This window comes from Coenobita brevimanus, chromosome 116, assembly GCF_032717465.1.
Source record: "Coenobita brevimanus isolate Jiangsu-jjx chromosome 116, ASM3271746v2, whole genome shotgun sequence".
Lineage (NCBI taxonomy): Eukaryota > Metazoa > Arthropoda > Malacostraca > Decapoda > Coenobitidae > Coenobita > Coenobita brevimanus.
This window is the reverse complement of record NC_137069.1, coordinates 47,305,268-47,593,625: the sequence shown is the minus strand read 5'-3', so window position 1 is coordinate 47,593,625 and position 288,358 is coordinate 47,305,268.

The window sequence follows — 288,358 nt, the reverse complement described above, 5'->3', positions numbered from 1 at the left end:
CTGGAATTGTACTAACTCTGTTCATCGCACTGCTAAAAATAATTTTATCCGTACTAAATGCTCTGAAATCTCCAACTCGAATTCTTCCCGCTCCTTTTGGCACCTCGCCAAAAACCTTTCTAACAACTTTACCTCATCATCCTTCCCTCCTCTTTTCTACTCTGATGGCTCTGTAGCTATTTCTTCTACTGATAAAGCAGATATCTTCACTCAGACTTTCTCCTCCAATTCCACCTTAGACGATTCTGGTGCTGTTCCATCCATTCCTTCCTGTGACTTCCTCGTGGCTGACATTAAAATTTCCTCAGCTGATGTATTTTCTGCCATCACTGGCCTTAATACTAACAAGGCATATGGGCCTGATGGAGTCCCTCCTGTTGTCCTCAAGAACTGTGCATCTGTGCTTACACCCTGCCTAGATAAACTCTTTCGCCTTTGTCTATCAACTTGTACCTTTCCTTCTTGCTGGTAGTTTGCTCTCATTCAGCCAGTCCCAAAGAAGTGTGACCATTCCCGACCCTCTAACTATCGTCCAATTGCTTTAACATCCTGTGTCTCAAAATTTTTCGAGACTATTCTTAGAAAAATTTTAAAGAATCTTTCCTATCACAACCTTCTTTCTGATCGTCAGACGGAACGCTCCACTGGCGATCTTCTCGCCTAACATTCAGACTCCTGGTCATCCTCCTTTCGGGACTTTGGCGAAAGCTTTGCCATTACACTTGACATCTCGAAGGCTTTCAATCGAGTCTGACATAAATCTTTAATTTCCAAACTGTCCTCTTACGGTTTCTATCCTTCTATCTGTACCTTCATCTATAGCTTCCTTTCTGGTCGTTCTATAGCCGCTGGTGTAGACGGCCATCGTTCTTCTCCTAGATCAATTAACATTGGTGATCCTCAGGACTCTGTCCTATCACCAACTCTCTTCCTTTTATTCGTCAGTGATTTTCTAAGCTGTACATCTAACCCTATCCACTCGTATGCTGATGATTCCACCCTTCACCTTTCCATTCGGTTCCTGCAACGTCCATCCCAGCAGTTACTTCAACAAACAAGGGATGAGGCTATGGTACACCTAATGTCTGACTTGGCTCGTATCTCTGACTGGGGTAAAAATAATTTTGTTGTTTTTAACGCAGCAAAGACTCAGTTTTTGTACCTATCAACCCGACAGAATCTTCCACAGGAGTACCCACTAATGTTTAATAATATCCAGCTCAAGCCTGCACCATCCTTGAACATGCTTGGGGTTTCATTCACTCGGGATTTATCTTGGAAAGATCATATTACATCTCTTGTAAAATCTGCTTCCAAGAGATTAGGTGTGCTAAGCCGACTCCGTACCTTCTTTACCCCTGCACAGTTGTTGATTTTATACACGGGTTTTATTCGCCCATGTGTAGAGTACAACTCTCATGTGTGGGGAGGCTCCCCCTATACACTCTTCTCAATAGGGTGGGATCAAAGGCTTTTCGTCTCATTAACTCTCCTTCTCATACTGGCTCCCTTCAACCTCTGTCTCTTCATCGCATTGTTGCCTCTTTATCTCTTTTCTATCGCTACTTCCATGGTCACTGCTCCTCTGAACTGTCTGCTTGCATTCCTCCACCTCTACGACAGGTGCGTAACACCCGTCTAGCAGCAAACTCTCATCCCTTTTCTGTCCAATTCTCTAATGCAAGAGTTAACCGTTACTCCCAGTCCTTCATTTATGCAACAGGTCAGCTCTGGTACTGTCTCCCTCTGTCTGTATTTCCTACTTCCTATGATCTCCAGTCTTTCAAACGCAGTGTGTCAAGGCATCTCAAAATGAACAGATCTTGAATATGGCTCAGTCTTGTATTTTTTTTTTTTAAGGAATTGTTTGCAGGCTCCTAGCCTTTGGTTCCCTCTTACTCGCATAAAAAAAAATAAAAAAAATAAATATATATATATATATATATATATATTTATATATATACATAACTATCTGTCTATCTATCTATCTATCTATCTATCTATCTATGTATAAAGCCAAGAAAAGAGAATAAACCTCAAATACTTATTATTTAGATATTTTTTTCAAGGTTATATATAGATATATGACCTATGTTCAGGTTGTTCTAGGAGGAAAGGGTATAACTTTGAGAAATGATTGATAAGGGAGTTAGTAGCAAAAAATGCCTGGTCATCATGGGACCAGAATTTAATCTTTACGAAGTCATAATTACTGATGACTGTGGACGATTCTCTTATAAATCATCCATACCGTTACCAGCAATTGTAACACTTCAATGGCGGACATTTGGACCCATAATGATACAGTAATATTTACCTACAATTCATTCATTTATAATTTCACAAATGTTTTTCCTTTCCTTTTGGAGCACACACACACACACACACACACACACACACACACACACACACACACACACACACACACACACACACACACACACACACACACACACACACACACACACACACACACACACACACACACACACACATTCATGGACAGAGAGAGAGAGAGAGAGAGAGAGACAGACAGACAGAGACAGAGACAGACAGACAGACAGACAGACAGAGACAGACAGACAGACAGACAGAGACAGATAGACAGACAGACAGACAGACAGACGGACAGAGACAGAGATAGATGGGTATTTTGCGAAAACTAATCTTTAGGGTTGATGAGAAGGTTGGGTTTGCATTCCTTCTGCTAGCCTGCATACCAGTCGGGTGTAATTTGTAACTTCCATTTTTACGCAGTCACTCAGGTGACTGTCTCTTAGTTGTAACTTTTACTTTGCTTTAAAGATTTACAATATTCAAAATCTTGGTTGGTACATTTAGTTAGAAGGAAAACATGAAGGTAGTCTAATATACTTCTCTTCCAAATTGAACTTTCTCAGGATTTACTAATGTCCAAAATTGTTGGTGTGCTTTCATTTTCAATTATGTCTGTTTCCATAGATATTATCTTTAGTTCATTCATGTTCGTTTTGTAAACAAATCCAAGGTGAGTTCCAGTGTAACTACCATCGTTGTCAATTAAGAACTTTAATATGTGTGTGGCTGCTGACACATCATTACTAAAGCCTGCAAACCTTTTCTTGAAGTCATCCAAAATCATGTCGAGGTGCTCTGTGTATCCATGATTTTTTACTTAATTTTTTTCTGCAACTTGGGAAATTGGTGCAAGAGTCCTGTAGAGAAGTGTGATATTCACAACATTAACTTGTCTATGAAAACGATTACTGACCTTATAACTTGTGATAAAAGTTTTTTTTTTGCTCTATAAGTCAGGCAGTTCAGATGCCAGATGAAATGCTAGGTCAGCGAGGCACGGCGATTCACCAAGATTTTAACATTTTTCTCCCGTTTCTTGAAAAAAAAATGTTGCTCTCAGGATTAAAAAATCAATGTCTTTCAAGAAATTTTCCTCTTCGTAAACAACGTGCTCCTGCGTCCAACTGCCATAACAGCCTACATTGGAAAGGTCTAACATGAAAAGAATTTATAACTTTTACAACTACCTCATTACATATTCATAGTAAATTACTGCTAAAGAAAGAACTTGCTAGTGTATGATGCAATGATAATGAGCCATAAGAAAGCAGAGTCATTTTAACTGTGCCTACTATTTCATTGACAAGGCACATCCTGTTGTCACTGACACATTTTTAAGGGAGAAACTGATCTGGTCAAGAAATCATGTAAATATCTGATTTTATGTGCACCAAGTTTCTCGTTCCATAGGTAAGACCACCAATTTATCCTCGCTTCACAGTGTCTTGGTTCCGCGCAGTTCCCCTCCTCTCTCTCTCACACACACACACACACACACACACACACACACACATCGCATATTTTCGTTATTTCCATTGTGATGATGGTCGTTTAGGCTCCTAGCAAATATTGCTGGGCTCCATTTAATGGTATAATACCACTCCGAGGTGGCCAAACTGCAGACGAGAGCATTGGCCTAACTATTTCACCTCAGTGAAATAGTGAAATCAGGTCACTGGAAATGTTAGTGAATTTCCTTCTATCTGTATATCAGACTTATAGTACGCATCCGACTTTTTAATCTCCTATAGATATAATATGTTTAACAAATGTAACTGTTATCACTATATAGAAATGTGAGTGGACAACGTAGATTTTGGGGATAAACTAATATTATGTCGATTCAGTAATAATAAATACCAAATAACACATGTGGAAAGTCTATAAACTGCATGTAATTTACGTAAATCAGAGGCCAAATATGACACCGAAGACTCGCAAAAAATTCCATGTCAAGCTGAACAGCAGATTACTTTCAATTCCATAACGAATTTTAACTCCAGATCTTGATGTTATCATAGGGATTATTTCAGTTAGGAGAACCGATACTAGAGAACGAGTAAACGAAGGCAACATCTGACAATTCAAGTTTTTTCACGGCTTGATGCAACTGCCCGGCGGTATCAAGCAAAAAGTGAAAAAGCCCTTGTCCTGGAGGGGAAATATCAGTAACATGAACTCAAGGCTAAAGATGTTTGTTTTTGTACTGCGCATATGACAGCATTTGAATTTTTTATATGATGTCTTCTTTTACATTAGTTTAAAATAAAATTTGGTTATAGCCAGATTATACTCTTAAAATACTGAAACGGGTAGGCTTATCAGGGGGAACCAGGATTCCGGGAACCTGAATGACCTGCTGATGAATTTGTGGCCCATTTCACTGGGCATGTGTACTTAGTTTTTCTACATTCGTACTTCTGTTCCAGCATATATCTCCACTTCTCATTTTTGTGGAATATTGGATCGTAATGATGACTGAATTCAGTTAATCGCAGTCAGCAAGCATTATTATTACTGAAATTCACATTTCTGTACTAAGAGTTGCTTCAGTGATAACATTTTCGAAGGCAATCTGTTGCCCATTTTTGCTTGAAAAGCTGACTCCCTCCATTTCAATCTAACCATCACTTTCACCATTATTTTTCACCTTCTAGTACAGATCCTTTGTTCCTAATTCTCCTTCCACCATGTTCAAATGATCTTATCTTCAGTCTAATACCGCATCTTATATACTATAATCCAAGCCAAGTGTCATTGTGTGTCCAGCACAGCAGAAAAAGGATAAAGGACTTCGGTGAAATGGCAGGATGATTACAACTGGGCTACAAGTGTGCCCATTTCAATTTCATGTCGCTTGAATTTTGTAAAGGAGTGTTTTGTCCCCGAATAGTAACTGTCTCCGTTAGCTTTACATTGCGTTGAATGCTCTAACTGGAGGCTGTCCGACATCGAAGCAGCTATTTGCCAGTCTTGAGCAACAGAGGGTGCGAGTGGAAAACGGCCTCCATTTGAAGTCATGTATCGCCCGAAATCATGCTTTCCTCAACAAAATGAATACCACTGGTATCGAGAAACAACTCTGTACGTGCAATGATGCAAAAGCTATTACATGCAGATGGATAGTTTTAGAGCCAATCGTGTGTAATTGAAACAATTCATGTCGCACAGCCATGAATCGCTCAAAATTGGGCATCTTCGACACACAATTAAAACATTCGATATTTAAATATAAGAATATATGTTGGCACCGTTGGCTCCATTGTTATGTTGCGCATTCGGCTGTGTAAACATATTCCCCATACATTCAGCCATTCAGCTGCAATTGAGTGATGATTGAGACAACCCATGTAGATGCAAACGATCGAGATTCGAGGGCAAAGCCCGAAAGCTGTCTTTAGGAGCACTTAGTTAAATAAATTCTGGCTTTCCTTATTCCCTTCACAATTCTACGTCCTTCCAAAACTTAATAAAATCGAATGGCAGTAGCCAAACAAACGAGAGAGTCATTTCGTAGGCTTTTAGGGTGCTTAGCATTTCGTCCTTAGTTGTTGTAGATATTACACCACATTGTTCTCATGTGATAATTGAATAATTTTTATTTGGGAATAGTTGTATAAACAAAGCTAAAGAAAATGTTTACCTCATGAATCAAATGGCGTAATATATTCCTTTTTCTTGTTGCTCTCTGACAGTTATATATTCCTTATGAAAAATTCAGAAAGAATAAAGTTACCTCATTTGAGAGGATGAACTCACGGAGTGCATTATGAGGCTGAATGGTCAGGGAATGAAGAATGTGAATGCCGTGAAATGGTTAGGTACTACTGTGAGCAAGGGCGAAAATTTAGAAGATGAAGTCCATGAAAGAGTACAGCCGAGATGAAATGTTGCTGATATTAATGATAAACTAGAGGGGCAATCAGTGGAGCGCAACTCTAAGACAGGGGCCACGTAATTCCTGGTCCAGAATCTGTAATACGATCCGGATCGGTCCCAAAAGCTTGTCGATTGTTCCCTGGAACATGAGCTATCTATGAACCAAATATGGTCCAAATCTCTGTTGTAGTTTTTGAGTAATCCTGCTAACAGACAAACAAGCAAAACATACTCTCCTTGTCGGAGAGAAAAATAAGGAAGCAAACAAAGATGTAAGAAATAATGAAGTCACTAGTTGAAAGATTTGTGATCCTAAATCTTTCTTACCACACTAGCCCCAAACATGTGACTGACACGAGGAAACGAGGGTCAGGGATTTGACCAACATTCAGACACGAATTTTGCACCAGTTATAGCCTGGAACTTCATTTCACCTTGAAGATCACATGTTGCGAGCGAGTGGGGCTGCATCCTTACGTATGGAAGTAAAGCCTGGGCTCTTTTGGAAGGATAGAAGCCATGAGTTACAGCAGCTTGGGAGGCCCATGCGGAGCTACGTGATGAGATAGATGGGCAAAAAGTGGAGTGATGGAGCGAGTTGGTGTTAATGTAAATATGCTGAAAAACATTATGAAAAGTACCTTGATATAGTTTGGCTATGTGGGGAAGATAGAGAATGCAAGGCTGACTAGGAGAGTTTGAAAGTAGAGGCTGATGTGGTTAGGGGAAAACCGAAGATGAAATGAGGGAAGGGGTGGAGGGATATATGAATGAAGGGGGTGCGAACTGGAAAAAACGCAGCTTGATGGGAGAGGACAGGGTGACAAGGAGGTGAGTAGTTTGTGGCATCTCCTTTCCGGGATCAAGGGGCCTAGTTATTGACGGGTAAATAGGCGAAGTTCTAGTTTCATTTTTTGTGTTAAAGTGCTCTCGAACGCTGAAAAAATCGCCAAGTATTGGCAACGATAAAGCAAAAAAATTACGTACTCGGACTGAGGGGGTTAACGAAAGCTTTCTTCTGTCAGTTTACTCGTTTATAGGAAAGGAAAAAGAAACAGACTAATGGCTTGATTAAACACACGCTCGCTGTACCTGGTGGGCCTGGGGTTGTGAGCCTCGTTGATCAAAGTGCTGATGATGTTGATTCCAGGGAGGTGAGTCAACAGAATATTAGTTGGTAGAATCACATGTCAATAGTGGAGGTACACAGGCGAAGGGGGAGGAGATGGAAGAGGAGGGAGGGCAAAATTTGAAGAGGAGGAAAGGATGAGGGGGGAATGAGGACGAATGAAAGAGGAGGAAAGAAAAGGTGGCAGTGGTTGGAGAAGAAAGAAGAAGAGAAAAGACTATGAACGCGGAAGGGGAGAAAGGGGAAGAGAAGGGAGGGGAAACTTTAAAGGGGAGGGAGGAAGAAAAAAAAATGAGGATGGATGAAAGCTGAAGGAAAGAAAACATTAAGTTCTAGGAGAGGAAGATCGAAAAAAAAAAGGGGGGGGTGGGACCTAAGAGGAAGACGGAGACAAAGGAGTCGTCGGGAGATGGAAGAGGAGGGAATATAAAAATCTGAAAGGAAGGGGAAAGGAAGTACATGGTAGTACAGGATAGTGAGCAGGGAGAACTGATAGCAGGAGGCCTGTTGGCCCATGTCGAGGTTATCTGCTACAAAACAAAATATTGCTAATTTTACTAAGATTTAACCAACGTGTAAGAAAAAGACAGAAAAGAAGCTCTCCCCAACCCACCACATCATCCAGTAATACCGGCAGGAAAGACACACACGCACACACACACACACACACACACACACACACACACACACACACACACACACACAATGCTTGTTAGAAAGAACAAGCACTGAAATTTTATAGGAGAAGGAGAAGAGGAACTACTATCCACCATGTGATATCTGTTTTACAGATCGGTAACAGTAAGTGCGTCTACAGTGGTCGAGTGTTCTTATTGTTAAGTAAACATTTCACAATCGTCAGCACACAGTTCAACTTGGAAATAAACAAGACCCAGTCAGTCTTAGCTTATAGTCTCAAATTTTTGTCTTAGCACCAAATACTGTTAATCGTAGTCTATTCTATTATTCCACTAACCGCATATTCAAGTAATTTTTCCATTTTTAGTGTTGCATCTCTTGACTTGAGTTTCATTCCATTATTTCTAGTTACAGTATCATTCTGTATATAGAACAGTTTATCATATCTAACATTCTCAGTTTTGTTAAGAATTTTAAATACTTGTATTGGGCTTACTTTGAGTCGTTGCTTGTTTTTAGGGGAAAAAAAATAAAGTATTCAGTCTCTTTAGTCTCTCTCCGTAAGGAAAATTTCACGGCAATGGGATCATTTTTGTGGTTTTGCGTTGCCTTCTTTCGAGTCTGTCATCATTAATAAAAAGATTCGGGGTCCATTGCTACACACTGTAGTCTAGATGTGTTCTAACTAATGATGTATCAAGAAGAGAGATTATATCGGGCGATGTTTTTTCTTAAAGTTCCTTGCAATGAAGCTGAGCATTTTGTTTGCCTTCTTATTAGTCCTATACACAGTTTTAAGTATTAAAGGACATCTGTGAAAATAACTCTAAAATCCTTCACGTACCGAAAAGGCGATATACATAGTGTTTTTGTTGCCAAAGTGCAGTACCTTACATTTACCTACATTAAATTTCATTTGCAATTTTTCGCTTCAGTTTAATAACAATTTTTCAGTCCAGTTTAATAAATTATTTCCTTCGTTTTGTACTGATTCATTGTCTGCATTCGTAATTACTTTGCCTCTAATTTTCGTGGCATCAGTAAATTTCGCTAACTTAGAAACGAGTCCATTTTCTACATCACTGATATATATATATATATATATATATATATATATATATATATATATATATATATATATATATATATAATGTTATACAGTTATGCTTATTAAGGAATATGGTAATTTTATCGCCAACATGGTACTGACAGTAGGCTAATTGGGTGGTAATTCGTCGCACGTTTTCTATCACCCTTTTAAAGATAGGTGAACAATTAGCAAGTTTTCACTGGTTAGGCAGTCAACATTCGATAATTTTTTATTCATTATTTTAGTCATAGGAAAGGCTAAATGTCTATAACATTCACCCAGTATGCGTGAAGGTAAAACTGGTCTTGGTCAGTTGATTTATTTGAATCGATTTTCTGAACTTCCGGTCCTGTCACTTCATTTTTTATTAACTTATCATCTTCTGGTCCTGAGAAACTTACTGCGGGATGAAAATCTTTACACTATATTCGTTGCTGATAACACAGTAAAAGCAGTGGTTCAGTATTATTGCTATCATCCAGTTATTATGCATGAGATCATCATCCGAGTTTTGTAGAGAACATTTGCTTCGTTTTCATTTTTCTTTCTCAACACATATTGAAAAATTAATTTTGGGTTTTATTTTGCTTCGGGAGAAATTTTTGCCTCAGTCTTCTTAAGTTTTCCTAATACTTTTTGTATATTGCTGCGTAATTTGAAATGTATTTTTTATATATTTTTCTCATATGACCGATGATTTCTTCAGTATTCTTCGATAGTTAGGCTAGTTTTTTAATGTGACTATTTCTTTCGATGATTCTCAGTCTATTTTTTGTTCCACAGACATCATTTGATCTGTGAATATTTCCCAGCTTTCATCGACGTTATCCACTTATAGTAGCTTAATCCAGCTTGGGAATAGCTTCGAATAACGTCCTCACTGAAGCTGGTCAGAGATCTCACTGAAACTGCTCAGAGATCCAGACTTTGTCAGCGACCGGAGGTGAGTTTCAACATTAAAAGTCATTACTGTTTGGAGGTACTCCAGTGCAACATTCCACCCAAGAATCATGACCCTGGCTTGATCACCTTCGGAGCCTTAGCATTTCACGCGAACAAAGTCGTAATTTTAGTGCTTAAATTTTCTTCACTTGATGACCTTTGACCCCTGACCTGGCGGATATTGGTCATGCATGTACGAAGCACACGTGTAGTACTCATTAACGTTTATAAGTATGCAAAGTTTCATTAAATTCCATCCACCCACTGTGGAGCTAGAACATGAAATTCACCGAATCCCACCAGAAGTACAGCTTCCAGGTGGCACTGCCAGCGACTGGATGTGAGTTTCAACACTAAATGTCATTTTGTATGGAGGTACTCCAGTACAACATTTCTCCCAAGAATCATGGCCTTGGCTTAAAAATCTTCAGAGCCTTAGCATTTCACGCGAGCATACAGTAGTCGTGATTATAGCTATTTTCACCATTTTTGCATTTGATGACCTTTGACCCCTGACCTGGCCAATGTGGCACATAGGTGTGCGAAGAAAGTTGTAGTAATGGTCAGTGTCTTTAAGCATGCAAACTTTCATCCATTTCCATCGAGGCACTGGGGAACTAGGGAGGCATTTTTGAAACCGGTACTGGTTGCTAGGGCTGCTGAGGCCAATCTTTGCAGGGTTGCCACCCAAAAACGAGGAGAGAGTGGAAAAATGGATGGCACACTTCTGATAGGGAATTAGCTCAAGATGATGATTAAAGAAGTCAGAGCTTTGTAGGCCCATTAGTAATGCTTCTACAGCTCAAAACGTGAAGAGTACGAAAAAAAAAAAAAGCGTGTTTTCGAACGGTGCTAGGTAACGAGTGGTTGCCTAGCAATCAAAACCTTGCGGACGCAGCTAGGTTATAGGATGGTCGATGTGTCCAGGTTTGGTGAGAATCGGTTAATTCTGAAGGGAAGCAATGCCTGCCACAATTAAACAAGAAAAAGTGATAGAGTGCAAGCGCGACTAACTATAAGGGCAGCATGGAACTGGCCAAAAGAGATTAGAAAGAAAAGAGACAGCATGACGTATAAAAGCGAGGAAGAGAAGGAACAGGAGAAAGGAAGAAAAGCAGGAGAGAAAAATAGAAGGGGATAGCCTAGGGATGGGGAGAAAGCGTGGCAGAGTATGATGATGTAAATATTTGAGACAGAAGATGATAGGACAAGTGAAGGAAGAGGAAGTAGGATGTGAAAAGCGCGTGTGGATCGGAAAAGAGCGAGAACTGAAGAGCAAAAACTAAGAAGCAGAGAAGCGGAAGAAGAGGGGTGCTGGCAGAAGACAGAAGATGGAGGAGGAAGTGAAGAGAAGGGGAAGGGGTAGAGAAGAAAAAAAATCTGAGGCGATTAAAGGAGAAGAAAGAGAAAAAGAAGGGAGAGGAAAGAGGAGAGAGGGTGTCCTGTGAAACTGGGGAGAAGGAGAAGGAATGGGAGAGGAAGGGAGAAAAAGAGAACACAAAGGGAGGGGGGGGGGAAGTAAGACGACGGATAGAAGGAAGTTATGTGGAAGGAGATATAAATGGTAAAGGTAGGAAGGATGGGGAAGAAAATAAAAGGTAGAGGAAGAAGGAAGCGAAAAAGGTTGTGGAGGTAAGGGAGGAGAAGGAAGAACAAAAACTGCGAAACAGGAAAGAGAAAGAAATGCGGGAAGGACGGGGGAAGTTGTATAAGGAAAGGAAGACGTAGAGGGGATGGAAGGAAAGTATAAACTGTAAGCAGTAGAAGGATGAGAGGAGATGAGAAGAGAAGAGGAAAGAGGGGACGGAAGGACATAGGTGGGACTGGATAGAGAGGACGGAGGGCAAAGAATATATGAGTTGCGTGGAGGTAGAAGGTAAAGGAAAAAAGAAGGAAAGAAAGCAAAACGCAGGGGAACAAAATATGTACAGAGAAGGGAAAAGCGGAATAAGGAGAGCAGAAATACAGATGGAATATAAGGGAATGGAAGGAGGAAGAAAAAAAGGAGAGGAGGAAATGAGATGAGAGGGAAAAGGTAAAGGAAGTCGGAGGCTGAGGGTCTATGAGGTGAGGAGGAGGAAGACGAGACAGGAAAAAATATGTAATGACAGGAAAAGGGGAAATAGAAGAGAAAGACTGCGTGACCTAGGGCATGCAATGAAACCTTCAAGGGTGGCAATACAGGAATGGACGTGGTGAGTAAGGCATGGGTTAGGGTTTCAGTGGACGATGGAGCTAAGGCTGGGAGGTGTACGCAGTGAGAATGAGTGTTGTTAGATTATAGTTTGAGTGAAATGACGGTTCCTTCTACAGTTTTCGCCAACAGTAACAGACCGAAGAACATGATTAGCTCGCACTGCTCCTGTATATGTGGTACCTTGCGACGTAAGAAAAAAATTGCAAAAGTATAGTAAGAAAAAGGGTGGAAGAAAAGAGGGAACAATGGGAGGCAACTGACAGCAAACCCTTTTCTGTATCCTCCTACTTTATCTATTGTTACGGAACAGAGAAAGATAATGTACACTTTAAGTGAGAATACTAAGAGTCACTACTGTCCCGTAAAGTTCCAGGTTCAAAACAAAAGAGTTAGGAAAAATTACAAGTTAAAGTTTAATGCTCAAACTAACAACAAAACATTCAGGACTCATAAGGATAATGTAATGGCAAAAAACAGGTTAAATATATGGTTAACTGCAATAGCCTCTATTAACACGAAATTAGCATGAGTAAATTTATCTAAGTCAGCCCTGAAAAAATGAAAATACACTGGGTAATGCTCAGTTAATGCAAGACAAATTATTACAGATACAAAATATTATTAATGATGGCTGACAAGAACCTTACATAAATTACAAAAACCTCACTAGGCCTACAAATCAACACCTTATGCTATACAGTACTAGGAAAAAATGCAATAACAGTTATACTCAAATTACACAGCTGCTAGATGGTTGGAGACTTCCGGAGCACTCACAATAATACAGGGGAGGACAGAGATGTGAACAAAATGAGGAGCAGATCTAAGTGGCAATGATGCAGAGACTGAGCTCATTATATAGGGGCCGGCAGAGCTTGATACAACTTGTAAGAAGGACGCGCAAATGAAGCCATGGGGACAAAGAGTTGACAATCCCGCTCTGAACAACAGAAAGGACGACTTACTCTACTATAACGGTAGAAGGGGGGAACTGAGGCAGAACACGCTCGTGATCAAACATGCAGCATACTGTGCTTTAAAATTACACAAAGGATGATGAAATCATAGGCTATGTAACACCTCCCCACAAAGAAAAAGAAATTTACAAAGGAAATTTCTTATTACTCTAAAACAATCTGTCCAAAGTCTAGATAAGCAATCTGCAATGACATTTTCTTTCCCCTTGACATGTTGTATGTCTAATGAATACTCCTGAAGAAGTAGACTCCATCTTGTCAATCTCTGATTTTTATCTTTAAACTTACTAAGGAATTTCAGTGGGTTATGATCGGTATAAATGACTATGAGGTCAAAACCAGAACACAAATAAAATGAAAAATGCTGTAAACCCAAAATCAAGGCCAAAAGCCCTTTCTCAATAGTTGAGTAGTTCTTTTGAGGTGGAGTGAACTTCTTACTGTAATAAGATACAGGGTGTTCAATACCCTGATCATCCTCTTGCAGCAAAACAGCCCAAGCTCCTGTATCACTTGCATCAACAGCCATCTTAAAAGGCTTAGCAAAATTTGGAGTAGCGAGCACTGGCTGACTTAATAGAATAGCTTTAAGTTTGTTGAAAGAGGATTCACAGCTATCGGTCCAGACAAATTTAACTCCCTTTTTCAGTAGGTCTGTAAGTGGTGATACAAGAATAGAAAAGTTAAGAACAAATCTCCGGTAATAACCTACCATTCCCAAAAATCTTTGTAGCTCTTTCCTACTTTTAGGTCTGGGAAGATCACTTATAACCTGAACCTTAGCTCCTGGTGGTGCAACATGTCCATCACCAATTACATACCCAAGGTACTGAACTTTAGCTTGACCAAACTCACACTTTGATAAATTAGCTACAAGATTAGCATGAACCAAACGCTCAAGAAATTTACTGACATGGCATAGGTGATCTTTCCAGTTGTCACTGAAGATTAATACATCATCAATATAAACAACACACCCTACCAAACCCTCTGTTACAACATTCATGAGCTTCTGAAATGTGGCTGGTGCATTCTTCATACCATATGGCATTACAGAACATGCAAAAGTCTTTCCTAGTGTTACAAAACATGAGATCTCCCTAGCACGTTCAGTCATAGGTACTTGCCAGTATCCCTTTAACAAATCAAACTTACTTATGTACCTAGCCTTTCCGATCTTGTCTATGCAATCTTCCACGCGAGGGAGAGGGTAAGTGTCTGTTTTGGTTATCTGATTAACACGTCTGTAGTCGATGCAAAGCCGCTGTGACCCACCTGGCTTAGGGACCAGAGTGACAGGAGAACTCCACTCGCTCTGACAGGGCTCAATCATCTTGTGGTCCAACAGGTAGCCAAGCTCCTTCTTCATGAGAGGAACTTTCACTGGGTTCACACGGTAAGGAGGCAGTTTAATTGGCTTTGCGTCTCCAACATCGACATCATGCATCAACACAGTGGTTCTTCCTGGAGTGGCACGGAACACTTGCGGGTACTCCTGCAGTAATGCCGAAAACTCCTGCCTTTCCTCGGGAGGTAGATGAGAAAGCTTAGTCTGGAGATCATTCATGATATCAGGATTCTTCCCCAAACTATCACTCAGGCTCATGCTGCATGGGAGAGCTTCACTTGCAGACTCGGGTGGAACAGCTACAGTGCAGACTGGATTATTTTCGTCCCGCCTGTGATATAACTTTATCATGTTGATGTGACATAGTTGCTTGTTCTTTCTACGATCTGGTGTGGCGATGACATAGTTGACATCACTGAGTTTCTTCTACACGAAATAAGGACCACTAAACTTGGCTTGAAGAGGTTGCCCATGAACCGGTAGCAGAATCAAAACCTGATCTCCTGGCTGAAAGTGGCGTAACCTGGACTTCTTATCATACCAAGTCTTCATCTTCTCCTGAGCAGCTCCTAAATTCTCTCTCGCCAGCTGTAAAGCAGTGGACAGCCGTTCTTTGAACTTCATCACATACTCCAGCAGGTTGACGTCATCTTCCTCCTACAGCCAGCATTCCTTGAGTAGCTTAAGGGGTCCTCTTACTTCATGGCCAAACAGTAGTTCAAAAGGTGAGAAGCCTAGTGATTCATTTGGAGATTCTCTTGCGGCAAACACAACGAATGGAAGACCTTTATCCCTGTCTTTCTGATGTTCCAAACAGTATTTCTTGAGCATCGATTTGAGTGTTTGATGATATCTCTCCAACGCTCCTTGGGTCTGGGGATGGTAAGCTGAAGACGTGATCTAGGTGATGCCCAACTCTTTCAGAGACTGCTTGAAAACGTTTGACATGAAATTACTTCCCCGGTCGGACTGTACCTCCTTGGACAGACCAAACTTTGTGAAGAACCGTAGCATTACCTTAACCACGTTCTTTGCTGAGATATTTCTAAGTGGAATGGCTTCAGGATAACGAGTAGCCATATCAATCAGGGTCAACACATAAGAAAATCCTGAAGAAGTCTTAGGAAGAGGGCCCACAATATCCACCAACACACGGGTGAAAGGCACCTCAAAAGGAGGAATGGGAACTAGAGGGGCAACCTTTCGGTCTGATTACACTTCCCCACAACTTGACAGGTGTGACAAGACTTACAATACCAGGAAACATCCCTGAAGATACCTGGCCAGTAGAAGTGTTTCAAAATGCGTGCCACAGTCTTCCTCACTCCAAGGTGTCCTGCCAAACTGGAATCATGAGCCACTCTAATGATATCCTGCCTACAAACACGAGGGATGACAACTTGATGTACAACCTCCCATTCACAGTCGGCTGATGCTGTTGGGAGTCTCCACTTCCTCATAAGTACTCCTGACTTTACATAATAACAAGTAGAAGCACCGGCTGACTCTTCTTCACTGTAAGCAGAGTTAGCTAGACCTTTCAACTCAGGGTCAGCAACCTGCAACTCAACCAACTCTTGACGAGACAAATTATCAACACTACGCGGTACTGCCTCATCTGGTGAGTGGTCCAAATTAGCAAGAAAAGTGTCAGCTAGGATAACATCATCATTATCATTATCCTCTAAATCACCAGTAACTAAATTTAGACTTAGCCCTAGTGACAGCATATGCAGGGAACACATCAGGGACATCACAATCCTGGGACACAGCCACTGGCTCACTAGACAACTGAGGAGCTGGACACACTTGACTTCCACCAATATCATTTCCAAGTAAGAAAGTTACACCTGACATTGGGAGTGTCTCAACCAACCCAACCATAACGGAACCATTAACAAAACCAGACTCTAAATTCACTCTGCACAGAGGGACAGAGAAGTAATTATTCCCTACACCTTGTAAGATTACAGTTTCATCAGAGGAATTAACATTAGAGCCTAGAAAACTGGTCAGCATAAGGGATTGGCAAGCACCTGTATCACGATATATTTTAACTGATTTCCTGTCATTACTGTCCAGAGGACTGACAAAACCATCAGACAGGAAATTAGCAAATGAACTCTTGAGAGTGTCACCCACGTTACTGGTCAAAAGAGGAGCTCCATCATGATAATTTAAGTTACCCCTCAAAGCAGGTTCAGTTAACTCAGTTAAAGAATTCTGGGAACTCTCAAGAGTGGACACTAGACCAATTGACTGAATATTTAAAGATTCCTTTTTGTTCACATCACGCTGTCTCCTGAAACATTTCTCCGTAGTATGACCAAGCTTACTACAATAAGTACATTTACTTTTCTGAAATCTAGAGGTGGAGCTGGTATTTACTTCCTGAGAAACATCATCTTTATTCTCTTTCCTGTTACCTGTACTCTGAGTAGAGGCAACATACTTACTCTCAGCTTTCCTTTTTTCTCTAGAATATCTCTTGTGAGTGAGAACATATTCATAAGCTAAAACTGCAGCATCAGACAAATTATCTATTCTTCTCTTATCAAGATATAGGCTTACATCTTTATAAATACACCTCTTGAAGTCCTCCAGCAAAATCATCTGCTTAAATTTACCAAAATCAGAATCCACATTCTTAGAATTTAACCACTGCTCTAACAGATCTTCTTTGATTTTTGCATACTCAACATGGGATTGCTTATCTTGCTTGTATGTTGTCCTAAATTTTACTCTATAGGCTTCAGGAACAAGCTCATAGGCCTTAAGAATCAAGCTCTTAACTACATCATAATTATCAGATTGATCCTGAGGCAAAGATGCATAAGTTACTTGAGCTTTACCGGTGAAAACAGTTTGAAGGAGTACTGGCCAATACTTTTTGGGCCAATTAAAACCTGTAGCTACCCTCTCAAACAACTGAAAATACTTTGTTAAATCAGATTCATTAAAAGGAGGGACAAGTTTAACATTTTTAGTCACATCAAAATCATCAGAGCTAGATGATCCAGTTCCACCTTGTTTCATGCGATACTCATGGTCTGCCTGAATCCTAGCTAGTTCAATTTGTGCCTGAGCCTGTATCTGTGCCTCCTGAATCCGAGCCTGAGATTCAGCCTCCTTAGCATTTGCTTGAAATTCAGCCTCCTGAATACGAGCCTGAGACTCCGCCTCCTTAGCCTGAGACTCCGCCTCATTAGCCTGAGACTCAGCCTCCTTAGCACGTGCTTGAAATTCAGCCTCCTTAACACGAGCCTCCTGCAGGGCTAGCTGTAATTTAGCTAATTCAATCTGCGTTTGCTCATTTGGAGGAGTTACATTAAACAAGCTTTTATTAATCATGCCAACAATTTGATCTTTAGAATGATGAGAGTGAACTGCAATTCCCAATTGTTGAGCAACAAGCTTAAGTTCATTCTTTGTTCTGTTTTCTACATCACACACTGTTTGCACATTTGACAAAAAATCTTTGGCTTCATCAAGCGTAGTAATAGTAGACATCATGAATAAATCACAGTCACAAAATATCAAGCAATATCCTTATGATAATATCCTGAATATCCTGGCGAGGTCGCCAAATTTATGTTACGGAACAGAGAAAGATAATGTACACTTTAAGTGAGAATACTAAGAGTCACTACTGTCCCATAAAGTTCCAGGTTCAAAACAAAAGAGTTAGGTAAAATTACAAGTTAAAGTTTAATGCTCAAACTAACAACAAAACATTCAGGACTCATAAGGATAATGTAATGGCAAAAAACAGGTTAAATATATGGTTAACTGCAATAGCCTCTATTAACACGAAATTAGCATGAGTAAATTTATCTAAGTCAGCCCTGATAAAATGAAAATACACTGGGTAATGCTCAGTTAATGCAAGATAAATTATTACAGATACAAAATATTATTAATGATGGCTGACAAGAACCTTACATAAATTACAAAAACCTCACTAGGCCTACAAATCAACACCTTATGCTATACAGTACAAGGAAAAAATGCAATAACAGTTATACTCAAATTACACAGTTGCTAGATGGTTGGAGACTTCCGGAACACTCACAATAATACAGGGGAGGACAGACATGTGAACTAAATAAGGAGCAGATCTAAGTGGCAATGATGCAGAGACTGAGCTCATTATATAGGGGCCGGCAGACCTTGATACAACTTGTAAGGACGCGCAAATGAAGCCATGGGGACAAAGAGTTGACAATCCCGCTCTGAACAACAGAAAGGACGACTTACTCTACTATAACGGTAGAAGGGGGGAACTGATGCAGAACACGCTCGTGATCAAACGTGCAGCATACTGTGCGTTAAAATTACACAAAGGATGATGAAATCATAGGCTATGTAACACTATACTCATTTCAAAGCCAAAGGTGGCTGTTGTGTATATATAAGCAACGACTTATCTTGCTCTCGTGTTTCTGAACTTGATTCTTCTGAATTCTAAATACTCTGGCTTCAGGTTTCCTGTCATTCTCTGACTAAATATATTTGTTCTGTTTACTTACCCCCTAATTCTACTGACTATCAAAAATTCTTCGACTATCTTACTTCTACGATGGAACACATTCTATATATTTCTCCTTTCTCTGAAATCTCCATTTTAGTAGATTTCAATGTTCACCACCACCTTTGGCTCTCCTCTCCCTTCACTGATCCACCTGGTGAACAAGCCTACATCTTTTCTATCCTTAATGACCTAGAGCAGCTTGTACAGCACCCCACCCATATCCCGGACCGCCTTGGAGAGAGCTCCAACATACTTGACCTGTTCCTTACAACTAATCCTTCTGCTTACTCTGTTAATCTTTTCTCTCCGTTGGGCTCCTCCAATCACAACCTTATCACCTTAACCTGTCCTATCACTCCACTATGGCCTGTGGACCCTCCAGGGAAACGTCATCTGTGGCATTTTGGAGCCGCTGATTGGGAGGCCCTCAGGCAATACTTCTTTGATTTTCCCTGGAATGATTATTGCTTCCATGGCCATGAGCCGTCCTAGTGTGCCTTGCGCATTACGGAGGTTATTCTCTCAGGCTTGGACGCATACATTCCTTTCTTGTATCCTTTGTCTAACGCAAGAAATCGTTGGTTTAATCACGCTTGTTCTAATGCTGTCAGCAACAAGGAGAGGGCCTACAAAGGGTACCGGAGCCAACCCACCGCTAAATCACATCATCTCTACCTTTCTGCCCGCAATCGTGCTAATTCTGTTCTTTGCTCTGCTAAAAATAATTTCATCCGTACTAAATGTTCTCAACTCTCCAACTCGAATTCTTCCCGCTCCTTCTGGCACCTTGCCAAAAACATTTCTAACAACTTTACCTCATCATCCTTCCCTCCTCTTTTCTACACTGATGGTTCTGTAGCTCTTTCTTCTACTGATAAAACAGATCTCTTCACACAGACTTTCTCCTCCAATTCCACCTTAGACGATTCCGGTGCTGTTCCTCCATCACTTCCCCCCTCTGACTTCCTCATGACTGACATTAAAATTTCTTCAGCTGATGTATTTTCTGCCATCACTGGCCTCAATACTAACAAGGCATATGGGCCTGATGGAGTCCCTCCTGTTGTTCTCAAGAACTGTGCTTCTGTGCTTACATCCTGCCTAGGCAAACTCTTTTGCCTTTGTCTGTCAACTTGTACCTTTCCTTCTTGCTGGAAGTTTGCTCTCATTCAGCCAGTCCCAAAGAAGGGTGACGACTCCCAACCCTCTAACTATCGCCCAATTGCTTTAACGTCCTGTATTTCAAAAGTTTTCGAGTCAATTCTTAATAGAAAAATTTTATGGCATCTTTCGTATCACAACTTTCTTCCTGATCGTCAGTACGGGTTGGGTCAGGGACGCTCCACTGGTGATCTTCTCACCTACCCTTCAGACTCCTGGTCATCCTCCTTTCGGGACTTTGGCTAAAGCTTTGCCATTGCACTTGACATCTCTAAGGCTTTTGATCGAGTCTGGAATAAATCTTTAATTTCCAAACTACCCTCTTAAGTTTTCTCTCCTTCTATCTGTGCCTTTATTGCTAGCTTCCTTTCTGGTCGTTCTATAGCCGCTGTTGTAGACGGCCATCGTTCTTCTCCTAGATCTATCAACAGTGGTGTTCCTCTGGGCTCTGTCCTATCATCAACTCTCTTCCTTTTATTCATCAATGACCTTCTAAGCTGTACATCTAACCCTATCCATTCATATGCTGATGACTCCACCCTTCATCTTTCCATTCGGTTCCCGCAACGCCCATCTCAGCAGTTACTTCAACAAAGAAGGGATGAGGCTATGGCACACCTAATGTCTGACTTGGCTCGTATTTCTGACTGGGGTAAAAATAATCTAGTTGTTTTTAACGCATCTAAGACTCAGTTCTTACACCTATCAACCCGACAAAATCTTCCACAAGTATACCCACTAATGTTTAATAATATTCAGCTTAATCCTGCATCATCCTTGAATATGCTCGAGGTTTCATTTACTCGGGACTTATCTTGGAAAGATCATATTACATCTCTTGTAAAATCTGTTTCCAAGAGATTAGGTGTGCTAAGCCGACTCCGTTCTTTCTTTACCCCTGCACAATTGTTGACTCTATACAGGGGTTTTATCCGCCCATGTGTGGAGTACAACTCTCATGTGTGGGGAGGCTCCCCATATACAGCTCTTCGCAATAGGATGGAGTCAAAGGCTTTTCGTCTCATTAACTCTCCTCCTCTTACTGACTCCCTTCAACATCTGTCTCTTTGCTGCACTGTTGCATCTTTATCTCTTTTCTATCGCTACTTTAATGGTCAGTGCTCCTCTGAACTGTCTGCATGCATTCCTCCACCTCTATGACGGTCGCATAGCACCCGTCTAGCAGCAAACTCTCATCCCTTTTCTGTCCAGCTCTCTAATGCAAGAGTTAACTGTTACTCCCTGTCCTTCATTAATGCAACAAGTCAGCTCTGGAACTGTCTCCCTCTGTCTGTATTTCCAGCTGCCTATGATCTCCAGTCATTCAAACGCAGTGTGTCCAGGCATCTCGAAATGATCGGATCTTGAATTTGGCTCTCTATTGTATTTTGTTTTTCTCTTGGAAGGATCTGTTATTGCGGGTTCATGGCCTTTGGTTCCTTCTTCCTCGCAAAAAAAAAAAAAAATGTAGGAGCGAAGGAGAGAAAGAAGAGCAAGGCGGAGAAGAATGAGATGTGAGTTGAGGAAGGAAGGAGGCCAAAGATTCAAGAGAAGAGAAGAAAAGGTGAAGAAAGATAGAAAGGAAGAGGAAAAATTGAGGGGGAAAGCAAGACAAAAGAGCGTAAAGTTTGACAAGGAGGGAAGAAAATGTTAATGGAAATGATAAGATGGGAAGAAAAGAACGAAAGGTAGTGATAAAAGAAAGGAAGAGGGGGGAAGAGGAAAAGCGGAAGCTTAGGAGGAAAAATGAAGAAGGAAAGTAAGATAAAGAGAAGGATGAGTAAGTGAAAGGGGATGTAACTGGAAGATGGAGCATGTGAGGAAAGGAGGTCTGGAAAAGGAAAGGAGAAGCAAGAGGGGAACAGGATGAACTGAAAAGAAGTGCGTCCTGTAAGACTGGAGAGAAGTAAAAAGGAAGAAATGGAATAAAAGAAAAATGAAGACGAAGAGTGAAGAAGAGAGAAAAAAGGCAGTAGAATGAAGTCTGAGGAGGGAGGGATTAAGGAGATGAGAAAGGAGGGAGAGAGAGGGACGTGCACAGTGAGTTGGGTCAAGAGGTCTATGTAGCTGACAAGATGAAAGAGCAGAGAAAAAAGAAACGAGAAAAAATGCAATGTAAAATGGAATGAAAAGCAGGAATGAGGAAGAGACGGAGAAGGAAGGGATGTGAAGAGAAATGAAAAATGAAAGAAAGGGGAGGAGGGGAAAATAAGCAAAGTTTGATAAACTCTCCATAATGAGAAAAAAAAAAAGTGGGTGGGATTGGATGGAGAGAAGGGAGAGAAGAGGAAAAGGGAAGGGAGAGAGAGAATATAAAAAAGAAAGATGGACAGAAGATAAAGAGAAGAAAGATGTGAGTGGAGAAAAGAAGAAAATGAAGAGGTAGGGAGAAGAAAGGGAAAAATTAAGATGATGGGGAAGAGAGGAAGGATGGAGAGAATTAGAAGAGGAAAAGGGGAGAGAGAGAGAGAGAGAGAGAGAGAGAGAGAGAGAGAGAGAGAGAGAGAGAAGAAGAAGAAGAAGAAGAAGAAGGCGGGGAAAAGATAAAGAAAAGAAAGAAAGAGTGGATGGAGAAAAGGAAAAGAAGAGGGAGGAGAGAGAGAGAAAAAAGTTAGGACTGAGAAGGCAGGAAATAGGATGAAAGAAAAGAGGAGAAATAGTTAGAGGATAAAGAGAAGAAGATGAGAAGGATGGAGACGAGAACTGAGAGTAGGAGCAGGAAGACTGGGTTCAAGAGAAGAGGACAGAGAGGAGAAAGGATGGAAAGAAGAGGAAAGAGAGGGGATGGAGAGATGAAGAAACAGGAGAGAAGGAATTAGAAGAAGGGGAACGAGGAGAAAGGAGACAGGTAGACGTAGACGGTCAAGAGAAGGGATGGAAAGAAGAGATGTGAAAGTGGATGAAAAGATGCTGAAGGGTAGCAGAAAAAAGAAGGAAGACGATAAAAGGAAGGAAATTGGAGAGAAGAGGAGGATGGGACGAAGAAGAAGAAGAAGAAAAGCAGCAACAACAACAACAGGAGGAGAAGGAAGAGGAGGAAGAAGAAGGTTTAAGTCAATTCATATCACTACACGTTGTTTATAAAGACACAACCATGTTTTTACTACCAGTCTTCTCCTAGAATACACCTTTCAATAATCGACACTATACACAGGTCGCCGGAAGTACTACTGCTGGTAATGAAGAGGAAGAGAGGAGCGCAGAACATATAAAAAAGTCAATAAAGGAAGAAGGGATAAAAATCGAGGAGAGGAGGGTTCAGTTTTTTGACGTAAATTAAATTTTATCCCTGCAGTCTCCATTATACGTGTCTCAGATGAGGCAGGAATGTTCAAGCTGGAGTTGTTAGAGATAGATTTTAATTATTATCTTCATTACCAGGGTATATCATGAATATTGTCGACTGCTAGTAGCACGAATAAAACAGAAATTATGTTTGAGCTGAAGGGGGTAAGGATGCAAGAGGTAGTGGGAAAACAACAAAGAAAATACTAATCATAGTGAAATGGTACATGTGCTACTAACAAAATAGAATTGATAAACACAATGATGAAATAACAGGACAAAGACGAAGGAAGGAGAAAAGGTAAAAACCCTTAGAGTAACTAATCATTATCGTCATTCTGCACTGCAGTATCGACAGATTAGATGACCTATCTCCTCCTCCTTATGACACACATTTAATTAAATGGCAGATTTTCAATATCAACATATATTCGTTCTCATACTAATATGCATTAGACGCAAGTCAGATGAATAGTGACCAGATCTGTTGTCTAACAGAATGGGAATTCAGTCACAGGCCGGACAGGGTACAGATGATTTGAATTTTGCTAAAAGAAAATTTACTGATCTTCAACAATAAATACCAGTCTATCATAAAATGACCTTCGTTACCAACATCACAGCATTTCAGAATGAGACAGGCCCAGCATGTGTTCGTTATACTCGTGTTGTCCGGTATAGTTTTGTTCCAAACTACTGTAGGTACATATAAATCCAAAAGCATAACCTCAGGAGATAGCAATATGATATAGGAAGTAATCGTACTCAAAATTCTAGCCACCTCAGTATAATGAAGTGTTTTCCTAATCCATTTTGTCTGGCTCCAACCGACCTCATACAGCTAAGGGAGACCCCGCAGAATAGAGAGGTTAAAGTGAAGGCTGCAGCGTGTGACAAATGATGGTCCATGGTGGAGTATCAGCACACCGTCCTCAGCCCTTCATAGCCTAATGCACTTAACTTGAGCCGCCGCCGCCGCCAGGGGGAGGGGACGCCTTGCTTCACTCACCATCACACACTTTCCATAAACACAAGAAGCGTCGGCGTCGTTCAGGAAGGCTTAACTAGGAGGAGGTGGAGAAGCAAGCGTTGTTCCCTCACCCGGCCTTTTTGGAGTTTGAGAGAGAGAGAGAGAGAGATTAAATAGGCCTTGCAGTCCTAACTGGCTGCTCTGAGGTTGCCATTTAAATGCAAGTATTCATTTTTAAATAATCAAGTATAAAATTAAATATCAAATGAACATGCTCTGATCTACCCGCAAAACTGTTGGCTAACCTGTCATTCAGGATAACTGGTAAAAGTAAGATCTTACTGGACTAGAGTCTGATGAAAAGTTGATATAAAAAGAAGAAACAATTCTAGATTAATGATATTTTATTATATTGATGCAATATTTAACATTTAACATTTTACATTACTTGAGGTAAATAAGGTAACAGTTGGACTGAACAGGGAGATTCTGGAAATAGGCTTGCAACTAGCTGAACCAACTGGAATATCTTTAACTGACAAGTCCATTTCCTTATAGCCGTTGTTCTTAAACTTTTCCTGCTATGTTACCCCCAGACTTAACTCCAGGCGAACCTGATACCCTCTCTATAATATTATTACTCCTTTCATATTACTTCTTTCATAGTTACCATACACGAAATTGTTGTGTTTATTGTTTTTCAGGATGACTTTCTGGATATCCCCAAGAACCCATTTCGATAAGCCCTGGGGGTATCGAGGCACTGCTTTAAGAACACCTGCCTTGTAGTAAATGTAGGAGCTGAGATTCCGAAATTTGTTCAAGAATGTAACGACTTAGGTATTAACTATTCTTGACAACAGAAGCAAGCCGAGAACAATAACGAAGAGATTGGCGTTTAATAGACTCGGTAATATTGAAGGAGAACAGAAAAAAAATTCCTTTTTGTTTTGAATGATAAATCAGAACTTAGGAGTATCTAAATATATTTCATGTAAACTTAGAAACTCTCAGAGAATAATGGAAAGGATTATTTTAGGTATCCAAAAGTGAGTTGGAGGGAACAGCGTGTGTGGTTTTGCATGAAAGGATGGAGATGACCCTGATTCTTTTATCAAAAGTTAACAAAGATATAATCCTAGATCTATCGTCATGTTTTGTATTTAGGAACAATATATCAATGTTAGACCAAATAACCAAATCAAATCATTATACAATACAAAATGTGTCAGTTTTTCTGTTTTTCTCTGATGACATATGACTGACATGGTTTTCATTAGCGCCTGGTCATTGTCCACAATATTTTTCTAACTAATATGTAACTGTTATTTTAAAAACATATGATATTCTCGTCAGCTACGTTCGTACAAAATGAATTTCAGCTGCTATGATTTCAGGATAATACCTATATTTAATGAAATGTAATATGATGCAAAATAAATAAGAACATACATGCTGGCTGCAGTCATCTTCCATTTCCATGTACTGGTTGAACCAGGAATCGTACTAACTTAGGTGGCAATTCCTGAGGTAATTCTAAGACATAAATATTGTTCGACCATATGTTGGACTCACATAGGCTATGGAGTAAATGGAGTTCAAATTCTAATGCTAATAATTGAAAAATTATCTAGTTCCACCACACGTTTCGAAATCATAATGTATTTGTTGAATATTGATAAATGTTGTTTTGGTTATCATCAGTAAAACCATTGCAAAGAAGAATAAAGAGGATAATGATATGGGGTAGAAATGATTAATTTCTTCCTTTATCATATTTCAAATTGAAGTGGCTTTTACTCCATTGCAATTGCGACACCGACGTATGCTCATAAAACATATGCTGTATATCTTCCAGTGATCTCAGGAATCACCTCTTGAAGATTGTGTCACAACTGGGATATTCTTGACATACACACACACACACACACACACACACACACACACACACACACACACACACACACACATATATATATATATATATATATATATCCCTTTGTGGTACAATGGTACTCGTTTTCGTACATTGGAGAACCATGGTTCGCGCTCGCCATGGTAATAAACTTTGGGAGTGTTCACCCGACTACGTACTGCTTTGGTGGACATAAGAGGTGCTGTGGTTGAGCCACTGTCGCATACTGCAACGCATGCTTGCACCCAGTCTGCTTGCGCAAGCCGATTACACTTAGTTCACAGACTACACTCACATCCAAAGCCACTCCAACATTACAATGACACTTACAAACACTTGTCACCGTACATACAATCTCTACCAGACAGCCTAAGCCACTTGGTAGAGATACATTGGCTGTATCGTCCCCACATCGGTCGGGATAGGCAGGTCCTGCAGTGGATACTGAAACGGCTAATGATATATATATATATATATATATATATATATATATATATATATATATATATTGTTACGGTGGCGCCAGCCCGGGGCTATTACAAAAAAGACAAGTCAGCCTTAGATGATCGGCCTCCACTGCGTTGCAAAAATAACGCAGACCCCGGCACTGACACTCCGCAAACTAGAGAAAAACTGCGCAACGGAAAAGTACTTACTTAAGAACGCAACACTCTGTACTTTGATAATAAAACGGAACAGCCTACCTATAGATCTAGCCTACTATCGTCACTACCGGAAGTAATACCGCCCGAGACAGTATACAGGAACACCTCCCACTTACTTCCGGTGGTGACGACTTCTACTTAACCCGTGTCCAAGGGGGAACGCAGTTAATGGCTCACGATAGTTCTCACTAGCCTTGTGCAAGTAGATGGGATTAAAATGTGTAGGGGTTAGGGGTGTGTGTGTGTATGTACGTGTGTTGGGGAACGTTAATTAAGGCAGCGAGAGACTACGGTGAGCTAGACTGGCCCTCCAAAGACAACACGGTTACAAAAACAAAATAAAATAATTACTTCCCTCAGTCAGCAACAAAAGAATAAAAATAAACTTAAATGAAAACGCCAGCTCGGCAGAAAAAAAATGACTGGGGAGAGAGAGAGTGTGCACACACGCACGATACGGAAGCTAGCTGGGAAGAGACTGCCCCTGATCAAGGCTCGTGCACGGCCAAGCGCGAACGCATAATCAAATTAATTAATAAGAACTTATATTCGTGCCCCTCTCTCTCTCTATACAATGAATTGGTACTTCTAATGCAAGCAAAACATCATTAAATATACTGGTAGCTCACAGAAGACAATCAAAATAATCAAATGCATACTCAGCATGGTATAAAATAAAATTGCCCTCAGTGGCGGGAACGAAAGAAACAAAAGAATTTGTAGCACTCGCTAATATAAACTCCGCGAATGACGCGGATACATACTGCATAATCCCCCTAGCCCAGCTGTAACGGCTGCATCCGTGGGAACGGAAAGGCGGACAACGTAACAATATATATATATATATATATATATATATATATATATATATATATATATATATATATATATATATATATATATATATATATGCAAAGATGAATGAACCAAGGGCAAGGGGCCTGCAAATTGCTCCCTCCAAGAAAAAAAAAAAAAAAAAGGATAACAAAGAGCCAAATTATATATCCATTCCATTCGAGATGTCTGAACACACTGCATTTGAAAGACTAGAGATTGTAAGCAGTAGGAAACACAGACAGGGGGACACAGATCCAGAGTCGACCTATTGCATACATCAAGGTCTGGGAGTAGCAGTTAACTCTTGCGTTAGAGACTTGGACAGAAAAGGGATGAGAGTTTGTTGCTAGATGGGTGTATGTGCTCGCCGAAATGGTGAAGGGATGCAAGCAGACAGTTCAGAGGAGCAGCGACCATTGAAGTAGCGATAGAAAATTGATAAAGATCCAACAGTGCGGCGGAGAGACAGCGATTGAAGGGAGCCAGTAAGAGAAGGAGAGTTAATGAAACGAAAAGCCTTTGACGCCACCCAGTTGAGAAGAGCTGTGTGTGAGGAGCCTTCCCACACCTTAGAGATGTACTCTACACAGGGGCCAAAAAAACCGTGTATAAAGTCAACAACTGTGCAGGGGTAAGGCAGTGCCATAGAGTAGGAAGAGTTTGGCCAACTCTGTTTCAGACCTCTCCTCGCGAGGTCACCTGTGATTGGCCGAGAACCTGTCACGTGACTTATGAGCGCCATATTGCATCCTCACCTCACCTACTCATTTCCCTGACTGCGAAAAGAAAGCACACAGTTCAAGGGTATCGTTACACTTTCTTTGATCATATCACCTGATCAATCAATCAATCAATCATTTCCTGTGGCACCCTCGGGGATGCATAGGGCCTCGATGAACTCACACCACCACATCCTATCTTGTGCTAACTCCTCAAGATCTCCCCAACATTCATCTCCAGCTTCCCGTCTCATTGTCCTCACCCACGTCTCTTTTGGCCTTCCTCTACCTCTCCTACCAAGTGCCACCCACTCTGGTGTACCTCGTACTATTCCCTGTCTCCTATACACATATCCTAGCCACTTCCATCGTGAGAATCTAACATATTCATCGATCGGCTGCACTCCCGTTATTTCTCTAATTCTACTATTTGGTATCCTTTCCCACCACTTAACTCCTAATATTCTTCTAAGTGCTTTATTTTCAAACACCAAGAATTTATTTCCCATAGTCACTGTGCTGTACCAAGACTCGTGTCCATAAATTAAGATACTCCTAACCATTACCTTATAAAGTTTGATTTTTGTATGCACAGAGAAATTATTATTTCAAATATTTTTAAGCATTCCCATTGCCTGATTAGCCTTCTTTAACCTTTCCTCGAATTCAAAGTTCAATGAACCATCCTTGGCTAAATAAATACCTAAATATTTAAACCTATCAACTTGCTTTACAACCATACCTCCAATTACACATTCCTGCGCATTTTCCATATTCATATTGATTATTTCAGTTTTTCCACAATTAATAACCAAACCCACCTTGCGACCTTCACTCACCAAACAGTCCAACACTCTCTGCATCTCTTCTGGCCCATCACAAATCAAAACTATATCATCTGCATAATCTAAATCCAAAAGTTTCCTGTTCTCTCCCCAAAGTATACCTGCACCGGTTTCTGTTCCAACGCGTTTCATAATGTAATCAATGACCAATATAAATAGTAAAGGCGATAGAACACCACCTTGAATTACTCCGGACTTGACTTCAAACGAATCACTCAGACAACCATCAACCATCACTTTACAAAATGTGTCCTCATGCATGTTCATAATGACCCTCACAAACTCCTCTGGTATTCCATAATGTCTCATGATCTTCCCCATAGTCTCTCTCGAAACACTATCAAAAGCCTTTTCAAAATCAACAAAACAAAGACTCAACGGCACTCTCATTTCATTAACTTGCTGCATCAAATGCCTAACTACAAAGATCTGATCATTGCAACCACGTCCCTTTCTAAAACCAGCCTGTTCATCCCTCAGAACACCCTCAACCACCGGCTCCAACCTATTTAACAACACTCTACTGAAAACTTTCAAAGCTATCGGTAACAAAGAGATTCCCCTCCAATTACCACATTCACTCAGGTCTCCCTTCTTCGGAACTTTAACAATTACACCATTCTTCCAAACTGATGGTAGTAACCCCGTCACCCATATCTTATTGAAGAGCTTGGTCAAGATCATTATTAATCTATCCCCCTCCACTTTAAACATTTCCGGAAATAAACCATCCTCCCCTGGTGCCTTATTATTCTTTAACTGTTTTACTGCTTTCTCCACTTCTGCAAGCCTCAACTCTCCTGTTTCTATATTTAAATCTTCCTGAGCAGACGGTATATCCTCTTCCTACTCCTTCTTGCAACTTTTCATGAAATGTGTCTTTCCTTTCATCGAGTGCATCATTAGTAGGTGCATAACACACAAACAGACTGATGCTGCCATGATTTGATTTAAACCGTGCGTATAACAATCGCTCATCTATAGGATCCCACTCACATAAAGCCTTATTTGCCTTACAACCCTGATATATATATATATATATATATATATATATATATATATATATATATATATATATATATATATTCTTTGGTCATATCACCTGATATATAGATATATATATAATTTACCAAGAGATGGTGTACTGTGCAGCCTGGCGATGTTCCAGCCTCACAGGTATGGATAAGATACTGCACAGGTTTCCTAGAGATCACATTTTTTTTTTTTTTACGTGTCCGACTTTGGGCAAAGGCTTCAGGGCCTATTCCCAAAACTCAGTAGTCCTCCTTGGGGCCCAGTAGTCCTCCTGCATCTCCACATGTCACCACTTCGGCGCCAACACCCACCATCCATATTGAATACATGCTAGTGCTGGCTTATACAGGACTGGTGTACTGGTAGCAGCGTCGGCGGGTCATCTGTTAAATCAGAAAAATCTGCTTTTAAAGAAATTCAAATCCTTAAACTGTTCCCTCCCCAGCCAGGATTCGAACCTGGGTCCATTCGGACTGCAGGCCGCCACTCTACCAATTTTACCACCACCAATTTTACCACCGCCTCCCCCAAGAGAATAGGAAAAAAGTAGTCCGCCGGAAAGACTGGTCACCACATAATTCTTATTTGTGTTGTGTGTGTATGTCTGTTCTCATTCCCTCTAATCTTTTTGTTCTTCAGTCTGTGTATCTGTCTCATAAGATTCCTATCTATTTTGACTATTGCTGTAGACTAAGACGTACTAAACTTATGAAACAGGCTGATAGTTAATTATTTGTTTCCAGTTCAGTTTGATGTAAAGTTTATATATATATATAAATATATAAATATATATATATATATAGATAGATAGATAGATACATACATACATAGATAGTCAGATCGATAGATAGATTAATATATATATATATATATATATATATATATATATATATATATATATATATATATATATATATTATATACATATATATGAATAAGTGAATGAATAAGTGATGATGCAACCCTGAGGGGACATTCTCCCGCATTTGGTCTGATCAGCTAGTCAGGTCAGGTGCGGGTAAGGGGATGGGTCTGTTATGATGTGGCAGGGGTAAACCAGCTCTGCTGTCGGGCCCTGCTGCGGATGTCACTGATTGCATTGCGCAGTTGACCCTTGTGCGATGTGGTGCAGTGAGGATCTGTCCGTTCTCCCCTTGGGGCTAAGATGCGAATGAATGTGTTTGAATGGATGAGTAAATAGGGAGTGTGTCGTCCTGTCTCGGCTACCTCTCTTTCCTTGGGGGAAGCAGCCTAGGTATATAGATAGATAGATAGAATATATATATATATATATATATATATATATATATATATATATATATATATATATATATATATATATATATATATATATATATATATATATATATATATATCAGCAGCAGCAGCAATAACTAGTCCACTGCTGAACAAAGGCCTCCCCCAACCTTTTCCACGAATTCCTTGACTGAGCCAATCTTTGCCACGTTTTCCCTGCAAATTTCTCTATCTCATCTCTCCATCTCCTGTCTGGCCTTTTTCTGCTACGCTTACATTCTCTTAGTGTCCAGTCAGTCAGCCTCTTGCTCCATCAGTTATTCCTTGTTCTTGCTACATGGCCTGCCCACCTCAATTTCTGTTCTTTTATAACTTCTATAATATCTTCGACTTTAGTCTGCTGTCTCGCCCAAATTGATCTTTTCCTGTCTCTTAAAGATATTCCCAACATTGACCTTTCCATTGCTCTCTGAGAACGGATTAATTTATTTTCCATTGATTTTGTCAGTTTCCAGGTCTCACAACCACACGTCATAGCTGGAATTATACATCCGTTATATACTTTTCATTTCATACAACTGGCAAGCTACTTTTCATATATATATATATATATATATATATATATATATATATATATATATATATATATATATATATATATATATATATATATTAGTATATATATATACAGTGGGGCACCAATTTTCGCGCCTAATTGGGTCCAAAAATAATGCGCGAAAGTGGAATTAGCGAAAATTGGGGCATTGTCTTTATGGCAAAAAGGCTAATTGGTTCCCGGTTATCCTAAAGTAACATCAGATTTTCATTTTCACTTGCAATACAGTACATCAAATCACTATTGTACATTGCATTGTGAGATACAAACAATAAAAACTGTACAGTACACATTATATGAGGAGAAACATACCACAGAGACCAGGTTGAGGTGTTTAATGGATGTTGGGGGTAAGTATCCGAGCCTTTCCTCCCGACTTTGAATGTCCCGGCCACTTTTTATCACCACCACTGCCTCCCGGCCCTCCCCCCACACCACCAGGCCTTTTCCCCACACTACCAGGTATAGTAGAGGCCATTGAACCGTGAGAATCCAACACAATGGAGCTAGCACGCTCGTACACAATGGCGGGAATGGGTGGACAGAGTGTTGACATGACGTCATTCAAGATGGCGGTGGGTTGCGGGCGGGCGGTGCAGGAAATTCAAAGTTCAAAATATTGTCCCAAACCCAAAATTTGTGCGCGAAAATCGATTTTTTTCAAGCGAAAGTGGAAGTTAGGGAATATTTGGTGCATGCCGCGAAAGTGGATTCCGCGAATCCTGCTGTAGCGAAAGTTGGTGCCCCACTGTATATATATATATATATATATATATATATATATATATATATATATATATAGATATATATATATATATATATATATATATATATATATATATATATATATATTGTTACGGAACAGAGAAAACTGTCCCGTAAAGTTCCAGGTTCAAAACAAAGAGTTAGGTAAAATTACAAGTTAAAGTTTAATGCTCAAACTAACAACAAAACATTCAGGACTCCTAAGGATAATGTAATGGCAAAAAACAGGTTAAATATGTGGTTAACTGCAATAGCCTCTATTAACACGAAATTAGCAAGAGTAAATTTATCTAAGTCAGCCCTGTTAAAATGAGATACCAGATAATACTCAGTGAATGCCAGATATATTATTACAGATACAAAATATTATTAATGATGGCTGACAATAAGAACCTTTACATAAATTACAAAAACCTTACTAAGCCTAAGAATCAACCTTATGCTACACAGTACAAGAAAAAATGCAATAACAGTTATACTCAAATTACACAGCTGCTAGATGGTTGGAGACTTCCTGAGCACTCACAATAATAACAACTGTACAGGGGAGGACAGAGATGTGAGCAAAATGAGGAGTAGATCTAAGTGGCAATAATGTAGAGACTGAGCTCATTATATAGGGGCCGGCAGAGCTTGATACAATTTGTAAGAAGGACGCGCAAATGAAGCCATGGGGACAAAGAGTTGACAATCCCGCTCTGAACAACAGAAAGAACGACTTACTCTACTATAACGGTAGAAGGGGGGGAGTGAGGTAGAACACGCCGGTGATCAAACAGGTACCACACTGTACGTTAGAATTACAAAAAGGATGATGAAATCATAGGCTATGTAACAATATATATATATATATATATATATATAAAGACCTGTACCGAAATAAAAGGCTAAGGGATTGATACTTGTACTTTGAATATTGTTTTCATACGTCCGGTCGGTGACATTTAGATGCAAGATGACGTCCTACACAACCGTTGGCTAAATTCTTCCTACTCTATGGCGCTGGGGAAAAGAAGGTACTGAGTCGGCTTAGGATACTGAATCTGTTGGAAGCAGATTTTATAAGGGAGATAATATGTTCTTTCCAAGATGAATCCCGAGAGAATGAAACCCCAGGTATGTTTAAAGATGATGCAGGACTGAGCTGGAAATTTTTAGAAATTAGAAGGTACTCCTGTGCAAGACTTTGTTGGGTTGATAGATGAAATAATTGAATTCTTGATGCATTAAAAACAACAAGGTTCTTTTTACCCCAATCATAGATATGAACCAAGTCAGACTTTAAGTGTGCCATAGCCTCATCCTTTGTTTCTTGAAGGAACTGCTTAGATGGAAGCTGTGGGAAGCAAATGGAAAGGAGAAGGGTGGAGTCATCAGCGTACGAGTGGATAGGATTAGATGTACAGCTTAGAAAGTCTTTGACGAATAAAAGGAAGAGAGTTGGCGATAGGATAGAGCCCTGAGGAACACCACTGTTGATAGCTCTAGGAGATGAAAGGAGGCCGTCTACAACAGCAGCTATAGAACAACCAGAAATTAAGCTAGAGATGAAGGCACAGACAGAAAGATAGAAGCCATAAGAGGGCAGTTTGGAAATCAAAGATTTATGCCAGACTCGATCGAAAGCATTTGAGATGTCAAGTGCAATGGCAAAGCTTTCACCAAAGTCCAGAAAGGAGGATGACCAAGAGTCTGAAAAGTAGGTGAGAATATCACTAATGGAACGTCCCTGACGGAACCCATAATGACCATCAGAAAGAAGGTTGTTATAGGAAAGAAGCTTAATTTTTTTTTTGTTAAGAGTAGAGTCGAAAACTTTTGAAATACAGGCTGTTAAAGCACTTCGGCGATAGGTAGAGGACTGGAAATGGTCACCCTGCTTTGGGACAAGCTGAATGAGAGCAAACTTCCAACAAGAAGGAAAGGTGAAAGTTGATAGACAAAGACGAAGGCAGGTTGATAGGCAAAGACCTAAACATGGTGTAAGCACAGAAGCACAGTTCTTGAGGCAAACAGGAGGGATCCCATCAGGCCCATACCCCTTCTTAGTATTGAGGCCAGTGATGGCAGAAAATACTTCAGTTGAAGAAATTTTATGTCAGCCATGAGGAAGTCAGATAGGGAAAGAGACTGAGCAACAGCACCAGAATTGTCTAAGGTGGAATTGGAGAAAGTCTGATCAAAGAGATCTGCTTTATCAGTAGAAGAAACAGCTGCAGAGCCATCAATGTGGAAAAGTGGAGGGAAGGATGATGAGGTAAAGTTGTTAGAAAGGTTTTTGCCAAGGTTCCAGAAGGAGCAGAAATAATTCGAGTTGGAGAGTTCAGAGCATTTAGTACGGATGAAATTATTTTTAGCAGAGTGAAGAACAGACTTAGCACGATTCCAGGCAGAAACATAAAAAAAGATGAGATTCAGGGGTGGGTTGGCTCACGTACCTTTTGTAGACCCTCTCCTTCCTGTGGACAGCATTAGAACAAGCGTGACTAAACCAAGTTTTTTTTTTTTTTTGCATTAATCAAAGGATATGAGAAAGGAATGAATACTTCCATGCCTGAGAGAATAACCTTCTCAATGCACATAGCACACTCAGGTGGCTCTCGACCATGGAAGGAATAATCATTCCAGGGAAAATCAAAGAAGTACTGCCGGAGGGCCTCCAATCTACAGCTCCAAAGTGCCACAACCGACGTTTCCTTGGAGGGTCCACAGGCCTTACTGGAGTGATAGGGCAGGTTAAGGTAATTAGGCTATGATCGGAGGAGCCCAAAGGAGAGGAAAGATTAACAGCATAAGCAGAAGGATTAGTTGTAAGGAAGAGGTCAAGTTTGTTGGAAGTCTCTCCAAGGTGGTCAGGGATACAGGTAGGGTGCTGTACGAGTACAAGCTGCTCTTGGCCATTAAAGATAGAAAAGATGTAGGCTTTTTCACCAGGTGGATTAGGGAAAGGAGAGGAGAGCCAAAGGTAGAATGGAGATTTCAGAGAAAGAAGATGTGGATAGGTTGTGTTCCATCGTAGAAGTAAAATAGTCGAAGAAATTTTCACAGTCAGTAGAATTAGGAGATAAGTAAACAACACAGCTATCTTTAGTCAGAGAACGGCAGGAAAGCCGAAGCCAGAGAGTAGAGGATTCAGAAGAATCAAGTTCAGGAACACGAGAGCAAGATAAGTCGTTGAGTACATATACACAACAGCAGCCTTTGGCTTTGAAATGAGTATAGAGAAAGCAGGAGGATACAGAGAAGGGTTATCAGTTGCTCAGCTGAGTCTCAGTAAGGAAGAGAAGGTGAGGTTTAGAGGAGAGGTGGCGCTCAACACAGAGAAAGAGGAAAGGCCGCGAATGTTACAGAAATGAAGAAGCGAGTCAGACAGTGGTTCCAGGCATCTCGCTGCCTCGTCACCGGGAGAGGGGCGCATAATGGGGGCATTAATACCCCCTCCCCCTCCCCGAGGACTCCGAGGCTTGGTTAAAAAACACCGTTTTGATTAATTTTGAATGTGATGTCTAGTGTGTAATGTGCATGTAGTTTGGTGTTGACAGTTAGGAAAACTTGTATTGAAGAGCATGCTGTCTTATTCTCTGTGTTACTGAAACTCTGAAAAAGTTCAGCAAAGAGGAATGGTCAGGAATTAGTCCTGAGGGATGATGAAACTGAAGCTCCTGCTCTCCCTATTACCAGCTTTCCATCCACCCTGGGAGTACCGACTCGGCTCGACTGGTGCTACCGTCTTGTGGTACAGTGGTAGAGTGTGCGTTTCGTACACTGGTGGACCAGGGTTCGCCCCCTGCCTGGGTAATAAACTTTGGGAGTGTTCACCCGGCCACGTACTGCACTGGCGGACACAAGGGGTGCTGTGGTTGAACCAGTGTCCATTTATCTATCTATTGCCAGACGCCTTAATCCCGTTCTGGGTGGCCACAAAGAAATCGCCTCCACGTCGCCCTGTCCTCCGCCATTTCACTGCACTGCTCCAAACTCACACCCCCTTCTCTCATATACCTCTCCACCCCATCCCTCCATCTCATCCTCGGCCTCCCCCTCCCTCTTCCTCCCTCCACCTCACTCACATACACTCTCTTCGTCAGTCTTTCACCCTCCATCCTCTCCACATGGCCAAACCACCTTAGTGTATTCCTCCTAACGCTTCCTATCACATCCATATTCACACCACAACGCTTCTTTATATTCTCATTTGTCAGCCTGTCTCTTCATGTGACTCCACAGGCTCCTCTTAAATAACTCATTTCCACTGCTCTCACTCTTGACTTGTGTCCCTCCAGCAACGTCCAAGCTTCACTTCCATACTTTAGAGTTGATATCACAATACTGTCATGTAGTAACTTTTTCACTTCAATGCTCACTTCCCTGTTTCTTATCACTGCTTTCAAGGAACCAGCAACCTTTCTTCCCTGCTGTACCCTTTCAAGCACTTCACCCTCCAAACATCCATCCTTACTCATCACACTACCCAAGTACTTAAACGTACTCCAATTCCTCACCATCCAACCTCGCTGTACATTCACTGACTTCACCTCTCTCAAAGACCATCACTTTACTCTTCCCTACATTCACCTTTAGATTCCGTTTCTTACACACTCTCCCAAACTCATCCACCAAGCCTTGCAGCTCTCCTTCGTCTTCACTCAACAATACAGTATCATCTTCAAACAACAGTACAGGGAGTTTCCAAACACAACCCTCTCTCACCAGGGCCACTCCAACATCCACTACCATACCTTGTACCTCTTTTATTACCCCGTCCATGTACAGATTGAACAACCATGGAGACATGACACATCCCTGTTTCAACCCAACTTTCAAAGAGAAAAATTCACTCAGTTCACCATCCACACGCACTGCAGCCTTAGCACCATCATACATACTCTTCACAGCATTCAACAAATTTCCGTCTACTCCATATATTCTTAATACTTTCCACAATCCTTGTCTATCCACCCTGTCACATGCTTTCTCCAAATTCATGAAAGCTGCATACAACTTCTTTCCCTTCTCTAGAAACTTTTCCACTAAAGATCTAAGAATGTATATCTGATCTGCACAACCTCTTCCCTTCCTAAAGTCTCCCTGTTCTTCTCCAACTAATTCCTCTGTTCTTTCTCTAACTCTGTCAATAAGTATCCTACCATACACTTTTCCTATTATACTAAGAAGACAGATGCCCATATGACTACCACACACTTCTTAATCCCCTTTTCCTTTGTACAAGGAAATAATTATACCTGACTTCCAATCCTCCGGGACTCTACCTTCCTCCCAGGCCAATCTGCACATCTTCCACATCCATTCTACTACTGTCTCTCCCCCATGGTTCAGCATTTCGCCACACACTCCACCAATTCCTGAGGCTTTCCCCAATTTAACTTTCTTCATTGCTTCCACAACTTCTATCCTACTGATTTCTTCCTGTCTTCTCACCTCCCTCCTCCTCCCAGCCATTCCCCAGGCATTTATTCTCGCATTACTTCCGTCCTCTATGTTCAAGAATTCCTTAAAGTGTTCGCTCCATCTGCTCACTTTTTCTCCCTTCTCCACTAGTAATCTACCATTTTTATCTTTCACTCCCCTGCTAACTTCACTTCCACCCTGTCTTACGCTTTTCACCTCTTTCCAGAACATTTTCTTACAGTCCCTCCACTTTACACTCAAATTCCTTCCAAATTCCTCATCCACTCTCTTCTTACTCTCTCTTGCTAATCTTTTCACCTCCCTCTTTCTTCCTACATATAACTCGCTCTTCCGCCTCTCAACTTCTTCCACGTCCCTATTTCTTATCCATTCATTGTATGCTTTCTTCTTTTGTGCCACAGCCTGTCTTACCTCTTCATTCCACCACGCTGTTTCTTGCACACCCCTCCGTCTTCTCTTCATCCCACACACCACATCACATGCTGCACATATTTCTTCTGTAAAGATCCTGCGCACACTTTCCACGTCCCCCATCTGCTCCAGTTCATATTTTCCCAATCGTTCCTCCACGTCTCTCTTATACTCTGCCTATTTCTCATCCTCTTGTGACCTTTCCACTCTCCTTACAAATACTCCTTCTTCCCGTCCCTCCCTTCTTCTATTTCTCCATCCTAATTGGACCTTGCTTCTGGCCTGAACCAAGTAGTGGTCAGAAAGTCCCCTCCCCAACCTCTATAAGCTCTTACATCCATTACACATTTTTGCATCCCTTCATCCACACACACATAATCAATCATTGCCTTCGTTTCATTCAGTTCACCACCCACCCTTCTCATCACTCGCCATGTATACCTGTGGATCATCTTGTGACTGAAGAGGGTATTGGCTATCACCAAATCCCTCCCAGCACAGATATCCACTAACACACTGCCATTCTCATCAATCTCAGCAGGTACACCCCACTCACCAACTATTCCCTCCACCTTCACATTCCCTACTTTACCATTCATATCACCAATCAAAAACACTCTCTCATTCCTTCCAAACTTCTCCATGCACACCTCCACATTTGTCCAGAACTCTTCTCTCACTCTGCTTGCATGATCTTGCATTCGCGCATACACACACACAGTCGCCCACATTTGTTTTCCAACTTTCAATCTTACCCACACAATCCTTGACCCAACTGATCCATACTCTCTTATGCTCTTCTTCCATCTTTTACTCACAACTATACTTACTCTTTCTTTTGCCCTCTCATTCTCACCTACTCCTGCACATATACCCCATCCATACTCCCATTCTCTCACACTCTCACCTCTCCATTTCGTTTCAGTTATTCCGCATAACTTTCGCACCCTCAAGCACTTGGACAATCTCTCTCTCCTTCACCTCATCATTCGCTCCCCTTACATTCCATGTTCCTATAACCATGTCCTTTGTCCGGTCCTTGGTCGTCATCTTTTGGTCAGTCCTTGTCCGAGGCTTATTGTTTGTCTTTTTAGTTAGTTATTTTCCGGGGAGGGGCACTAACCCCTCGCCAACCCTTTTAGTCACCTTTTACGACAAGCAGGGATACTGGGGGAGTATTCTTGAAAAAAAAAAACACCCCCGGGGGGGATCAGGTTTCATTCCCGAGCCTTACTAACCAGACCCAGTTACCTACATGCTTTGGCTGAAGTGCCTTTATATATATATATATATATATATATATATATATATATATATATATATATATATACCGTATTCGTCTGGCAGGAAAAGGTAATTGCAGAACATAATTTTTATTTTTATTGACGTTGTAGGAGGTTAGTATGAGCGGAATAAGGAGATGGGTGTAGTTGTCTTCATTATCATCACCACCATCCAGACCTCTTTTTGTTTTGTTTTCTTCCTACCTCAAGATAATATTAGGTACGACTCAGAAAGTACACAAAGAGAAGAGAAAACACCACAGTGGGAGAACTAACCAATAATGTGGGCAGTGAAAACACGTTATCGTCTTCCTGTAGTGGTTATAAGCGCTTTGTGGACCGTAAGACGATTAAACGCTTGCTACTGCAGTGGGCACTTGGGCATCGGCCTCGATTTTAAATTTTTAAAAATTATCATGTATATTCGCACCATAAGTTAATGAAGGTAGGGCAGGATGAAAAAAAATAAATAAATAAATAAAGCAGTTTCCTTGAGGAGTACAACAGGGACCCTGAATATGACACAATATTACAATGAACAGTAACTGTGCTCAAATGCATCTGTGATGGCGGCCAAAAAAACAAACGGCGAAACGCAGGTAACAATTATTCGGTCGTCAGACAAAGAGGGCGTGCATGACTAAGTTAAAACAACCATTTAATTGCTAAGCAGATAGGCACTAACAAAGTAGGATGGCCTCCATTTACCGCACTAATATCGGTGAGTTTGTTTGGCCAACATAGTTGAGTGGTTCAGAGTTGCCATAGCAACCAGCAGTTTTGTTCATTCGTTCATCTCGATACGGAAATTTCAATGAACGTGAATGGCTTGCTGGAAGGATAATATTGAAAATAGGGATGGTTTAAATAATACTATCTGCCATGGTGCCCCTGATACACGCAATGACCCCAGAATTGACAACGACCTGCACTGAGACACCGGGCATGCCCATGCGAAATTTCAGTTCTTTCCACCCACCAGTTTGACTTATAGAGGGTTCCCAAAGTCTGGTGCAAAATTGGGTGCAAAAGTACTCGTGGCTTGGCCGCAACTTACTGCACTCAATTTTAATTTACATGATCCTTGTCAGCTCGCCGTCTTGAGTCTTTTGATGTATGGAACGTCGAAATCCGAGGGGATCAAATGCTCACACACACACACACACACACACACACACACACACACACACACAGAGGGAGAGAGAGAGAGAGAGGACGCTTATTCGTATAATGTTAACTCCCACCAGACATTTTAATTTAGAAGTGTCCTAGTAAGGGAGAAATTATAATTATACCTAAAGGAGTTAATTAAGATTATACTGCACTTGCATCTACCAGCTAGCAGATTCCCTCCCAGGCAGGGTAAAATCGCCTGGCCTTAGCATGACTAATACAAAAATCATCTGCGCAGACAGTGAGTTGCTGAATGATGAAAATGAAGGTCAGTGGCCGTGGTAGCTTTAGTTCGTCAACAAAAATTTAGTAACATGGACACCTAGTTGATAAAAAAAAAAACGAAGAAGAAAAAGAAGGACGAGGAGGAGGAGGAGAAAGAAGAAGAAGAAGAAGAAGAAAATCGAAGAAGAGGAGGAGGAAGAAGATCGATGAAGAGGAGGAAGAAGAAGAAGAAGAAGAAGAAGAAGAAAAAGAAGAAGATCGAAAAAGAAGATGAAGAAGAAGATATAGAAGAAGAAGAAGAAAGAAAAGAGTTAATGAATTTTGGAGGAGATTTATGATAGGCGTTGCTGGCTTGGCGCCCTGATTTCAGATTATTCCCAAAAATTGAATTACACCCACACACGGAGGCCAGACAAATATGTAATGATATTGTTTAATTAACCTCTATCTATTATTATACTGTAATTAAAAGTATTTCATTCAGGCCTCTGGTAGGAAAGAGGTTGGAAGAAAAATATTAAAGTCTTTTCTATGAGGTCTCCCATAAGGTGAGTATAATCGTCTGACGGGAGCCAAAACCAAGTACAAACGATGTCCTTGTAATATTGTTGTTCATGTGACTCCAGAATCATCTGGACGTGAACCCAGCGTTCTGCAGGTGGAAGATGCCGTTTCCCACCGCCTGATTTCGAATAACAGGGGTGGCATTGAAGGGCGTTTGCATAACCGGCTCTTTTGTTCGGTTATGTTGTTGCCACCACGTGATGGCGTCCTTCTCCAGCATTAATCCTCGTGGTGAAGTTGGTAAATAATGAAAGGAGCGAGAGTAAGTAGGCTTGGGATAGAATCGTCCACAAAAATTCAGTAATAAGGAGACACGGACGCGAGAAAAGAGTTATAAAAGTAAAAAATGTCACCATGTAGTAGTTATCTAAGCCTTTCATTATCAGGACGTCTTAATGTAATTTTTTCCTGCTATATCCAGCCATTTATTCAGCTATGAAAAATAACCAAGTAATGAAACAATAAATGCATGCTGCCTGTAGCTCCGTCATTTAGAAAAGCCTCCCCCAACTGAATAAAGTCCCCTGGAGAAAGCAAATACATAATGCAAAAGACATCCTCCAAGTGGAATTCTTAATTAATGAGAAAACTGAGGGATAGTGGTCGTGGTAGTTTTATATCATCGACAAAAATTCAATATCAGGGAGACACGGAGGCCAGTGAAGAGTTATATACCGGCTCGGCAATATCGCCCACTTTTACGCTGGCCGAAGAATGTTCTCCAAATTTTTCGGGCCTCGAGCAACTCAGGCAAGACACTGAGCATCGCCTCAAACTTTTACATCCAATCATAGAGCAGATGAGCTCTTTGGCTCTTGAGAGTACCGGATGTAAGTACAACATGACCTTTGGATATTGTCTGCAACCGATTCTGATTATGGCTTAAAGAAATCAGGCTTGATAATTTCCGCAAAAATAAGGTTCTTTACGGCAGCAGTTTTGCTTACCAAAATAATGTATAAAACCTGAACTTTCTACTCTTTGTAGAGGCTGGAGTGGGATGCTGTACGGTGGTAAGGATATAACCGTGCTGCTTTACTTCCTGGTTATACGAAGTCCCTCAAATCCCTCTCTCTCCCCTGTAAGGAGGAGGAGGAGTTGCAAGAAGAGGTCAACTCTAGCTTGTAGTCCATTGGGTTCACATTCTGATGAACCTCAGGGACTGCAACTGTTACTATACCGCAACCATCACCACCACCACCACCACCCCCACCACTACTACTACTACTACTACTACTACTACTACTACTACTAAAACTCATTGCGAGTTTGCTAATGATGTAGCTGCTTGAACTGTAGACTTCTGGTGATTTTCTTTACAAATTAACTGGAACACTTTACTTGTACATCATCAGTTCTGATTACGAAGTAACCAAAAAACCATCGACACCTTTTTTACCATCCTCACAGGGGCAGCCGCACGCAGTGTGTGTCCCAAAGTGTGGCACTCACTCACTCTATCTTTTGAAGGATAACTGGCATGTTGGAAGCGCAGATTCACGAGTGTCATACTTATGAAGGAGTATGGAAAGGGTTATTGGAAGTGTGTATGGGATGAATCTTATAAATGTTCAGGGTGTGTCTGAGGTGTGTGTGTGTGTGTGTGTGTGTGTGTGTGTGTGTGTGTGTGTGTGTGTGTGTGTGTGTGTGTGTGTGTGTGTTGATCATTTAGGGTTTGTCTAGGGTATGTCTTGGGTGTTTCTGAAGATAAGGGACTACTTTGGGGATGTTTTAGGACGGTGGATATGGCTAGCGAAATTTTCCCTTGTACACTCATGGACACTGGCAAAGAAATGTCCAAATAGCAGTAGGAATATTTAGTTCTTGGAAGCGATTCTCATAACCAAATAAAGAAGTAACAGTCTGAATGGTTTCCCTTCAAGGTTGTGACACTTAAATAACCATAATATGCTTTGAACTTTTCACCCCTATTGGCTGAATTACGAATTGACTCATTACGGTAATTGATATGGGCTGAAATTCACAAAACAGCTTCCCGACAGTTTGCTTATCGCAGCTAATATTTATTCATCTTTCCATACACCCTCCATGCTCATTCTTGAATAAACAAACTTTCGTTATGACAGAAAGGTTCAGTTTAACGGAAGGGTGGTCGCAACTTCGTAAAATTCACCTTTATATATATATATATATATATATATATATATATATATATATATATATATATATATATATATATATATATATATATATATATATATATTTATGAGGAGTATATATATATTTATGAGGAGTAGACTGTAGCACCAGTCGAGCAGGGCAGTACTCCCGAGGTGGATGGAAAGCTGATGACAGGGAGTGCTGGAGCTCCCGTTTCATCAGCCCTCAGGACTAGTTCCTGACCATCCCCCTTTGCTGAACTTTTTCAGTGTCTCAGTTACACAGAGAGTAGGCCAGCATGCTCTCCAGTACAAATTTCTCTAACTACCTTCACCAAACTACATGCACAGTAGGCTACACACTACACTTCCTTTTCAAAAATCAACACAAATGGCGTCTATTAATCAAGCCTCGGAGTCCCCAGGGGGGGGGACCATAAATGCCCCCGCCATCTGCCCCTCTCCCGGTGACGACTCGAGGTGCCTGGAACCACTGTCTGACTCTCTTCTTCTTCATTTCTGCAACATTCGCGGCCTTTCATCTAACTTTCGCTCTGTTGAGCACCACCTCTCCTCCTCTAAACCTCACCTTCTTTTTCTGACGGAGACTCAGCTGTCTGAGGCAACCGACAGCAAACCCTTTTCTGTATCCTCCTACTTTCTCTATACTCATTTCAAAGCCAAAGGTGGCTGTTGTGTATACATACGCAACGGCTTATCTTGCTCTCGTGTTCCTGAACTTGATTCTTCTGAATTCTCCACACTCTGGCTTCGGCTTTCCTGTCATTCTCTGACTAAATATATCTGTGCTGTTTACTTATCCCCTAATTCTACTGACTATCAAAAATTCTTTGACTATCTTACTTCTACGATGGAACACATTCTGTCCATTTCTCCTTTCTCTGAAATCTCCATTCTTGGAGATTTCAATGTTCACCACCACCTTTGGCTCTCCTCTCCTTTCACGGATCCACCTGGTGAACAAGCCTACATCTTTTCTATCCTTAATGACCTAGAGCAGCTTGTACAGCACCCTACCCGTATCCCTGACCGCCTTGGAGAGAGCTCCAACATACTTGACCTCTTCCTCACAACTAATCCTTCTGCTTACTCTGTTAATCTTTTCTCTCCGTTGGGCTCCTCCGATCACAACCTTATTACCTTAACCTGTCCTATCACTCCGGTACGGCCTGTGGACCCTCCAGGGAAACGTCGTCTGTGGCACTTTGGAGCCGCGAACTGGGAGGCCCTCAGGCAGTACTTCTTTGATTTTCCCTGGAATGATTATTGCTTCCATGGCCGGGAGCCATCTGAGTGTGCCTCGCGCATTACGGAGGTTATTCTCTCGGGCATGGAAGCATACATTCCTTTCTCATATCCTTTGACTAACGCAAGAAAGCCTTGGTTTAATCACGCTTGTTCTAATGCTGTCCGCAACAAGGAGAGGGCCTACAAAAGGTACCGGAGCCAACCCACACCTGAATGACATCATCTTTACGTTTCTGCCCGGAATCGTGCTAAGTCTGTTCTTCGCTCTACTAAAAATAATTTCATCCATACTAAATCCTCTCAACTCTCCAACTTGAATTCTTCCCGCTCCTTCTGGCACCTTGCCAAAAATCTTTCTAACAACTTTACCTCATCATCCTTCCCTCCTCTTTTCTACTCTGATGGTTCTGTAGCTATTTCTTCTACTGATAGAGCAGATCTCTTCGCACAGACTTTCTCCTCCAATTCCACCTTAGACGATTCCGGTGCTGTTCCTCCATCACTTCTCCCCTCTGACTTCCTCATGGCTGACATTAAAATTTCTTCAGTTGATGTATTTTCTGCCATCACTGGCCTCAGTACTAACAAGGCATATGGGCCTGATGGGGTCCCTCCTGTTGTTCTCAAGAACTGTGCTTCTGTGCTTACACCCTGCCTAGGCAAACTCTTTCGCCTTTGTCTGTCAACTTGTACCTTTCCTTCTTGGTGGAAGTTTGCTCTCATTCAGCCAGTCCCAAAGAAGGGTGACCACTCCCAACCCTCCAACTATCGTCCAATTGCTTTAACGTCCTGTGTTTCAAAAGTTTTCGAGTCAATTCTTAATAGAAAAATTTTAAGGCATCTTTCCTATCACAACCTTCTTTCCGATCGTCAGTATGGGTTCCGTCAGGGACGCTCCACTGGCGATCTTCTCACCTACCTTTCAGACTCCTGGTCATCCTCCTTTCGGGACTTTGGCGAAAGCTTTGCCATTGCACTTGACGTCTCAAAGGCTTTCGATCGAGTCTGGCATAAATCTTTAATTTCCAAACTGCCCTCCTACGGTTTCTATCCTTCTATCTGTGCCTTCATCGCTAGCTTCCTTTCTGGTCGTTCTATGGCCGCTGTTGTAGACGGCCATCGTTCTTCTCCTAGATCTATCAACAGTGGTGTTCCTCAGGGCTCTGTCCTATTGTCATAAAGACTTTGTAGTTACTTGTAGAGAAGTATATTTTAGACTTGTGGTCGAGCGGCTTTTATATCTTGTAGTAGTTTCCCCACCAGATGTCATGTAGTGACGGGAGAGGTAAAGAATAGTATGGGACTATTTTTATTCGTCTTGGAAATATTAAACAGGTATAATAGTATAAGTCCTGGGTAGCTACCTCCCTGTCTCGCTATCTCTCTCTCTCTGTTCTAAGGCTAATCTCCGTCTCGACCTCTCTCTAGGGTCGCTTGTCTCCTTCTGTCTAGCCTGTTCGGTGGCTAATCTCCGTCTGAGCTCTCTTTCCTAAATTCTGGTATAGCAGGGGTGTGTCACATGTGTTCCTCGTGGGTGGACTAGATCTTTCTCACGAGAGGACTGCTGACAGCTAACTGCATCATCTCCTTACTGGCCGCTGTCGTCAGCTTTCCTCCGTGTAAGCATGTTTAGCGCTGCTAGATTCTCGCAGACACAACACCTTCTCATCATTTGACTTCCTGCTTCTATCTGTCTCTCTATCTATCTATTTATCTATCTATCTAGTATGATTTGCAATTATAATATGGAGACCTACCACATTGCTCAGCCGCGCAAAAATGGCGTACCATCGACATTTAATAGTCATAATATATTAATACATACTACATACACATTATAATGAACTTACAAGCTAATTAAGTGAAATACATAATATTGTAAAGTAACATAATTGTATGAATATTGTATACATATATTATTCATAGTAAATAGTGATTATTCAGTAATATTACATTTTAAATAAGTTGAATACATATTGGAATAAATGCAATGATTGTTGTATAACACTTTGTAAGACGTGCATGTACAACAGACGTACGCATATAATTGTGCAATGGTAATACTGCTAGGTTATACATTACATATTTGAGTTATCACTTTAGTAATGTCTAATATTTCACCTAACTTGTATGATGATACTGGTAATATAGAATTGTGCTATAATTGTATGACTTATAATATTGTACTAACATTGTGGTACTACATAATTGTAACATTTTATGAATTGTTACCAAATATTGTGTTAATGCATAATTGTGTTGGCCTTATAATTGTAGTTACATAAAAGTTACATCTTGTTAATGCAACTGTTTTGTCGTTACATAATTGTTACATATCGTTTGTAGGTACATAATTGTTGTTAAAGTTACATAAAAGTTACATCTTGTTAATGCAACTGTTACATAATTGGCAAAGTGTAACATAATGCAATCGTTTGTCGTTACATAATTGTTACATATCGTTTGTAGGTACATAATTGTAGTTAAAGTTACATAAAAGTTACATCTTGTTAATGCAACTGTTACATAATTGGCAAAGTGTAACATAATGCAATCGTTTGTCGTTACATAATTGTTACATATCGTTTGTAGGTACATAATTGTAGTTAGTGTAACATAATGCAATCGTTTGTCGTTACATAATTGTTACCTATCGTTTGTAGTTACATAATTGTAGTTAAAGTTACATAAAAGTTACATCTTGTTAATGCAACTGTCACATAAATTGGTACATTTTGTTTGTAGTTACATAATTATAATATGGAGTAACATAATTGTGATAACTGCAGTCCTAACATATGCTGCGGTCGATGATAGTGATGATGTGTCGTGCCACTTGTATGTGGAGACAACAATTTGCTTTTTTGTTTGTAGTTTACGTGGTATTTTGACTTATGTAGTAACATTTACACTTATTTTCATTTGTTTGTTATGTGATCTTACTCTATTTCTCTTTTTTCTGTTTTACTTTCTTTCTTTCTTTCCTTTCCTTTCCTTTTTTTTTTTTTTTTTTTTTTTTTTTTTCCATAGTTTGTTTCTCTTTGCTTGTGTACACTTTTTTCCATGTTGTTCATGGTTACATAATGGCTAATTTCCTTGGGATACTTTTTCAAAGTTTAGTTTATATTGCACAGATATTACTGAAAACGATATTATATAGTCCCATATTTTGTTATTTTATATAAAAAATATATACACTATATACAGTATTAACTATACACACTGAATTGTTGTTCACCTGTACCTATCGTGAGTAATATGTGTGTCAGCACTGTGTGGAAATCATTGTCTTCACGATTGTGTTGAAGATGTTCACTCTTGCTAACGGCATTTGTGTTGGCCATTTTTTTTTCTTCTCTAGGTTACCTTGTAACTTAATTTGTCTGTTTCCACTAGGTAGCTTTAATTAATAAATGTTTAATACAGTTCTTTTAATTGCTCACTGAGTAACTGTGATTGTATATTTTCTTTATTACTTTGTAGATATAATTAATGTATAGTTGTATGTATGAAACACGTATTTTACGTAGGTATAAATGGTAACACTCGTTGGCAGTAAATAAATGTTATAATAAATGAATGAATATATACAGTGTAGAATATTTATTGTTGGTGATTATTTAGTGATTGAGTTATGCAGATAACTGAAGTAAATATGTGTATTTAAGCTGTAACTATACAGCACGTTTTATATGTTTGTGCAGAAGCTTATTGTCTATCACTGTGTATTGTATAAATGAAGTAACTATGTAACTCACTAATTTTACCGTGGTGGGAATGGTGTGAGTGGTGGTGCAGGTGGTGTGTTGACTGACGTGGCGTCTGTTCAGCAAGCACGCATGATGACCTCAACTTCCCACACTGGTAGCTGTGGTGAGTGAATGAGTAGCGATGAGTAACTTGAGTGAAGACGAGTGAGTAAGATGAGTTGTAAATATGGACTTGGTGTTTTGCTGCGTGCATTGACCTCTTCACACCTGCGTAAGCGTTGGGGGTTTGGTGGATGTAGCAGAGAGAGGAGGGTGAGGTCTGGTGGTTATGAGTTGTGAGTCGTCTCTCACTCTTCGTTTGTTTGTTTGTTTTCTTTCTTTCTTGATGTATTCTTGGTCCTTTTTTCTTGTGATTTACTCGTTGTGGGATGAAGACTGCCGCTTCTTGTAGGTGCGTGTAGAAGATTATACAGACGACGTAGAGTTGTTAATTGTAGTTGATTGTAGATGGTTGTAGTTCGCTGATTCGTCGTAGACTCGTAGACTTTGTAGACTATTCGCACTGTAGGCTGTATTTTGTACGATTCAATGTTGAACTGAAGCTAATCTTGTAGAGTCTCGGTTGCTTTTTGTAGAAATTTGCTTTTAATTCGGAGAAGATGTCCGCAGATTTGCTGGTTTGTCGTTAAGCTACGTGCAAGGCGTCGAGTGATCTCTTGACCTCTGCATCAGCGTAATGATCTGGGAGACGGAGGGGGCAGGAGCTGATATTGTTGGTTGTTGTCAATCTTGATATTTTGTAGGAATTTAATGTTGATTCGTAGACGAGGTTCGTATACGTTCGCTGCTACCAAATGTCGTAAAGACTTTGTATCATAAAGCAGCGACTTTGTATTTGCTTGTAGAGGCGTATATTTTAGACTTGTGGTCGAGCGGCTTTTATATCTTGTAGTAGTTTCCCCACCAGATGTCATGTAGTGACGGGAGAGGTAAAGAATAGTATGGGACTATTTTTATTTGTCTTGGAAATATTAAACAGGTATAATAGTATAAGTCTTGGGTAGCTACCTCCCTGTCTCGCTATCTCTCTCTCTCTCTCTCTCTCTCTGTTCTAAGGCTAATCTCCGTCTCGACCTCTCTCTAGGGTCGCTTGTCTCCTTCTGTCTAGCCTGTTCGGTGGCTAATCTCCGTCTGAGCTCTCTTTCCTAAATTCTGGTATAGCAGGGGTGTGTCACATGTGTTCCTCGTGGGTGGACTAGATCTTTCTCACGAGAGGACTGCTGACAGCTAACTGCATCATCTCCTTACTGGCCGCTGTCGTCAGCTTTCCTCCGTGTAAGCATGTTTAGCGCTGCTAGATTCTCGCAGACACAACACCTTCTCATCATTTGACTTCCTGCTTCTATCTGTCTCTCTATCTATCTATTTATCTATCTATCTAGTATGATTTGCAATTATAATATGGAGACCTACCACACTATCACCAACTCTCTTCCTTTTATTCATCAATGATCTTCTAAGCTGTACATCTAACCCTATCCACTCATACGCTGATGACTCCACCCTTCACCTTTCCATTCGGTTCCCGCAACGCCCATCTCAACAGTTACTTCAAGAAACAAGGGATGAGGCTATGGCACACCTAATGTCTGACTTGGCTCGTATCGCTGACTGGGGTAAAAATAATATGGTTGTCTTTAATGCATCTAAGACTCAGTTCTTACACCTATCAACCCGACAAAATCTTCCACAGGTATACCCATTAATGTTTAATAATATTCAGCTTAATCCTGCATCATCCTTGAACATGCTTGGGGTTTCATTTACTCGGGACTTATCTTGGATAGATCATATTACATCTCTTGTAAAATCTGCTTCTAAGAGATTGGGTGTGCTAAGCCGACTCCGCTCTTTCTTTACCCCTGCACAATTGTTGACTCTATACAGAGGTTTTATCCGCCCCTGTGTGGAGTACAACTCTCATGTGTGGGGAGGCTCCCCACATACAGCTCTTCTCAATAGGGTGGAGTCAAAGGCTTTTCGTCTCATTAACTCTCCTCCTCTTACTGACTCCCTTCAACCTCTGTCTCTTCGCCGCACTGTTGCATCTTTATCTCTTTTCTATCGCTACTTTAATGGTCACTGCTCCTCTGAACTGTCTGCTTGCATTCCTCCACCTCTACGACGGGCGCGTAGCACCCGTCTGGCAGCAAACTCTCATCCCTTTTCTGTCCAACTCTCTAATGCAAGAGTTAACCGTTACTCCCAGTCTTTCATTTATGCAACAGGTCAACTCTGGAACTGTCTCCCTCTGTCTGTATTTCCTGCTGCCTATGATCTCCAGTCTTTCAAACGCAGTGTGTCCAGGCATCTCAAAATGATCGGATCTTGAATTTGGCTCTCTATTGTATTTTGTTTTTCTCTTGGAGGGAACTGTTACTGCGGGCCATGGCCTTTGGTTCCTTCTTCCTCGCATAAAAAATATATATATATATATATATATATATATATATATATATATATATATATATATATGAGATAGATAGATAGATAGATAGATAGAGAGAGAGAGAGAGAGAGACTCATTTCCCCACAAATGTTGCTCATTTTGTCTACTGTCCACCACCATGCAAGGAAACCCAGTAATAAAACTTTCTTGACTTCGGTCTCCTCAATATTTCTATCGGCTCACTTATTGCTACTTGGAATATCCACTTCCGGTGCGACCTAATCTGCTGGCGAACTTGGTATGAGTGGGTAGAATTTCATACGACGAGAATTTGGTAGTGATGGCCAGAGTTTCACAAGAGCGAAGAGAATTTGATACGAGCAGAATCTGTTACGAGTGAAAGAGAATTTTGAAGTATATTCTCCCGGAGTAGCATATATTAGCAAAGACATGATCTGAAGCAGAATTAGATCCAGCTTAGGAAAATCCAGTAATGGTAAGCCGAAGTCGATATGATTAAGCAGAATGAGCTACGCTGGAACAGAATTTGCGAGATGACTAGGAAACCCGACAAAGATTATTTTGTTGTGCTACAAAAGCGTAAATAAAAGAGACAGATTTGTGATATTGCATTAGCAGCAAAAAAGACAGAAGTAAACATATTACTTCTGTGCATATGGTGCTGGTGTAAGTGTGAATGGAATTTGATGTGGTTGGTGATGATAGTGATGATGATGATGATGATGATGATGATGTGTGTGTGTGTGTGTGTGTGTGTGTGTGTGTGTGTGTGTGTGTGTGTGTGTGCAGGTAAGTGTAGATGTCGGTTTTGCTGTTCGTATAAGTATAGGTGCCGGTACAGTGTGATGTGGATGTAGCTGACAATGTAGGTGTAAGTATCGGTGTCTATTTGGATGTGACTGTGGGTGAGGGTGTTGAAGTGAACTTGGTCTGGCTGTGAATTATGTGTATACGTACTTATACTGGAGTTGGTGTGGGTATGGGGGTGGTGTGGGTGTGGATGTAGGTGCATATTAGCGATGATGTTGATCTGATTGTGAGTAAGGGTGTGGGTATGGTCGTGTATATAAATGAGGATGTCAGTTTGGGACCGGTCCTTAGTATAGAATTAGGTGTCATTGCAGATTTGTACAGAATAATAGATGCTGGTAAGGGAAAGGTATGAATGTGGATGTTGGTATTGTGTAGGTGCTGATGTGGGTGCTGTAGTCGATTAAATTGTGGTCTCGTTGTAGGTTGGTGAATTGGTGAATGTGTAGTCGGGAGTGTGAGTGTAAAAAAACAACAGCTATCTGTGATCAGATGAGGTGATTCCCTGTGAGTGGTAGTGGATCAAGGGGATGGGATAACGATCAGGGGTGGGTGGGTAGGGAGTCGTTGCGAGGGAAAGGGGATGGGGATAGGGGGCAGGAGATAATGGGCAGGAGACCCGGAGGCAGGGGAAAGGTCCAGCCACGCCAACCAATCCCTGTTCACCCTGGGGACCTCAGGCAGTGGCGAGGTCGTAAAGACTTCATTTGTGATAATTTCTCCGTCGAGGGGCGTGAGACTCTCCATATTTTTACGTCAACTGAGGGGGCTGAATCCTACAGAATTTGAGGAGGCGGTGCTATAAGTGTCAAATGATAAAGAGCTTTTGATAGACTTCAAAAAGACTGAGCTTTCGCAACAAGAGGTGTTCACCACTCCGCCAGTCAAAATATACTGCCAGCACATCAGTCTCAGTACTGCTTGAAGTCAGTACAATGATAGGACTTAACTTACAATGCACAAAAGAGTGTGGATATAATGGTTATTATATACCCCTGCTGAATTTTAGGGCGAGTAGAGACATTACTGCAGCAGCAAGACTAAAGTGAAGTAAGGGCTTCAAAAGACTTTCAGGAGGAGGAGCTACACATATCAGTTGTATAAATGGCTTTGGCAGACTTATCTAAACAGTGTAGGAAGGTTGTAATCTATATATTTTAACACTCTATGCATGACAGGGATTCCTGTCCAGCATCGTGAGATGCGTTATTGTTTAAGTAAATTCTTCTTCTTCTTCTTCTTCATCTTCTCCTCCTCCTCCTCCTCCTCCTCTTCCTTCTTCGTCTTCTTCGTCTTCTTCGTCTTCTTCTTCTTCTTCGTCTTCTTCTTCTTCTTCTTCTTCGTCTTCTTCTTCTTCTTCTTCTTCGTCTTCTTCTTGTCTTTTTTCTTCTTTTTCTTCTTGCTTTTCTTCTTCTTCCTCTTATCCTTCTTTTTCAAGGAGAAACCTCTCAGTAAAACCATCTCAACCCCAATACCGTCCAACACAAAATACCCATCTTTACAGGGCATATTATCCCTTTCTGCAACACCTCACATCCCACCAAGACCCCTGACTTCCCCGCCCCCCTCTTTCTTTTCCTTCTCCGCCTGGTACTTGCTCCGCCACACCTGACTTTCACTCTTCCTGCCTACCTACACCATTCATGTTATCATACAACTTCGTCTGCTTACTTGTCTACTCTAGTGTCTCTGCCCAAGTCGTTAGCCCTGTGAATCAGGTGACGTTTTGAAACGTACAGTCTTGTTATTTTCATACAATTATATTCAGGCTAGGAGAGACTTTTTGAACTAGAAATGTTAGATAATAGCCATTATTAAACTGTAGAAAGGTTGCAAGAGGATGGAAAAAAGGCAGAATATAAGCGATAAGTGGAGGAGCGATTGGGTAAATATGATTTGGAGCAGATGGTGGAGGTGGAAGGTGTGTGCAATATATTCACAAATGAAATCTGTCCATCATGTGAGGTGGCGCGTGGGGTGAAGAGAAGACGAAATGGGGTGCAAGGAGCAACATGGTGGAATGAAATGGTGAGACAAGCTGTGTCGCAAAGAAAAAAAAGCATATAGTGAGTGCATGGGAAGCAGGAGCATGGAGGAAGTTGAGAGACGGAAGAGACAGTTATCTGTACAGAGGAAAAGAGAGGGAAAAGTTGAGAGAGTAAGAAGAGAGCGGATGAGGAATTAGAGAGGAATTTTTGAGTGTAAAGTAGAGGATATGTAATAAAATGTTCTGGAAAGAGGTAAAGAGAGTAAGCCAGAATAATAAAGAAGTTAGTCGGGGAGTGAAAGATAAAAATGGTAGATGTTGGTGGAAAAGGGAGAAAAGGGAGCAGTTGGAGAGAGAGCTTTAAGAAACTGTTAAACCTAGAGAATGAGAGTAATGCAAGTATAAGTGGCTGAGGAATGGCTGGGAGGTGGAAGGAGGTGAGAAGGGAGGAAGATGTCAGTTGGATGGAAGCAGTGGAAGCAATGAATTAAGTAAAAATAGGGAAACTCCAGGAATTGATGCAGTGTGCGATGAAATGCTAAAGCATGGGGGAGAGAAAATAATAGAAAGGATATGGAATGTGAGCATATTGGCCTGGGAGGAAGGTAGAGTCCCGCAGGATTAGACATCAGGTATAATTATTCCCCTGTACAAAGGAAAAGGGGAAAAAGAAGTGTTTGGTAATCATGGGGGCATTTGTCTTCTGAGTGTAATAGAAGTATACGGTAAGATACTTTTTGACAGAGTTAGGGAAATAGACGAATTAGTTGGAGATGAACAGAGAGATTTTTAGGAAGGGAAGAGGATGTGTGGATCAGATGTTCTTTAGTCATTAGTGGAAAAGTTTCTAGGGAAAGGAAAGAAGTTCTACAGTATACAGCCTTCTTGGATTTGGAGAAAGCATAACGGGTGGATAGACAAGGAATATGGAAACTATTAAGAATGTAAATTATGGAGTAAATGGGAAGTTCTTGAATGCCGTGAAGAGTATGTATGAGGGTGCTAAGGCTCTAGTGTGTGTGGATAGGGAACTGCGTGAATTTTTCTTTCTGAATGTTGGATCGAAACAGGGATGTGTCATGTCTCCATGGTCGTTCAGTTCGTACATGGTTGGGGTTATAAAAGAGATACAAGGTAGGGCAGTGGATGATGGAGCGGCCCTAATGAGAAAGGGCAGCGTTTGGAAACTTTCCGTACTGTTGTTTGCAGATGATACTGCATTGTTAAGGGAAGAAGAAGGGGAATTGCAAGGCTCGGTGAATGAGTTTGGGGGAGTGTGTAAGAAACGGAATCTAAAAGTGAATGTAGGGAAGAGTAAAGTTCTGGTCTTCGAATGAAATGAAGCCACTGAATGTACAGTGAGGGTAGATGATGAGGAAGTGGAAAATGTGAGTGCATTTAAATACTTGGGTAGTGTGATGAGTAAGGATGGAAGTTTGGAGGATGAAGAGCCCGAAAGGGTACAGAAAAGAAGAAAGTTTGCTGGGTCTTTGAAAGCAGTGATAAGAAATTGGGAAGTGAGCATGGAAGTAAAAAAGTCACTGTATGATAGTATTGTGATACCATCTCTAACATTCGTAAGTGAAGCTGGGACCATGTTAGGAGGACACAAGTCAGAAGTGTGAGCAGTGGCAATGAGTTATTTGAGAGCAGCATATGGAGTTGCATGGAGATAAAGACTGATAAATGGGAAAGTGAAGGAGCGTTGTGATGTGGATGTGGATATGATAGAAAACGTTAGAAGAAATACACTTAGGAGGCTTGCCCATGTAGAGAGACTGGAGAGCGAGAGACTAAGGAGGAGAGTGTATGTGAGTGAGGTGGATGGGAGGATAGGGAAAGAGAGGTCGAGGATGAGATAGATGGATGGAGTGGAAAGGTATATGATAGAGAGGGGGGGGTGAGCTGGGAGCTGGACACTGAAATGGCTTGGGACAGGACGACATGGAGGCGATTTGTTTGTGGCAATCCCTTATGGGATCAAGACACCTAGCAATAGACCGAAAAATGGATTAAACATTTTATTTTTTTTTTGCGAGGAAGGAGGATCGCTGAGCCCGCATGAACGTTCCATCCAAGAAAAAAAAAAACAAGCAATACAAAGGAGAGCCAGATTCAAGACGATTTCCTTTCGAGATGCCTGCACACAGTGCGTTTGAAAGACTGGAGATCATAGGAAGTAGGAAATACAGACAGAGGGAGACAGTTCCAGAGCTGACCTGTTACATAAATGAAGGACTGGGAGTAACGGTTAACTCTTGCATTAGGGAGTTGGATAGAAAAGGATGAGAGGTTGTTGCTAGACGGGTGCTACGTGCCCGTCTTAGAGGTGGAAGGATGCAAGGAGAGAGTTCAGAGGAACAGTGACCATTAAAGTACCGATAAAAATGAGATAAAGAGGCAACAGTGCGGCGAAGAGACAGACATTGAAGGGAGCCAGTAAGAGGAGGAGAGTTGAGGAGACTAATAGCCTTTGACTCCACCCTACTGAGAAGAGCTGTATGTGGGGAGCCTCCCCACACATGAGAGTTGTAGTCTAAGCAGAGGCGAATAAAACCCATGTATAAAGTCAAGAACTGTGCAGGGGTAAAGGAGGTACGGAGTCGGCTTAGCACACCTAATCTCTTGGAAGCAGATTTTACAAGAGGTGCAATATGATCTTTCCAAGATAAGTCCCATGTGAATGAAACCCCATGCATGTTCAAGGATCATGTAGGATTGAGCAGGATATTATTAAACATTAATGGGTACTCCTGTGGAAGACTTTGACGGGTTGATAGGCATAAAAACTGAGTCTTTGATGCATTAAAAACAACAAGATTATTTTTACCCCAGTCAGAGATATGAGCCAAGTCAGACATTAGGTGTGCCATAGCCTCATCCCTTGTTTGTTGAAGTAACTGCTGAGATGGAAGTTGTGGAAACCGAATGGAAAGGTGTAGGGTCGAATCATCAGCGAAAAAGTGGATAGGATTAGATGTATAGCTTAGAAGATCATTGGTGAATAAAAGGAAGAGAGTTGGTGATAGGACAGAGCCCTGAGGAACACCGGTGTTGATAGATCTAGGAGAAGAACGATGGCCGTCTACAACAGCAGCTATAGAACGACCAGAAAGGAAGCTGTAGATGAAAGCACAGATAGAAGGATAGAAACCATAAGAGGGCAGTTTGGAAATTAAAGATTTATGCCAGACTCGATCGAAAGCCTTTGAGATGTCAAGTGGAATGGCAAAACTTTTGCCAAAGTCCCCAAAGGAGGATGACCATGAGTCTTAACGGTAAGTGAGAAGATCGCCAGTGGAGCGTCCCTGATGGAACCCATACTGATGATCAGAAAGAAGGTTGTGATAGGAAAGATGCTTTAAAATTTTTCTATTAAGAATAGACTCGAAAAATTTTGAGACACAGGATGTTAAAGCAAATGGACGATAGTTAGAGGGTTGGAAACGGTCACCCTTCTTTGGGACTGGCTGAATGAGAGCAAATTTCCAGCAAGAAGGAAAAGTACAAGTTGAAAGACAAAGGCGAAAGAGTTTACCTAGGTAGGGTGTAGGCAGAGAAGCACAGTTCTTGAGAACAACAGGAGGGACTCCATCAGGCCCATATGCCTTATTAGTATTGAGGCCAGTGATGACAGAAAATACATCAGCTGAAGAGATTTTAATGTCAGTCATTAGGAAGTCAGAGAGGGGAAGTGATGGAGGAACAGCACCGGAATCATCTAAGGTGGATTTGGAGGAGAAAGTCTGAGCGAAGAGATCTGCTTTATCAGTAGAAGAAATAGCTTCAGAGCCATCAGAGTTGAAAAGAGGAGGGAAGGATGATGAGGTAAAGTTGTTAGAAATATTTTTGGCAAGGTGCCAGAAGGAGTGCGAAGAATTCGAGTTGGAGAGTTGAGAGCATTTAGTATGGATGAAATTATTTTCTGCAGAGTGAAGAACAGACTTAGCACGATTCCAGGCAGAAACATAAAAAAAAATGTGATTCGAGGGGGGGTTGGCTCTGGTACCTTTTTTAGGCCCTTTCCTTGTTGCGGACAGCATTAGAACAAGCGTAATTAAGCCAATGCTTTCTTGCATTAGTCAAAGGATATGAGAAAGGAATGTATGCTTCCATGCCCGAGAAAATAACCTCCATAATGCGCAAGGCACACTCAGATGGCTCCCGGCCATGGAAGCAATAATCATTCCAGGGAAAATCAAAGAAGTACTGCCTGAGTGCCTCCCAATCCGCAGCTCCAAAGTGCCACAGACGATGTTTCTTTGGAGGGTCAACAGGCCGTACCGGAGCGATAGGACAGGTTAAGGAAATAAGGTTGTGATTGGAGAAGCCCAACGGAGAGAGAAGATTAACAGTGTAAGCTGAAGGATTAGTTGTAAGGAAGAGGTCAAATATGTTGGAGCTCTCTCCAAGGCAGTCTGGGATACGGTCAGGGTGCTCTACAAGCTGCTCTAGGTCATTTCCAATAGAAAAGATGAAGGCTTGTTACTCCTGAAGACCCTTTTAAACTTGAATAAATATGTGTTGTTGTATTCTTGGCAAAGCGATTAATGTCACCTGATTGATGGGGTTTAAATTTTGATCAACATTGCACCAAAAGGGATAGTTTATGACGTGTGCCATCATACTCATGACCTGAAACGATCTGTGTAAGTTTGAATCGATCTGGTTGTCCTAAAGTGAACTGAAAGAACAAGACTTGTCCATTCTCAAAAACCATTGCACTGATGTAGCTGACATATGGCATATCACCACAGGAAAATCATGAGTCAATATGTATTGACTTAAACACATCTGACTGATGCGAAGTGACTAAAAAGGGCCTCATGTGACTGAAATTCTATTTGTCTGTTTCAGTCGGAATATGTCTGAAATAATTTACAAAGGCTAGAATGGATCAAGTGCAATCTTCACCTATCTGATTAGATCTCGTGTGAAGGCCTTGAACTGACGTTACAGAACCTAAGTGGACTTATCAGGCACTAAATATCCCTGAATTAACTTGAACTGACCTTTTATTTCTTTTTTTTTTTTATGCGAGGAAGAAGGAACCAAAGGCCATGAGCCCGCAATAAGAGTTCCCTCCAAGAGAAAAACAAAATACAAGAGAGAGCCAAATTCACGATCCATTCTTTTCGAGATGCCTGGACACACTGCGTTTGAAAGACTGGAGATCATAGGCAGCAGGAAATACAGACAGATAGAGGCAGTTCCAGAGTTGACCTGTTCCATAAATGAAGGACTGGGAGTTACGATTAACTCTTGCATTAGAGAGTTGGACAGAAAAAGGATGAGAGTTTGCTGCTAGACGGGTGCTACGCGCCCGTCGTAGAGGTGGAGGAATTAATGCAGACAGTTCAGAGGAGCAGTGACCATTAAAGTAGCGACAGAAAAGAGATAAAGATGTAAAAGTGCGGCAAAGAGACAGAGGTTGAAGGGAGTCAGAAAGAGGAGGAGAGTTAATGAGACGAAAAGCCTTTGACTCCACCCTATTGAGAAGAGCTGTATGTGGGGAGCCTCCCCACACGTGAGAGTTGTACTCCACACAGGGGCGGATAAAAACCCTGTATAGAGTCTACAATTGTGCAGGGGTAAAGAAAGAACGGAGTCGGCGTAGCACACTCAATCAATTGGAAGCAGATTTTACAAGAGATGTAATATGAACTTTCCAAGATAAGTCCCGAGTAAACGAAACCCCAAGCATGTTCAAGGATGATGCAGGATTAAGCTGAATATTATTAAACATTAGTGGGTATACCTGTGGAAGATTTTGACGGGTTGATAGGTGTAAGAACAGAGTCTTAGATGCATTAATAACAACAAGATTATTTTTACCCGAGTCAGAGGTACGAGCCAAGTCAGACATTAGGTGTGCCATAGCCTCATCCCTTGTTTGTTGAAGTAACTGCTGAGATGGGCGTTGCGGGAACCGAATGGAAAGGTGAAGGGTGGAGTCATCAGCGTATGAGTGGATAGGGTTAGATGTACAGTACAGCTTAGAAGGTCATTGATGAATAAAAGGAAGAGAGTTGGTGATAGGACAGAGCCCTGAGAAACACCACTGTTGATAGATCTAGGAGAAGAACGATGACCGTCTACAACAACGGCTATAGAACGACCAGAAAGGAAGCTAGCAATGAAGGCACAGATAGAAAAATAAAAAAAAATTAAAGATTTATGCCAGACTCGATCGAAAGCCTTTGAGATGTAAAGTGCAATGGCAAAGCTTTCGCCAAAGTCCCAAAAGGAGGATGACCAAGAGTCTGAAAGATAGGTTGGAAGATCGCCAGTGGAGCGTCCCTGACGGAACCCGTACTGACGATCAGAAAGAAGGTTGTGATAGGAAAGATGCTTTAAAATTTTTCTATTGATAATTGACTCGAAAACTTTTGAAATACAGGACGTTAAAGCAATTGGACGATAGTGGGAGGGTTGGGAGTGGTCACCCTTCTTTGGGACTGGCTGAATGAGAGCAAACGTCCAGCAAGAAGGAAAGGTACAAGCTGACAGGCAAAGGCGAAAGAGTTTGCCTAGGCAGGGTGTAAGCACAGAAGCACAGTTCTTGAGAACAACAGGAGGGACTCCATCAGGCCCATATACCTTGTTAGTATTGAGGCCAGTGATGGCAGAAAATACATCAGCTGAAGAAATTTTAATGCCAGCCATGAGGAGGTCAGAGGCAGGAAGTGATGGAGGAACAGGTGGAATCATCTAAGGTGGAATTGGAGGAAAAAGTCTGAGCGAAGAGATCTGCTTTATCAGTAGAAGAAATAGCTACAGAACCATCAGAATAGAAAAGAGGAGGGAAGGATGGTGAGTTAAAATTGTTAGAAAGGTTTTTGGCAAGGTGCCAGAAGGAGCGAGAAGAATTTTAGTTGGAGAGTTGAGAGCATTTAGTATGGATGAAATTATTTTTAGCAGAATGAAGAACAGACTTAGCATGATCCCGGGCAGAAACGTAAAGATGATGTGATTCGGAGGTGGGTTTGGCTCCTGTACCTTTTGTAGGCCCTTTCCTTGTTGCGGACAGCAATAGAACAAGCGTGATTAAACCAAGGCTTTCTTGCATTAGTCAAAGGATATATGAAAGGAATGTATGCTTCCATGCCCGAGAGAACAACCTCCGTAATGCGCAAGGCACACTCAGATGGCTCCCAGCCGTTGAAGCAATAATCATTCCAGGGAAAATCAAAGAAGTACTGCCTGAGTGCCTCCCAATCCGCGGCTTCAAAATGCCACAGACGATGTTTCTTTGGAGAGCAACAGGCCGTACCGGAGTGATAGGATAGGTTAAGGTAATAAAGTTGTGATTGGAGAAGCCCAACGGAGAGAGAAGATTAACAGTGTAAGCTGAAGGATTAGTTGTAAGGAAGAGGTCAAATATGTTGGAGCTCTCTCCAAGGCAGTCTGGGATACGGTCAGGGTGCTCTAGAAGCTGCTCAAGGTCATTTCCAATAGAAAAGATGAAGGCTTGTTACTCCTGAAGACCCTTTTAAACTTGAATAAATATGTGTTGTTGTATTCTTGGCAAAGTGATTAATGTCACCTGATTGATGGGATTTAAATTTTGATCAACATTGCACCAAAAGGGATAGTTTATGACACGTGCCATCATACTCATGACCTGAAACGATCTGTGTAAGTTTGAATCGATCTGGTTGTCCTAAAGTGAACTGAAAGAACAAGACTTGTCCATTCTCAAAAACCATTGCACTGATGTAGCTGACATATGGCATATCACCACAGGAAAATCATGAGTCAATATGTATTGACTTAAACACATCTGACTGATGCGAAGTGACTAAAAAGGGCCTCATGTGACTGAAATTCTATTTGTCTGTTTCAGTCGGAATATGTCTGAAATAATTTACAAAGGCTAGAATGGATCAAGTGCAATCTTCACCTATCTGATTAGATCTCGTGTGAAGGCCTTGAACTGACGTTACAGAACCTAAGTGGACTTATCAGGCACTAAATATCCCTGAATTAACTTGAACTGACCTTTTATTTCTTTTTTTTTTTTTATGCGAGGAAGAAGGAACCAAAGGCCATGAGCCCGCAATAAGAGTTCCCTCCAAGAGAAAAACAAAATACAAGAGAGAGCCAAATTCACGATCCATTCTTTTCGAGATGCCTGGACACACTGCGTTTGAAAGACTGGAGATCATAGGCAGCAGGAAATACAGACAGATAGAGGCAGTTCCAGAGTTGACCTGTTCCATAAATGAAGGACTGGGAGTTACGATTAACTCTTGCATTAGAGAGTTGGACAGAAAAAGGATGAGAGTTTGCTGCTAGACGGGTGCTACGCGCCCGTCGTAGAGGTGGAGGAATTAATGCAGACAGTTCAGAGGAGCAGTGACCATTAAAATAGCGACAGAAAAGAGATAAAGATGTAAAAGTGCGGCAAAGAGACAGAGGTTGAAGGGAGTCAGTAAGAGGAGGAGAGTTAATGAGACGAAAAGCCTTTGACTCCACCCTATTGAGAAGAGCTGTATGTGGGGAGCCTCCCCACACGTGAGAGTTGTACTCCACACAGGGGCGGATAAAAACCCTGTATAGAGTCTACAATTGTGCAGGGGTAAAGAAAGAACGGAGTCGGCGTAGCACACTCAATCAATTGGAAGCAGATTTTACAAGAGATGTAATATGAACTTTCCAAGATAAGTCCCGAGTAAACGAAACCCCAAGCATGTTCAAGGATGATGCAGGATTAAGCTGAATATTATTAAACATTAGTGGGTATACCTGTGGAAGATTTTGACGGGTTGATAGGTGTAAGAACAGAGTCTTAGATGCATTAATAACAACAAGATTATTTTTACCCGAGTCAGAGGTACGAGCTAAGTCAGACATTAGGTGTGCCATAGCCTCATCCCTTGTTTGTTGAAGTAACTGCTGAGATGGGCGTTGCGGGAACCGAATGGAAAGGTGAAGGGTGGAGTCATCAGCGTATGAGTGGATAGGGTTAGATGTACAGTACAGCTTAGAAGGTCATTGATGAATAAAAGGAAGAGAGTTGGTGATAGGACAGAGCCCTGAGAAACACCACTGTTGATAGATCTAGGAGAAGAACGATGACCGTCTACAACAACGGCTATAGAACGACCAGAAAGGAAGCTAGCAATGAAGGCACAGATAGAAAAATAAAAAAAAATTAAAGATTTATGCCAGACTCGATCGAAAGCCTTTGAGATGTAAAGTGCAATGGCAAAGCTTTCGCCAAAGTCCCAAAAGGAGGATGACCAAGAGTCTGAAAGATAGGTTGGAAGATCGCCAGTGGAGCGTCCCTGACGGAACCCGTACTGACGATCAGAAAGAAGGTTGTGATAGGAAAGATGCTTTAAAATTTTTCTATTGATAATTGACTCGAAAACTTTTGAAATACAGGACGTTAAAGCAATTGGACGATAGTGGGAGGGTTGGGAGTGGTCACCCTTCTTTGGGAATGGTTGAATGAGAGCAAACGTCCAGCAAGAAGGAAAGGTACAAGCTGACAGGCAAAGGCGAAAGAGTTTGCCTAGGCAGGGTGTAAGCACAGAAGCACAGTTCTTGAGAACAACAGGAGGGACTCCATCAGGCCCATATACCTTGTTAGTATTGAGGCCAGTGATGGCAGAAAATACATCAGCTGAAGAAATTTTAATGCCAGCCATGAGGAGGTCAGAGGCAGGAAGTGATGGAGGAACAGGTGGAATCATCTAAGGTGGAATTGGAGGAAAAAGTCTGAGCGAAGAGATCTGCTTTATCAGTAGAAGAAATAGCTACAGAACCATCAGAATAGAAAAGAGGAGGGAAGGATGGTGAGTTAAAATTGTTAGAAAGGTTTTTGGCAAGGTGCCAGAAGGAGCGAGAAGAATTTTAGTTGGAGAGTTGAGAGCATTTAGTATGGATGAAATTATTTTTAGCAGAATGAAGAACAGACTTAGCATGATCCCGGGCAGAAACGTAAAGATGATGTGATTCGGAGGTGGGTTTGGCTCCTGTACCTTTTGTAGGCCCTTTCCTTGTTGCGGACAGCAATAGAACAAGCGTGATTAAACCAAGGCTTTCTTGCATTAGTCAAAGGATATATGAAAGGAATGTATGCTTCCATGCCCGAGAGAACAACCTCCGTAATGCGCAAGGCACACTCAGATGGCTCCCAGCCGTTGAAGCAATAATCATTCCAGGGAAAATCAAAGAAGTACTGCCTGAGTGCCTCCCAATCCGCGGCTTCAAAATGCCACAGACGATGTTTCTTTGGAGAGCACAGGCCGTACCGGAGTGATAGGATAGGTTAAGGTAATAAAGTTGTGATTGGAGAAGCCCAACGGAGAGAGAAGATTAACAGTGTAAGCTGAAGGATTAGTTGTAAGGAAGAGGTCAAATATGTTGGAGCTCTCTCCAAGGCAGTCTGGGATACGGTCAGGGTGCTCTAGAAGCTGCTCAAGGTCATTTCCAATAGAAAAGATGAAGGCTTGTTACTCCTGAAGACCCTTTTAAACTTGAATAAATATGTGTTGTTGTATTCTTGGCAAAGTGATTAATGTCACCTGATTGATGGGATTTAAATTTTGATCAACATTGCACCAAAAGGGATAGTTTATGACACGTGCCATCATACTCATGACCTGAAACGATCTGTGTAAGTTTGAATCGATCTGGTTGTCCTAAAGTGAACTGAAAGAACACGACTTGTCCATTCTCAAAAACCATTGCACTGATGTAGCTGACATATGGCATATCACCACAGGAAAATCATGAGTCAATATGTATTGACTTAAACACATCTGACTGATGCGAAGTGACTAAAAAGGGCCTCATGTGACTGAAATTCTATTTGTCTGTTTCAGTCGGAATATGTCTGAAATAATTTACAAAGGCTAGAATGGATCAAGTGCAATCTTCACCTATCTGATTAGATCTCGTGTGAAGGCCTTGAACTGACGTTACAGAACCTAAGTGGACTTATCCGGCACTAAATATCCCTGAATTAACTTGAACTGACCTTTTATTTATTTATTTTTTTTTTATGCGAGGAAGAAGGAACCAAAGGCTATGAGCCCACAATAAGAGTTCCCACCAAGAGAAAAACAAAATACAAGAGAGAGCCAAATTCAAGATCCATTCTTTTCGAGATGCCTGGGCACACTGCGTTTGAAAGACTGGAGATCATAGGCAGCAGGAAATACAGACAGACAGAGACAGTTCCAGAGCTGACCTGTTGCATAAATGAAGGACTGGGAGTTTTGGTTAACTTATCCATTAGAGAGTTGGATAGAAAAAGGATGAGAGTGCTACGCGCCCGTCGTAGAGGTGGAGGAATGAATGCAGACAGTTCAGAGGAGCAGTGACCATTAAAGTAGCGACAGAAAAGAGATACAGATGCAAATGTGCGGCGAAGAGACAGAAGTTGAAGGGAGTCAGTAAGAGGAGGAGAGTTAATGAGACAAAAAGCCTTTGAGTCCACCCTATTGAGAGGAGCTGTATGTGGGGAGCCTCCCCACACATGAGAGTTGTACTCCACACAGGGGCGGATAAAAACCCTGTATAGAGTCAACAATTGTGCATGGGTAAAGAAAGAACGGAGTCAGCGTAGCACACTCAATCTATTGGAAGCAGATTTTACAAGAGATGTAATATGAACTGTCCAAGATAAGTTCCGAGTAAATGAAACGCGAAGCATGTTCAAGGATGATGCAGGATTAAGCTGAATATTATTAAACATTAGTGGGTATACCTGTGGAAGATTTTGACGGGTTGATAGGTGTAAGAACAGAGTCTTAGATGCATTAAAAACAACAAGATTATTTTTACCCGAGTCAGAGGTACGAGCCAAGTCAGACATTAGGTGTGCCATAGCCTCATCCCTTGTTTGTTGAAGTAACTGCTGAGATGGGCGTTGCGGGAACCGAATGGAAAGGTGAAGGGTGGAGTCATCAGCGTATGAGTGGATAGGGTTTGATGTACAGTACAGCTTAGAAGGTCATTGATGAATAAAAGGAAGAGAGTTGGTGATAGGACAGAGCCCTGAGAAACACCACTGTTGATAGATCTAGGAGAAGAACGATGACCGTCTACAACAAAGGCTATAGAACGACCAGAAAGGAAGCTAGCGATGAAGGGACAGATAGAAAGATAAAAAAAAAATTAAAGATTTATGCCAGACTCAATCGAAAGCCTTTGAGATGTTAAGTGCAATGGCAAAGCTTTCGCCAAAGTCCCAAAAGGAGGATGACCAAGAGTCTGAAAGATAGGTTGGAAGATCGCCAGTGGAGCGTCCCTGACGGAACCCGTACTGACGAACAGAAAGAAGGTTGTGATAGGAAAGGTGCTTTAAAATTTTTCTATTGATAGTTGACTCGAAAACTTTTGAAATACAGGACGTTAAAGCAATTGGACGATAGAGGGAGGTTTGGGAGTGGTCACCCTTCTTTGGGACTGGCTGAATAAGAGCAAACTTCCAGCAAGAAGGAAAGGTACAAGCTGACAGGCAAAGGCGAAAGAGTTTGCCTAGGCAGGGTGTAAGCACAGAAGCACAGTTCTTGAGAACAACAGGAGGGACTCCATCAGGCCCATATACCTTTTTGGTATTGAGGCCAGTGATGGCAGAAAATACATCAGCTGAAGAAATTTTAATGTCAGCCATGAGGAAGTCAGAGGCGGGAAGTGATGGAGGAACAGCACCGGAATCATCTAAGGTGGAATTGGAGGAAAAAGTCTGTGCAAAGAGATCTGCTTTATCAGTAGAAGAAATAGCTACAGAACCATCAGAATAGAAAAGAGGAGGGAAGGATGATGAGTTAAAGTTGTTAGAAAGGTTTTTGGCAAGGTGCCAGAAGGAGCGGGAAGAATTTGAGTTGGAGTGTTGAGAGCATTTAGTATGGATGAAATTATTTTTAGCAGAATGAAGAACAGACTTAGCATGATCCCGGGCAGAAACGTAAAGATGATGTGATTCGGGGGTGGGTTTGGCTCCTGTACCTTTTGTAGGCCCTTTCCTTGTTGCGGACAGCAATAGAACAAGCGTGATTAAACCAAGGCTTTCTTGCGTTAGTCATAGGATATATGAAAGGAATGTATGCTTCCATGTCCGAGAGAATAACCTCCGTAATGCGCAAGGCACACTCAGATGGCTCCCAGCAATGGAAGCAATAATCATTCTAGGGAAAATCAAAGAAGTACTGCCTGAGGGCCTCCCAATCCGCGGCTTCAAAATGTCACAGGCAACGTTTCCCTGGAGAGCACAGGCCGTACCGGAGTGATAGGACAGGTTAAGGTGATAAGGTTGTGATCAGAAGAGCCCAACGGAGAGAAAAGATTGACAGTGTAAGCAGAAGGATTAGTTGTAAGGAAGAGGTCAAGTATGTTGGAACTCTCTCCAAGGCGGTCTGGGATACGGGTAGGGTGCTGTACAAGCTGCTCTAGGTCATTAAGGATAGAAAAGATGTAGGCTTGTTCACCAGGTGGATCAGTGAAAGGAGAGGATACAGAAAAGGATTTGCTGTTAGTTACCTCAGACAGCTGAGTCTCAGTTAGAAAAAGAAGGTGAGGTTTTGAGGAGGAGAGGTAGTGCTGAACAGAGCGAAAGTTAGAGGAAAGGCCGCGAATGTTGCAGAAATGAAGAAGAGAGTCAGACAGTGGTTCCAGGCACTTCGAGTCGTCACCGGGAGAAGGGCGGAAGGTGGGGGCATTAAGGGCCTCCCCCCCTTGGGATTCCGAGGCTGGGTGATGAGACGCCATGATTTTTTTTTTTTTTGGAAAAGGAAGTGTAGTGTGTACTGTGCATGTAGTTTGGTGTAGATAGTTGGAGAAATTTCTGTTGGAGAGCATGCTGGTCTACTCTCTGTGTAACTGAGACACTGAAAAAGTTCAGCAAAGGAGGATGGTCAGGAACTAGTCCTGAGGGCTGATGAAACGGGAGCTCCAGCACTCCCTGTCATCAGCTTTCCATCCACCTCGGGAGTACTGCCCTGCTCGACTGGTGCTACAGTCCACTCCACCTAATGTGTATGATTTGATATGAAGAAACTAAATTTTCTGATTTAGCTGGAAATGATCTATTTGGGTCTGAATTCTTCTAAACCATCTTCAGATGTCCAAATGGATATGATGGACCTGAAATGGCACTGGCTGATGTAATTGTGTCTGACTTGCCTTGAAATGGTTGAGCTGACCTGACTAGACAGAAATAGAAACCGCGGAATAGGGTGTGCTTCAAATTGTTCGAGTGGACCTGGCGAAGCCTGAGCCAAGTTAGACCTTATTGGAGGTGACTGCTTTTGTATGATACACATCATTACCCTGCTCCACATTCAAACTTTTAAATTCATGCACTCCATCGTGCGTTTCAAAAACACGAAATCGATATCCCCAGCTGACTATTTAACTGCCTTAGTTTAATCGGTACCATTACGTAATATTATATTCTCTCTCTCTCTCTCTCCAGGCGATGTCATACAACTTAGGTAATACCTCTCCTCTACTGAGGATGCTACGGGCTGCATCATATCCCTCCCCTCCTGGATGCCTATTTTTGCATGATGAAAATCGTTTGAACTTATTAGGAATAAAAAAAATACAATATGCTTCTCCCTCAGTTGGAATGCGAAGGAAGTAATGATAACGGGCGGCCTGTTAGCTCATGACAACAAGGTTATTTGTTGGAAAAAAAGGTTAATTCTACCAAGTTCTAACCAACGTATAAGAAAAAAGAATAGAAAAGAGGATGGTTCTCCCCCACTCACCACACCATCCGGTTAACCTGACAGGAAAAAGACAGAAAAAATTCTATGTTTCTTAGACACTGACATTTTTATAGGAGAGGCAGACGAGGAACAACTATACACATTATGTAATCGCTGTTCTACAAATCTGTAAAAGAAAGAGGATACACTATCCCTGAATGTCTCGATTATTCAACAGTCTCACTGCTGTCAGCATTCACCTCAGCTTGAAAACAAGACTGAGTTATAGACTATAGTCTCAAAAATTTTATCTAGCCGAATTTCTAAGATATCTTTTTTTTTTTTTTTTTTAACTAACAACTGATGTTGGTAGTCTATTCCATTGCTCCACTCGCGAATACGAAAGTAATTTTTCCTATATTATTGTTGTATCTCTTGCTTATCATTCCACTATTTCTTTTCACAGAAATCATGCTGTAATTTGAACAAATTATCACATGTATCATCATATAATTTTTGAAGAATTTTAAAAATTTGTATTAAATCTCCACTGACTCCTCTTTTTTTTTTTTTTTTTATGGTAAAATATAGTTTCTTTAGTCTATTTTCTTGGGGTAAATTTCGTAGCTATGGGATAATTTTTTCTGGCTCTGTGCTGCACTCTCTCGAGTGTGTCTTCGTTCATAATAAGGTTCTGGGACCATCGCTGCACTTAGTATTCTAGGTGTGGTCTGACTAATGCCGTATAAAACTTAGAGATTACATTTAGCGCTTTATGATAATAGTTTCTTGCGATGAAGCCGACCAGTTTGTCTTGTGACTGGCTGCAAAACGCGGTTTTGAGTTTTTGAGGTCACTATTGATAAAAGTCCTAAGTCCGTCTCATCCTATACTTCTGTCAGTGAGGAATTGAAAATGTGAAATTCATGTTTACTTTTATTTTATTATTATCATTTTTCTACATTTACCTACACTAAATTTCATCTGCCATTTTCCACTCCACTTTACCAACTTATCTAGGTCGTTTGTATAGATTCACTCTCTGCTTTCGTAATTACTTTGACTCCAATCTTCTTGTCATATGCAAATTTTGCTACCTTAGACATGAGTCCAGTTTCTACATCATGGTCGTAAATTGTGAAAAGAACTCGTCATAAAATTGAACCTTGAGGAACTCTGTTACTTCTAGCCAATCTGTTGAATTGCTATTTACCACTATATGCTGCTTGCGATTCGTTTACCAGTCACCGATCCACGATCGTCATCAGGGATGCCGTCAGCTTTTAATTTTACTAGTAGTATTAGATGGGTTACCTTATCAAATATGATCTCCTGTGGTAGTTTTGCATCCCATGTATTGTACGTGTTTGTAAAATATATTAAATATTTAAGAACTGTGATGCATAATCCTTATTACGAAACCCGTGCTGATTATCTGTTATAAGATCGTACTCATTAACCAAGAAGGTATTATCTCTATTCTTTTCTCAAGATCATGGTGTTAGGTACTTGTAGGGAGATAGGGAAATCGATTATGGATACCTAAGCTCAGCCAGAATAAAGTAGTGAGACGTAGTTTCAACGGGGTGCATTACAGCACTCTTGGGTTACGAAGTTTATTGCACACATTTATAATAGTGAGTTACAATGTGGCGGAGCATGACCCTAATGTTCAGACCTTCTCTTTAACCCTTCTCTCCCCCTTCTCTCTCTGAAGGGAATCTCTCCGACATTATATACAGCTCGTAGAGGATGTGTGGGTGTGTTGTAACGTCTAGTAGATTTCCATCCACGTGGACTAACTGACTAGGGCTGATTACTCCACGTGTTTGAACATCATGAAAATCTTGGTCGTCTGGACTACGAGGAAGTTTGAGATACATCATATGGTTAAGGACTCTTGATGGTCTGGGACAACAAGGTTGTGGATATACTGTACATTATGTTAATTGACATTCCTAGTGAGAAACTATGTATGTCTCCAGGAGACAGTACTTCCTGTACCTTGTGTTTATGAGATCTATACTAATGCCTATATATATAATGTCTACATATCGCTCAGTCACGCCCACTGTCGTACCAACGACAGTAAATATTGTCATGACATTAATGCATACCATATACATATTACAATAAATTTGTATGGTAATCAAGTGAAATACATAATATTGTAAAGTTACATAATTGGGATAATGTAGTCACTGTACTTATAAAATTGTACATTATAATAGTAATATCAATATAATACAATGGCAAGTCTACTGTAGCCAATTGTACAATATATATGAGGACTTGCTATATACATATATATATATATATATATATATATATATATATATATATGAGATATGATAGTATAATTAAGGTAAGCCTATATTATATGTAACCCATGTTTTGTTATCTTATGTCAAATATATATATAATATTTACAATATTTACTCAGTTTTGTCTCACTTGTACAGAACAGTTCTTAAACACTGATTCCAGGTTAGCAAGCCTTGCTTGCATTCTGTGCATGGCCAAAATTAATACAGTAAATATGATGGAAAAAATTACAAAGATGACTGGAGCTGGGCTGTATACATAATATGGGTTAAACATAATCCTACTGTATTCTTCCCAAGGCTGTATTGTCTGATTTATTAGTTGCATGGTTTCATACTTGGGTGAAGTCAACTTAATGTGTGCACTTACATTTAAGTTCATCCTAAGCAATGGCTGGAAGTATTTGCAAGTGTGGTTGAAAATGGCATAATGGATTTTAGTAGGCAAGGTGGGTAGTGTAGATGTCAGGACTGCACAGTAATCTGGTGAGATGTATAAACCAGATGCTGGTGTATGGGCTGGAGGTGTGTCTGAGCAAGTCACAAAATCTGTTATATTTTGAGTGAAGCAGAGGAACTGTGAATGTCCAATTCGTTGACGATGAATGGGTTTACATGGAGCTTATGTGAAGTTGCAATGATGAGGGATGTCATGATCATTTATGATGGCCATTTCGCAAGGGACTGTCTCAGCTGGCTGAAACGTGAAGATGTACGCAAGACAAAGGTGAAATGCATGTCATGATGTGCGACATTTGTGTTCAATTGTTGTTTCACTAATGTGAGTGATGGCGTCCTGTTTCTTGGAGACCTTGATGACTTCTGTTTTGATGTTGATGGTGACTAATGAGTCATCATTCTTAGAAGGAAAAGGGTATATTTGATAGACTGTGAAAAAATCGTCTGTTACGAATGGTACATGAACTACTATTGATGTTGTTGTGAGTGTTGCTTCCAAATATGGATGATATAACATTAGATTTATTTCCTCAAACAAAGGTTTCAAACCATGCTTATGTATGCTTTGACTAATTACTTGCCGGAGGTTGTGAATGGGTAATAAATTAATAGTGATCCTTCTGTTACCAGCATTAGCATTTCCTTTCATGAAGGCCTGATACTGAGCTCTAGTATTGTCTAACTGTAGTATTATTACGTCAATATGTTCTATGAGAGAGGTGTTGAAATAGTGTACTGTTACCTTGTAGTGCTTTTACTTTCTCCACAATTCCTAGAGTTGCCTTCCTTGGGTTCTTTACAATCGTCCACATTAAGGTGTTCTGAGTATCAGGTAATTTATGTTGGTATGAGGGAATTTGTGCTATTTTGTTAAATTTGTTATTTATTTCTTCTAGATCACTTTCTGTAGCTAGTCCACAAATGTTGCTAATTTAATTAATTCAGCTACTTCCTGTGTGGGGTGATAATTTGAAGAAGGGTGTTTTAATACTGCTTCCAGAGTTCTAAGTGGTCCTGATTTTTTGTTTAACATGATTGGTATGTCTTGCAGTACGTCCAAACTAACTTCCATACTTATTATGTCCTGTACTATTGCTGTTGAGGCTGTTGGGGCTATCAGGCACCCTTGTCGGACTACTTGTTGAGGATGTAAGTGAGCTAATCCACTTGATATCAACAGGAACATAATCCATGGAATTATTCGCCTCATCTTTGCCTACCGAAAGAACAACTGTATTAGATATCTAATCAACTGTTGTTAGCAATATATGCTAAGAGTGATAGTGATGATGAATAATACAGATATCTTGGCCTGTTTAATCCTATTACCTATAAAAGGAGTCTAAATCGATTCCTAAGTCATGTAAATGCATTGTTAAGGTGAGAGCTGTATTGGTTGCACCTATGTTTGTCTGTTTGGTATGCAACCGCAATTTATTCCGATGTGTGTTAATTGCTTCAGGCTTATTATCACCGTGTATACTAGGGTTTTCGTTCGTGTTTGGTGTTTTATAGTTGCAAGCTAAATTTCTTGAGACCTTTTACAAGAGATCAGTATGTGTTTCTTTTTCTTCGTCACTCGATAGTGACTTAATCACTACCTAATTGTCTCTCCTCTTAATTACCCTGTATGAGCCCTCAAATTTAGGTGACAGTTCGTTATTTCTAGTGAGAATTAGGCTATAGACAATATCACCTATGCTGATGTTTGATTTTTTGCCATCTTATTAAATGATTCTGTCATTTCCTCCTTGGACATCGTTAACTGTTTCTTTACCTTTGTGTGTATTTCTTGAAATTCACGTAAGCGAAATTTAGAATAATCGCCATAATTATATATTGGAATTTGCTCGCCCTCTCACGTCTCATAAGGGAGACGTTTGTCTGACCCGTAAATGATGAAATGAGGTGTATCTCCTATTGATTTATTAATTGCACAATTGAGTGATGCTTCAGCTCTGGGGATCCAGTCATCCAAGTCTGCATAATTTTCATTGAGAATGTGCCGTAGTACGTCTAATATTTTTTTATTCTGCCTTTCCACCAGTCCATAGGAAGCTGCCAAGATATTAATTTTCTTTATACTGTATTGTTTACATATTTCTTGCAAAATTTCAGAGTTAAATTCACCACCATTGTCGCTTATTAGCACCTTTGTTTGTGGTGAACCTACAGATCACACTATCAATGAATACCCGTGCTACTGTTTCTGCTGTTTTATCTTTAATTGAAACAAAGATCATATATCGTGAGAAGTGATCAGTTGCAACAAAAAGATATTGATTATGATTGGCAGTTAAGGGTAATTTAAGTAAATCAACCACGACAGTGTCCCACGGTTGTCTAGGTACAGGATAGTGTCCTATAGGTGCAGGTGATAACGTGTAACCTTTGTGTTTCGCACATGACTCGCATCTGTCTATGTGATTATATATGTTTTTGCATAACGTTGGCCAATAATATGACATCTTGTAGTGCCCGGAAGTGAAAATGAGTTGTATTTAGTTCATTTTATATGACCAAAAGTTCGGTTAAGTGAGAGACAGTGGCCGAGGCATGGCTGTTTCCATGCGGACGTTACCAGAACGTAGATTAAGTTACCTAGTTGCTAAGTCACTTTTGTTTCCTACTGTAATTTACTAGTATTAAGTCTCTTTATAATATAAAACTCGAGTGAGAAAGGAACATGTGATCCAGCATAATGTGCGCGTGTGCAAAAGTGATGTAAAGCATGATGATTATACTTGTTTTTCGATGAAAGGGTATAAAGTGAGAGGTGTTGTTGAGTAATTATTGTGACTAGAGTATGTCATTTTTGGGGGTAATCGATTGTAAGGGGAAAGACATCACACTGAGTCTATCACGAGTCTGTAATAATAATAATCTTAAATTATGTACCCCGTCATCCCCCCCTTCCCTTTACATACGCAGTTTTGGCGTGTCTCACTCGCTCACCGACTGTGATAGGTGGCCGATGATCGGTACTGTTGTCATCCTCCCCCCCCCATTCAAGGAATTCTGAAGTGTAACGGTGACGCCATTACCCTTTGGAGAAGCGAGTCCTGTGTTCCCGCTCACCTCCCCTACATTTTTTAGCTGAATACGGGTCCCAGTGTGGAGGTCGAAGTACCTGAGTGAGTCCAAGTCCAAGTGTGGAGGTCTAAGTACCAGTGAGTGAGTCCAAGTCCAGGCATGGAGGTCGAAGTCCCAGTGAGTCAAGGTCCCAGTGTGGAAGTTAAGGTCGGGAGTGGCAGAGGACTGGACCAGTGAAATTTGTGCTCAGAGGGACGATTATGAAGAAACACATTGGACTGGGACAGAGGAGCTAAGTTTTGTGGATTTGATATTAGGACCATATAGAGAGATATTTTTCGAACAATGTGCCAACTGATTCAGGTTTAATCTGTAAAGCAAGTAGCTGGGGAAGATTTCTACCTTTTGGTCTTGTTAATACACATTCCCTCCCACTCGAACTTTATTGTTTGTATAACCCTTGAGAACTGGTGGTATAGAGCTTACCTAGTAGTTTGTTAATGTGCAACTTAGAGCATTCTGGGAAACTGCGAAGGTTGGGCTTGGGTTGGCCTAGTTGGAGACTGGCCCCATCATTTTGGCATGCTACCACTCTTAACTTGGCCACTTGAAATGTAATAAACGCAACCGAAGAGGCCGCTAATGGGAGAGAGTCTCCATCAATCTGAGTTCCCGACCGTTCCAGCACACAGTGGTCATCAATAGTGACTTGTTTTCTGCCCCTTTTGACCATGTAAAAGTCTGGATCGCAGAGGTGACAGTACAATCTGGGCCTGCCTGACTGTCCTGTCCTTGCCAGGATGCCCTGCATGTGGATTATCGTGTATTATCCTTACAATGTGAGGTATCGTTGTACTAGGAATAACTATTTTTTTTCTATGATTTCTTTGTCCTGGATTTGCCCTATATAAGGCTTTGTTTACCATTGTGAATTGTTCAAGTGGTACCTGTAACTTGGGTAATGGTACATCATCGCCTGACTCGAAATGATATATTACTTTAGACCATACTGGGTCCTGTCTTTGTGTGTGTGAAATTTCTTGATTTGTGGGGATTGTTTTATCATTGCTGGAGAGTGATTCCCGTGGACTTATTGTAGCAATATTGGCTAACGGGTTTCGTGATAAGATATCGGCAGCTATATTTACTTTACCTCTTATGTAGTGAATATTTACATTGTAAGTCTGGATTTTACATTTCCATCGTGCTCTCCTCCCAGAGAGGAGTTTTTCTTGGAACATGCCCACGAGAGGCTTGTGGTCTGTGTAGAGGTGAATTTCGTATCCGTACACGAGGTCACGAAATTTCTGTAGAGCAAATACTACTGCTTGGGCTTGTAAGTCTGTTGTACAGTAATTTTCCTCTGCTCCTTTGATTTGCCTGCTGGCAAGAGCAATGCGTTGGCATTTACCACGTTTAGCCTCCTGCATCAATACAGCACCTAAATCTTTGAGGGAGGCATCTGTGCAAATTATGAATGGTTTTGTGAAACTAGGATAGGCAAGGCATGGTGCACATGTAAGTTTATCTTTTAATTCATTAAATGCTAGTTTTTGTTCCTCTTCCCACTGGAATACAGCATCCTTTTTAGTAGAATGAATAGCGGTTATGCTATATGAGAGAAGTGGTAAATAAAGGGGCGGTAATATCCAGTTAACCCCCAAAATTGTCTTACTTTGTCTATATTTGTTGGTTCTGGGAAATCCCGTACAGCTTGTATTTTGTCCTCAGACGTGTGAATACCTTGGGCATCTAATCTGTGGCCTAAGAATTTTATTTCCTTAAAGCAAAATTTGCATTTAGACAGCTTAATTTTTAAGCCAGCATCAGCAAGCTTTTGTAGGAGCTGGTCTAGTTTCTGTAGTTGGAGTAGCTACAATAATGTCATCTAAATAGACAAATATTCCTTTTCCCAGCATTCCAGACAATACGTAATATTTCAATTTCTGAAAAGTGCTTAATGCTGTCTTCAACCCCATGGGCATTCGTTTACATTGGTAGTGCCCTTTATTCTTGCTCGAGGCTAATTTAGTAATAACCGTTGAGCAAATCGATTGTGGAAAATACGTTATTTTCTGGTCCAATATTTTGTAAGACGTCACTTAACAATGGCATAGGAAACCGGTCAGGGGTTGTGTGTGATTTAATATACGGTAATCTACTACCGCAGCATTTCTTCGTTTCGTTTGGGCACGAAAAATAGTGGAACATTCCATGGGGAGACAGATGGTTCAATAATAACTAGTTTTAGCATTTCCTCAACATATTGATTTGCCAGGGTGCGTTGTGAATGTGCGACCCTATAAGCCGGTATATATATTGGTTGTGTGTCCGAGTGTATGTTGTCTTGTGTGTAATCAGGTTAGTACACCCTAATTGTTCTCCAGGTAATGCTACCGTTTGTCTGTGTTTCTCTAATTGATCTAAGAGATCGTTTTCTTCGTTGAATTGACATGAGTGAATCAAATTCTTCTTTATGCACTCTCTGTCTGACGAGTTTACTCTGCTCGACGCCCCCTGCTACTGTCACTCCGTGTAGGATAGGAGCTGGGCAAATTTCTAACCTACAAATACAGGTTCCTTTCTTAATCTTCACATCTCCATTCATGGTATTAGCTAAAATAACATTAGTCTCACCCTTGTCATTCATCCAGCACAGGGCGCTCTCAATCAAAAGGCTACTTATTCTAACAGTCTCTTTTAATGCAATGACATTACAATTACTCACTTTACTCTTAATCATAACTTGCATGAACGATTTTGGTGGTAAATTTTTATCATAATTAATGCTGGCTGGGTAAGTGGGTGAGTCACGATTGCATTGTAGGTGAATGAGTGAGGAGTGGGGGTTGGGCTGTGACAGCTGGTCTACGAGCCCATTTTCTTTCTTCATTTGTGTGTAATCGTTCTTGTGACACTAGTTTTCCTATAATTATTGGTTGTATTACCAGGAGATGAAATTTCCTCTATGAATTCGCTGTCATAATGAATTCCATTGAAATGTGGCATGAATATTATGTTTTGTGTTCTAACTGTGCTTAGTCCAAGCAACGTATCTCCTCTAATTGATAATTTTTCTACTACGTAAAAGGTGGTAGTGAATGATTTTGTGGTCTCTGTGAAATTCATGTTTAACTCAATCATACCAATAACTGGTATTTCTTTACCATCCACTGTGTATAAATTTAAGTATGAATTTTCCAAAAACGTCACTTTTCTTCTTTTTCTAAATATTCCTTCTAACTCATTTTGAGTTATTAAGTTCACTGGTGAGCCAGAATCCAAAAATAATGAAATCTCTTCCTCCTCACATAAAGCAGAGACCAAAATGCATTCATTTCCAAAGAGACCCCTTTGTTGATTATTTGTTTATTTGGGTGTTTTATGTGTCGTCGTCTTTTGTGCTGGTACGATCTTCCCCCGACCTATAGATGGATACCAATTTTTCTATCGTTCTACAATCTGAAGTCCAGTGACTGGAGGACCTATGATGTCTGCAATATGCTTCGAAACCTTTTGTACTTCGCTTATCTTGTTTCGTTTTAATGTAACACTCCGATTTTGTGTGACCAGGTTTTTCGCAATAGTAACAGAGAGTGTTACTAGAGTTCGACCTATGAGGTGATCTTCCATTTGCTTGTCTTTGTGCCGATCAATGTCTACTGGGACATCGGCCAGGCTTTTGTACCGCCCTCTTACCTGGTGTGCGGGAACGAGTCCTTGAGCTAAACTGTGTGTTTGTTCCTGAACTGGTCATGATTGTCTCTGGTCCTTGCCAGGACTTGACTTATTTATCCCTGCTGCGATTTCTGGCACTTTGATTCCTGTCCTGTTTGCCTGTGATGTGTCAGTCACGCCAGCTTTATTGCAGTTTTATTCCACCTCATGAATGAAATCCAGTAAACTCATCCCTGGATTATATGGGATGGTTTATGAAATCTTTAATATCCTGTCAGAAAATTGACATAGGGCTGATATGTAGCCAATGATGTCAACGACATGCACTGGTGACATATTACCATCCTCTGTGACCCAGTCTGAGTATTCTAGGTTAGATAAAAGGGTCTTCTTAATGGTGGAAATATCTGCTGTAATTTCCCCTCGATCTGAGTCTGAGTGTGTTTGCCTAAGTAAGTCTACAATTTTGTGTAATTCTGGGATTATACCACCAAGAAAATTCTTGCCTCCAGAGACTTTCCTGTCGAATTCTAATTCTGTCTTAAACTGCTCAAATGTTGACGCTTTCAACAGCTTGTCTGACCTGAGCGACTTGCCAGCTGGGCATCGTTCTTGGTTTATTCTAGCTGAAAAAACAGCTATTTTTCCTTTCTCATCTGTAATGTGTCTCCTAAGGCGTGTTTTTGTCGTCCAAGCTGAAGCTTGGGATTTGAAGCGCATCTTGGGGCGCTTGGTTTCTGTCCGCAAACACAGTCCAGGATACGTAGAACCGAAAAATTACATGCCAATCGCCAAGTAAACAGAGGGGTTCGCAGAAGATGATCTTTTGACAAATATGCAACTTACATGTAGCCGTTGTTTGTGCTGAACTGGCTCTATATGTCGTTAATATTAGCCACCTGCACCCTAATTTTATGTACATAATGTTAATTTCATTATATTTATCATTTATGTGTCCTTGCTGGCCAATCTCACTCTCCCCAAGCTACACCAAGACTGCTCCCGACCACGCTTGGGTGAGATACAAGGATGGTCTTGGTTTCGATGACAGATACTTGGGCCAGCTTCGTATCACTTTGGCCGACAAAAAACTGGGCAGCTTGATTTCACCGAAGATGGCTTCGAATCCGATCCCTCAGCTTGGATGACAAAAACGCGGCTTTAATGAAATACTGCTGACATTTTTCAATAAGTGTATTTATGTCGATCTTGTGTTTTTCCGTACCAAAGAATTTTGGTAGTTCATTGTCTTCATGAAAAATATACACTGGAAGTGGAGTATTACTGGGATTTTGTGGAGAAGGTACCGCAATAGTACTTGCTTCAACTACATTAGGCATCTTTACCGTGTTTTTCTTGCAATCGTCCTTTACAGGCAGTTTATATGTTTTCCCTGACCTTAATATTCTATGGTCTAAGTGTGAGCGGATGAAAGGATGTGAAGATGTGTAATGGATGTAAGAGCATATAGAGGTTGGGGGAGTGGACTTTCTGACCACCACCAAGTTGTGGCCAGAATCAAGGTCCAAGGAAAATGGAGAAATAGAAAAAGGGAAGGACGGGAGGGAGGAGTAGATGCAAAGAGAGAGGAAAGGTTACAAGAGGATGAGAAAAAGGCAGAATATAAGAGAGAAGTGGAGGAACGATTGGGCAAATATGCATTGGAGCAGATGGGGGACGTGGGAGGTGTGTACAAGATATTCACAAAAGAAATATTTGCAGCATGTGAGGTGGTGTGTGGGGTGAAGAGTAGACGAAAGGGGGTGCAAGGAACAGCATGGTGGAATGAAGAGGCAAGACAGGCTGTGGCACAAAAGAAAAAAAGCATACAATGAATGGATGAGAAATAGGGGCGTGGAAGAAGTTGAGAGACAGAAGAAAGAGTTATATGTAGAAATGAAGACAGGTGAAAAGATTAGTAAGAGAGAATATGAAGAGAGTGGATGAGATCTTTGGAAGGAATTTGAGTGTCAAGTGCAGAGTATGTAAGAAAATGTTCTGGAAAGAGGTAAGGAGAGTTAGACAGGGTGGCAATGAAGTTAGTAGGGGAGTGAAACAGAAAATTGATAGATTACTAGTGGAGAAGAGAGAGAAAGTGAGCAGATGGAGAGAACACTTTAATGAATTGTTGAACATAGAGAATGAAAGTAATGCGAGTATAAGTGGCTTGGGAATGGCTGGGAGAAGGAGGGAGGTAAGAAGACAGGAAGAAATCAGTAGGATGGAAGATGCGGAAGCAATGAAGAAAATCAAAATGGGGAAAGCCCCAGGAATTCATGAAGTGTGTGGTGAAATGCTGAAGCATGGGGAAGGGATAGTAATAGAATGGATGTGGAAGATGTGCAGATTGGCCTGGGAGGAAGGTAGAGTCCCGGAGGATTGGAAGGCAGGTATAATTATTCCCTTGTACAAAGGGAAAGGGGAAAAAGAAGTGTGTGGTAATCATAGGGGCATTTGTCTTCTTAGTGTAATAGGAAAAGTATACGGTGCGATACTTATTGACAAAGTTAGGGAAATAACAGAGGAGTTAGCTGAAGAATAGGGAGGCTTTAGGAAGGGAAGAGGGTGCGTGGATCAGATATTCATTCTTAGATCTTTAGTGCAAGAGTTTCTAGAGAAGAGAAAGCAGTTGTATGTCGCCTTCATGGATTTGGAGAAAGCATATGATAGGGTGGATAGACAAGGATTGTGGAAAGTATTAAGAATTATGGAGTAGATGAGAAGTTGTGGAATGTTGAGAAGAGTATGTACGAGGGTGCTAAGGCTGCAGTGCGTGTGGATAGTGAACTGAGTGAGTTTTTTTACCTGAAGGTTGGGTTGAAATAAGGATGTGTCATGTCTCCATGGTTGTTCAGTCTGTATATGGTTGGGGTTATAAAAGAGATACAAGGTAGGGTAGTGGATGTTGAAGTGGCCCTAATGAGAGAGGGCATTGTGTGGAAACTCCCTGTACTGTTGTTTGCAGATGATACTGTGTTGTTAAGTGAAGACATAGGGGAGCTGCAAGGCTTGGTGGATGAGTTTGGGAGAATGTGTAGGGTACGGAATCTAAAGGTGAATGTAGGGAAGAGTAAAGTTATGGTCTTCGAGAGAGGTGAAGTCTGTGAATGTACTGTACAGTGAGGTTGGATGGGGAGGAAATAGAAAATGTGAGTACGCTTAAGTACTTGGGTAGTGTGATAAGTAAGGATGGAAGTTTGGAGGGTGAAGTGCTTGATAGGGTACGACAAGCAAAAAAAGTTCCTGGTTCCTTGAAAGCAGTGATAAGAAACAGGGAAGTGAGCATGGATGTGAAAAAGTTATTATATGACATAATTGTGATACCAACTCTAATGTATGGAAGTGAAGCTTCGACGTTGTTGGAAGGACACAAGCCAATAGTGAGAGCAGTGGAAATGAGTAATTTGAGAGGAGCCTGTGGAGTCACATGGATAGACAGACTGACAAATGAGGATGTGAAGGAGCATTGTGGTGTGGATGTGGATGTGATAGGAAGCGTTAGGAGAAACACACTGAAGTGGTTTGGCCATGTGGAGAGGATGGAGGGTAAGAGACTGACGAGGAGAGTGTGTGTGAGTAAGGTGGAGAAGGAGAGAGGGAGGGGAAGGCCAAGGATGGGATGGAGGGATGGAGTGGAGAGGTGTATGAGAAGGGGGGGGGGGGTGAGCTGGGAGCAGGGCAGTGAAATGGTGGGAGACAGGGTGACGTGGAGGCGATGTGGTTGTGGCCACCTCGTATGGGATTATGGCGTCTGGCAATAGATAGATAGACAGACAATCTAAGTTATTGTAAACTAGAAGTAAATTTTTATAAAGTTCACTATCTACATCTGAAATTTCTGACCAAATGTCATCATCATTTACTTCAGTGTAAATTGCATCTGTTTGCTGTTCTTTATCTAGTATATGTTTTGTTTCCTGAGTCTGGTTTTCTGCTTGTTCTTGTGTTTTTGATGGTGTTTCGGAATTTATATTTTGTTGATCTTTTTCTGGTGTTTGTGCCAGGGTATTTGTCACTGTTAATGTTGATCCTTCGGCCACTAATTGTGGAACTTTACTTAACATAATGGGATTACATAGTGAATCATATTTCACTTTTCTCTTGATTGTTTGTAAAAATAAAATCATAAACCACATATGTAAGTGTAAATTGTGTAATTGTCTCTCACTGTGTAGTTTCTAATATTTATGATGACGAACATACAGTATATATATATATATATATATATATATATATATATATATATATATATATATATATATATATATAGATAGATAGATAGATAGATAGATAGATAGATAGATAGATAGATAGATAGACAGATAGATAGATAGATAGATATAATTGCTTTGTCCATTAACTAAGTGATAGTATTTTATGGATAGTTATGTAATTGGTGAAGTGTTAAGTAATACAACCTTGATTAGAATAAATCAACTCACTAGAACAGCAGTGGAGATACAGGCGTGGTGTTTGCTGATTGTTGATTACATCTGGGGTCAAGACACTCGCTCTCCTCTTCCTGGTGGTGGACGTCAGATGTCACACACGTCACTTGGTATGGTTTGGTTGAGGTAGGTCAGGTCCTGGTATGACAGCGTCAGCACTCGGTGTCGTTGCTGGGGTAGGCAGACAGGCTGGCAGGTGTAGGATGGCAGGCTGGTGTTGTCAGGTACTGGGACTGATTGACGGGTTATGACGATCTTCGCAAATGATGACAATGCTGACCTGTTGCCTCACTGTCGTAGTGGTGGTGGGGAAGAAGATGGTGAGGGTCGTGGTGGAGAAGATGGGGGTCGTGGTGGAGGATGGTGGAGGTTCAAGGAGGGAGAAAATGTGCTCACGTTACATCACCATGTTGGGTAAACACACAAATGTACTTTCTCCTTTCTCACTTTCCTTGTTGTTGTTTGTTCTTCTTCTTAACTTGTTGTGTTTGATTTTCCTTACTTGTTGAAATTAACTTGCAGGCTTGTAGAGTTGTTGGTAGACGTAATTTATCACTGCTACTGATTCTCGTAGATCATGGAGTTGCGGTTGAGGTGGTTAGAAGTCTTTTTTTTTTTTTTTTTTTTTTTTTTTTTTTAAATTTGCTGATTGTTGGTTGTAGAGGAGTTGCAGATTGACTGAGATGTTAATCGGCTTCGTTTGCAGCTCGCCACCACTCTCAGTGAACGTAGTGAGGTAGATATCGTAGTATAAACTCCTAAGGCGTAGTTTGTCGTAGTGTACCGCTGTTCACCAATCTCGATGGCGTAATTTATCGTACTTGGTTCGTTATTACCGCTTGCCACCAGTCTCGATAGCGTGCTCTTAGGTACTTGTAGGGAGATAGGGAAATCGATTATGGATACCTAAGCTCAGCCAGAATAAAGTAGTGAGACGAAGTGTCAACGAGGTGCGTTACAGCACTCTTGGGTTACAAAGTTTATTGCACACAGTTATAATAGTGAGTTACAATGTGGCGGAGCATGACCCTAATGTTCAGACCTTCTCTCTAGCCCTTCTTTCCCCTTTCTCTCTCTGAATGGAATCTCTCCGACAATATACACAGCTCAGAGAGTTTGTGTGGGTGTGTTGTAATGTCTAGTAGATTTCCATCCACGTGGACTAACTGACTAGGGCTGATTACTCCACGTGTTTGAACATCATGAAATTCTTGGTCGTCTGGACTACGACGAAGTTTGAGATACATCTTATGGTTAAGGACTCTTGATGGTCTGGGACAACAAGGTTGTGGATATACATTATGTGAATTGACATTCCTAGTGAGAAACTGTGTATGTCTCCAGCAGACACTACTTCCTGTACCTTGTGTTTATGAGATCTATACTACTGCCTATATAATGCCTATATAATGTCTACACTTTTCCCTTCAACATTTTGCGTAGCACTGACAGTACGCTTAATGGGTGCTTAGTTGTGGCACGTTTTTTATCATCTTTTAAAAAGATAGGTGATACAGTAGCTAGCTTCCATTGCTTAGATACTCTGCGTTCAGTTAATGATTGATTGAACACTTTGGTTATAGGAAAGGCTAACTGTCTGAATCACTCACGCAGCATGCCTGGGCCTGGACCAGTTGGTTTATTGGTTTGATTTTCTGAAGATAATTTAACAGATCTTGTCTTGTGACTTCCATGACTGATAACTTATCTTCTGGTCCTGAAGAAATCGATTGTGCAAGGGGAATGCAACTGTTATTTCTTTTTTCTGTAAGCACACTGTTAATAGAGACGTTCAGCATTGTTGGTATTATTTGGGTTATCATGGACGAAATCTCCTTCAGAGTTTAGTAGAGGTTCTATGTTATCTTTTGTTTTTATTACTCCTCACACAATGGAAAAAATATGTGTGACATTTTTTTCACGAGCAAATTTCCTCAGAGTCTTGTTTAGTTTTCAGAATACCTTTTGTACACTGTCAACGCAGTGATTTAATATATTTGGTACTGTCATTGTGATTTCCTGTACTTTTATATTATTTTAGATGATCTTTTGCGACTGATGTGTTCTGCAGTATGCTTCGACCTCCAAGCCAATTTATTAATATGATTATACATGCAATCACGCCCAAACCAAGGGCCAGGGACCCCCAGACCCATATATATTCTAAATCAGGGTGACCCAAGGATTGTTTTAGAGGGGTCAAAATTCAGATCTGGGTCATTTGAGGTTACTAGTAAAGTGTTTGCCATTTTTGTACCGGGCAACACCAGTTACCCCCTGCAGCCCAATATTTATCATGGAAACTCACATGACCTCAAGTTTGGGCATAGGCTATGTGAGGTTGACCTCAGACATGATTTGAGGTCACCGATTGGAAGTCATTTGAGGTCACCAGTAATACATGCTCGGACAACTGGACCCAGCAGCCCAATTTTTGACATGGAGACCCACTTGACCTCCAGTTCGGACATAGGTTATGTGAGGCTGACTTCCGAGGTCATTTCAGGTCACCAGTAGGAAGTCATTTGCGGTCATTCGTAACAGTAAACAAGTGCGCACAAAAACTATGAGTTAGTCTACAAAAGCTGAAATAGAAAGTTCCTGGACCTCTTATGATCCCTCTTGAAAAGCATAAGAGGTACATGGTCTTTATGGAGTAGAGAGAAAGACTGAACAACTCTCATGTGTGGGGAGGCTCCCCACATTCAGCTCTTTTCAGCAAAGTGGAGTCAAAGGCTTTCATCTTATTAACTCTCCTCCTCTTACTGGCTTACGTGCAGTCAATATCAGGATCACAATAGACCACTAGAACACGGGCACTGCCAGGCCATTAGCTTTGCAACAACGATCATAGGATGCCACAGATTTAGTCAGAGCACTGGGAGGTTCACACCACATGCAGTCATAATTTTAGGATCACAATACAGCACTAGGACACGAGCACTGACAGGCCATAAGCTTTACAACAATGGGCATAGGACACCACAAAGTTAGTCACAGCACTAGGGTTTCAGGACGTAGTGGTCAGAAGAATACAGCACACAGACACGTTTATACTATGCAAGATCCGCGGGCGAGAATGAGAATCCAGCAGTATTCTTGGAGCGCCAGTTGAGCCGCTCCCTCGACGGATTGGATTGGCTGCGAAATAGCAGTTGTTCTTATTGGGTGGCATGTTTCAGGGTTTTCCCGGCACTGGTTGGCTACTGCTTACAAGCTGGTTGATATGTCTTCACGCCGGATATTGCATAGAATTGCTGGTTACATCCTGGCTTGGCTCTGGATGTTGCAAAATTTTGCAAGATGTTGCTTTAATAGAGCTGAGCCATCAGTGTCGTATATTGCATTGAGCTGGTTATTGCAATGATGGATAATTTTGTTTAGTTACATATGAGCTGAGCCATTAGTGTCGTAAGATGCACTGAGTTGGTTATTGCAACGATGGATAATTTAGTTTACTTATATATATATATATATATATATATATATATATATATATATATATATATATATATATATATATATATATATATATATATATAAGACGATTTTTAATAAGCTGGGAGAGACCATGGCATCAAAGCCATTAAAGGAAGATTAAATAATATTATTAAAGGTGTGGTGGCATTTCACTGAACCACGCTTATTGACCAGGGACACCAAAGCACAGGGTTCCAGTTTAATTTCCCGCATTGTTCTCCTGGCAATACTAACCCTGTGCCACGTTTCATCGAGGCCATGCAATGTCTCGAGCAAGCGTGTCCCAACCCCTACACAACAGCCTATCGTAGATGCTTATAACACGTACTAGCACATTTCAAACACTAAAAACAAAGGCTTCGGGATATGCATACAGATTGTACGGGTATTATAATTCTCCTGCGTAATAAAGCTGCAACATTCAAGTAATGGTAGGCTTCTCACAAAGTGCTCTTTTTAGGCACATGTGTATACTGACGCCAGACCTGGCGGCAAGTAGTTATGATTAATAATTCAGTGTTGTATTTTACAAAGATGTATTCATCTGTTATGTCATATGTCATAATATGCGGTGAACGACAGTCTGTGAATGACAAAGGAATATTTATATTTAATTATTATTTTTTTATATATAGGCTAGAAGGATGATCCATTATTGGGAGGTGTACTTCACCATTTGGCTACAGAAAATGGGAACAGTATTAGAGTGGGCTGGCACTCAGTATTCCATGATGCGGTATTTAACATTATTTTGATTGCTGCGGCAGTTTATGGTTCGCTTCAGTAGAATGAACTTGATGATAATAGAAAACACTCCTACTTGTGGCATTATTGTAAAAACTGCACTTATCTGACCATTTTAATCATTAATTGGCCACGTCATCATTAATCTTTCAAGCCACAATAAAAGCGTGAATACATCACTGTTGGAAGGGGTACAACTACCAGACCCCAGCCACACAGGCTGTAGCAGGTTCGTATGTTGCCAAGAGTACCTGATGGTGCAAAAATTTGCTGGGTGATAAAAATTGTTAGTATGACATAATAATAATAATAATATTAATAATAATAATAATAATATTATTATTATTATTATTATTATTATTATATTACTATCATCACCATCATCATCATCATCATCATCATCATCATCATCATTACTCTTATTATTATTATTATTATTATTATTATTATTATTATTAATATAATTACTATTATAATGAGGGTTATTGTCATATGAATTGATACTGTTTGCTGTTGACATTAATCTTTACCACTATTCTTATTCTGCTGCTCTTCGTGTTGAGGTATGTCTCAGTAATGATGCTTCCAAACAGTTCCATAAAATGTCCGAGTATCATTTGTTCGTGGTGAGTCTGTACATGGCTTGCTACTACCCATCACGTAACAAGGAACAGAGCTTTATGGAATGCGCTTTTTGCTGAGGAATTTAATATATTTTACACCCCATCCCTAACTCCTACTCCCATCGGCAATTGTTAATGACATGGCAAGCACGCGTACCAACCTGTGGATTATACGCTAGGAATTATACCACCCACTTCGTCTGAAGTTTCAGAATGAAGTGAAGGAAGATGTAACGGTATTTTTTGACGGGTGTACACGTAGTAATAGCTATAGAATTGAGTAAGAGTGACTTCCTTTCAAAATAGACTTAGCCTACCTCTGAATTCATTTTCCATATCCCTGAAGTCAGTGATGACGATCACCCATGATCACATCGGCATTAAAACGAATTTTTTTTAACAATGCTGAGATTTTAGACATTTTTTGCTGATGAAAAACAAGCACACTCTGATACAGGAGCAGTCATATATCATAATGGTAATCCAGTGCACATGTGTCGGCTGCGGGAAAAAATGAGGGTCCACACTTAAAACCTTTCCGCTCGAGCATTTCCTGTGTTAGGCTGGGTACAATGACGAACCATATACACCCACATTCATGTTTTGGTAGTTTTTTGATGGTATATGGGTATATGGGGAAGGTTAAGCCCTCCACCACGAGTGCGCAGTATAAGAGCTTATTGTTTTTACTTTCAGACGATTATATTCCATTGTAACATGTAATAGGCGTCCACACTGAAAGTATGGAACGTGCTCGTGCGGGCGAGCGAGCAAGTCAGGCAGTGCTGAATATTGTCTCATGTGGCTCATCATCTTCCTCTGATTTTCTGACCCGAAAATACTAAAAAGAACTTATTAAATTACACCAAAAATATTCCCTCATACTTCCTACAACCAACTCTCTCAGCATTCGTCGGAAAATACTGCCGCGCTACTCAAGCACCTTAGACCGTTACTTCTTGCGCAGCTGACTGTTATGCTAATGTACCTTACAAAAATCGTTTCCTCAATTTACAGAAAAACTATTTCAATTACGGGTTGTCTATGAAATGAAAATAATTGAGGATTTTTATGCGTTTTCCAAATGGTGTCTATCTTGTAACTCAAAATTGGCTGAGGTATCCAAAAAAAAGTTCGCTACTGTACAACAGAGTTTTCCTCCCCACCCCTGCCCCCATTTCTTGCTGAAGCGATAAATCATTCGCTCGGGTACATATGTCGGGGGTCCAAACTGTGGCTAAATTTGGTGTTCTCTCTTGAACAATAATGACAGCAAGCTAAAAAGGGATAATAACGACTGTACTTTACCATCCAGTTCGAAAAATTACCCCTGTCAGCGCCCTAAGTCACTGGTGGTAGCAAAAGTAGAGTGCAATATGTCTTTTATTCGAAAGGGATAAGGAACGGAAGGGAAAGGAAGAACAGGGAGGAGGGGTGCTGGTAAAGCTAAGGGAATGGAAGAAGGAAAGCGTCGTGGAGGGTAGGCTACTGAAAGGGTTACAGAACGAAAGAAACTGGGAGAGGGCAGGGAGTGGGAAACCGAAGGGAACAAAGACAGGGAGAACGATTAAGGTCTTTGGTGGAACGGGACAAAGGAACGAAGTATATGGGAACAGACAGAGCGGAAAAGGAATGGGGAGAAAGAGAACATAATGGAAAGTTTAGAGGCAACGGTCTTATGTGTGATAGAGGGAAGAATGTGTAGCAAGAATAGGAAGAGAAGTATGGAAGTGAGACACGGGACGAGGATTAGTAGGTACAGAAAGGAAGATTGCTTAGGAGAAAAAAGAAGGCAGCCTGGAGATTGGGGGTATGCGTGGGATGTTATGGAGAGAGAGAGAGAAGGATTAGGGAGCAAAGAATTTAGGAAGAAGGAACTGAAGGAGACTGAGGAAAGAGAGAGAGAGAGAGAGAGAGAGAGAGAGAGGGAGGGGGGCGAGGGGATTGTATCGAGTGTATCGAGGGGGGTTGTAGTGCGCTTGGTTGGGTAGCGTGAGTGCTATGATGCGGGGATGAACCTGTTTACCCCGGCTCCAACACCAGGTAAACAACACAGTAATGCAGTTTTTTCATTTTGTCACAGAGAGAGAGAGAGAGAGAGAGAGAGAGAGAAGGGAGTGATTAGACTTTTAAGGTAATATTGTAATGTAGCATTGTGGTGTTGATGTGGAGGTGATTGAAAGTCTTAAGAGATATACTTCAACATGATTTGGCCATATGGAGAGGATGGGGAATGTAAGACTAGAAGAATATAAGAGAAATTGAGTGGAGAATAGGAGGAGAAGACGAACGATGAGATGGAGGGTGGAGTGGAGAGATAGATGAGGGAGGTGTGTGTGCAGTGGAGTAAGGGCAGCAAAATGGAAGAGGACAGAGTGAGGTGAAGGCGATGCATTTGTGGCTCTCACATGAGAGAAAGGCGTCATGCAGTAGACAGAGGAGTTGTATTTTTTTTTTTTTTGACAATAACCATTATCTGTGTGTGTGTGTGTGTGTGTGTGTGTGTGTGTGTGTGTGTGTGTGTGTGTGTGTGTGTGTGTGTGTGTGTGTGTGTGTGTGTGTGTGTGTGTGTGTGTGTGTGTGTGTGTGTGTGTGTGTGTGTGTGTGTGTGTGTGTGTGTGTGTGTGTGTGTGTGTGTGTGTGTGTGTGTATCCATCCTTCAAGTTAATATTCATGCACAGAACAATCGTAATATAAATTGACAGATAATCAGTTGTACAAAGTCTCCTATGGAACCGATAATTTGGCCTTTGGTTATCACCTTATCTCTGGAATTAATGTCACATTAACTGAAATCCACCACCAGCACCAACATCATCGTCATCATCATACCGACGCATTTTCCTACGGTACCTAAGATATTGTTAGGTAAATTTAAAAATCAAGGACAGAGAGAGTTGCAATGTGACAAAACTAACAACGGAATAACCAGTGAAATAGGTCACCATTCGAAATCCTTGATTAAAGGCTTCATATGGAGAGTCTAATAATCTTTATTCCCTCTTTTTTTTTTTTTTAACGCATGCGCTTCACATAGCCTTGTCAGAGAGTCAGTTCTTTGGTCGATGAGTAAAAAAAACTGAACAGATATAAAAATAAAATATCTGACGTATGTTTTGGGGGGACAGCATGCTAATTATTTAATCACTGGCCTTCCCTGCTTGTACACAGTATGGTTTATTGTGAAATTAACACTTTCAATATACAAAAGGCTATTCTTATAACACTATTCTTGCTACTTCTAGGCTACATTAAGAAAATAGGAAAGGCTTATCGTAATTTAGTAGTTAAACAACGTCCCTAACACTATTGTGAAGATTTTTTTTTTTTTAATAGCTCCAAACGAATTATTCTTCAGCTTAGGAATGATGTCTACTGGTAGCAGTGTTATGTGCTTAGAAGTGCATAGCACTTGAAATCTTTATGTAGCTAGTAGCATATCTTCATGCAGTAATCATAAAACTTCAATACTCAAACCTTTGCGTCGTATCTAGGCTCTCAGCAGTAAGATAATGGATACTGAGAGAGATGGAACAGATCGGACAGACGGAGAGAGGTTTTAACTTGTGAGTGTGCTAAAGTATCTCGGTGCAGTAACAGAAACAGAGGGACACATGCACTGCAAAAGTAATTCAATGGAGAAAAAATGTGGATTTCTAAAAGCTCGAAGTACGACAAATGTCTGAAACAAGGAAACTGAACAATGATTGCATGATGGTCTGTCAGTGTCAGCTTTAACATATCGGGGTGGAACTTTGTAGATTTTATGACTATAAAGTCAAAGTAAACAAAAAATAAGAGGACTGGTTATTGGACTTCTGATTTAGGTGTATGGATTGCTTAGGAAGATACAGTGCGATTCGCAGAAAATATACTGTAGAGTAAAACATTTTGTTGAGAAGAGATTAAAAGAAATTATGTTTGGACGATACGACAGTGTTGAAAAAACGTGGGAGGGGGGGGGGGATTAAACTCTTTGTGTTTCATCTAGTCAGCAAATCTTCAAATTCCATCTTTTCTTTTTGTTCTGTAACTATTTACCTCGCATATTAGCTGCCTATTGCCACGCTAGGTTCCCAAAGACGAATTCTCGTGTAGCCCATGCCGGGTACAGCGGATTCATTGTGATGTGCTTATGTTTGGCGCCACTCTGTGAGGCTATGTGATCCATTCGCCGGGAGTCATTCAACTGACCGGTGGGGATACCCATCATCCTCTCATTCAGTGTAGTGCTAATATACCCCATAGTTACTCTGCATTGAGTGACAAGACAAATGATTTCTTGTAAACCAGGAAATCAATAGACCCCCCTATAACCAATGGGTGTTCCCTACGAGTCATCAAGTGGGTTGGCGAAGGGTTAGTGACCCTTCCCGGAAAACAACTAACTGAAAAGGCAAGCAAAATGTCTCGGATTAGGACTGACTCACAGGTGACGACCAAGGACCGGACAAAGGACATCGTGTAGATTTCAACAGTGGAGTGTGAGAGGTGCGAATGATGAGGTGAAAGAGAGAAAGATTGTCCAGGTGTTAGAGGATGCAAAAGTGGGCACATGTGGACAGACTGAGACCAAATGAGGAGGTGAGAGAGTGGCAATATTGAGTGGGTATATGTGCAGGAGCTGGTGAGGATGAGAGGGCAAGAAATGTGTAATGAATATGAATTTGTCTTCATATTCATTTTCTAACCTTTTTTTCTTAATCCTACTGTTTAGATCAACTATTATATATTATTTGTCTTTCCCTCCATGGTTCACAGAAAAGAAATGTCATCAGCATATTGAAAATGGTTCGTTCATTCGTTGATGCAACTTTATCTTGCATGACATCTTACTGAACACTCAGTGAATTAGTTGTGCAATATAATGGGCCATGTCAAACACTTTATCGTTATTTTCTGACTGCTAATGTTGAGGTTTTTGAGAGCAGTGATGTCTCTGTAAATATTTCTTTCACTTTTACGTAAGTTTCTTCTCCACCTTGTCCTTGAATTGTTCTCATAACTGCGAATTTTTTTAAGGAAGCAGTTTAATGGCGTTCACAAAGGTTGATATATCTTGATGCATCCCAAATATTGTGGGTAATAGTTTCATTATGGCTTGCTGTCGAGTAGTCATTATGAAGTATGGCTTGTTCTCATGGTAAGTATGCCTCTAGAGTAAAACTGATTTGTTATATTTTCTTTGAAAATCACAGTGCCCACCACTTTCCTTTGGTAATGTGCCCGTACGTGCGTGCGTGTCACCATTGCCCTTACATGGATGAAGCTGATACAGCTCCTGCCTATGAACAAAACATCCTCATCCTTACCCGCATCTTGCAAGGAGGACCGTGGCCCAGCATGACAGGATGCCGTCTCACGTAGGGGCAGCTGCTCATTACGCTATTATTCACACAAAGGGAATTACCCTCCATTGGTCATTTTCCTGCTCCTCACACTAATCAGAGACACTGAAAGCATTCCTAGGCCTCAGACGTGATGCATATGCTTAGAGTCCTTCCTACACAAAACAAGCACCAGAGGAACATGTGGAAATGTTTGATATAACTCTTGCAGAGAAAGAATCCACGCCACACGCATTATATTTATATATGTCAGGGAACTCCACAGTACATGGATATGTGCGAGGTCCAACATCCTCACCAGCACTCTTCCTATCACAATCAACACAATTCCCCCATCTCCTCCAACACCCCCGCCACCCCCCACCCACTCAGCTATTGCCATTACAACTCAGTCCCTACATACTCACACTGCACCTACAGCACAAACCAATACTAGACATGCACCGCCTCCAGAATGCAACATGCAGAAGACAAACAACTCAGTGTCAACAGCCTCCTCTTCAACAAAGACATATTGAAGAGTTTCTTCCTAAGCACTACATACACATTGCACTCCTACAAGAAACAAAGCTTACATTCACCCATAGGATCCACACATCGAACACTACTCATACGTCTGTGCAAACAGAAGTGTCGGTCTGGAGAAGGCGTCACTACTTACATTCACACACTATCCTCTACAAGGACACATCACAGACAACACAATCACTTCCAGAATGACACCACATAAGAAACTGTAAATATATGTCTGCTCTGGCAATGAATCAGAAATCAACATTTTTAAATTATATATATTCCCCTTGAAACTTTCCGCACTGTACTGTACCAACAAGGTACAACCCTCAATCCTTCCCTCTAACAGAGGCACCAAATTCTATCATTGCTGGGGACTTGAATGTTAAAAACATTGCCTGATATGAACACAACCAAGACGTCAGACGAGGGCTCAACATTGTAACACGGTTCAAATATATAAATTCCTATTAACGCCTCACAATGCAGTTGCATCCCATTCAAAGCACTCCGCTCTCCCACCTTCCCAAATGTTATGTTCTATTCGCTCACACTTTCACACACAACCACCTGCCAGATGGAGCACGGGCTACCTACAGAACCTCCCTATCATCACCACCACAAGATGTACAGTACTCCAAACCAGTGCGATCAAATATCGATAGTGCAAACTTTATAAAAAAAAAAGAAAAAAAAAAGAAAAAAAAAAAGCAGACTGGACAAAATACACAGAAGAGACAGAATATCACTTTATTACATTAAACATCACAAACATCATTAACATTTACAGACACACCACGAAATTTATCAAGATCACACTTAATACACACACACACACACACACACACACACACACACACACACACACCACATTCTAAAAGGCAGCAGAGGGCACTGAAGCCCAAATATAGAACAAGAGGTTGCTTAGCTCATAGAACACCGCGACTCAAACACAACTCCCTACATGTATGGGACAGTACCACAGAGTTCCATAATTAACAATGAAATTGACGACAAATATAAAGACAACAGAAAACTAGAAATCCTTTGTAACACCATTCAGCCACTCCACACACCTCTCTCACCTCTACGAAACACTAAAAAACATTACTCAGTCACAAACAATCTCCCCGAAAACCTGTGATGCACCTTCACTACCAGCTCTAAGCATATCCTTTCTTAAAAGGAACAAATAGACATAACTGTAAACCACTGTTCAAACATGTCACCTTACACATACATGAACTGAGAGAAGTAGACTTCTTTGTATGGGTGGTCCATCGCACTTTATTGCAGGACAACCCCTTCACTCTAGAAGAAATGCACAACACTGTCAAAAAATTAGACTCTTCAACCACAGGGCCAGATGACATCAGCAAACTGCACCTGAAATGCTTGGGACCACATGATATCCCAGCCTTCACGAACATCGGCCTAGTTCATGTCAAAGTCACACCTCATGTCCCTCTTGCTCCCTCACGATACAGTTTCTTAGAGGAGTTCATTCCATAAATACCTCAGTAGCCAATCATATTATATACATCTCATGGTATTAATGCTGTCCAGTCTGCATAACGTACATTTCTTTTAACGAAAGACTTTTGTATGGCTATCATGTAAGTCTCCAACACAAATTAATCTGCAAAATCTACGACGCAAGCAGAGAACAACACAAAATGGTTTCCTATCAGCTGCTTATCTGGTAAACAAATACATGTTCCACTTCAAGAAAAAAAAGATCATCATGAACGCAGAACTTTCCTAACAGAATTCCACAGAGCTCCACCCTCTCACCTGCAATATTCATTCCACACATGCATGACACTCAGGGATCTCTACTGACCACATACACTGCCTCATAAGCATTTGACGTTACCATAACAACCCCATCCCACGTATCAGACACAACTTTCACACTGTAGCAACACAACCTCAACACACTTCAGGCATGGGTCGAGGACAACAGGGTGACGATGGCAAAAGTGAAATCCATCACCACACTCATCACCATCAGCAAGAACGAGTACAGGAACTCTTCTGACACCACATTAAGACCCGTGGAGTGCCGTAAGAGTTTGGGCTCACCTTTAAGGATCACATACAAGACATCAAGAGGTGATGCACCCCAGACTCAGGGAATTTATAGGGACAGACTTTGGGGAACAAATAAGAAACACTCCTACACTCTACAAAATATATATGAAGGAATTGATGTCCTATGCCTCTCTAACATTGGCTGCCATTTTATATAACATCTACTACATAGCTTTGCATGACATAAAGAAGAACGTCCTATGCAACGTACCTGGCTGCACCAAATTCACTCCCACAGCTCACTTACACTTTGAAACTACAGCTCACCCTGTCAGAGAATATTTTAATATGAAAGGCACAGAGTACTATGCGGCAGCCTGTGCCAACTCACAACACCAGTCATTACATAACAGAACCACACAACACATCTACACACATAAAACAATTACCACATAAGCAATTACCAGACTCTTTGACAACAGGCCACCTCCAAGCATTCCTACACGAGCAATAACGAAACACCTACATACTTATTTCACACGCAGGGCATACCAACACCTCGATCAGAGCACCGTACTACGAGCCTGCCCTCCCGACATTCACCCATCAGAGATATCCTTTTATTGAGATAGGAAGTTCACCCATGTAAGTTTGGATTAGGACATCACCCAGCCTTCTGCAACTACCAACTTAGATATAGGTTGGGTGGAATCACAAATGCATCGTGCCCCACTTGCAGATTAATGCCACACAACATCAGACGCCCCAATCCCGCACGGGGTGGCCACAAACAAATCGCCTCCACGTCGCCCTGTCCCCCGTCATTTCAATGCCCTGCTCCTAATTCACACCCCCTTCTCTCATATAACTCTCCATTCCATCCCTCCATCTCATCCTTGGCCTCCCCCTCCCTCACCCCCCCTTCACCTCACTCACATATACTCTCCTCGTCAGTCTCTCACCCTCCATCCTCTTCATATGGACAAACCACCTCAGTGTGTTCCTCCTAAAGCTTCCTATCACATCCACATCCACACCACAACGCTCCTTTATATCCTCATTTGTCAGCCTGTCTCTCCATGTGACTCCACAGACTCCTGTTAAATAACTCATTTCCATTGCTCTCATTCTTGACTTGTGTCCTTCCAACAACGTCCAAGCTTCACTTCCATATGTTAGAGTTGGTATCACAATACTGTCATGTAGTAACTTTTTCACTTCCATGATCACTTCCCTGTTTCTTATCACTGCCTTCAAGGAACCAACAACCTTTCTTCCTTGTTGTACCCTTTCAAGCATTTCACCCTCCAAACTTCCATCCTTACTCATCACATTACCCAAGTACTTAAACGTACTCACATTTTCCATTTCCTCACCATCCAACCTCACTGTACATTCACTGCCTTCACCTCTCTCAAAGGCCATCACTTTACTCTTCACTGCATTTACCTTTAAATTCCGTTTCTTACACACTCTCCCAAACTCATCCACCAAGCCTTGCAGCTTCCCTCCGTCTTCACTTAACAACACATCATCAGCAAACAACAGTACAGGGAGGTTCCAAACACTACCCTCTCTTACTAGGGCCACTCCAACATCCACTGTCCTACCTTGTATCTCTCTTATTACCCCATCCATGTGCAGATTGAACAACCATGGAGACATGATACATCCATGTTTCAACCAAACCTCCAAAGAGAAAAATTCACTCAGCTCACCATCCACTCGCACTGCAGCCTTAGCACTATCATACATACTCTTCACAGCATTCCACAATTTCCCATCTACTCCATATATTCTTAATACTTTCCACAATCCTTGTCTATCCACCCTGTCATACGCTTTCTCCAAATCCACGAAGGCCGCATACAACTTCTTTCCCTTCTCTAGTAACTTTTCCATTAAAGATCTAAGAATGAATATCTGATCCACACAACCTCTTCCCTTCCTAAAGCCTCCCTGTTCTTCTCCAACTAATTCCTCTGTTATTTCCCTAACTCTGTCAATAAGTATCCTACCATACACTTTTCCTATGGTGGTACCAATCTTAAATGGCGGTTTAGGTGGGGCACGAACCTCTGTACAGTGTGCCATGTGTTCTATACCCGCTATGTGAACGGCTCTGATATATCTAATAGGCATCACAATAAGATAAACACATAAGAATATAATGGTAACGTGTGTATTATAATATATGAAAGAACAGTAAACTTATTATGCGTAAAATATTTATACGGCAATACAGAAACGTGGCATAAATATTTTACAGTGTTCCTTTAAAAAAAAGTAGTCACTTTTATTGGCTATTACCGTATTCCTGGGGTTGGTAATAATGTCACAATTATGATTATAAGATAATGTGCAGGAATATAAGTAAAAATGTCAATTTCTTAGTAAAAAAAAATAATACATTAAACCCTCGTGAGCGGCAACACTCATACACACCCAGTCCCACCTGGCCAGAGCTTCCTCTATCCTAGGCCTGTTTGGGGACACTTAAAAAAAGATGCGCCAAGACTTTTACCTCCTGGGTGGTGTGGAAATAAAGTCAAATTTACAATATGTACATTATAACGTAAAAGAAAATAACCAAAATGTATCCTAAAATACCACAGACGAGAGAGAGAGAGAGAGAGAGAGAGAGGGGGGGGGGGAAGGCAGACCAGGGGCAGTGTTGAGTGCAGCTGAGTGAGAGATGGAGGAAGGGAGGGAACGAAGGAGGGAGAGAGTGATTGAATGAAAACAAATCATGGCGCCACAATAGTGAGGTCATCTGGTGCCATATGTAAAACAATAATATTTTTAAATATAATTAGATATAACAGAAACAAAATAAAGAAATGAAAGCACAAGTTTATGTCACTCATAAAAGAAACAAAATTCCCAAGGGTGACGCACATCCCCCCCCCCAGGAGAGAGAGAGAGAGAGAGAGAGAGAGAGAGAGAGAGAGAGAGGCATCGCGGGTATGGAAAACGTGGCATCACTGTACAGAGGTTGGTGCCCCACCCAAACCGCCAGTTAAGAATGGTACCACCATAGTACACTAAGAAGACAAATGCCCCTGTGAATACCACACACTTCTTTTTCCCCTTTTCATTTGTACAAGGGAATAATTATACCTGACCTCCAGTCCTCCGGGACTCTACCTTCTTCCAAGGCCAATCTGCACATCTTCCACATCCATTCTACTACTATCTCTCCCCCATGCATCAGCATTTCACCACACACTCCATGATTTCCTGAGGCTTTCCCCAATTTGACTTTCTTCATTGCTTCCACAACTTCTACCCTACTGATTTCTTCTTGTCTTCTCACCTCCCTCCTTCTCCCGGCCATTTCCCAGCCACTTATACTCGCATTAATTCCATCCTCTATGTTCAACAATCCCTTAAAGTGTTCTCTCCATCTGCTAAGTTTTTGTTTCTTCTCCACTAGTTATCTACCATTTTTATCTTTTACTCCCCTACTAACTTCACTGCCACCCTGTCTTACTCTCTTCACTTCTTTCCAGAACATTTTCTTACAGTCCCTCCACTTTACACTCAAATTCCTTCCAAATTCCTCATCCACTCTCTTCTTACTCTCTCTTATTAATCTTTTCATTTCTCTCTTCCTTTCTACATATAACACTGTCTTCCGCCTCTCAACTTCTTCCACGCCCCTATTTCTCATCCATTCATTATATGTTTTCTTCTTTTGTGCCACAGCCTGTCTCACCTCTTCATTCCACCATGCTGTTCCTTGCACCTCCTTTCATCTTCTCTTCACCCCACACACTACCTCACATGCCGCACATATTTCTTTTGTGAATATCTTGCACACACCTTCCACGTCCCACATCTGATCCAGTTCATATTTACCCAATCGTTCCTCCACTTCTCTCTAATATTTTGCCTTTTCTCATCCTCTTGTAACCTTTCCAATCTCTTTGCATCTACTCCTCCCTCCTGTCCTTCCGTTCTTCTATTTCTCCATCTTACTTGGATCTTGATTCTGGCCACCACCAAGTAGTGGTCAGACAGTCCACTCCCCCAACCTCTGCAAGCTCTTGTATCCATTACACATCTTCGCATCCTTTCATCCACACACACCTAATCAATCATTGCCTTCCTTTCATTCAGTTCACCACCCACCCTTCTCATCACTCGCCATGTATACCTGTGGATCATTTTGTGCCTGAAGAGGGTATTGGCTCTCACCAACCCCCTCCCGGCACAAATGCCCACTAAAGCACTGCCATTCTCATCTATCTCAGCAGGCACACCCCATTCACCAACTACTCCATCCACCTTCACATTCTCTACTTTACCATTCATATCACCAATCAAAAACACTCTCATTCCTTCCAAACTTTTCCATGCACACTTCCACATTTGTCACTCTGCTTGCACGATCTTGTGTTGGCGCATGCACGCACACAATCGCCCACATTTGTATTCCAACTTTCAATCTTACCCACACAATCCTTGGGCCAACTGATCCATACTCTCTTATGGTGTAAAAAAAAAAAAAAAAAAAAAAAGGAATGACCCCATTTGGATAGTTGCTTACTTCTAGTCACCGATCTGCACAGACATGCTGTTATAATTGTGTTAGACCGTACTTGGTGAAAGGGTTGAGGGTCAGACTAACTAGATTTTGAAATCAATCTGTCAAAGGTCAAGGTTTCAGGGCAAAGTAACATGTTCGGAGTTTAGCCCAAATGACTAACTGTAGAGCATGAGAGAAGCACTGTTTCAGTGTTAGCCTACTTTTTCTATAGAGAAAAATGATATATCCTTTGTTTCACCAACCGATCCCTCATAAGCTTACTACATTCAGTGTTATGAAAGAAAGTTTTCATCACCTTAACACTGGCAATTTTAGGATACCCCACAAGTATTCCTTCTCTAGCATTCCGATTTCTCATTGTTAATAGTCTTAATGCAATCTCTCTCTCTCTCTCCCTCTCTCTCTCTCTCTCTCTCTCTCTCTTTTATTGGGGGGTGGGGTGGGGTAGGGGTACTTCAGCATCATCTCGTACATGTCAGACTTCCAAGCATTAATGAGCACCGTAAATATAGCTATATCCTGTGCACATATCATAGGGACTGATGTGTGCATAATGTGGACTTTTATCATCAAAGAGCAATGAAATTTTTTTTTAAACTTAGCAGGTACTTATAATAATTACAGTGAGACAAAAACGAAAGAGTTCTGTTCCATGAAAATTATAAAGCTTCCTGCTTGTTTTCATCTCGTTCGTCTTGTTACGCGAGAGTAGTCGTGAGCCGTAGCGACAGCCAGACCGTCAGTCATACCATCATCCAGGAGGCCCATGAAGAGGAATATGATGGCTGGTGTGGGATCTGGTGTAGTCCCCAGTGAAAGGTAAGTCCATTACTGGGATCCGCAGGCCAACACGGTGAAGAATGATGCCACGGACGCTCACTTTCTTTCCCGCCCGCCTCCTCCCCTGCTTAACTTTAAAATATTCCTGCTCGCGATCTCTTCCATTCATTACTCTCCCTCTGGCCATTATTTGGAAGTTTATTTTCTTGCTCGGTTACAGTTGTTTGAGAGTTTGTTTCCTTGTAATTATTTCAGTATAAAAGAAACTTTGTTTCTTAGATACAATTCTCATTAGTTGAGAGTATTATTTAAGTGCTGTTCTCGTTTTCTTCATTATCATGCAGCGATATTGAATAATCAAATCTATTTCCTTAATCAGATGCAGTTTTGTTTGTTCATTTCTTTGATAGCTTTCACCGATATATTATTTATGTCAGCATATTTAGGCTAAGTTTGGTTAGAATAGCTATTTTTTTTAATCAGGTACAACTAATTTTGACTCTGTTGTTTTTCCAACTCGACAGATTGGCACGGTGGTGGTGGAGGAGGAGGCGGAGGAGGAGGCGGAGGAGGAGAAGGAGGGGGTGGTTATTATTTAAAAGCGTTTCCTGGCAACCAGAAACGTTACAAAAAACTATTTTAGTGCTAACTATGCTATTGTGCTGGACATCTGTTTAGGGTGGATTATGGTGTAATTTGCTGTGAACTTGTAGCTTTTTTTTTTTTTTTGAAAGATTCCCTGCACATATAGCCTAGTGCAGGCCGGGCCATACATTAGCCCGGTCAGTGGTGTACGGGCTGATTAAAAAAAGAGTAAGTGGGGAGAACAGGACCTGGGGAATGCCCAGCACACACGTCCTGTCTCCTGACTTTGTGGTGTGTGTTGTAGCTTCATAAAGTTTCCTTTTGTGGTGTAGGACTGCACAGTGTTGCTGCCTTTTGTTTTTTACCAAAATATCAATCATATGGGCATATTTTTTGCTGGTATAAACTAGCTGACAGTGTGATATTTTTTTCACTCAAGGACAGTTGTTTGAGAATTTTCCATTTTTCTGAACCAGAAATCAATATTTGTGAGCATATTTTCTAACAAAAGGAGCATATATATGAGACTATTTTCTTACTCAGATACATTTATTTTTGCTTATATCATTACTAGCATATAATTATTTAAGAGTATGTTTTCATGCACAACTGCAGTAAATTCAGAGTTTGTTATTTCATTACATAGATGCATGATATACACACGACAGCACAAATTATCAGCATAATTATCGTTATCATCATCATTCTGACTTCTCTTTCCGACCTATCGATTGGGAGGGATAACGTTCAGTAAGCAAAGAAAGAAAATGCATGGTAGAGGGACAGTGATCAGCACGATGCCTACTGAAATGGACCATAGACCCAGCTGCATATTTTCCAAGCTCCAGGAATCTTGACTCTATTTAACAGGCCTAACAATCTACATTTTTTACAGGCTACATACGATTCACATTGCCTAAGCCAATCCCTTGAAAATCAAATTAAAAAAGAAAGCACCAAATCATTACTATGTCCTCCTCTGTACACAATTCTTCTCAGCAGCTCGATTTCCCGTGCACCATCAGATTCTATATTTCGACTTCCTTTACATTTATTTACCATGTCCAATCGTCCATCCTCCTTCTTCTTTGCCTACCACGGCCTCTCCCGCCTTCAAATTCAATCCTGTATACTTTATTCATAAAGTTAATAACAGCCGTTCTCTCCACATGATTATACCACAAGAGCAGGTGTCTCTACACTGGATGACTAGCCTAATGGTTTCTTGTTCTCTAGGCAACCACATAGGCATATGCCTACAACACTGGGTGGTGGCTATATAACCAAATAACGAGATGATGTGGAGCCAACTATGGTGTCCCTGTTAACTGGGTGCAGAGATGCAAACGTAGCGTCCTACCGGGAACCAAACGTCTCCACTCTTCCACGCGCATTGCTGTGGCGAGGCGCTGTCTACCACATGGGAACATCAGTTTACTGCAGGGGATGGCACTGCAGGGAAGGTTGCCTGCAACAGTTAGCTAAATAGTCTGAAGCTGACTCAACAACAACAAGAACAAGTGGTGCCAGGCACAACAAACCTTACCTGACAGCACTTATCTTGAATTTGGTTCTCTTTTGTAGAGTTTTTGTTTTTGTTTTTTTTTCCTTGGAAGGAATGGTTTGCGTGCTCATGGCCTTTGGCTCCTTCTTCCTTTCATTTAAAAAAATATGTATTGCTGTTAAATACTGGCTCATTTCTGACATTTAGTGTTAGTGCACAATTAAAGTGTAAGGTAATGGTGCAAATGTTTTCAAGTTATGCCCTCTGGAAATCTGTGATCTTGCGTTTGACCTTTCAAGGTCATTCAAGGTCAAAGGTCATGATGCCAAATGAAAGCCTATATGAGACTTCCTATATGTTGGATATTGGTGTTAGTAAATATCTCTGTCTTCAACGAGTTTCGGGTTATAGCCCCCTGAATATCCGCTGAGTTTGATCTTTCAAGGTCACTTACTCTCAAGGGTCAAGGTACCAATTAAAAACCTATATGAGATTTCTTTTATGTTGATAATGGTAATCTTCAACCAGTTTCGTGTTATAGCCCCCTGAATATCCGTGACCTTGAGTTTGACCATTCAAGGTCGATCGAGGTTAGAGGTCTTGGTGCCAAATGAAAGCCCATATTACGAATTCCTGTATGTTCATAATAGTAAATATCTCCATCTTCAACTAATTTCAAGTTATAGCCTTCTGAATATCCATGACCTTGGTTTTGGCCTTTCAAGTTCACTCAGTTTCCTCTAAAACTTAATCACTTTCTTTGGGGACCAGTGCCCATATACCCTGAAAGTTTCATGTAATTTCATTCAGCCGTTTTCCCCGTAATGTTGCTAAAAACAGAGATACATTAAAGAAACAAAGACACTCGACCAAAAACAATACTTCGTGGTCTCCGTCCGGTCGAGGTAACAACAGTTTCCGCAACCCTATTGTAGCCACACTTCCTTACCTCACATCTTTCAGGAATCACATTATTTGTCATATCCTTCATTCATATACTTCACAAACACTCCTTAAAAATCCTCTTTCCCCTCTTGTTACTGTTGATTTTTCATATTCAAGCTACACCAAAATCTCACACCCATACGTTACTGTGGGTACTAAAACACCCTCAAGCAATCATCTTGTAGCCTTTACACCCAGAACTGTTTAACAGGTTATCAAAGCCTTCACTGAACTTTCTACCTTCCTTTTCTATCCTAGAAAATTATTACAATGAAAGACTTGGCTTTCCTTTCTGTCTGTCTATCTGTCTATTGCCTTGTCCCTTTCTTTCTGTCGGGAGCACCAGACCTTACTGTTCCAGCTTAGTAATAATTCCTCTTCCCACAACACACCACCCTTCAGTATATACTTTTCTATCACATTTTTCCATTTTTTCTCCCCGTGCCCTCTCTCTCCCTTTTCTTTTAGTAATGAAAGCAGACTGTTCAAAGGAACACTGTCCTGCCACTGAGTAGTTGTTTGTCATAGCGATCTGCGAAGCCGTGCTAGTAAAATGCAACTATAATAGGCAGCTTCATTATAAGATCTATCAATTTATCTAGCTATATACCTAGGCTGCTTCCCCCAAGGAAAGGGAGGTAAGATAGCAGGAAGTAATCAGAAAACTATTAACATAAAAGCACACGTAATACTTTTCTTTATCGTGTATGAGATGCTGCCGTGTCTGCTTAAGAAACTGTTTCACACATAGCCTTTATCAAAATACACGGAAACTCACAGTTAGAGTCAAGATTGTTTTGCCACTCCCGAAATTATGTCCAAGACTAATGACAGCCTGGAAGTATAACCAGTAATAATCAGGCGAATCTGAATATTTTAGGAGTCCTGGATTTGTGGAGGAGTTATTCCTTTTTCCGCTACCATGACATTTTATTTTGGTTTATTCTTCTTTCATGAAGGCGATTATCTTGATCATCTGAAAGACTTACATTACAGCAGTAAAGGAGTTAATGCAGTCTTTATGTAACCCCTGCAGATCGAAAAGGCAACCTGGATATTGAAAGAATAAAATACATAAGGCGTTATCCTAGTGAATGCAATAACCATTGTGGTCCCATCCTTCAGACGCACTGCCTCCCTATAACCCCACTCCCCTCCCTTCACCCCAGCTTTCCTCCCTTTGCTTCACTCCTGCTACCCTCCCTTTCCCTGACCCTAATCCCTTCTCGTCCTTCCTCCTCTACCTCCATTCCCTACCCTAGCCCCAACTCACCTCCCATCGTATCACCTCTACACCCATCCCTTCACCCCCATTCCCTCATCTGTACTCTCATCCTCTCACACATACTCCTCTGTCTTCACCGACGATCCCCCTATCCGCTGCTCTTGTCCTCATACCCCTCCCCTTGCCTCTCACCTCTCACCCTCATTCCCCTCTTGTTAATCCAACTCCCACTCTTCGCTAATGGCTTCAAGTAGGTTTCCATTTTGGTTGAGGACTTCAGCCAGAGGGACATTGTTGGTGGGAGGGTGGGTGGATACAGGACGCGACACAGGGATCGATCTTGGTGGGAAACTTACTGGTTGCCGGCGCGGGAGAGGGTGAGATAGGGCTGGGAGAGAGTAGTTCAGGGCAGGGTAGGACAAGTCAGGCCAGAACATGTCAAAGCAGAGCTGAACAGGACAGGACAGGGTAGGGCCGGGTATGTTAGGGTAGTACTGTACAGAGAGAGACAAGGGAGGAGAGGGTAAGGAAGGAATGACAGAGCAGGGCTGGACAGAGCAGGGAAGAACGGAACAAGGAAGGGTTGAGATGGACGAGCTTGGCAGGCGAGCTAAGGCCAGAGCTGGGCAGGAGAGGGAAGGGCAGGGCAGAACAGAGTGAGTAAGGAGAGGGCAGGACAGAGTCAGGCAGGGAAAGATAGAGCAGGGTAGGGAACGGAAGGATAAAGCAGGGCAGAGCAGGAAAGGAAAGAATACGGCAGGGCAAGGCAGGCAGGGACAAAGCAGGGCAGAGGAGGAAAGGACGGAACAGGGCAGATGAGGGAAGGTTAGAGCAGGGCAGGGCGGAGATGGTCAAAGCAGGGCAGATCAGGGCAAAGATAGACAAAACAAGACACAGTAGGGCAGAGCAGGACAAGGGAAAACAGGACAGGACAAGACAGGGCTGCGTGCTCGCTGAGGGTATGGCAAAACAAGGCTAAAAGGGGATGGGCACGGAATGGAAAGTCCTTAAGGGTCGGAGCAGGACAGAGCAGGAGGAGAGCGGAGCAGGACAGGAAGGAAGGACAGGGTAGGGCAGTGTAGGACGAGAAATGGCGAGAGAGGGCAGGGAGGGGCAGGTGCATGTCAGGGAGAGGCGGGAATCGATATGGCAGGGCAGAATAGGGCCAAACAGGGTGGAGCAGGATAGGGTACGACAGGGACGGAGCTCCTAGACAGGGCAGGCCAGGGCAAAGCAGGGTAGAGCAGGGCTGTGGAAGACAGGGAGGGGACGAGACAGATCAAGACAGGGAAGGGCAGGGCAGGGCAGAACTGGGAGGGGACGTGGCTGGGCAGGACAGGGAAGGGCAGGGAAGGACAGGCAGGGCAGAGCAAGTGCGTCACTACCGGACAGGGAAGGGAAGATACAGGTTAGGACAGGTAAAGGCAGAGAAGAGTAGGACTTAGCAGGGTAGCTGAGGACAAAAGAAAGAAAGGTGGTGAGGCAGAGCAAGGCAGGGCATGGCAGGGAATGGATGGAGGAAGGCAGGATAGGAAGGGAGCGCTGGAGGACAAACACGGGAAAAGCGAGGCAAGGCATGACAGAGACAGGACTGACGTGCGGGAAAGTAGCTAACTTTAATGAGAAGGGTTTTCACACAACTTTCGACGTCTTGTCACTGGAATGTCCGCTCGGGAAAAAGCGACGTACAGACTGGTTGGCTGTTGGAAATACTGGGAATCTGGGGGGTACTATAAAAGCTGGTTCCTTTGTCCACTGTGCAGCAGTCGAACTCATCTTCTGTTCCTTACAAAGTGAAGTGATAAACATTCCTATTGCCCCAAATGCGTCTTTACGATGACGTACAATTTAATTTATGTCTGCCCCCTTAAGACGTCTTTGCTCAGATGCAAAGAGACTTTTCGAGCTGGAGGAACTGCATGCAGATTTCATAAACTCATTCAACTCAAGCTTTCCCTCAGGTGAATACAATTATCTGGAGGCAACAACATTAAGCTAAATGTGTCAGCCAAAGTGAAACAGTTCTCCTCTAGAAAACAAGGTGAACCATTACCTTGTTGATTTTTGTAAATGCCAGAAAATATTATTCAACATGGGAAGTATCCCTTGTACTGATGAGATAATTACACCTGAGCTCACGAAACGAGACTGAGGTAATGTTTTCTTCGACATGTGTGTGTGTGTGTGTGTGTGTGTGTGTGTGTGTGTGTGTGTGTGTGTGTGTGTGTGTGTGTGAACCTAATAACTAGATTTTGTTTTTTATAATCCGATTGACCAAACTTCCCAGCAGCATTGAGGATCTTCCCAAGAGTTGACCTATTATTATTTTCAACAATAGGTCAAAGGTAAAGATCATATGTCAAGGTCAACTGAAACAGTTTTGTCTTAGTTATATGAAACTCAGAGTGAGGAGGGTTGAAGATCAGACAAGAAGGCAGGAGTTCTATTTCCAGAATAATCAGTCAAAAGTCAGTCACAAAATGCGGTCAAAGGTTACGGTCACGTGGCAGGTCAGAACTGAACAAGTTTAATTCAGTTTTGACCAAACTAGATGAAAGGGTTGAGGGCAGATGGGATTCGACTGTAAGAACTATCAGACAAGGCCAAGATCACAACGCCATATCAGAGATGAACCGTGTCCATGTATGGACAAAATCATTAAGAGTTTCAATCGGGTTAGACCACAATGAGTGGAAGAGTGGGGGGTCAGCCAATGGATTGACTTACTGTGATTGAGAAAAGTAAGTCAAAGGTTAAAGCCACTGGCATAGTTATCTCAAACAGTTTTGGTCCGAACTGGACAAAACTTGGTCAAATACGGCAGTTGACAGTCTGGCAAGAATAGGGCAAGTCGATTATGAAAACAGTCTGTTGAAGGTCTAGGTAGTAAAAGAGTAAAAAAAAAAAAATGTCCATACAGTAGCTGTAGGGCACTCCTTGTTTGGGTATAACCTCTCTTGTTCGAACAGTAAGCTATCGTAATAAATAAAACCATGTGATGCTGGAACGAACACAGTGAAAAGTGTATTATCGGTATGAAGTGTTAAAACTCTTTAGTGCTATTGAGTCTTTATTTTATCCTAACTTCCGTCTGATGTCTTTATTCAGCTAAAACGAGACATCTCTTACTGAAGGGGCGTAGCGAGACCATAGCCTACTCTTTTCACTTTAACATGACCTAAAATTGTCATCTACCCATCTGCAGTACTGACTTGTAACGAAACAGTATCATTAAAACATACCAGCAATGATGAGGTGCTATGGAAAGGATATAGAGCTGTGGATTTGTCTTCTGCCACCGAGCTACGCGGGAAAAAAAAAAAAAAAAAAAAGCAATACGGTGAAAATCTGGCCCATTAAAGTGAAAGATCTATAAATGAGACGGTGTTCATTACCATCCTTGTAATATAACTGTTTGTACTATTATATTCTCACTGACTCCTGAAGTTTCATTCAGCAGTGACAAACCCTTTGAGGGAAAATGGTGGAATCTAATCTCGCTAACCGCTATCACAGATATGGTAAAGCTAAGACTTTCACGCTGACTCATGATGATTTTACTTATGAAACAGAACGGTACTTGGCTGTAAGTAAGGAAAGATAATAATCTGTTCCCTATACCCATTTTACGACGATGGTAAAATTTACATTTAAAACCCTAGCTGGTTTGAAATATTCTCTCTTTCGCAATCGTGGTAAACGTAGTTCATATAGAGTGGCTTCAGCCTAATTTATTGTACTGAGATAGTCCCGAACAAGAAGGTGAAGGAATATTATATTATTTCCCAGTTTACTCTTCCTCTTCTCTTTCCCCACTTATTAAATTTGTTTTTCGAGTGTAGGCTACTGGATGACTGACAACGCCTGGAAATGAGGACAGTGTACTCGGCTCATACACACAATATATATATATATATATATATATATATAATCATCATCAGCCGTTTGAGTATCCACTGCAGTACCGGCCTATCCCGACCGAAGTCGGGACGATACCAAGTGGCTTAGGCTGTCTAGTAGAAATTGTATTTAGGGTGAGAAGTGCTTGTAAGTGTAATTGTAGTGTGTAGTGGCTTTGGATGTGTGTGTAGTCTGTGAACCAAGTGTAATCGGCCCGCGCAAGCCGACTGGGTGTTCGGCTGCAAGCATACTTTATTGTAAGCGACACTGGTTCAACCACAGCACCCCTTGTGTCCGCCAATGCAGTACGTGGCCGAGTGAACACTCCCAAAGTTTATTACCCTGGCGGGCGCGAACCTTGGTTCACCCGTGTACGAAACGCACACTCTACCACTGTACCACAGAGGCTCATATATATATATATATATATATATATATATATATATATATATATATATATATATATATACCTTCTTTCCTTCCATCTTCTTCTATCTTTCTTTCCTTCAGTCTTTCCTCGTCCTTCTGCCTACGGATGACTTTACACTCCCTCTTCTGTCTTTCATTCCTTCATTCTTTCCTCTTTCTTCTGCCTATGGGTGACTCTACACTGAGTGACAAGCCAAATGGTTTCCTGTACACCAGGAAACTATTTACTACGCTGGGTGGTAACCATATAACCAAATTTTGGCGCCTGGTGGTTTGGTGGGTAATTATTGTGCTCCAATTGGATTGAGCCGGTGTAGGTTTATATCCAAGGGATGGTTGGGGTTTATTGCTCAAATAATGCCACTCAGGGATGAGTGAGGCTGGTCACTCTCATGTTAAATGTCAGGACCAACTCCCTAGCCCCGGGCTCCTACGCTCCTCATGGGGCAACGTAGGATTGGATGATGGATGGATGGATGGATATATATTCGTTTTCGTTTTTGAAGGCTCCAACATGCTTGCATGGGTCGACCTTGATCACCTAATGGCCGCTCTCCATGCTGCACTATCTATTGGAGCCTCCCTGTTCAGTCCCTTAACCCTGAGGTCACATTTAATGACCTCATCACACATCTTTCTCGGTCTACCCCTCACAACAACACCCCCAATATTAACACTTCTCACCTTCAGCACCCAATTATCATCCCCCATCCTCTCCACATGCCCAAATCATCTCAATCTACCTCTCCTCATCACAACACCAATACACTCCAGTCCCATCCTACCTCTCAACTCTTCCATCGTAAACCCAGCCCCCCCAGGCCTTGCACTCAGGGCCTTGCACGCAGGGACGCACTGCCATCCACCTAATCATTGTCATTTCTGTACGTCTGAGCCTGCGAATATCCTCCACCTTTACTGCCCAGGTTTAACTACCATACAGCATTACACTCCTAACACATGCTGCATACAAAAACCCCTTAGCACGTAGGGAGAGTCCTTTCAATATCAGGAGAGGCAACAGCTCCCTGAATTTCTTCCAACCATTTCTCACCCTAGCAACAGAGCTCTCTCTCTCTCTCTCTCTCTCTCTCTCTCTCTCTCTCTCTCTCTCTCTCTCTCTCTCTCTATATATATAGATATATATATATATATATATATATATATATATATATATATATATATATATATATATATATATATATATATATATTCCGAAGCTGGTATTCGATACTGATCATCTACACACAATGAATCTGCTAATAGAGAAAACTACAGAATATAATAAACAACTGTACTTAGGTTTTGTTGATTTTAAAAAGACTTTTGATTCATTGCGAGAACAAGGAGTGGATGGGAATATCGTAAAACTACTCGAAAACATTTATAAAAAGGGAACTGCTGCACTTAAATTATATAAAGACTCGGAAAAAATAAGACTGAGAAGGGTGTCCGTCAGGGAGAAACAATTTCACCAAAATCACTTACAGCATGCCTAGAAAGTATTTTCAGAAAGCTAGACTCCGAGAACAAAGGAGTAAACATAGGTGGAGAAACGCTAAACCATGTAATATTTGCAGATGACATTGTCCTAATCTCAAAAACAGCAGAGACATTCCAAGAAATGTTAAATTACCTGAACAGAGAAAGTCTCAGAGTAGGGTTAAAGATGAACCTGGTGAAACTACGGTAATGTATATTCCACGTACACGAAAGAGCGTCATTAGAATAAGCGAAGAAATTCTTGAAGAAGGCGAGTAGTACAATTACTTGGGACAAATACAAAATATAACGAAAGACCATGATAGCGAAATAGTCATTATGACTGGATAGAAAGCTTTTGGAAAACACAGAGATATTATGAAAAGTAGCATGCCAATACGTATGAAACGAAAAGTATATAACGAATGTGTAATTCTTGCTATGACTTACGGTTGTGAGACCCGGAAACTGGCAAAATCGATGGAAAATAAACTAATCCGTTCTCATAGATCAACGGAATGGTCAATGTTGGGAATATATTTAAGAGACAGGAAAAGATCAACCTGGGTGAGAGAGAACTAAAGTCAAAGATTATATAGAAGTTATAAAAGAACAGAAATGGAGGTGGGCAGGCCATAGCAGCAAGAATAAGGAATAACCGATGGAGCAAGAGGCTGACTGATTGGACACCAAGAGATTGTATGCATAGCAGAAAAAAGATAAACAGGAGGTGGAGAGATGAGATAGAGAAATTTGCAGAGAAAACCTGGCAGGTCAAGGAATTCGTGGAGAAGGTTGGGGGAGGCCTTTGTTCAGCAGTGGGTTTGTAATGGATGATGATGATGATTATATAGTTAGTTAGTTAGTTAGTTTATTGACAAAAAAAATATGTATAATATAAAATGAATCATACATAAATAATTTTGGCATTCAACACTTTTTTTTTTTTTTTTTTTTTTTTTTTTTTGTCCAGCGGTATATTCAACTCCATTCCTTCATAAGACAGGGCAACTTAATAGGATTTTACTCGGTATCCTAAAAATACAATGACTTACACTACTCGTATATACATAAAGTCTCACCATATCACTATGTATAAACTGACAGTACATAAGAAGTTCTTATACATTTACACACATATGTAAAGCACATGCAAGTAAAGAGTACTTGTACATGCTCATTCAGTACATGATTTCGTATGCATACACTACACCGTTAAAACAAATAACTCATATGTGCATACTCGCAAATATGAATATAAATATCCCAAGTGTGTGTGCAAATTAACCAGAGAACACATATAAAATACTATAAAAGTGTTCTCCTTGTCATTATACATTCAAATTAATTTATATGCAGACTATACTTAACCACTATCTAGTTATGTTAAAGTTAATATGTTGCATCATATTTATCTATATATTTGCAAACCTTTGTGAATAAAGTCACATAGGTCTCCAGGATTATCATCCACATTTAACAGACTCTCCATGGAAGAACAGTCCAACACTGAGAACCTGCTATGACAGTGGACATTCTAACAGAACGTGTCTTTCATCCTGAATTTCTGTTCCGTCACATATGCACTATCTTAAGTCAGGAGGTGTTCGACTCCACCTCCCTGTTTCCATTCTTAAACACTACGACATCAGACGAAGCCTTGTAAATGATATGCGAGCATAATCTGGTATATAACTAATAGTACTTTCATATACCTTGTGTACTGAAAGGGAAGGGAATTGATGGAGTGTGTGGTGAAATGCTGAACCATGGGGGAGAGATAGTAGTAGAATGGATGTGGAAGATGTGCAGATTGGCCTGGGAGGAAGGTAGAGTCCCGGAGGATTGGAAGTCAGGTATAATTATTCCCTTGTACAAAGGAAAAGGGGAAAAAGAAGTGTGTGGTAATCATAGGGGCATTTGTCTTCTTAGTATAATAGGAAAAGTATATGGTAGGATACTTATTGACAGAGTTAGAGAAAGAACAGAAAAATTAGTTTGAGAAGAACAGGGAGGCTTTAGGAAGGGAAGAGGTTGTGTAGATCAGATATTCATTCTCAGATCTTTAGTGGAAAAGTTTCTAGAGAAGGGAAAGAAGTTGTATGCGGCTTTCATGGATTTGGAGAAAGCATATGACAGGGTGGATAGACTAGGATTGTGGAAAGTGTTAAGAATATTTGGAATAGATGGGAAGTTGTTGAATGCTGTGAAGAGTATGTACGATGGTGCGAAGGCTGCAGTGCGTGTGGATGGTGAACTAAGTGAATTTTTCTCTTTGAAAGTTGGGTTGAAACAGGGATGTGTCATGTCTCCATGGTTGTTCAATCTGTACATGGATGGGGTAATAAAAGAGGTACAAGGTTGGGTAGTGGATGTTGGAGTGGCCCTGGTGAGAGAGGATAGTGTTTGGAAACTCCCAGTACTGTTGTTTGCAGATGATACCGTGTTGTTCAGTGAAGACGAAGGGGAGCTGCAAGGCTTGGTGGATGAGTTTGAGAGAGTGTGTAAGAAACGGAATCTAAAGGTGAATGTAGGGAAGAGTAAAGTGATGGTCTTTGAGAGAGGTGAAGTCAGTGAATGTACAGCGAGGTTGGATGGTGAGGAATTGGAAAATGTGAGTACGTTTAAGTACTTGGGTAGTGTGATGAGTAAGGATGGAGGTTTGGAGGGTGAAGTGCTTGAAAGGGTACAGGAGGGAAGAAAGATTGCTGGTTCTTTGAAAGCAGTGATAAGAAACAGGGAAGTGAGCATGGAAGTGAAAAATTTACTACATGACAGTATTGTGATACCAACTCTAACGTACGGAAGTGAAGCTTGGACGTTGTTGGAAGGACACAAGTCAAGAGTGAGAGCCGTGGAAATGAGTTATTTAAGAGGAGCCTGTGGAGTCACATGGAGAGACAGGCTGACGAATGAGGATATAAAGGAGCGTTGTGGTGTTGATGTGGATGTGATAGGAAGCGTTATGAGGAACACACTGAGGTGGTTTGGCCATGTGGAGAGGATGGAGGGTCAAAGACTGACGAAGAGAGTGTATGTGAGTGAGGTGGAGGGGGAAAGAGGGAGGGGGAGGCCGAGGATGAGATGGAGAGATGGGGTGGAGAGGTATATGAGAGAGGGGGGTGTGAGTTGGGAGCAGGGGAGTGAAATGGCGGGGGACAGGGCGACTTGGAGGCGATTTGTTTGTGCCCACCCCAAACGGGATTGAGGCGTCTGGCAATAGATAGATAGATAGATATTTCGTAGCATTTTCTTGCATATCTCAAATAGAATTCTTAATACTTTCCAATGAATTAAATGCAGCATCTAACCCCATAGCATTAGTAAGGAATCAATAACCTTTCGTATTACTTTTCATACATAAATCATACACATAAAAAGGTTCATCTCTATCTGGAGACTGAAGTTTAGTTGCTAAAAATGTCTTTCTCATCTTAGATATGACAAACCCTGCTGGTGGAATTCCAGACTCAACCATGCATAACTTAACACTAGTATTTTTCCTAACACCAAGCAGACACTTTATTAGCGTATTATACCAACTAACAATGCATTTGGGATTAGATGTAAGCCGAGTCTCTGCGCTGTACAAAAGTGATGACACTGCAGCATCAAAAACCTTCTTTTTAAACACAAAAGGCATAGTTGTGTTAACTGCACAGAAAACTGAAAATTTATTAACTATACTTGAGCAATGAAATTGTTGTAACTGAAGAACTGAGTTCATTTACCCATCATCTGTAAACCAAGCTCCGAGATATAAATAATCTGGACTACACTTTATTTCTAACTTATGTGCATAAAAAGATTGTCTGTCAGTGTTTTCACCATTTATTACAAAAAACTTTGATATCTTCTCATATAAGACCATACCATATTCATCACAATACTCTAATAGTAGCTCCATAATTTTTTTTTTTTTTTTTTTTTTTTTTCACATCTCTGGAGATGCTGCAAGAATTACTGTCATCCATCAGTAGCCTACAGTGTAACGTGCCTAAAAATCCATCTGATACAATTGCTTGCTTCATTATTTTTACCATCTTATCAATATATAAAACAAAAAGTAAACAGTTTGTCGGGGCACCTTGTCTAACGCCAATTGATGTTGATATAACAGCAGACGTCAAAATACTACGTGCACATTTATATACAGCTTTAATAGCAGAAAGCATCGCATAACCACATCCAGATGATTTCAGATGTTCTATTAGTTTACCCCTAGGAACTCTATCATATACTTTACTAAAATCTATAAATAGGACATAAATTCTTATTTTTACATTTTACAAAATCAGTGACTAATCGTAAAGCCATGATTTGTTCAATACATCCTCTCCCTTTTTGAGGTCCTGCCTGACATTTATCAATAGAACACCATAGTCGTAATCTGTTTAATATTATAATATCATAGATCTTACCTAGAGAGTCCATAATACTTATTCCCCTACAATTCCCACAAACCAGTCTGTCACCACTCTTAAATAATGTAATTAATTTATCATGGCACCAGGTTATGGGATAAAATACACCATAGAACACTGTATTAAGTAACTGTAATAAAAATGCAACCCAAACCATTGGCAGCCACTTCAATAACCCTGGGCATATTCCTATGAAACTCTTACTGGTGTTTATTCTTAGCACTTTCTAATTCACTAAGTGCAATAGGGTCATCCAAAACAGGTACATATGGGGCATCATCTGTATTAACACTGACAATTTCAACTCTAATATTAGTTTTTGGGTTCAGTAGATTTTCAAAATGAACTTTAAAATCAGTGTCCGAAGGTTCAGACAGGTCTGTTTTGGAGATTTCACCTCTCCAGTTTATGGCTCTCCAAATGAGCTTACTATTATTGGTATCTAGAACCCTTTTCCAGCGGGGATTAGCAATGTCCCACCTATCGTCATTTTCAGTTATTTGTTTTTTACATGACCTAGCTACCCTGTCCATAATCTGACAACTTTCCTCCACTAAACCATACAAGCGATCAGGTTGGATGTCATACAGATAAGGCGGCGAACGTGTCATCATTTCCTTCGCAAATCTATTGGCATCCACTAATTGATGAGATATACCATTTAGAAAATGCAAGACGACTGGTTTCTGGTATGACTGACCTAAAATCTGAGCTCTCTTCATCAGCTGTGATTCATCTATAAATGTACACTCAGACACATCCAGTTCTACAGAAAGTGGTGCGTGATCCGATCCCGTCATACCCTGGTTCACCTCTAGTTTTTTAATCACACTCATAATCTCACTCTTTATTAGGCAGAAATCAATCTCAGATCTCCAAATATCTTTTCCTTTCCTATAAGAAAAACCACAGCTGAGACTAATATCTTTGTATGATAGATGGTTGGCTATTACAAGGAAATTATTCTTGCAAATATCTATCAACATTTTACCGTGGTTATTAACTGTGAAGTCTTTAATCCCCTTATATTGATACAACTCATTCACATTGCTTAGAATTGGTGGATTTGCAATTCGGGCATTAAAGTCTCCCATTAATACTACACTGCATTCACCAGCTACGTTTGCACTAAGGATACCAAATTGGGAAACATCATAGAAACATGAATCTTCGGGTGGGATATACACCCCCCCAAACTTGAACTTAGGAAAACACAATAACTCCACCCAGATTTTTCCCTCGTAGCTCATATCAACATTTTTGATTAACCCTGAGACAGAACTCTTAACCAACATAATTATTCCTCCTCGGTGCTCTGCATATCTTGAAGGGTTAGATCCATCCATCCATCATCCAATCCTACGTTGCTCCATGAGGAGCGTAGGGGCCCGGGGCTAGGCAACTTGGTCCTGACATTTAAGATGAGAGTGATCAGCCTCACTCATCCAGTACGTGAGCAACAAACCCCAACCACCCCTTGGATATAAACCTTCACCGGCTCAATCCAACTGGAGCGCCGTAATTACCCACTAAACCACCAAGCGCCAAAATTTGATTATATGGTTACCACCCAGCGTTGTAAATGGTTTCCTGGTGTACAGGAAACCATTTGGCTTGTCCCTCAGTGTAGAATCACCCACAGGCAGAAGGAAGAGGAAAGAATGAAGGAAAGAAAGACACAAGAGGGAGTGTAAAGTCACCCGTAGGCAGAAGGACAAGGAAAGAATGAAGGAAAGAAAGACAGAAGAGGATGGAAGGAAAGAAGGATGGAGGAGAGGAAAGGGCAGACACACGAGAGCAGCTCTACATCGAGTGAGTTGATGGTGAGTGCCCCCACCTACCACAAAAGTATATACTGTAAATCCTGGTACATTAACATTTAGGTTCGTCGTAGTCTCTATTAACCATATTATATGAAAAGTTCAGAGAAACCTTATTATTATTAACATCTTCAAGCATATATATATATATATATATATATATATATATATATATATATATATATATATATATATATATATATATATTAGATCAACATATATATATATATATATATATATATAATTAGCCCGTAACCTTCCACTGCACTACATTGGCCTCTCCCAGCCGTTTCTACTAATCCCGGTCTTGTGCTATTTCTTTCTATTTCAGAACGTTTAAACGCTCTTTCTTTCTATTCCAGGACTGGTAAATCTCTAACGTATTTTTTCTCTTCATTACTTGTTTTATTTATTTATTTATTTATTTATTTATTTCTGGAGCCATATATCTCCTGATTAAAATTATTATTTCATCATACCACCTATTCTGTGGTCTTGCTCTTGGCCATTTTTTAAATCAATTATTACCCAGTCTGTTGCTTTCCTTGCTCATCTGTTGTCGTATCCTCTTCAGATATGACCCCTCCCACTGTCAGTTTTTCATTTTTACTGATTTAATTACGTCTTCTACTTCACTGCCTTTCCTAATCCAAGCTGATTCTTTCCTATCTGTTAAAGTAATTCCTAACATTTATCTTTCGATACCTCGCTTGGGACCTCTTCACTTTCTTGCCAGTGATTTGGTCATTGTCCGTGTCTCTGAGCCATAAGTCATTAAGGGGAGAACACAGTGATAAAAAGCTTTCCACTCTAAAAACAATGGTAAAGAGCCCTTTAACTATGCTACATTGTCTTCCAAACGCACTTCCATCCAGCTTTATACATATACTTATTTCAAGTACGAAATTACGTTTTTTTTTATACAAGAAAGAAGGAACCAAAGGCCGGAGCCCGCACAATTGTTCCCTCCAAGAAAAAACAAAAACAATACAAAAGAGAGCCAAAATCAAGATCCGTTCATTTCGAGATGCCTGGAAATACCGCATTTGAAAAACTGGAGATCATAGGAAGTAGGAAATGCAGACAGAGGGAGACAGTTCCAGAGTTGACCTGATGCATAAATGAAGGACTGGGAGTAACGATTAACTCTTGCATCAGAGAGTTGGACAGAAAAGGGATGAGAGTTTGGTACTAGACTGGTGCTGCGCACAGGTCGTAGAGGTGAAGGGATGCGAGCAGACAGTTCAGAGGAACAGTGACCATGGAAGCAACAATAGAAAGGAGATAAAGATGCAACAGTGCGGCGAAGAGACAGGTTGAAGGGAGCCAGTAAGAGGAGGAGAGTTGATGAGACGAAAAGCCTTTGATTCCACCCTATTGAGAAGAGCTGAATGTGGGGAGCCTCCCCACAAATGAAATTTGTACCCTAACCAGGGGCGAATAAAACCCGTGTATAAAGTCAACAACTGTGCAGCGGTAAAGAAGGTACGGAGTCGGCTTAGCACACCTAATCTCTTGGAAGCAGATTTTACAAGAGATGCAATAAGATCTTTCCAAGATAAGTCCCGAGTGAATGAAAACCCAAGCATGTTCAAGCATGATGCAGGATTAAGCTGAATGTTACTAAACATTAGTGGGTACTCCTGCGGAAGATTGTGTCGGGTTGATAGGTGTAAAAACTGAGTTTTTAATGCATTAAAAACAACAATATTATTTTTACCCCAGTCAGAGATACGAGCCAAGTCAGACATTAGGTGTGCCATAGCATCATCCCTTGTTAGTTGAAGTAACTGCTGAGATGGACGTTGCGGGAACAGAATGGAAAGGTGAAGGGTGGAATCATCAGCATACGAGTGGATAGGGTTAGGTGTACAGCTTAGATGGTCATTGATGAATAAAAGGAAGAAAGTTGGTGATAGGACAGAGCCCTGAGGAATACCACTATTGATAGATCTAGGAGAAGAACGATGGCCGTCTACAACAGCAGCTATAGAACGACCAGAAAAGAAGCTATAGATGAAGGCACTGACAGAAGGATAGAAACCTTAAAAGGGTAGCTTGGAAATTAAAGATTTATGCCAGACTCGATCGAAAGCCTTTGAGATGTCAGGTGCAATGCCAAAGTTTTCGCCAAAGTCCCGAAAGGAGGATGACCAGGAGTCTGAAAGGTAGGTGAGAAGGTCCCCAGTACAGCGTCCCTGACAGAACCCATACTGACGATCAGAAAGAAGGTTATGATAAGAAAGATGCTTTAAAATTTTTCTGTTAAGAACTGACTCGATAACTTTTGAGACACAGGATGTTAAAGCAATTCCCGATGTCACTAACCAAGGAAAAACTGCCACTCTTCACCAGATTATTTAATTTTCGACATCAAAGTCGGTCTACTAAACTCCGTTCATTTTATGTGCCCTCTGTGTCACTAAAAGGAAGGGAGAAATTATAACAACGTTATTAAAGTCACTGCTACAAGGAAGAGAGGTGTATTATAGTAAAAGAAAATAAAGAAATGATGGGCTGACCCCACCATCTCGGTTTGGGGACGGTTATAGTTCTTTCCTTCCTTAAATATCGATAAGTTTTATTTTACATCCATTTCATGTATTTGTCAATCAAAACAAAAATAAACTGTGTTATGAGAAACATGTAACGATTCTTCATTAAGAAATATTAGCACGACACGGCTGAAGATCGTACGTTAGGATTATAAACAATAACAAACTCACGTGTGTCTACTGCCCCGATGGACCTACTGTACAAAGATCATGGAAAACCGTTGCAAAGAAAAATGGACAGTGCCAAGACTGAAGTATTTCCTGAAGTCTAGAGGAATACCCTGTTCAGGGTACACCACTGGCGTGTTGTCTTGACTTTTTGTAGGGTATTTTGGAGCCCTCGGCATCATCGGATTTCGGCCGGCGGTCTCGTCTCTGCACGATTTCGGCTTTAAACATTGTACAATTTTATATGAAAAACTTTGTAGATTTTCTTCAGCATTAAGGAGATGAAGCATTGGTGTTTTAGAAAGCTAAATTATACGGGTTTCAAACAAAATGTGCACCTAGAGACTTGTAAATATGTGATGAATGCTGTCACACCCGGTGTTCTTTCACGGCTTCTATAGTAACGTTTTCCTGCATTTACCGCATTAAAGCATATCTAGGAAATTAGTATAGCTACTAAAGAATAATATAATGAAAAACTTATGTACAGTATATCATTAAATATCACAGGAGAGATTTTTAAAGATAAGAGATTTCTGTGGTCTCTGCATGAGTAGTCCGACTTCCATATTGAACTAGCTGGAGATCAATGGCAACTCTTGAGTTAGTGACGGTGGGAATTGGACGATAGTTAGAGGGTTGGGAATGGTCACCCTTCTTTGAGACTGGCTGAATGAGTGCAAACTCCCAGCAAGAATGAAAGGTACAAGTTGACAGACAAAGGTAAAAGAGTTTCCCTAGGCAGGGTGAAGCTCAGTTCTTCAGAACAACAGGAGGGAGTCCATCAGGCCCATATGCCCTGTTAATATTGAGGCCAGTGATGGCAGAAAATGCATCAGCTGAAGAAATTTTAATGTCAGCCATGGGGAAGTCAGAGGGGGAAGTGATGAACAGCACTGGAATCGTCTAAGGTGGAACTGGAGGAGAAGGTCTGAGCAAAGAGATCTGCTATATCAGTAGAAGATATTGCTACAGATCATCAGAATAGAAAAGAGGAGGGAAGGATGATGAGGTAAAGTTGTTAGAAAGGTTTTTGGCAAGGTGCCAGAAGGAGCGGGAAGAATTTGAGTTGGAGAGTTGAGAGCATTTAGTATGGATGAAATTATTTTTAGCAGAGCGAAGAACAACAGACTTAGCATGAATCCGGGCAGAAACATAAAAAAAGATGTGATTCAGGGGTGGGTTGGCTCCGGTACCTTTTATAAACCCTCTCCTTGTTGTGGACAGCATTAGAACAAGCGTGATTAAATATATCTATCTATCTATTGCCAGACGCTCAATCACGTTTGGGGTGGCCACAAACAAATCGCCTCCAAGTCGCCCTGTCCCCCGCCATTTCACTCCCCTGCTCCCAGCTCACACCCCCCTCGCTCATATACCTCTCCACCCCATCCCTCCATCTCATCCTCGGCCTCCCCCTCCCTCTTTCCCCCTCCACCTCACTCACATACACTCTCTTCGTCAGTCTTTCACCCTCCATCCTCTCCACATGGCCAAACCACCTCAGTGTGTTCCTCATAATGCTACCTATCACATCCACATCAACACCACAACGCTACTTTATATCCTCATTCGTCAGCCTGTCTCTCCATGTGACTCCACAGGCTCCTCTTAAATAACTCATTTCCACTGCTCTCACTCTTGACTTGTGTCCTTCCAACAACGTCCAAGCTTCACTTCCGTACGTTAGAGTTGGTATCACAATACTGTCATGTAGTAACTTTTTCACTTCCATGCTCACTTCCCTGTTTCTTATCACTGCTTTCAAGGAACCAGCAACCTTTCTTCCCTGCTGTACCCTTTCAAGCACTTCACCCTCCAAACATCCATCCTTACTCATCACACTACCCAAGTACTTAAACTTACTCACATTTTCCAATTCCTCACCATCCAACCTCGCTGTACATTCACTGACTTCACCTCTCTCAAAGACCATCACTTTACTCTTCCCTACATTCACCTTTAGATTCCGTTTCTTACACACTCTCCCAAACTCATCCACCAAGCCTTGCAGCTCTCCTTCGTCTTCACTCAACAACACAGTATCATCTGCAAACAACAGTACTGGGAGTTTCCAAACACTATCCTCTCTCACCATGGCCACTCCAACATCCACTACCCTACCTTGTACCTCTTTTATTACCCCATCCATGTACAGATTGAACAACCATGGAGACATGACACATCCCTGTTTCAACCCAACCTTCAAAGAGAAAAATTCACTTAGTTCACCATCCACACGCACTGCAGCCTTCGCACCATCGTACATACTCATCACAGCATTCAACAACTTTCCATCTACTCCATATATTCTTAACACTTTCCACAATCCTTGTCTATCCACCCTGTCATATGCTTTCTCCAAATCCATGAATGCCGCATACAACTTCTTTCCCTTCTCTAGAAACTTTTCCACTAAAGATCTGAGAATGAATATCTGATCTACACAACCTCTTCCCTTCCTAAAGCCTCCCTGTTCTTCTCCAACTAATTTCTCTGTTCTTTCTCTAACTCTGTCAATAAGTATCCTACCATACACTTTTTCTATAATACTGAGAAGACAAATGCCCCTATGGTTACCACACACTTCTTTTTCCCCTTTTCCTTTGTACAAGGGAATAATTATACCTGACTTCCAATCCTCCGGGACTCTACCTTCCTCCCAGGCCAATCTGCACATCTTCCACATCCATTCTACTACTATCTCTCCCCCATGCTTCAGCATTTCACCACACACTCCATCAATTCCTGGGGCTTTCCCTGATTTAACTTTCTTCATTGCTTCCACAACTTCTATCCTACTGATTTCTTCCTGTCTTCTCACCTCCCTCCTTCTCCCAGCCATTCCCCAGCCACTTATACTCGCATTACTTCCATCCTCTATGTTCAACAATTCCTTAAAGTGTTCTCTCCATCTGCTCACTTTTTCTCCCTTCTCCACTAGTAATCTACCATTTTTATCTTTCACTCCCCTGCTAACTTCACTTCCACCCTGTCTTACTCTTTTCACCTCTCTCCAGAACATTTTCTTACAGTCCCTCCACTTTACATTCAAATTTCTTCCAAATTCCTCATCCACTCTCTTCTTACTCTCTCTTACTAATCTTTTCACCTCTCTCTTCCTTTCTACATATAACTCTTTCTTCCGCCTCTCAACCTCTTCCACGCCCCTATTTCTCATCCATTCATTGTATGCTTTCTTCTTTTGTGCCACAGCCTGTTTCACCTCTTCAGTCCACCACGCTGTTCCTTGCACCCCCCTCCGTTTTCTCTTCCTTCCACACACCACATCACATGCTGCACATATTTCTTCTGTAAATATTCTACACACACCTTCCACGTCTCCCATCTGCTCCAATTCATATTAAATCAAGGCTTTCTTGCATTAGTCAAAGGATATGAGAAAGGAATGTATGCTTCCATGCCCAAGAGAATAATCTCCGTAATGCGCAAGGCACACTCAGATGGCTCTCGCCCATGGAAGCAATAATCATTCCACAGAAAATAAAAAGTACTTCCTGAGGACCTTCCAGTCTGCAGCTCCAAAGTGCCACAGACGATGTTTCTTTGGAGGGTCCGCAGGCCGTACCAGAGCGATAGGACAAGTTAAGGTAATAAGGTTGTGATCGGAGGAGCTGAACGGAGAGAAAAGACTAACAGTGTAAGCAGAAGGATTAGTTGTAAGGAAGAAGTCGAGTATGTTGGAGCTCTCTCCAAGGTGGTCAGGGATACGGGTAGGGTGCTGTACAAGCTGCTCTAGGTCATTAAGGGTAGAAAAGATGTAGGCTTGTTCACCAGGTGGATCAGTGAAAAGAGAGCAGAGCCAAAGGTGGTGGTGAACATTTAAATCTCCTAGAATATAGACTTCAGAGAAAGGAGAAATGGACAGAATGTATTCCATCGTAGAAGTAAGATAGTCGAAGAATTTTTGATAGTCAGTAGAATTAGGAGATAAGTAACCAGCGCAGATATATTTAGTCAGAGCTTGGCTGTTAAATATAACTTTTGTCTTTTTCTTATTCATCTTTAGTCCTTCGAAAAGGCTGTCCTTGTTTAAGTCTTTTATCAACTGTTGCAGTTGTCCACCTGACTCGCTATAGAAAACGATTGCATCTGCTAACCTGAGGTTACTCAAATATTCAGCTCCTACTTTAATTCCTCAACGCTTCTGTTAAGCTTTCTAAATACTCCTAATCATACTGTAATCAGTTTTGGTGATATAGTACTGTCCTGTCTTACACCTATTTCACAGTAATTGTCTAGTATCTGTATGGAGCTGTTTCATCTCTGTATAATATTGTCTTCCAATATTCTGCAGTGGATCTCATCGACACCCTGTCTAGTCAACGAATTGCACTCATTACTGATGTTGTTTCTCCTGAGTCGAAGGCTTTGTCATAATCAATGAACGTCATACACATATGTTTCCTGTGCTCACTTGTCTTCTCAATTATTTGAATTACTGTAGGGTATGTATATGGTCGATGACTGAGAATCCACTTCAAGAGCCTGCTTGTTCCCTAGTCTGGTTGGAGTCTAGGAAGTCCAAAATTCTGTTCATGATCATTATGAATAATTTGTATATAACAGACAACAGGGTAATTGGTTGGTAGTTTTTTAGATTTTTGAGGTCTTCTTTTGTACTAAGATTATTACTGCATTTTTCCAGGCTCTTGGAACTTTTCCTTCTCTGCAATGTTTCGTAAAGAGTTTTGATAGTTTATCCATGGTATTATTTCCTGTATCTTTTATCAGATCTACTGTGATACCTTCTTCTCCTTATGCTCCACTTCTTTTAATAGCGTTTCAAAGCTGTTTTACTCCTCTGTTGTTATAGCTGCGGCTTCTGTAGAGAGTGGGTTTCCTTCGGCGAGTGGTCTGTCGTCCGAGTTGTTTAGATGACCATATATTTCTTCTACCACTTCAATAATTTCTTCCCTATTATGTGTTATTTAACAATTTGGTTTCCTTAAAGCATAAATCCTACTTTTCTATACCCCTAGTCTTCTTTTTGCTCTCCTTATGCTAGTTCCTGTGATTAAGACTTCGTTTATTTTTGCCTGTTGCATTTCAGCACATCTTACTTTTTCTTAATTATTGTCTGTTTCTGCACAAATAGTTTCGTTTCGTTTGAGAGTTTATTGTTCATTTCTTTTACTGTCTTCCCTCCTATTTCAAGTGTTGTTTCCTTCAGTATCTTGGCGAAGTTTTCATTTATCTATTCATCAAAGCTTTCTTCTTTGCTAAGGACTGAATATCTGTTATGGATGCTGACACAAAATTCTGTTTCCTATTACTCAAGTTAGTTAAGTTAGGAGGCATCGTTTGTACGAGGTTACTCTCTTTATTCATAAACTAATTTTCAGTTCACATTTAATCAGTGATCACTACCAACAATTACTTTACTGGCGACTGTAAATAAGAAATGTTTCCATTTTTGCATCCGAGGCCAAGGCCATTTTCTACATGGTCTCTTCACAAAAAAGGTATTCATGATTATCAGAGACCGAGTTTCTGCAAGTTTTACTAGAGCTTGACTTCTTTTATTTCTTGAGTCTATACGATGATTTCTAACTGAAGTCTCTCCTACTATTTTTTTTTCTACGGTAACACTGAAGTCGCCCACGATCACAATATAGTGGGCCTTTCCTTTGTCAGTAGCTGCCTGTGCAACTTTACAGAACTTGGGAACACTTTCATTCCTGTAACTACTTGTTGGCGCATATAATACTACCTGAACTACCTTTAATTTCCATTTATCATTTAATTTTGTCGCTACAGTAGGTAAGGTGCTCTTTCATTTATACAAAAAATTCTACAGTTCTCTTTTCGGGATGTTTGTTAACTAGGAAATCTCCATGCTCTTTCTTTTACACTCAGTTTTGTCTTTCCAGTATAATACACGTCCACTGTTTAATACTTTCCGATCTTCAAATAATCCCTTCATTTCACCATGTCCTATTATTCAAGCATCAACAAAAAGGCAGCTTCCGTCCTCATAGTCCTTTCATTGTAGGTGGACATGATGGTTAAACCATAATCGCCTAATCCTTTACCTCGAGAGATTTTTAGTACCCCTTGTCCCCGAGCTACTCTGATCGTCATCATAGACAATAGCTCTTTTGCTTGCCGGGTATTGCCGGCCTTTGTCTTGGGTGTCTGCCTATGCTTCTGGCTGTGAGAAAAACAGCCATTATTGCCCATCCTGGCTGCCTTATGATTTAAATAGGGGAGGTGGTGCTTTTAGTTTGTCTACTGCTGGCAGGCTCTTCTAGTGCCCAAATACCCTGGACCTGCTAGATCGAAGTAGAGCTCAAACCTGCTTCCCACTGTATGACACCACTCCACTAATACGTGGAGTTTCATCTCCACCCCAGAAGTGGGGTGGGGTATGAGGTGACCTGACCATCCTCCTCCGTGTCCCTTTCATCTCTACCCTCGATAAGCCATCACCACCTTTTGTGGCTGGGCTCTGACTCACTAGGGTCTCAGGAGCGGTGGGGGTTGAGGTGACTTTCCATCCTCCTTCGTGCCCTCCTTGTCCCTATACCCCGGAAGGACCACCACCGACTGTTTTGGAGGAGGTAGGGGATGAGGTGGCCTTGCCATCTCACCCGTATCTCCGAAGGGCTAGACGTGAAGTGGGAAAACAGCCAATATATCTATCCATCCAGGCTGCCTACTACTCCGGCGCAAGTGAGTGCTTTTAGTCTAACTACTGCTAGGAAGCCCTTCTAGCATGGTTGTGGGCATACTAGGTCGAAACAGTACCCAAGCCTAAAACAAAATGGTAGCACTACAGGGTATCACCAACTAGATTATTTATCTGTCTATCTGTCTGATGAAGGACTGAGTTGGATATTGTTAAAGATTAGAGGATACTCCTGTAGATTCTGACCGGTTGAAAGATGTAAGAATTGAGTTTTTGAAGAATTAATAACAACGAGATTACTTTTACCCCAATGAAAGAGAAAAGACAAGTCCGACATTAGGTGTGCCATAGCCTCATCCTTTGTTTGTTGAAGTAACTGCTAAGATGGACGCTGCGGGAAGCGATTGTAAAGTTAAAGGATGGAGTCATCTGTGTATGAGTGGACTGGGTTAGATGGACAGCTTAGAAGGTCATTGATGAATAGGAGGAAGAGTTGATGATAGGACAAAACTCTGAGGAACATCACTGAAGATAGCTCTTGGAGAAGAACGGTGGCCGTCTACAACAGCAGCTATATAACGATCAGAAAGGAAGCTAGAGATGAAGGCACAGACAGATGGATAGAAACCGTAAGAGGGCAATTTGGAAACTAAAGATTTATGCTAGACACGATCGAAAGCCTTTGAGATGTCAAGTGCAATGGCAAAGATTTCTCCAAAGTCCCGAAAGGAGTATGACCAGGAGTCTGAACGGTAGGTGAGAAGATCGCCAGTGGAGCTTCCCTTACAGAACCCATACTAACGATCAGAAAGAAAATTGTGATAGGAAAGGTGCTATAAAAATTTTTGGTTAAGAATTTATTTAAAAACTTTTTAAAGATAATGTCGCAGGGCAAATATGTTCATGTTGGGTGTTATCGATGAGTAAATTCTGGAAGGAAACTGTCGATGTGTAAACTCTGGATAGATACTGTCAGTGAGTAAAATTTTGGATGGGTATTACCAAGGGTGGGTTCAGGGTCAGTACTGATGACAGGTAAATAGTGGTTTGATGGGTAATATCCTGTTGGGTACTATCGATTGGTAAGCTTTGTATTGTTGCAAGAATAATATCCACATATGTTAAACGTTTAGAGGAAAAAATACATTTCTCAGCCCAACTTTTAACGATCGTCAGGTACTTCTATGCTGCTGAGTGCACGTGTTCCCTATGGTAAGTGGAGGTCAGATGTTACTTATGTGTCCACCGCCCTTGAGCAACAACAAGACTTGATTGTATGGTAGCGACAATATGGGATTGAGGGACGAAAAAAACTTGAGTGTATTGCCAGAGTATATCGAATGGAAAGTCAGTCTCTTCGTATGCGTCATTATTTCATCTGTGACACACCAGTTATATAATTTGCTCTCTCTCTTTCTCTCTCTCTCTCTCTCTCTCTCTCTCTCTCTCTCTCTCTCTCTCTCTCTCTAATAATCGGCACTTGCTTAAGCTTTTTAACTCATACCGTATACCATGATGATTTTTATTTATTTTTTCTTCCCAGCAACAAAAGATTTCCTTCAAATTATAGACCGTTCGTTCGGTCATATCTGAGACACTCTTCAGCATAATTTTCCGCAAGGTGACATGTTGCGCTTGTATTGATGCTAATGCCAGGTGATTCTTTATCTTAGTCTTTCATAGCGATGCCGTACTTTTTTGCATTAGTCTTGGCACCTATGGACGGATTTATTCAATTTCGTAGCGATGGGCACATTTATGGCAGTAGGTAACCCACCTAATTAAAAAAGTCTTCAATAACAGGTTGAATAACATCGCCTGGAAATAGCAAGAAAAAACTACTGCATTTAAAAGATCCTTGGTATGAATTTGTTTAGTGAAATCACTCATGGTCGAATATTTATTTTTGTTGTTTTATGGACAACTTCCATCAGATACATTCCTCAGCACATTTATAAATACTGTTTTTGCAACCTCAAGACGATTTTATCTTATGTGTGCTTTCTTGAGTCCGGGTAGATGAAAGTTATATCCAATCGCTCCAACTGTAAAAGCTTCGCGTAAGTTAAACTAGAGGGGCACTCAATGGAGCGCATCTCTCCGACAAGGGCAAAATAATTTCCAAACCACCCTTCATAATGGTTTATGTTTTCTCAACACTGATTAAGGTTTCGTAATAAGTGTTTTTCGGATCCAGAATCTGTAATACGATCCGGATCAATCCGAAAAGTTAATCGATTGTTCCCTGGGAAATGAGTTATCTACCCACCAAATTTGGTCCAAATCACCCTTTTAGTTTTTGAATAATCCTAAGACATACTAACAAACAAATAAACAAACAAGGGAGAAGTATACTCTCCTTGTCGGAGAGAATAATGTCGTTAACAGGCAATAATAACTGAGTAAAGAAGCATCATCGAACTGAAGACATTAAATGAATGCACATTTGTGGCAGAAATTACATTTTCTAATCAGTAAGTATCAGATGAATGGTCACTGAATAACTGTTTGGAGAAAGTAAGTATATAATCAGCATGAGTCCCTGTAGTCAAGGGAATACCCTACTAATCCTAAATATCAGAGGAATGGTCAGTAAAAAAAGTTTGTAAATTACAAGAATATAATCACAAATGCATCCACGAGTGTAATAGAGTAACCACTTCATGTAAATAATATTAATTAATTGAATGAGGCTTTAAATTTTTGATTAATTTTATTTGTCTCTTTATTTATATATTTATTTATTCCTTTCTGCAGATGACAGTACCGGGAATATATTTTCCGATGCAGAGGGAGCTATACATCGCTTTCAATAGCCTCCTCATAACTAAAGATGTGCCCTTTGTGTCATAAAATCGTGTACCGGTAGCAATAATGTAATCAGAAATACGACCGCAGATGGAAGGGATTAAACATCAAAGGCACGGGTGTGGTCGGAGGCTACCGTGCAGTGGCCAGGAACCAGAGAGCTATTTTTAACGTAATCCGATTGGAAACTGATGGTGAATTTAATAATATTGTGATCACAGGGAGGGAGAGCTCAGGGAGAGGTAGTGGAGAGGAAGAGAAATCAGAGAGAAGAGAGGGAAAGGGAGAGGTGGAGAAACCTGGGAGGGATGGAAGTGTGAGAAGTTTGAGGGAAGGAGAAGGAGAGAAGTGAGAGCAAAAACGAGGAAGAGCTGGCAGAGAGAGAGAGAGAGAGAGAGAGAGAGAGAGAGAGAGCTAGTGGACATATGGAGAGAAGTGAGAAGTTGAAGTAGCGGTAATGGAGAAAGGGAGGAAGAGAAGAGAGAGAGGATGAGAGAAGGAAAAAAAAAACGATTATGAGGGACAGTAGACATGTAGGAATGGGGGAGGGAGGTGAGACAGGGAGGAGGAGGAGAGGTGGTCAGTGCAGGCGAGAGGAGAAGGAGAGAAGGAAGATCCAGAGAGAGAGAGAGAGAGAGAGAGAGAGAGAGAGAGATGTTGGAGGAATAGGAGACATGCTGCAAAGAAAAAGAATAGATGAGAGTTCAGTAGTATTGATGGATGGATATTGAAAACTGGAGAAAATGGGAAAAAAATAAAATGGAAGAACCAACTGGATGGAAGATACTCAGAGGAAGTGGGAAGATCACAGCCAGAGAGAGAGAGAGAGAGAGCGTTGTCACGTAAAATGATAGTGACTGTAGATCTATTTGGCTTGAAATATTCTCAACCCCCGTTGTTCCTTTTTATTTCCATTTATGTCTTAATTTTTTTCTAAATATTACACGTGGATTATATTTTCTACGAAGACGATATTATGTAAGAACCTTTAATCAACTACTCTACGTGCTGGGTAATTGAACGCATTTTTCGAACCTGTTGGGTGGTTGGGTATAGTTTTACTAAAATAGTGTGGATCGTAGAGTAATTGTGAAGTTGTTCGAAAGTAATATTTTCTAAGGAAAACATACGCTTTACTTTAAGCAGTAGTTGCACTCTTGTTAGCCTGTTATATTTTTTCTGATTATTGCTTCTATGTTCCGGTGTACCCGGGCACCATTTAGTACTCCATTATTCACGATAGATTGTGATTTCCATAACTTACATGAAAGGAAGAAAACCCATCCTAACGAAATATACTCACGAATTATAGTCTAATCTTGCCTCATATAACATAATCTATCCATATATGATTTAATCGTACATTAATCGCCATCACCTAACAAAGTAACATATTCTAATCCACCGGAACATGAGCTAACTTAACCTAACCTATCCACACCTAACCTAACAGTTTAATTAAACCTAACCTAACCCAGCTTGACTCTACCTGACAATTTAAGTTAGCCTAACCTTCCCTAACCTAACCTTCTGTTGGGAAATGGGAAACGAAGTCCACCCCTCAAAATAATCGTCAGTAAAAAGTAAGGGACATGGATAATAACAAGGAGACAGTGTCAACAGAGAAACAAATTACCAGGAAAAATCATTTACGCCCATATTATAAGTAGTAAAAAAAAAAAGAAATGAAAAGAAAAAAACTTTGGGTACATTTGAGTACGTTTGAGTAAGTCTCTTCCATTACACTGGAAACAAACAAGTCCTAAGGAACGTGATGATAATTACAGGAGGGGAAAAATTAAGCAGGAAAAGGTCATTTACCACCATTATTATAGTAAGAAAAGTACAGAAAACAAACTGGAGGAATTCGAAAGGAAATGGTAAGGTCCATTTGCTGCTTAAAGTAAGGCGTACATTTTCCCTTCCTAATAAAACAGAAATTAAAAAGCCTCCTATATATTATATAAAAATAATAAATTTTAGTCACACTTCTTCTCAATGAATGGATCACACAGGAAGGGACTTTCCTTTAAAATAAGTTTTGATGCGTGTGTGGTCTTTAAGTTATTTATCCCCTGCAGCTTACAGAGATTCACCTTTTCCCAACCGGAAATGAAGGTATGATATATGTAAAGGTAACACGAAACCTATCCTGTGTTACCCCCTATGGAGTTTAAGGTGCCCGAGGCCAACCTGGAGTTGGCAAGCCTACATGCTTGATGATACTGCGTACCAAATGTAAACCTTCCAGCCATTTCTGACAGTTTCAACTTTACCACCAAAGGCAGTTTTCCCTGGTGATCTCTAACCACAACAGCAAACTTTGATGATTGTTTTTTTTTTTTTTTTTTTTTTTTAAGGGAACAAGAGTAGCCTAAGTAATAATAAATGTTCATTACCATGGAAAGACTTTTTTTTCCTTTAAGTGAAATTATCTTCAAATAAAGAAAACTGTCATCTGAGTTTTATGGCTAAGTCGTAGGGTAATAAATGGTAATATGGGGAAAATCACTATCTGCGTAGGTGTGAGCAGTGTCAAGGGGTAATCACTGCATCCTCCTCTGGGGGGACAGGAAATTAGCTGAGAAACGCTACCATAACCCGACACTTGAGTCGCCAAGTTACAGCGGTGACATCAATTTAAAAAAAGTCCCTCTCCAGCATCTCCCTGGTCGTAAGTAATTTGTATGCAGCTGCACTTAATACCTTCAATTCGGAAAGTAAATTCTAGGCAAAGTAAAGATGTCTGGAACTTGCAGGTGTACATGAGAAATAGCTTCCTTGGATTAAAAAGGTGAACCACTTAAATACGAGATCGTTTTCCTAATTCCTTCTTGCTTTCTGCAGACGATTATCTGTAGTTCAGCAAAAATTCATAAATCGAGTGGTTAGTTTCATCATTCATTCGCTATCATGTGGCTCTCCCAAGTTATATTAGTTCGTCTTGAGACAGTACGAAATGAGAAAAAAATATGGAGTTTTCTTGCTGAAGAGGTAAAGAACGACACATCGATACGAAAATCATATATAAATAAATAAATAAATAAACACAACGAGGACAAGTTTGGGTGAGCATTTCATAGCGTAGATCCTTACCATTTCTTCTCGGCTCTTTAGTTCATTCTTTCAACCAACAGCGGATCTTCCTCAACTAATGAATGATCACCCGTACTGCAGAAGCTGATAAGTTATACCTAACTTCTTCAGTTCAAAAAATCTCTCCAAAATATAACACTGTCTGGAATTAGCAAGAGGGAAATATGCTAGACGTTCTTGGGATAAATGGGTTGGCACTGTCTTCCGTATCTCTCGTCACATGACGGGAGGGTCAGCTGAATATTGTCGTCTTGAAGTAGCTGCTAAGTAGGGAGAGAGACAGTAGACTATATTCTCGACTGCTTAGGAGGCTTGTTACAACGTTTTTCTAAATTGTCGAGCCCTCCTGTAGGTCATTCAAGAACAGCCAGTATCAACCGGTTACATAAATTCCGGTAATTGCTTACTCGGAAACCGATTTCAAATGAGCCTTTTGCTGCCTTTCTGGGACCTCTGGCCGTCCACGACAGTTACAGGTGCCATCCTAGGACCAGTTCAAACGATTCCGAAGAGATTTAAGTTATTCATAAAGATGCGTAAGTTTAGAATTATAAAAAAATATCTCAGACTTCTTTATGAGTACATGGTCAGAATTTATAAACTGGCCTCATCACGGTTCTTTTAAGGCTTTTCCGTGACAAGATCCCTGATGGTCCAGCAGTAAATAGCTTAGAAGTTCTAGTTTATTTTACATATTACAGCCTGTTGCTCTCTCAGGTGGAGAGGGATATTAGAAGAGGGGTATGAGTTGGAGAGAGTGCGGCCTGATGGTGGAGGATAGGGTGACATGGAATCGATTGTTTTGCAATCACCCCTTCGGAGGCTTAAGACTTCTTGCTATAGAGAGACAGACAGATGTTTATGCCTTGTATATGTAGAATGGCAAAATGCAATATATCATTGGATCGGTTAATCACTTTCATAGGAAGGTCTCAAAGCCAACATCACCACTGCACGTCTAAAAGATGTAATGATTATTGGGGAGATAAAGATTAAAAACCTCTTTCAGACCTGAGAAGAAGTGTAGGTAAAATTATTGTAGAAAATGACTGACCTTTTCGTAAATGACTTGGACAGACGGAGAGAGTGAAACAGTCTAGTATTGATGAGTATCTTATTAAAATTCACAGCACAAAGGTGCAGGCACAGCCTCGGGACTTGACAATTATTTATGGAACATCCTGAATTGTTAAGTGTGACTGGACTGCATGGCACATCCCAGTGTAGCCAGCAACAATACAAGAAGTTTAAATATTTCCCATGCTCAGTACATGTCCCATAAAATATTTATAAATAACTTGGGCCTTGACCACACATTCTCTGTCTCGGATTTGATAATCCGGCTTCAAATGCTCACCTTGAATGACGAGTAGCTGAACACTGTCGTTTTTTTCTCTCTCTGATAGTAAAAACTACGTAAATGATGCAGTATTGCTGCAGCGCTTAGTCTAAAGAGGAAAAGAGGAAGAATTTGGTAGAAATATTGTAAATATATTCCACAAAGTTAGGGTAAACTTGTAGAAGATACATTGCAAAATGCAGAATAAACTTCCTAATTTAGGGTTAAAAGTAAGTTCCGACAAGTCGAAGAATAACACTGATATAGTGCTGCCCACAAACATCAGGAGAACATTATTCAGAATATATTTATTTTTTCTATCTATCTATCTATAGCCCGACGCCCTAATCCCGCAAAGGGTGGCCGCAGACAAAACGCCTCCAAGTCACTCTGTCACCCACCATTTGACTCCCCTCCCCCCAACTCACCCCCCCCTCCCTCATATACCTCTCAACTCCATCCCTCCACCTCATCCTCGGTCTACCCCTCCCTCTCCCTCCCTCCACCTCACCTACATACACCCTCTTAGTCAGTCTTTCGTTCTCCATCCTCTCCACATGTCCAAACCACCTCAGTGTATTTCTCCTAATCTTTTCAACCACATCCACATCTACCCCACAACGTTCCTTCACTTCTTCATTCGTCAACCTGTCCCTCCACGTCACTCCACATGCTCCTCTCAAGTAACTCATTTCCACTGCTCTCACTCTTGACTTGTTCCCTTCTTGCAAGGTCCACGCCTCGCTTCCATACGTCAGGGTAGGGATCACAATACCATCATGCAGTGACTTCTTAACTTCCATACTCACCTCCCTATTTCTCATCACTGCTTTCAGTGTACCAACAACCTTCCTTCCCTGCTGTACCCTTTCATTTACTTCATCCCCCAAAGTTCCATCCTTACTCATCACACTACCCAAGTACTTGAATGCACTTACATTCTCCATATCCTCACCATCCAACCTCACTGCACACTCTGTGACTTCATTCCTCTCAAACACCATAACTTTACTTTTGTTTACATTAACTTTCAGCTTCCTCCTCCTACACACTGTCCCAAATTCATTCACCAAACCTTGCAACTCCCATTCATCTTCACTCAACAATACTGTATCATCAGCAAACAGCAACACCGGAAGCTTCCAAATCTCACCCTCATTCATTAGGGCCACCCCCACATCCACTGCCCTACCTTGAACCTCCTTTACAACCCCATCCATATATATATTAAACAGCCATGGAGACATTACACACCCCTGTTTCAGTCCCACATTGAGATCAAAGAACTCACTCAGCTCACCATCCACTCGCACCGTAGCCCTAGCTCCCTCATACATACTCTTCACAGCACTCAACAATTTCCCCTCCACTCCATATATTCTTAATACCTTCCACATACCTTGCCTATCTACTGTATTCTGTCATAAGCTTTCTCCAAGTCCATGAAGGCAGCATACACTTTCCTTCCCTTCTCTAGATACTTCTCCATTAAACATCTTAGAACAAATATCTGGTCTACACACCCTTTTCCCTTCCTAAATCCCCCTTGTTCTTCTCCAACTAGCTCCTCTGTCATATGCCTAACCCTATCAATGAGTATTCTACCATATATTTTACCAGTCACACTAAGAAGGCAAATACCCCTATGGTTACCACATACTTCTCTCTCCCCTTTTCCTTTGTACAGAGGAACAATTATACCTGATTTCCAGTCCTCTGGAACCCTTCCCTCTTCCCAAGCCAATCTACACAACTTCCATATCCACTCCACAACAATCTCACCCCCATACCTAAGCATTTCACCACACACTCCATCAATTCCTGGGGCCTTTCCCAGCTTAATCTTCTTCATCGCTTCCACTACTTCCGACCTACTGATCTCTTCCTCCCTCCTCTCATCTCTTCTTCTCCCAGCCATTCCCCAACCACTTATACTCACACTGCTCTCACTCTCTACATTCAACAAATCCTCAAAGTGCTCCTTCCATCTCCTCACTTTCTCTCTCTTCTCCACCAACAATCTATTATTCCTATCTTTCACTCCCCTATTATTTCCCCTTTCACACTGCCTTACTTTCTTTACCTCCTTCCAAAACAATTTCTTACTCTCCCTCCATTTCACACTCAGATTCCTCCCAAACTCTTCATTCACTTTCTTCTTACTCTCCTTCACCAGTCTCTTAACCTCCCTTCTCCTGCTCACATATACCTCTCTCTTCTCTCTCTCATCTTCTCCCCTACCTCTACTCGCCAACCATTCACCATATGCCTTCTTCTTTTGTTCCACAGCTCGTTTCACCTCATCATTCCACCATGCTGTCCCTTGCACACCTTGCATCTCCTCCTCACTCCACAAACCGCCTCACACGCTGCGCTTATCTCTTCCGTGAATATCTTACATACGTCTTCCACCCCTTCCATCTGCTCTAGCTCATACCTTCCCAATCTTTCTTCCACTATGCTCTTATACTCTGTCCTTTTCTCACTATCTTGCAATTTCTCCACTCTTCTCACAGGAGCTGTTTCCTCCTGTCTTCCCCTTCGCCTCCTCAACCACTTTCTTTGCAGCTCTACCTTGGCCATCACTAAGTGATGGTCCGAGACTCCATTCCCCCACCCTCTCCACATCCTTGCATCCAACACTTGTCTTCTCATTCGCTCATCCACACACACGTAGTCTATCATTGCCTTTCGTTCAACAAGTTCACCATCCATCCTCCTCATTACTCTCCATGTATACCGGTGGATCATCTTATGACGAAAGTAGGTGTTGGCTATTGCCAACCCCTTACCAGCACAGATGTCCACCAAAGCACTACCATTCCCATCTACTTCAGCTGGCACACCCCACTGACCAACCACTCCATCCACTCGTACATTCCCAACTTTGCCATTCATGTCTCCAATCAACAGCACTCTCTCGCTCCTCTCAAACTTGTCCATACATGCTTCTACTCTCGCCCAAAACTCATCTTTCACTCTTGCCACTCGATCCTCTGTTGGAGCATACACAGATACAATCCCCCATGCTTGTATACCTACTTTCATCCTCACCCATACAATCCTTGCACCCACTGTTCCATACTCTCTTATATTCTCCTTCCACTTCTTGCTTATCATCAGACATACTCCCTCTCTTGCCCTCTCATTCTCACTGACTCCCGCACATATACCTACACCGTATTCCCATTCTCTCATCCTTTCACCTTCACATTTAGTTTCAGTCAATCCACATATATCCACTTTTGCATCCTCAAGCACCTGGACAATCTCTCTCTCTTTCACTTCATCATTCATTCCTCTCACATTCCACGTTCCCACCCTCAGAATGTCCTTTGTCCGTTCTTTAGTCGTCAACGTATGGTCCGTCCGGGTCCGAGGCGCTTTATTTGCTTTTTTAGTTAGTTCTTTTTACGGGGTGGGGCACTAACCCACCACCAACCCTTTTAGTCGCCTCGTACGACAAGCAGGGATTCTGGGGGAGTATTCTTGAAACCCCCCTACCCCCAGGGGGGATTTATTTTTTAAATCCTTTTATTGTTGTGTATGTTATTGGAGCATTTTTTTTTTATTCTATTTACATTAAAGTCAACGTTTCTATTCAGCTGAGAGTTAGTCATAGGGGCCTGAGAGTTGTAATGCGGATTCACTTAAATCTTTCTTATTCGGGGCCATCTATTTTATTCCGGTTAAAACCAGATGATTATATTCAGCCGGGAGTCGGTCGAAGAGGCCTGAGAGTGTTCAACAATAGGGTAAGAAAATATTCTGCATAATTCATCACCAACTCGAGATTAAGTTTATTTTATTCCTGCTTCCTAAAAGTTATAATTAATTTTGGAAAGACCTTCCTTAGAGAAGAGGGATAAAGTCGTTCGACGGTACCCAAGATAAATATTAAAATGCATCAACGTACTGAAGGGGTCTATAGCATAGAATTTTAGAAAAATTCCATTCATCTGTGGCAGGGTATACAGAATCCAAGTTACCTCTTCAATACAGTGACTTTTTCTGGTTATCCCCAGTCTGTTTAAAACACAGATGGGAGGAGAATTATTGTACTGGACGTGTTCATGATTGTCATATCTAATTCCTCCTGTTCGAAATCTCTCCAGACATGAGTAAAATCATCTCGAGATTGCAAGATTAAAGTGAAAATATGCCAACACAGATAAGAACTTAACCAAGCAGCTTAGACGTACTCAACTGTAAAGGAATAATTCAATAGATTCCAGTCTCCACACTACGATTACATCTTCAGTATTTGATTAAGGATTCCGCCAGACGATTTTATTTAGCTTTGAGGAGACTTTTTGAACGGGAAGGGTTGGGGTGCAGCATTCATAAATTCATTAATCCCTTCATTACCCTGGGACTCACTTGGGTTTGTTAAAATAGTCTGGTGGTACCAAGAGTAAATCCGCAACACGTCCTCGGCCTGGGAATGTTAATGAGTACCAGGAGCTGTGCATCACTGAGACGGTCTCTTCTTGTCCACCAGAAATAGTCCCCATTTTTTTGGCGGCGGGAATAAACTGTCGTGGTAGGTCGTAAACAAGAGGAATGGAGGTGTTTTGCAGGGCAGCCTCGTGACGTAGTACTGCACACACCACCTGCGACGGGTACATGGTTACCAATGTTTACTCTGAGCGATTAATAAAGGACACAAAAGAAATAGTAAGCATAATGGTAATAGTGTGAATATTATGTAATGTGCGAATTGAATACTGTGTTAAATCGTGGAATATACTTCGAATAAAAGTCTGAGGACAGTGTCCTTGATGTATTCAAAATGGTTAATGGAGAAAAAAGGAAAAAAACAAAAATAAATAACTGGAAGGAAAGTGATATTCAGGTAAATGGATAAACGACTGATGTTCAGAATAATACTGTTAGAATGTGGTATAAATTAAAGAGCAGACACAAGACATATGATGGACGTGAGCTATTCTAAGGTTATTCTTATTAACAAAGAAACTCTGTGAAGACAAGAATGACAATAGAAAAACAAACCGTATTCAGCATGGTATGACCTTCACTGAAAAAAAAAAATCGCTTGGAAGTACATTCCTATGTCAGAGCTTCCTCTCACTATAGTTCCATATCGAACAAAGACTTGTCCATAGTTACGGTGGTATAGGCCTATTCTTTTCGCTTTAACTTGACCAGGAATTTCGTCCTTTAGATGCTTATTTCGCCGGACTCAGTGGCAGTAAAAGACGATGCAACGGCTGGACATCTTTTCCACTTCCCCTCTTCGTGACTAGCATTATACTTTCACGTTAATGCTGCAGCCCAACCTTCTGGATCCAGAGGTACCAATTTTAGGCCACGTTAGAGTAACAAAAGGTATAGTTCGAATATCTGCTAGGCTACGAGAGCAACAAATGGAAATTTCGCTATTACTCGTGTAGCCTAGTAATGCCTCAAGCTGTCAACATCAGGTCCCTGCTAGAGTAATACCTTGGCTGCATTTTCTTTCCAGTTAATAGAGGATAAGCTGAAACTATGGCTCACGAATGTATTATGAATACATTACTAATAAAAGATGGGGTACAGTCATACTGGATAGAAAGACTGCTTCTTCATTCATCAGAAACAGTGCTCAAAAGAATCAAGTGGACACGGGGTGGTAATTTTGTTGGAGATAATTAAATGAAACTAAGCCTACACTTTGAGTATACTCATTTGGAATTAGCAAGAATACTGGATGCAACACCTCAATAGTTATCACTGAAAACTTGGAAATACTTGAAACAGAATGAGAGGAAAGGTGATGACACTATAGTCGTACTGGATTAAAGTCACCTGGATGTAGTGACGATATACCAGTATTATAAAGCTGAACACAAAATTTTAGAACAGGATGACGGCGGTCAGCTTATTCTTGGCTAATATAAGGAATATGAAGGAAAACTGGAGGGAACTATACAATTAGAGAAAATAACATGTTTTGATAATAGTTTTGGAAATTATCACGTCAACTACTTTGCAGCAAGATCTCTCCCTTGGGTACTAAATAATCGTCTCGACATAGCAAGAATAAACCAAGAATATCACTATTATGTGGAGTGGGTAGAATCACGAACCAGAACAGGAAGGAACCACAGGAAGGAACAATAGAAACCACGTTGTTCTACTACGTTTGGTCCTTGCTGTTCTTATTTATGGAACCTGCTCACTCGATATGTTTGTGAAGAAACAATGATAATTATCGTTATGGTGATGAGCGCTCCTGTTATGTTTTGCTGCCTGCACTCATTTTTCTTATGATATGACGGCTAACCAGAGAGAGAGAGAGAGAGAGAGAGATTCGTTGTCAGCTTCTCAACCACTTGACCGCCACATCCTTCACTTAATCTGCATCATCAGTACAAGAGAAAGTAGTGGCAAGGAGACCGCTAGCAAATTTAATTTAACCCCTTTAACCCGGTTGACATGTTTTTCAGTTCATTCATCTCGATGAGATAATATTCAGATTCGAAGAGAATAGGCCTAATCCCTTCCGTCCGATGGAATACTTTTTCTTGTTACCACCAGACTACTTTTGCTCAACTTAGGAAGGATAGCTAGTAGTGAAGGGGTTGATGAGGTTGTATCTTACCTTCTAGTTCGGAGAACCCTAGCAAAGTAAAAAAAAAAAAAAAGAAAAAAAATCGTCAGGCGATAAAAGTAGTCTTAGATATACGTATCCTATTGAAGGGATAATCGAAGCGGAGGTGTTTTAGGTAGAAATTAAGTTAACACCTACACAGCTACTGTATGTTTTTATGTGTCCTACTCTGGGTATAAGGTCAGGTCTGCTGTCTGACAGCTATCAGTCCTTCTACCTGACTTAACCCTTCGTACGTCACCAAATTAGCGATGACACCCACTGTCCGTATGGTACTAAATATTTGCTGTGGGTGTCAAATTCAGAGCTCTCTTTAGCTGAACAAAACCATGTCGCAGCAGTATAGGGATTATTTAAGGTTGATCTGGGGTGAATGGTGCTGAAGAGAATCGCATTCACGTAGTGGCACAGATATAACTGACCATATCCTCTGCCCAGGTGTGTTGCCCCTTGACTCCCTCCCTAACCCCCGAAAGAAGGATGGTGGACTGCAAGATGAGGGCAACTTAAACCTGCAGTCTATCGGGCTCAAGTCTCAAATGAGCCTGGGGTAGCAGCTACTGTTACTATCACCACTACTACTACTACTACTACTACTACTACTACTACTACTACTACTACAACTATTACTACTACTACTACTACTACTACTACTACTACTACTACTACTGCTACTGCTACGACTAGTACTATTGCTACTATTGCTGCTGCTGCTCCTGTTACCACCATTACTACTGGGGTGAAAATTTCTTATCGCAGTACGTATTCCCCAGAAGCTATACTGCCTTTATTGCTCTGCTGCTGCCAATTTCTCAGTGCCCCCTTCCCCTCCCCCCCCCCGCTCTCTCTCTCTCTCTCTCTGCAGCGGTGCATCACTCTAGACTTAGTATCTTTGTTTCACTGAGCACTGCTCTCCACAACCCTGTCTGAAGGTCATCCCCTTTACTTCTTTAATCCTAGCGCCGTTAGTAGTTTATTATTGTTCATGTCAGACGATTTTGTTTTCTTTCTATGAGTACCTAGGCTTGAAGGACTAAAAAGTCTTTTATCGACTCCCTTCAGTTCGAAAAGATTTCGTATAAGGTGAATAAAACCAACTGAATCAAGCAAGGTTAATATACCTGTAAATAGCTCATCGTACAGAAGTTAAGATTACAGAAAGGAGCACGCACACACATACACACACACACACACACACACACACACACACACACACACACACACACACACACACACACACATTATCATGCCTATACTGTCGTATATGCATTTCACTCCCCCTACTGTCAATCTCCTTTCCTCTGCCTTCAAGTCTTCGAAGCAATACATGTCTAGGCCCCTAGAGAAGGGCGCCTCTAACTTTGCTTATCCTTTGCTAAACTTTCCATGAGGAAACCATATTTGCAAACTTTATGCTTTCGGTTTTTGATTCTCCGAAAAGAAAGTTGTAAGACAGATTAATATCCCCAATTTTGTAATAAGATCGCATTTTCTTGGAGAAACTTTGTTAATATACTTTCATATTTTCAGAAAAGAAAAAAAATGAAACTCATAAATGGCCAGTCACCCCTCTCCGTATTCGCCATTACTCTGTCTTTCAGCTCCGTTTCTACCGCACTATATAATTATCTCTTGTCTGTGAACTACCTCTTGTTTCACTCCGTCCCCCCAAACCGTTGTGCATTAGAAAGAAAATGTAGTTGTTCTCGTTTGTGCTGCCTTACGTTCTGAAATACAGGACGAATAGTTTTTAATCTCCTTTTCCGCTAAAGCATGTACGTAGATATATATGTACAGTATCTGTCTATCTATTTCTCCTCGCTCTCGCTCTCTCTCTCATATATATATATATATATATATATATATATATATATATATATATATATATATATATATATATATATATATATATATATATATATATATATATATATATACTACAAGTAGACGATTTCATTCAGCTTGTGGAATAATTATCATTGCCCTAGGTGTTAATGTTAGTTCACTACTTGCTTCTATGAAGGCAAGGAATTTTGTTTAATGGGAACGAGAATATAGCACAAAATACAATAGCAACTTTGCAAAGAAAATGTGTTATATTTTCCGAAGTTTGCTTCTCAGAGGTGAACATACAGTTCAGTGTGAGTGTAACTTGTATTAAATGAATCAAAATACAGTCAAACAATAGGGCACGTTCAGATCAAACCTAACTGTGTTCGAAGCTGAAAAGAGCACGTACGTACCTTTACTGAGATGGTTGTTTCGACGTCTGACTGAACAGCGCTCGTCTTGTGGCCATTATGCACCAGTGTGTGTGTGTGTCTTTTTTTTTTTTTTTTTTTTTTGTGTGGGGGCGGTGGGTGGAAGGGAGACTCTAAGGTTAAGTTACAGCCTAAGTCGAGAATATAAAGATATTTCAAGATACCAGACGTAGGCATATATATATATATATATATATATATATATATATATATATATATATATATATATATATATATATATATGTAGATATTTAACCTACTCGGTCTATGAAACAGACTCTTGGCACCGACATAACGAACTTTCACAAGAAAAACGCTAAAAACAAAAAGAGGAACGCAGATGGCCTTTTCTGTAAATGCAATTACGTCATCGGGTTGTGGGTGCTGAAGTCTGTACTCTTTATCTTAGTCCACTCACCAGGTATATTATGCTTTCTCTTATTTTATGGAAAAAAAAAATGAACCCAAGACTGTAAACCCGTAAAACTCGTTCCACTGTAAGAAAACTGAATTAAAGAATAGCCAAATTCAAAACCTTTTAATTTCAACATGCTTGACAAATATTTTAAAAGATGGAGGTCATAGACACTTTGAGAAAACAGACTGAGGAAGACTGTTCAAGCGCTGAGAGATTGCATACCGGTATTTGGAAGAATGTGATTGCCGAGTAACGTTTGCATTATTGTGCTGGACTGGTGCTGCATGTGCATCTTAATGGGACGAAATTATAAGTTCAAAACAACTTAGGCCAGAATAGTAGCCACAGAAACAGACACTATATTACAGTGAAGACAGAGAGGTTGAGTGGTGCTGGTGGGAGGAATAAAGTTAAGGAAGACAAAATCTATACTTGCACACCACTCATTGAGCTATTTAGTCCAAAGACGTTTATGCTTGTAAGGGCCATTTGCCTGACTAAGGTAGCATACATTCACACAAACCCTAGAGGGTTCCTCGCAGTGGATTAGTTACATTACTGTAGAGCAAGTAGAGAGGAGAAACTCTGTGGGCTAGACATCCCCGCTTCCCTTGCTTCTTACGAGTATTTTTCTTTCCCTCTTTTCCCACTTTGCATACTCCTTTACGGCTTCTGCTTGACAGAGAGATGAGTCAAATGGCGGAATATTTCCTCACAAGGGGTTAGCCACTGGGTAAATATTCATGACGGCACTCCTCTGCCGTGCAAACCTCACACGCACGGCACTGGTAATGACCAACCAAATCACCCTCAAATAATATTTGATCATAAGAGGTCATAATTTCGCAGCTGGTTGGGGGGTATTGCCGTCCATAGGTTCATTTAGCATTTCCCCTCATTCGCTTAGAAGGAAAATTATATTTCTCTTGGTTTTCACCACAGGGGTCTTCTGGCCCTCCGTCCTCGCCACTCTCACCTGTAAGCTACCAAGCCTCCAGACTGAGACTAGTACCACGTCACTGAGTGTACACTCCAACCCCCTGCATCAACTGCTATTAAACAGTGGCGACGTAACCCTTGTGATTTACTCAGTGAGACCGTCTGGTCACTGCAAGTGCTATCCCAGACTGACTGCATTTCTATTTCCCCAGTAAGTGCAAGTGACTTGTGGTGGAACTTTGTGTCGTTGAATTACAGTAAGTCTAGCAGAGCAGTGCGGTAAAAATAATGACGGTGTATTAAATACAGGGTGATCATTAGAAAACCCATTGTATTTCCTCTAGCAACCAATATAATTTGTGGCGTGAAAGGTTGGTGAATGAGTTTCTTAGTACCTTTGCGTACTTTGTTTTAATTACCACAATAAAGCTGCAACTATCTTCATACATTCTTCCTTCCGAACATTTTATAAATTAATTAAGAGTAAAATAAAGCCTAAGTAATGATATAATAATTATTGTTACTGAGACAACGCACGTTATCATTGGCAACATACCCCTACGAGTACGCCTAGAGCTGGGTTTACAATACGCTGTGAAAGTTGCATCTTAACATTGTCTAAGCTGTCCGTCCTAATTTGGAAATAAGAAAAATTTCTAAGATAAAAGGAAATGAGAAAGGAAAGGAGAAAAGGGGAGAATCCCCTTATAATGTTAGTTTAGTTTTGTACAATCGTCAATCAGCTTGCTGGTTGACGATTGTACGTTGTTTAGGAGAGACTTTTCGGAGTGGCGAATTTAGGTATTACCTTCATTAACCACTTCAGTACAGGAGATCCCCCATAACTCAATACAAGCGTTCAGCAGCACCGAAAACATAATGCAGAAGAGAAATCGCTTAGAAACTGCAACATCCTCGCTGTAAAATCAGTCATAAGAGCCGAACATTTGACCAAGCTCAGTGATCTTTGCCTTTGAACGATTGTTCTTAAACTAGAATTGCTAAATTCTTCCTTGACCCTAAACCCTTCCACTAAGTTTAGTTTAAATTTGACCTTGCCCTGTGACTATGGAATTTGGTCTATTTTTCTCAAAACAGACTCCCTTCATTGGCCGACCTTAAACCCCTCCATCAGGTTTTGTCCAAACCTAATCAGAATTGAGAAGGCTAAAACGGATTAAAATTTTACGACGTTTTATAACCCTCACCTTTAACCAACTGTTAAGCAATAATGAATCATTTCATCCTTTCCTGACTGGCTGTTCTACAAATCTGTTTTATATCGGATGAAAAATTCTTGAGTTGTAACCTACTTACCCTTGTACGGTGACCTATGTCTAGCAGGTTTTATTCCCTTGTTCCTCCAGTGTCCTCACTGATTATTTCGTATGTGAGATAGTTTCAGTCAATAGTTTTCCAAAATCTTGCAAACGGACAGACAAACCAACCGAATCAACACGTCGTCCCAGATGCACAGCCTGTGAGTGTAAAAACATATCAGCTGACTGCAGAAGTTAAGGCATAGAATATAAGGTACCATTCGGGGACAAAATCATACAGAATTAATCAGATAAGTGTCACTTCGAAACCTATGAAGGAACGTCAGGAAAGTCCGGTCTCACGGTGTGTATAGGCAAAACTGTGTTTGGCTATTTCCATATCGACTGCACAGTCTTTGCGATAAGCAGTTAAATTTTACCAATTTTTTTGATTCCTGAGAACACAACAGATTAATAATCTCTCTCTCTCTCTCTCTCTCTCTCTCTCTCTCTCTCTCTCTCTCTTGTGTGTGTGTGTGTGTGATGGGTATATACTATATACCCATCACACTATATACTATATAGCCAGTTAAAATATTAGCCACACCCCTATTGATTTGGACTCGATCGTTGTTATGCTATATACTTAAATGAGTGACTTAACAGAATGTAAAAAAAAAAAAAAAGACTGATAAAACAGGACCAGTCATACAGTGTTCCAAGGTATAATTCATGTCTGGAAGTATGGAGAGTTTTTTTTTTTTTCTTTACCACGCTGATTGTTCACTTGACAAACTGGAATGGCATTATATATCATTTGTAGTATTCATTGCAGAAAGTATGTGTACATAACGAAATTTCCTTATTTCCTTATTATTAAGATACAACAGAGTTTGTCCGGCCCTGACCCTCATCATTAACTGTAGAGGGTTCAAGTCGGGTCGAACAGGGAATACCAACAGCATAATACGAAATCTGATCGTTTGATGGGGGTGATGGAATTTCTTTCATACTCATTCAAGATATGCAGTCTGCCATAGCGAAAGAAAGTTGTGTGACGGCAGCAAGAATGTAAGGGAATGACCATCATCGTCATACTGAAAAAATTAATGGGGAAAACCAATAGCGAAATCGGGACGAGGATTTTTTTTTTTTCTGGGATGAATAAAATCGCCAGTTGGAAAAAAAAAAAAAAAAAAAGGCGATGCTGAGTCTGGTGGTGTAGGGGTCTAAGGGCTCGGACACACTTGCCCCCGAACATGTGATCAACAAGACGAAACGAAGCACCGGGTTAGAGCTGCATCAATATTCAGTCTGAACGTTAAAGCTGCATCAATATTCGAGTGTGAACGTTGGACGGACCCCTGAGCCTAGTTTTCTCTTGACGATCACACATAATCGGGGACAAGTGTGTACGGACCCTAAGACGCCTGTCGGGGTAAAAATGGGCTTTCAGTCATGCAGTGTCATCAGTTGTTAGGTCGGACACCTTCTCATAATCATTTCAGTCCAAGTACATGTTTTGCATTATTTTAGTTAATATCACAGAATCTGATTTTGCTTAGCAGAAACTTTTCGAACCAGAGAAGTTTGATACGGCATTCGATAAACCTATGAGCACAAGAGGACTTTCGTAACTTAAAATAAAAAGGCCTTGTGTTAACCATAATAGAATGAACACTCAGGATACTGGGACTCACTGCCAACTGAATAAAATCGTCTGGCGAAAATTGTAGGGCAGTGGATGTTAGAGTGTCCTTAGTGAAAGTTTTTTTTTTTTTTTTATCTGCCTGTACTGTTGTTTGGTAATGATACTATGTTGTTAAGTAAGGATGAAAAGGAGTTGCAAAGTTTGTTGAATGAGTTTGGGTGTGTATGTAAGAAACGAAAACTGAAAGCGAATGTAGATAAGAGTGAAGTTAGGGTCTTTAGGGGAAATGAAGTCACAGCATTCATAGTGAGACTGCATGGTGAGGAAACAGCGTGAGTGCATTCGATTAGGTAGTGTGACGAATAACGGTGGCAGCATAGAGGATGAAGTGCATGAAAGCGTACAGCAGAGGAGAAAGGTTGCTGGTTAACTGAAAGTTGTGATATGGAATAGACATGTGAGCATGGAAGTAAAAAAGTCGCTTCATGACAATATTGTGATCCGCACCCAAGTATGAAAATGAATGCTGAACCCTGCTGGAACGACAGAAATCAAGAGTGAGAGCAGTGGAAATGAGTCATCTGAAGCGAACATGTGGGGTTAAATGGAAAGACAGACAGACAAATGAGGAAGTGAAGGAATGTTGTGTTGCTGATATGCATACGATTGAAAGCATCAAGAAAAATACTCTGAGATGGTTTGCTCATGTGGAGTGGATGGAGAATGAGAGACTAACTAGAAGAGTGAATGTAAGTGAGGTGGAGGGGGAAAAGGGGGAGGGGGAGACCGAGGATGAGAAGAAGAGATGGCGTGGAGAGATATATGAGAGAGGGGCGTGTGAGCTGGAGGAAGGGCAGCCAAATGTCGAGGGGAGGGTGACATGGAGGTGATTTGTTTGTGACCACCTCTAGGGAATTAGGCGTGAGGCGGTGGCTCAATCGGTAGAGAGTTGGCCTGCTGTCCTGACGGACCTGGGTTCAAATCCCGCTGAGGCAGGGAACAGTTTAAGGATTGAATTTCATAAAATCAGACTTTACTGATCTACCAGAAGACCCGCCGACATGTCGTAAAAATACCCTCGCTAATACCAATAAACCAGTCCTGTATGAGACAGCCCTAGCATGTATTCAGAATGGACGGTGGGTGTTAGCGCCGAAGTGGTGACATGTAGAGGTGTGCGTACGTAGGAGGACTACTGGGCCTTGAAAGCAGGCTGTGAAGCCAATGCCCAGAGTCGGTCACATTAAAAAAAAAAAAAAAAAAAAAAAAAAAGATAGCTTTAATACAGTATTCGAGATGTTCCCATTATAACTGAGTTCTTTCTATTGCCAGACACCATAATCTTGTAAGGGGTGGCCACAAACAAATCGTTTTCGTGTCATCCTGTTCTCTTCCATTATGCTTCCCTTCCCCAACTCTCACGCACCCTCTCTCATATAACTCCCTACCCGCTCACTCCATCTTATTCTCAGTCTCCCGCTCCCCCCTCCACCTCATTCACATACTGTACACTCTCCTTGTTAGTCTCTCACTCTCCATCCTCTCTACAAGGCCAAACTACCTCAAAGGATTTCTCCTGACGCTTTCTATCACATTCTCATCCACACCACAGTGCTCCTTCACTTCCTCATTTGACAGTCTGTCTCTCCAGGAAACTCCACATGTTTCTCTCAAAAAACTAATTTTCAGTGCTCCCGCACTTGATCTGTGTCCTTCACAGGGTCCATACGTTGGAGTTGGTATCACGATATTATCATGCAGTGATTTTTTTTTTTTTTACTTCCATGCTGACTTCCTAATTTCTTACCATTGCTTTCAAAGAACCAACTACCTCTCTTCCCTGCTGCAGCATTTCAAGCACTTCATCCTCTAAACTTCCATCCTTACTCACCACACCACCCAAGTACTTCAATGCACTTGCATTTTCCATTTCCACACCATCCATCCTCACTTCATACAGTGACTTAAATTCTTTCAAAGACCGTAACTTTACTCTTCCCTACATTCACCTTTAGATTCCGTTTCTTACACTCTCTCCGAAACTCATTCACCAAGCCCTGCAGTTAATTCGTCTTCACTTGATAATACAGTATCATCTGCAAACAACAGAATAAGATGTTTCCAGACACTGCTCCCTCGCATTAGGGCTGCTCCAACATCCACTGCCCTACTTTGTATCTCTTTTATAGCTCCATTCATATACAGATTGAACAACCATGAAGACATGACACATCCCTGCTTCCATTCAACATTCAAACGCAAAAATTCTCTTTTTGCCATCAACACACACTGCAGCCCAAAACATACTTGTCACGGCACTCAACAGCTTCCCATTTCCTCCATATATTCTTACTATTTTCCACATTCTTTGTTTATCCACTGTGTCGCATACTCTCCAGATCCATGAAGGCTGCTTACAACTTCTTTCCCTTCTCTAGAAGCTTTTCCACTAAACACCTTACGATGGATATCTAATCTGCACAACCTCTTCCCTCCTGGAACCTCCCTGTTCTTCGCCAACTAATTCATCTGTTTTTCCCAAACTCTGTCAATAACTATCCAACCATATACTTTTCCTATCACACTAAGAAGACATATACCCCCATGGTTACCACACCCTTCTTATTCCCTTTTCCCTCTGTACAGGTGGATAATTATACCTGACTTCCAATCCTCCAGGACTCTACCTACCTCGCAGGCCAATCTGCACATCTTCCACATCCATTCTACGGTTATCTCTCCCTCCTGCTTCAGCATTTCGCGATAGAATCCATCAATTCCTTGGGTTTTCCCCATTTTAACTTTCTTCATTGCTTCCAGTACTTCCATCCTGCTGATTTCTTCCTACTTTCTCATCTCTCTCTTTCTCCCAGCCATTCCCCAGATTTTATATGCATGCTACTTTCATTTTCAAATTATAATAAATCCTTAAAGAGTTCTCTCCATCCGCTCACTTTTTCTCCCTTGTCCACTAGCAATCATCCATTTTTATATTTTCACTCCCTTACTACTTCCTTTTGTCACCCTGTCTAACTCTCTTTACTTCGTTCTAGAACATTTTCATACATTCCCTGCACTTTACAGTCAAATTCCTTCCAAACTATCATCGACTGTCGTCCTACTCTCTCTTAGTCTTTTCACCTCTCTCTTCTTCTCTACATATAATTCTCTAGTCTGCCCTTCAACTTCCTCCATGCCTCTGCGTCCCATCCACTAACTGTATGGTTTCTTCTTTTGCATCACAGCTTGTTTCACCTTTTCATTCCAACATGGTGTTCCTTGCATCCCCTTTCATCCTCTCTTTACCTCACACACCACCTCACATGCTGCACAGATTTCTTCTGCAAATATCATGAACACACCTTCCACCTCAACCACCTGCCCCACATCATATTAGCCCAGTCACTGCTCCACGTCTTTAACCCGCCACATGCCAGTGCTGTTTTAAAACGGTCTGACATAATGCCACGGCCAGTGCCAGTGCCGTTTTGAAACGGTTTAAAATAAAAAACTTTATTGTGACTGCAATTTTTAAGATTCACGGGTAAAAATTGGCAGGCATATAAGGTAACTGTTCCTCTACCATCCCCCAGGCTGACAGGGCCATACACTCACTCGCTCCCTCCCTCACGCTCGCTCTGCCACACTCTGCCTGTGTGCGTCACCCAGTGCTGTACATAGTGAAAGCATTTTGTAAATATTTTCATGTAAGTAAGTTGTAAATATTTTCTTGTAAGTGTAAGGACTATATAGTGAAGTCAAGTTGTAAATACTTTCTTGTAAGTGCCAGGACTGTACATAATGAAGTCAGGTTGTACCCATCCTCAAGTAAGTGTAAGATAATGCATTCACGGTGAGAAAGACACGCAAATTGTGATAGATGCTGAAGTAATAAGTGATCAGAAAAGTGTACTGAACATTGCTATACCATCCCAGCATAAATACCTGAGTATACCTCACACAGAAAACGGCTTTCTCCTCCGTACTTGGTGAGCGTGAGAGTGCGGCTATACCTGTAAACGAGCATGCAGAACTCAATAAAAGTCATTTCCGAGCCTCAGTGAGCATTTTAATGGCGAAATTAGTTGTTTCCTCATCAAAATCTATCATTTTAGCCCAAAAAAAGGTCAAAAAATGGCCAGCACTGGGGTGATCCATAGGGCTAAAAATAGCCAGGATGCGGTGGGTTGTCTTTAATATTTCTGCATTTTTTTTACTCATCTTGAAACCTTTCTGTCTTCTTTGTATGGATTGCTTCCTCCTGCCCTTCTATCCTATTTGTCCATTATGTTCGTCCCTTGACATTCACCACCACCAAGTGATGGTCAGAGAATCCACTTCCTTAACCTCTGTATTTTATTGCATCCAGCACATATCTTCTCATTTTTGCATCCAGACATAAATACTGCCTTCCATTCGTTCAGTTCAACACCCACCCTTCTCATCACTCGCAACACATATGCCAGGAGCATTAGTTCAGATTCGAAGGGACACTTTGATAAAAATTTGAGAAACTGATTTTTTCAGGAAAGCTACTTGGAAGCTTGCTAAATCGATATCCACAAACATTCTAAACATTCCACATGAGCTAGTAGTGTGGGACGAAAATCCAAGATAGCTGCCAATGGCATGGGATGTTTATATAACTTTGGAACCAGAGTTCGCAGAGGGTCATGTAATACCTCTTTTTAAGGGTTTTTGGGTATAAGAACACCATTTTTATCATTATTTCAATGATTTATTGATGTATATTCAAGATATGATCAAGGTAATGTACTGTTTTAAACAAAATTGTACATTCAACACATTTAAATTCAACAACCAGCACTAACTTTTGCCAGATGCAGTTATTGCTCTACTTCTAAATAAAACATTTGTTTTTTAGCATCATAACTAGTTACGGTCACATTTATAGCATGGGGACTCAGTATCTTCTCCATCAGGTGGACATGAATTAGCACAAGATTGGCCAATACACGAGGAACATATAGGTATATAGCAGAGTCCTGCTTTCTGACATTTGCAACTCTTGCCACACATTTGTTTGCATCCACATGACACAATAAGCAGAACATGCTCTGTTGCTACTGGCCTGTCAGTCAAAATGGAATTGAACATTCCAACCTGAAGATTCCAAGCCCAGTCAGTAGGATTTTAATCCTTAACATTGCCCAGCCACTCCTGAACTGGGAAGTAGGCTGGATATGGGTAGTATTTTGCAGCTGCAGATGTGGGAGGTGGGCTCTGAAGTTGGAAGCTGCTGGATACTTTGCTCATCCTCCGCATATACCACACAAATCTCAGGTTATCAAGTGTTGTACTGGTCGGATTGGCATTATATAATTTCTGTAACAATATTTCCCCCACTCTTGTTACTTCTTCATGGCTGGAATCACTCTTCTTAGACACATCCAGCATCCTCCAATCCTCTATTTTCAAGACTGTCATGGCCTATTTTTGCCAATGCCATATAAGGCAGAGACTGTTTCACATCCAGTGATAGTGGGTGCTATCAGTATGTGTTTTTGGGTGTGTGGATGCATTGCCTGCTGGATGCTGTGTATGCTATAAAATAAAGTCTCTTGCATATTGCATAAAGATATTGTCTGTTGTGGCCCTATCAACCAACATGACAAGCAGATCTGTATCCTTTGCCACAAGTACAACAGGTTATGCATTATTCATAGCAAATGCCAATGCTGTGCTACTTAATAACATTTTGGCTGGCCGAGGACGTTATTTACATCATCCGAAAGACTTCTATAAGCTGGCCGAGGACGTTTTATTTACGTCATTGAAGTAAATTATTTATTAAAAATCCATTTATTGTTCGATGTTCATGGGATTAGGTTTAACATGTGCGCCAATGCCTTCCCATTCTTCCTGTGCTCTACAAACATCATTGGGCGGTAAGTATTGATATACTGACTGTATATGGATTCTTCATTTTCCTAATGCATGCATATACAGTATATTTATGTGTTTGTTGTATGTACTGTGTTAGTGAGTTCGCGTTCTGTTCATTCTTGAATGTATATATTACTGTAGAACAAACTCATATGAACAAGTAGAGATTAAAATGCATGAAGTATCACGCAAAATGTCGTCAGAGATTAAATAAAACATGAGTATAAATAATTACGAGACGGCGCGTAGATGGAGCGCACCTGGCCTTGCTTAAGGTGTTAGTAATAGTGATGTTGGTTGTTTGCTTGTTGTTATATATATATATATATATATATATATATATATATATATATATATATATATATATATGGCGTCACCATGGTGCCTGTAGCGGTGGTTGATGTCGTCCAACAGGTGACTGTCCCTATCCCAACAGTATAACCAGAAGAAATTAATGCAAAAATATAAACACTACAGCAACAAAAACAGTTATAATAAAAAAAAATGAATGCCTAAGAAGCCAAGACAAGTAGTAAAAAAAAAAAAAATACCTGAGCAGTGCTATGCTGTTGCAACCTTCCATCTAACCAAGCATATACCCCCCACCTCCCTGCACACCTAACGAAGCACATAACGGCCCTCAACCCTCAATCTTTTCTTTTGAAGATGGGCATAAGGAAAATACCTTGGAGATACAATACCTGGACCCTTCAGATTCCTTGTGCAGTTCGCATTGAAATCTCTTTTTTTTTTTTTTTTTTTTTTTTTTTTCATTATTAAAAGAAACTGTTTGGGACTCAGATCCCACCTGTCAAAAGGCACCAGTTCGCTATAAGACACATAAGTATGTAAAATTTCATGACTCTGTAGTGGATACTTTCTGAGTTCTGGCCCAGAAATGAAATCTCAGTGCCTGGCCAGCCACCCTGCCTCTCAGCTCTACGGACGGACACCTATTGATCTCAGTGATAACAACACCCTCCTGTGACTTTGTCAGGTGGAAGGTTAAAAAAATGAAGAACGTCACACTGACGAAGGAGAAAGACCTGCATTGAAGATGAAAGTAATACATGCATGTGAGGCTGCAAGAAGAACCAAAATGAAAGAATATACAAAAAGAGAAGTAAATGAAGAATCACAAGAAAGAGTGAAAATAAAAATACACAAACGAATATTGGACAAAAAGTGCAAGAGAATGGAATAGGAGAAGGAAGACCCTACCTCAAAGGGATGAAGAAATGAAAACATGAGCCGATGAAGAAGTGGATAAAAACGGAGGAGAGAGAAAGCGAGACTGAGAAAAAAAAAAAAAAGAGGAGACAATGACGAGAGACTAACAAGACCGAGCTTTTCCTCTCTTCCTGCTCTCCCACCCTATACCCCCAGCCCCCGCTCCTCTTCCCTACCACTCTCCCTCCTTCTCCCTCCTCTTCCCATCACTCTCCTCTTTCCTTCACCCTCTTCTCTCCATCCCCCTCTCTTTCCGCTCCCCTTTCCTTGTCCTCTCCACATTCCACTTCTCTGTCCTCTCCCCTCTCTTTGCCCCCTCTACATTCCCCTTTCTGTTCTCTCCTTCCTATCTGCGCTCTTCTATTCGTACCTTCCTCTTCTCTGTCCTTTGCTAGCTGTCTGCCCTAGACCACCTTTACCTCTCCTCTCTCTCTCCTGTCTTTCCTACTTACCCGCCACTATGTTCCTTCACTTTTTGCATTCCAATCTCTCTCTCTCTTTCTCTCTTGAATTCTCTCTCCTGCCTCTTTGCTCCCTCCCCCTTCCTTCCTTTCGCCTCCCCCAACTGTGTTTCCCCTTTGATCCCGTCCTCCCCATCCCAGCCTCCCCTTTTCCATTCTCTTCTTCCCTCCTTCTCTTCCTTCCATTTCTCCCCCCCCCTCTCCCTGTACCACCTTTCCTCTTTCCTTTCCTTCACTTTTTCCCCCTTCATTCTTTCCTTCTTTTATTCTTTCCCTCCTTCGCATCACCCCCACCCTCTCTGATTGGAACTACCTTCCTCTTCCCGCGTTCTCTTCCCTATGCCACCCTCCTTCTTTTCCCTTCCTCTCTCTGCCCCCTTCGTAACCCATCCCTTCGTTTCCACCTTCGTTTTCCCTTCCGCTTGCTTCCTTTCCCCTCCCACCCCTCCTCAGGCTCCTTTTCCTTTCCCCTTTCTTGGCAACCCCCCTTCTTCTTTGCCCATCTTCCCCTCTTCTCCCCTTTACCTTCCTGCAACACTCCTACTGTCACCCCATTTCCTTTCTATGTACCGCTTTTCCCTCTTCCCCTTTCCCTGCACTCTTCTGTTTCCCCCGCCTTTTCCTGGGGCTCTCCTGGCCTGACTCTATTCCAGGAGCCCTTCTTTTCTCATCCTCCATTCCACTTTGTAACCTCCCCCTCTCCACCCTTCTTCCCCTCCATCACAACCCCTTCCCTTCTTTCCCGTCCTTGCGCACTCCCCCTCCCCCCCCATCGTTCCTTTTCCTTTCCCTGCGTCCCTGCTTTCCTATCCCGCCCTGCTTTCCTCTAAGCCCTTTCTTCCCCCCCCCCCCCGCTCCTCTCGTCAGCTTGCCTGTTAACACCTGAGGTCACTGGAGCCAATTACCTGCTCACACCTGCCTCGCTACACGTCTTCTTTCACAAAATAATATTACACGTACCTCCCTTTTAAAACTGTCACAATACGTCGGCGTCACTACACCTGCCTCACCACAGCTGCCTCTCATCACACGTGTCACTCATCACACATTCCTTTCACCACACCTGTCTCACCACAACTGTCTCATCATACCCCTCTTAGCACATTATTGTGGCCTGGCCATTCCTCTAATTTTCTCACTGTTCATCACCACTTTTCTTCCTCTTAACCTCCTTTTCTCTTCCTCACTCAGGCTCAGCTGTCTGAAGTGACTGATAGCAAATCCATCTCTGTATCCTCCTACTTTCTCTATAATCACTTCAATCCCATTGGTGGCTGTTGTGTGTATGTGCCCCTGTTAGGACTCCATATTATAAATACAATTAATTATAGAAAACATGATAGATAGATAAATAAATAGATAGATAGACAAAGCACCAGGCAAGCCTGGGAACGGGAAATGAGCTTGCAAGTGTAACTGAGGAAATGTTGACAATACACTGGAAGCAGCAAGTCAGGGGATGAGATAGGTAGTTTGTCAGCGAGATAGCATACGAACAATGCCTAGTGACCATACACACACATACACACATACTCACACACAGGTTTCTAGAACATTCCAACAACAATGTAACACACGTGACACCACCCCTGCTACACCAGAATTTAGGAAGCAGAGCTCAGAAGGAGGCTAGCTATAGAACCGACAGGTAGTGGAAAGAGTGAACAAGAAGAGGGGTCCAACTAGACTTACTTAGTATATTAAGTCTCTGTAATACATACACTGCTCAACTTAGATTTTCTCTGAAGATAATAAATTAAGATCAACTCCCTGTATTCATCTTTAACTCCTACTACAAGAATCGAGAGTCACACCCCCACTGTATCTTGGTCCAATGTTCCTGTACTTGAAACTTTTGGATTCTCTACTCCCTGGCTTCGGCTTTCCTGTCATTCTCTGACTAAATATATCTGTACTCTGTTGTTATCCCCTAATTCTACTGACTGAAAAATTCATTTACAGTCTTACTTCGAAGATGGACCACATCCTATCAAAATCTTATTCACTGATCCTCCTGGTGAATAAGCCTGAATCTTTTCTCTCCTTAATAACCTAGAACAGCTTGCACAGCACCCTACCAGTATCCCTGACCACCTTGGAAAGAGTTCCAACATAATTCACCTCTTTCTTACAGCTAGTTCTTCTACCTACTCCGTTAATTTTTTCTCTCTGTTGGGCTCCTCTCATTACAGCCTTATTACCTTAACCAGTCCTATCGCTCCAGCAAGGCCTGGCGACCCTCCCAAGAATCGGCGACTGTGTCACTTTGTTGCTGCTGACTGGGAGGCCAGGCCCTCAGGCAGTACTTCTTTGATTTTCCCTGAAATGATTATTTCCTCCACAACAGAGAGCCATCTGGGTGCGTGCCACGCACTATGGAGATTAATCTCTCAGGTATGGAAGGTTGCAGTCCTTTCTCGTATCCTGTGACTAAGGCAAAATATAAAAAATGAAATGGTATAATTAAGCTTGTTCTAATGGTGTCCACAACAAGAAGAGGACCTGCAAAGGGTACCAGAGCCAACCCACCCCTGAATCTCATCTGAATCTCACCTCTCCCTTGTGACCATGCTTAGCTTGTCTCCACTCTGCTAAGAATTATTTAATTCGTACTAAATGCTTCGAATCCTCCAACTCAGATTCCTCCCCGTCCTTCTGGCGCCTTGCCAAGAATCCCTCTAGTAACTTTATTTGATCCTCTTTCCCTCTTTTTTTTTTCTGCTTTGATGGCTCTGTAGCTGTTTCTTCTACTGAAAAAGCAGAACTCCTTCCTCATACTTTTTCCAATTCCACGTATGACGATTCCGGTGCTGGTCGTCCATCATTTTCCCTTTCTGATGTTCTCATAATTGACATTAAAATGTCTTCGACTGATGTACTTTCTGCCCTCACTGACCTCATTACTAACAAGGCATATGGGCCGGGTGGGGTCACTCTTCTTGTCCTCAAGAACTGTTTCTTTGCTTACATCTTGCCTAGGTGAACTCCTTCGTCTATGTCTGTCGACCTGTAACAAGTTCGCTCTCATTCAGCCTGTCCCAAAGAAGAGTGACCATTCCCAGTCCTCTACCTATCGCTCAATTGCTTTTATATCCTGTATTTCTATTCTCAACAACAACAAAACATTAAAAACATCTATCCTATCAGAACTCTCTTTCCGATCGCCAGTATTAATTCCTCAAGGAATGCTCTACTGGCAATCTTCTCACCACCCTTTCAGACTCTTGGTCATCCTCCTTTCTGGACTTTGGCGAAAACTTTGTCATTGCACTTGACATTTCAAAGGTTTTCCAATGAATCTGGCATAAATCTTTAATCTCCAAACTGGCCTCACACGGTTTATATCCTTCTGTCTGTGCGTCCATCTCTAGCTTTTTTGAGGTTGTTCTGTAGCAGCTGCTGTAGACAACCGTTGTTCCTCTCCTAGAGTTACCGGTAGTGCTGTTCCTCAGGGTTCTGTTCTATCACCAACTCTCTGCCTTCTATTCATCAGTGACCTTCTAAGCTTCACATCTAACACTGTACACGCATATGCTGATGGCTCAATCCTTCACCCCTCCTTTCATTTCTTGCAGTATGCATCTCATCAGTCACTTCAACAAACACGGGATGAGGCTATGGCACACCTGACTTGGCTCATATCAGGTTGGGGTGAAAATAATCTTGCTTCTAACGCATCATACACTTATTTTTTTCACCTTTCGGTCCGTCAAAATCTTCCGCAGAAGTATCTTCAAATTTTTTACAAAATCCAACTAATCCTGCATCATCTTTGAACATACAGTACTTGGGGTTTCATATTCTCGGGATTTATCTTGGAAAGATCATATTACTTCTTGTGTAAATTCTGCCTACAAGAAACAGGTGTGAGAAGCTGACTCTGTGCCTTCTTTATCCCCTCACAATTACTGACTTCATACTGGGGTTTTATTCGCTCTTGTGCAGAGTACAACTCTCGTGTGTGGGGAAGCCACCCACGTACGGCTCTTTTCAATAAGGTGGAATCAAATGCTTTTCGTCTCATTAATTCTCCTCCTTTTACTGGTTTGCTTGAACCACTGTGTCTTCGCCGCACTGTTGCATATTAACCTCTTCTATCGCTACATCAGTGGTCACTTCTCCTCTGAACTGTTTATTTGCATCCCTCCTCTACTACGACGTTCGCGTAACACCGGCAAGAGTTACTCATTATTCCCAGTACTTCATGTATGCAACAGGTGCGTTTTTCTTTCTGTATTTCTTACTCTATGATCTTAAGTCTTTTAAACACATCCAGAAATGAACAGATCTTTAATTTGACTTTTTTTTTTTTTTTTTTTTGAGAGAACAGTCTTGTGGGCCAAAAGCCCACAAATTTGTTCCCTCATGATTCCATACATAAAGAAAAACTTGCCTCACCACACCTACGTCACTTCAACTGCCTCTCATCACATCTGCAGCTTGACACCTGTCTCAGCACATCTGTCTTTCACCAGTCCTCATTAAACCTACTTCACCTCACCTGGCTTACTGTGCATCTGCAAATAACAGCCTCTGCCTACATCAAATAGCCTCAATACACCTATTTTCAATAGCCCCTCTACACCTACTTTAAATAGCCAGCCTCTCAACACCTAAATTAAGAAGCTTCTGTACACCTGCATTAAACAGCCTCTCACTACACATGAATCAAATAGTACTGCTACAGCTACCCATAGCTTCTCTACACGTGTATAAACAGCCACACTTTATCTGCAAAGAACACCCTCTCCATACCTACATGGGTTAACCCATTTGTTCCCATGGTCCCCAAAGGAAAGCGGTTTTTGGCATTAGCATAACTGATGAAAGGGGAGCTTCAAGGTTTGGACCTATGAACTTTGTGACTATGAGTCAACAAGAGGAGGGCGTTACGGTAGGTATCCTGCCAGGAGAACCATACTTTCAGCAACCCTTGGCTGCAATGAGTTAAATAACCTCTCTACACCTGCTTTAACCCTTCGTGGGCAAATGGGGTCCCTGTGGACCCCAGCATGTTTTTAAAATGTTACCATTAAGCCATTTTTTACTTTCACAGCCTGGCCTCTCATGACTTTTATTGTAGATGGTTATTTTATATCCTCATAAAATTTGAGCAAAAAATCTCACACAATTAAGGAGTGACATTGCAATAAAAGTCAGTGGGGTCCGCCAGGACCCCACCTGGCCTTTCGTGTGACTTATTTATTTTTTTTTTTTTTCAGATATTTCAGATTATAAACATTAGGACAATGTCAATACCAGTAGCTAAGTTTTATGCCTCAATGGCGGTGGCAGAAGGTGACCAAGAAGAAGAAAATTATTCAGATGGTGATTTATTTGTATCTGACGCTGATGATTATAAAGTGCTTGAACGATCGGACAGTGAAATAAGTGTGAGCAGTATTAAGTCTCCTGTGAGTGCTGATGATAATTCTGAAAATGCAACTGGTGGTAGTAATACAGAAGATGCTCATCAAGAGGATAAAACAAGAAATTGTTGCACCAAATTTGAACATTATAGGGATAGTTTTATTTTATGACCATGCCAATTTATACACATGAACTTGTTATTATTTTGAGAACCTGTTCCAAGAATACTGACAATCAGACATTAAAATAAGAGTAGAATCAGTACTTCCACACTCAAACTTTAATAAAATTGTGATAAAATGGAAAAAATTTTGTTAAAAAAAAAAAAAAAAAAAAAAAAAAAAAAAAAAAAAGGGACATTTAGTGGGTTGGTTCCACGTGCCGTGTCCGGGCAACATATGTACAAAGTTTAGTAGATATAACTTTATGAATATGGCAGAAATACACCATTAAGGTTTGGGGTCCACTGGGACCCCATCGGCCTTCCGTGTAACTTGGTAACCCCTGGCCCACCAAGGGTTAAATACATCCTACACTTGCATTGAATGGCCTTTCAACATCTACATATAAGATTCTTTCCACACCTACATTGAATATTCTCTTTACACCCACATTAGACAGACTCAAAATTTTCATTTGATGGTCACTCTATACCTGCAAATAGTAGCAGTATCATTTCACCTGCACTGAATGGCCTTTCTACACAGCAAATGATAGCATCTTTACACCTTCACTTAATATTAAATGCTAACACTAATTTTAGATCATTTTTATTTTTGCTTTGCACTTTATGATCTTTTCATGGAAGTTAGCTATCAGATATACGGTATTTACTTCTAGCACATCAACCCATCTCCGGCCACACCTCCTATGTACCAGCCTCCATTTACCTGTGTCTCATTATGGATCGGCTCCTGCCTTCATAAATTTTCCATCTCTGACCAAGTTCCTCCCATGGACCTTTTTTCCCTAAGTGGACTTATTTACTCATTTGGGCCCTTACCCCTTTGGATTTATTTCTCCTCCCGGGACCAATAATATTTCCCCCCCGTGGACCTACTTTACCCATGGAACTATTTTTCCTTGTGGCCTTCTTTTCCTGATTGGCATTTCCCTCGTGAACCTATTATCACGCTTGTACCCATTATCCCCCAGTAGCCTATTTCCCCATGGACCTAGTTTTCCTCATGGATCTATTTTTTTCCATAGACTGATTTTTTCCCATTAACCTATTTTTCCCATGGACGACTTTTTTTTTTCAATGGATCTGTTTTTCCATGGACGTATTTTTCTCCCTGGACCAATGTTCCACAATGGATCTATTTTTGCTCTGCTAGCATTACTTGGAATGTGGTAACACAAATCCGTGGAGTTTTACTGTGCATAATCTGAAAAGGCATCCAGAAGCCAATGTACAGAAAGTTTAAATGTTGTAGCTTGAAAACTATAGCTTGAATGCTGCTCTAAATACGTTGGAAACATCCCCGGTTGTTGCGAATCGGTTCTGTGCTTGAAACATTTTTAAATTTTCGTTTTGGAGTTATGAGTGATGAAATAAAAAATGATTGAAAGTATACAATCGATATTTTTGCGGCCTGAGTTAGCAACTCCTACTATGGTTAGCAGTTACGACAAGTTTTGGACTTAAATGGCGATGGTCTTTTATTCAATATGCATAAAGTTGGGCTTCTCGAGTGTTTTAGTGTGCGGCCCTCACACCTAATGTACTGTATATGACGTCATTGGGACCTGAGACATCCTAAATCAGTGTTTCTCAACTGGTGGTCCATAGTGACTTTTTGGGTGGTCCACAAGACGTTCACTATATTTGGTAATAAACTGGAGATTGGTGCATATATTTTTAAATTTATTGAAAATTCAGTACGAAAAAATTTATCAAAATAAATAATTGGCCATTCATTTTATTGTGTTAATCCTATTAATTATTCCAGTATGACTGATACTTACCCAGATCTGTCAATACATGCAGTCAGATGCCTTCTGACATTTGCATCAACTTCCATGTGTGAGAGCAGATTTTCATGTTTGTTGCACATTAAGTCCAAACAGAGGAATCGGCTTGCAGTGGAAAGCGATATTCATTGTGCATTACCAAGTACCACTCCTAACACTGAAAAGCTTGTCAGTGAGAAGAGAATCCAAAAGTCTGGTTGCAAAGAAAAACGTTGGTTGTATACTCCTACATAATTTCATTATTCTGTTTGTTAAAAATAAATTTCACAGCAAAATGTTAGTGAAGTATTCTTGTATTCCCTGGAAGTTATGTTTGGAAGAAATATATTTCAGACCAAAATGTCAGCTGTCTACTATTTTATATATTTTCTCGAAATTCTATTTGTTAGAAATATATTTCTAACCAAAAATGTTTGTTGTCTATGCTTTATTTATCATTACTCAAAAATGAAATGGTCCACGATATATTTTTTAATTGGGCTGGTGGACCATGGCCTGAAACGAGTTGAGAACCACTGTCCTAAATAGTCAGCGCTACCACACTTACTGATAGCCTCACAAAACCTGGAAAAAATTGCATGTCTCTGCACAGTCCAGTAAAACCATCCACACTTAAGAAAAAAAAAAAAAACTTGCTGGCTCTGCACACACTAAAAACAGCCTCCCTGCATTTCAGATAATCTCTCTCTCTCTCTCTCTCTCTCTCTCTCTCTCTCTCTCTCTCTCTCTCTCTTCACTCTATACTTGTGTGTGTGTGTGTGTGTGTGTGTGTGTGTGTGTGTGTGTTGCTATACAATTCACACTAATAATTGTGGTTATCATACACCTTTTGATGGAGAAGGAAGGTAAGCATTAATATCTAAAATTATTACTCAGTATCTACTAGAAGTACCTTGAATATAAGGAACCTGTACGTTTACCCAACAAAAATTTTATTATCTTTACGACATAAAAATATTACAAAAACATAAAGGCAACAATGAATCTCGACTTAATATTGTGAATGAGTAAAATCAATAGGTATTAAATTCTGGTAAAGACCACATCATTTATCACCGTCACTTTCACCTTTTCAAAGACCGCTGAATAACAGAAACAAAATCCTTTCAAGATAATCTGGTATGATATTAGCCAAACTTTCTTTTTTATAATACAATAAAACACAGGTAATTAGTGAGATTTTCTTCGTTGATCAATCAGAGTACCCATGTGTGGCAAGCATTAATTACGTCTACTATAAATAAACACACACACACACACACACACACACACACACAAATAGACAGTCAGAGAGACAGACAGACACACACTCCACACACACACACACACACACACACACACACACACACACACACACACACACTATATATATATATATATATATATAGATAGATAGATAGATAGATAGATAGATAGATAGATAGATATAGATAGATACATACATACATACATACATACATACATACATACATTCATAGTTAGATAGATAGATAGACAGAGACAGATAGATAGACAGACTGATAGATAGATATACAAATAGTTACATAGCTAGATATATAGATATGAGAAATTCTTTTCAGCAAACATAATCCTTCGTCATAGAAGTTGGTTGACGTAGATGAAGAAATTAAGTTCAAATTTAGTTGGGATGTCTACTGAAAACCGTTTATAACTTTATTCTAGCAGATTTTGATGGGTTAGGACCTTATTTTGGAACCACGATCCATGGGTAGACTGGTTACTTCAGGGAGAGTCAGGCCACTGGAAAAGATCAGGTCATAGGTGAGAGACAGGAATTGAATTGGGGTGCACGACAGGCCACTGAGGCCACTGGGGTAGCTCAGGTCATAGGTCAGGGTCTGGATTTCTTTGGGAGTATTCGAGGGGTTAGTGAGGTTACTGGGGCAGCTGAGGTCATGGGTGAAGGACAGGATATAGGTGGGAGTGTAGTTCATGTAACTGAATTTAATTCAGGTCAGGTACCAAGTAGCCGATCGGTCAGTGAGAAATATGATGAGCTGGTAAATATTACACACAGAGGCCAAGATATATGTATCTTTTCAGAAGCCCTTAAAAAGAACAACTCAGAACCAAGATGGTTAAAAAAAATAAATCAAAATTTCACATCTCTCAAAGGAAACGAATATAATATACCGGTATACAAACGAAAAGGGGAGAGGAACAGTTACGTAACCAGTACGAGAATTTGAATAGGGAAGAAAAGATTGAGTTAGTGAAAGCAAATCGAGCTTATGAAATAAAGGTGGTAGGTTGTGACGACAATCATCCACTCATTTGATGTAGTGCTGACTACTTCTTTTTCATCTTTATCACTCTTTTTCTATGTCTGCCCTCTCTCTTCCTCATTCTCCTATCTTGCCTGTCACATTTTATTACTCTTCTTTCCTTTTCAGGTGGCTTTACACTGAGTGTACACGCCAAATGATTTCCTGTAAGAAAGGAAACCACTTACAGCGCATGCGTGTTCACTACATGTCAGTAAGTAGGTTGGTGGAGGGTTAATGTCCCTCCCCGTAAAACAACTAACTCAAAGACAAGCAGCCACCCTTTACAGGATTAAGGTGTCTGGCAGTAGACAGATAGCAGAAAGATAGAGAGATAGGTAGATAGAGAATCAAAAGAAAGCCCCAAGTTTTTTTTTTTTTATTCGGCCTTACTGTGCGAAAAATAAAGATAAGATGGTACTTCTTAAAAAAGAATCAAGTCACGTTACCAGTGAAGATAGAAATGTGCTCTATCCTACATAATTACTTCTTATCAATATTTACCAAGGAAATTCTAGATCTGCTTCCCCAAGCAACAAATACTTAAGATGAAAAAGCAAACAATATTCTTAATAAAATTATCATTAGTAAGGAAGACTTACTGAAAGAAATTAATTAGTTAAAACATGCAAAAATTGCCACGCCCGAACGTTATACATGTGAAAATTATAAAGGAATCCAAGGAAGAATTATTGTGTCAGCCACTTACAGCGTTATTTAATAATTCTTTAAGTTCAAGAGAAGCTCCGGAGGCCTGGAATACCGAGAACGTAATGCCCTTTTTAAAAGGGGAGATTAATAAGCTGCGTCGAAGTATCGTCTGATAAGTCAAACATTCCTAGTAAGATAAATGTGTGAGGCAATTTCAGCAAAAGAAGAAGAAAAAAAAAAAGATTTAATCTCGTTAATGAATGCCAGCATGGATTCATTCGAGAACAATCCTGCCTCATAAACATGTCATTATTCCTCTTGGGGGTATATGTGGCGGAAAATAGCGATAAAGCTTACAATAATATTGATCTGCACTTCAGTAATGCATTCGACAGGGTTCCACACGAAAGGTTAGTTAAGTAGGGTCGAGCACACGGTTTTGGCGGTGATAAATTGGATAGAATCCTGAGAGAGGAGACGAAACCAGAGTTTTAATAAATGGCACTAGGTCTGATTAAAGATTAGTAACCAGTGGAGTGAAAGATAAAAATGGTAGATTACTAGTGGAGAAGGGAGAAAAAGTGAGCAGATGGAGAAAACACTTCAAGGAATTGTTGAACATAGAGGATGGAAGTAATGCGAGTAACAGTGGCTGGTGAATGGCTGGGAGAAGGAGGGAGGTGAGAAGACAGGAAGAAATCAGTAGGATAGAAGTTGTGGAAGCAATGAAAAAAGTTAAATCGGGGAAAGCCCCAAGAATTGATGGAGTGTGTGGTGAAATGCTGAAGCATGGGGGAGAGATAGTAGTAGAATGGATGTGGAAGATGTGCAGATTGGCCTGGGAGGAAGGTAGAGTCCCGGAGGATTGGAAGTCAGGTATAATTATTCCCTTGTACAAAGGAAAAGGGGAAAAAGAAGTGTGTGGTAATTATAGGGGCATTTGTCTTCTTAGTATAATAGGAAAAGTGTATGGTAGGATACTTATTGACAGAGTTAGAGAAAGAACAGAGAAATTAGTTGGAGAAGAACAGGGAGGCTTTAGGAAGGGAAGAGGTTGTGTAGATCTTTAGATCTTTAGTGGAAAAGTTTCTAGAGAAGGGAAAGAAGTTGTATGCTTCTTTCATGGATTTGGAGAAAGCATATGACAGGGTGGATAGACAAGGATTGTGGAAAGTGTTAAGAATATATAGAGTAGATGGGAAGTTGTTGAATGCAGTGAAGAGTATGTACGATGGTGCGAAGGCTGCAGTGCGTGTGGATGGTGAACTAAGTGAATTTTTATCTTTGAAAGTTGGGTTGAAACAGGGATGTGTCATGTCTCCATGGTTGTTCAATCTGTACATGGATGGGGTAATAAAAGAGGTACAATGTAGGGTAGTGGATGTTGGAGTGTCCCTGGTGAGAGAGGATAGTGTTTGGAAACTCCCTGTACTGTTGTTTGCAGATGATATCGTGTTGTTGAGTGAAGATGAAGCGGAGCTGCAAGGCTTGGTGGATGAGTTTGGGAGAGTGTGTAAGAAACGGAATCTAAAGGTGAATGTAGGGAAGAGTAAAGTGATGGTCTTTGAGAGAGGTGAAGTCAGTGAATGTACAGCGAGGTTGGATGGTGAGGAATTGGAAAATGTGAGTACGTTTAAGTACTTGGGTAGTGTGATGAGTAAGGATGGAGGTTTGGAGGGTGAAGTGCTTGAAAGGGTACAGCAGGGAAGAAAGGTTGCTGGTTCTTTGAAAGCAGTGATAAGAAACAGGGAAGTGAGCATGGAAGTGAAAAAGTTACTACATGACAGTATTGTGATACTAACTCTAACGTACGGAAGTGAAGCTTGGACGTTGTTGGAAGGACACAAGTCAAGAGTGAGAGCAGTGGAAATGAGTTATTTAAGAGGAGCCTGTGGAGTCACATGGAGAGGCAGGCTGACGAATGAGGATATAAAGAATGTGGATGTGATAGGAAGCGTTATGAGGAACACACTGGGGTGGTTTGGCCATGTGGAGAGGATGGAGGGTGAAAGACTGACGGAGAGAGTGTATGTGAGTGAGGTGGAGGGGGGAAGAGGGAGGGGGAGGCCGAGGATGAGATGAAGGGATAGGGTGGAAAGGTATATGAGAGAGGGGTGTGTGAGTTGGGAGCAGGGCAGTGAAATGGCGGGGGACAGGGCGACTTGGAGGCGATTTGTTTGTGACCACCCCAAACGGGATTGAGGCGTCTGGATATATATATATATATATATATATATATATATATATATATATATATATATATATATATATATATATATATATATATATATTAGTTTTATGCCGTGTCCCCTTTTATCGATAAGGGCTAAGGCGTTGCCCCTGGATAAAGGACCAAGGTTTTGGAGCGTGTAGCACTTTATGACTGGATGCCTTTCCTGATGGCTACCAATGGCCCTTGGGTGGACTTGAACTTCCGTCCCTTCGGTCAGAGCACTCTAACCCACTGAGTCACGAATGTTACAACCAGCTAGGTGACAGGAGAGAGCTACCTCTCCCGGTATGGCAGCTTACCCGGGCTCGGCGCGAACTTTAGAGAGAGAGAGAGAGAGAGAGAGAGAGAGAGAGACGAGTATATGTATCTGTTTTTATACCTAGACTTTTTCCCCCTAGGGGAGTAGCCGAGACAGTGACGACACGCTCACAAAATTAGTCATCCACACACACACATTTACTCGTATCTTAGCCACTAAAGAGAGAATGGACCACTCCTCACCGCACCCCACCACATGATGGTCACCTGCACAGTGTAATATAGCGACATCCGCAGCAGGGCCTGACAGCAGAGCTGGTTTACCCCTGCCACATCATAATGGACCCATCCCCTTCCCAGCATCTGACCTAATCAGCTGATCTGACCTGATGTGGGAGCCGTGTCACCATTTATGCATTCTCAATTTCTCTCCAGTCATCCCTATCACACACAGCCACTCTTCCTTGCTCTACATCCATCCATCTCGCATCTAACGCTCTCTTCACACTGTCCATCCAGCCTGTTCATGGTCTTCCTCTTAGCCTTACACCTCAAACCAGATCCAGTTATCTTTTTCACCGATTGCTCTTCATCCATTCTCTCCATATGCCCAGACAACCGCAACGCTCTCTGCTCAGATCGATCAGCCTTCCCTCGCATAACTCCAATTCTTTGCACTTCATCTTTTCTCACTCGATCCATATGCATCACTCCGCACATACTCCTCAGACACCTCACCTCCATTACATTCAATCTCTTCCTCCCTGCTACATCCGTATTCCATGTTTCAGAGCCATATAACACAGTCGGTACCACTACACCCTCATACAGCCTTCTCTTTACAACCAGTCTTAGCGAACGACATCTAAACATTTTTTCATTCCTTCCAGCACCTACTGTATCTTACTTCAGTCATTCTAAACTTCACCTGTATATCTATTCTTCCATCCACAGCAACGTACGACCCTAAATACCTAAAACACTCGACCTCCTCAAGCAACTAACCATTCAGAATTACATTCCTCCTCCAACTATAACTTCGTACACCTCATCACTTTACTCTTATTCTCATTCACTCTCAATTTCCTCCTTTCACACACCCTTCCAAACTCCTCTACCAGCAGTCTCAATCTCTCCTCCGAATCAGCCACCAGTTCAGTAACATCTACAAACAGCAGCTGACTCAGATTCCCCTCTCTACCATCAGCATTCACAGACTCAAATCTCCACCTAACACTCTCCCATTCATCTCCCTTACAGCACTATTCATATATATATTAAACAACCAAGGCTATATCACACATCCTTGCTGCAGCCCTACTCTCACAGGAAACCACTCACCCACAGTATTTCCCACTCTTACGCACGCTCTACTGTTTACGTAAAAACTTTTCATTTCTTTTAACAACCTACCATATAGTCCACACAATCTCAAAACAGGCCACAAAACCTCCCTACCAATTCTATCATACACATTCTCTAAATCCATGAACACCCAAAACGCCTCTTGAACTTTTGCCAAATACTTTTCACACACTTGTCTCACAGCAAACACCTGATCCATGCATGCTTTCCCTCTCCTAAAGCCACACTGCTCATCATCAATCACCCCCTCTGTACCCTCTCAAATACTCTTAATCAACATTCTACCATTAACCTCCTACAACACTCAATTTACTAAAACCCCTAGAATTAGTACATTGATACCTATTACCCTTACCATTATGTAGTGGAACCACACAAGCACTTGCCCAGTCATTTGGCACCATACCTCTCACAAAACACACATTCAACAAGCTTACTAACCACTCAACAATAGTCCCTCCACCACCTTTCAACTATTACACAGCACACTCATCCATACCTGTAGCTTGCCATGTTTTCATATAAATATGTATATATTACTGATTTCTCTTCTGATCAGCACACACACACGCACACACACACACACACACACACACACACACACACACACACACACACACACACACACACACACACACACACACACACACACACACACACACATATATATATATATATATATATATCTATCTATCTATCTATCTATCTATCTATATATATATATATATATATATATATATATATACAACAATTCCACACGAATAACGCAGATCAATACAGGGTAGAAGTACTGATAACATTAAATCCTCCAACCATAATCTCATCAAAGCCTCATTAGTCAGTTGCACCAAACCTCCCCGTTCTGAACCTGTCAGGATGACCAGATGGCATTTTGATATCGCTTACTGGAATGAATATAGAAATTATCTTGCTGATATTCCATGGCAGTTGTTCTTCTCAACTGACTGCAGTTCTACCCAGTCCCACATCAATGGCTTGATACAAGCTGGTATTGAATTTTTCATGCCCATTCAACAGTTTACTAAAAGATCGTACTCCCCACACTGGTTTGATAGCATCAGTGCCAGTGCAACAGCCCAAAAGTCCTTAGCATATAACTATTACTTAAAGCAGAATAAAATCAGAATCCCACAGTCAATGTATAATTGCTAGAACCATGCAAAGGAGTTAATAAATATCGATAAATCAATATTTCTTCACAACCAAGCATCCACACTATTAAATAATCCAAATGTCAATGGAATATTCTTGTCAAATCTCAGTTCTTTCAATAATAACTTTAACAAGTCATTATTCTTTCCCCATCTAAAATCTTCAGATGATACTACTGTAGCTGAACCGCGTGGAAAATCGATCATCCTTCCTAGTACGTTTGCCAGAAATTCTGCCTTAAAGGAAGTGAATCAGAACGTCCCTGTACTAGAACCTGACTCTCCCGAAATTGCATCACTAAAGATTCAAACTACAGTAGATACGTAAAATCCAACCTAGACAGTCTACCAACCAACATGGCTCCAGGTCCAGATAAAAATCCTCCAACTGTTTTGAAAAAGTGTTCTCCAGAACTTGCTCCTGTTATAGCTAAATTATTCAGATTATGCATCTGTACTTCTTCATTCCTTAATTCTTGGAAGGAAGCCAATATCCACCCAATTCCAAAAAAAATGAAGTTCCTCTGACCTCTCTGATCAAAGACCAATCGCTATCACATCTTCTGTTGAGAAGATTGTAGTTACTACACACATTATTAAACATCTTGAATCCAACAACCTGATTAGTGACAGACATTATGGTTCCCGCCAAGAAAGATGTTGATATACTCTGTCTCTTGACTCATACCATCCATCAGTCAACTCTCCAACATGGAAAAACCCATACTGTAGCCCTTGATATTTCGAAAGTTTTTGACAGAGTGTGGCACCGTTTCCTACCATCCAGAATCCCTTGCTATGGTCTATCATCTACTGTTCCACTGATTGCCTCATATCTCCATGTATCAAGACTTATCTAAGATTACTGAATGGGAACAAAACAATACGATCTCAGCTAACGCCAGGAAAATCAAATATATACAGTTTACTAACAGGCAGATATTGCCTGATTCTTATATTAGCTTCAGTGCTACTAATATTCCTACCTCTGAAAGTATTGAAATTATCGGTGATTCACTGAACAATGCCCTCAGCTGGACCTCTCATGTTAGATCACTTGCTAAAACCGCTTCAAGGAAACTTGGATTATTGTACAGAATCCGTAACTTCTTCACTGACGAGCAGTTAACTACAGTAATTAAGTCATGTGCACTCTCAGCCGGAAAATTGCTTACCCTTATGGAGTGAATGTGGAGTGGTTGCACTAAAACAACTGGACAACTTTTAGAACAAAGCTATTGGAATTATTAATAACTCTACTATTACAAATGAATTACAAGTAGGAAGGAATATTGCCTGCCTTGCATTATTTTGAAGATACTTTTATGACAAATGCTCAGACAAAATTGCATCCATTGTGCCACCTCTCCACGCCTTCTCCCATGCTACGCGGACATCTAATAGTGCTCATGATTCGACTGTCACACTGCCAGATTGCAAAACTTTTGCCTATCAGAACAAATTTGTTCCCCCAACTACATCTCTTAGGAACTCGCTTCCCCAGGATAGTTTTCCCCCAAACTTCAAATTACAGCTGCTGAAGTCCACCTGTTACAAATTTTAATGAATGAATGACACCTGCAATCTGGTGTATGGAATTTTTTTTTCGTTTGCGTTTCTTTCCTGTGCTCATTTTCTGTTTACCGTATATATATATATATATATATATATATATATATATATATATATATATATATATATATATATATATATATATATATATATATATATATATATATATATATATATATGATAAACTTAATCTGGCTGGATTATGCTTGGTAGAAGGATTTAAAGTTAGATGTCACTAATTTTCTTTTTCTTTCCAGAAAAAAAAAAGTTCAGAGTTCAAGATCATGATATAGATTAACTTAACACAACTGATCTTATTTGAACCAAACTTAGTGGATGGATTATAGGTGAGTTAATGATTGTTATTCGATTTTGAGAGCTGTCAGTCGGAGGTCAAGGGCAAAGGACAGTGACAGTGTTAGACCTTAAAGCCCGTCTACACGTTCAATGGTCATTTTCCGTGTCTGAGGACGCTACTCATTAGTTTCTAATCATTGCCACACGTCACGTTGTGAACTGTAGATAAGATGTGGAAAAATGGTTAAGTTCATAACGTCCACACGAGTATTTTGCAGCATTTATTCGTTACCATACTCCAAGAAAACATACGTCCTTTGACCATTTCAACTGGTCTTTAGATTATGTGCACTGTGAGGGTGTACAGTTTCTGATCGCTCTTTCACATTCATCCTTCCAATATCCATTCTTTTTTTGCCCCATCAAGAGTGTACTAGCCTAGGGTTAGACTTTTCAGTCCCGACGTTTTAGGCAAGAGTGACCAACCTCACTGGCCCATAAATGGCACTATGTGAGCAATGAACCCCAAACGTCCCTAAGATGGACGTCCTTACAAGCTCTATCGGGTCTGAGCGCCTACACCATAGACCACCAAGCGTTATTAGAAAATATGATTACCACTCAGCACATTCAATGGCTTCCTTGATTTTAGGAAACCATCTGCCTTGGCACTCAGCTATGTATCACCTGGATATATATATATATATATATATATATATATATATATATATATATATATATATATATAGATAGATAGATAGATAGATAGATAGATAGATAGATAGATAGATAGATAGATTGATAGATAGATAGATAGATAGATATGCAGAGAGAGAGAGAGAGAGAGAGAGAGAGGGTAGCACTACAGTGAGTGGATGACGGGCGCCCACACATTACCACCATTCTTTTTGTATAACATACTCGTATATTAAATACATACTCAGTGTTAATCAGTCCAGCGGAGTAGCCTTGGAGAAAGCAACATCATTCACTTACATTCTGTCTCTCAGCCGTCGTATGTAGCATTATATACAAAGCATTTACACGTCATCGACAATCATTTCCCGCATACTGACGCTCTGGTGATAGTCAGTTAACTTCTTGTACATTTCATATAAATGGCAGCTAATCAGCGTCCCCAGAGACATACTTTATTCACATGTGCTCTATTCCACAGACGCCTCACAAGCTCCTGGGTGCTCCAGCCTCTCCAGTTCAAGATCCCTTTCTCTCTGTCCTTCCATCTTCTCCATTCCCTTTCCTTCTAGCCTACTCCCACTTCAGATCTATACTCAGAGCTATACTTTATTTTTTTATTTCGATTATTTCTTTTGAAATAACTTAATGGGAAGGAGAGGACCAATACCCGAATACTGAAAACCTTGTTCGTAGATAATCATTTTATTAATAAGGCTGTTCAGTGACAAGCAGTATGTGTGCCTTGTGTGCGGCGGAGGTGGTAAATGCAGTGTTCGGCTTCATTATTGTCAATAAGATATTGTTAAAGGAGACACAGCAGCTTCGTCTCCAAAGCGTTTGACCTCACCTCTACCGCTGGCCTCTCTCTCTCTCTCTCTCTCTCTCTCTCTCTCTCTCTCTCTCTCTCTCTCTCTCTCGTGCTTGTCTCCACTTTGGTTCCCTTTCTCAGGATACCTATACAATTATAAGTACACTAGTGTATATATATATATATATATATATATATATATATATATATATATATATATATATATATATATATATATATATATATATATATATATATATATATATATTATTCGAGGAAGAAGGAACCAAAGGCCATGAGCCGGCAGTAACAGTTCCCTCCAAGAGAAAAACAAAATACAATAGAGAGCCAAATTCAAGATCCGATCATTTTGAGATGCCTGGACACACTGCGTTTAAAAGACTGAAGATCATAGGCAGCAGGAAATACAGACAGAGGGAGACAGTTCCAGAGTTGACCTGTTGCATAAATGAAAGACTGGGAGTAACGGTTAACTCTTGCATTAGAGAGCTGGACAGAAAAGGGGTGAGAGTTTGCTGCCAGACGGGTGCTACGCGCCCGTCGAAGAGGTGGAGGAATGCATGCAGACAGTTCAGAGGAGCAGTGACCATTAAAGTAGCGATAGAAAAGAGATAAAGATGCAACAGTGCGGCGAAGAGACAGAGGTTGAAGGGAGTCAGTAAGAGGAGGAGAGTTAATGAGACGAAAAGCCTTTGAATCCACCCTATATATATATATATATATATATATATATATATATATATATATATATATATATATATATATATATATATATAATTTTATCATCATACACATATCTGTTAGGCAATCTACCTACCTGTTATCTATGTATCTCATTATCCATTATCTTTCCTATAAGTCCATGTATCCGCTGCTCCATCTATATATCTGTATCGATGTATCTATCTGTCTATCTGTTTATCTATCTGTCAGTCTTTCTATCTTTCTTTCTTAGAGTCTTTGATCTTCACCGTTCGACGTGTATTCTTGGTTTCCCTGGTACCTGTCACAGGGAATCAACATCTGCTTACTTGTCTGTTTATTGTACCCACGAGAGAGCTGTTATTATATTTTAGTCGACGTTCTGTGTGTGTGTGTGTGTGTGTGTGTGTGTGTGTGTGTGTGTGTGTGTAAAATAACTTAAAATGTTCCTTCTACTGAAAGAAAAAAATGGAAATGTTGAGTGTCGGCCAATGACAAAATGTTTTTGAGAGCAGTAGGTCAAAAGTCACGGTTAAAGGGTTTGGTCAGACGTTCATCTAGCTAAATCACCTCAATTTTTTTCTTTTTTTTTCGGTGTAGAATAACTGTGAAATGGTCGAGGCTAATGCATGAACAATGTAAGTGAGCTTTGAGAAATATTCGTCAGAGGTCAAGGTCGCAAGGCAAGGTAAAACTTCGTCCAGTTTAAGTAATGGTTTGCTGATTAACTCAAACAGTTTTTTTTCCGAGTTTAGCCAAACTTTGTGGAAGGGTTCAGCCAAGGAGTAAACCTATTATAATTTCTTTATTTATTTACAGAAAAAATGGGTCAAAGGTGAACATCAATGGGTATGGTCAGTCGAAACAGAGTCTGTCCGATTAAGAAGAAGCTTTATGCAGCGACTGAAGACATGGATATAATAAAGAGATTAAATTTGAAAACTTTTAGCCGAAAGGTCAACGTCACGGGGAAAGGTCAAAGGCCCCGGTTTCAAGGCAAGGTCAGATATCGGCACGTGTGCCGTATGTGACCAAAATAACTAAAATATCTTTGATCTATTTTAGACCATTGGCAGAGTTGAGGGTCAACCAAGGCGTTAATCGATTTTTTGATAGCATTAGGTCAAAGGTCAAGGTCACATGGCAAGGTGAACTGGAACTGTTTTTGTCCAATTTTGACCAAATCATGCAGAAGGACTGTGGATGAGGCGAGAAGAAAGAATTTAATATTTGAAGCCAGACAGTTAAATATCAAGGTTCACAGGGAAAGGTCAAAGATGAAGGTCACATAGTCAGACCATTTGAACAGCTTCGACCTGATTGGGATCAAACTTTGTGACAGGGGTCAAGGTAAAGCAAGAATGAAAGGATTCGATATTAAGAACAATCTGGGAAGATAAAGATCTCTGGAAAAAGTCAGATGTTTAGACCAACTGCTGGGCGAGAAGGGATTCTGCTCTCCATGACCTTCTTGTTGGCAATTTGTATATATATATATATATATATATATATATATATATATATATATATATATATATATAATCTCATCAGCCGTTTGAGTGTCCACTGCAGGACCAGTCTATCCCGACCGAAGTGGGGACGATACAGCCAATGTATCTCTACCAAATGGCTTAGGCTGTCTAGTAGAGATTGTATGTAGGGTGAGTAATGCTTGTAAGGGTACATGTAGTGTTGAAGTGGCTTTGGATGTGTGTGTGTCGTCTGTGAACCAAGTGTAATCGGCCCGTGCAAGCCGACTGGGTGCAAGCATACTTTATAGTATGCGACACTGGTTCAACCACAGCACCCCTTGTGTCCGCCAATGCAGTACGTCGCCTGAAGAACGCTCCCAAAGTTTATTACCCTGGCGGGGCCCGAACCCTCGTTCTTCAGTGTACGAAAACGCACACTTTACCACTGTACCATATTGTCACGAGTCGGCTAGTGACGTTGGCTTTTGTGGGAAACCGCAAACTCAAGTGGAATCCCAGTTTATCTTTCAGTTAACCGCTCATCAGCGGGAGTCCTTTCAAATCAATTTTTCAGTGTCATAAGTGATCGTCTTTGTGTGAGACATTAGCGCTTCCGCTGAGCGATTTGTTTTGGGCACGTTTCGCTCACTCTAGCCGTTAAAAAATGCGGCGATAGCCTTCTTTCTTTCCCACGAGTTGAGGAGTCCAGTGTTTGTTGTGACGGAGAGAGGTACTGTGCTCCAGCAGTGTGAGAGGTCAACCCAGACTCCACTAGACTACAGTTCTCCACGCTCCCACCCTTCTTTGGGTGATACACCGCATTCATTGACCAGTATTTTTTTTCGTTTTCCTAGTCTTAAGAGTTTAGTTAAGGTGTTTTTCCTAGGCGTAAGAATTTAGCTCTTGAGTGAGTGAGTGAGTGCGATCTCACTAATTTGATTTTGAGATGTAATGTTAAATTTATTTTGTAATCAATAAATTTAACAGTTCTTTTTCTTGAGCTTAATGTAATGTAAACTCTTGTTTCATTTCTCCCATTTAAGCTTATTTCTCTTATAGCTCCTAGCTTGCATAAACGTTTGCCATTCATAACTGGTACTTAGGCCAGTCTTGTGTATTAAGCTTAAAATCCGTTGTGCCTCCTAGGAGTTAAGCATCAGCAAGAACCTGATACTATTGTTAGTATTAGTTATTTATTGTCAGGGGTGAAGTAACTTTCTCCAGAGGCTAACAGTACTAATAAACAGCAATTGAGTAATTAGTCTCTGCTGTGTACTGTTGAGAAAGTTTATAAATTCTCGTTCTTAGAGAACCGTGCGAAGCAAGCCAGCTTAAAGTAATCGTTGCTTGATTTAGCAAGACAATCATTGTCCCTGCTCTTCAATATTATCAGTATTATTATCATATCAATTAATATTAGCTTTTATCTTAAAAACCCCGTGACAATTGGCGACCTCATTCCAGGATATTAACTCCTAGCTCTAAGGCTATTCACGAGATAATACTCACTCGTTCATATTTAGGTATTTATCATTAAAGTTTATAGGCACAAGTTTACTGGTGGTTACCGTTAGTGTAGCAACTGAATTTTTGCTTTATTGATCCATAGAATGCTTGACTCTATTTAGTACTTTATTTTTGGGTAACGCCAGACGATTTTATTCGCTCCTGGGTAGCCGCCATACCCATTGTGTTAATTATTGAGTCTTCTCAGTTATTTGCATTTTTACTTTATTCTTTTCCAGTTAACTAGATAAGACTGGTCACCACTAGCTTGTGTCTGTATTCTTTACTTGTGTTATTAGCATTCGTTTGCGAAGCAGTCAGTACTCAGTTTCGGTTTGCTTAGTAAATTAGCGTCATGGCTACCACTGTATTTTTACAGGAAGCCAAAGAAATGGGTCTTATGGACCCAACTGAAATTAAAGAGTACATACTCTCTCGCCATAATCAGGAGCAGCAGCGCGAGAACGATGCCCGTGAAGAGCGTAAGATTCAGCGCGAATACGAGGGAGAACAGCGTGAGGAACGCGAAAAGGAGCGCGAATACGATCGAGAACAGCGCGAACACGAGCGAAAACAGCGCGAACTCGACTTAGAACATGAGCGAGAACAGCGTGAGGAATGCGAGAGAGAACGAGAGCACGAACGTGCCGAGCGAGAAGCACGTGAAAAAAAACAATATGAAATGCTAAAGCTCAAGCGAGATTCCTTGGCTTCAGACACATCCGGTGCAGTTGGTCCAAGCTCCACTAGCGCTCTTCCTACACATGTCCTGGCGACCCCACGCATCAAGCTTCCTTCTTACAAGGAAAGCGAGCGAATCGAGCCGTACATAGCTCGTTTTGAGGACATGGCAGACATGTATCAACTGGATGAGACAGCTAAGCAGATCCAATTTCTTAGTTTATTTGAGGGCCCTGCCCTCGATATTCTCCACAGAATTCGTGGAGACAATCTCACGTATGAGATGATGAAAGCTGCACTCATTAAGGCATATGGTCTCACAGTAGACGACACCAAAGTTCAGTTCATGCGAGCTCGTCTCCAAGACAAGGAGACAGCTGTTCAGTTCCTCGATCGTCTCACTGCTTACTTAAATGAGTGGATGGAGAAAGATGAAATCCTTCCACGCGTGAGGGGATAATTGACCTTGTGCTGCGTACACAGCTAGAGAGGTCGTGGCCTGCTGAGCTCATAGCACAGCTTAAGATCTGCCAGGTGAAAGATGCCAGCCAAATGGTAGAAAAGGCTGACGCATTCTTTACTGCATACGGGTATCAAACTCGTAAGCAAAACACCTGGAACAGAAAACCTGATAAGTCTGGGAAGCCGTCTCAGACTGAACCCGAGCAACAAGGCCATTCTCAGAATAATGGCCAAGGTCCAAAACCGCAGTGGAAGGACCAGGGGCAAAACACTCAGAAACCTGAGTGGAAGAGGTACAACAAGTACCCTAACCAGCAGCAGTATCAGCCACGCAACCGACCGTCGGGAAAAACTTTTTCACCACCAGCTCAAAAGAGGCAGGAAGTGAACGCAGCCTTCATTCCTCAGCAGCAGCACGGTGGTCACGTCCCTACCAGTATGGGTACTCCCCCACAGTTCACTAGTCCCACAGTGACAGTGAACCCCCCTCCACAGATGGCCAATGTTTCATCTCCACAGGCAGTGAGTACGACCCTGCAAGTATATAATCCTCAAGGCACAATGTTTGCTGCATCAATTCAGCAGCCTCATGAATGGCTAGCTGCTTCCTCCACAGGCCCTCCCGCAGGTGACAGTACCTTCCTTGTTCAGCCAGGGTTTGTGGGAGGCATTCCTGTGAAGGTCCTGAGAGATAATGGTTCCTCAGGTTGCTCTGTCAAGCAGAGTCTAGTTCAGCCTGAGCAGTATACAGGTCGACAGATCCATGCAAACCTTATTGATGGATCAGTGAGATTGTTCCCTGAGGCATGTATCCAGGTGGCATCTCCATTTTATACTGGTACGACACTCGCAGTTGTCATGCCAGAACCCTTATTTGACCTTATAATAGGTAACATTTTCGGTGTCAAGGATAGTTGCACTGAGGATGACGCTACTCAGACTTCGGCTGCTGCGGTAACACGAGCCATGGCTGAGGCTCCAGACTGTGTCACCCCAGTGATCATTGAATCGCCGCAAGATCTGATGTGTAGTCAACTTGATGTACAAGAACAACATTCTGACCCGACACTTGCTGCCATGCGGAACAAACAAAAGGGTCGAGTGATTAAGTATTCACGGGGAGGTGTAGCCAAGTTCCTTCACAAACAAGGACGGCTCTACCATGAGTCATGAACACCCGAGGGCGAGGTTCGACTGCAGTTTGTCGTTCCCGCCAAGTGCTGCCTAGCAGTGTTACAATGGGGTCACTGTTCAGCCTCAGGAGGTCACATGGGCAAAAGGAAGACCCAGGGCCGTATCCGAGCTGACTTTTTCTGGCCAGGGATGGGACAAGACATAGATAGTTTTGTCCGTTCCTGCAGTGTGTGTCAAAGTAACACCACTAATCAGGGACATGTCCTTCGTGTGCCGTTCGTAACCACACCCGTAATCTCTGAGTCAGTTGAGAGACAGGGTAGTGGTGAAGTGGGTGTAGACCTGACGTCTCGCCCATTGGCCCCACAGGACACATCATGTCCAGGGCCTGTACATACATATTATGTACCGTAGGTTAAGGGGGAAGTTCGAGAGAGAACTCCGCAGAGGCGACTCGAGGCTATGGAAGACCCAAGTTTGCACAAGGATTCTCAGCTCCCCAATACTAATATAAGTACTGTAGGTTAAGGGGGAAGTTCGAGAGAGAACTCCACAGAGGCGACTCAAGGCTATGGAAGACCCGAGTTTGCACAAGGATTCTCAGCTTCCCGATACTAATATAAGTACTGTAGGTTAAAGGGGGAAGTTCGAGAGAGAACTCCGCAGAGGCGACTCGAGGCTATGGAAGACCCAAGTTTGCACAAGGATTCTCAGCTCCCCAATACTAATATAAGTACTGTAGGTTAAGGGGGAAGTTCGAGAGAGAACTCCACAGAGGCGACTCGAGGCTACGGAAGAGTCGAGTTTGCACAAGGATTCTCAGCTCCACAATACTAATATAAGTACTGTAGGTTAAGGGGGAAGTTCGAGAGAGAACTCCGCAGAGGCGACTCGAGGCTACGGAAGCTCAAGTTTGCACAAGGATTCTCAGCTCCCCGATATTAATATAAGTACTGTAGGTTAAGGGGGATAATGGCGACCTCGAATGTACGTCGTAGCACTGACTGCTAGGCAGAGAGAGTAATTGTAACATAATAAAATTTTTGTCTCATTGACATTTTTGATGCTCCACCTCAATTGATTTTGCAGGTACAGCAATGGGTGTAGCAGTTTTGCTGTGTGGGCCAGCTGATCGTCTGCTGCACGCTGCCGCCTCTTCTCTTCTGCCTTCGCCGTCGCCATATTATTAATATTTACTGTGTCATTTTACACGTAGGTACAGTTACACCACAACTGTTACACCTACACCATGTATTACATATATCACACTACACAACAATTAGTTGTCAGTGTAAATGTAGCGACTTTTCGCTCAGTTTGACCTGAGTACAGGATTTTCACCGTCGTCACGGAGTTTTTTCCCTCAAGCTTGCTTCTATTAACGTAAATACGAGTTTTTTTCGCTCACTGGCAACTGCGACTTTCTCCTGTAGCAGGATAGCACACACACCACAGTGTGAATCTTGTGTGACTGAGCTAGGATTTATATGTATGCATATTGAAATCTTTTTTCTGAAAGAAAAAAGATTTGATTTTGATGGGGCGTAATGTCACGAGTCGGCTAGTGACATTGGCTTTTGTGGGAAACCACGAACTCAAGTGGAATCCCAGTTTATCGTTCAGTTAACCGCTCATCGGCGGGAGTCCTTTCAAATCAATTTTTCAGTGTCATAAGTGATCGTCTTTGTGTGAGACATTAGCGCTTCCACTGAGTGATTTGTTTTGGGCGTGTTTTGGTCACTCTAGCCGTTAAAAAATGCGGCGATAGCCTTCTTTCTTTCCCACGAGTTGAGCAGTCCAGTGTTTGTTGTGATGGAGAGAGGTACTGTGCTCCAGCAGTGTGAGAGGTCAACCCAGACTCTACTAGTCTACAGCTCTGCACGCTCCCACCCTTCTTTGGGTGATACACCGCATTCATTGACCAGTATTTCTTTTCGTTTTCCTAGTCTTAAGAGTTTAGTTAAGGTGTTTTTCCTAGGCGTAAGAATTTAGCTCTTGAGTGAGTGAGTGAGTGCGATCTCATTAATTTGATTTTGAGATGTAATGTTAAATTTATTTTGTAATCAATAAATTTAACAGTTCTTTTTCTTGAGCTTAATGTAATGTAAACTCTTGTTTCATTTCTCCCATTTAAGCTTATTTTTCTTATAGCTCCTAGCTTGCATAAACGTTTGCCATTTATAACTGGTACTTAGGCCAGTCTTGTGTATTAAGCTTAAAATCCGTTGTGCCTCCTAGGAGTTAAGCATCAGCAAGAACCTGATACTATTGTTAGTATTATTTATTTATTGTCAGGGGTGAAGTAACTTTCTCCAGAGGCTAACAGTACTAATAAACAGCAATTAAGTAATTAGTCTCTGCTGTGTACTGTTGAGAAAGTTTATAAATTCTCGTTCTTAGAGAACCGTGCGAAGCAAGCCAGCTTAAAGTAATCGTTGCTTGATTTAGCAAGACAATCATTGTCCCTGCTCTTCAATATTATCAGTATTATTACCATATCAATTAATATTAGCTTTTATTTTAAAAACCCCGCGACATATATATACAGAGAGAGAGAGAGAGAGAGAGAGAGATTGATTGATTGACTGATTGATATTTCAGAGGATTTCTCCGAACTGCTAGGCTCTTATCCTTGTCTCTCGTTGTTACCATTTACTTGGCATTTACTATAGGTACCTACTGATCTATCTGCTAACTCTCAATAATTGTCATGTCAGTCAATTAATCACTCAATCAATCAATGTATGTATGTATGTATGAGCGAGTGTATGCATGCATGTATGTATGTATGTATCTTTCTCTATATCTTTTAACTTCCACCTATTTACCTATCTATCTATCTTTCTGACTCTCTCTAACAGAAAGTTCAATCCAAACTGTGAGCTCTCGTGCTTGTTACCTCTCGCAAAGCATCAGTATCTATTTATCAGTGTATGTCTATAATGTTTACCTACCATCTGTTTGTTATTATGGGTGCCTTTTTTTACCCTGAATGATTCAAATGGATGAATTACATCTTTAAAATGAAATTAGGTTTATTGTGAGGGAACAACAGTTTGGGTCAAGTTTGTTCTTGGGTGACGTGGTGAACGAGTGGTTAGAGATGTGGTCTGTTGTGTGAAATGAAGCAAGTTGTATCCCAGCGTAAGGCAGGGAACAGCTTCTTCAACTGAATAACCCTAATGCAGACTTTCATATTCTTCCACAAGACACACCGACATTTCTTAAGATTTATCAGTATGATCACTAATGCACCAGTCACGAATAAAACAGCCCTGGCACGTATTTAGTGATGACAGTGGGTATTACTGCCGAAAAGGTGTCACGGTACGTGTGTCGCACGCTGGAGGACTGCCTGGCCTAAGAGAGAGTACTGTTAATGCCTACGTGTTGAGTCGGACATATATATAAAAAAAAAATCTAAAGTGCCTCCTGGTCAGAATTAATCTGCTTTACTTTCACAACAGACACAAGTTCAGGATATCTGTATATTAAGCTATCAGCCTACCTTTCTTCATTCTTACATGTAACCATTTATACATCATTCTCTCTCTCTCTCTCTCTCTCTCTCTCTCTCTCTCTCTCTCTCTCTCTCTCTTATGTGTGTGTGTGTGTGTGTGTGTGTACAGGGTGTCCTATAAGGAAATGGCATAATTTGGGGAATTGAGAGATAAGGGAATTCTAAGCAAAAAAATGTATAAGTATGAGCATGCGTTCAAATATCAACCGTTAGGGAGCGTTAGTTATCGGTGTAATGGGCAAATCATGAAGACCATTTTCACGCATAAGGTCATCAGTAACTCTAGCTCCGTAATGGCTGAGATCTGGGCATTTGTTCTTATAATATTTTTTGCTTGGAATCTCCTCATCAGTTATTTCCTATAGTCATGGCCTTTCCTCCGGGGACACCCGGTGGGAGTGTGTATACATACACATATCTATCTATCTATTTATCTGTCTATATCTACCTATCTATCTATCTATCTATATCTATATCTATCTATCTATCTATTTATCTATATCTACCTATCTATCTATCTATATCTTTATCTATATCTATCTATCTATCTATCTCTCTATTTATCTCTCTGTCTATCTATCTATCTATCTATCTGTCTATATAATCATCATCAGCCATTGCAAACTTCTCTCTCTCTCATCTCTCCACCTAATATCTGGCCTTTTTCTGCTACGCTTACAATCTCTAGGAGTCCAGTCAGTCAGCCTCTTGCTCCAACAGTTTTCCTTTAATCTGCTACATGACCTGCTGACCTCCATTTCTGTTTTTTGCTATAACTTCTATAATGTCTTTGACTTTGTCTGCTGTCTCACCCATGTTGATATTTTCCTGTCTCTTAAAGATATGCCCAACATTAACCTTTCCATTGCTCTTTGAGAACGGATTAGTTGATTTTCTATCCATTTTGCCAGTTTCCAGGTCTCACGACCGTATGTCATTGCTGGGATTATACATTCATTATATATTTTTCGTTTCATACATATTGGCATGTTACTTTTCATGCTGTCTCTATGTTTACCTAAAGCATTCCATCCGATTGTAATGCGTCTTTTCATTTTGTTATCATTGCCTTTCCTTAGTTTTAGTATTTAATTGTACATCTCGACCTCTTCAAGAACATTTTCGCTTATGGTGAAGACGATATTTGGTGTATTTGGATTAAACAGTAGTTTTACTCCGGTTCATCTTTAGCCCTACTTTGAGACTTTCTCTGTTTCGGCCATTTAACTTTCTTGCAATGTCTCTGCTGTTTCTGAGATTAGGGCAATGTCATCTGCAAATCTTAATTGGTTAGGTGTTCTCCATCTATGTTCGTTTCTTTGTTTCCCCTGTCTATCTCTTTGAAAATATCTTCTAGGCACGCTGTAAATAATTTTTGTGGAATTGTAACTCCTTGACGCACACCTTTCTCAATCTTATATTTTTGCGAGTCTTTATATAGTTTACCTGTAGCAGTTCCCTCTTTATTTATGTTTTCGGGAAGTTTTACATTGTTCTTATTTACTCCTTGTTCCCACAATGAATTTATAACGGCTATGTGCTCCACTAAGTCGAAAGCCTTTTCGTAATTAATAAAACCTAAGCACAGTGGTTTATAATACAGTATTATTTAATTTTCTCAATCAGTTGATTCATTGTGTGTATTTGATCAGTAGTCGCATACTCGCTTCGGAATCCTGCCTGATCACGAGTTTGGTTTTCTTCCAAATTTGTTGTTATTCTGTTTGTAAGGACTTTAGTGAAGACTTTGTGAATAACTGGTATTGAGCTAATGGGTCAACAGTTACTGTGACCTTTTGCGACGCCTTTTTGTAAAACAAAATAACTAATGCATTACACCATGTTTTGGGAATTTTCTTCTTTTTTATACACTGAGTAAATAAGTGGGCGAGCCAGTTTTGTACTTCTACTCCTGCATCAGACAGTAAATCTGATACTATTCCTTCTTCTTCTTGAGCTTTCCCTCGTTTCTTGCTTTCAAGAGAGCTGTTTACTTCGTCTGGTGTTACCTCTGGTATTTCACCTATGTTAAATGAAAAGTTAGCCATTGGTTCAATTGTCTATGATGTATACAGTTATTTGTACTCTTCTTCAACTGTCTTAACCATCCTATTTCTGCACTTAATAACATCATCATTTTTGTCTTTCAGTGATAGAACTTGTTGCCTTCCTATTCCCATTTTATTTCGGACCTGTTTTAGATTCTTTCCTTTTTTGATGGTTTTTTCCATCTGATCCATGTTTCTCCTTCTTTTTTCTTCTCTCTGTCTCTTTTTGATAAGCTAATTAAATTTAGGTTGTTCTATATCATCTTTGTTTTTACCTTCATCTCTTTTCATGAGCTCGAGGGCTTTGGTTGTATTAGCTTTCCCTGCTACCTCCACTGATCCTCATAGCTTTTCTGTTAGTCTACCATTCAGCTCATCAATGTCACACTCAGCCATTCAGCATAACGTAAAGCTTAAAATCTGTTCATTATTTCGAACTGAAAGTCTACTTTGTTTTCTCTTACTTTTATTGGACATGTCTTTTTATTTCTAATCACCTCCTTTCATTTGTTAAATTGAATCTCGCCGTGCCACCCACCATTCTATGATAACTGTGACATTTATGATCGTGTTATTCTCATCTGCTGTAATGAAGTCATTTCATTCTTTGTTTCTCCATTTGGATTTCTCTAGGTCCATTTTCTCTTTTGTGTGTGTGTATTTGAGTGGTGTGTGTGTGTGTGTGTGTGTGTGTGTGTGTGTGTGTGTGTGTGTGTGTGTGTGTGTGTGTGTGTGTGTGTGTGTGTGTGTGTGTGTGTGTGTGTGTGTGTGTGTGAAAGACTGTTAATTTTTCATGTTAAACATTTCAACAAAAGTTACCACCATTCCTCCTCTGTCATTCTTTTCTTTCACTCCTAATTTTCCCAGACATGCTTCTCCATTTTTCGTTTTGCCAACTTTTGAATTGAAGTCTCCCATGACTGTAGTATAATCATTTGGTCTTTTTTTCTCCCATAATCTGGGAGATGCCATCACAGAATGTGTCTATTTCTTCCTCTGAGCTTTGAGATGTCGGTGCAAGTACTTGTATTACTTTCAAGGTGTATCTTTTGCATAGTCTAATCATCGTCCATACTAATTTGTCAAATACACTGCTGAATTTAACAATGTTGTCTGGATGACTTCTGTTAATTAGAAATCCTGGGCCACTATTTTATATTGCCTTCCTGTCTAGTAAAATTGGCGGTTGCTGTATTTGAGCTGAATTAGTTTTTCTTCTTTTCTTGTCATATCACTCAAACCTACAATATCCCAACTAATGTTTTCTGATTAAGTCATTAAGTTATCAAGTTTGTAATCTGTGAGGCTTTTTACATTGTACATGTAGATCTACATGGATTTCAGTTTGGTTAATATACTGGTCTCTGATTTGCCGACACAGCGCTTACTCATTTTCCGTGGTACACTGACCGTAAGCACAGCAGGCAATGCAATTGGTCATTTGGTAGACAATGTTCCAACAGGAACGACCATGAAATCAATAACAGTAGAACTCATGTTTGGTTGGAGGGATTGACCACAATCCCATAATCTGCGTTTAAAATAGAAATATATCGTGTGGAACTAAGTTTGACATGATACAAAGTACTTCATGAACAATACTGTACGAAAATGGAGTGTCGATACTTTGAACTTATCTGTAACATTTAACCTAAAACTCGCAAGTGGTCAATTGGAACTACTCATTTTTCTCCCATTCTGTCAAACAAAGATCTCTGACCAGCCAGTTATCCTTAACTACCATGGACATCTGAATCGAAGCCTCGGGGCCCCCGCACCTCGCAGGGTCAGTCAGGAGGAAGGGGGGGAGACGGTGGGTATATGGAACAACCTATGTTTACGCTTACGACGAATAATATTGTACAACTTTGGGTGACAGTTTTCTCGCTGGGGCTGTCTGGTTCCACAATACTTACTCCGCAACACACAGTTTACTGGTCACATACATTCCATAGCAGTTGATATTGTCCACACCACACTTTCCACTTTAGCCGGGGGAGAGTGGTTTAGTAGAGACCTGTCGGCCAGGAGTTATGGACAGTGGTGGTGCCGGGATGAGAGAGAGAGAGAGAGAGAGAGAGGCGGTTGAAAGTGAGAATATGAATGTGCCAGTGTGAATGAATGAATGTGTGTGTGTGTGTGTGTGTGTGTGTGTGTGTGTGTGTGTGTGTGTGTGTGTCAAAGATAAAACAAATCTCATGATCCTCAGTACGTACCTTGGCCAGAACACTAACAGCAGAAATTTTTAAAAAGACCATGAAAAAGCAAGTAAGACAAAAATAATGGGGATGTTGAGAAAGGACTGTGGTAAATCGGTGTGTGGATAGTCTGCCTTCTAAACTGTCCAGCGCTCGTGCTGTAATAATTACTGGCAAGGCAGGCAATGGTAATGATGATAGAAGAGTATGGGAGGGGTAGGAAGATACTGGGAGAGGACTGGGGTAAAATAACGGTTGGATATTGTGACATCCATACAATCCAGCTGTCTAACATGGGTTGCGCCACGACAGGCAATGACCAGAAGAATGGATGTATCGGTGAATTTAGCGAAGGACGAAATAAAGGGATTGGGATGATAGTAGGAGAGAACTAAGGTCGAATCGGGGTTGAAGCCTGGGGTGAATCAGTGGATGGATACTGTGCATTCCACCTCATCCACCTATTCTAACAGCATCAGTAATGGCATAGTAGATAGTAGGGAGAGAACTGTTGGTAAGTGGGTTGGATGAGAGATAGGAGGTAGCACAGAGACAGAAAATGGGATAGAATAGTGTGTTGATAGTCTGGGTTTCATCATACTTAGCTGTCTTATATCAGCAATACTGACACGACAGACAGTAAAAAAAAATAGTACATTACTTAGGGGAAGATTGGAAAATGGATAGGTAAGACAGGAAAATAATAGGTGGAGTAAGACTGCGTCTGCCCATCCAGTTGTCTATACATTAATGGTACTGACAACTGAATGACAGGAGAACACTTAATGGTCGGAAAGTAACAGATCTGGGGGAGTGACGGGATAGAGAGACATGTGGATATGACAGGGGTTAATTATGGGTGGATAGGCTGCCTTCCATCCCTCAAGCTATTTATATATCATAAGTATTGGTAAGGCAGATCATAAAGGAGAGAACTGATGGTAGTACAGAAGGCATGTAAGGAAGGAATGGAAGAATGGAGTAGATAGGATATCAGGTAAAAAAGTGTGCGAATAGTACAGTACCTGGTATGTCTTCCACTCCATCCAGCTGCCTTTACATCATGGGTATTGGCGAGGCAAACAATAAGATAGAGATATGATAACAGGAAAGGAAGAACAGAGGAAACAGCAGGAGGAGAGTAGGGAAAAACTGTGTGATAACTGAGAGATAACTGATGATAGGAAACAACACTTTGTTCATTTTAACTGTGTTTACTTTAACCAGGGGTAAAACTGTCATTTTTCTATTGTGAGTGTTATGCAGAAACACAAGAATATGGTACTAGTCACGAAGCAGTGCTATGCATGAGGCGTAGAGCCATAGTGTTTTTATTATGCCATCGAAGTACGGGATATTAGCTCCAAAAGGACGAAAATCTAGGTCAAGTTAAGGTGAATGAACTATAGGTATGCTGGAGAACAAATGGCGAGGCGGATATGAGGCAAAACGTGTGTGGACAGTGTGCCTCCCAGCCCATCCTCGTGTCTTTATATCATGGGTATTGGCAGGGCAGGTATTGTACGAGTTATCAGCGGTATACAAGGCACGCCGGATCGGAAAACCATTACCTTCTCGTTAACAGCCTCCTCCATTTCTACCACATTCAGAACACTTGATATTTTTCTAACATTTTCGGTAAGTTACATTTTTTATATTATGTTTTAGCTATTCGCAAACTGTTTTATTGGGAATGAAAAAGGTATGTGCTGCGCCCACGTTTACCGCTTTGAAGGGATTCTTTTTTTTCCTATTTTTTCAGAAGGTTGAAGTCTTTCGTTTTGCCCAGTCCAATGGGCCACACTTTTATTTACTCATCATTTAAGCCTCTGGAATCCTGGCTCTATCTGATACACCAAAAAACTTTCACATTCTGTTGCTTCACATAAACATATCCGATAGAGTCAGTCCGAACGCTGTCACGTTAAAAAGGGGTGCCAAATCCCTGATCATGCACTTCTCACGGCATTCAACCAGCCAACTCAATCCCTTGTCAGTCCCGTGGCCTCACCAACTTCCATACCTCTCTTCCTCACACACTCATCCACTATATCCCTCCACCTTCGCCTTGGCCTACCTACATATATACATTATATATATATATATATATATATATATATATATATATATATATATATATATATATATATATATATATATATATATATATATATATATACAAAACAGGGAAGAAAGGTTGCTAGTTCCTTGAAAGCAGAGATGAGAAACAGGGAAGTGAGCATGGAAGTGCATAGGCTACTACATGACACTATTGTGATACCAACTCTAACGTATGGAAGTGAGGCTTGGACCTTGTTGGAGGGACAGAAGTCAAGAGTGAGAGCAGTGGAAATGAATTATTTGAGAGGAGCATGTGGAGTCACATGGAGGGACAGACTGACAAATGAGGATGAGAAGGAGTGTTGTGGTGTGGATGTTGATGTGATAGAAAGTGTTAGGAGAAACACACTGAGGTGGTTTGGCCATATGGAGAGGATGGAGAGAGAGAGAGACTGACAAGGAGAGTGTATGTGAGTGAGGTGGTGGGGGGAAGAGGGAGGGGGAGGCCAAGGATGCGATGGAGGGATGGAGTGGAGAGGTATATGAGAGGGGGGGGGGTGAGCTGGGAGCGGGGCAGTGAAATGGCAGGGGACAGGGCGACATTAAGGCGATTTGTTTGTGGCCACCCCTTACGGGAGTAGGGCGTCTGGCAATTGATAGATAGACAGATAGTATGTGACTTGTAGTTAGCTCTTGTGTCCAGTCCAGAACTTCAGTGGATGACAACAGTGTTTCCCTAAACCCAGTGTGCAAGTATTGCGTTGTCATGGCTGCAGAATATTTTTTACGTCGCACTATATTTTTATTCTTTTGTCTAGCTTTTTTTCCTTTTTATTCAACAACCCCATTACCACCAGACAGTCTCACTAAGCTCTTAACTGCTTCAGCGGTAGCCAACGCAAAGTGAATTTTTGTTGCTGAGTAACCCCGGTCTGCCTCGCCAAGCAGACCCATCAACCGAAGGCCAGCAACTACCCTTGGAGGGCCATCCCTTGCAGTGAACCGATATTTCCTTGTGGTAGACATCATCTCGCCACAGCGAGGTTCGGGGAAAAGTGTGGAAGTTTGGTTCTCAGGAAGACGCCGCATTTGCGTCTCTTCACCCAATTAACAAAGGCACCATAGCAGGCTCCAGATCATCCCATTATTTTGTTATATATTTACCACCGAGTCCGTATTAGGTCCACTGCAGGACCAGACCTTTCCCTCGGAGGGAAACTGAGAACCAGAATTATCCCTTCTGCATGCTAAAGTACGACTGGGTATGCATGTGAAAGTCGAGGTGCTGTCTGTGTGTGTCAGTCAATTTAAAGCCAAGTGCCAACATCCTGCAAGGGGTAACCACACAAAAAAAATCGCTTTCATGTCATCCGTCATCTGCAGTTAGGCTGAACTCCCTCCAACGAAATGCTGTAATAGCTCTATGGTGGGTCCCACAGCGTGCAAAGTTATGCCACTATATGAAAGAGCATTTTACCAGTACCCTCTTTATATGTCCCTGACGTTTTGGGTTTGAACTCTAAAATCAGGGATCGTATTCTGAGACGAGGACGATACCGATCGAGCCACTTCATCTCCACACACACACACACACACACACACACACACACACACACACTGCAATCCCTCTGTGTCTTCATCCTTAAACTATGCATTTTTTCTTTCTTTCCCCATATTCAAGTCGACACTCTCTTCTCTCTCTCGTTTAATACTGTATTTCGCTTACTTCTAGTTCCTTCCTTTCCCTCCTATCCTCTATCTGTCTACCTGTCTGTCTGTGTCTGTCTGTCTGTCAGTCTTTCTGTATGTCTGTCTGTCTGTCTGTCTGTCTGTCTGTCTGTGTCTGTCTGTCTGTCTGTCTGTCTGTGTCTGTCTGTCTGTCTGTCTGTCTTTGTCTGTCTGCGTTTGTCTATGTTTGTCTGTCTGTCTGTCTGTCTGTGTTGCTGTCTGTGTCTTTCTGTGTCTGCTGCTGTCTTTGTTTGTTTGTCTGTCTGTCTCCCCCCCCCGTCTCTCTCTCTCTCTCTCTCTCTCTCTCTCTCTCGAAGGGTATTTGGAAAGCGGCAGAAAAATAGGAAAAAGAAGCGTAGTGAAAAAGATGATACTCGATAATGCCAGGGCTTCGGTATAAAACCTAAATCCCTCTTGAGACTCGCCATTACGGGGGGAGAGGGGAGAGGAGAAGAGAGAGGGGGAGAGAGGGAGGAGGGGAGAGGAGAAAAGAAGGGGGAGAGAGGGAGGAGGGGAGAGGAGAAGAGAGGGGGGAGAAAGGTAGGAGGAGAGAGGAGGAGAGGGGGAGAAAGGGAGGAGGGGAGAGCGAGAGAAACGGAGAAGAGGATATGAGGAAGAGGATATTATAGAAAAGAAGAGGAGGAGGAGGAGAGAAGGAATGGTTGAAAGGAAGCCGAAAAAAAAAGGAAGAGGACTAAAGAAGGGAAGGTTGTGAGAGATGGGAACTGGGAGAGGTGGGTAGAGGATGAGTAAGGAGGGAGGGAAGAAAGACGAGGGAGGAAGCAAGAGGAAGGGAAAGACTAATGAGAAAAGTCGGAGGATTAGAGTAAGAGAAGTCCGGGGCTGAGGGGTGAGAAAGGTGGAAATGGACAGGGAGTGAGAAATGGGGAGAGGGAAGAGGATGAGAGAAGGAGATAGGAAGTTGAATTTGAGGTAAGCAAGAGAAAGGGAAGTATGGCGGGGTAGAGAGATAAGTAGTGCGGAGGGAAACATTGGTTTATTAGGGCAGGAAAGGGAGTTCAAAAAAGGGTGCAGGAGAAACCAAGGAAGAATGGGAAGTAGAATTAAGAGTGAGAGGGACAGCGAGAGAGAGAGGGAGACAAAGAAAGAGGATTTGGACAAAATAATGGGTGGACAGCATGCATTCCACCCCATCTCTCTGTCTTAATGATTATCAGGACTACTGGCAAGGAATACAGTGGAACAAAGCTGAGGGAAGGACGAGAGAGAACTATAAATAGGATAGGAACAGAAGATGGGGTGGAACAATGGGTGGGTAGTCTGCTTTATCTACTTGTTCATCTGATATTATGCCGCTAGAAGCAGCAAGACAGCGACTGGCAAAAAGATTGATGGTGTGACGGCAAAACTGATGGTGCGTTGGACAAGGAAAGGAAGGAGTGAGGGAGGAATGGAGAAGGACAGTGAATGGATTGCTTGGAGAAAGACTCTGGGGAAGGATGAAGCGGAGGGTAGAGTGGAATGGAGAAGAATGGGGAGGGAAGGAAGGGAGATGACTAGAGTGGGGAGGAAGGGGGAAAACAAAGGGTGAAAGGGAAGACAAGAGTGAAAATTAGGGAGGATAAGCTTTCGAGGAATGAAGAAGGTGTGGGGAGAACAGAGAGGAAGGGAGGAGAGAGGATGCAGAGAGGTTCTGGAGGACGGAGATGAGAAATAATAGGGAGGGGAGAAGAGGAATTTCAGCCAAAGAGGGGTGGAAGAGAATGGGAAAAGCAAGGCAGGGATATCAGAGAAAAGGGGTGTATGGGGAAAGCTGAGATATGGGAGAGGTGGAATTGATGGCAAGGAGTGGAAATCAGGAGGAATATTGTGAAGAAGTGGAAGCAAACAGAATGGAAAAAAGGGAAAGTTAATAAAGAAGTTGCAATTCGAGGGAGGGAGGGAAAGCGGTAAGGAAACTGAGTAGTGATGGGCCGGGAAAGGCTAATTTCATCGCATCCCATGGTGTACTGAGGGATATTGTGGTTCTGATGGCATACCACCGACTCCACTGTGCATCAGCGAGCTTTTGGGCACAGTATCTCAGTCAAGAGACCTCCTCTCCTTATACAACTTTGCATATTTGATAGGACTATAGGAAAGACATACACAACCGACTTTCAAAGTTCTACCTTCAGCATACGACCTACTCCCCAGTGGATCGCATTTTAGAACACGGGTCTCTGTTACTAGAACACCTTTGTATTTACTACACACTCAGTAAGTATGCCTACACAAAACACAAAACCTGTTGATTTTCAAGGTTTTAGGATACTTCCAACTCGACTAATTTTCTTCGATGCATCAGTGTAACTTGTCCATATTAAATTACGCAGCATAACAAACAATACTTTGCCATCGCGAAGTTCGGGCAATCAAAGTCCTTGGTCTCCATCCCAGTGAGCACGCGTAGTCTACATCTCGGTAACGAAGTCCCCTTTTATGGTGCAATTTACATACATGATAGACCTAAACTACAGGCAACGCATATCAACTTTCAAGGTCCTATGTCCCCCACAACCCATGCATCATTGTTTGTGAACACTGTATATTTTTAATCAAGGTGCTTTTTATTGGCGTCAGATTCTTGGTCCATCTTACCACCCTCTTCCCCAGACACACAAAATCCTGCACATACTACACTGAGGACATGAGAGTAGCACATCTCAGGAGTTGGACCGTCTTTGGCTGCAGTACTGTGCATCAAGCTGATTACAAGAGTCTACGCGCAGATAGTGCAACTGCCACAGATAGTGCCCTGTGACCTTGACCTTCGATTGACTGCATTCAACGCGAATAACTTCATTCTTACCAGGCCAGTAACACTTCCAACATATTTGATCCAAATCACATCAAAACTGTTGAGTTCACCTTGCCCAGTAGCCTTGAGAACATACCTTTCCCTGTGACCTTGATCAATAAGTGGCTGCTCTTGAAATCGATTCCCTTAATCCTTGCCTTACTCTGAATCCTTCTAAGGCGTTTGATATTAATCAGATAAATACTGTTAACGTTGTCCTAGTTAAATGACCTTGACCCATGACCTTCCACCTAGTTTGATAATATCGGATGAAAACGGTTTTAGTTATGTTGACGCTGACACAGGGGTCGAAATTCGACCTTGCCCTCTAACCTTGACCAGTGACCGATTATTCTCTAAATTAAACATCTTTGTTTTTGCCTTACCCTCAACACCTCCACCAAGTTTGGTCTAAATCTGATAAACGATGTTTAAGTTGATCTTTGTACGTCAAACTCTGACCTAACCCTGTGACCACTGTCTTTGACCTTTTGTTTTCAAAAAACCAAAAGGCCATTCCATTTCTGTCCCTCTACATTTCCACCAAATTCTGTTATAATCGGATAAAAACTGAGTTGTTTGGTTCACAGACAGACAGACACGCGGACGGACCGACAGACAGTCAAATCAGTCAAAACATGATACCTGCTCTGGTTTCGCGATCACATATGTAATACTCGTACACCTATTGCAAAGATCAAGCACATTAATTTTCCTGGATCCAGCTCTACCAGCCTCTCACAGTCTATCCTCCCTCTGCTCACAGGAGCATGTGTTGTGGATGTCAAATGGCAATAACCAGAATGTCTTTTGTTCCGTAATTTCATATCCACATAAGCAGCGGTTTCCAAACTTTTGGTTCTGAAGAAGTTCTCACGCCCCTACCCTATATTTTTTGCATGTCAAATCTACATTGATTATTTTTGCTTATTAATGCTGCGAGTCAGGATAGCATCATTTTCGGCAAAACGCCTATACCGGTGAGCTAAATTCAGTTTGTGTGTGTGTGTGTGTGTGTGTGTGTGTGTGTGTGTGTGTGTGTGTGTGTGTGTGTGTGTGTGTGTGTGTGTGTGTGTGTGTGTGTGTGTGAACTCCTCCTAGGCTGTTTGGCAGATTATAATGAAACTTGCCAGATAAGTTCCTCGGGTTATTGGGATGGTCTTCGATATAAATAATTTTCCAGCTACGATTTTTAGGGGGTCAGCCCCCCTCATCAATTAAAATATTATCAGAAATAATGAATGAAAGGCAGATATGGCGTTGATGTTTTTGTTCATGCTGTACAATGGATTCTTATCCATAATGCAAGGGTTGTAAAGTGTGACCTTCCAATGAATCTAGAGGGTCAGCCCTCTTAAACCTATCAGAAATATGGAAAAGTGAGCACATGGATTTCAACGAAACTTCTCAGGTCAGCTCGTCTAGTTCCTTGATAATGTCTTTCACTAAATATAATTTTCCACCATTATTTCTTGGGGAGTCAGCTCCCTCCAAAACTTATATATGACACAAAATAGAGGAAAGAGGGTATTTATGGTTTTAACGTCTTAGAACATATTGTAAAATTGACTTTCACCCGTAATGAGACATTTGTGGAGCGTGATCTCCCAGTGATTCATGGGAAGGTCATCCCCAAATTCTGAAAAATAAATGATCAGATATAGAGGAAAGATATGAATGAAACTTCCTAGGTTAGTTCGTCTGGTTACGCCAAATGGCTTTCACGATAAACAATTTTCCAGCCATGATTTTCAGAGGAGGCAGCCCCCTAACCTTATTAAAAAGTCTCAGAAATTGTAAAAGGATGGCAGATACGGCTTTGATATCTTACTACATGTTGTACAATGGACTCTCATTCGCATTGCAATATATGGGGAGCATGACCCCCCTCCCTCCCAATGATTCTTGGGAGGTCAGCCACCCGTCCCCCAAAAATAAACGATCAGGTACTGGGCAAGTGAGAATATGGATTTCAACGAAACCGACCTACACACGGCAGGACTGGATATGTAGTTTCCATTTATGCTCTGATTGCACATAAAGAAGTTTCATATCTTTATTGTAACAATACATTAGTATTGCTGACAATCATAGATACATCCTTGGATGGTGAACATCGAGGAACACAAATGAAACATCAGTAATACCAGTGTAAAAGACTTTGATAAACACTTGCTTCTAGAAGGGCCCTCATTTCCCCCTCCGCTTCCCCAGAAAAATAAGAAATAATTTTAAAAATCTGACTATCACTGAAACAAAAGCTTGCATTGTTGTCGAAGTTTGATCGAAACTATAAAAACATGGCACATAATATTTCGGGATATAATTATACTCTTCAGTAAAGACTTGATCCTACAGAAGCCAATGAATAAAAAATAGGCACTTTCACAAATCTAAAGAAATACAAATTTGTAGTATTCTGGAACCCGAGAAAAAGCTACAAAACCGTCCTACATAATGTTTGAGATATTACAAGACGCTTATGTAAATCTTTCTTCTTTAAAAATACAAAGAAAAATAAGAAGCCAATATCCACCCAATTCCAAAAAAAGGAAGTTCCTCTGACCCCTCTTATTACAGACCAATAGCTGTCACATCTTCTCTTAGTAAAGTATTTGAAATTTTAATCAAGCAGCAAATAGTTAAACATTTTGAATCCAACAACTTAACCCATTGGATCCCAGGGGTGCTGGGCGAGGCATGGCGCTGGGTCGGTACTAAGTGTACCGTCCTCCGCCTATCGGCTCATAGTCGCGAAGCTCATGGGTCCCTACCCGGTGGTTCCCTACTCTATAAAGACTACAGAAATCCCAGTTCTATCCAACATTCCGGACACCGGGCTCCAATGGGTTAATTAATGATAAACAATATGGTTTCTGCCAGGAAAGATCCACCACTAACATACTCAATCTCCTGACTCATACCATCCATCAATCAATCGACCAACATGGAGAAACTCATTCAGTAGCCTTCTAAAGCTATTGACAGAGTATGGCACCGTTCCCTGCTGTCTAAACTCCCTTGCTATGGACTAACGTCTTTTGTTCCTCTGCCTTCTTCATATCTCAGCAACAGAAAAACAAGAGTAAAAGTAGATGATGTATAATCCAATTTCCACTCAGTTAATGTCAGCGTGCCACTGGGATCAGTTCTGGTGTCAACCCTGTTCCTGGTTAATATTAATGATCTATTATCTGTCACCCACAATACCATCCATTCATATGCAGATAACTCAACACTTCATGGTTCATTCACATTCAAACACCCATTTACAAAGTCTAATATCTCTAACTCTCAACTCAGCATAGCCATCTCCATAAATCAAGACTTATCTAGGCTCAGTGAATGGGGACAAAACAACCTTGTCTCATTTAATGCTAGTAAAACTAAATATATACAATTTACTAATGGACAGATATTGCCAGATTCGTATATTACCTTTAATGCTACTATTATTCCCATCTCCAGAAGTATTGAAATTCTCAATGTCTCACTTAACAATGCCCTCAGCTGGACCTCTCATGTTAGATCAATTGCTAAAATCACCTCAAAGAAACTTGGATTATTGGACAGAGTCTGTAACTTCTTCACTGACGAGTAGTTACCTATAATTTATAAGAGTCATGTGTGCTCTCAGCTTCAATATTGCTCACCCTTGTGGAATGGATGTGGAGAGGTTGCATTAAAACAAGTAGACAAAATTCAGAACAAAGCTGTTGGAATTATTAATAACCCTGCTGTTATTAATAATCTACCTCCCCTACGGGTAAGAAGGAATGTTGCCTCCCTTGCATTATTTTACAGACATTTTTAAGGCAAATGCTCAAACAAAGTCGCGTCCATTGTGCCACCTCTCCATGTCTTCCCTCGTGCCACACGGGCATCTGCCAGTCACCAATAGAGAGTAATGAAGATAATATGGAACCAGTACCTTATGGCAACCCTTCTAACAGTGACACAACGGTTGACTCACTTACCTATCATTTAGCTACCTCGAAGAGTCTGAATGACATTTTGCAACACGCAGAGATGAAACGAGCAGTGACAAAATGGTGCGCAGTTATCATGTGCACAGTTTTCATGCCGCACGAATTCATGAATGTCTTTGTCCGTGTTGTGGTTGCAAAAAGAGTGAATGCATTAACCTTGCCCAAGACGTGTTGTGTGAATGATTTAACATATGAGTCAGCCTTGTGTTCCTTGTTGCAGGATAATTTGTTATCTTTACCTACTAAATGTCACCTATGGTCCACTAAAATACAAAAGTGGTACAAAGACTGGCGATTTCCTGATGTCCCCATCAGCCGTAAAGGGGTGCCAGGATATACCATTCTCTGTAAATGGTACGGGTGATGATGATGATTGTTCAGTGTACTGTATATAATATTCAAAACTCTACGGATTCAGCTGTGACAACATCAGCTGACGTTAGCCTTCAAGTAAACCCCGGAGATGTACCTGAGCATAAAGTACAATTAATTAACCTTTTCCAGACCTATAAAGATGTTGTGGCCTTACCTGGTGAACCTATGGGAAAGTCAGATCATATAAAGCACACCGCTGAATTGATTCCCGGTACTCAGCCAATTTATATCCCATAGCTTAAGAAGAGAAGCTGACGAGATAGGCTAGTGCAGGATGTACTTAACCAGGGCTTCACTGAACACTCCGTCACTCCGTGGAATAGTCCGCTTTTCCTAGTCCCCAAGAAAGGAGGTGAGTACAAACCTATAGTTGACTACAGTAAAGTAAACCGTGTCACTGTACCCGATCGATTCCCATTACCAATCTTAACAGATCTACAGGAACCATTTGGCAAGAATAACGTTGTTTTCATTTTCTTTGACTTACTTAGTGGCTACTGGCAAGTACAAATGGAAGAGTCGTCTCGACCCATAACTTCATTCACTACCACTTCTGGCCACAATCATTTTAAAAGGCTCTCCTTTGTTCTTAGAAAAGCTCAATCAGTATTCATGAGGCTTATCCATTTTGTATTTAGTAGTATGATTCTCCATTCCCTTTTTTCATATCTAGATGTCATAATTTTGGTGTGTTAACCTGTCTCTTAACATTTTGACAAACTACAGGAAGTTGAGAGCCTCAAAGTGGCTGTTCTAAATTTAAGCTAAGTAAATGCAACTTCCTACGTACGAAAATTTAACTTCTTGGACATGTGGTTGATGCTGAGGGAATTCATACCTCAGATGAGAAAGTTAAAACAGTTTCTAACCTCCCACAACCCACAAGTAATGATGATATAAGGAGTTTCCCCGGACTAGGTGGCTGCTATCAGTGCCTTATTCAAGGTTATGCACAGATCACTGCCACTTTTACTAAATTCCTTAATAAAAATGAATCTCTTTAATAGAAACTTATCTGGATCGAAAAACTACTCATTAGTTTATATGCTCCCCGCCCCATAGTGGTCCTATCGGTAGATTACATTCACGTGTAAAGCGAGGTCTCTTTGATCTCGATGGCAAAGTCATTGGTGGTGTTTTTGGCTTAGCGACATCTAGTGATCTGTCAGCCTATTATGAACAAGGCGATGACTGAATCGGTAGAGAGGCGGCCTGCAGTCCTGATGGACCCAGGTTCGAATCCCGGCTGGGGCAGGGAACAGTTTAAGGATTTCAATTTCATAAAAACAAACTTTCCTGATCTACCAGATGACCCACCAAACTTGTCATAAAAGTACTGTCACGAATCAAATTCGCGACATTATCCTTTTGTGAGAATCCACGAACTATTAGTGGAAAACTCACTGTGTATCACTCAGTTAACCGTTTCTCTCTCCATTTCGGGGTATACTTTTCAAAACATTCGTCACTGTTTCAAAAGTGACCGATTTAATGCACGTCACTAAGTGCTCTACCAAGCGATACTATTGTTTCTTTATTGTTCGCCCCTGCTTGCCTCAACCGTTAGCCACGCCTTCTTCTGGTGGCTTGTGCGTCCTGCCTATACATCGTATTTTGAAAGCAGTTGAGTGTTTGCTGTGACGGAGTGAGGTACTGTGCTCCAGAAGTGTGAGAGAGAGAGGTCAGCAGCACCCAGACTCCACAAGACTACAGTTTCCCCAAGCTCCCACCTTAGTTGGTGATACACCGCATTCATCGACCAGTATTTCCTTTTTGTATTTTCCTAGGTTTAAGAGTTTAGTTAAGTGTGCTGTTTCCTTACATGCTGGCCGGCTGCGCCGCATGTTGTGTTCTTTTCTAGGCGTAAGAATTTAGCTCTTGTGTGAGTGAGTGAGTGCGATCTCATTAATTTGATTTTGAATTGTAACGTTAAATTTATTTTGTAATCAATAAATTTAACAGTTCTTTATCTTGAGCTTAATGTAATGTAAACTCTTGTTTCATTTCTCCGCAATTAAGCTTATATCTCATAGCTCCTAGCTTGCATAAACGTTTGCCTTTCATAACTGATACTTAGGCCAGTCTTGTGTATTAAGCTTAAAATCCGTTGTGCCTCCTAGGAGTTAAGCATCAGCAAGATCCTGATATTATTAGTAGTATTAGTTATTTATTGTCAGGGGTGAAGTAACTTTCTCCAGAGGCTAACAGTACTAGTAATCAGCATTTGTGAGTAATTAGTCTCTGCTGTGTACTGTTGAGAAAGTTTATAAATTCTCGTTCTGAGAAAATCGGCGAAGTAAGCCAGCGTAAAGAATCATTGCTTGATGTAGCAAGACAATCATTGTCCTTGCTCTTCAATATTATTGAATATTATTATCAATTAAATAATATTTAGCATTTATTTTAAAAACTCCGTGATATTTTAAAAACCCCGTGACAATTGGCGACCTCGCCAGGATATTAACTCCTAGCTCTAAAGCTATTCACGAGATAATACTCACTCGTTCATATTTAGGTATTTATCATTAAAGTTTATAGGCACAAGTTTACTGGTGTCTACCGTTAATTTAGCAAGTGAATTTTTGCTTTATTAATGAATAGAGTACTTAACTCTATTTAGTACTTTATTTTTTTTAACGCTAGACGATTTTATTTGCTCCTGGGTAGCTGCCGTACCCATTGTGTTAATTATTAAGTCTTCTCAGTTATTTGCAGTTTTGCTTTAATCTTTTCCAGTTAACTAGATAAGGCTGGTCACCACTAGCTTGTGTCTGTACTCTTTACTTGTGTTTAATAGCATTTGTTTGCGAAGTAGCAGTCAGTACTGAGTCGCTAGTTATTTAAACTGAGCTAGCATCATGGAAGCCAGTGCTTATGTACAGGAAGCCAAAGATATGGGTCTCACTGACCCAGAGAAAATTCAGAGTTACGTTCTCTCACGGTTTAATTACGAGCAAGAACGTGAGAAAGATGCTCGTGAAGAGCGTAGAATCAAACGCGAACAAGAGCGAGAACAGAGTGAGGAACGCGAAAAGGAGCGCGAATACGAGTGAGAACAGAGTGAACGCGAGCGAAAACAGCGCGAACTTGACTTAGAACACGAGCGAGAACAGCGTGAGGAACGAGAGAGAGAATGTCAATACGAGTTACAACAATGCGAGAGAGAACGAGAGCATGAACGTGCCGAGCGAGAAGCACGTGAAAAACACGAATATGAAATGCTGAAGCTCAAGCGAGATTCCTTGGCTTCAGACACATCCGGTGCAGTTGGTCCAAGCTCCATGAGCGTTCTCCCTGCACATGTCCTGGCGACCCCACGCATCAAGCTTCCTTCATACAAGGAAAGCGAGCGAATCGAGCCGTACTTAGCTCGTTTTGAGGACATGGCACACATGTATCAAATGGATGAGGCAGCTAAGCGGATCCAATTTCTTAGTTTATTTGAGGGCCCTGCCCTCGATATTCTCCACAGAATTCGTGGAGACACTCTCACATATGAGATGATGAAAGCTGCACTCATTAAGGCATATGGTCTCACAGTAGATGACGCCAAAGTTCAGTTCATGCGAGCTCATCTCCAAGACAAGGAGACAGCTGTTCAGTTCCTCGACCGTCTCACAGCTTACTTAAATGAGTGGATGGAGAAAGTTGAAACTCCTTCCACGCGTGAGGGGATAATTGACCTTATGCTGCGTACACAGCTAGAGAGGTCATGGCCTGCTGAGCTCATAGCACAGCTTAAGATCTGCCAGGTGAAAGATGCCAGCCAAATGGCAGAAAAGGCTGACGCATTCTTTACTGCATACGGGTATCAAACTCGTAAGCAAAACACCTGGAACAGCAGAAAAGATACTGCCAAGTCTGGGAAGCCATCTCAGACTGAACCCCAGCAACAAGGCCATTCTCAGAATAATGGCCAAGGTCCAAAACCGCAGTGGAAGGACCAGGGGCAAAACACTCAGAAACCTGAGTGGAAGAGGTACAACAAGTACCCTAACCAGCAGCAGTATCAGCCACGCAACCGACCGTCGGGACAAACTTTTTCACCACCAGCTCAAAAGAGACAGGAAGCGAACGCAGCCTTCATTCCTCAGCAGCAGCACGGTGGTCACGTCCCTACCTGTATGGGTACTCCCCCACAGTTCACTAGTCCCACAGTGACAGTGAACCCCCCTCCACAGATGGCCAATGTTCCATCTCCACAGGCACTGAGTACGACTCCTCAAGTGCCTAATTCTCAAGGCACAATGTTTGCTGCATCAATTCAGCAGCCTCTTGAGTGGCTAGCTGCTTCCTCCACAGGCCCTCCCACAGGTGACAGTACCTTCCTTGTTCAGCCAGGGTTTGTGGGAGACATTCCTGTGAAGGTCCTGAGAGATAATGGTTCCTCAGGTTGCTCTGTCAAGCAGAGTCTAGTTCGGCCTGAGCAGTATACAGGTCGACAGATCCATGCAAACCTTATTGATGGATCAGTGAGATTGTTCCCTGAGGCATGTATCCAGGTGGCATCTCCATTTTATACTGGTACGACATTTGCAGTTGTCATGCCAGAACCCTTATTTGACCTTATTATAGGCAACATTCGTGGTGTCAAGGATAGTTGCACCGAACATGACGCTACTCAGACTTCGGCTGCGGTAACACGAGCCATGGCTGAGGCTCCAGACTGTGTCACCCCAGTGATCATTGAATCGCCGCAAGATCTGATGTGTAGTCAACTTGTTGTACAAGAACAACATTCTGACCCGACACTTGCTGCCGTGCAGAACAAACAAAAGGGTCGAGTGATTAAGTATTCATGTGGAAGTCGAGCCAAGTTCCTTCGCAAACAAGGACGGCTCTACCGTGAGTCACGAACACCCGAGGGCGAGGTTCGACTGCAGTTTGTCGTTCCCGCCAAGTACCGCCTAGCAGTGTTACAATGGGGTCATTGTTCAGCCTCAGGAGGTCACATGGGCAAAAGGAAGACCCAGGGCCGTATCCGAGCTGACTTTTTCTGGCCAGGGATGGGATGAGACATAGATAGTTTTGTCCGTTCCTGCAGTGTGTGTCAAAGTAACACCACTAATCAGGGACATGTCCTTCCTGTGCCATTCATAACCACACCGTAATCTCTGAGACAGTTGAGAGACAGGGTAGTGGTGAAGTGGGTGCAGACCTGACGTCTCACTCATTGGCCCCACAGAACACATTATGTCCAGGGACTGTACATACATATTATGTACCGTAAGTTAAGGGGGAAGTTTGAGAGAGAACTCCACAGAGGCGACTCAAGGCTATGGAAGACCTGAGTTTGCACAAGGATTCTCAGCTCCCCGATACTAATATAAGTACTGTAGGTTAAGGGGGAAGTTCGAGAGAGAACTCCGCAGAGGCGACTCGAGGCTATGGAAGACCCGAGTTTGCACAAGGATTCTCAACTTGCCGACACTAATCGTGTACTATAATTAATGGCGACCTCAAATGTACGAAGCTTAGGCTGTCACTTGTATTTTTCAGCTAGAGCGTACTTTTCGTAGCATGTAATGATTGCTAGGCAGAGAGAGTAATTGTAACGTAATAAGAATTTTGTCTCATTGACACTTTTGATGCTCCACCATAATTGGTTTTGCAGGTACAGCAATGGGTGTAGCAGTTTTGCTGTGCGGGCCAGCTGATCGTCTGCCGCACGCTGCCGTCTCTTCTCCTCTGCCTTCGTCGTCGCCATATTATTATTTACTGTGTCATTTTACACGTAGGTACAGTTACACCACAACTGTCACACCTACACCATGTATTACATACACCACGCTACACAACAATTAGTTGTCAGTGTAAATGTAGCAAATTTTTCGCTGTTTGACCTGAGTACAGGATTTTCACCGTCGTCACGGAGTTTTTCCCTCAAGCTTGCTACAATTACCGTAAATACAAGTTTTTTTCGCTCACTGGCTACTGCGATTTTCTCCTGTAGCAGGATAGCACACACACCACAGTGTGAATCTTGTGTGACTGAGCTAGGATTTATATGTATGCATAATGAAATCTTTCTTTCTGAAGAAAGAAAGATTTGATTTTCATGGGGCATAATGTTTCAAATCAAATTTGCGACATTATCCTTTTGTGAGAATCCATGAACTATTAGTGGAAAACTCACTGTGTATCGCTCAGTTAACCGTTTCTCTCTCCATTTCGGGGTATACTTTTCAAAACATTCGTCACTGTTTCAAAAGTGACCGATTTAATGCACGTCACTAAGTGCTCTACTGAGCGATACTATTGTTTCTTTATTGTTTGCCCCTGCTTGCCTCAACCGTTAGTCACGCCTTCTTCCAGTGGCTTGTGCGTCCTGCCCATACATCGTATTTTGAAAGCAGTCGAGTGTTTGCTGTGACGGAGTGAGGTACTGTGCTCCAGAAGTGTGAGAGAGAGAGGTCAGCAGCACCCAGACTCCACAAGACTACAGTTTCCCCAAGCTACCACCTTAGTTGGTGATACATCGCATTCATCGATCAGTATTTCCTTTTTGTATTTTCCTAGGTTTAAGAGTTTAGTTAAGTGTGCTGTTTCCTTACATGCTGGCCGGCTGCGCCGCATGTTGTGTTCTTTTCTAGGCGTAAGAATTTACCTCTTGTGTGAGTGAGTGAGTGTGATCTCATTAATTTGATTTTGAATTGTAACATTAAATTTATTTTGTAATCAATAAATTTAACAGTTCTTTATCTTGAGCTTAATGCAATGTAAACTCTTGTTTCATTTCTCCGCAATTAAGCTTATATCTCATAGCTCCTAGCTTGCATAAATGTTTGCCTTTCATAACTGGTACTTAGGCCAGTCTTGTGTATTAAGCTTAAAATCCGTTGTGCCTCCTAGGAGTTAAGCATCAGCAAGAACCTGATATCATTATTAGTATTAGTTATTTATTGTCAGGGGTGAAGTAACTTTCTCCAGAGGCTAACAGTACTAGTAATCAGCATTTGTGAGTAATTAGTCTCTGCTGTGTACTGTTGAGAAAGTTTATAAATTCTCGTTCTGAGAAAATCAGCGAAGTAAGCCAGCGTAAAGAATCATTGCTTGATGTGGCAAGACAATCATTGTCCTTGCTCTTCAATATTATTGAATATTATTATCAATTAAATAATATTTAGCATTTATTTTAAAAACCCCGTGATATTTTAAAAACCCCGTGACAAGTACCCCAGCTAATATCAATACACCAGTCCTGTATGAGACAGCCCTAGCATGTACTTGATATGGATTGTGGGTGTTAGCGCCGAAGTGGTGACATGTAAAGAGGTGTATGGTATGTAGGAGAAGTACTGGGCCTTGAGAGCAGGCTGTGAAACCTATGCCCAGAGTCGTACACATAAAAAACAAAAAAAAATAGAAACATTTGCTTCAGCTTTGGAAGCACAGGATAGGTTGCTGAATATTCATCACAAATTACAAGATAATATTGTGACACATATTAATGAAATGGGCACTGAACAAATTTTCAAATGTCTTCGAGAAATTCAATAAATTAGATTTATGCTGTCACAGAAACACTGTACATAAGTTTTCATCTTGAATCATTATCTCTGTCCCTCCAGTCATTAATGTTACAAGCAGAGACTTTTATTCAACTCTTAGTAGATGCTCTCCTTGATCATGTTACCATACACCTTGTCCAGATGTCAGATAGTTTAATTTTGGAATGGGCTTGCGCTACTTTAAGTCTTGATCATAATTTTCCTTTCTCAAGACTAGAATTGTAATATCCTGTGCTAGAAGTTACCTTCCTTTCCACGACTGTCATGGTCCATATTCCTGTTCGTCCTGCAGTCACCCTTGATCTCATCCAACTATTTTCTTCCCACTACGTTTCAGTGGCTCTGTTTACATTGCATCTGTCTACACTTAATTCTTTCTTCTATCTCACGACCATATGTATTTGGCTTTTGTCTCATCAGGTATCTTACACTTTATTCGTCCATTGCTCAATCCCTTCATCTTAGTCCTGCGTTTTTCTATAATATCCTTCCTATCACAGCTACCCCCTTGTAAGAACTCTCTAGTACGTAATCATTCAGTCAAGACTATTCTTCTGCATGTTCTTTCACCACCTCTCCCAGCATACCTGTTTTCCATACGCACTTGAGCCATGTACATTACTGTTATTTTGTACACCATTTATTTGTTAGTGCTAACTGTCCAAACATTCCTGTCAAGTCACTTTAGGCTTCATTACATTGCCCAGAGTAAGAGGATTTCTCCAAGTCAAATTCTCTCTCTACACTGTTACGTGTGACCAATCAAATTACTTATATTCTCATGTATCATTCAGAGCATTTTATTATTCATAATGTGTTGTTAGCATCGTGCTTAGCACTTGTGTGATTAGTGAAGAGTTTTATCAATATCCAAACGTTGTCACAGCAGATGGCCTGGCCGAGTGTTGTCACATGTTAAAGTGTTGTATCATGAGCTGAAATTTACCAACAGGAGTTTCTGTCACTGACTGAGATGTAATTTTGAGTTTTTTCGATGTGTAAGCTATTGTGCACATCCGTTTCAGCAACATTCCATAAGTCATTGTTGCCATTTGAGCTTCTTTCTCGTGTTTGACCACGTTTTTTTCGACCTTGTTAATGAGTTTCTGTTAGGCCTTTCGTGCTTCTGTGTGTCTGTATATAGAGACAGGGCAATCTGATGCGAGGTCACACACACCACAAAGCCAGCAAGACAGGGCGTGTGTGCTGGGCGGTCCCAAGGCCCTGTTTTCCCCTTTACTATTTATAAGTCAGCTCGCACCCCAATGACCGGGCCAATGTATGGCCCGGCCTGCATTATAGGTGCAGAAAACTTTAAACGAACGAATGATGATGCCAAGTAGACTTAGCAGTTGGAGTTAGACCGGTGTGTTGGTATGCTTTGCTCTGGGATAATTTGTATATGGTAGTATATATGCCACACGTGGGTTAATGTTGAATAAGAGTGTCAGCTCATGATCTGCTTATCCGGTTGTACTTATTAATATTGCGATTATTTATAAGAACTGCTAATTTAGTTATTTCAGTTGCCCTTGCTAGTGTCACCTATATTATTCTAGTGTCACTAGTTTGTATCATTAATTTTAGTCTTAGTGCGCCTCAAGCGGTTTTACATTCCAGGGTCTAGTTTCAGTGTTCTGGTTTAGCTTTATTACTTGGGTTTGGTACTGTAGGATATTTCATGTAAGTCTTAGTTTTACAGTCCTTTTCGAGCCTGTTTGATTTTGTCTTTGTAGCTTTAAGGTACTGTTAAGTAAACTAAGTATTTTATTGTCTATTTCATTACCCTATTTTTTGGCATTCCTTTTTGTTTTATACTGAATTATCATTTCCCCCGTTTGAGCTTATGACTTGGTGTGGCTAGCCTCCTTTGTAGCTAACTCAAAAATTTCCATTGCACACTTTGGCTTAATTTTCAGGCAGCCACTTAGACACTGAGCCCCACTTTGTCGTAACAACTTGCCCAACACGTCAACACTGTGCTATCAGTTCAAATAACTTTGATATCTTTCCACCCATAAACATCTCGTCTGTTTTCCCAGTTGAAAATGAAAGTATTACGTCTCCTCAGCTAGACGTGATTTATTATTTACCTAAACAATTCTGACTTTGTGAGTGACCATTTTTGAGTCCTCATTTTTTATATCCTCATCTTGCATTCACTGTAATAAGATTCTTGATCATAGTTGTGTTTTTCCCATTGCTGTGTTAAACGTATGGAAAAAAGACTCCATGAAATTCGATTAGACAAGAAGCGGTCCCAAGGCACAGCAAACCCGTCCCCAGCAGTCATTTTAGTGCTGACGTCTAATCACAACAGGATATCTAGTCAAAGATGTCACATATCACATTTGGGGTAAATCGGGTGAAAACTGACGATTTTAAACCCACTTGAAATTTTAGGCCCAACCCACCTGACACTGATAACCTCTATCGCTAACTGGGGGGTGACCCACCTGATGTAATTAGGCATGTTATAGGATGCAAATTTGAAAAATGCATCTTTAGGTTTTGGTTTCATGCCAATATGAAGAATCTGAATAGAGTCATGGCGAAAAAATTATTTTTATTGTTTTTTTAGCCTACAGCCTAGGCCTTGGCCCAATTTGGCCCAAAATTAAATCAGGTGATCAAAAGGTCATAGCCCATCATCCCTGTAATCTTATCATCTACTTATAGTAGATTGTTAAATATAGAGGAGGCAAGGGTGGGTGAGATTGTGGCGGATGGAAGGGTGCAAGGAATAAATGTGTTGGGAGAGTTGAATGATTCTTTGATCACGAAGGAGGAAGTGGAGAAGGCAGTAAAGGAGATGAAAACAGGGAAAGCTGCAGGTATGGATGGGTGTGCTGTGGAATGCCTGAAGGGTGGTGGAGTGACTATTGTTGACTGGTTAGTAAGATTGATGAATGTGTGCTTTAAGAAAGGTATGGTGCCAACTGACTGGGCAAGTGCTTGTGTGGTCCCGTTGTATAAAGGCAAGGGTGATAAGTATGAATGTACTAGCTTTAGGGGTATAAGTCTGTTGAGTGTTGTAGGTAAGGTGTATGGTAGGGTGTTAATTATGAGAGTTAGAGAGGGTACAGAGGGAGTGATTGGTGATGAGCAGTGTGGCTTTAGGAGAGGGAGGGGATGCGTTGATCAGGTGTTTGCTGTGAGACAAGTGTGTGAAAAGCATTTAGCGAAAGGCAAGGATGTGTTTTGGGCATTTATGGATTTAGAGAAAGCGTATGATAGAATTGATAGGGAGGCTTTGTGGACTGTTTTAAGATTGTATGGACTTGATGGTAGGTTACTAAAAGGGGTGAAAAGTTTTTATGTAAATAGTAAAGCGTGTGTAAGAGTGGGAAATGCTGTGAGTGATTGGTTTCCCGTGAGAATTGGGCTGCGACAGGGATGTGTGATGTCGCCTTGGTTGTTTAATATTTATATGGATGGTGTTGTGAGGGAGGTGAATGCAAGAGTTTTAGGTGGAGGTCTGAGTCTGGTGAATGTTGATGGTGGAGAGTAGAATCTGAAGCAGCTGCTGTTTGCAGATGATACTGCACTGGTGACTGATTCAGAGGAAAGATTGAGACAGTTAGTAGAGGAGTGTGGAAGGGTGTGTGAAAGGAGGAAATTGAAAGTAAATGAGAATAAGAGTAAAGTGATGAAGTTACGAGGTTGATAGATGGTAGGGGGATGAATATAGTTTTGAATGGTGAGTTGCTTGAGGAAGTAGATTGTTTTAAATATCTAGGGTCACATGTTGCTGTGGATGGAAGAATAGATGCAGAAGTGAAGTTTAGAATAAATGAAGTAGGAAAGGTGCTGGGAGGAATGAAAAAAGTGTTTAAATGTCGTTCGCTTAGAATGATTGTAAAGAGAAGGCTGTATGAGGGTGTTGTGGTACCGGCTGCGTTATATGGGGCTGAAACATGGAATATGGGTGTAGCAGAGAGGAAAAGTTTGAATGTAATGGAGATGAGGTGTCTGAGGAGTATGTGTGGAGTGACGCATATGGATCGGGTGCGAAATGATGAAGTGCGAAGGAGAACTGTTGTTCGCGAGATGGCAGGTAGAGTTGAGCAGAGGGTGTTGCGATGGTTTGGGCATATGGAGAGAATGGATAATGAGCGACTGGTGAAAAAGATAACTAGATCTGATGTGAGAGGTGTAAGGCTGAGAGGAAGACCACGAATAGGATGGATGGACAGTGTGAAGAGAGCGCTGGATGCGAGAGGGATGTCTGTTGAGCAAGGAAGAGTGGCTGTGCGTGACAGAAATAAATGGAGAAAAATTGTGAATGAATAAGTAATGACGCAGCCCTGAGGGGATATTCTCCCGCATTTGGTCTGATCAGCTAGTCAGGTCAGGTGCGGGTAAGGGGATGGGTCTGTTATGATGTGGCAGGGGTAAACCAGTTCTGCTGTCGGGCCCAGCTGCGGATGTCACTGATTGCATTGCGCAGTTGACCCTTGTGCGGTGTGGTGCGGTGAGGATCTGTCCGTTCTCCCCTTTGGGGCTAAGATGCGAATGAATGTGTTTGAATGGATGAGTAAATGGGGAGTGTGTCGTCCTATCTTGGCTACCTCCCTTTCCTTGGGGGAAGCAGCCTAGGTATATAGATAGATAGATAGATAGTTGTTTTATTATCTGAACTGTCTTCTATTAATCTCTACTTCTATAACACGTCAGGAGACATCTTAATTACCCTTGGAGAGACAAATGTTAGTGAGCAGATGTTGTTTAGTCGTCACAATTCAGATGCTGCCTGAATGTGATGAATTGGTGCTGACCATTCCCTCTGGCCAAGTCTGCAGACTCAGGAAGGAAACGCTGAGAAGTCTGTTTTATGTGTACTATGGGCCACAAATGTATCGGTGCACAATATGCCTGAAACACTTGGGACCACAAAACGAAGGTCACTGAAATATTAGTGTCCGGCCTACCACATGTTGGTAGCCCGGAAGTCGGGAGGTGTCATATACTGTATAGCCAACTGGCAATATCCTCTTGCAAACGTATAGCAAATGTTGTGTTTATATAAAAAGACATCATTCATACACAATGAGACGTTGGTAAATGTCAGTAGCTCTTCAAAAGTTTTCGGTAGGCAGCGGACCCCCTGTGCATCGATACTTTTGTGACTCATAGTACACAGCCGAGAATTCCTTAACCTACCATAACGTGGTGGCGGTTGAACGGAAGCTCACTTATCCCTCTCCATCTGAAATTAATAAAGAATGAGATCTACTTGACTCCGAGAATGTAACACAGCTCTCTTCCAATAAAGTATCCAGTCGTTGTATGGAGTCTAAGAATAATCCGAATTCATGATGGTATATATTACGATCCTACATCTCACATTCAGTCACTGGGCATCTAGAGCACATTTTAATATCATTCTTTTCTCAGGGTAATGCATTTTATGATTTATTAAATACTATCTATTGTAATTAAATCAAACAAAGGGGTACAGAATATAAAGTTTTGATACTTATAATATTGCCTTCAGGTAATCGAAGTAATCTAATACATGTAGTCGATTATACCTATCCCAATTGACCATAGTAAAAGACAGTACAGTACTTAGGACATAGTATTATTTATCTGGTACTTATAACAATTAAGATGTCTTATATTCAGTAGTGGCTAATGCCGGAACATTTTATTCAGCTTAGGAAAGACTTCTCTGATAGAAATGATTTCCGTAAATATTATTAAGCACAGTGACTAATATTGATTAGGGTGGAAGGGTATAAGGAATGAGAAGGGTGAAGGGAGGAGTGGAAGGGGTGAAAGTAGGGGAGGGAAGGGGAGGGGGGGAATGCAGAGGGAGAGCCATCCATTACCCACCAACACGGGAGGGGCGGCTCCTGGCTGGCCTCTCTCCACGCCCAGATATAATGAATTTCTCCCCTCCCCTGCTCGTGCTACCCTTTCCTCCCATCCCAAACCTCCCTTATTTTCTCTCTCCTACCCTGCACTCCTCTCTAATCTTATTCTTCCCTACCATCCCATCCCCGCCTCTTTACTGTCCCTTTTTCTCCCTTCTTCTCTAGTCTTCTCCTTCCCTTAGCTCCCCTCTCATCTCCCCCTCCCCTTCCCACTCATCTCCTCGCCCATCCCTCGTGTCTTAATCATGAGAAATTGCAGCTACAATGACAGGAGCGATTCTAGGATAAGGTATGAAGTTACAGTTAAAGTACTAGTAGATATTTGCAGAGATAACACTTTTACCATGAAACTCAATGCAGGTACCAAGAAAATACCAGAAAAGAGACGAATTACACAAAAGACAGTTTCGAACATTTTATTCGCCGCATACATAAAGGTAGAGTCCCGGAGGATTGGAAATCAGGTATAATTATTCTCTTGTACAAAGGAAAAGGGGAAAAAGAAGCGTGTGGTAATCATAGGGGCATCTGTCTTCTTAGTATAATAGGAAAAGTGTATGGTAGGATATTATTGACAGAGTTAGAGAAAGAACGGAGAAATTAGTTGGAGAAGAACAGGGAGGCTTTAGGAAGGGAAGAGGTTGTGTAGATCAGATATTCATTCTTAGATCTTTGGTGGAAAAGTTTCTAGAGAAGGGAAAGAAGTTGTATGCGGCTTTCATGGATTTGGAGAAAGCATATGACAGGGTGGATAGACAAGGATTGTGGAAAGTATTAAGAATATATGGAGTAGATGGGAAGTTGTTGAATGCTGTGAAGAGTATGTACGATGGTGCGAAGGCTGCAGTGCGTGTGGATGGTGAACTAAGTGAATTTTTCTCTTTGAAGGTTGAGTTGAAACAGGGATGTGTCATGTTCCCATGGTTGTTCAATCTGTACATGGATGGGGTAATAAAAGAGGTACAAGGTAGGGTAGTGGATGTTGGAGTGGCCCTGGTGAGAGAGGATAGTGTTTGGAAACTCCCTGTACTGTTGTTTGCAGATGATACTGTGTTGCTGAGTGAAGACGAAGGGGAGTTGCAAGGCTTGGTGGATGAGTTTGGGAGAGTGTATAAGGAACGGAATCTAAAGGTGAATGTAGGGAAGAGTAAAGTGATGGTCTTTGAGAGAGGTGAAGTCAGTGAATGTACAGCGAGGTTGGATGGTGAGGAATTGGAAAATGTTTTTTTTTTTTTTTTTTTTTTTTAATGCGAGGAAGAAGGAACCAAAGGCCATGAGCCCGCAGTAACAGTTCCCTCCAAGAGAAAAACAAAATACAGTAGAGAGCCAAATTCAAGATCCGATCATTTGGAGAGTACGTTTAAGTACTTGGGTAGTGTGATGAGTAAGGATGGAGGTTTGGAGGGTGAAGTGCTTGAAAGGGTACAGCAGGGAAGAAAGGTTGCTGGTTCTTTGAAAGCAGTGATAAGAAACAGGGAAGTGAGCATGGAAGTGAAAAAGTTACTACATGACAGTATTGTGATACCAACTCTAACGTACGGAAGTGAAGCTTGGACGTTGTTGGAAGGACACAAGTCAAGAGTGAAAGCAGTGGAAATGAGTTATTTAAGAGGAGCCTGTGGAGTCACATGGAGAGACAGGCTGACGAATGAGGATATAAAGGAGCGTTGTGGTGTGGATGTGGATGTGGTAGGAAGCATTATGAGGAACACACTGAGGTGGTTTGGCCATGTGGAGAGGATGGAGGGTGAAAGACTGCCTAAGAGAGTGTACGTGAGTGAGGTGGAGGGGGGAAGAGGGAGGGGGAGGCCGAGGATGAGATGGAGGGATGGGGTGGAAAGTATATGAGAGAGGGGGGTGTGAGTTGGGAGCAGGGCAGTGAAATGGCGGGGGACAGGGCGACTTGGAGGCGATTTGTTTGTGGCCATCCCAAACGGGATTGAGGCGTCTGGCATTAGATAGATAGATAGACATAAAGGACTTTTTCAGAAACTTAAACTAGGATGGGAAGATAACACCAACAGGGAGAAACTAACCGATTTTCGATTTCCTGACAGTGGCATAGCTACGAGGTGGCCTGGAGAGATTCGTCCCCCACCCCCGTGCCCACCCCAGACAGATCCTTGGGCCATTTACTGCCCCTATCCCACCTTTTGAAATTTCGGATTGTTAGACTCCTGTGTTGTGAGCCTCGTGCCCCCCCTCCCCCGCCTCCCTCCCAGAATATGTCTTGGTCCCACTTTGGCCCCCACTCCCACTTGTTGAGACCTGGCTACGCTACTGCTGAGGATCCTTTTTTTTTTTTTTTTTTTTCAGTCAGTCATGGACGGAACTATAAGAAATGAACTGAAGATGGAGAATGTGTAGGAAGACTTAAAAAATTAAGATGAAATTTATGTTTAACATATATGTCCAGTTTCTTCCAGCAAAAATGGGAGATGAAAAGAATAGAATGTGTTGAAGAACACATAATATATACCATGTGCATATATTTCAGGCAATTCCAGTTAATGACAAAAATCAAAAGAATTATAATAATTGCCTCTGTATCAAAAGTGGCGGGTTGATAACCAGTGTGTATTTTCTTATCTAACTTTTGAATCGATAATCGGAGTTAAACAAAATTCAGCGAACATAAACTTTGGGATCCTCAGAGGAATTATTATGCCGAAGGTGTCAGAAGGAGAAAGAGACGTAAGCTTTTTGGATAAAGACTCAAATAAAAGTCGAGGACATAATCCCTTAATAATAATATAAATAATACGTCATATGAGGCATGCATCATACACAACATACATCATATGCACCATACACCATACACGTCCTACAACATACACATCATATGTCATATGCAACATTCACCATACATTCCCTACGCCATATACTCTATGCCTGTTCAGGCCATACTGTACATCATAATCAATAAGCATCATGCTTACCATTAACCATTCACCATACACTCACATTCACCAAACAATCTACAACATATTACCATAGACCATACACTATGGAACGTACACAATACAGAATACAACATAGACTGTACACTTTATATGATACTCTACACCAAACATTATACATGATGCAAAACATACTCTACAAAGAACTCCCAATAATCCATCGTTCCAATATCTGGCCTAATGCAATATCCAGCACAGCTATCCAAGCAGTATTATACCAAGGTCCTGCAAGATTATGCAACATCCGGCACCGAATCGGAACGTAACCAGCGGTTCTATGGAATATCCGATATTGAGGTGTCTCGACCAGCTTGCATGCAGCAGATGAAAATGCCTGCTACACGTCAGCCAATCAGAATCTGTTGCAGGCACAGCTCACCTAACACACCAATAATAGACCCGCACTCTCATTCTTGCCTGTGGATGTCGTAGAGTAAACACGTGCCTGTATGCACTGCTCTTCCAACCAGGTGGCTAGTGCTGTGGCCAACTCATTGGTGTCCTATGGTCCTATGTTCATTGTTATTGCAAAGCTAATGGCCTGTCAGTGTTCGTGTCCTAGTGCTCTATTGTGAACATGGAAATACTATTTATGAGTGCACGTGGTGCAAAATCTCTGGTGCTGTTTTTCGTTCCAACATGCCTCACCTGTGGCCCCAAATTGCTTGCTACTGTACTTAATGCTAGTTGGGTGTGATGCTTGAGTTGTGGCTTTTGTGGTGGTGCCCTGGCTGATGTAGGTCCGGCTGGCCTTGTGTTTTGTCCTGGTCATTGTCTCCATGGTGCCTACACCACCTGCTAGGAGCCATCGTATAGTTTTCTTCATGGAGAAGAAGATGGAGATAATCAAGAAGATGGAGCAAGGCTGGACCATAGCAAAGGCTAATGGAGCATTACGACATGCCCTGGACCATGTTGCAGGATCTGTGTAAGAACGGGCATTCCACTAAGGTGTTCTTCCATGGTGAACATGGTGCAAGTGTGATGGCACAAATTCATGATGATAAGACCAAACCATGCTTTGGTGAACTCGACCAGGCCTGCCTGAAGTGGTTTTGATAACAGCATGGCAATGACATGATTTTGTGTCCCGTCCAATTTGCAGCCACCAGGTTCGCTGAGCAAGTGAGGATCATGGATTTCAAGGTATCTGATGGTTGGCTGACTCATTTCAAACTTCAACATGGGCTGTGCAGCAGGATGACCAATGGAGTTATGAGTTTTGCATGAAGGTTAAAAAACTGATTGACAAAGAAGGTTATGTCTCAATCAGGTTTATAATGATGACAGAACTGGTCTATTCTTCTAGCCTGTCCCGACTATCACCTTGGCTGACGAAAAGGAGAAGTCGTTACCTGGTCATAAAGTGGGCAACCAGTGCACCTCTGTTTTGTGTTGTGTCAGTACAACAGGTTCCCATTATCTGAAACCTATTGTAATGGGGTACACCAAACAGCTATGTTGTCTCCGGGGGTTAATGGATAATTAGCCAGTTATTTATTTCCACTCACTGAAGGCGTGATTTACAGCCAAGATCTTCAAAGATTAGTTCCACAATCATGCTGTGAAAGAGATTTTCTGTAATCCAACAGAGAGTCTTGGCCTTGCCTGGGCCCGAGTGAAGACCCTGCTGCTCCTCAACAACACTCCTGCTCATCCCTTTGAGACAGAGTTGGTTGGAGATGGCAGTCGTAATACGGTCATGTTCTTGCCCCCTAATTTGACCTAAGTCTTTCAACCCATGGATCAGGGTATTATCACGGCAATGAAGGGGCTCTACTGAAACAGGTTTATGGAAGATGTGATGGTTGTGCTCAAGGACGAGCAGGAGGCAGCCCAAGGCGTGGACAGTACGGGGGAGAGGAACTTGACCAACCTCAAGCGGTATTCCCGCAAGCCTGCAATCTACAACTGGACACTGGCTTGAAGGGAACTCTCTGCACTCACGCTAGAGCATGATTGGAACAAGCTCCTCAAGGGTGAAGAGACCATTTCTGAATTTATTGGCTTCGAAGCTAAGTACCTCATCCACTGTACGGAAGCAACAGGAGAACAGGTGACTGAGAACCTGATCCACAATTGGCTGGAAGTGGACAAGGCAGACCACGCTGACCAGACTCTATCCAACAGGGAAATTGTGAATTCCGTGCCTGCAGGGGGCACGAGGATGAAGGGGAAGTCAATGATGACAACGAGGTGGGAGAAATCCCGAAGCTTCAGCTGGTTCTTGATACAGCAGACGTCCTTCTCGACTCTGTGAGCATCCTAATCAGCAGCCCATCTTTACCGATGCCATGGCCACATACCTGCGACAGAGCTGTGAGAATGTGACAATGCTGTTGTTAAGAAGGATCCCCAGACATTCCTCCATCACATCTTTTTTTCCCCCCTCAGCCTCCTTATATCGTCCTCTGTCACCCCAGCCTTCAACCTCCTCGTACTGGCCTCTGTCACCCCAGCCCTCTACTTCCTCACACTGCCATCATTTACCCCTGCTAGGCACCACCACGTCCACTTCTTCACTTTAGCCAGGCACCTTGGTCATGGCACCACTATCATCCCCATCGACTATGGTGTCTACATCTGAGGTCTCGCCTAAGTCAGAGGCCTCATTGGAGCTCTACCTGACACCCTCTGCCACTCCATCTCCACAACCTACTCCAGCACGCTTGGCAGAGATCAGACCTCAGGTGGTGGAGCTGAAGTATTCTTTGAAGGTGTCATTCGCCTCTAGATCACATGGGATAATGTGTACCGTACAGTACAGTACTGCACAGTGTACAACTCTACCCTCTATTGATGCTAACACATGGTGAGAACATACAATAGTACACTATGTACTATATTACTGTGCTGTATCATTACTGTATTGTTTTTATATTCTTAGTTTTCATCTTTTACTCCTGGGAAAGTTTCTTTGATAGAGGGTCAACACAGATAGAATCTTATTATCCGGCTCAAAACCGAATGTTGAGGCAATATCCGGTGTTTCACTCTATTTGGCATAGGGCTTGCCTGAATTACAATGGATAATTAAGAGTTCACTTTTTACAACACCATACAACAACACCATAACATAAACTGTGTACAGTACAGTGCACTGTACACCATACACTATATACATTATACTGTGCACTATGTACACCACTACATATGCTGCACACTAATACGCTATATATACTACACTACACTGTCCACTGCATTACATACACTACAAACTTTAAACATCATGTATGCTATATGCACAATGAACACTGTTCGCTTTGAACACTACACCGATATCCAGTATGAAATTTTGTTAGATGCAAGAGGAAAACAATCTCTTAGTGAAAAATAAAAGATTGTAGATGAACATTAGAGCTATTTCCGGGTTATAAGGTCCACTAAAGGAGCTTCGACTCTCCTTTAGCTTACAAGGTATAATTGTGGGCAAATATGGTATGCCCGTGTTTTGGTCAAGAGTCGGAATGGACTTTACGATATTCGTGCTAGATATACGAGGACCACTGGGAGAAACAAGTTCGCATCCCCTTTCGATTAGCTAGGCCCAGGTCCTTGTTTGACAAGAAGAATTCTCATATTAACAGGTCTTGGGAAATCCACAGGGAAAAAAACTAACAGCAAAAGTTGTCGAAATGAAAATCCACGGTTTTCCATCAATGATCAGTCTTCTTGGAGCAAAAGAGGAGTAAGGATGAATAACTGTTTGAGTGTAGCAGCACGCAGAAATTTCCATTCATTCATACTATCAACAGAACTCCACTGAATTAAGCTCGGAAAAAAATGCACCTTCACAGATGCTAACTGCCTGTATGTCTAAAATGAATTCGCTGACATGATCACAGCCATGCATCCAGCAAACACATGCTTCAGATGACAGCGCAATGTCAGAAGACACTGCATATACATAAAGTGATTTCCCTTACAGTATAAATGTTTCAGATTCCTTGCCGTTTCGAAACCATTTTACACCAGCAATTTGTACCAAGGATCCGTACCAACATCCACTAGGCATCAATGAGCAGGAGAAGGAGCTGTGAAGTAAAAACCAAAGGCATATTCCAAATGTATGCATAAGCAGGACCAACACTTTTCCAACTGCATAAGATGTCATGGCTAGTACTTACTATTTCAGCAACTAAATACTGATACTGGAGTTGTCGAAGTTTGTATTGAAGCAAGTAGTACATCAGATGAATACAGTATGGTTAACATGATCGAAGTGTGTGAATCCCATATGCAGAGAAAAGGTGGATGCCATCAACTAGAGGCAGAAATAAGTCTCATAACTATCTTTTACTATATGTGAGTGACTGGAGCCTTGGCACAAAAGCAGGTGTCTACGTCCAACCTGTACATGCTTCAAATCATATCCCTGGAATGACAGATGAAAGTTCTCACACATCTTATGACAGCAGCTTTGTAGTGATGAGATGTCAACAACATTATTCCGTTGCACATCGTAACGGGTTGTGGCAACTCTTGCTTTTTTGTACACAGGCAAAAGAAGGCTTGAGGAACTGTTGCCAATGCTGAGGCCCATTTGCAGTTTCACATCTGTCGCAAGATGCTTTCATAGCCCTCAAGACATTGTTACTGTATGGAGATATCAAGACCAGTTGTTTGGCACAGGCTCGGACACTCAGGATTCCATCATGAGAGAACCAGTATACAACAGCTTCCTTGAGTGGCACTGCTTTTGTACTAGCTGCCTTGCTTTCATTCAGATGCATAATTCCCTTTATACCCACCATCTCACCCATTGGTCGTAACTGAGAACTTGGCAATGACAAATACTGTGCTCTCTGATGAAGGTTTCCAGCACTCCCTGCATCTTTTACTGCATAGCCCTCGGGAAGACAAGCTGATCCAGATTCTGATGAAAAAAGTGACAGTGAGCTTTGACCTTGACTTTCGGTTTGCATCAATAATGAATCATCTCATCCCATTCCCTCATACAGTGTGTCATGTTCGATTTAACTGCATCAGGCATTCATGAGATATCCAATGCACCCGATCTTTAACCTTGGATCAGGCATTCATGAGACATCTACATCACCTGATCTTTAACCTTGACCCTTGACTTTGACTTTATCTTAGTCTGCACCAAAATTATATCATGTCTTCCCAGCCTCATACACAAAGTACAGAACAAATTTGACCCGAATTAGTAGGGCCATTGCTTAGAAAGTAAAGCAACATTGCATCCGAGCATTGGCCTTGACCCGTGGCCTAGCGTTTGGATTAATCTGCATCCAAATCGAGTCACTTGTTACCATTCCCTTACTCATATCCTGTACTTATTTTGATCAGGATCAGCTGAGACATTCCTGAAATATTTTCCTCACTCTTATTGTGACCTAAACTTGCTGACGTTTGATAGATCTGCACCAAAATCGGGCCATTTCTTGCCAGACCCATACAATGTATGTGCCAATAGGCCAAACTGCATCGTGCATTCATGAACTATTTTCTTAATATACATATATACGTACAGTACGTACGTACGTACACACACTAAAACAATTATTAGCGCCTCTAGCTTCGATGCCCTTCAGAACTATAACTGGGACAGAAACCGTGAATAAACGTCAAGGGTTGGTACACCTGATCTCTCTCTCTCTCTCTCTCTCTCTCTCTCTCTCTCTCTCTCTCTCTCTCTCTCTCTCTCTCTCTCTCTCTCTCCAGAGATAGTACAACTCCCATAGTTTAATACTGTGTATAGCAAATAATTTACAGCAATGTACATAATGCTCGAAGGAAGGACCCAAAACAGAAAAACATTATCCACTAGATAATATAGAAATCAAAATCTAAACAGTGCATTAAGGATCCTTGGCCCTCTTGCCCTAGTGAACTACTGGGACTTTAGCAGGAAGTGAGGCTAAATCACCCTCCTTCTCGTTAATCCTCTTACGGTGGCGACAACTCAAATATTCTCTCCCAGCTAATGCAATTAGAGGTGCTTGATACTGTCAAGACTGTCGCAGTAAATCCACTAATGGCCAGGGCAACTCTAGTTTTCTGTTCCAGGAAATGGCAGACGACTATAAACAGCTGAGTATGTCATAGGAGCCTGAGTTTTAATGTCTGGAAGTGACTGTACAGTACCGTTGAAAAACATTCCCTTTACTTTTATTTTTTTTTCTAATAGAGAGCTTTTATAATTGTTAAGTCCCGTCTACACCATGGATCATACAGAGCGCTCTGTTGCGCATCATGTTGCCCAAATAGAGTTTTCGTGCAGTTGAGGGTCTGTGGCGCGCGCTTCTGGGATCTTTGGCAGAGGAGCATTTCATGGTGACTGCGGTTGCCGCGATGTTGTTAGTAGCGTTCTGGTTTCCGTTGGGAGCAGTTACTGCATGCATCACATCTTGTTTTTGCTCTTCTTTTTCTTTTAGACACAACCTAGTGTCACAGTGCTCCACATCAATCACTTAAACTGCTGCTGTATCGGTATCCATCCTCCTCCTCTTGCAGCTCGACGGTAGCAAGCGCGCCGCACCCGCTGCCTGTTGTACAAGTGTGGCATCACCAGCATCAGCAAAACGAGTTGGGCAACATGGAGCACAACAAAGTGCGCGGCATGGCTCCTATTGTGAACGGGGTTTTACAGTGGGTTATAATCCCTTGAAGAAATATGCATATTATTTGGAGAGTTTTAAAATACTGCCCACTAAAGTTTTTCATGTCGTCTCAACTACCGCATACGATAAAGTTTTCGTAAATACTTGCCACATCATGTCATGTCAGTTCACATTATGAGTAATTATAAATTTACTAAAATGCCAGAACCATCACATGTATTATGCTTATTATTTAGAGCACCCTGAGCTGATACACATAAACATCTTGTCGAAGAAAGTCAAAGTATATGGAAAGCTCGCTATACTGCCACTTTATCAAGAAACCTTTAAAATTCTGATGTTGTTAAAATTTCTGCTATCATCTTATCAACTTGGGAGGCAAGGCTTTGAAGACTTTTTGCCGTAAAGGTATTTATTCAAAGTACTATGGGATGGTGGAATGGTATGAGACTTGTTTTGAAATTAAGTGTTGACAAATATAAACTGTTTCATGGGTTGTTCAGTGTGTAGGTCGAGTGTTTGGTCTGTTAATCGTATGAGTTAAGCTAGATGACTGAGAGGCGTTGACTGGTGTGCTACACATCTGCATTCGCTCAGACTTGCACAGTGATCGGACGGTAATGTTTGTATGTGATTTTCTTGAGCATATATTTATATATTTTATTTTTTTTTTTAATTCTTGTAACTTTTGTATCATTTGATATTTCTTTGACTCTGATTTTTCAACTTACCAAATTTTTCTTCAGCTTGCACTGCCGTGCTGTACCGCGGCACCTCCAGTGCTCCCGATTAAGCCACCATCAGAAGTCTCGTCACTCCTGTCGTCTCTCCTGCTTCTCTTGCCATAAACTTTGAAAATGAGTGTGGTGAATCTGCAGCAACTGACACTCATGACGTTTTTATGAGGCTAGTCATCAGAGTGCGATGCTGCGGATTCGAGGCTAATTTTTAAACTCGATGGAAAGTAGAGCAACAGAGAGAATAGAAGTTTTGACAGCATATAGTTTTAGATCCCAGCTGACCTATGTTATGTGGATGTTTGGGAGTACTGTGGGTCCGGTCATGCTGAACTTGCGTTTGTTGACAGAGCGGTTGTCTTCCTGTAAGAAGGCAACGAGAAGTTTACACCGTGGCTGTACCAGTGAACCTCTGGGAGCTTGTTACCGATTAACACCATATTCGCCTTGGTCTGCAGTACTGCTCGATCAAGGGACAGTTGTGATTCACTGTGCCGACAAGTACTTAATCATCAGTGATCATCTGCTCCCCTACACAACTCTGCATTATACTGTTATGTGAATGTTAATGTATTGTGCTACGTGAATGCAGCATTGAATGAGGTGTGAATGTCCGTGGACTATCGTGCATTGTTACAGTGTGCAGTGAGTGATTTGTGGTTTTCCTCTTATGGTGCCATTGATCTGTAATGTATTCCTAACTGTGAACCAGAAATTCCTTTAATCGTTTGATAAACTGAATGAAATCAGCTGTATTTTAGTTGGCCAGATCGTCAGTATCTCAATGGAACAATCATATCCCCGAGATATGGAAATAAGAACTTTATATATATATATATATATATATATATATATATATATATATATATATATATATATATATATATATATATATATATATTACAAAAGTAACTAAAAACAATGCAAACAGTATAACCCAGCACCATCATCTTAGTATGCTGGTGACATTCGATAAAACCAGGAAACATTATCAGATCTGAAAAGCGGAATTTGCAGGATGCACAAAGCACCTGTACTTATAAAATCCACTAAAATAGGCCTTATAATTAGTCATTCATATCCTAAGATTACAGTCCTGAAGTTCATTAACATACATTTAACAGTCAATCATTTTTATCCTTATATTAGGGAGAAATATAATTCAAAATATGATGAAATATAAGCCAAACAGTATGTGTTACAGGTACTGTTAAATATTGCCTGACGTTGATCCTCACTTTGTAAAGGCGATTGCCTTGTTGTTGTAACTTGTCATAAGTTGATGGTACTGATAACAATGAATGTTTTCAGCATAGGTTTCTATATTACTAATATCATATGCTCGAGTATTGCCCAAAGTTGATGTGAAGCATTAATATATATATATATATATAATATATATATATATATATATATATATATATATAATATATATATTGTTACATAGCCTATGATTTCATCATCCTTTGTGTAATTTTAACGCACAGTATGCTGCATGTTTGATCACGAGCGTGTTCTGCCTCAGTCTCCCCCTTCTACCGTTATAGTAGAGTAAGTCGTTCTTTCTGTTGTTCAGTGCGGGATTGTCAAGTCTTTGTCCCCATGGCTTCATTTGCGCGTCCTTCTTACAAGTTGTATCAAGCTCTGCTGGCCCCTATATAATGAGCTCAGTCTCTGCATTATTGCCACTTAGATCTACTCCTCATTTTGTTCACATCTCTGTCCTCCCCTGTACAGTTATTATTGAGTGCTCAGGAAGTCTCCAACCATCTAGCAGCTGTGTAATTTGAGTATAAGTGTTGTTGCATTTTTTCTTGTACTGTTTAGCATAAGGTTAATTCTTGGGCCTAGTGAGGTTCTTGTAATTTGTGTAAGGTTCTTTATGTCAGCCATCATTAATAATAGTTTGTATCTGTAATAATTTATCTTGCATTAACTGAGCATTACCCAGTGTATTTTCATTTTATCAGGGCTGACTTAGGTAAATTTACTCTTGCTAATTTCGTGTTAATAGAGGCTATTTGTAGTTAACCATATATTTAATTGTTTTTTGCCATTACATTATCCTTATGAGTCCTGAATGTTTTGTTGTTAGTTTGAGCATTAAACTTTAACTTGTAATTTTACCTAACTCTTTTGTTTTGAACCTGGAACTTTACGGGACAGTAGTGATTTTTAGTATTCTCACTTAAAGTGTACATTATCTTTCTCTGTTCCGTAACATAAATTTGGCGACCTCGCCAGGATATTCAGGATATTATCATAAGGATATTGCTTGATATTTTGTGACTGTTACTTATTCATGATGTCTACTATTACTACACTTGATGAAGCCAAAGATTTTTTGACAAATGTGCAAACAGTGTGTGATGTAGAAAACAGAACAAAGAATGAACTTAAGCTTGTTGCTCAACAATTGGGAATTGCTGTTCGCTCTCATCATTCTAAAGATCAAATTGTTGACATGATTAATGAAAGCTTGTTTAATGTAACTCTTCCAAATGAGCAAACGCAGATTGAATTAGCTAAGTTACAGCTAGCCCTGCAGGAGGCTCGTGTGAAGGAAGCTGAATTTCAAGCAAATGCTAAGGAGGCTGAATTTCAGGCACGTTCTAAGGAGGCTGAGGGACAAGTTGAACTTGCTAGGATTCAGGCAGACCATGAGTATCGCATGAAACAAGGTGGAACTGGATCATCTAGCTCTGATGATTCTGATGTGGCTAAAAATGTTAAACTTGTCCCTCCTTTTAATGAATCTGATTTAACAAAGTATTTTCAGTTGTTTGAGAGGGTAGCTACAGGTTTTAATTGGCCCAAAAAGCATTGGCCAGTACTCCTTCAAACTGTTCTCACCGGTAAAGCTCAAGTAACTTATGCATCTTTGCCTCAGGATCAATCTGATAATTATGATGTAGTTAAGAGCTTGATTCTTAAGGCCTATGAGCTTGTTCCTGAAGCTTATAGGGTAAAATTTAGGACAACTTACAAGCAAGATAAGCAATCCCATGTTGAGTATGCAAAAATCAAAGAAGATCTGTTAGAGCAGTGGTTAAATTCTAAGAATGTGGATTCTGATTTTGGTAAATTTAAGCAGATGATTTTGCTGGAAGACTTCAAAAGGTGTATTAGTAAAGATGTAAGCCCATATCTTGATGAGAGAAGAATAGATAATTTGTCTGATGCTGCAGTTTTAGCGGATGAATATGTTCTCACTCACAAGAGATATTGTAGAGAAAAAGGGAAAGCTGAGAGTAAGTACGTTGCCTCTACTCAGAGTACAGGTAACAGGAAAGAGAATAAAGATGATGTTTCTCAGGAAGTAAATACCAGCTTCACCTCTAGATTTCAGAAAAGTAAATGTACTTATTGTAGTAAGCTTGGTCATACTACGGAGAAATGTTTCAGGAGACAGCGTGATGTGAACAAAAAGGAGTCTTTAAAAATTCAGTCAATTGGTCTAGTGTCCACCCTTGAGAGTTCCCATAATTCTTTAACTGAGTTAACTGAACCTGCTTTGAGGGGTAACTTAAATTCTCATGATGGAGCTCCTCTTTTGAGCAGTATCGTGGGTGACACTCTCAAGAGTTCATGTGCTAATTTCCTGTCTGATGGTTTTGTCAGTCCTCTGGACAGTAATGACAGGAAATCAGTTCAAATATATCGTGATACAGGTGCTTGCCAATCCCTGATGCTGACCAGTGTTCTAGGCTCTAATGTTAATTCCTCTGATGAAACTGTAATCTTACAAGGTGTAGGAAATAATTACTTCTCTGTCCCTCTGTGCAGAGTGAATTTAGAGTCTGGTTTTGTTAATGGTTCCGTTATGGTTGGGTTGGTTGAGACACTCCCAATGCCAGGTGTAACTTTCTTACTTGGAAATTATATTGGTGGAAGTCAAGTGTGTCCAGCTCCTCAGTTGTCTGGTGAGCCAGTGGCTGCGACCCAGGATTGTGATGTCCCTGACGTGTTCCCTGCATGTGCTGTCACTAGGGCTAAGTCTAAAGTTACTGGTGATTTAGAGGATAATGATGATGATGATGTTATCCTAGCTGACACTTTTCTTGCTAATTTGGACCACTCACCAGATGAGGCAGTACCCCGTAGTGTTGATAATTTGTCTCGTCAAGAGTTGGTTGAGTTGCAGGTTGCTGACTCTGAGTTGAAAGGTCTAGCTAACTCTGCTTACAGTGAGGAAGAGTCAGCTGGTGCTTCTACTTGTTATTATATAAAGTCACGAGTACTTATGAGGAAGTGGAGACCCCCAACAGTATCAGCCGACTGTGAAAGGGAGATTGTACATCAAGTTGTCATCCCTCGTGTTTGTAGGCAGGATATCATTAGATTGGCTCATGATTCCAGTTTGGCAGGACACCTTGGAGTGAGGAAGACTGTGGCACGCATTTTGAAACACTTCTACTGGCCAGGTATCTTCATGGATGTTTCCTGGTATTGAAAGTCTTGTCACACCTGTCAAGTTGTGGGGAAGTGTAATCAGTCTGAAAAGGTTGCACCTTTAGTTCTCATTCCTCCTTTTGAGGCGCTATTCACCCGTGTGTTGGTGGATATTGTGGGCCCTCTTCCTAAGACTTCTTCAGGATTTTCTTATGTGTTGACCCTGATTGATATGGCTACTCGTTATCCTGAAGCCATTCCACTTAGAAATATCTCAGCAAAGAACGTGGTTAAGGAAATGCTAGGGTTCTTCACAAAGTTTGGTCTGCCCAAGGAGGTACAATCAGACCGGGGAAGTAATTTCATGTCAAACGTTTTCAAGCAGTCTCTGAAAGAGTTAGGCATCACCCAGATCACGTCTTCAGCTTACCATCCCCAGACCAAAGGAGCGTTGGAGAGATATCATCAAACACTCAAATCGATGCTCAAGAAATACTGTTTGGAACATCAGAAAGACTGGGATAAAGGTCTTCCATTTGTTGTGTTTGCTGCAAGAGAATCTCCAAATGAATCACTGGGCTTCTCACCTTTTGAACTACTGTTTGGCCATGAAGTAAGAGGACCCCTTAAGTTACTCAAGGAATGCTGGCTGTCGGAGGAAGATGACGTCAACCTGCTGGAGTATGTGACGAAATTCAAAAAACGGCTGTCCACTGCTTTACAACTGGCAAGAGAGAATTTAGGAGCTGCTCAGGAGAAGATGAAGACTTGGTATGATAAGAAGTCCAGGTTACGCCACTTTCAGCCAGGAGATCAGGTTTTGATTCTGCTACCGGTTCATGGGCAACCTCTTCAAGCCAAGTTTAGTGGTCCTTATTTCGTGGAGAAGAAACTCAGTGATGTCAACTATATCATCGCCACACCAGATCGTGGAAAGAGCAAGCAACTATGTCACATCAACATGCTAAAGTTATATCACAGGCGGGACGAAAATAATCCAGTCTGCACTGTAGCTATTCCACCCGAGTCTGCAAGTGAAGCTCTCCCATGCAGTATGAGCCTGAGTGATAGTTTGGGGAAGAATCCTGATATCATGAATGATCTCCAGACTAAGCTTTCTCATCTACCTCCCGAGGAAAGGCAGGAGTTTTCGGCATTACTGCAGGAGTACCCGCAAGTGTTCCGTGCCACTCCAGGAAGAACCACTGTGTTGATGCATGATGTCGATGTTGGAGACGCAAAGCCAATTAAATTGCCTCCTTACCGTGTGAACCCAGTGAAAGTTCCTCTCATCCAGAAGGAGCTTGGCTACCTGTTGGACCACAAGATGATTGAGCCCTGTCAGAGCGAGTGGAGTTCTCCTGTCACTCTGGTCCCTAAGCCGGGTGGGTCACAGCGGCTTTGCATCGACTACAGACGTGTTAATCAGATCACCAAAACAGACACTTACCCTCTCCCTCGTGTGGAAGATTGCATAGACAAGATCGGAAAGGCTAGGTACATAAGTAAGTTTGATTTGTTAAAGGGATACTGGCAAGTACCTATGACTGAACGTGCTAGGGAGATCTCATGTTTTGTAACCCTAGGAAAGACTTTTGCATGTTCTGTAATGCCATATACAGATTGTTTTAGAGTAATAAGAAATTTCCTTTGTAAATTTCTTTTTTCTTTGTGGGGAGGTGTTCCATAGCCTATGATTTCATCATTCTTTTTTTATGTAATTTTAACGCACAGTATGCTGCATGTTTGATCACGAGCGTGTTCTGCCTCAGTCCCCCCCTTCTACTGTTATAGTAGAGTAAGTCGTTCTTTCTGTTGTTCAGTGCGGGATTGTCAACTCTTTGTCCCCATGGCTTCATTTGCGCGTCCTTCTTACAAGTTGTATCAAGCTCTGCTGGCCCCTATATAATGAGCTCAGTCTCTGCATTATTGCCACTTAGATCTACTCCTCATTTTGTTCACATCTCTGTCCTCCCCTGTACAGTTATTATTGAGTGCTCAGGAGGTCTCCAACCATCAAGCAGCTGTGTAATTTGAGTATAAGTGTTGTTGCATTTTTTCTTGTACTGTTTAGCATAAGGTTAATTCTTGGGCCTAGTAAGGTTCTTGTAATTTGTGTAAGGTTCTTTATGTCAGCCATCATTAATAATAGTTTGTATCTGTAATAATTTATCTTGCATTAACTGAGCATTACCCAGTGTATTTTCATTTTATCAGGGCTGACTTAGGTAAATTTACCCTTGCTAATTTCGTGTTAATAGAGGCTATTTGTAGTTAACCATATATTTAATTGTTTTTTGCCATTACATTATCCTTATGAGTCCTGAATGTTTTGTTGTTAGTTTGAGCATTAAACTTTAACTTGTAATTTTACCTAACTCTTTTGTTTTGAACCTGGAACTTTACGGGACAGTAGTGATTTTTAGTATTCTCACTTAAAGTGTACATTATCTTTCTCTGTTCCGTAACAATATATATATATATATATATATATATATATATATATATATATATATATATATATATATATATATATATATATTGCCTGATTTTAACCTAGTTTAGTGACAAGATTAGGAGACAATCAAAGAGCTAACCTTATGTGTTTTTAGAACAACAGGTCAAGTCTTAAGGGCATAGTGTCTTAGGTCAAACCTAGGCCTTGCAAGGTCAACATGAAAAGTGTTTATCCAGTGTAGACTCAACATGGTGGAAGAATTTAAGGTAAAACATGAACGAAGGGATTTGATTTTGAGAAAACTCAGTTGACGTCAAGGTCACAGGGAGCGGTCAATATTCAGCCTGTGAGTCTATGCATGAACAAAATTGCTAAAACAGTTTTGATCTGATTTCGATCATTTTTGGTGGAATCCCTAAAAGCAACCAAGGTTTTGACGTATTATTTTTAGAACAAAAGATCAAATCTCAAGGTCATATAACAGTCAGTCTAAACAATTATCTCACTGAGGCGAAAAGATTCAGAGTAAGGCAGAAATAAATGGAATCTATTTTGAGAACAATAAGTGTTCAAGGTCACAGGGAAATTACAAGTGATGAGCACAGGGCAAGTTCAACTAATCCGACTGGGATCGAACCTAGTGGAATGTTTAAACTACTGAAATCTCAGAAGTATGTCTCACGTCTAACAGTCCATGCACTGTACGCACATGACCAACCCATGGTCTGTGCTCACTGTCTAGTCTCGTGGTTGAAAAGTCACTGCCAAGATTACCCACTGAAAGAAGGTGTGTTGTTAGTATTCTGATGTTCTTCTACGTTGCAAAAGTAATAGCTTCATCTCGGACTCTTCCTCGTACACTCCAGCATGTCATCGTTGAATATGAAACCTTGGCTACTATTTCCCTCCTCTCAGGGGTAGGATCAGAGGGTGAGCAGGAAGTAGGGCTCACTACTAAACACAGGGTGTGGGTATATCAGACACAGTCTTACAGCTGTCTCCTAATCCTTCTTTTCCTTGGCCTGAATTATCTTTTACCTTCCCACATACGTTATCAGGTTCATTCCTGTACAACTTTACAAGGCACATTGCAGATGACAAGCACATCACTGACACTGTATGCAATAGTGGTTATTCTGCAAGGTCTGTTACAGCACCATCCATATAACAAGGAATATGTTCTGCAGCTCATTTACAAAATACACTAGAAACCGACCAGAGAGCGCATACCTCCGCCAATGCCATTACCATTAAAAAGGATCCGGATTCGGATCCGGATCCACCCCAAAATTTAATTAATTCTTTCTTGGTCCATGGCTCACACTTCCACCAAATTTCATTGAAATATTGAGAACTTTTGGAGATACTGTGCGAAATACTCTAGATCCGGATCTGGATCTTCCTCGAAATTTTATTATTTCTTCCTTGGCCCATGGCCCACCCTTCCACAAAATTTCATCAAAATCCGTTTATAACTCTGGTTAATCGCTGATCCGGATCCCTGGATAAAAGATCCGGATCCGCCCCAAAATTAACTCAATTTTTTCTTGGTCTATGGTCCACCTTTCTACAAACTTTCATTGAAATTCATTGAGAACTTTTGGAGATATTTTGGGGGATACTCCGGATCCTGGTCCGGCCCAAATTTTGTTTTATTTTATTTATTTATTTATTTTTTGACCCATGGGCCACCCATCCAGAAATTTCATCAAAATCTGTTCGTAACTTTCTGAGTAATTCTGCTAACAGACAGACATACAGACAAACCCACAAACAAACAAACTCGGCATACAACATGATCTCCTTCGCGGAGGTAAAAATAGTAGCTTTCTCAGCAAATTCGTTTTGAACTGGAGTGGTAACCTGGCAGAAGAAAGTGAGCAATTGTGTCCCTAAAAGTCTTGACCCTCTCGACTGGTTTCCATTGTCGGTGAGATGTATTATAACATTATCAGGGCGATGAATATGAGCCTGCCCCGGTACAGGTGGTGGCACTGTGCACCATTGTGGGCAGCTGCGGAGTCCACCAGGGAGCCACACCTCAACATATTTCCCTGCCTCTTGCTGTGGGAAGAACCCTGGTCTGACCTTGGTGAGGCACTGTCTACCTCAAGGAGGTGTCGGATACCTACACGGTGTTGAAGCAGTGGTTGATGGATCTGTTTGGCCAGAGAGACCACGGTCAAACAATAACAACTGGACTGTTTGTGGCCTCAGTCAAATGAGACAATGGGTTTTATTTGAGTTCAAAGTAAATCTTCCCCTTTGGAGTAATTTTTTTCCTGAGATTATTACTCCTGGTGTTGCTCCTAACTTTATAATTATGGAAACGGCTAAAAGCGTCCAACATCGCATTTTCCGGCGAAAACCCCTAAGATCATAATGTTGGTACCTACTGGCTCAGCACGGTGTGATCATCCGCACTGACAACTGGATACTGGACTTCGTTTCATGTGGATCGTGTTTCATCTTCATCTCTTTCTCCATGGTAGCGATATACATACTGGGACATAATCCCAGTATGTATTCAAAATTTAGCAGAAAAATATAGCATATGGTTATACAGAAACACTGGATAATGTGCATTGCCTAAAAGAAATAACTAGAACTTTAGATAAAGAATCCATAACCTCGTAGATGATAAGGCCCATGGTAATGAAGCCCTAACCCACCTTCCTACATAAAATAGCAATTCTTAACATAAACAGACAATCTAGATGAAAGGAGGTTTTCTTCTCTGATTTCTTCCGACTCCTTCCAAGTTAGTAGTTCAGGGAGTTACGTATCATTATGGCAGCAGAAAGTGCCTTCAGAAAGATTTCTTTCCGTAGTGACAGACTAGTGGTGGAGAAAAATATTGCTAGGTTTTCGCTAGATTATGTGTAAGACATCACCCGAGACACAATACCTCTTGCACCACAGCTACTAGACAGTTGTCAATGTATTGCTATATTCACTTGCAAACAGTGTTGTCCGTATCCAGTGCTGAGATGTGTAGCATAACTGAAATCAGCGGAGAATACTCTATTGCTGCCATGTACCTTTGGTATATTCAGTGCCCATGGATGCAGATAACTCATATCGCAAATAACATCCAACTAAAATGTGTTATTCCGACTGTCATTTCCAGACAATGTGGTAAGCATTAGTCAGAAGACGTCTTATGTTTGACAATTATGAGTACATTTTCAGCTTTTAGGGTGCCAGTAGAGAACATGTTTTCACACAAAGGACTCGACTTAATTTACGTCTTCTCGCTCTAGTCCCAGGCATCAAGTCTAGCGTAGTCTCCCGAACAACATCCCTATATTAATGAAGCTGAAGAACGCTCACGTACAGGCCTCTTCACCTTGTTAATAATTGCTCATGATGTTCCAAGACGATTAACATATCATCAGAATGTACATAATACAACAGAGCTTTTATGAAATGTTATAAGCAAGCAAAGCATGGCATCTTCATGTAAGCAGGTCTTCACTGTGTTGTCGAATCATTGGGGATTTTGCGACAACCATCATCTGTGTTGTCAGTCCGTTTTGCGCAAAGTGTGCAGCTTTTTGATCGAGTGGACATTGGAGAACAAGTCAGTTTACACTAAAGTCTGGTAGTACCGCCCAAATCACATTATTCTTTAGAGTAAACGTTTGTTGTTTTACAGTATAAGAGATGACATAATTATGTTTTGATAGGAAACTAAGCGCCACACGCACCAAATAGCACTAGCAAATTATTAAGGATCAGTATGTAGGCCATAGAACTGACGCATTATGATCATTTTTATGCAAAAAAGAATCAATGGCTGTGAGCTTTCAAAGAGTTGTCCATTTCAGACAAATCTGAAAAAGAGAGAGACATGATATTTAATTATACCTATTTCGTGGGCAGGAAATAATAGTACTCTTCAGCTCAAGGCCGTTATCTTTGTACGCGTCGCAAGACACCACACATAAGAGCAACAGGAACTTATCATCTTCTTGTTTTATTGTTGGGGGGATTTTGAAATAACCATCACTTCCTATAGCACACATTTTTGCAGGTTGTACTCTGATGACACCTCCCAACACCGTGTCACAAATACATCTCATCCAACACGGTTGTTTGTCCTCTAATTTCTCTACCCCCAGACTCTTGCGATCTTGGAGGATGTTCGAAATAAACCCTCACTGCACTTAAATCACTATTCTTACAATACCTACTTTTGCAGTGCATGCTCTGCTGGACCAGTCCCACCTCCAACCAGCATCCCAGCCTATCCCATCCATTCCATAGCTCACTCCGCCTAAATATTTACCCAGTTCTTCTTTAACGGTTTCATGGCACGTCACACGCTACTCAGTCGACGAACGCGCTTATGATGCGATTCTTTGTCTCAGTATGATTTTACATAGCTTAGGACAGTCCTTCAGAGCTGGAGGAGTTAGGTCTAACATTCATTGACGCTTTCGCTAAAAGGTTTCTTCCTCCGTCTAATAAAAGTCCACAGATAACAGGGAAATTATATTCGAAAAGATGAGGTTAAGAAACTTATCCATAAGTCTGTCCCTCAAATCTCCAGTGCCTGAGAAAAAAATAGCTATAAGAAACACAAAATATGAACTAATAATCGCTTGTCTGTCAGATTATTACAGACAGGCGAGCCATAATTCTGTTCCTTCCTTACCCTTGTCCTTGGCAGAATGGAAGTACCTGGGTTTCACACATTCTTTCTACTTTCAGATGATTTTATGAAATTGAGGAACGACTTCCTATAACGAAGGGATTGTCGAGGCAATATCTATCTCTTCCAGTTCGAAAACTTATAAAAGAGAATACGTCTGAAGGTAGAAAGAACAAAGAAAAAAATAACATACAGAAGGGATGCAGAATTTTGTCGTGGAATTTGGTATTTATATATATATGAAAGGGAGTAGGCTGTAGCACCAGCCGATCAGACCTGTACTCCCGAGGAGGATGGGAATACCGATGATAGGAAGATTTGGAGCTCCTGTTTCACTAGCCATCAGGATACCATGACCATCCCCATTTGCTGACATTCTCAGTAGGGAGAGTAGGCCAACATACTCTCCCAAACACTTTTTTCTATCTAATGCACTACTCCACACGCACTTTACATACCACACAACGCACCCTAGTACATCAGAGGGGTTGGCGCCAGCAAAGGTGTGTGGCCATAAAACTTGTCCCCTCTACCTACAGTAGTAGCGGACATGAGGAGAAGTGTGTGCGGACTCTGACAGCACAGTTTTGGGATCGGGATGGGATGGAGCTCGGATCTGTGCCAAATGATACAGGGCAGTGCATATCCCAAGCTGTCGCTTCTGCCCAATCAAGAGGGGCCCTAACCGAGGTGTAGCGCCCCAGTAGGCTGCCCTGTCAATGGGTGTATAATGGTGGGGCAATTACAATGTCAAGACACGCTTAGAGGGTGTCTCTGTAGCTGTCCCGGCAGGGTGCCCCGAGGCCACAGCCACAACCATTCGCCACGGCTGGTGGCCTACGGGTCCCTGGTTCCATGCATGGCCTTGAGACTGTGCGGGTGGGCTGGGCCTTAAGCTCATTTTCTCCTTGAATAACCCGACTTATGACAAAGATGAAAAGCAAAATCATTAAAAGCAAGCCTGAGGTAATCAAAACACCTAAGGGGTCAAGAGTGGCATCGTGGAATGTGGGTATTTTGAAGGGTAGAGCGGTGGAAACAGTAGGGACTCTTTGAGGCATGTGAATGATTCTTGCTGAAAGGAACTGTAGGTATAAGCTATTTTGGCAGGGAAGTGTAGACGGTTATGATGGTGTGGGTCTGCTGGTGAAGAAAAATGGATGGAATGTCATGAATGAAATGAAAGTAAATGAAAGAATTGCAGCAGTGAAAATATTATTTGTAAACTCTTAATTTAGGCTATATCGAAGTATGCTCAACAGATTTGTTTGGATCCTGAAGATAAAGATAGATTCTGGAACGACATGATGTGTGCGGTTGGTGGTATGGTGATAATGAGATTGTAGTTTTGGGTGGGGATAAATGGTGATGTGGGTGAGGCAGCTCAAGGATATGAAGGGATGCTTGAGGGATGCGCATATGGTGCAAGGTATGCAGAGACTGAAAGGATACTCAAATCTAGGGAGGCAATGAACATGACTGTATGCACCATGCATTTTAGGAAAAAAGAGAGTAGGCTGATTGTATATGAGTCTCTGGGCAACAGTAGCCAGATTCACTATTTCCTGGCCAGGAGGACTGATAGACTGGTGAAGGATGTTAAAGTTATTGGGGATGAAGAATGTGTGCAACATCACAAATTCCTAATCTGTGACATGGTGTGCAAGGAACAGGTGATAAAGAAGACCTATGCACCCAGAAGGAAAACATGGAAGTTGAAAATCATGATGTAAGGGATGCCTTCTGTGGCAAGAATTGTAGTGTGGTGGCTGAACATTGGCCTGTTGACAGAAGTGTTCATGAGCAGTACAGACCTCTCAAGAACAATCTCTTGTGAGTTACTGATTCAGTTTGTGAATGGAAAAGGGGCCATCCAAGACGTAAGGTAACACGATGGTGGGATAAGGGTGTAGAAGCCGCAGTTTAGGAGAAAAGAAGACTTTTAGAGAATGTGAAAGGGAAGGTTACAGTGAGAAATACTTGGCTGCAAAGTGGAGGGGTAGGAAGGAAATGTACAGGGCAAAATCCGACTTTCAAAGACTTTTGTTAGATACCCTAAATAATGTTGAAATTAATATGATATTTATGATGGCAAATCAGATATAAGGTGGTTTGTGAGGTGAGAAGATGCAGAGGTGTGCAAGGGACAGCATGGTGGAATGATACGTTGACACGAGCTGTGGAACAAAAGAAGGCATAAAGAATGGCTAGCGAGTAGAGGTAGGGGAGAAGATGAAAGAGGAGAGAGGTATATGTGAGCAGGAGAAAGGAGGTGAAGAGATTGGTGAAGGAGAGTAAGAAGAAAGTGGATGATGAGTTTGAAAGGAATCTGAGTGTAAAATGGAGGGAGAGTAAGAAATTGTTTTGGAAGGAGGTAAAGAAAGTAAGACAGTGTGAAAGGGGATATAGCAGGGAAGTGAAAGATGGAAATAATAGATTGTTGGTGGAGAAGACAGAGAAATTGAGGAGATGGAAAGAGCACTTTGAGGATTTGTTGAATGTAGAGAGTGAGAGCAGTGCGAGTATAAGTGGTTGGGGAATGGCTAGGAGAAGAGATGAGAGGAGGGAGGAAGAGATCAGTAGGGCGGAAGTAGTGGAAGCAATGAAGAAGATTAAGCTGGGAAAGGCCCCAGGAATTGACGGAGTGTGTGGTGAAATGCTGAAGTATGGGGGTGAGATTGTTGTGGAGTGGATATGGAAGTTGTGTAGATTGGCTTGGGAAGAGGGAAGGGTTCCAGAGGAATGGAAATCAGGTATAATTGTTCCTTTATACAAAGGAAAAGAGGAGAGAGAAGTATGTAGTAACCATAGGGGTATTTGCCTTCTTAGTGTGACTGGAAAAGTATATGGTAGAATACACATTGATAGGGTTAGGTATATAACAGAGGAGCTAGTTGGAGAAGAACAAGGAGGATTTAGGAAGGGAAAAGGGTGTGTAGATCGGATATTTGTTCTAAGATGTTTAGTGGAGAAGTATCTAGAGAAGGGAAAGAAAGTGTATGCTGCCTTCATGGACTTGGAGAAAGCTTATGACAGAACAGATAGGCAAGGTATGTGGAAGGAATTAAGGATATATAGAGTGGAGGGGAAATTGTTGAGTGCTGTCAAGAGTATGTACGAAGGAGCTAGGGCTGCAGTGCGAGTGAATGGTGAGCTGAGTGAGTTCTTTGATGTAAATGTGGGACTGAAACAGGGATGTGTGATGTCTCCATGGCCGTTTAATATATACATGGATGGAGTTGTAAAGAAGGTGCAAAGTAGGGCAGTGGATGTGTGGGTGGCTCTAATGAATGAGGGTGACATATGGAAGATTCCGGTATTGCTGTTTGTTGATGATACAGTATTGTTGAATGAGGATGAATGGGAGTTGCAAGGTTTGGTGAATGAATCTGGGACAGTGTGTAGGAAGAGGAATCTGAAAGTTAATGTAAACAAGAGTAAAGTTATGGTGTTTGAGAGGAATGAAGTCACAGAATGTACAGTGAGGTTGGATGGTGAGGATATGGAGAATGTGAGTGCATTCAAGTACTTGAGTAGTGTGATGAGTAAGGATGGAGCTTTGGGGGATGAAGTACGTGAAAGGGTACAGCAGGGAAGGAAGGTTGTTGGTTCACTGAGAGCAGTGATGAGAAATAGGGAGTTGAGTATGGAAATTAAGAAGTCACTGTATGACAATGTTGTGATCCCTACCCTGATGTATGGAAGCGAGGCGTGGACCTTGCTAGCGGGGGAACAAGTCAAGAGTGAGAGCAGAGGAAATGAGTTACTTGAGAGGAGCATGTGGAGTGACATGGAGGGACAGGTTGACGAATGAAGAAGTGAAGGAACGTTGTGGGATGGATGTGGATGTGGTTGAGAAAATTAGGAGAAATAGACTGAGGAGGTTTGGACATGTGGAGAGAATGATAGACCGACTAAGAGGGTGTATGTAGGTGAAGTGGAGGGAGGGAGAGGGAGGGGAAGACCGAGGATGAGGTGGAGGGATGGGGTTGAGAGGTATATGAGGGAAGGGGGAGTGAGTTGGGGGGAGGGCAGTCAAATGGTGGGTGACAGAGCAACTTGGAGAAGTTTTGTCTGTGGCCACCCTTTGCGGGATTAGGGCGTCGGGCTACAGAAAGATAGAAATCAGATGAAAATTGATAACATGGATATCATTGGTGCGCAATGTGTGAAGAACGAAGAAAGGTAATGATGGGAGCATTATAACAGACTGCTAAATGAGGAGCTTAAATGGAACGGGAAAGGTTCGGAGTCTGCGTATCAAGTGTTTGGCTCTTGGCCTTTGATTGATGCTGGTACTGTGAGCAGGGCAATAGGCAGGTTGCAGCTGGAGAAGGCGACAGGTATGTCTGGGTTACTACACAAATGGTGAAGGCCTCAGGAGATATAGGAGTGAGTTTAGCTATTTATTTAATAAATTCTGTTATACATGATTGCGTTTCATTATCCCAGATGAATGACAGTGGCTGAAGAGTGTGACTTCCCCTGGAAATAGGAAATTATTGAGGCAAAATAACCTTTGTGCTGTATCAGATAATGATGTATATGGAGAAAGTCCTAGAAGGAACGATAAGGGAAAGAGTGAATACAGATGAGATGCAGTATGGCTGTGAGACAAAGAGACCACTGTTGCCATATTCATTTTCCTACAGCTTTAGGAAAAATATTCAGGAGAGAAATGGAAGCTGTAACTTGCTTTTGTTGATTTAGAGAAGGCATTTGACAAAGTCCCTGAGGAGGAGGTGAAGTGGGCAACGAGAAAGCTCGGGATCGAAGAGTGGCTGATTAAAGTGGTCATGGCTATGTATGTGGGTGTTCGCACCCAGGTGAGAGTGGATGGAGGTTTGAGAGATGAATTTTCCGTGAATGCTGGCGCGCATCAGGGTCAGATTTGAGCCCCTTACTGTTTGTCATGGTGCTAGAAGGTCATTTATGTGACTTCAGAAATGAATTCTCACCGGAGATGTAAGTTGATGACTGGGTGTTGACTGCAGAGATTGGAAGGGAGGTGAAGGAAAGATTTAGGATACTGAACGACAGAATGGGGCATAAGGGTTTGAGAATAAATGTGGTTAAAACAAAAGTGATAATATCTAGGGCTGGTGGCGGTCCTGTCAAAGCAGAGGGAGTGTGGCCATGTGGAGTTTGCCACAAAAGTGTGGGAAGTAAGTCCATAGAATGCAGCATTTGTGATAAGTGGGTGCATAAGAGATGAAGCGGTATTAGAGTTATGATGCGAAATAATGCTGATTTCGTGTGCGTGGTGTGTCAGGGACAGCATGTGGAGATTGTCAGGCGTGAAAGGATTGATCTTGATGGACAGTCTCACGATTGACGTGTACCACCTTTGGGCGAGACTTCCTGCCTCCCTGAATTCGCTACGTTACGTCTGATAGGCGGTCCAACACAGTGTAAGGCCCGTCCCACAGGCTCTGGAGCTTCATTGCCTGTTTCTTCTTCCGCTGAGGATTGTATAACCAAACTTTGTTACCATCCTTGATGCTCACCCCACTTGCCTTGGCACTTCATCACTTCCCCTGAAAACTCTAGAGCTTCTCACACTTGCTGATGTACCTTAGCCAGCCTTAACTGAAGATCCTTTGCATATCTGGAGGTATCTGTAGGCAGCTCTTTACTAGGTGGTCTTCCCATTAACAAGTCAAGGAGCAAAGGTAACTCATGGCTTAGCATCAGTTTTGCAGGGGTGTAGCTGGTAGACTCATGGGATGCAAACCGATATGCCATCAGCAAAGCATGTAATTTCTGATCCCATTCCGTCTGTCTTTCTAGGCAGTACATGGCCAGTCCTTGTCCCAGGGTCTAGTTGATTTTTTCCACCATCCCATCTGACTGTGGCATTAGTGGGGTCGTCCTGGTCTTATTGATCCCCAGTAACTTGCAACATGCATGCAACATAGCAGACTCAAGGTTTCTACCCTTGTCTGAATGTAGCTCTTGTGCCATCCCTAAACGACAGAAAAACTGGTCCAACCAACACCTGAGCAACAGTCGCAGCCTACTGACTGGGGATGGCATAGGCTTCTGGCCACTTTGTGAAGTAGTCCATGGCGACACATGTATACCGGTTTCCTCTTTCAGTGAGTGGCAGAGGTCCGGCAATGCCCACCATGACTCTTTCCATTGGTGCTCCCACTTGGTACGGCTGGAGAGGAGCGCAAACACGCATCTTGGGTCCCTTCTTGGCACAACATACATCACTGGCCCGACACCATCTTTAACATCCTGATTCATGCCAATCCAGTAGAACCTCTGTCGCAGCCGGCTTAGAGTTTCTTTTTTTTTTTTTTTGCTCCCAGGTGCCCACTAGCGATCTGGTTATGAGGCTCATCCAAGATCCCAGACCTCATTTTCTTCAGAACCACCAGGTGCCATTACTTGCTGAGGCCATTGGGTGTCTCCCACTGACGCTCCAGTGGTCCGTTGTTCAAATGAAGAAGATTTCACTGACTCCAGTAGGTCTTAGTTGCAGGGCTGAATCTGGAAAACTCTTCCCAAAATGGCTGCACTGTACTCCACTGCAGCCACTCAAGCTCTGGTTGTAAATATGCATCCTCCATTTACATCCACTTCAGGTCTTCTTCATTTGATGCTGGCCCTGTCACTGCTGTACAATGGCATTTCTTGCTAAGATTCCCATTCCTATTACACTGCTTGCTGTCCGTTCTTCTGCCTTTTTGCACACTATCAGTCATGCTTCTTTTGCATTTCCTCAGTGGTGGGGCTTCTTGGGAAAAACTGGATGGTTGTTGCCCTTTGTCACCAGTCTTTACTAATTTACCCTCATCCTTCTCGTCTTCTGCCACCTGCTTCTTACCCTACCTCTCATTTGGACAATCATAGCTGACGTGTCCCACCTCACATGTCCAACACCAGTTTGTTGCAATCGTGGGTTTCCTTGTACTGTTCTGTTCTTGCTCCTTCCATTTGTAACAGTCCATCTTCTTGTGTCCTGGCTGCTCGCAGAACCGGCAACGTCCTCTGATCTTCTCCTGTTCCCTCTTCCACTTGTAGCAGTCCTCTTTCGTAAGTCCTGGCTTTTCACATTACCAGCAACTTCCTCCAAATTTTTCTACTTGATGAACCTACCCCTTTCTTGCCTTATATCACACACTACGACCTGCCTGAAAAGTGGACGTACTGGACCTGACATAGGACTCAAATTCTAGAGCCCTGGCTAGTGCTTCTTGCATGCTTCTTTCTTGTGCCTGCTTCACTTGCACTTTCAACTCTGTACTTTCAAGAGCATTGAAGAACTGGTCCCTCAGAAGAATAGCCAACAGGTTATGTGCTGCTCCAGGGTAGGCATTGTATGCCTTACTCTCCAGTTCATGAGCAAGCTGCTGTAGGAATTTGCCTCAGACCTGTACACAGGTCCTAAATCTTGTTCTGTAAACATCTGTCTGGTACATGGTCCCATATCTGCACTCCAGTACTTCTCCTAAAGACTGTTAACTGTTCCTCTCCTCTACTGTCATATTCACTGTGTCACCTTTAAGGCTAGTAGCAACCTGCACTACCCTCTGCTTATCACCCCAGCCATTCTGATCAGCAAGTAACTCAAACTGCACAATGGAAGCTTCCCAGTATACTTTGCCATCAAATTCCTGAGATTTCTTTTTAACTGGACCCCCATTATAGCCATGCACTTCACTGGTTTGGGGCCTAAAATCTGGGGCATCATAATTAAGCCCAGGACTCAATACTCCTATAGTCTGATTATTCCACCATTTAATGCTACATTCAGATGCTTGGGATTAATCAAGATTTACCATACACTATCCATTTTTTTCTTATGCTCCCTGTACATTAATCTCAGGCTCAAGAGTGCAATATTTCTCTACAGCCTCATTTCTGTCACTATTTATCTTCAAATGGCCGTCTACATGCTTCAACTGGTCATCTACATGCTTCAACTAGTCGTCTACATTCTGTCTGTACTCCATCACTATTCCTTCACTAATCTTCTGCTGGTTGTCAACATGCTGCCTACACTCCATCACATTATTGCTTACCTCATACTTCTGCTGTTCTAGCATGGCATCTACTTCCTCCTTAAGCTGATGTTGTTTCTCCTTCAATTCCTCCATGAAAGCACCTAGCTGTCCTTGTATCCTCAGTTGTACTTCCTTCTGTTGCTCCTGTAATGCATCTTGAAGCAGTTAAATCGTTCTTTCTGTTCTTCACTTTGTGCCTCTAGTTGTTCACTTTGTGCTTGCAATAATTCTTTGATTTCATTCTGCCCTTCATTTTGTGCCTGTAATTGTTTTTTTTTTTTACTTCTTTATGTCCTTCGTTCTATGCCTGCAATTGTTCTTTGAGTTCTTTCTGTCCTATATTCTGTGCTTGTAATATCATCATGATTGCTGCCAGTCATGCCTCCTCCTGCCTAGCTTGGACTCATGTCTGTACACCTTCTGCCTCCATGTCCAATGATTGACTTACTGCAGCGCTTTTCTAATGATCCACACCCCTGCTACCACTGTTACATCCCAGTCCCACGCTGCCATAGACTCCAACAGCGGTAGTTCAGTGTAGGAAGGACGTTGCCCAGTGAGTTGTTCTTCTTGTGGTCAGCCTTTCGGTGTGCAACAACAAGATCAGCTCAGTCATTGTAAATAAACACTGACTTCTTAAGTTCACTCACTTTATTTTCCAGATAATTACACTTAATGCTTGCCAACTTTACTGTGTTCACAAGTACTGGAACTATACAATCTGCACTGACACTGAACTGACATTAAACTAAACCCAAACTGAACCGAAATTCATCTAGTCCCTTGCCCATCCTTCTATAAGCTCCCTTAATACTAGAATGATCTACTACATTTTCGGAAAAGCAGCAGTTACCAACTCGAAGACATCCAAAATATCCAGTTTTCTTACACTACATAGGCCTACCACTCTAAATTATTTTGCATACAAACTGAGATAAAATTACATACTTTAACAACCAGTCACATAAACAAAACATTATAGAGAAAAAGAGCATATAATCTGATGCATAACTTGACAAAATACCTCCGCTCACAAACACCAGACTAACTGGCAACTCTTACATGTACTGTAACCAAACGACGGGAATTACTGAGAACCTTCCAGTACTACCTAACTAGCAAATCTCATTTTCAACACAATGTCAGATAGCCATCTGAGAACGATGTCCTTTGTACTTTATGTCTGGTACTCTTAGACGATATTTTTAGGTGCAAGAACATCTCTAAGAGCGACTCTCATTATGTCCCTGACTAACGGTTTTTCAAACATGAAGTGTTGTGTTCTCGTAAATTTAGCGACTAGTGAAGCCATACTATGTTACAATACACCAAGAGTATTTAGCTAAGGTTTAGAAAATATGCCGAGAAATAATGGAGTAAAGATGCTCTCGCCCTCCCTACACACACATTTGCTCAGAAAAATTGGGGATGCAAAAACTTTTACTCTCCACCTGATAAAGTCAGAGGAGAGTGTTGTCATCACAGGGATCAACAGATGTCTGTCCATAGAGTTGGGTAGTAGGGCACCTGGGCAGCAGGCCAGCTGACCGGGAGTAGAGATTTCATTTCCGGGCCAGATGTCAGAAGGTATTCACTAAAGAGTCATGCAGTTTCACAAAGCTATGTGTCTTGTAGTGAACCGGTGCCTTTTGATAGAATGCTGTGTCTTAAGTAGTTTTATTGAAAATATTGAAACAGTAAAAGAAAAATAATTTCTCCTTTCTGGGGTAGGACTCAGAAACTAATACAGGTACAGGCTTCAAACTCTCCAGGAATATGTGTCAATGTGTCTCCTGGTGCCTTTGGTAATTAGAATGCCATGAGATTATTTAATGTTATGAAATTGCAAAAATATATAAAACTGATTATTTTAATGCATTTTTCTATTAACATTTTGCAACTGTTACACCTTGGAGGCAGAAATTGTACATGATAAATGTTTATATGAATATCTAATTGTGTATGAAGTTTCATGACTAAACCTATTTTATAATAAAAAGTGGCTGCCCAGATGAAAAAAGCACAAGCCATAATTTCATTAGGCTCATTATTACCATGGATAAACTACCGAAATTTTTAAATGTTATTGTCTGTGTTATACAGAGGGGTGAGGACCGTAAAGCCCTCGGTTAGCTGTGCTGGGAGGTTGGGGAGGTATGTGCTTGACCAGATGGGGAGTAGCAACAGCGTAGCATTGCCTATGTTTGATAAACAAAAGGAAAGAATACAATATAACAATATCCCACCACTTCATGACAACAAGTCATGTGTTTGACGCACGAGAGCTTGAGCAACCAAATACATTTTTGTCTACCACTTACAGTATTATGAGAGAGAGAGAGAGAGAGAGAGAGAGAGAGAGAGAGAGAGAGTGTGTGTGTGTGTGTGTGTGTGTGTGTGTGTGTGTGAATAAGGTTTGGCTTTGAATAGTACCTTTTGACGTGCTTTTGCACCAGACGGACGACGAACGACAGTTCAGTTTTCCTGAAGCTTAATAATCGTCACCACTGCTAATACAAACAACGTCCATACCTGTGACTCCAGTAATACCATAATCAGCACTACCAACACTCACAACACTACTGCCAACAAAACATCATCGCTATCATGAACAACACGTCTGCTTATATCACCAGAACAAATGGCGCAACTACCAACATCACCGCTGCGAATACCAACATCGTGGTGGTAGATGGGAGCTCACATCGTCCACTCACTTGATGTAGTACTGCCTACGTCTTCTTTCATAACTACAATTCTTTTTTTGTGTCTGTCCTCATCTCTCCATATTTTTCTCATCCTTCCCGTCACTATTAGCCTACTCTTATTTCCTTTTCAATTGGCCCTACACCGTGACAAGCCGTATGGTTTACTGTAGCTCAGGAAATCTGTCAAAACGCTGTGTAATAACCATAGATCCATATAACGGGGTGACTTGGAACCTTCTATAATGTCTCTGTTAAATGGTTGAAGAGGCAAATGGGCATCCACCCTGGAACTAAACCTCCACACTGATCCCCGCGCCTCGCTGTGGCGAAGCGCTGTCAGCTGCATGGAAACATCAGTTTACTGCACGGGACTGCCCTGCAAGGGCCGTCGATTTCATGCTGTCGATGGTCTGCTCGATCAGACAGACTGGGGTAGAACAAAAATAACAACAACAACACTTTTCAAACCATCAATACCATCACCAGTAATAACAATAATATCAACACCATGAACATCTCAGCCAACGTCATCATTACCATCATTATCAGCACCACCAACGTCACGATAATCAACAACACAACCAACACCAATATCACGATTATCAGCAACACAACCAACACAACATACCACAACCAACACCACCATCACAACAAACACAATCAACACCACAACCAGTAGCAACATCATCACTGTCAGCACCAACAACACCAGTACTATCACCCGCAGCACCAGTACTAACACCAGCCTCAACATCAACATCACCAATACCATCTCCAACCTCGTCATTACCAACACAATCACCACTACCAACAACATCACCACTAGCAACACCTGCATCACCACTGCCATCACCAGCATCATTTACCATCTCTTCCCTAACCTGTCCACAGGTTCGTCTAGTATCCTGAGCAAAATAGAGGAAAATTAACGTTTAATTGCAAATTCATTCCATTTCATGTGGATTGTGTGTGTGTGTGTGTGTGTGTGTGTGTGTGTGTGTGTGTGTGTGTGTGTGTGTGTGTGTGTGTGAGAGAGAGAGAGAGAGAGAGAGAGAGAGAAAGAGAAAGAGAGAGAGAGAGAGTTGGTGCAATAGGGAGGTAGTGTGCAAGCTACTGCGCCAGGCTAAGAAAACTGCAGCTCTGTATTTTCCTCCTTATGGCCTTTGAGGCACCAACACTGAAATACACACACACACACACACACACACACACACACACACACGTTCTCTCTCTCTCTCTCTCTCTCTCTCTCTCTCTCTCTCTCTCTCTCTCTCTTTCTACCCCTTGTTCCAGCGCAGTACAACATCCCCCAGTTCGCGCGTTGCACCTAAATGCCAACAGGTTAAACCCAAATTAACATGTTAACGGGATTCCCAAGTGCAGTAGAGGAGCCCGGCCCAGAGTTCCCCCGGCATCTCCCAGCAGCAGCGTTTGTCAGTGTAGCCCAGGCCGTGGAGGCGATTTGTCTCTGGCGAAATATGGTGCTGTTAGAGCTATGGCCCCGGAAAATGCAGTCCCTTATGCTCACTCTCTGGCCATTATGTTGACACTCTCTCATATGCTCACTCTCTGGCCATTATGTTGACTCTCTCCCATATGCTGACCCTCTCGCCTTTATGTTGACTCTCTCTCCCATATGCTGACTCTCCCGCCATTACGTTGACTCCCATATGCTGACTCTGTCCCTCATGCTGACTGTCTCACCTATGTCTACTGTCTTTACAATCCTCTCTCTCTTGTGCTGACTGTCTTTTATGCTGACTTTCTCCCTCATGCTGACTGTCCCACCTATGTCTACTGCCTTTACAATCCTGTCTCTCTTATGCTGACTGTCTTACGTTGATTTTTCCTATGTTGACTCTCTCGTCCCTATATTCTTGTTCAGTGTGCCCCATATCCTGACTGTTCTTTTTATGCTCTAAACAAATGTAATGGAAATGGAATCTCTTATGATCATCTCCTCTTGTCTTTACATTTACTCCTCCCCCCATGCCCGTTGTCATATGAAGCCTTGGACCAGGGAAACTATTTGGTTCTGGCGATTTACCGTGGTGCTAGAGGTACGGCCTCGGAAGATGCCATTTCTTATGCTTACTACTTTCTTTTTACGCTAAATGTGCCCCTTCACTTTATAAGCTTGAGAACGGCTTTTACTTAATATTCTTGTTACCTTTAGACGACCTTTTCATCTATAGGTGAGAGTTTTCGAACGATAGGATCAAATGAAGTCGTGGAGTGCATTGCTAGGCTTAATCATTAGGGAAAGGGGAACGTGAGTGACTTCAGATATTTAGGTGAAATATTGTGATGCGCAGTAAGAAGGGTATAAATGATTCATTGTGAGAAATAGTAGGTTCCCCACAGGGAAAGAAGACTGAGAACAATGATAAAGGATAGCAAAGTGACCATGGGTATAGGGCAATTGTTGCACGACAGTATTCAGATCCCCACCTTTACATCACGAGTGAGAAGAAGATGATTTGAGAGGAGCACTGGAGTTCCGTGAAGAGGCAGGCAAATGAGGAGGTTCAGAAGCGTTGTTGTGCTGATGTGGAGGTACTGGAAAGAGCTGTACCATGAGAAGGCCTGGCCGTTTGGAGTGAATAGAGGAGAGAATAGAGCATGAACGATTGATTGGAAGAGTGTATATGAGTGAGATTATGGGAAACAGGAGGAGGGGGAGACCGAGGATGAAGTGGAGAATTATATGCATGAGGGTGGCTTGAGCTGGAAGAAGGGCAGCCTGATGGTGGATTACAGGGTTACATGAAACCGATTTCTTTATGGCCACCCTATCCGGGATTAAGGTGTCTGGCTATCAATAGGTACGTAGATAGACATTTAGATAGACAGACAGACAGATACATACATACATAAATAGATAGACAGACAGAGAGGGAGATAGATGACTCTTTGTCCTCACTAGGATACTCCTCAATCCGACAAACACCATATAGCAATACCAAGAGTAAACAAAAGATTCTGTTCTCAAGCTGAAGGTGGTAAACTGATACTTACCCTAATGCTGACTCTCTTGATTATATACCTTAACCCTTTAATCCTATTAGCCCGAGGACTGTGTCTTTCTGTCATTGCAACCGTCAAACTATTCTCTTTCCACTAAGAGTGAAACCCATTAGTAAAGGGTTAATGAAGTCTACATCATCCCCCTCCCAAGGAAAAAAAATATAAAAAAAATTTAAGCTAATCGACAGAAGATAGCAACACAAAACAAAGAAAAAGAAAAAAAATTATACTGTAATGCTATGGTCATGGTGACTTTGCTCCACAAATCCCACTGCCTAGCAGTTTTATATGACTGCTGTATTTTTAGTTCAGGACTGAATAAAATGGTTTGGAAATATCAGGAATAAGATTTTTAAAGATGCCTCAACAAACAGCTCCTCCAGGGTTATGCTGACTATCCCTTCACTTTATGGCTTCAGTCTCCCGCTTATCCTATCCCCTGACACTTGCACATGTCTGCTGTCCTTGTAGTTCAAGGCTTTATATTTTTAGGGGCGACATTTTTAAAGAATGTCGGTAATTTAGGAAGCCTTGCCTGCGAGAGAAGAAAACAGGAATGGGGAAGAGAGGATAGAGGAGGGAAGGAGAGAGGAAAGATGAAGGAAAGAAAAAGCTGAGAAAAGAGGGAAGAGAGGAAGAAAGGGAAGAAAGATGAAAGGAGAAGAAGGTAAATAAGAAAAGAGACAAAGAGATGAAATGGGAGAGGGGGAGAGGGGAAGGGTAGGAATGGAAAAGAGAAGGGATGGTCAAGGAGGAGCGATATAAAGGGGTAAATGAAAGAAGAAAGAGTAAAAGGAAAATGTAAAGAAGGAAAGGATAAAGGGAATAGATGGAAAGACTAAGGTAGGGGAGGGCAAAGGAGGAGAGAGAGAGAGAGAGAGAGAGAGAGAGAGAAGGAAAAGTCAAGAAAGGATGTGGTAAGGACGGGGGAGAGAAAGAAAAAAAATAAAAACGAATAACAGGAGAAACGAAGAGGGACGAATGGAGAACAGAAGGGAGGTGAAAGGGATAAGGGAGAAGGGAACAGATAGGAAGGAAGGAAGAAGGAATGAGATGAGGAAGAAGGATACTGACAAGGAAGGGATGAATGGGGAAGGGAGGAGAGAGGTAGGGAGGAGAGGAGGGGAGGGAAAGTACGTAGAGGGGGGGAAAGGGAAGAGGGAAGGACGGAGAGGCAAAGGTAGTGGAGGGGTAGGAAAGGGAGAAGGACTGAGAGGAGAAAGGAGGAGTGAGGGAAGGGATGAGGAGGGAAAGGGAGGAGATGCGACAGGAGGGGAGGATAAGGGAGAGTAAATCAGCGGAGGTAACATATAGTGCCAGGGATGCAGGGAGGCTGGGACTGTGTACAATTGGTCTCTCTCTCTCTCTCTCTCTCTCTCTCTCTCTCTCTCTCCCCCTGTCTTCTTGCATCCCTTCAGCTATCTTTTCATCCCATTCTCTCTCTCTCTCTCTCTCTCTCTCTCTCTCTCTCTCTCCTTCCAATATCCCCCTCTCTCCCTTCCTGTACTCTTGCATCTCTTCAGCTATCTTAGCCCATTCTCTCTCTCTCTCTCTCTCTCTCTCTCTCTCTCTCTCTCTCTCTCTCTCTCGCTTGCCTTCTGTCTGTCAAGGCGGGTTTGTGCCTCAGGTGAAACTGAAAAAATGGTTGTGCTCATGGCTGGGACGGGAGTGTTTTGCCTGGCTCCGTAAAAAGTTATATCTCGCCCGCTTCCCTACCCTGCTTTTGTTGTGTATTTTTTCCGCTTATAGTGCTTTCTTCTTTTTGCCTGACTTATGAACTTATTTGCCTCCGTTTACTGCTTTACTTGTCTTTGGAAGGTTTGGTTTCATTTGTGTTTAATAATTAGACCCTTTTATTCAACTTAACCCAGAACGTTTTCGTTATTTTATGATGCTCTCACTGAATGTAAAGTTATTTGGTTTTGAAGTGGAAGCCATGGGATGTAGGAGATACAAACACATTCAGTAACATCTTATACCCTTACATATTGGCTCAGTTAAGACGATTTTATTCAGCTTAGATAAAGTAAGCCAGACTATATGGGTTGGAAATACACAGATACCCCCTCACAATGGTAGATATCTGCTAAGTTAAATGATCTGGTGTTAAAAAAAAAAAAAAGACTATATATGATATTTTACTGATTCTTTTGTAATGTAATGGCGATTGAATATTGCCCCTCACCATGGGACCGTATGTCTTTTCTAGGATGATTAAAATCTGACTACAGTAACAACGAAATAGGTGCACATCACACATCAGCGCGGCTTGTTTTTGAGATAGCCTTGTCCCTGGTGTAAGAAGAAAATAGTTGTGTGTTTGTGTGTGTGTGTGTGTGTGTGTGTGTGGGGGTGGGTTGGTGGGTGTGATAAAGTACTACGCTAATCAGCATCACTTTGCATCATGAAGGTGAGCGAAAAAGATGACGACAGGTGACGATAATGCTAACGAAGACGAAAACAACGAAGAACAGAAATGTGATATAAATTAATATGATGGTGGTATAAGTATCATAATGAAAACGATGAAGTGAAATATGTTGAAGATGAAGATGAATATTAGATGAAGAATATAACCACGATCAATAAAAAAAGAAGTAAAGATTTAGTGATAATTTTTACGTAAATGTCTGTAACGAGGTACTCACGAAAGGTTAACTGTTTTTTTTGGTAATGTATATTTTCGTGGTGTAGCCTGGGGAAGCGTGGGTTACTTTAGGAGGCTGTTTGTTTTATGTTTCACGCCGTATTGTATTTCACCATTTTTTTCTTTTTAGTGTGTGTTTTTATTCTCCATTTTGTATACTACCTTCTGATTTACTACAAGCACCATTTGACAATTTTTATTAGTTTAAGAGAGATCTCGTGATGATGAAGCTATTATGCGTTACAACACCCTCTCATGATCCGGACAACTATAGCAACTTATTTTCAGCCATCAAAATAAAGTCATATTGAGATGACAGTGTATCATAGGAGCCAGAGACGGTTCATGTGTGGCATAAACAAGATTCTTTTTTAATACATCAGACAAATATGTTTTTCCACTGATCATATCTTGCTTTTCATACCATACTAGAATTTCTTTAGTGCCTTCTTGAATTTTGGAATGTCCCGTTTACGTTATTTTAATCTGTACCATCTGTGTTTGGAACTTTGGTTATTCGTGCAGAGAGAGAGAGAGAGAGAGAAAATCCCCCGCAATAAGAAACCCATTGCCGGAAAGAGATCTTAACACAAACCTCTCCTGACCCAGCCGTGGTAAAATGAAGTAAGGCAACTCTGACATGAGAGAGAGAGAGAGAGAGAGAGAGAGAGAGGGGGGGGGGAACTGTATGTGTACCAGGTCGCTATTTGCCATCCTCCTCCATTTCTACAACACAACAACTTTCCTATTTCCCTCTCCGCCTCTCCCTCCCTCCCATTTGTTTTACCTCCATGTCCTCTTACCTCCTCCCTTTTCTGCCTCCATCCTCCCCCACCCCTTTATAACGAACATTCATTTCCCTCCCCAAATTTATCGGTACCTCGATCCCTTTCTTTTGTTGTCCTTTCCTCTCACTTCTTACATCCACCGCCCTCACTCCCACTCATCCCTTCCTGACTCCCTCCCGTCCTTTCCATTTCCTTCCCTAGTCCACAGTGTCCTTTTATGTCCTTCTCCTTCTCGCTTTCTACCTGTCTGCCCTTCCCTCTCCTTACTTCTCTTCTCTCCCTCCCATGCCTTCCATTTCTGCTTCTTTTATACTTCCTTTCCATCACCTCATTCTGTGTCCCTTACTACTTCCATTCCTTTACTGCATTCTACTTCCCTACTTTACCTCTTTCTTCATCTCTTCCCCCAGTCTATCTCTCTCCCCTCCTTTTTTTACCTCCCTCTCTTTCCCCTTCTCTGTTTTTCTCCTCTAATGCTTTTCACCCCCTTTCCTCCATCTCATCCTATCTTCCTACCTCTCTTCCCTTCCTCCTTTCAACCTCTTTCCCCTTCCGTTTTCTATGTTTCCCTTTCCTCCAATTGTTCCCTTTTCCCCGCCTCCTCCTTCCACCCTCCTCTACTTCATCTTTTACCTCCCATCTCTACCCTATTCCAGAACCCCTCCCACCCCTCCCACCTACTCTATTGTGCATTTTTGTGATTGAATTCGTGTTTTGTTTATCCGACACAAACCCTCCCTAGAGCAGAGAGCCATAAACCTCCCAACGACCGGCCGCGATGTTTCACTGGACACAGGGCAAAAAAGTTGGAAAAGAGAGGGTTGGTCCGTTTGGGGTAACCTACTTTTTTGTTTCCATTATTCCCAGAGCGACGCAACAAAGAATGGGACAGTATCCGTATCGGGAGACCGTATATTGCCTACACCTACACGATAACACACACATATTGGCATATATACACAGACACAAAAACACACTCACATCCATGTACACGCAATTGTTATCTGGCGTAAGAACGAGCGGACACACACTGCTTTCAGCAATTGTCAATTTACACACCCACACCTACACACACACACACACACACACACACACACACACACACACACACACACACACACTCATCACGCACACAAACACCAAGTCGCATATACAAGCACTCAAGCACGCACACACGTTTGCTCACACAGGCATATATACGCTCAAGGGTCTGTCAACACACACACACACACACACACACACACACACACACACACACACACACACACACACACACACACACACACACACACACACACACACACACACACACACACACACACACACACACGCACACACACATACACACACACACACACACACACACACACACACACCGCAATCAACAGCTGCCAGTGTATTTGGTAGATATTTCTCTCTTTCCCTATCAAACCTGAAGTTGACGATAGAGTGAGAAGGGGGTAAAAAATGAGAAGCAAATGAGAGAGAGAGAGAGAGAGAGAGAGAGAGAGAGAGAGAAGCGTAGGAAAGAAGAGGAAGAGAACATCATGGGGAGTGAGTGAGGAAGGAAGTAGGAACCTAGAGGACAGTGGGGAAAAGAGGGATGGAGGAAACTAAATTTTGTGTGCATGTGTGTGACTGTGTGTGTAAACGAGAGAGAGAGAGAGAGAGAGAGAGAGAGAGAGAGAGAGAGAGAGAGTATAAAGCCATACCAATCAGGCTTGTCAACATTTTTACAGCAGGGGCACAATTCCTACACCGAGATCTCACCATAACATGATTGGACAGGGATCCTTTTGTTTTCTGCCTTTTCACACTGTCCTCATCTTTTGTTGTTTGAACTTTGTTCTCCCTGGCTAAAAAGATTTCGTTACAACTCTTTCTCAGTGATTTACTTTACCAGTTACACCTTATCCATATTGCCACGTCGTTTTTGCATTCCTCAAATGGTTTTCCTTTCGGTTTTCTCTTCTTGTTCTTACCAACACTCGTTACTACGGCCTGACGACATCATTTCTAGACCGAATGTCCTGAAACTTGTTAGGCATTTTCCTGGGTTGGGTATCACCACACACTTCCATATTTTATTTATTTAGACAAAAAAAAAAAAAAATTATAGCCCCCCAAATTTCAAAAGATTGTCTTAGATACATTCGAAAACGCCCGTGGAACATCAGACCGGAAAGCAACCAATCCCAGTAAAAGAACGAGTTTTGTGCCGTTTCGAATGCGGTTACGGTACTGGGCGAGTTCTAGTCGAACGTAATATTTAGTATGTTAATCATTTACGAGAACTCGAATCTTGTGTTTAGCCTTGAGGAGGATACTACTGCCGCCATATATGCCTTGCATTCAGTTTATAAGACATTGAAATTTGCTGAAGTTGTGGACGAGGGTCTGAAAATCGGTACATACGTATTTATGATAACAAACATTTTGACCTGAAATTCCTATTTTTGAAAATTAAGGTCTGTATGGTTATGAAGGCTACGTGATGAATCAGCTATAAAACGTCTTTCCGGAAAGTCAGATGACTGATTTAGTGTCAAAATGATTCCTATAATAAGGCCTAACAACGAATTACTTCGTCATATACACGGAACCATAGGGTCAGTATGTGACAGCCAGGTCTGCTTGATCCTTCCAGGGAATAACACGTGTGATAATTCTAATCAGCCGTCACGATGAAACAGAGCCGATTACAGCATTCCTGCGGCCAGTCCAAAGCAGTGTCCTTGGTTATTTTCGAAGGTTAAAGGAAAACTTAGTTTTATTATTGTAAACACACACACACACACACACACACACACACACACACACACATTCACAGAAAGTGCAGTGCCCGCGACCACCAACTGGTGTAAGGACCAAATATAGGTCTTGGCAGTGTGACCTTGACTTTTAACCGATTACCCCCAAAATTGAATTACCTCATTCCTGCCTAACCCAAATTTCTTATGTCAAGTTTGGTTCATACCATACCATATCTCTTCGAATTGACTTTGCCCAGTAATCTTGACGTTTGACCTTTCCCTGTGACCTCTACCTTTGGCAGATTGTCCCCCAAATCGAACCGCTTGATTCATGTTTTAACTTGAATCTTTCCACAAAGTTTAGTCTACATCGGAGAAAAACTGTTTAAGTTAACCTTGCCATGTGACCTTGAACTTTGGCCTATTGTTCTAAAAATATGCCAGTCTCTTGCGTGATCCTCAACTCCTTTACCAGCATGATCTAAATGAAATCAAAATTGTTTTATTTATCACGTCCACACATAACGACACAGCTCGAACCACGACCTTCCCTAATGACCTTGAATTTTGATTGTTCTCAAAGCAAATTCTTTCTATCTTCACTGACCTTTAACAATTCCAGCAAGTTTCCTTCAGATCAGATCAGAATTGTTTGATTTAACTTTGCCCTGTAGTCTTGGCCGTTGACCTTTCCCTGTGACCTTGACTTTTGACTAATTGTTCTCAAAAGTCGCATCGAATTAGTCTTGTCTTCTCCTCAATTCATACACTAAATTTTGTCAAAATCGGGTTAAAACTTTAGCTGACCTTGTCGTGTGAGCATGACCTTTGTTGCTGATCATCAATCGTTCCATTAAGTATAGATAAAATCGGATCAGAACTGTTTATTACTTTGATAAGAATCACACACACGGCTGGAACTCTGACCATGTCCTGTGACCTTGACCTTTGTTATTAGAAATGGCCTTGACCGATTGTTCTTAGAAATGAAACACTTCGTTCCTGCGTTACCTTCAAGCTTTTCCTGAAGTTGTTCTAGAGTTTAACTTGGTTGTGCTGCAACCTAGGACTGTGAACATGACTTCTGACATACGGTTCTCAAAAACAATGGGCTTTCTCATGGCCTAATCCGCAACCCTTTCACCAAGTTCAGTTATAATTAAGATTTTTTGTATTGTTCAAACACACGTGCGAGCGGGCTGATCAAAGCATAACACCCGCTCTCGTTTCGCGGGCTATATGTGTGTGTGTGTGTGTGTGTGTGTGTGTGTGTGTGTGTGTGTGTGTGTGTGTGAGAGAGAGAGAGAGAGAGAGAGAGAGAGAGAGAGAGTAACACTATCCTGTGTTCGGAATGTGTTCATTGAACCTGGGAATTTCATGTTGACCAATGTTTAAAAGTAATCATGTCTTGACTCCGATTATTTTATGTTTAATAGCACTAATAACCAATTACGTGAGTTGCACAGCTAGTTACCTCAAAATACATCTACTAGAAAACATTAGGATTATGTCACAGATATCATAATCCTTCTTAAAGAATACACATTTCGATCTAAATTCACACTACTTCTAGATATTTAGGAATTAGTAGTCCTCTTTTAAATTTCTATTCATCCATCCATCATCCAGTCCCATGCTGCCCCATGAGGAGTGTAGGAGCCCGGGGCTAGGCAAGTTGGGTCTGACATTTAAGATGAGAGTGACCAGTCTCACTCATCCCTGAGTGGCGCTACGTGAGCAATAAACCCCCGCCATCCCTTGGATATGAACCTACACAGGCTCAATCCAACTGAAGCGCCTTAGTTACCCACTAAACCACCAGGCGCCATAATTTGATTATATGGTTACACCCAGCATAGAAAATTGTTTCCTGGTGTACAGGAAACATTTGGCTTGTCACTCAGTGTTGAGTCACCCATAGGCAGAAGGAAGAGGAAGGAATGAAGACAAGAAAGACATAAGAGGGAGAGTAATGTCATCCGTAGGCAGAAGGAAAGGAAACAATGAAGGAAAGAAAGATAGAAGAGTAAGGACGGAAAAGAGGAAAGGGCAGACACCCAATGCGCACTACATCGAGTGGGTGGATAGTAAGCGCCCCCACCTACTACCAAGGTCAGGATATGCAAAACTAAAAAATATTTCTAAACTTTCGGCAGATAGGTGACCACAAACAATATTGTGAACTGCATCAAAACTTAATACTTTTAAAAATATATCAACCAGCAAACAGTCAAGAGATGAACGAGGATTGAAGAAAATGAAGTCAGAAGTGGCGAGTTTTCAGACTTCTAAGGAACGTAAATTTACGCTCAGTTAATCTACTTTTGAAATTAACCATTAATGCATTATCAGAAACAGGATTAAATGCGGTATTTAATTATGTATTTGGAAATGTGGTAAATCGGAGACTTATGGTACTAGTATATATTTAACAAAACAACAAATGATGATGATGATGATGATGATGATGATAATGATTTTAACACTAAAGAGTAATATACATGGGCTCTGTAATCCTCTGGTAAACCTGTGTAACTAAGCCTGATTAAAATGGGGTAAACTCAGCTTCAGTCACACACACACACACACACACACACACACTAATATAAATGATATCCGCTCTTGGTCTGCAAGGAGCGGGTGTAATAATAAAATCACTTGCGCATTCATCACAGCAACCAATCATGATTCTAAGCTGTTTTTCATTTCTCGCAGCACGGGAAAACCCGCTGACTGATGGTCGCTCTGGCAAAAACGGCCAACATGTTAGCTGTTTTTGGCCCAGTGTGACGCTACACTTACCGGGCGGTGCTGGATTTGCCCTCCATGGCAAATGCCTCTTCCACGCAGTTCAAATGCCTGCAGAGAGTGACCACGCATGTACAGCCATAAGAAAAACTATCGTTACCCTCCAGAGCTATTATGACACAACAACGAAGTGTTGTGGAATGATGGGACAGGAAAGTTTACACTGCAAACCCGTCGGTTATGTGAGACACAGATATTAGAATTTGTCCTAGAGGTAATAAAAGGTAATTAGATTCTTTGGCCTCTGTGCATAGACACAATACATTTTATTATCCGGCACCGAATTCATTTAATGAAAACAGAATGGTGTAATCGGCAACACACATGCAGACGGGCAATGAGTATGTGCATCCAAGCCAGAAGTATGATAGTAATTCAGCCGATACAATCCAAGTTAGTAAATTTCAATGTAATATTGATATGTATTGCTTTCTACATATAATAAATGTTGGGTAGAAACAAATCAATAATACCTGTTCAGTCTCACTACTTTAATATTTTGTATACCCACCTCCTGCTTCCAAAACAGCCTCTAGACCTCGATGCATGGAATCTACTAACTGAAACATTCATCTGAAGCATTTAACCACCCATCTAAAGCAAACAAATGAACTCATGCTCCCCTACTACACTATCATAAAAAAAAAAAAAAAAAATAGTCGATGCCTATAAATATAATACACTTCAAAATAATTTGTGTTGTATCCAATAGATAATAAGTGTTGAACAGTAGGAAAATAATAAACGTGCCGAGTTTCATTATTAATCCCCGGCGGGGCCTCAGGGTAACGCAAACACATTCTATGTATTTCCCTGCCATATGGCTCATTCTTGCTCATTATCCCAACTCGTGTAATGGGATTGTGATATGGCAACACTAGATAGGGGAGGGGCGAACAGCAAGGACCCGCCCACATAGCCCGCTAACGTTCATTTCGCATCGAACATTCCTGGGGGAAACGATAGTTTTTCTTATGACTGTACATGTTGCTATATATATATATATATGTGTGTGTGTGTGTGTGTGTGTGTGTGTGTGTGTCATTTTAAAGGTATAATCTCCAAACTGATTATGTCGATTTTTCATCGAAATATTTCTGTACAACGCCTACATGCGTGTTTCAAAACCAGTGTATTCGTTGGGTTAACATTTTTCTTTTGTTTTTTCTGCCTCAAATACCCCCAATTTTTACTTTTTTTTTTTTTTTTTCTTTTTCCACCCCTTCATTCCGTACTCTTTACTTCACTTTTTCAGCCCCGATAAACTCACCCTCTTCCTTCCTATTGCTTTCCCTTTATTTATTCATCCTTCTTGCCATTGCCTTCTATTCTCATTTTTATGTTCCCTGTCTGTCTTCCTTCCTTTAATTTTATTTTCGTTTTAGCTTTCCTTCCTTTCCTCTTCACTTGCTCTTTAAAATATATTTTATATATCAAAACGTGAGTATAATCGTAGACTATGAAATTCATTCTGTCAGGCCAAAATTTCTCCCAGGCCCCAGCAGGTAGTACATACAGCCTTATAACAATGTTATAAACAAACCACATGTCAAAGGGATTGTACTGTCGCAATGTTCTGTTATACGTGAGGCATACTAAATTTGGGCATCAAAATTGACACTATTTGCTATTACTAATAAACTACCTCCCCTACAAGTAAGAAGGAATGTTGCCTCCCTTGCTTTATTTTACAGATATTTCTACAGCAAATGCTCAGACGACGTTGCGTCCATGGTGCCACCTCTCCATGCCTTCCCTCGTGCTACACGGACAGCTGGCAGCGCTCATGACTGGAATGTCACTCAGCCATACTGCAGAACTTCTGCCTATCAGAATTCTTTCATTCCCCGAACTGTATCTCTCTGGAACTCGCTTCCCCAGAGTTGTTTCCCTCCAAACTTCAACCTACTGCTGTTCAAGTCTAACTGTTACAGATCTTTTGTGAACAGAGGACACCAGTAATCTGGTGCATGTTTTTTTTTCTTTATTCATTTGTTTTTCCTTCCTCTGTTCTGTTATAAAAAAAAAAAAAAAAAAAAACTAGGTCATAGCTGGGCACAGATTTTAGCTCTGACAGAACATACAGCCTCTCTCAATCATTTCACCAATAAAATTCCGTTATACAAAGACTTCTATAGATTATCCTGCCACCAAGAGAGAGAGAGAGAGAGTATAGGCAGGTTAAATAGACTACAGCCCTACATGTCCAGGCCTGGGGCCTAGACAACAGAAGGAGAGAAATCGATTGAGACAACAGTGGATGGCGACGATCACGCCTATTTTTCTACATAATTATTCTCTTTCTACACACGCCACAACTGGTGTGTACATCTTAACACATCTGGTGGGCAAGTGTGTAATCCATCGTAAATGAAGAAGCAGCGATGATAACACATTTGCATGTAATTACGTAGGCACTGATACCTTACCACCAACACTGGCAAGTGCTAGGGCGAACCGAGGAGGGATGATATAGGTCTCTTAAGTTAGATATATGGCTGTCGTTAACTGAAATAAAATAATCTAGTGGCAGCATGTATAAAGCTAACAAGCAAGACAAAGCACATCTTTTATCGCCGCACCTACCAGAATCTATTAACCACTTCAACCTCGTGAAAGAAATTCCCTGTCTTTGGGCACACATCTCTGACCCGCCCAAGATACATCCCAGACGCACACCACACGCACCTCAGATACAAACCAGACAAGCCCCAGACGCACACCACACGCACCTCAGATACAAACCAGTTAAGCACCAGACGCACAGTGGGCACATCACCAATACATCCATCTTTTAACACCCCCCCGCCTCCAAGTATGACATAAAATTCAACGGCAGGAACTAATCAGATTTCTGTTGGGCTTGTAGATCACAAAATCAGGGAAGACTATTCTTACCCCTTCACCACGATAAGGACTTTTGACATTCTTGCCTCTTCCAGTCAAATTTACTTCACTTTATAGGGGGATTTTTTTTTTTTTTCGCAGTGGGGAAGTTGAAGCAAATTCCATTAAACTTCGCTCTGAAACGTCTCCTTAGAGCAGAATAAAATAGTCAGGTGGAAGATTAAAAAAATACAAACGAGAACCCCAGTCGGAAGGAGTGTACCGAAGTTCAGATTCTGACTGTCCCCTGCGGTCTTACAATCAGCTGTTCACTCCTTACCAACAATTCGTGACTGAAATCGACCCTGGAATTTCCTTGGTGCAATCATAAGTCATCAGCTTTGCCTCTGAGTTACTAGACTCAAAATCTAATCAACTAGTAGCACAGCCGAGCGAATTGGTTATCTGTCATGCAATCTTGCTTAATGGAGAGTTTTACGATTCCATTTTTTTGCTTACTAGCCTGAGCCATTACAGTATGAGTACTTAGAATAAAGTCTATGTTGAGACCCAGACAAAGGAACGTGGAGTTTAATATTCCTGAATAAATAAATAGATGAAAATCATTATTTTGGAGGGGGAAGCGATCAGTGATGTTAATGATGGGTTGTTGGGCGGATACGCTTAATATGAGTAGTGTTTCAGTGACTTTATTCCAGACGTCGTAAATTTCGTTCTGTGTAAAAGGGAAAATAACCGACTGTAGAGCCAAGCTGTTTTAAAATTTATAAATGTTATTAGGGCAAATGTTGTTCATTAACCACTTGAAACCAATACCTGTATCATTTTTCCATGCCATCTCTAGACCATTATCTACAGGGAGGCGGTGGTTGAATCGGTAGAGAGGTGGCATGCAGTCCTGATGAACCCAGGTTCGAATCCCGACTGGGGCAGGGAACAGTTTAAGGAATTGAATTTCATAAAGCACACTTTGCTGATCTACCAGACGACCGCCGACATGTAAAAATACCCCCACTAATACTAATACACCAGTTCTGTATGAATCAGCCCTACCATGTATTCAATTTGGACGGTAGGTGTTAGCACCGAAGTGGCGGCATATATAGGTGTATGGTATGTAGGAGAACTGCTGGGCCTTGGGAACAGGCTGTAAAGCCTATGCCCAAGGTCGTACACATAAAAAAAATATATATAATTTTAGATATAATTTTAACGAACTTCTGTACTACACACACACACACACACAACAAAATCGACAGGTGACATCAAGAACAGAATTAACAAATCATCGGTCTGAACGGTAAAAGTTCTTTGGATCGCCTCGTATTTGTTACACTGAGTTGTCTGTTGCACAGACTGGAGCCCATAGAATGATCAAAATTCAGCGAGAAACCGGTCAATGTGCTGTACAGTCAACGACAAATTTATGTCGTCTGTCCTGCTTTTATCACCATGGACTTGACACACTCTTTAATCCGCAGCAATTGACTGCGATGATATATTTTGTCACAGATTAGTGTCATATGCGCAGGACGCCTCGGATTCAAGCGACTAATTTCCAAATATCCACGAGAAACGTACGAGAGATGACGCGAGTTTTGTTGGCAAAACTACCCGATGAGTTTTTAACCAACCTTGATTTGTGATTACCACTCAAAGCGCGGCGGAACAACAGGGACATATACATTTGGTCGATCAGAAACTTTTTAAGAAAAATAAGAAGACTTAGAAAATAGGGCACAGCTTTGCATAAATGAATATGAAACGTCATGCTGGCGTATCTCACTCCATGTTAAGATTTTTTTTTTTTTTTTGCGTATTTGACAGTTTCTCTAACTTGCTGTGATAAAAGGTAAGCTGAATGTTTTATGTGTTTGAGGGGGGACAGAGAAGAATGCATAATTTAAAGGAACTAAAGAGAAACACGGGCAGAGAAGTAATGAGGATAAAAGTATTATCTGTACCGTATTAATTATGGAAGAACAGGAGAGATCAAGTACTGTATCGGGGAGGAGGTGGCTGAATCGGTAGAGAGGTGGCCTGCAGTCCTGCTGGAACCAGGTTCGAATCCCGGCTGGGGCGGGGAACAGTTTAAGGATTTGAATTTCATAAAAAGCAGACTTTCCTGATCTACCAGATGACCCGCCGACATGTCGTAAAAATACACCCGCTGATACCAATACACCAGTCCTGTATGAGAGAGCCCTAGCATGTATTCAATATGGACGGTGGGTATTAGCGCCGAAGTGATGACATTGGAGGTGTAGGAGGACTATTGGGCCTTGGGATAAGCTACTGCACCCGAGATATAGGCCCTGAAGCCTTTGCCCAGAGTTGGACACATAAAAAAAAAAAAAAACACGTGTATGTTGTATCTCACTTTTGTAACAATATGTACCCACAAGTATGCCAAACACTAACTACCGCTAAACTACATAAAAAAAATAAAAAAAAAAAATCACACGAGATGGCCAAAAAATGTAGCTATTTCTAAATACGTGTACATTAAATATAATTTTCTCTCAAACTGACGGAGACACGAGCGTTTTCGTCAATCTGATGTTGATTTCGACACAGAAAGAAGGTCGCTGAATGTAATATTAAAACAAAATCGTCGACACATACTCGGTCTACATCACTACTGTCATCACTTCAATATCAGATCAGAACCAAATATAAACCTTGGTTCGCCGTATAGTAATATTTTTTAAGGAGAAAGGAACAGGTCACTATCGATATACTGAATTTTTTTCTCTCCCTCTCTATAATCTAGTACATTATCGCCCAGCCAGGAGCGTCTGGACTCAGGACTCGGCCTTTTAGTCCAGGCATCTGAGGCGAGAGAGGGACTAGTTACTAACCCCTGAGTGGAATTTTGTAAGCAATAAATCGGAACCATCACTTGAATGTAAATCTTCATGAGCCACATCCGGTTGGAGTGCATAAACCCACTAAACCACCAGGAGTCTAGCTGGGTATATGGTTACAAACAATATAAAATATACAGTACCTGGTTTCCTGGGCTACAAGTAAACATCTGGCCAGATGCGCAGCGTCAAGTAGGCTAACCTTATTATAGCACAACTCGCATATCAAGTGGTGGTCGTGGGCGCCTCATTTATCACACGTGTTCCCACCAAAATAAACGGGTATCAGGTAAAACAATGACCGCAGACACTCAGGGTGGATTGCCTTCCTTCGGAGGCCTTTACAAGAACTGGTGTCATGATCAGCGTTCGTAGAAGGAATTGAAAAGTGGCTGCTAACTGTTTTTGGGTGAAAAGGGTATTAAAATGTAATAATCGTGCTTGTGTGGAAATGTTAATTCAATTTATTCAAGTACTGTAACACTGAAAATTAGATGAAAAGGGTTTGTCTTATTGACTGGCCGCATTTCCATCAGAATAGGTCAATCAATGGATAAACTGCATGTTTTAGGTTAGGCTACTCTTCAAACAGTACAAGATGTGGAATAATCATACCGCTTCCATAAACAAACCGGTTGCTATTCCCTGAGTTCAAAATTTACCATTGACCTTCTGTGGTTCTCCGATGAAAAAGGGCATACAGTAATGACCGTCAGCCTAAATGTTTCAAGACGACAATGCACAATTCCCTACCAGATTACATCGAGGTGGCGATGCATATTAAATTCAACAAGATGGTGCCACACCCCTCATGGGGAACAGATAAACAACCCTGCTTGAAGAAAACTTGTGGGATTGATTTCATTTTCTCTCTCTTTAGGAGAAAGAGGGGAGGCTTTCTCACTCCCCAGTTGTTAGTTTCTTACATTTTTTCCTTCGTACCTATGCTAAGGACAGTCTGCGGAGACAAACCGAGAACGATGAAATCTGTGAATGGATCAGAAATGTGGAAGGCCATGTATCAAAATGCACGCATGAATGAATAATCACGAACTTTCCAGGAGGCATTAAAAAGGATCTTTACTGCAGAGGACATCATATTCAGCATGTTAACGTTTACTCGTAGAAATACTGTATAAGCTTTTGCGCATCTGTATTTTAATTCATTAAATAACATGTATCAGTCATCAGTAATAAACACATATATTTAGCACATTGTAATGGCGCACCCTGGCTCTAAACTTTTGGATATATATATATATATATATATAATATATATATATATATATATATATATATATAAGGTGACACACAAGAAGAGAATGAAAACTATAACTTAAAGCCAACAGAATTCCACAAATTAAGAGCGAAAAAATTTGCTAATAAAAGAAGTGAGTGAAATAAGTTAACAGAATAATATAATACCAGCGATACTCGCACTGACACACAGACCATAAGTGAAGTCACTAAATCGGACTATAAAAATCAGTTTATATCTGATGATTCATCAACGATTTTTTGTCTAAAACACACACACACACACACACACACACACACACCCGCGCTGGCAAAGCAAAATAATTTTTTTTTATTTTATTAGCTCTTACTTCAGAGGTTCATTCTCTTCCCCTACTTTCTGCATTATCCCCTTCGTTCCCCTCCTCTCCTCTTTACTCCTCACCTTTCTCTGCTGCCCCCACCGTCCCCTCCACTTTTTCCCCCATCTTCTCCCTTTTCCCCATCGTTTATTTCCCTCTTCTTTCTCTGTTCTCTGCTCTCCCTTTCGTATCCCTCTCCTCACCTCTTTCTTTCCTCCCCTCTTCCCCTTCACTTCTCCATTCCTCCCCCTCCTCTCTTTCCATACTCCCTTTCCTACTTCTACATCTGTTCTAGTCCCCCTCACTTCCCTCTCTATTTTTCCCCTTTCACAATTCTCCCCTCCCTTCTCCCTGCCTTCCCACGTCCACTACCGACCAATTCTACAATTCCTTTCAAAAAGTTTGTTGGGGCAGCATCGGGTGGAGGCAGTGGTTGGAGTGATTGCTTCCCACGACAATGATATCCCGGGCTCCATTTTTTCCTTACCAATTTTTTCTGAACTTTACTGATCCTAGCGTGATCTGACTTTGCCCTGACTCTGAACCATCACAGACCTGACTCTGATCCACTACTAACATGGCTTTGGCCTTACTACTATGACACAAACTTTCACTACCCTGACCTGACTCTGAAAAAAATGAGATTGGCCTCACTTCATACCAACTGAAACTTAACTTTGTTCTGTTTCACATGCCTAAGTAACGTGACATTAGCCGGATTCTCAGCTAACATGAGTTTTATCTGACTCAACCCTAACACTAACATGACACTGGCCCAACTAACACAATAATGACCCAACAATATATTATATATTATACTTGTAGTACACTTATACTAGATTATAATTATCCACACGTACTAAATTGTTCTTAATTACTAAATTGCAACTATCTTACATCTAGGTTATACTTATATTACATCTTAACCCTTCGTGGGCCAGGGGTTACCAAGTTACACGGAAGGCCGATGGGGTCCCAGCGGACCCCAAACCTTAATGGTGTATTTCTGCCATATTCATAAAGTTATATCTACTAAACTTTGTACATATGTTACCCAGGACACGGCACGTGGAACCAACCCACTAAGTGTCCCTTTTTGTTTGTGTTTTTTATTATTATTATTTTAACATAATTTTTTTTCATTTTATTACAATTTTATTAAAGTTTGAGTGTGGAAGTACTGATTCTACTCTTATTTGAATGTCTGATTGTCAGTATTCTTGGAACAGGTTCTCAAAATAATAACAAGTTCATGTGTATAAATTGGCATGATCATAAAATAAAACTATCCTTATAATGTTCAAATTTGGTACAACAATTTCTTGTTGTATCCTCTTGATGAGCATCTTCTGTATTACTACCACCAGTTGCATTTTCAGAATTATCATCAGCACTAACAGGAGACTCAATACTGCTCACACTAATTTCACTGTCCAATCGTTCAAGCACTTTATAATCATCAGCATCGCACACAGATAAATCACCATCTGAATAATTTTCTTCTTCTTGGTCACCTTCTGCCACCGCCATTGAGGCATAAAACTTTGCTACTGGCATTGACATTGTCCTAATGTTTATAATCTGAAATATCTGAAAAAATATATAAAAAAAATTAGTCACACGAAAGGCCAGGTGGGGTCCTGGCAGACCCCACTGACATTTATTGCAATGTCACTCCTTAATTGTGTGAGATTTTTTGCTCAAATTTTATGAGGATATAAAATAACCATCTACAATAAAAGTCATGAGAGGCCAGGCTGTGAAAGTAAAAAATGGCTTAATGGCAACATTTTAAAAACATGCTGGGGTCCACATGGACCCCATTAGCCCACGAAGGGTTAACCTAACTTACTGGCACTACAGCTGACTTACTATTGCCCTGAATTTTTATGAACCCTAACATGACTTTGAAATAAAACTAACATGGCTCTGGGCTAATACTGGCCTACCTGACTTAACACAGATCAGACTCTAAACAATACTGACCTGATTCAGAACTAACTCTGACCAGATTCTGGACTAATACTGATGCAAGAGTTAAATAGCTCTAATCTGACGCCGAACAAATACATTCTGACCTAACTCAAAACTTACTGTACAGTACACTGATATTACTCTGAAGTAACATCTGACTCATATATGAATATGAATTAACAATGAACAACCACTGCCCTGACGCTGAACTAGCATGGACTGATTCAGAAATGATTCACATATAACCAGTGCTGAATCAGTTTCTGAACCATTAATGTTCAGCAGGAACGACAGCACCAGGGAAAATGTAAACAACGGTTGTATTATGGAGGTGAATAATTTGGCAAATGCTTAGGCATTTCACAATCATTGTCGAAAACTATGAAATGATTCACTGAAACTGAAATAAGAGCAAAGGGAACATTAAACGAACACAGAAATAATAAGCAATGACAAAAAGGTTATGCAACATGAATGAGAAAGGCGGGCAAGTTGCCATTGAGGTACGGTCCATTTCTGCTACAGAAAGTGACACTAAGCTTTTTATATCTAAAGTTTCAAAGGCTTCCCTGCATGTCAGAGTATCACAAACTCACCGTGGACTGGTACAGCTGAGTGTACGGCAGATGTTTGTAGATCTACTGTGCTAGGGTGACCAGTTTGTTCACCATCTCAAATTTTGAAACCTGTGATGGAGCTTGTAGTGCATTTGGCATTAAAACTAGAACAAATAAAAGAACACTCATGTGATGAGGGCAAGTCAGCATACTATCGGCCGTTGGAACAAAATAGTGAACAAATGTGAAACTTTTTTATTTTATCAGTCCAGCGAAACAGGACGGTATCATTTCCGGCAACTCGCCCTATACCGTTGTGCGGGATTCAACGCGCGTGCGTACGTGCGTGTGTGCATTCGTGTGTGTGTGTGTGTGTGTGTGTGTGTGTGTGTGTGTGTGTGTGTGTGTGTGTGTGTGTGTGTGTGTGTGTGTGTGTACACCTAAACTTCTCCTGGGGCCTAGGCTATATGATGGATCTGATTGAAACTTCCCTGATGAGGACGTCTGGTTATTCCGAGGGTCTTCCACTATATGCAATTTTTCAGCCATGATTTAAGGGAGGTCATCCCCTCACCAAACTGGAAATTTACAGATAAAGTGAAAAGAGGACATACATGGCTTTGATATCTTGCGTGCTGTACAATGGAATCTCACCCGAAATGTGGTATTTGGGGAGCGTAACCCCGCTCCCAAATGATCCTTTGAAGGGAGGGGGGCAGCCCCACTCCCAAACAAAAAAACGACCATAACTAGGGCAAAATGGGCACATAGATTTCAGCAAAACTTCTCAGGTCAGTTTGTGTGGTTACTTGATAATGTCTTATACTATATGAAATTAACCATCATTATTTTAGGGGGCTTTGCACCCCCCCCCCTCTAAGACTATCAAAGGATACTAAACAGGGGAAGGAAAGCTGATAATTATCATCTCAGTATCTCAGTACATGTTGTAGAATGGGTTCCCATCCTCTAACTACTGCTACTACAACTACTACTACTACTTACTGAGTGTATCCTGTAATATCATACATCTTATACCCTCTGTAATATACTTCGTTCACATATGTCACCACTGCCAACAAGTAGGTTTTATACTGGGATACTTGATTCATTTATAACGCAGTAATATTATTTTGTAGTTCATTCATGCACTTCGCGTGAATGTTTGCAGTTTCCACGTTTTCTCTGAATACACAGGAAGAACCTACACATCTGTTTTTTTTTTTTTTTTTATCTTTCTTGGAAATCGAGCAATGTTTCAATGGTAGTAGCATAGGCCTACTAACCAGTTTCAGCTGCTTTTCAGTTTATACTGAAAATTCCCTTTACTAAACAAGATGTGTCTGAACGAATTACCTCCTTTCAACTGTGCTGCTATTTGATATATAAAAAGAAATTTGATGTCTTAAAAATCAGCAGGTTTTTATAGTCATTACGGAAAAAAAGTCAGAAATATTATATCTTGATGATGATGCTTTCTCCTTGATGGTATGAATGAGGTATGTGACATAGTTTTAATTAAATTTTTACTTATAGTTACTCATTAATATCCCCCTTATGAATCTACATATCTTTGCGTAAACTTGGTTATAAAGGAAACAGATACATACATATCAGTATCAAAAGATAACCTGAATAAACTTTTAGTGTGGTAAGACTGGACTTCACGATTTTAAAGAAATTAGGTTTAATTCTACGCTTTGTTATATTGTTTACCAACATTTAGGACACTGATGGTGGTAGAAGGTACAGCAGAAACATTTGTCAAAAATGTTCCCTACATGAGAGATGTAAGTTTCGAATATAGCCTTCTATTTGTTCTTCTCAGTTCTTTTGTTTGTTCTCTCTCGACTAAAATCTGACAAACTTTACGATCCTCTGTTATGTCATCAACATATTATTTTAATGTCCATTCGTTATTTTCCTGTCATCTATTTAAAGTACTGTTTAAACAACTTCCTCATATTGAGCTATCATACACATGTTGTTCATTTATCATTTACTTCATTCAGTAGCTGAGAGTACTTATTGTCAACTAGCAGCTAAATACAGGAGCATTCTGTCTGACGGCTTGAGTGTTTAGTTATTACATGTTTCTGTCTCTTTTGTGAGATTTACTATCCATTTCATGGACCGTGTATCATGGTTTTTCTCAAATATCTTTCAAACTAATCAATTGATCGGTATGATACTTTGACACAGTGTACATGACACCTCCCGCTAATTTTTGGTAATATACGGCATTGCCAAGTGGTGTTACTGAAGGCGTTTACTCTTGACGTTTAAAGGCAAAGTCGCGTGAGTCGCCAGACTAATCAACACAATCGAACGTCCGCTACCCCCCATCCCCTTCCTCTCCCTCCCTCTTCCCCCCCGCCCTTCCCCCTCCTCATTTCCCCCCTCCCCCTCCTCACTTCCCCCCTCAACCCTCATTCCTGCTGGCCTTCCCGTGCCCCCCCCCCCCGCCTCTGTCCACTCTATCATGTTATAATGATTAGTATCGGGTATCATAAATACAGTATGTTGTTGTTTGTAGAGTCTGTGTTCATTTAATCATTGTTATTGTATGTCCTGAAGTTATATAAACGGGAGTTGACTAAAGAGCGTATGACCGTCACCTTATTCACCCAATATAATGTGCCTACTATCACGATCTCTTAATTCCTTTACCCCCCATATCGACGTGTTTACTACGAGCTGGTAAGATAAGGTATCCAAAATTAAATCACACAGTTTAACTTACAAACCAGTACGGTACGGTATATAATCAACACAACATAATAGGGCCGTAATGGATTTATGAAATTCTCTCTCTCTCTCTCTCTCTCTCTCTCTCTCTCTCTCTCTCTCTCTCTCTCTCTCATAATAAATATCATAATAGGTAGAAAAGTGATGCAAACAACTGAGCATATTACAGAAAGTTTATTCACAGTCTTCGTCACTATCAAGGAACAAATCATCCTCGGAATCACTCTCGATGTTGATAATTACGGGATCTACCATTAGCCTATTATGGTCGTTAGGTCAGACCACGCTATATCCTTTTCATTAAGAACTTTCCATTTATCTGCTACTACTGAATAATATAATGGTAAACGGTATTTTATTGCATATTGTATGTTACATACAGGTACTGGGGGGAATGCTGAGAGAAAGAGAGAGAGTGAAACAGTGAGACAGAGGGAGGGAGGGAGAGAGGGAGGGAGAGGAAGGAGATGGGGGGTAGCGGACGTTCGTTTGTGTAGATTAGCCCTGCAGGGCTCACGCGACTTTGCCTTTAAACGTCAAGAGTAAACGCCTTCACTAACACCACTTGGCAATGCCGTATATTGCCAAAAATTAGCGGGAGGTGTCATGTACACTGTGTCAAAGTATCATACCGATCAATTGATTAGTTTGAATGATATCTGAGAAAAACCATGATACACGGTCCATGAAATGGATAGTAGTGCAGTGATTCTCAACCTGGGGGACGTGACCCCCCTACCCAGAGAAAGAAAGTATAGGGCGTGGCTTGAACAAATGTGTGTGTGTGTGTGTGTGTGTGTGTGTGTGTGTGTGTGTGTGTGTGTGTGCCACGGTGAACCACTGATTAGTAATCAGTATTCATATTCCGCCTTAGTTTCAGTACTCAAAGCACATATTTCTTTGAAGTTGGTTTGGTTTCTTTCCTTCATGCCTGTCACCTGGTCGCATTCATGCTCTCTCTCTCTCTCTCTCTCTCTCTCTCTCTCTCTCTCTCTCTAATCTGGTCATTTTGAAAGAAAATAAAAGGCACCAATAAGTCTTATATTGCAAAACAGATCAGATCCCAGTGATAATATACACGTCCCTCAACTTCCCCTCGCATCCATCGAAAAGACGGATAGTGAATTGCAGAAGGGCTACTGCGGCCTGTGTGCAACTGGGTTAACCTCGACTTGAACCTTTGGGGGAGCTGGATGTTGACGAAGTCCTAAGAGGCGACCGTGAATACGAGTATGTGAACCAAGGATGAATAGGGTGCGACCCGAAAAAGGCTGAGAACCGCTAATCTAGTCTATCTATCTATTGCCAGACGCCTCAATCCCGTTTGGGGTGGCCACAAACAAATCGCCTCCAAGTCGCCCTGTCCCCCGCCATTTCACTGCCCTGCTCCCAACTCACACACCCCTCTCTCATATACCTCTCCACCCCATCCCTCCATCTCATCCTCGGCCTCCCCCTCCCTCTTCCCCCCTCCACCTCACTCACATATACTCTCTTCGTCAGTCTTTCACCCTCCATCCTCTCCACATGGCCAAACCACCTTAGTGTCTTCCTCATAACGCTTCCTATCTCATCCACATCAACACAACGCTCCTTTATATCCTCATTCGTCAGCCTGTCTCTCCATGTGACTCCACAGGCTCCTCTTAAATAACTCATTTCCACTGCTCTCACTCTTGACTTGTGTCCTTCCAACAACGTCCAAGCTTCACTTCCGTACGTTAGAGTTGGTATCACAATACTGTCATGTAGTAACTTTTTCACTTCCATGCTCACTTCCCTGTTTCTTATCACTGCTTTCAAAGAACCAGCAACCTTTCTTCCCTGCTGTACCCTTTCAAGCACTTCACCCTCCAAACCTCCATCCTTACTCATCACACTACCCAAGTACTTAAAAGTACTCACATTTTCCAATTCCTCACCATCCAACATCGCTGTACATTCACTGACTTCACCTCTCTCAAACACCATCACTTTACTCTTCCCTACATTCATCTTTAGATTCCGTTCCCTATACACTCTCCCAAACTCATCCACCAAGCCTTGCAGCTCCCCTTCGTCTTCATTCAACAACACAGTATCATCTGCAAACAACAGTACAGGGAGTTTCCAAACACTATCCTCTCTCACCAGGGCCACTCCAACATCCACTACCCTACCTTGTACCTCTTTTATTACCCCATCCGTGTACAGATCTAACAACCATGGAGACATGACACATCCCTGTTTCAACCCAACTTTCAAAGAGAAAAATTCACTTAGTTCACCATCCATACGCACTGCAGCCTTCGCACCATCGTACATACTCTTCACAACATTCAACAACTTCCCATCTACTCCATATATTCTTAACACTTTCCACAATCCTTGTCTATCCACCCTGTCATATGCTTTCTCCAAATCCATGAAAGCCGCATACAACTTCTTTCCCTTCTCTAGAAACTTTTCCACTAAAGATCTAAGAATGAATATCTGATCTACACAACCTCTTCCCTTCCTAAAGCCTCCTGTTCTTCTCCAACTAATTTCTCTCTTCTTTCTCTAACTCTGTCAATAAGTATCCTACCATACACTTTTCCTACTATACTAAGAAGACAAATGCCCCTATGATTACCACACACTTCTTTTTCCCGTTTTCCTTTGTACAAGGGAATAATTATACCTGACTTCCAATCCTCCGGGACTCTACCTTCCTCCCAGACCAATCTGCACATCTTCCACATACATTCTACTACTATCTCTCCCCCATGCTTCAGCATTTCACCACACACTCCATCAATTCCTGGGGCTTTCCCCGATTTAACTTTCTTCATTGCTTCCACTGTCATAAAGACTTTGTATCATAAAGCAGCGACTTTGTATTTGCTTGTAGAGGTGTATATTTTAGACTTGTGGTCGAGTGGCTTTTATATCTTGTAGTAGTTTCCCCACCAGATGTCATGTAGTGACGGGAGAGGTAAAGAATAGTATGGGACTATTTTTATTTGTCTTGGAAATATTAAACAGGTCTCTCTATGGGAAGAGTATAAGTCCCGGGTAGCTACCTCCCTGTCTCGCTATCTCTCTCTCTTTCTGTTCTAAGGCTAATCTCCGTCTCGACCTCTCTCTAGGGTCGCTTGTCTCCTTCTGTCTAGCCTGTTCGGTGGCTAATCTCCGTCTCGACCTCTCTCTAGGGTCGCTTGTCTCCTTCTGTCTAGCCTGTTCGGTGGCTAATCTCCGTCTGAGCTCTCTTTCCTAAAATCTGGTGTAGCAGGGGTGTGTCACGTGTGTTCCTCGTGGATCTTTGTTCACGAGAGGACTGCTGACAGCTAACTGCATCATCTCCTTACTGGCCGCTGTCGTCAGCTTCCCTCAGTGTTAAGAATGTGTAAGCATGTTTAGCACTGCTCGATTCTCGCAGACACAACACCTTCTCAATCATCTGACTCCCTGCTTCTATCTGTCTCTCTATCTATCTATTTATCTATCTATCTATATAATATGTAGTCTTTACCACACTGCTCGGTCGCGCGAAAATGGCGTACCATCGACATTTAATAGTTATAATATATTAATACATACTACATACACATTATAATGAACTTAAAAGCTAAGTAAGTGAAATACATAATATTGTAAAGTAACATAATTGTATGAATATTGTATACATATAATATTCATAGTAAATAGTGATTATTCAGTAATATTACATTTTAAATAAGTTGTATACATATTTGAATAAATGCAATGTTTGTTGTATAACACTTTGTAAGACGTGCATGTACAACAGACGTATGCATATAATTGTGCAATGGTAATACTGCTAGGTTATACATTACATATTTGAGTTATGGCTTTAGTAATGTCTAATATTTCACCTAACTTGTATGATGATACTGGTAATACAGAATTGTGCTATAATTGTATGACTTATATTGTGTTAATGCATAATTGTGTCGGCCTTATAATTGTAGTTACATTTTGTTAATGCAACTATTACATAAGTGTCTTGGCCTTATAATCGTAGTTAAAGTTACATAAAAGTTACATCTTGTTAATGCAACTGTTACATAATTGGCAAAGTGTAACATAATGCAATCGTTTGTCGTTACATAATTGTTACATATCGTTTGTAGGTACATAATTGTAGTTAAAGTTACATAAAAGTTACATCTTGTTAATGCAACTGTTACATAATTGGCAAAGTGTAACATAATGCAATCGTTTGTCGTTACATAATTGTTACATATCGTTTGTAGGTACATAATTGTAGTTAGTGTAACATAATGCAATCGTTTGTCGTTACATAATTGTTACATATCGTTTGTAGGTACATAATTGTAATATGGAGTAACATAATTGTAATAACTGCAGTCCTAACATATGCTGCGGTCGATGATAGTGATGATGTGTCATGCCACTTGTTTGTGGAGACACAATTTGCTTTTTTGTTTGTATTTTGTGGTATTTTGGCATATATAGTAACATTTACACTTATTTTCATTTGTTTGTTATGTGATCTTACTCTATTTCTCTTTATTCTTTCTTACTTTTCTTTCTTTCTTTCTTTCCTTTTTTTTTTTTTTTTTTTTTATTGATTTTCTATAGTTTGTTTTTCTTTGCTTGTGTACACTTTTTCCATGTTGTTCATGGTTACATAATTGCTGACTAATTTCCTTGGGATACTTTTTCAAAGTTTAGTTTATATTGCACAGGTATTACTGAAAATGATATTATATAGTCCCATATTTTGTTATTTTATATAAAAAATATATATACTATATACAGTATTAACTATACACACTGACTTGTTGTTCACCTGTACCTGTCGTGAGTAATATGTGTGTCAGCACTGTGTGGAAATCATTGTCTTCACGATTGTGTTGAAGATGTTCACTCTTGCTAACGGCATTTGTGTTGGCCATTTTTTTTTTTTTTTCTAGTTTACCGTGTAACTTAATTTGTCTGTTTCCACTAGGTAGCTTTAATTAATAAATGTTTAATACAGTTCTTTTAATTGCTCACTGAGTAACTGTGATGGTATATTTTCTTTATCACTTTGTGGATGTAATAATGTATAGCTGTATGTATGAAACACGTATTTTATGTAGGTATAAATGGTAACACTCGTTGGTAGTAAATAAATGTTATAATAAATGAATGAATATATACTGTGTAGAATATTTATTGTTGGTGCAACTATTTAATGATTGAATTATGAAGATAATTGAAGTACGTATGTGTATTTAAGCTGTAACTATACAACACGTTTTATATGTTTGTGCAGAAGCTTATTGTCTATCACTGTGTATTGTATGAATGAAGTAACTATGTAACTCACTAATTTTTACCGTGGTGGGAAATGGTGTGAGTGGTGTTGCACGTGGTGATAGCGTTGTCCTTCGCGGGTTGATTGGCGTGCTGTCGTCTCAGCACATGGTGACGTCGGCTTCCCACACTGGTAGCTGTGGTGAGTGAATGAGTAGCGATGAGTAACTTGAGTGAAGATGAGTGAGTAAGATGAGTTGTGAGTCGTGTCTCACTCTTCGTTTGTTTGTTTCGTTTTTCTATCTGGAAGTTTTCTCGGTCCTTTTCTCTAGTGATTTACTCGTTGTGGGATGAAGACTGCCGCTACTTGTAGGTGCGTGTAGAAGATTATACAGACGACGTAGAGTTGTTAATTGTAGTTGATTGTAGATGGCTGTAGACTTTGTAGACTATTTGCACTGTAGGCTGTATTTTGTAGGATTCAATGTAGAACTGAAGCTAATCTTGTAGTCTCGGTTGCTTTTGTAGAAATTTGCTTTTAATTAGGAGACGATGTCCGCAGATTTGCTGGTTTGTCGTTAAGCTACTTGCAAGGCGTCGTGTGATCTCTTAACCTCTGCATCAGCATGATGATCTGGGAGACGGAGGGGGCTGGATGGAGAGAATACTGTCAGGAGCTGATGTTGTTGGTTGTTTTCAATCTTGATATTTTGTAGTAATTTAATGTTGATTCGTAGACGAGGTTCGTATACGTTCGCTGCTACCAAATGTCATAAGGACTTTGTATCATAAAGCAGCGACTTTGTATTTGCTTGTAGAGGCGTATATTTTAGACTTGTGGTCGAGCGGCTTTTATATCTAGTAGTAGTTTCCCCACCAGATGTCATGTAGTGACGGGAGAGGTAAAGAATAGTATGGGACTATTTTTATTTGTCTTGGAAATATTAAACAGGTCTCTCTATGGGAAGAGTATAAGTCCCGGGTAGCTACCTCCCTGTCTCGCTATCTCTCTCTCTTTCTGTTCTAAGGCTAATCTCCGTCTCGACCTCTCTCTAGGGTCGCTTGTCTCCTTCTGTCTAGCCTGTTCGGTGGCTAATCTCCGTCTCGACCTCTCTCTAGGGTCGCTTGTCTCCTTCTGTCTAGCCTGTTCGGTGGCTAATCTCCGTCTCGACCTCTCTCTAGGGTCGCTTGTCTCCTTCTGTCTAGCCTGTTCGGTGGCTAATCTCCGTCTGAGCTCTCTTTCCTAAAATCTGGTGTAGCAGGGGTGTGTCACGTGTGTTCCTCGTGGATCTTTGTTCACGAGAGGACTGCTGACAGCTAACTGCATCATCTCCTTACTGGCCGCTGTCGTCAGCTTCCCTCAGTGTTAAGAATGTGTAAGCATGTTTAGCACTGCTCGATTCTCGCAGACACAACACCTTCTCAATCATCTGACTCCCTGCTTCTATCTGTCTCTCTATCTATCTATTTATCTATCTATCTATATAATATGTAGTCTTTACCACACCACAACTTCTATCCTACTGATTTCTTCCTGTCTTCTCACCTCCCTCCTTCTCCCTGCCCTTCCCCAGCCACTTATACTCGCATTACTTCCATCCTCTACGTTCAACAATTCCTTAAAGTGTTCTCTCCATCTGCTCACTTTTTCTCCCTTCTCCACTAGTAATCTACCATTTTTATCTTTCGCTCCCCTGCTAACTTCACTTCCACCCTGTCTTACTCTTTTCACCTCTTTCCAGAACATTTTCTTACAGTCCCTTCACTTTACACTCAAATTCCTTGCAAATTCCTCATCCACTCTCTTCTTACGCTCTCTTACTAATCTTTTCACCTCTCTCTTTCTTTCTACATATAACTCTCTCTTCTGCCTCTCAACTTCTTCCACACCCCTATTTCTCATCCATTCATTGTATGCTTTCTTCTTTTGTGCCACAGCCTGTTTCACCTCTTCAGTCCACCATGCTGTTCCTTGCACCCCCCTCCGTCTTCTCTTCCTTCCACACACCACATCACATGCTGCACATATTTCTTCTGTAAATATCCTTCACACACCTTCCACGTCTCCCATCTGCTCCAATGCATATTTGCCCAATCGTTCCTCCACTTCTCTCTTATACTCTGCCTTTTTCTCATCCTCTTGTAACCTTTCCACTCTCCTTGCAACTACTCCTTCCTCTCGTCTTTCCCTTCTTCTATTCCTCCATCTTACTTGAATTCTAATTCTGGCCACCACCAAGCAGTGGTCAGAAAGTCCACTCCCCCAACCTCTATAAACTCTTGCATCCATTACACATCTTCGCATCCTTTCATCCACACACACAAAATCAATCATTGCCTTCCTTTCATTCAGTTCACCACCCACCCTTCTCATCACTCGCCATGTATACCTGTGGATCATTTTATGCCTGAAGAGGGTATTGGCTATTACCAACCCCTCCCAGCACAAATGTCCACTAATGCACTCCCATTCTCATCTATCTCAGCAGGCACACCCCACTCACCAACTATTTCCTCCACCTTCACATTCTCAACTTTACCATTCATATCACCAATCAAAAACACTCTCTCATTCCTTCCAAGCTTTTCCATGCACACTTCCACATTTGTCCAGAACTCTTCTCTCACTCTTCTAGCACGATCTTGCGTTGGCGCATACACACACACAATCGGCCACATTTGTATTCCAACTTTCAACTTTACCCACACAATCCTTGACCCAACTGATCCATACTGTCTTATGCTCCTCTTCCATCTTTTACTCACAACTATACATACTCCTTCCTTTGCCCTCTCATTCTCACCTACTCCTGCACATATACCCCATCCATATTCTCATTCTCTCACACTTTCTCCTCTCCATTTTGTTTCAGTTATTCCACATACATCCACTTTCGCACCCTCAAGCACCTGGACAATCTCTCTCTCTTTCACCTCATCATTCGCTCCCCTTACATTCCATGTTCCGATAACCATGTCCTTTGTCCGGTCCTTGGTCGTCATCGTTTGGTCAGTCCTTGTCCGAGGCTTATTGTTTGTTTTTTTAGTTAGTTGTTTTCCGGGGAGGGGCACTAACCCTCCGCCAACCCTTTTAGTCGCCTTTTACGACAAGCAGGGATACTGGGGGAGTATTCTTGAAAAAAAAAAACCCTACCCTCAGGGGAGGGGGGTGCTTCCTGATATCTCATTCTGTGATCTTTTCTCATATTTGCGGCAGTGCTCTATTAAATTCTTTTTTTACTCATCGTCTCCACTTTGTTAGGTGGTGGAAAATATGTTCTGTTTCGTTTTTCTTTTCACCATGTAGTATTTTACTGGTTCAAATCCTAGCTGATTTTCCTGGTAGGTTTTCATTCCCGGAAGATTTAATCTTTCTTGACATCCTGCACTAATTAAGCTTCAGGCATATCGGGTACCTATTTCAAAATGCTCTCTCTCTCTCTCTCTCTCTCTCTCTCTCTCTCTTTCTCTCTCTCTCTCCATTCCTTTCCCCGTCAGAAACATCATTACCTCCCCCCACTTTGCCATATTTATACTCAGATATTCCGTCTCTTTTCATAGCTGAAGAAGTAGTGCCCATCTGCTGTACATTTTCGGTAAGTTTCTATGCAGATGTAATATTTGTAATCTGTCCTGCTCAAATAATCAACTACTTTGCTGAAATATCCCATGCCAAGCGTATTTTTTATTTTGCTCTTTTCTTTTTAAGTTCTCTTAGAGCTGTTTAGTACTGGATTATAATTCTAGAATATTTCATCTTTCATATCTTATCTCAGTGCTTCTGAAACAATTTCAGTGCCATTCACCCTCGAGTCTTTATCACAAAATTTTATTCACCCGCGACAAAGTTTCCTTATATGATTGGTCATTTTCGTCTTTACCCTCCCTTGTGTGTAAATGTATATATAATTAATTCTGGCACATGACCAAAGAAAAAAAAAACCTATGAACGCATTTTTTAAGTGTTTATATTATTCATGTTTTTGAACATCCTAAATATTTGCAAAAAATTTTATTTTTTAATAACAGAACTGAGGAAAGACAAATAAATGAATTAAAAAAAATCTATGCACCAGATTACTGGTGTCCTCTATTCATAAAATATCTTTAACAGTTAGACTTGAACAGCTGTAAGTTGAAGTTTGGAGGGAAACAACTCTGGGGAAGCGAGTTCCAGAGAGATGCAGTTCGGGGAATTAAAGAATTATAATAGGCAGAAGTTCTGCAGTATGGCTGAGTGACATTCCAGTCATGAGCGCTGCCAGATGCCCGTGTAGCACGATGGAAGGCATGGAGAGGTGGCACAATGGACGCAACTTCGTCTGAGCATTTGCTAAAAAAATATCTATAAAATAACGCAAGTGAGGCAACATTCCTTCTTACTTGTAGGGGAGGTAGTTTGTTAGTAATAGCTGAGTTATTAATAATTCTAACAGCTTTGTTCTGAACTATGTCTAGTTATTTTAATGCAACCTCTCCACATCCATTCCACAAGGGTGAGCAGTATTCAAGCTGAGAGCACACATGACTCTTATAAATTATAGCTTACTGCTCGTCACTGAAGAAGTTACTGACTCTGTATAATAATCCAAGTTTCTTTGAGGCGGTTTTAGCAAATGATCTGACATGAGAGGTCCAGCTGAGAGCATTGTTTAGCGAGATGCCGAGAATTTCAATACTTTTGGAAATGGGAATATTTGTAGCACTGAACGTAATATACGATTCTGGCAATACCTGTCTATTAGTAAACTGTATATATTTAGTTTTACTAGCATTAAATGAGACAAGGTCATTTTGTCCCCATTCACTGATCGTGGATAAGTCTTGATTTACAGAGATGGCTGTACTGAGTTGAGAGTTAGAGATATCAGTCTTTGTAAATGGATGTCTGAGTGTGAATGAACTATGAAGTGTTGAGTCATCTGCATATGAATGGATGGGATTGTGGGTGACAGATAAAAGATCATTGATATGAACGAGGAACAGGGTTGGTGCCAGAACTGATCCCTGCGGCACGCTGGCATTAATTGAGTGGAAATTGGAATATACATCATCTACTTTTACTCTTATTTTTCTGTTGCTGAGATATGAGGAAATCAAAGGAACAAAAGAGTTTAGTCCATAGCAAGGGAGTTAGGACAACAGGGAACAGTGCCACACTTTGTCGAAAGCTTTAGAAATATCCAGGGCTACTGCATGAGTTTCTCCATGTAGGTCAACTGATTGATGGGTGGCATGAGTCAGGAGATTGAATATGTCAATGGTGGACCTTTCTTGGCGAAAACCATATTGTCTATTACTAATTAAGCTGTTGGATTCAAGATGTTTAACTATGTGCTTATTAATTACAGTTTCAAAAACCTTACCAAGAGAAGATGTGACAGCTATTGAACTGTAATCAGAGGGATCAGAGGAACTTCCTTTCTTTGGAATTGGGTGGATATTGGCTTCTTTCCATGAATTAGGGAATGAAGAAGTACGTATGCATAGTCTGAATAATTTAGCAAGAACAGAGGCAAGTTCTGGGGAACATTTTTTCAAAACAATTGGCGGAATTCCATCTGGGCCTGGAGCTTTGCTGGTAGGTAAAATGTCTAGGATGGATTTCAGGTACCTTGTCTGTATTTTAAGTGGAACAGTTTCGGGAGAGTCAAGTTCTACTGCTGGGAAGTTCTGGCTAGTTTCCTCTAAGGTGGAATTTCTGGCAAATGTACTGGCAAAGATATCTGCTTTCCCACGCGGATCACTTGTAATGTTGCCATCTGGAGATTTTAGTGGTGGAATGGATGATGACCTGTTAAAGTTATTATTGAAAGAATTGAGAGTTGACCAAAATATTCTATTGTCATTAGGGCTGTTAAGTAGTTTTGAAGAAAGTTTGATTTAGCAAGATTTATTACAGCTTCTGCATGGTTTCTAGCAATTTTAAATTGAGAGAGTGATTCAGATGTTTTTTATTTTAAGTAATAGTTATATGCTGATGACTTTTGGGCTGTTACTCTGGCACAGTTGCTATCAAACCATTTTGGAGAGTTCGATTTTTTAGTGAACTGTTGACTTAGTATGAATAAATCCATACCAGCTAGTATTAAGTCGCAAATGTGGGACTGGTTAGAACTTACATCACTAGAGAAGAAAGACTCCCATGGAATGTCAGGAAGATAATTTCTAAATTCATCCCAGTTTGCCCTATCAAAGTGCCATTGGGTCACCCTGACAGGTTCGGAATGGGGAGGTTTTAGGGGCTAAATAATGAGGCTTTGATAAGATTGTGGTCAGAGGATCCAGACGGAGACAATACCTCTATCCTGTACTGATCTGGATTGTTTGTCAGGAACAGATCCAAAAGATGGGCATTATGGTCAGGATTATCTGGTATACTGGTTGGTTGCTTTACCAGTTGTGTGAGATTGAATGATTCTGCAAACAGCTCGCACTTTGGACCAGCATCATCAGTCCTGGCAGAATGCAATAACCATTCAACACAATGTATGTTGAAATCACCCAAAATGGTAATTTCGGTGCTAAGGTCATGATTAAGGTTACTCAACTGTGTGGAAGTGGAATAAAATACACTGGGTTCCGAAGATGCACTGGGGGAGCAGTAGACTACACATATATTTTTGGTATTATTTTGACAGTTTAGTTTATACAATGAGTAATCAAAACTGTGTGAAGTGAAGTTTAAAATGGTGTCAACTGCATATTGGGATTTGATATAACAATAGGTGCCACCCTTGTTAAGGAAGTTTGTGAGGAGATGGTAACCGGGAAAACAACATAGGGATATTTCAGTACACGGTGAGATTTGTGGTTCTGTGAGGAACAGTGCCAGAGGGGATATGGACTGTAGGAAAGAATGGACTGAATTTAAGTTAGTGCTAAGCCCACTGATGTTGGTGAAGAATTAGGCGGCATTTTCACTTCTCCGTTGATGAGCATGACCGGAAATCGCACTAGTCGCTGCCGGCACAGTCGCTTGATGGCGACCGGGTGGACCCTGTGCCGCCAGCCCTACCCTACCGGTGTGGCAATCCGAGGTACCACCTCTTTTGAAAGTAAGATTGCAGCGGCCATTGCTAAGAGAGTGGAATAGAGGTGTGATATCTTATGTTCATGTAGTGTAGTGTAGACAGTTGAAGGTAGAGGTATTAAGAGAGTATACTGGCCTACTCTGTGTAATGAAAGCACTGAAAATGTTCAGCAAAGGGGGATGGTCAGGATCAAGTCCTGAGGCTGGTGAAATGGAAGCTCCAGCTCTCCCTGTTACCATAAAAATATTTTTTTTAGTTTACAGAAAGAACAGTTTTAGGACTTTTATATCCTTGGAAATAAAGTATTTCTTATTATGCACGTTTCCCACAAAACAAAAACGACAGACAGAATACTTTTACACTTACATGGATTTTGTTTTTTAAATATGCAGTATTATAATTAGGAGGTTTCTGCACTCATATGACAAGCTTCTCAATCAGAGGTTCATTTTAGTTCTCCAAAGCAATTCGTATTGCCGAATCGACATACTGAAGTGAAGTACAATGAATATATACAGAACTCTATTTCAAGCAGAAAAGTTCATTAAACTGGCAACACGAAGTAAAATTACGACTGAACAGCTGCCTACGGCGATCCTCCAGTGTTGCCATTTATAAATTAATGATCCCATTAACTTTTCTGGTCTCTCCTAAAAAGTTGTATTACAGTACATATGGGATATATGCTACTATTGTGACTCTGAAAATCAGAGGCAGAGAAAAAAAAAATTCAAGCTTTCCTCCCACTAAAAAGTATTTAGAGACTACTAACCACTTTAATGGATACCCCTTTTAATGGTTTAGAATAAAAATCTAAATATCTAACAAAGCTGTTAACCATCCTTCATGTTTCATTCTCCCTACATTCACCTCTCCACAATATAGATAGATAGATAGACAGATAGACATAGAAAGAGAGAGAGAGAGAGAGAGAGAGAGAGAGAGAGAGAGAGAGAGAGAGAGAGAGAAAGAGAGAGTTTCAATCATCCTCAAAATAATTTATCGTAGGTTGAATCAGTCATCATTTTAAGAAGCTCAGAAGCAGTGTTTTATTTCATGTAACAGGAATACTTGGTTCTGTTTATTTATACGTCATCATGAGCATTAACATCAGTCCGAGTCAGTGCACTGCAAGGCCTCTCTCACATTTTCCTCTCCAGACCTATTGGCCATTAGCTTGTGTCATCCAGTTCCAGCTAATCTCCGAATCTCATCTCGCCTTGTTCTCTGCTTCATTCTATCACAACATCTCTCTGTAGAACAATATATCTCTTCAGTATCAACCAGCTAAATTTCAGTTAACAGAAAATGCATACCATACTCCTTCCTTGACTCTGTAGTATAATCATACCGAGGACAATTCCCTGAATGTCTCATGTGTTCTTTCATGCACCCGGCTCGGGTAATTATTGCTTGAGTCTTCACGGGAAACGGTGATGGCTTGGACAGCACAACCAACTCTCAGGTGGAACAACTCTAGTTTGATTCTTGTGTCGGTCAGATTGGTGGACCCGGTCTGTATACCCCAGTGTCTCTTTTCCCCCTAGCATTACACATGTGGACCTGGACATAGCACCAACTTGTAGTATGTTCGTCACATAACTGAGAAGATTTTGGAATTATACTCTTTTCATTTTAACTTGGCCTCATCTCTCCATCTTCAATGTCGAGTTTTAACAAAAGATTAACAATACAGTATGATGCTACTCACGATTATATATATATATATATATATATATATATATATATCAATCGGTAGAGAGTTGGCCTGCAGTCCTAACGGACCCAGGTTCAAATCCCGCTGGGGCAGGGACAGTATAAGGATTTGAATTTAATAATATCAGACTTTACTTATCTACCAGAAGACCCGCAGACATGTCGTAAAAATACCCCCGCTAATACCAATACACCAGTCCTGTATGAGACAGCCCTAGCATGTATTCAGTATGGACGGTGGATGTTGGCGCCGAAGTGATGACATAGATGTGTGTAGTACGTAGGAGGACTACTGGGCCTTGAAAGCAGGCTTTGAAGCCTATGCCAAGAGTCGGTCATATATATATATATATATATATATATATATATATATATATATATATATATATATATATATATATATATATATATATATATATATATATATATATATCCAAAGAAGAAGGAACCAATGACCAGAAGCCCGTAAGATTATTTCCGCTTAGAAAAAACAAGATAACAAGGAGCCAAATTCTAGATCCGTTCATTTTGAGATGCCTGGACACACTGAGTTTGAAAGACTGGAGGTCAAAGGCAATAGGAAATACAGAGTAAGACTGTACCAGTGTTGAAGAACTAAGAGAAACAGTTAACTCTTGCACTGGAGAGCTGGACAGAGAAGGGAAGAGAGTTTGCTGCTAGACGGGTGCTACACGCCCGCCGTAGTAGTGGAGGGATGCAAACAGACAGTTCAGTGGAGCAGTGTCAATTGAAAAGTAGCAATAGAAAAGACATAAAAATGCAACGACAGAGGCTGAAGGAAGCCAGTGAGAAGAGAAGAGTTAATGAGATGGAAATCCCTTGACTCCACCTTGTTCAGAAATGCCGTATGAGGGGAGCCTCCCCACACATGAGAGTTGTACTCTACACAAGCGCGAATAAAACCTGTGTATAAAGACAACAACTGTGCAGGGGTAAAGAAGGCATATAGTCGGTTTAACACACCTAATCTCGTGAAAGCAGATTTTACAAGAGAGGTAATATCTTTCCAAGATAAATCCCGAGAGAAAGAGACCCCAGCTACGTTTGAGGATGCTGCTGGATTGAGTTGAATATCATTTTAAATCAGAGGATACTCCTGCAGATGTTTTAGATGGGTTGAAAGATGTAAGAACTGAGTTGTTGATGCAACAGATGCAACAAGATTACTTTTACTCCAGTCAGAGGTATGAGCCAAGGCTGACATTAGGTATGCCACAGCTTCATCCCTTGTTTGCTGAAGTAACTGTTGAGATGGACACTACGAGAAACAGATGGAAAGCTGAAGGGTGGAGTCATCAGCGTATGAGTGGATAGAGTTAGATATACAGCTTAGAAGGTCATTGATGAACAGAAAGAGGAGAGTTGGTGATAGGATAGAGCCCTGAGGAACACCATTATAGATAGCTGGAGGAAAAGAACGGTGGCCGTCTGCAACAGTAGCTACAGAAAGACCAGAAAGGAAGCTAGAGGTGAAGGCACAGATAGAAAGATGGAAACCGTAAGAGGGCAGTGTGGAAGTTGAAGCTTTATGCCAGGCTCGATCGAAACCCTTTGAGATGCCAAGTGCAATGGCAAAGCTTTCGCCAAAGACCAGAAAAGAGGATGATCAGGTGTCTGAAAGGTAGGTGAGAAGATCTCCAGTGGAGCGCTGCTGATGGGGCCCACTCTGACGATCAGAAAGGAGATAGTGGTGGGAGAGATGCTTTAAAATACTTTTGTTAAGAATGCACTCAAAAACTTTGGAAACACAGGATGTTAAAGCAATTGGGCGATAGTTAGAGGGATGGGACTGGTCACCCTTCTTTGGGACAGACTGAATGGGGCCAAACTTCCAGCAAGAAGGAAAGGTACAAGTTGATAGACAAAGAGTTTACCTAGGCAGGGTGTAAGCACAGAAGCACAACTTTCGAGAAAAACAGGAAGGACCCCATCAACCCCATATGCCTTGTTAGTACTGAGGCTAGTGATGACAGAAAAAACATCAAGTGAAGAAATTTTAATGTCAGCCATGAGGAAGTCTGAGGTGGGTATTGATGGAGGAACAGCACCGGAATCGTCTAAGGCAGAACTGGAGGAGAATGTCTGAGTGAAGAGCTCTGTTTTATCAGTAGAAAAAATAGCTACGGAGCCAGCAGAGTGGAAAAGAGGAGGGAAGGATGATGAGGAAAATGTGTTAGAAAGGTTTTTGCAAGGTGCGTGCCAGAAGGAGTGAGAAGAATTCAAGTTGGAGAGTTCAGAGCATTTAGTAAAAATGAAATTATTTTTAGCAGAACAAAGCACAGACTTAGAACGATTCTGGGCAGAAACACAAAGGAAATGAGATTCAGGAGTGGGTGGGCTCTGGTACCTATTGTAGGCCCTTTCTTTGTTGTGGACTTTATTAGAACATGCGTGATTAAACCAAGTCTTTTTTTTGTGTGTTAGTCATTAGATATGAGAATGGAATGTATGCTTCCATGCCAGAGAGAATAACCTCCGTTTTTTTTTTTTTTTTTTTTTTTTTTATGTGTCCGACTTTGGGCATAGGCTTCACAGCCAGCTCTCAAGGCCCAGAAGTCCTCCTACATACCATACACGTCTCTACATGTCACCACTTCGGAGCTAACACCCACCGTCCAAATTGAATACTTGCTAGGGCTGTCTCATACAGGACTGGTGTACTGGCATTAGCGGGGGTATTTTTACGACATGTCGGCGGGTCTTCTGGTAGATCAGTAAAGTCTGATTATAAGAATATCAAATCCTTAAACCGTTCCCTGTCCCAGCGGGAATTTGAACCTGGGTCCAGTAAGACTGCAGGCCACCTCTCTACCGATTGAGCCACCGCACAAGGCTTTTGCCAATGGAAGCAATAATCATTCCAGGGAAAATCAAAGAAGTATTGCCTAAGGGACTCCCACTTAGCAGCTCCAGAATGCCAGAAACGTCGCTTCTTGGGAGGGTCCATAGGCCTTACTGGAGTGATAGGGCTGGTTAAGGTGATACGATTGTGACTGGAGAAGCCCAATGGAGAGAAAAGATTAACAATGTAAGCAGGAGGAGTAGTTGTAAGGAAGATGTCAGTTATGTTGGAACTCTCTTCAAGGTGGTCAGGGATATGTGTAGGGTGCTGTACAAGCTGCTCTAGGTCATTAAGGAGAGAAAAGATGTAGGCTTGTTCACCAGGTGGATCAGTGACAGGAGAGGAGAGCCAAAGGTGGTGGTGAACATTGAAATCTCCTAAAATGGAGATTCAGAGAGAGAAATCGACAGGATGTGCTTCATCTTCGAAGTAAGGTAGTCGAAGTATTTTTCATAGTAGAATCAGGGGATAAGTAAACAGCAAAGATACATTTAGTCAGAGAATGACATGAAAGCTGAAGCTAGAGAGCAGAGAATTCAGAAGATTCAAGTTTAGGAACACGAAAGCAAAATATGTTGTTGTGTATGGATACACAAGCCACCTTTGGCTTTTAAATAAGTATGGAAAAAGTAGGAGGATAAAGAGAAGGGTTTGCTAACAGTTCCCCCAGACAGTCGAGTCTCAGTGAGGAAGAGAAGATGAAGTTTAGATTAGGAGAGGTGGTGTTCAACAGAGAGAAAGTTAGAGGAAAGGCCACGAATGTTGCAGAAATGAAGAAGAATTGAGTCAGACAGGCGTTCCAGGCATCTCTCTTGGTGTCACCAGGATAGATAGATGGATAGACAGTTTATTGACCACAGCTTACATAGATCAAAATGAAAAGTAAGACAAATATTGTAATTACAAAAGGATCACCCATAAGAGAAAGAACAAACTGTAGTCCAAAAACAAATTTTTATAAACTAATAAACACAAATTAAGTAACAGGAAGACAAGCATTTATTTCCAACATGATATAGAAAAAAACTGTAAAAAGAGATTCAGTTCCACTCGTCCCAATATTCATAAATCGTACGTCCCCTCCTGGGGACTCCGAAGCTTGGTGATAGGAAGCTATTTGTAGTAAAATTTTTAACAGGAAGCGTACTGTGTAATGTGCATCAGTTTGTTGATGATAGAGGAACTTGTATTGGAGAGCGGGCTGGTCTACTCTCTGTGTTATTGAAACAAAGAAAAAGTTGTGCAAAGGCGGATAGTCAGTGCTAAGAAAAGATTAAAAAAAAAAACTTCAGAAATACGGGATGTTACAGTAATTGGGAGATAATTAGAAGGCTCGAAATGATCACCATTCTTTGGGACTGGCTGAATGTGAGCAAGCTTCCATCAAGAAGGAGAGGTACAAGTTGACAGACGAAGGCAAAAGGTTTACCTATGGCAGGGTGTAAGCACAGGAGCACAGTTCTTGAGGACAACAGAAGGGACACCATCAGTCCCATATGCCTTGTTAATATTGAGGCCAGTGATGGCAGAATATACATCAAGGGAAGAAATTTTAGTGTCAGCCATGAGGTGGGAAAAGATGGAGGAACGGAAACGGAATTGTCTGAAGTGGAACTGGAGGAGAAAATCTGAGCGAAGTGCTGTGTAAAAGCTGCAAAGCTATAACTTGCTTTTTTTCTGGCACGAACCCACGTGAAATAAGTTTCGATAGGACGAGAATCAGGGCCACTTTAGGGTAAAAACAGTATAGTAAAATTGTATTGTCAGCCTTAATGACATTCGTATAATAGACAAGCAAAAATAGTACCGTAGTTTTCCTTTTCTTCCCTTTGCCTAGATCCTGCAGTCCTTGATGACATGACAAGGCAAAAACTGGCGGTACTGCAACCCTTTGCATACTGTTGCCCACCACAATGTTTGAGTCTGAAATTTACGGTGGCACAGAAAGTCTCGTGGCAGCTCTTCCATAGCTATATATCTTCCTGTTAATTATGATATTCTTCTATACATGTCCGCTCGTGAGGCGACAGCAGGTGTTTCTTGATGGATGTGAGTGTGTGTATGGGTGGGTGTTGACAAAATTTCAGATATCCGATTTTATTCAAAGTTAGTGGAACGGTTCAGGATTCGCCAACGAGTACACATATTGTTTTTTTTTTTTTTTAATAATACAGCAGGTCAAAGATCTAGGTCACAGACCAACATCAAAGTTTTACCTTGCAAAAGCAACTTAGAATATTTTAATCCAGATTAGACCAAAGTTCGTGGAAAGGTTGAGGGTAGGGCAAGAATGAGGTTATTTAATTTTTAGAAGAGTCAAAGGCCAAGGCCACAGGGCAAAGTCAAAATTCTACAAGTTTATGTAATTGTGTAACCAAAATAATCAGGTGTGATCTGATTTGGACCAAACTTAGTGTAACAGTTGAGGTTCCACTATGAAGGTAACCAACAGTTGTTGAGAACAAGATGGTCAAAGGTCAAGAACGAGTGGCAAGGTCATTTTAAACTGTTTTAATTCAATGCAGGCTAAACTTTGTAGAAGGGTTGGAGATAAGTCATGAATAAAAGTTTTTATTTCTTTAGAACAATCAGTCAGCGGTCTAGGTTTCAGGGAGATGTCAAAGGCCAAGGTCACAGCGTAGGGTTAACTCA